Here is a 252071-nt window from a genome sequence, read left to right as displayed (position 1 = left end):
AAAAGAATGGAAGAGTCATAGGCTGAACAGGGCTAGGAAGGCATGTGAACATTGGGAATATGACCCAACAAAGGACTGTTCAAGTTTTCTGAGAAATTCAACACTATCAGAATTGGGGAAGAAACCCTTGGGGCATCAGAAAGATCACCCCTCCATATCCACCTGAATTTCCTCATCTCAGAAATATCTATTCTATTCCATAGTTAGCATGGTGGCAGGGTTCATTATGCTAGATAGTGTAAAGAGAGAAAAAAAAAATCTTCTCAAAGAAAAAAATTCTTTATGAAATGTATGATGCTAGGAAACTCAATAAAAGTGAGATCAAAAGTAGTAGAACCCAGGAAGAGTATAAATATAGGAACCATCCTCGGAGAGTTTGTTGTTAACTAGGTTTTCATTTGTTTCTTCTTTTTTCTCCCAAGTCTTTATTTTCCAGGACCCTCATTTAAAACTTGTTCCTTTATTTCCTTTTAATGAGCAAGTAATGGTGCCATGCAACCCTGTTCAGGTCAAAGTGGGCTTCAAAATTCCTGGGAAGGAACTAGGCATATAAAGGACCACTATCCTGGACAAACATTGACTCAACCAATCTCAGAGTAGTAGCTGTCGAAGTTAGAGAGCCATAATAAGTGTTGTTTGTTCACCCTTCTCTTGTTTCCCTTTCTCCTTCTATAGTAAGGAACAGTGAGAGATACAGCAGTCAGTTAAAGCTACTAGAAATGTCAGAATAGAGAGGCTGGTGTGGTATGTTTCAGGCCTAACATACCACTGCAATGTGGGAAGCATGGGCCTGGTACACTAAATTCTTTGAATTATCCTAACTATGGAGGAACAGAAACAAGATATGAGAGATTAAAGTGTGGGGATAACAGCTGGACCAAGTGATCAAATAATCTCTCAGACATCTTGACCTTTTCTCTGGAGCTAGAATAATTAACTATGTAAGTCCAATCTTCTCTCCCCATGTCTCACTCTCTCCCAACTTACTCATACCACATGGTATCCAATTGAAAGTCAATAAATACAACGATCAAAGTAAATCCTATAGTCAAACAAAAAACTCTTGCTTTCTTTCTTCCTTGAGGTTGTCTGCTCTTTCCTGTTCACACAAATGCTCTTTTCGTGAAGAGAATATTCTGGTCTCTTCATCGTGAAGAGAATATTCTGGGGTGACCAAGGTAGCTTTTCTAGAAGTTATTTTTGTTTGTGATATTATCACTCTGGTGACAAGAAGACTCAAGATTTAAAAACTGGCTTAAAGGAAGAGATAGAATGGAGAATAGCAGAGAGCCCCTGTTTTCCCATTTCTGCTCAGGTAGTGCCAATGAATGAGAGGCCACAAGCAATACCCCTTTGAAAGGAGCAGAGAGTATCTCTTTGATACTCTCCATGGTGGGGCTGGGGTGTCAGGCTGCCGCAGCCCGAAGGCGGGGGTAGAGGGGGGTGGACTATGGAGATGAGCTTATTGCACAGAGCTCTGCTTGTTGTAGATCTTGTCCAGATGGGCCAACTGCACAAATCTGCCCTGTTGGAAGTCTCAAGAACAATGCCCTGGAGACAGCTACAGCACTAAGCAATAGAGCCTGCCCAACTGGGATCCAGATCAGGACATCAGCTGGTGCTGGGAGCCAAAGAAGTCAAAGTACCAACCAACATAATAGCCCAAAGGAGCTCACAGAGCTACTCAGAGGTAGCATCAGGTGGAAGGTATTACCCCTTCCACTGGAATCCCTAAAAGGAGAAGGGTGATGCATTGTGTCAAAATCAGGTACACCCTTCCCACATATGTACAGGGGCTGGGGAAATGTTAGGTCTCACGGAGAGCATCATATGCCTAGCAATTCATTCAATCATGAAATTCTTAAACTTAGACCCTTCTAACCAGAGTGCATTGGCAAGAGGTGATATGAAAGACTCACTTGGAGGTCACTTCCATTTATGTAGTCATTTATGTAGTAATCACCCCTCCAGAGACCCACACTACTTTCTGCCTGAATCACATCTGAAGTGATTTTGAAATTTAAAATAGCATTTTTTAAAAGGGGAAAAACTTCCTACATAAAGTATTTTGAGTGTTTTCATTAATTCATTGTTAATATTTAATGTCAGTTAAATATTTTATACATATATTTTTCCAGAGAAGAGGCTTTATTTATTCAGTTGTTGTTAAGACTATCATCTCCCCTTGAGCATGCTCTGCTCTTTGGAAAACCAGCAGTCTGTCCTCCCTTTTCCACTTAATCCACTAGCAGAGCTTCTTGCTCTCCCAGAATTCACAGGCAAAGCCAAAATAACTTTCTATATGGAAGAAGGATAGTGGATAAAATTTATTTCTTTAACTTTCTCCCATAAACATTTTCCCCTACCTATCACCAAAGAATAGGTGCTCTTCTATTTAAAATGTTAAGCTGGCTTAAAGTTATTTTCTCTTTTCACTAAGTTACACAAATATCCCAATGTTATGCAGAACATATCACATCCTGGGAATCTTTATATGTATCCTCATTTGCTTCTCTCCACTCTCATTCTACTATTATCAATACTGTAGTTCTTATCTCATCATTTCTGGCTACCAAAATCTTAAATTTGACTTCACTATATTAGTATTAATGACTTTAGGCTACTCTGTTCATTCAGACAAATCAAACAAGCATGGGAACCACCCAGGGATTGGGAAGTCAGGGAGTATTACCATTGGTTCAGTGGAAGAAATGTAGAATATGCTCTTTGAGGAGAGAGACTGCATCTTATACAACTTGTTAGCCCACTCTACTCCTGGTATCTAGCAATACTCCATATGTGTACAAAATAAAAGCAAGACTTCCCACTTTCCTTATCATATACCATACTTCGGTTAATTCCCTCTCCATGAATGTATTAATCACAGAAAACCAGACCTAAAAGAGATCTTATAAAATCACATAGAGTTCACACACACATGCATGTGCACACAGGCTAGTCTTTGGTTAAGTTAAAGTTAAGAAGACAGCAAAAACCTTATAAATTGCATTACTGAATTAAGAATGATAATGAATTAAGAATCATAATGTTGCCAGGCACAGTCGCACATATCTGAAATCCCAGTGGCTTGGGAGGCTGAGGCAGGAGGATTGCAAGTCTAAAGCCAGATTCAGCAACTTAGTGAGGCCCTAAGCAACTCAGCAAGACCCTGTCTCTAAATAAAATATTAAAAAGGGTTGGAGATGTGGCTCAGTGGTTAAGTGTCCCTGGGTTCAATCTCCTATACCTAAAAAAGAAAAGAACCATAATGTTCTTTTTAAATTATTTTTTAGTTGTAGTTAGACACAATACCCTTATTTCACTTATTTATTTTTATGTGGTGCTGAAGATCAAATCCAGGGTCTCACACGTGCGAGGCAAGCACTCCACCACTGAGCCACAACCCAAGCCCCATAATGTTCTTATTAAACATCAATAATACTCCATATAGCCAGCCATGGGGTGCACACCTGTAATCCCAGGTACTCAGGAGGCTGAGACACGAGGATCACAAGTCCCAAGGTCAGCCTCAGCACCTTAGCAAGATCATGTCTCAAAAGTTAAAATAAAATAAAATAAAAAGGTCTGGGGATGTAGCTCAGAGATAAATCACCCTGGGTTCAATCCCCAGTGCTACAAAAATCATAATAGTAATAATACTCCATATATGAAGACTAATATCAAGCTATATTTCAAAAACGAATCACCAAAGGACCCTGGTGGTGGCAAGCAAGTACAGTAGTGGGGATTTGGGCATCTGCATCTGTATCCCTTCACCTTACTCCACACATTGTTCTTGCTGGGGAGACAATCATTTCCGAAGTTGCTCTTCCTAGCCTCACACTATGCTACATCATAATTCACAACTATGATAATGTCTACAGATATGGGCTGGTGACATCATAACAACCCTGTTAGCAAATCTTAGGATTAGGAGGAAGAAGGACATCTGAGCCAATGCACCCTCACAGAGCAGTCTCCCTGAAGAAGAATGACAAAGAATGTCTGCCATCACAGGGCCACCTGAAGAAGTCTCATGAGAACCCAACTATTTCCACCCATCATAAGTAGCTTTTTGCAGCCTCTGTTTTCACCATGAGTCTTTCTACAAGTATCCTGGCACATTATACCACGTGGTGCATTGCAAAGGAAGTGTACTGTTTTTTACGATCAATTTCCTGGAGTAAGGGCAAATTCTTACCATCTCTAAAATTTAGGGTGCATTTTTGCCTTACTGAGCTGAATTGAAAAAATATACACATATTCTCTATTTTAACAGTTTCCATTCATGACTGTGGTAATTAGGATAATGTGCTGGCTTTGGTACCAGAAAGACCCTGGGTTTGAATTACAATTCCAACAATAGTGTTCTTCCTGCTGGTATATAACATGTTTACAAATTATGTTACCATGGAAAATTGCTTAATTTCTATAAGTCTCAGCTTTCTGAGAGAGAACAAAGAAGAAAGAAAGGCGGTGGGGGGTGGGTGTGAGGTGGTAGTGGAAAAGTCATCTCTCCTCACCAAATGCCTACTGCTTGGTTGTTCTCAACTCTTTCCTGCATCCCACAAGTACTTCAAACTCCACATGTCTAGAGTCAATTTATGATCTCCTTCAAACTTTCTCCCCACCACATCTTAAAAACTTTTCAATTTGAGGAGGAAGAAATCATGAGAACACTGACTTCCAAAAAAAAAAAAATTAGATGTTCACAGTCCCCATAGAAAGGGGATACCTTAAATGTTGACAATGATTAGGATAATATTACTGGGGTAGAAAGGTCATGCTGAACTACCATTCTAGAAACTTGTGGTTCCTTCACAAGAGTTTCTTTGTGAATTTATGAATCTCATGGATTTACGCTTCTTTTGGCTCTTCCTTAGTAGAAATATGATGTTATCATCATTTGATTGACCTAAACTTCAGGATGGTCCTTTAAGGAAGGAGATAATGTAGTTTATTATTAATATAGCATTATCCTTCTCTGAAATGCATTCCATTGATTTTTTTACTCCACTGATTTGAAATTAACCCGTCCTGTCCCATCTCATTAGGATTTCAAATTCCAGTATTATTATGAACCCTTTTCACCTAAAGACACCTAACAGAGAAGAAATCATAGGAATTAACCTCATTCATTTCTGTTACTTACACAGTCTCCTTCCATAATATCCTGATAGTGGGGTCATGTTCAGTGTAAAGGATTCAAGGCAGAGAGTGAGGGTCAAATCTAATAAATTTAATTTCAAAGTGTCACTGATAACTATGTCTGATATTATTCTTAAACCAAGAGATATCCAATTAGGAATACAGCTACAAAATAGTATGCTTCTTCCTTTTAACCTTCCTTGGTGCAGGAGTCAGGGAGTGAATGGGGTGTGTATGCACTGCTTCTCTGATATTTTCATTTGCTATCCTCCTAACCACCTGGGACCTGAATCAGAGATGAACAGAAGCCAATCCCCTGGCATTCATGGCCACCCCAGTGTAAGGATGGTTTTTCTCCAAATGTCTCTGGAAATCTTGGAAATATATCATTGTTTCATCCCCCTCAGGATATTGGGCAGCTTCTCTATTTTTTTTTTTAATTCAGAAATCCCATTCCTTGAGTTCCTCAACCTAGCTTCACTTAAGAGGATGTGCCTTGGTGGCCTATTTGCATTAGTAAGATGAGTCTAATAAGGTTAAAGGATGACTACTGCCTGAACATCCTTCCAGACATTCTCTATACTGCCATTTAGGAAGGGGGAAAGTCTGGTGTAAATTGGCATGTGCATTTGTTTTTGGAATCTCATGGACTCCCCAGTTTTGCGAAGAGTGTACCCAAGATTGAGGTCCTTTTTCAGCTACAGTACCCTGAAAAGTCTCCCAAATTGAGCCCAGGTAAGACAAAGCCCAGAAATTTGAACCTATCAGGTGAGTGAGCATTGTAAGGGATTCACTCAATTGTGAGCCCGATTAAGGAAAGGAGAAAGTTTCCATCATCTGCAGCTATGAGTGCCATGCTTGGAACAATGGAGGTAGAATGAATGCCAGCTGAATGAACAACTTCATGAAGAAATAAATGTATTTGACCATACTGTCAAAGCTCTCTGGATAGGAGCCCCAATGAGAGTTAAGTATTCTTGTGCTTCTGGAGGAGGAATAGGAGGAAATGGGGGGTGGGCAAAGGAGGTAACATGGGCCCACAGAAAACTAGGATGCAAAGTTTTGGGCTAAGTTAAGATTGGAGTTCTCTGGGTTTTGTTATTTCAGAAGTTAGTGTTCTCTCAGAGGCTAGGGTATAGCTCAGTGGTAAAACACTTACCTAGCATGTTTTAGACCCTGGGCTTAATGCCTAGCACCCCCAAAAGCAAGCTAACAAAATAAGTCAGTGTTCTCTCATGATTTCTTTCTCCCATAATTGAAAACTTTTAAAGGTTTCTCTTTGTACACAGGTATAAGATCAATCCTTTAGGCTGGCTTTCACCTACCAATACTGCTTCATCTCCTTTGGATTCATTCAAAAATCTCTGTGCAGTACCCACCACAATACATCAGGCACTGTACTAAATACCAAGGACACATAGTGAAAAAGAAACACCTCCTGCTTTCAGAGGGTTTATATTCTGGCTAGAGAAACAAACTTGAATTAAGTTGTTGGAGAACAGCAATATAGAGAAAATGTGCAGGAATCACAGATATATATAAGAGGAGGACTTCAACTATTGTGGTAAAAGTTGGAGAAGAGGGTGTCATGGAAGGCTTCCCTAAGAGAAAGACAGTTTAAGATGTTATCTGAAGGGAAAGATAAAGGGAAAAGAGAAGAAAGGAGAAGGGAAGAAAAGAAGAAGGAAGGAGTGAGAGATAGGAGAGTTTTAAAGACAGAAGTAAAGGAAAGGATTTGTATTTTGAAAAAAAAATACTGATTACAGTGTGGAGAAGAAATTGTAGGGAGAGAAGAGGAAGTCATCAGGTGAAAATGGTGGTTTCTTGGGAAGAAGAAAGTAGCAAGTGCTACAGAAACATTCAGCAAGATAATTTAGTCCATCAGGGAAGACATTGTTGAAGAAGTGACATTTAAAGAAAGACTTACTTGGTAAGTCATGGTGAGAAGGGTGAGAGAGTGAGAAGTGAACAGAATCTATGGCACACTAATTTTCTGCTTAAGCCAAAGCTGTCCTATTTTTACTAATTACTTGGTCATATCTTGGAATGCCATGCACCTTTTTTTCCTAGTCAAATCATGTCTATCTTTCTACAACCCTCTCAAATTCTACCTTCTCTAATAATGACCAGAGAGGACGACTGTTGCTTCTAACCTTGTGTTTCATGTTTTTCACTTAGCATTTAAGGAGCTACTATTGGTATTGTTATTTAACTTCGCCCATATTCCCAAACTCCTTGTAAGATCCTTCAAAGTATGTACTGTCTTCTATTACTTCAGCATCACCCAGGATACTTAGTACAGTGATGGGCATATAAGATACTTATTGAATGAGTGAATGAATGAATGATATACTAGAGTCTCTGTAGGCCTCCATTAGTAATTCACTACTATCTGTGAAGTTGACACAAGAATGGGGGCTGCTTTTTCTAAAAGATTTCTAGTACTTGCATCCAAAGACCTAAAATCTAAAATTGCCGTCTCCTTCTCAGTGGTCACTGCTTCTCAACCCCTTGCAATCTCCCCCGACCTTCTATTGTTTCCTCTGTCTCCTGGGTGTCAGCCAGGATGAGAAAATGGTCTAGCTGTCCTCAGAGACTTACACCAGCCTGGACTGCTCTGCAGTGCCATGAAGGGCTGGGACTTTTGTTTACAGCTGGGAGCCTGGTGAGGCAGTGAGCACAGCTGACAGCCCCACACTGGAGCAAACATCAATCTTCCTCTGTCCTCTCAGCCAAGTTTCACAGACCAGCTCTATTGAAAGCTGGCTGTACCCGCCTGGATCCCACTGACATCCCACCCACAACTCTGGTCTGGGAGCAGCTGGGTGAATCTCAGCTTTGTACCTTTTAGGAACTGCTCTTGCTCTCTTCTCTGTCCTCAATTTCAATCACTTTATCTCAACCTCAGGGCCTTGAAAGAAGATGTTCTCTGATGTCCACATACCCTAAAGAGTACCCCACATCTCCAACCATATCTGTTCACTCCTAGCAGTGTGTGAACACCTTCATTTGCTTAATTACATGCTAAAAATACAACAAAAAATTAGAATGAAACCACAGTTTCAATGTGTATGTTGCAGAACCTGTCTTTCCAAGCTGAACAGTTTTCATGTCTTTAAAAGTGTGTTGCTAAGTGCAGTACTTCATGTCTATAATCCCAGCTACTTAGGAGGCTGAGGCAGGAGGATCACAAATTCAAGGCCATCTTGGGCAACTTAGTGAGACCCTTTCTCAAAATAAAAAATAAAAAGAGCTGAAGATATAGCTCAGTGGTAAAGTGCCCCTAGGTTCAATCCCCAGTGCCAAAAAAAAAAAAAAAGTGAGCATGTGTGCACACTCAAACACAAGATCTGTCTTTTCAGATAAACCACAAACCAGGGAGCTGGGGCTGTGCTCAGTGGTAGAGCACTTGCCTAGCAAGTGTGAGGCACTGGGCTTGATCCTCAGCACCACATAAAAATAAATAAATAAATAAATAAAATAAAGATATTGTGTTCATCTACAACAAAAAAAATATGTTAAAAAAAAAAACACAAACCAGATGGGACATGGCACCTTCCAAAGGATACCCATGAGATCCTGAGTGAGAGCCTCTGTCACATATTCTATCCCCTGGTCTCTTCCCTCCTTAGCAGCTTTGTCCTCTGCAGCACTCATCTAGGGTGAACATGAAGGCCCATTACACTCCCAGTTCTCTCTTGCCCCCAGATTCCCTTTGCCTGTGTTTCTCTGCCTGCTAGCTGACATGGTTTTCACCAATTAGCTGAGGCCTCTTTCTGCAGTTTTCAACCTCCCTCCACTCCTAAATGCCTGAGGGATCTGAGACGCTTCTTTTACTAACAGTGGCTCATTACAGCGATGCTTCTTATGAAATCTGGTGGAGGGGGACTGTAGGCAAGAGGAGATTTCCTCCTAGGAGACCTTATCAGAATTTCTGGGGAAGAGGCTTCTTTAGATTCTAGTCTCCCCTCCCCAAATTCTTACATGGTCCATCTCTATTAACAAGCATCCATTCTGCCCAAATTTTTATTTAATAAGGGGACTTCTAAAGAGAAACTCATGTGTGTTCTCCTCCCCAGAAATGATAAAGCACATTTAATTTTTTTCTCTTTTAAAAATATTTGATTATGGAAACGTTCAAAATTACACAAAAGGCTGGGCACGGTGGCATGCTCCTGTAATCCCAGCAGCTTAGGAGGCTGAGGCAGAAGGATCACAGGTTCAAAGGTAGCCTCAGCAACTTAAGAAGACTCTAAGCAACTTAGCAAAACTCTGTCTCAAAATAAAAAATAAAAGAGCTGGGGATGTGGCTCAGGGATTAAGTGTCCTTGGTTCAATCTCTGGTACCAAAAAAAACATAAAAATAGGAAAAATAGTATGAACCTGCATGTACCCATCATTAAGCTTCATTAATTTAGATGTATCACCTTAAGTACTAGTAGCTTGTCCTTTTTAAATAATATGACAGCTAATATTTTCAAATTCCATAACATATCATTTCCAGTGAAAAATGAGCTGTAGGTGGATGTTAAAAGCATAAGCAAACTTAATTCTCGAAGAGTGGCTCAAAGCATCTTCTTGAGGCAAAGCTCAAATTATAGGTATCAGCAAACACTGGTAGAAATCAGTTCTCATCTTTTTTGGTTGATGTGTAACACAGCCAACTTTATATGATCATTGTAAGTGAAGCACAATGTTCATTTAAAAAATTAGGAAATTGCATGCTAAACTAATAACCCAGGAAGAGAAAAAAAAAATAATGTGCAACTCTGGTATCCCAAGGTCATCCAAGGACATTATTAATTAGGTTCAGCTTCTCAGTATTTTCAGTCATTTGAAATAACCTCTTTCTGGCAAACAGATGGGTCAATCAGCAGTGGAAGTTAACTGCAGGAGGAGAGAATAGGTATTACTAAAACAATAAAATTTTCCCGTTACTACTTCCAATTTTTGCTTTGTCACAGGCTAACAAACTAGAGAGATTCAGACTAATTTTCTGGACTGGTTTTCTGAAATTGTATGGAATGAGGCAGATATAAATAGATGGAAAAGCATCATCATTACAGAAATACCATTTTGCTTAGGCTTGAATTATTACATTTTGTTTTTAACTTTCACATCAAATAAACATTCTTTTAAAAACATCCAATAAGCTAGCAAGAATCAATTTTTTAAAATGTCGAAACCTTAGGATACACCAGTTTCATCTACTACCCAAAATCCACAGGAGGACATTGGTGTCTCTCCCTACCCTCCAGAACAGACTACTGCCTTTCAGACATAGGAAGGCTCTTAGCCACAAGATAAAACAAGTAAGGCCAGCAGATAATGTTGGGCAGGTTGTACCTTGTACAAAAGTAATCAACTAAGAGAGCACAAGTTTAGGCTGATATTTATTTTTCAACTGCCCGAGAGAGGCTGCAGCAGTCTGGGGGGGGGGGGGACATTTTTCTCATTGTTCCACTGAGTGGACATGTCCCTGCAATTTGTCTGCCCCCAGGTGGCACATGTTTCTAATTAGCACAATGGCATTGTATGAGCTAATGGTGGTCTTGCAAATTAACACAGGGTTCTTGGAGTCACTGGGTGTACTGTGAAGGCTGGGACATAAATAGTTTCTGTCTGGCCTTGGGCCTTAGAACCAAACAAACCTAAGCTATCTTTCCCTTCCAATTGAAATAAAATGTGAAGACAATGGTTCAGCTATAAATTCTAAAGAATAACAACCAGCATTTTCAGAGGACCCACTTAAGTCAAGAATCTGCTGAAGCCTTATCCCACTAATAAGTGGAGATGAAGGGGAATATTCATATTGAGAAAGTAGTATTGCATAGTAAGATAAAGCCTACACTTTAGAATCAGAGAAGTTTAAATCCTTGCTCTGCCATTTACTTGCTGAGTAACTAGGGGTGGGTGTTTTAACTTCTCTGGGCCTCAGTGAGGATTTGCTAAGATAATAGATGTAAATTGCTGGCCACAGTGCTGCCTGGCACATGGGAAGAATTCAGTTTCTATACCTTTTTCTGCTACCACTATGACTCCAAAGTTAATTCACATTAATTAATGTCCTTGACCTTGAAATCTCACTCAGTAAAGCATAAGGATGGGTCTATGAGACAGAATGTTGGAACAACACAGGAGACATGGATCCCAGTGCCAGACATACCTCATGTTATGGTAACCTTGGGTAAGTTATTCATGCATCCTGACCTCACACCATCAATAAAAGTGAACACTCCTAGCTCTGATGCTGAAAGGAATGAGCAGAGGAAATCCCTCTTTGCCCCCATTATGCCTTTAGTATAGTAGGCCCTTTTACATACCTTATGTCCTCTAAATCTGTACTGTTCAGCAGAATTGTGATGGTGGGATTATTTCATTTCTATGCTAATACGATAGTCACTAGCCATTCATAGCTATAGAACCCTTGAAATGTGGCTTGTAAAACTGAGGAACTGCTTCTTTAAATTTTTTATTTAATTTTAATTATCTTACATTGAAATAACCACATATGCTAGTGGCTACTGTATTCAAAACTGTGGCTCCAAGATTTTGAAGCAGAGTTATTTGTTCCTATTTAATATACAGTGACATTGGACCTTAGAAAAGTTACAAAATTTATTTAAAAAAACTTAAATAGCTATTTAAGTAGCTAAACCAGATTCAAAGCAGAGAAGAAAGTTTAGTAGAATCATAGGGTCAGATATACAAGAAATTATAAAAGCACCACTACTTACAAGTTATATGACCAAAGAAATATAATTAAAGATTCTAGACTTCATTTTTGGTATCTACAAAATAATGATAATTGTCACATAACTTACAGGCCTATTGTTAGGATTAATGGGTATAGAGCAATATAAAGTGTATATCCAATAATAGGTTATCAATATGTCTGTTTCCACACCACACTGATTCCTCTATCACTCCTAAGAAATTAAGACATAAAAAGATAAATGTACAGTAGAGACAGCACTGAGAAACAAAAAAGCAAGAAGGAAAACACTCATGAGTTTTTATGTGATAATCATAGAATGTAAATGAGGAAGAATATAAAAATCATCAGCATATTTAATTTACTTGATTTGCTTTCTTACCCTCTTTTTGACACTCCAGTCAACATTAGCCAAAGCAGGGTATACCTATAATATATCTTGAGGCTCTGCAAGATAAGCTATCATGGTTGAACAAAAGAAGTACTGTTAAGGGCTTAGGCTCAGAAGCAGGTAAAGTTCAAATCCTAGTCCCCATACTTGTTGATTACACAGATATGAAATAACCCCACCATCACAATTCTGCTGAACAGTACAGATTTAGAGGACATAAGGTATGTAAAAGGGCCTACTATACTAAATGCATAATGGTAAATGCCCCCAAAAGAGTGATTTCCTCTGCTCATTCCTTTCAGCATCAGAGCTAGGGGGTGTTCACTTTTATTGATGGTGTGAGGTGAGGATGCAGAAGTAACTTACCCAAGGTTACCATAGCATGAGGTATGTCTGGCACTACACATTGGTCCTCAATCTGTAAACCAGGACTGATAATATGCATTGTCACATTATATACATACATATATATATATATATATATATATATATATATTTTTTTTTTTTTTTTTTTTTTTTTTTTTTGCTTTACATTCTGTGGCACCCTCTAGTGGTGTGTACAAAAATAAGCATTGCATTTCTGCCCCACCAAGCAGTGGTTCTCAAACTTCAATGTGCATTGGAATCACTGGAGCAGTTTATAGCAATACAGATTGTCAAATTCCACCTCCAGAATTTCTGATTTGTTAGGTTTGAGGTGGGACCTGAGAATCTGAATTTCTGACAACTCCCCAGATGATGCTGATACTTCTGGTGTGTCCAGAAGATACTTTTGAGAACTAATGCTCTTTAAAAATCCCTGGCTGCTATGTGTACAAGTATACAGGCTTGATAAGGGAAAGATTTTTGTTGTGATTTTGATGTAGTAGTACCCATCTAATGAGAATTTGGGAAAGAAAAAAGAATATCTATTAAGGTTATAAAATAGCATCTAAAATGTAGAAAGCATAAAAAAAAAAAAAAGGAAGATCACAACTTAAACACATTTTCCCAGGGTCAGATGGCTAATAAGTAGTGAAAGAAGGTTTACAATTAAGTGTCTAGCTCTAAAGACACAATAAAATTTAGTATTACCACTACTGAAAATAAGAGTGTAAACACACCTGATAAAAACTTTTTAAAAAATCGGTTTTCAATTCCAGGGTCTAACTTTGTCCTCTCAGTTGTTACCGATCTTTATTGGCTAACTAAAGTCATCTTTATTTTCCATCTGGGAATACTATGAGCAAAATGGTTGGATTTACACCAGCATCAGCACCTAGGGTCATTCCTCAACTCTCTAAAAACTCCAAGGGAACCAGACCTCAGCAATCAGGGACACTGAAGCAGGAGGATTGCAAATTGGAGGACAGCTTGGGCAACTTAGCTGCAAGATAAGTTATCATGGTTGAACAAAAGAAGTACTGTTAAGGGCTTAGGCTCAAGAAGTAAGTAAAGTTCAAATCCTAGTCCCCATACTTGTTGACTACACAGATATGAAATAATCCCACCATCATAATTCTGCTGAACTGACACAAAATAAAAAACAAGCCAGGTGCAGTGGCACACATCTATAATCCCAGCGACTATGGAGGCTGAAACAGGAGGATTGCCAAATTCAAAACCAGCCCCAGTAACTTAGCAAGGCCTTAAGCAACTTAGCAAGACCCTTGTCTCAAAATAGAAAATGACAAGGGCTGGGGATGCAGCTCAGTGGTTAAGCACCCCTTGGTTCAATCACGAGTACCAAAAAAAATAAAAGTAAAAACACATAAACAAAAGGAGGCTGGCGATGTACTCAGTGGTAAAGTGCCCCTGGGTTCAAGGATCAATCTCCAATACCAAAGGGGCAGGGGACACAAGGGACAAAAAAGAGAGGGGGGATTTTTTTAAGGAAAGAAATTTGCAAAAATATTTGGATCTTGGGTCCTAGACCTCTGGCTATCAGGGTTATTTACAGACGCTGTTTTTTTTTTTTTATTTTTCCTTAAAAGAATATCCACAACAACCCCCCCTACCCTCTGCTGCCCCCATTGTTTGGCTTGTTCAGCAAACCAGGAAGGTGGGGGCCGGGGAGGAAGACAAATCCCATAATTCCAGGGACCAAATAGCCAATCCTTTACTGGGATTTGGCGGCATCTAGCGGCAGGCTTGAGAGGTATAAACCTTACCCAGAGAACTTTCTGGAAAATTAGCTGAGTGCGTATTTGAAGAAGGACACAGTGCTTGGAGACCAGGAACAAAAAGGTAAGAGAAACTCGGCAATCACAGGAATTTGGGATCGCCAGCTGAGGGGAAGGGAAGTGTGTTGTATGTATCACTGGAAAATACTTTTGCAAAGAGAACTGCCAGCAACTTGGTGGGCGGGGTGGGGGTGGGCAGGAGAGGGGAGGATACTAGAGAATTGAAGCCGCCCCTTGTTGTTGCTAATATGGGAATGGGAAGGTATGATTCTGAACTATTGGAGAACTAATTTAGAATAGGATTTTGGCAAAAAGAAAAATGTGGAAGGAAAGTGTACTTTCAGGGTCTAAAATCAAATTGGTAGGGTAGCCGAGCTACTTTGAACAAAAGCCATTTTTTTTATGACCACCTTGCCTAAATTATTTTCCTTGCCGTTCAAACATATACAGATAGAAAACCAACAGAGAGGAGCTCACGTACACACACTCACTCTCCTCTACCCCCGCCCTAAAGCTAGGGCGGACGCCTGCGCACACCCACCTCCTCCGGCGCCACGACGGCTGGAGCGCGATCACACCCCAACCCCCCAGGCCACGCGAACTTGCCCGCGCTTGTACACCCTGGCCCACACGCCAGCGGCACTCACCACCCCCATTCGCGCACACACATCAAAACTTCGATTTCGCCTTTTTTTACCCCTGCTCGGAGAATTGCGCAACAGGCTCGGGGGCGTGGCTTTACTTTGACCTCGCTCTTCCCCACTCGCGGGGACCTTAGCTCATTTCCGCCTATCCTATTTCCGCAGGCCACGTAGACACTTCCTTTCCCAGCTGGGGGAGGGGCACAAACCCATAATGCCTCCCTGCCAGAAAGAGAAAAAAAAAAAAAAGCCCCTCTGGTCTGGTCAGGGGAACTCTGGGTCGTGAAAATAGGCCACGTGAACACTCTGCCCTATAGACTGATGACCCAACGGCTGTCGCGCTTCGGAGGGCGGGCTAAGAACCTAAGAGGGGGAACGTCATTGGCTAAAACTCGCACTAAAGGAAGACTATGGTTGGTTGGTTTCAGGCCTTAACCATGAAGAAGCAGGTTGCTAGCACCCGCCTTTACTGCGGCTAAGTGTCACTGCTGACGTGGGGGTGGTGGTCCAATCATTTGGTTATGGAACATTCTAAAACTTAGGCAAGACGATTGTGATTGGTTGATGGGCATAGGCCCGCCTCCAGAGTGACGTGTCTGCCTATGGATATCAGTTGCCAGAGAAACCTGGCTTTACTATGGCGGTTGGAGGGACGGCAGTGATCACACGTCGGCTGCTGGAAAGAACTGGATTCTCGTTTCAGGTTTCGGGGTGGGGGTGGGGAAAAAGGGTCGATGATTTCCTCTTCTTGTCGTGTATATAGACAGGATTAGCAAGTGGCTTTACGATCGGCAGAGCTAGATTCATTCCTGTTCGCCAACGCCCAGCCTGGGCAAGGCTTCTGTTCTTTCTGTGTCTCGGTTTCCATGTTTGTAAAATGGTGATAATAATAGTATCTACCTCATCAGAGACGTGTACTCAGACGTGTACTGTATTATGGTGCGTAGAAGGCACCTAATAAGAAGCCTGGCTCTTAAAGATAATTTGCTATTGTTAACGGAGATAAATATTCGCGTAACAGAATGAGAAAATTTATAGTTGATGTAAATACTCTCATTATAGTGCCTTTTCTGCATATCATCTTTCCTAGAAGAAATTAAAGATAAAAGGGATAAATTAATTTTTACCGATGAAATAATGTGCTACCTGAGAAATGCCTCATACCGCGGGGATTGGAATTTTCCCATATTGAAAAGTTAAAAGATGGGGGGAGGGGGGAGATCGGGAACGAGAGCGAGGTAGAGATGAACCATGCGCGATAAGTAGGCCTTGTTTGGATCCTGATTTGAGCAAGGCAACTGTAAAAACCCATTTAAGACGCATCAGGAAAATTTGAACGCGGATTCGATATTTGATGTTTGTTAAGGAATTGATGTCAGTTTTTTTAGACATTACAGTGGGATTGTGGTTATGTTTTCAAATTGTCTATTTTGTGGACATATATGTATATAAATGCTTAAGGATTAAATAATATATTGAGATTGGTTTCAAAATATGTTGGATGACTAGGATTTGCTTCAAAATTTCAGCGGTAGAAGGAAATGGGGAGGAGGGGTATAAAGAAAAAAAAATGGGGTTCTAAATTAATAATCATTTAAGCTGAGTGAAGGGTAGATGGGTTTCTTTATATTAATGTTTTCCTTGGTATATTTTTGGAATTTTTCATTATACAGAAATAAGCTATTCAGTGAGCTAAAAAAGTCAGGGCGGGGGGAGCAGTGGGTGGGGTTACAGATGAAACAAGATGGCCTTCAGTTGGTAATTACTGAAGCTAGATGATGGATTCGTCGTGGGTTTGTAATACTGTTCCCTCTACATTTTTATTCATTTGAGATTATCCTTAATAAAGAGTAAACATTTTTCAAAAATTAGATAAAGGTTCAACAAAGTAAATTTGAAAATATAACCACAGGAAAGGGGAAAATCATTTTTACATTATTTATCAGCTTTGGTGTCCTTTGTGTGTGATAAAATTGCATTGGCTCATGAAGAAGAAAATCATCATCTCATATATTTTTATGTCCTTTCCTGTCCCTTTGTTTGACCTTCCAGATCACCATCAGAAAAGCTAAGTTTGCCTTACAGTAAGGATCAGGAGATCTGATCCTGTTTGCAGAACCACCCCTGATTACAGAGCCTTGGGTAAGTGCCTTCCTTCTCCTGGCCTCAGTGCTCAAATAAGAAAATACCACATAACCTTCTTAACTGTCCAAGAATATTTTGAAGATAAGCCTCCTATCTGGAAAGTAAATTCTGAAAAAGGAATAATGGAGGCAAATCTATTGCTGCCTCTAGTACAGAAAGTGAATAAGCATCTGAAGGCTGCATAATTTTATATCCTTTAATAAAAGATACTAAAATGGATCCCCTGCAGTAATTTTACATATCCAAATATTACATTATTTATTTCTTTGCTACAGATGCAGAATAGTATTGTGGTTGAAATTAAATAACTGACTTGCTAAATTTAAATTCTGGCTCTGCCATTTAACTTTGTGAATCCTGAGAATAATATTTATTTTGTACCTAAGCTTTCTTGTGTGTAAAATACAAATAATAATAATAGTTCCTTCATGTGATTGTTGAGGTTGAGGGGATTACATGTAATGTAACCAAGACAGTACGTAACACATCCTGTTTTCCCTGTGGACACTTATAAACACTTCTAAAACAATGGATACCTCTTTTTTGAAATGAAAGAAAATTAATATTGTTGATTTCAGTAATTTTCCAGAAAAAGCAGTTACTACTAGAATTCTGAAATTATGGCTTCTGGCTTATTCTAACAATCTAAAGGTTTTTAACTATATTCAGTGAGCTAAAAAAGTCAGAGATAATTTCCAGGAGCCATAATTTTAACTAGCAAATCATACCATATTCACTCTGCTAATAGTTGTTATGTTATTCCTCTTTATTCAGACTAAAAAAAATCTGATAAACAAAGGAAATGTTCAGCATCCAAAACAGAAAATTGATGTAAATGTAACTAACAATGGCACATGTGAATTTAAAGGTTTTTTTCCACCAGACTGTAGGAGTTTATAATTACACTCATCCTAGTACACACATAAACAAAAGATGTTAGCCTTTGGAGTCTGATTCACAAATGGCCGATTGCTTACATGAAGAGGGGAGGGAAGATTTCCCCATCTCTTGACAGCTGTGTTTTCTTATGAAGCCACAGTATTTTTTCTTCTTTATTTTCCTCCCTTTTGAAAGCTAGGTTTTATAGGAGGGTCCTTCCCTGGTTGGTAGAAGAGATAAATTACATGGGTAGGCTCAGAACCCCTTTCCATGAGGCCATTTAGGGAATGATTAAAAGCTGATGGGGGAGGGTAGACCATTAGGTCAATAGGAGCTCAGAGAAAGCAAGGGCCAAAGTGATTTGAAAGAGCAAGCTTCAAAGAGGAAGACCTTGACTTGGATCTCTAAGGATGGGCAGAATCTAGAAGGAAGGTGGGAATTCGATCCAAATGATATCCCTACAAATTATAGAGTAGACTCAATTTTACTTTTCTCACCACCTTTTACTCTCCCTAGAATTAATCACTTTTATCATTTTGCTCTGTTTCCTTCCAGACTTGTGTACTATCTTGAATGTCTTCATGTCTATTCATAAGAGTTGTGATTTCAGTTGTAGTGACATTCCCTTAACTAGCATGATATTCAATATTATAATTGTAACACATTATTTTGCCAATTCACTATTGATATCCTTGTAGATTTACTCCAGTGTTCTGCTATTTCAAATAATACTGCATCAACATCCTTGGTGCCCATTTCCAAGTGTTATTCTAGGGCAGTATTTGTGTCTTGAGCTGATAATTAAACCATCATGATATTGGTGTGAGAACATTAAAATATAGCACCGACGTGGATGGACTCAACACAATGATACCTTTAAAATTAAATAATCAAAAATCATTGGGAAGAAGGTACCTTAAAAGACTCACATTACTTTGGGAATTTGAAATGTTGTGAAATAGCATTTCAAATCATTGGAGAAAAGATGGACTCTTCAGTAATGAATATTAGGAAAAGATTGTTATAAATTTGAGGGAAACTATAAGAAGGCATAAGAAATCACTTTCACAATATTGGTTTTGGAGCCTTTTCTTAAGCATGACATAAAGCCAAAGGTCACAAAGGAAAATATTGACCAATTTTGTCTGTGATAATGAAATAATGCGTATTCACACGGTCTCATAGTATGATATCATTAAGCACTTGAAATATTTTGAACATACAAAAACCCATAATTATTATAAATCAATAAAGCAGCAAAAGACCTCATAGAAAAGGTAATGAAAATACTCATAAGAAAAAAGATAAAATGGCCTAAAAGAGAATTCAGTACCTCACAAATTCAAATGAAAAGGGCTGGGGTTGTGGCTCAGCGGTAGAGCGCTCGACTCCCACGTGCGAGACCCTGGGTTCCATCCTCAGCACCACATAAAAATAAATAAGTGAAATAAAGGTGTTGTGTCCAACTACAACTAAAAAATAAAATATTTTTAAAAAATTCAAATGAAAGTACCTTACTAAGTGTTAGATTGGGGGGGGGAACAACTTCTTTTAAAAGAAGTATTTTGGGGTGTAGTTAAGTGCTGGAGAGCTTTCCTAGCATGCACAGGGCCCTGGATTTGTTCCTCGGCACCGTAAACAAAAGAAAGAAAAAAAGAGTGTTGCTGAAGGTATGGAAAAATGAACTTACATATTTCTGTTATGAATAAAAATTAAAGTAGTTATTTTTAAGGTGAATATATTTAAAATTATAAAATGTCATTTTTTGTTCTTAATTTTTAAACTTAGATGGAAAAACTACCCATCTGATAATATAGAACTTTAAAAATCCTAAAATCAGACTAAAAGAATACCCAAGGGGGAAATATTTGCCAAAAGAAATTCTGGCCAGGCACAGTGGTGCATGCCTGTAATTCCAGTGGCTCCGGAGGCTGAGGCAGGAAGATCACAAGTTCAAAGCCAGCCCCAGCAAAAGCAAGGTACTAAGCAACTCAGTGAGAATCCTGTCTCTTAAAAAAAAAAAAAAAAAGGCTGGCAATGTGGCTCAGTGGTCAGGTACCCCTGAGATCAATCACAGTACACACCCATACCCACCACATCCCCAAAATAAATTCTACAAGTGTTGAAATCACTTGTAGAATGAGCCATACCTGGTGGTTCATGCCTGTGATCCCAGCTGTTCAGGAGGCAGAGGCAGGAGGATCAAATTCAAGGTCAGCCTCAGCAATTTAGCAAGGTTCTAAGCAATTTAGTGAGACCTTTAGAATTTAAAGAAAAGGGGAGGGGAGCCAGGAATGTGGCTCAGTGGTTAAGCACCTTTGGATTCAATCTCTGGGGCCCTCCAGTGAACTCAAGGACAAAAACAAATGGACAGTGGACATTTTTTAAATGTTGGTGCCCACTGAACAATGAAAGTGATCCATTTTTCTTAGCAGATTTATACATTTTTAAGTGAAGATTCTCCATTGCTGGCCAAAGTATGGGATATGATTTTTGCTGTGCTGCAGATTGAACCCAGGGGACTTTACCACTGGGTCACATGCCCAACCCAAAGACAGGATCTTGCAGAATTCCCCAGGCTGATCTTGAACAGGTGGTCCTGCCTCAGGCTCCAGAGTTGCTGGGGATTTGTGCACCGAACTGTGATTGACATTTTTACCTGCTATTTTTAGGATTATAAATTGATATAATATAGAGGAAGAAGAAATTTTGGCAACATTAAGAGCTTTAAAAGTGTTTTATCTCTTGGCCCACTAAATCTGCTTTTTAAAATATTTTTATTAGTTATTGATGGACTTTTATTTATTTATATGTGGTGCTGAGACTCAAACCCAGTGCCTCACACATGTTAGGCAAGCACTCTACCACTGAGCCACAACCCAGCCCTAAATCTGCTTCTTATAGTCTTATAGGAACAAAAGGAAATTATCCAAAAGTGTTTGTACTATGTTTAAATAATTTGTTAAAGGATGAATAGCTGGTAGAACACAGACTATTTCCAGAAAATGAGTGGCTAAGGTATGCCATTCAGAACAGCTCTGAAAGCATATGTGTTATAACCTTAACATGGGAAAAGATTCATTACAATAGTTTTTTTTTTTTTTTTTATGAAATCTGTTGTTTAATTGTATGAGTTAATTTCTTCAAATGTAGAGACCAAATAAACTTATGAAATTAAAGCAAAACTGTAGCAAATATAAACATGTTTTCTCAATTTCTGAAGCAGATGGGAAAGTGACTGTTACCCCTAGTTTATATCTCCATTTTAGGGACTTAATTAAGTGCTGCTGTGCAAGAAGTAGGATAGGTATAGTACAAGCCCTGTGGCAAATTGAATTGAATAATACAGTTTCATATAGTTTTGGAGGTTGGGGAAATGGTCTAGGATAGGAAAGATTTAGAGAGGAGGTGGGACTTTTCTTGGTATTTAGTTAAAGCCTGGTGGACAAAGAGTAGGTATGCTGAGTAAGCTATATTAACAGTATGAAACTCAAACACTCAGTTTAAAAAAGGTGATAAATAATGGCAGCTTTTTAGTGAAGACAGGCACAGAGATCCATGTCTGTCATGGATCCCTGAAGCAGTGTATGCAAGTGTATGTAGTAGGTTCAGCTATCAAGTTTCTCAGTAAGGAATTGCTAATGACCATTTATCTTTTCATAGCAAATTCATTTTTTTATTAAAAAGAAACATTTTGAAAGGGATAACATCATGATACACACCACTATCTGAATCTTTACATGCTGTGTCTATCCTCCTCAACCAGGTTTCTGATTCCCACAGGGCAAGTCATCATATTCACAGATTGTGTTACTTTGAAGGTTGGTTTTGCCCTTCACTGCCTGCCCAAAGCTTTGTGTCCTTGCAGTTAGAAGGTACTGTTTGCTTAGTGATACTAAAAAGTTTTCCTAATCCAGGGCTCTCATTTTCAAGCATATCTTAACTGGTTTCCCCTTTGGGCCTACCCTTTAACTGCCCACAGGAGTCTTAAGGGTTATTGATTGGCTGGTGACCCTCTCTGGATGAAACTTATTACTGGAGATACCTAGCTGAAGGCTGGTCAGTCTTCATCCCTTTTTCAGAATCTCCCTGACTTTAACAAGCTGAAGAATATGTAGGTTTCCAGTTCCTCCATGTTACAAACCCCACTACAGCAGACATCTTTGTATCTACATTTGTATGTGCAGGTATCCCTATAAGATACTGTGCTAGCAGTTCAGCCACATCACATTCATGTAATTTTTTAAAAAGCCTGTGAAGGCTAGGAATAATTTGTTATAGGCATAAATGGGAAGAGGCTGATAGCATACTTACTTTGTCCAAGGTCTCACAACTCTGTGTTGGAACCTAATTGGAATAAATGTCCGTCTGATAAACTGACTCTTGTATTTTCTTTCACCTCTATTGAATACCATGTTTATAAAAGGTATTTCACTTAGATGACTTCACAAAAGTTTATCTTAATTGCAGATACCTGTTTCCTTTCTAGGCTGTGTCTCTCACTTCATCCTTCCAGATCATCCCAGAAGATCTGTAAGATTCCATCTGGGAAATCACTAGGAGTTCTTGGAAGGGAAAGAAGGAAGATTGTGTAAGTCAAAGGAATTGTTTCATCTGTCACACCATATGAACAGTAGGAGACTGTTTTCATCCTTATCTTATTAGTTCTCCTTCCTGCAATTTTTCAGTTTAGATAATCTCTTTCCCTTGGAATTCTCCATTTCTTTGGCTTCCAAAATAACATTCTCCTAATTCTGTGGCTACTCAACATTTGTGTTTCATTTGTTGTCTCTCACCCCTGAAGTATCTTTCTTCCCTAGGTTTTCCAGTATTCCATACGTGAAATTCTGCCTCTCTTAACCCTGAAAGATTTCACTTACTTTCAGTGTCCACTACCAGCTAAATAACAACCACTGTTAAACTTCCATTTCTGGCTCTGAACTCTCACCTGAGTTTTAAAGTCACATGCTTAACTGCACAGTTCACATGCAATAAGTCTAACACTAAACTTCTTTCCCCTGAAGTCACTTTCCATCTGTATATAGCGTCTCACTTGGTGAAAATACTAATGACCTCATCACCTGTCCTCCACCTGTCATCACTGGCTCTTCCCTCACCAATTTTTCACCTCCAGCGAGTAGTCAACAAAAGTGGTATCATATGCCTCTTGTGCTCGAAAAAAAATTCCATGCCTATAACTATCATTGTATTAGTCTTATTTTATAATTGTCACTTTAGATATTTGAATCCCTCACACTTATAGTATTTGCCTGGAAGCAGATATGCAGTATTAGATGACTAACTGAATAGATTACCAAATGAATTACCGGTGCTTTTATTTTCTGCAGATTTCAAACCTTTAAAATCATTCTTAGTTAATTTAATAATTACCCAGGCTTAAAATGACAGGATAATTACACTTTTTCCTCTCCTCAGTTACCATATTCTTCAGTATAAGTTCTGTAATTTCTGAAGAATTCCAGTTTTCACTGTCATCAGAGTAGTTCAGGCCTATCTGGACTTACCAACAAAACCTTTACTCTTATATTGCCTCCAGTCAGCTAAATTAATTTCAACTGTAGTTCCTTTCATGATTTGCCATTTAATTCCTTCTTTCTCTAAAATTACTTCCTTGGATTATGGATGGCATTGAAGAACTAATTTATGGGCATATTTGATGAGCAGTGGGATGGGGGGAGGAGGTAGAAAGTTACTAATAAATGGTCCTGAAATAGGATATGAGATCCAAATTCCAAGACAGTTAGCATGTATTTTGCTCTTATGGGCTTTTATGAAGATAAAGGTTACCATAGAAAACAGTCAAGTAAAATACTTTATATTTACAGTGGTTGGAATAAAAACAGGGTTGAATGAGTTCCAGAAAGCAGGGTTCTCAAACTCGTGGACAACAATCTGCCGAAGAAGACAACTTTAAAAAACCAACTCGAAGCAACATGCAGAGAAGTAAGATGAGAGGGGCCTCCTCAGGAAAGAAGACAGCTGCTCCACAGCCAAAGAATCTTGAGCCAGCTCTCCCAGGAAGATGGGGGGGTCGCTCTGCAGAAAACCCCCCTTCGGGATCTGTGAGGAAGACAAGAAAGAACAAACAGAAGACCCCTGGAAATGGAGATGGTGGCAGTACCAGTGAAGCACCCCAGCCCCCACGGAAGAAAAGGGCCCGGGCTGACCCCACTGTGGAAAGTGAAGAGGCATTTAAGAATAGAATGGAAGTTAAAGTGAAGATTCCTGAAGAATTAAAACCATGGCTCGTGGAAGACTGGGACTTGGTCACCAGGCAGAAGCAGCTGTTTCAGCTCCCAGCTAAGAAGAATGTAGATGCTATTCTGGAAGAGTATGCCAATTGTAAGAAATCACAGGGGAATGTTGATAACAAGGAATATGCGGTTAATGAAGTTGTGGCAGGAATAAAAGAGTATTTCAATGTGATGTTGGGCACTCAGCTGCTGTACAAATTTGAGAGGCCCCAGTATGCTGAGATCCTTTTGGCCCACCCTGATGCGCCAATGTCCCAGGTTTATGGAGCGCCACACCTACTGAGATTATTTGTAAGAATTGGAGCAATGTTGGCCTATACGCCCCTTGATGAGAAGAGCCTTGCATTATTGTTGGGCTATCTGCATGATTTCCTAAAATACCTGGCAAAGAATTCTGCATCTCTGTTTACTGCCAGTGATTACAAAGTGGCTTCTGCTGAGTACCACCGCAAAGCCCTGTGAGGGTCTACTGACCACTCACTATTATGTCTGGTATCTGTAAACACTTTCTGTTCTTAGTCCTTTCCTTGTAAAATTGATGTTCTTTAAAATTGTTAATGTATAACAGGGCTTATGTTTCAGTTTGTTTTCTGTTCTGTTTAAACAAAATAAAAGGAGTACAAGCTCCTTTCCTCATTTCAAAGTTGCTACCAGTGTATGCAGTAATTAGATAAAGAAGAAAACATTCAGTAGAACATTTTATTGCCTAGTTGACAACATTGCTTGAATGCTGGTGGTTCTATCCCTTTGACACTACACAATTTTCTAATATGTGTTAAATGCTATGTGACGAAACGCCCTGATTCCTAGTGCCAAAGGTTCAACTTAATGTATATACCTGAAAACCCATGCATTTGTGCTCTTTTTTTTTTATGGTGCTTGAAGTAAAACAGCCCATCCTCTGCAAATCCATCTATGTTGTTCCTTAGGCATTCTATCTTTGCTCAAATTGTTGAAGGATGGTGGTTTGTTTCATGGTTTTTGTATTTGAGTCTAATGCACGTTCTAACATGATAGAGGCAATGCATTATTGTGTAGCCACAGTTTTCTGGAGAAGTTGATATTTTAGGAATTGTATTTCAGATCTTAAATAAAATTTGTTTCTAAATTTCAAAGCAAGAAATTTTGCAGTGTGCTTTTAATGTTACTGAGGCTAACTCATTAAGCCCAGGAAAGATCTAGGTGGTATCACTGAAGAGTTCTGACTCCAAGTGAAAGACTTCCTTTTCCTGCTAGGTGTGGCAACCAGGTGTATGCCATGTGAAGCCATTTCCCCTGTTCTCAATGTGGCATGGTTACCCACCTTAAGTATTGTGTCCATCAGAGATACTTGCAGATTTTTGGTCAAGAATGTTAGACTTCCTAATACCAGTGGAGGTGTCATATTCCCATTTTTTAATTCCTTCAATAAAATATTGGGAATTCCAGATAGAGGATCTCTGGAGCACAGAGGTAGTACTGGATGCCTATGTTTACAATTATATACTGAAGTGAAAATTTCCCAGTCAAACCAAGTTTTTTTCATGACAACACTTTAATGTGTTTAGCAAGAAAAGTATTATTGTCAATGTTTTTGGAAAATACAATGTGGAAAGAAGAATCACCTCTAATACTAACTGGATCATTCAGGGTCCCAGCAAGAAACAAGTGAGACTCAAAATGGATGTATTGAGGAGCATTTAATTATAGAGAAGTTTTTACCATGTTTTCAGCAGAGGCTTAAGATTATTGTGTGTCTTAGCTCAGGCTGCCATAACAAAGTGCCACAGACTATTGAGCTTAAACAACAGGAATTTACTTCACAGTTCTGGAGGCTACAGATCATTTAGTTGTTGGCAGAGTTGGTTTGAAGCTTCTCTCCTGGGCTTGCAGAAAGCTGTTGCCTCCCTGTGTCTTCAAATAGTCTTTTCCTCTATCTGGCTATAACCTAATCTCTTCTTAGAAGGACATCAGTCATTAGATTGAAGCCTACCTAGTTGACTCATTTTGACTTAGTTGTATCTGTAAAATCCCTATTTTCAAATACAGTTGCATTCTGAGTTACTAAGGGTTAGAACTTCAACATGTGTTTTTTGGGGGACACATTTAAGCCCATCACATCAGGTTTCTACTCCTAGGGAAAGGGTGAGATGGGGTGGGAAGAGGGGATGAGCAGGGGAGGGGTTGCTGGAATGGTGTACAGCTGTAGGGAAAGGACATCCTCAGCAGCTGTGATAAGAGTTGGCGCACAGTGTCCCTGAAAAGAATCCAGGATGAAGAGACCTCATCTGATCTCACCCTTCCTTCCCTTACTCTCTTGCTCAGTATTTCCCTTTGGCCAAACTGGAAGCCAGAAGACAAGGCAGACCTTTGATGTAGTCCATATTGGTAATCTTGGGGTACACAGATAAGGGAGGAAAGAGGATGGAGGGAGGCTGGGTACAAATTGGAGATATCTAGAACACCTGAGATAACTATAATTACTCTTGCTATATATCCATAGAATTATGCATATTTATCTATAAGAAAGATCATGCTTTTGACAAAATTAGGATCAGATTCTACTGTTCTCGTAAGTATGTTTCTTGACAAATTGATAAAAAAGATATTCAAACTTAAAACCAGTTTCTTTTTAAATGACAATAAAATGTAAAAACTTTCTAAATATTAGGTTATTGGCAGGGTGCCAACAGGAAACATCAAGTTAGATCTTAGCTTTCATGCTTAAACATGTAGGATTTATCCGTTTTTTTTTTTTTTTTTTTAAATATGGTACCAGGGATTGAACTGAGGGGCACTCAACCACTGAGCCACATCCCCAGCCCTGTTTTGTATTTTATTTAGTGACAGGGTCTCACTGAGTTGCTTAGCACCTTGCGGTTGCTGAGGCTAGTTTTGAACTTGCGGTTCTCCTCTTCAGCCTCCCAATCCACTGAGATTATAGGCCTGGTTTTGAACTTGCGGTTCTCCTCTTCATCCTCCCAAGCCACTGAGATTATAGGCGTGAGCCACCACGCCCAGTCAGAAATATCCCATTTTCAAATTGCCATAAAATAACATACATATGACCTAGCATGCTGGTGGGAAATCAACTTCAGTTATTACCAGTGGTTCCCTATCTCCATTAGTTGTACAAATGTTCTAGAGTCTCAACCTAGCATAAAACCTGAGGATACCCCTTGTTGTCAGCTGTCTGTCTACATTGGAAATAACATGCCCATTTTCTGAACAGGCACAATATCTTCAGATCCTTTGTCCCTAAGTGTTCCCATCCATCTATCTGTGTAGGGAATTCTTTGTCAAGAATAGACACTGAGGAATGGGATATAGCTCTATAATAGAGTACTTACTTGCCTGCCATTCATGAGGCCCTATGTTCGGTCCCCAGCACTGGGGTCCACCAGTCTTCCTGACATGGAGAAATGCTCATATCTGCTACTAAAAGGGCCTACAAACCCTGACCTCTCTTCTCTTGCTGGCTTCCAGTGCCCTCCATTCCCATCCAGGGACACTGGGCTTGATTTCTTCAATGAAAACAATCCTTGTTAAAATGTAAGAAGTCTTGACTTCAAGCAGCTTCTGCTTCCAGCTGTGTCACAAACATCCCTTTCCCAGATCTCTGCTGGAAATGACAGGAGATAGAGTATATAATATGCATGTTAATATCTAAATGGCTGATTATTTAATGTTTTACAGTTCATTATTTTGGCTGGCTTGTTTCATTTTTAAAAAAAATTCTTAGGAATATTATTGAATATAATTCTTAAGAATAAAATACTTTAATAAGACCCTAAACTGGACCATCCTATTGATTTTTTTATTTGTTTTAATTGGTTACACATGACAGTACAATGATCTTGACATCATACATTTGAATCAAATGGGATATAATTTCTCATTTTTCTGAGTGAACAGTTTGCAGAATCACATTGATCATGCAGTCACGTATATACCCACAGCAATAATAATGTCTATTTTATTCTGCTGTCCTTCCATTCCCCCCTTCCCCTCCCCTCCCATCACTTCTCACTACCCAATCTAGTGTGACACTCTTTAAAAAAAAAAAAAAGGTAATTCTAATGAGTGTATCTAAATTCTTACCTGAATATCCATTGATTTAGCATGTTTCTCTATATTGAACTACACAGGTAGTGTAGTTTCATCTATCTAGGTAGCTAGATGGCCTTTCTTCAAAGAGTAGGGTTTTTTTTGTTATTTGTTTTCTGTGGTACTAAGGATTCCCAGAGCCTCACACATGATTAGGCAAGTACTCTACCATGGAGCTACATCCCCAGGCCTTTTTATTTTGAGATGAGGTCTCACTGTGTCACTGAGGCTGGCTTCAAACTCATGATTCTCCTGCCTCAGCCTCCCAAAGTAGCTGGGATTACAGATGTAAGCCACCACATCCAGCTTAAATAGTAGTTTTAAGAGTATATTTACTCACATGACATTCAGCACCTAGCTAATATAAGTCCATAATAAATGGCTATTTGGATTGTTGTGTATTATTAGTATCATCAACAACATAAATAGCACTGTTTTCCATCCAGGAGAAAACGTGGATTTGTACAGAATCATGTTGTGAAATAACTTATGTGACACTCATAAAGCACCTAAGAAAAAGGTAGCTATTGAATATAAGGCTTTTTTGCCTAAGGCAAATTTCTGGCACAGAATAAATGTTCAAAAATGACACCTCTCTCCCTTCCCAAAAAGAAAGGGAGAAGAATATATTTCTCAAACTGGTAGTTCTCAGCCTGAGGTCTTCAAACTTGAGGGCTTTAAGGATACCATTAAGAATTGAAGAGTTCTGGTCTTCATTGGTTTTTTTTTTCCTAATTTATTATGGAGTTAATTCTTAGTTGACAGTTTTCTAGAATAATTTGAGGTAATAATTTAAAGTGCAAAATTTCTGTGTGCAGTGTTGCCTGTTTATAATCCCAGAGACTCAAGAGGCTGAGGCAGGGGGACTGCAAGCTTAAAGCCAGCCTCCTCAATTTAGCAAAACTCTATCTCAAAATTAAAAATAGAGGGCTGGGGTTGTGTCTCAGTGGTAGAGCACTTTCCTGGCATGTGTGAGGCCCTGGGTTCGAGTCTCAGAACCACATATAAATAAAGGTCCATTTACAACTAAATATATATTTTTAATTAAAAATAAATAAAAATAATTTTTAATAAAATTTTTAAAAAGATGTAGCTAAGTGATAAAACACTCCTGTGTTCAATTCCTAGTGCTTCAAAAAAGCATAATTAACTGCAAATCAAAATGGTGATAATGATTAATAGTTTCCTTTTGTATGGAAAAGTCAATTATCAGAATTTATATTTTTTCCAAAATGCAAGAATCTAAGAGGATAGATGTGAGAGAGATTCCAGATTTTATTTAAAAATTAATTTAGAAAAATCTTTACAATAAGCACTAGAATATTTAAAATATTAAAAACTGGGCTGGGGATATAACTCAGTTCGTAGAGTGCTTGCCTTGCATGCACAAAGCTGTGGGTTCAATCCCCAGCACCATACACACACACACACACATACTATATATATATATATATATATATATATATATATATATATATATATATATATATATATATATATATAACTGCATGTGATGGTGCATTCTTAGAATCCCAGCTACTCCATAGGCTGAGGCAGAAGCATTGCCAAATTCTGGGCCAGCCCAGCCAATTTACCAATGCACTATAGCAAAATAAATAAAAAGGGCTGGGGAGTTGTAGCTCAGTGGTAGAGCACTCCTGGATTTCCTGGATTTACTCCCCAGTACTGAAAAAAAATTAGAATGTGTAAATTCCTAAATTCCAAAGAAAACTCCATTGGTCCAGGAGTAGGCAGGAAAGGAGAGGAGGGGAAGAGGCACAGAAAACACATGGTAAATAGAAAACAAGAATGTGAAGGTAGACATATATTAGCAATATGTCAATAATAATAAATATATGTAGAATAAGTTCACATATGAAGAGAAAAGCTCAGATTGGCATTTTACCAAAGATTCTAGTTTCATTCTTTTTCTCAGAGGTGCACTTAAAAGTATCCAGAAAAGTTCAATGGATGGAGTGAGGTGTGGTGGTACACACCTGTAATTCCAGCCATTCAAAAGGGTGAGGCAGGAGGATTTCATCCTGGGCAACATAGCAAAGCCCCATCTCTAAGTAAATAAAATAAATAAATAAAAGGATGGAAGGGCATTGGTAGAGTGCTTGCCTAGCATGTTCAAGGCCCTACGTTCAACCCCCCAGCACTGCAAAAGAAAAAAAAGATTAAAATATATACAAATATACATCAGGCAAATAAATACTAAGCAAAAGAAAGCTAGTATAGTAAAATTAATGCAAAAACAATAGTAGTGTTCATCCACAGAAGCATGGCACATGACAAACACTATATTGAAGCAAACAGTCAAAATACAAGAACTGCTGGTGAGATATCAACATGCAACTTTTGTCTAATACTATGCCTTTAAATTCAAGTTTTTCTCAGTTCCATGGTTTTGCTGCTCACTCTAAAGAGCCCTATGGTCACTTTCAGTCACAAGCCTCAATTCAGTGATTAGGATGTCCTTTACCAAATCATAAAGACCTCCTGAATTTGATTCAGAATTAAATGTTCTCTGCCTAACTAGCACCAACTTACGTGACCCTCCACCTTTAAGGGAAGCTATATGCTGAGTTTCTCTTCTGCCCATCCTCCTTCCCTAGCTTGCTGATTTTGACTTCAGGCCTATCTGGGTGTCGAATGGAGGGAATAAAAGGGAAAGGAGCTATATGTTCTTGACTGGTCAAATAGTAACTTGACTTCTTTCTTAGCTGATCTAGCAGATGTTTAAAGCTGACTCATCAGAGCTCCCCTACTACAATTCTGGTATGGATCACAAACATTCTATTAATGTTTCCCCTTAAGTTTTGGGTTTTCCAGCTGTCCATTCCATAGAGATTCTCTGCAGGAATCCATAGACCCCAAATGGTTTTCTGGCAAGCCTCAATGTCCAGCAGCTTGCTCTCTTCCTGGTCTACTTCTGGTACATGGAAAACACATATGCATCTTTTCCCCCAACAGATTGGTAAATACATAGAGATTCACAATAAGGTCCTCTCTCCTTTGTTCCTATCATTACCATAGCCACATTCTCTAACCAATAAGATTTCTCATTCTGGAGTCAGATTGCATTCCACTGTGCCTCTGAATTTCAAAGATACATATCAAGTTTTAAGGGACCCAGTTGAACTTAATGCATTTAATGGGGAAGCACTCCAATCTACTACCATAGAAGTATATTCCAAAGAAATCCACCTCACAAAAAGTCCCTCTTTTTTTGACCCTTTTAACACTTATGGTTTTTTTCTTTGTTTACTTATTGTTGGTTTTTTTTTTTTTTTTGGAACTAAGGATTGAACCCAAGGGCACTTAATCACTGTGCTACATCCCCAGCCCTTTTTATTTTTTTTTTATTTCGAGACAGGGTCTCACTAAGTTGCTTAGGGCCTTGCTAAATTTTTGAGGTTGGTCTCAAACTTGCAATCCCCCTGCCTCAGCCTCACTAGTCACTGGGATTACAGGCATGCAGCACCACACCTGGCACCATTGATTATTTGTTCATTCTCATAGACCAGTTACTATAATATAATATAATATATAATAATATAATAATATATATAATATTATATACAATATTATATATGATATTATATATAATATTATATATAATATTATATAATGTTATAATATAATAAATATATTATTATATTTATTACCTCTTCTACACATTAAAAGACATGACTTGACATATTCTACCATAAAGAATATTTGCAAATAAATGGAATAGGAAAACACAAGTATAATCTTTGGTGTAATTTCTATATTCCAGAATAAGTTGTTTGATAGATACATAAATAAAGGAAAGGGAACATTATTATCACAGCATTTTCACTTTGGTAGTTACTCAGTGGATTTGAAAATAGGGGATAAAAATCACACCATGCTATTTGTCTCATGTTTTTTCCTGAAACTCAACTTAGGAAATAGGTTAAAAAAAACAATAAAGCATATGGACTTAAGAGCTCCACAAATTTAGAATGAGAGTTCCAGTGGCAAACTCACCAATAGCTACAGGATCTGGTAAGATCTTTCCCCTCCTCTGACTTTCTTTATCTATCAAAGATAACAAAAATAACTGATATTAATTATATACTATGTGTTGACCCTAAATGGTCTATATAATAAGTAATGTAAACTTCACAACAACCGTAAGAGGAAGTAATGTGATTATCCCCATATTATAAAAGGAGCACAGAAGGCCTGTAAATACAGGCCTATGATATAATATATGGGTGAGGCTATGGGTTCAGTTCTCAGCACCAAAAATATGGGAAGGCACAGAGGCTAAGGACAGACAACTAAGAGTGGCAAACTTGGGTTCTGCAAACCTAGGATTAGAATCCAGTTAGTAACTACTATAACTACGCTCACCCATGCTAGGCAAGTGCCCTAACACTGAGCTACAACCCCAGCCCTATAACCAGTCTTAACTACTGTACTATCCGACTTCTTCAGAATCTAATAACTATTGAAAAATGTGAAAATTGAATTCTCATCTGTGGAAAGTACCCTATATGAGTTCAGATATGACCCTGTATGAGATAAGGCCATCCTAGAATCAGATGCTAAAACAAGATCAGACATATACAAGATATTTGTTGAGGAAATACCTATGATAGATGGGGAGAAAGCAAGAAAAGTTGAGGAGAGTCTTCAAACTATAATGCATATCTCACACCTGTGAAAGGAAAGGAAGAGGATTAGGCAGGAAGAGCCACAGACTACAGTGCATTAGTGAGGATCCATAACAAGCCAATGATATATCAGCAAATTTTAAAGGAGTCCCCCATCAAATAGTAAATGTTTCACTGTAGTGGCCCAGCTATGTTCAGTCATAGTGTGGAAGCAATCTGTGGAATGTGTAGCCTTAATATGAATCACAAATGTAGGGTAGATGCAGTGACTATTTCTTTGTAGTTATTCACATACTTTCTGCTGACTGAAGCCCAAACATGTTCCTAGAACTTGAGCCTGATCCCTTCTTCTCTGCTTCAACAGAGACTCCTACTCTTTTGTTGGTGTTGTTGTCCAGTATTAGCAATTGAACCCAGGAATGGTTTACCACAGGGAAGCATGCTCAGCCCATTAATTTTTTTTTTTTTTTTTTTTTTGAGATACGGTCTAAATTGCTGAGGCTGGCCTGGAACTTGTGATCCTCCTGTATCAGCCTCCCAAGTAACTGGGATTATAGGTGGACACCAGAGACTATCTGAAGGGTTCTCAAACTTACACACTGTCTCCTAAGAGAAAGGAGATCCAAATTACCAGAGGGCTCACTCTCTAGGGTCTCAAATGTTCAATGCTTTCTGCTCTGGAAGAGGTCAAGCAGTCACTTCTTAGACATGTGGACCAGGAAGTGAAAAGGGCCTGTCTTAGTTTTACTCTGCTATAACAGAACACCTAAGACTGGGCCATCTATAAAGAACAGAAATGTATTCTCCCACAGTTCTAGAGGCTGGGAAGTCCAAGGTACCAGGATCTGGTGTGCACTGTCCTACTATGTCCTCAGGTGGTGAAATGTGGAAGGGCAAGAGAGAAACCATGTGCTCTCATGGCAGAGAGAAAAGAGGGAGAACCCATTCTGGCAAGCCCTTTTTATAGCAGCATTAAGCCATTCATGAGGACAGAGCCACCTTTCATTAGGCCCCAACTCCAGTACATGAATTGTGGAGACATATTCATACCACAGCAGGAGCCCAGAGAACTGGGCTCTGGACGCTGATGACCCTCCACCATCAATGCCTTAAGAAGTATCTTTATACCAGCTCACAGTCTGACTGCCTTCATCCCCAAGTCGAGGAATGGGTACACAGCGCATGTATATTTTCAGACAGGAGGTGACACCTCTCTTCTCCCAAGTTGCAGGACCACGAGCCTTTGTGAGCTCCCTTTACCTGGGGTCTCCTGTACTCCTGGGTCTGGGCTGACTCAGACATCAGATGCTCTGTGCCAAGCAGACACAGAGCTAAGTCATCACAGAACCAACAAAACAGGCCAGGGCATATCCTAGGCCCTCCTGGGAGTCTGGGCAAGGCGGGTGGGAGAGAGATGGGTGAGGTCTTGTCTGCTGGCTAACCTCATTTTGCCCAATTGTTTTGGAGGCGACTTCACTGGACACTGAGGGAGGGGTCAGCCCCCTCTGCTTCAACCCCAATTTACCTGCTCTTACCTGGTGCAGACACCTGCCTGCTCAGAGACTATCCTAAGCATGTTTCTAACTAGGAAGCTTTGGGGCCTCCCCCCTTACAAAAAGATCCCCCAAGGAGAAGGGGCAAAGGAGGGAAAGGCAGCATGCTCCAACCTGCAGTGTGGACCATCGTCGTCCTCCAGGTAAGTCTGTTCCTCTCAGCCCAGCCATTGGCTCCAGAGATCCTGATTCCTGCTGAAGTCTGGAGCAGAGAACAAAGGCAGACCCAACCTGGAGAGGAGTGTGGCTTGGGGGAGCCCTTCCATGCCTGCCTGCACCTTGCCTCCCCATAAGTGCCAGGGGTTGGATGTGTTCTGCCGTAGAAAACTGGCATGGTGAGCCCCTGGAATCTTACATCATTCTGGTCAGAATTCCAGCTCTTCCAGCATCCATCAGGCTGCCATGACCTTGAAGAATGGTCTGAGAATACAAGAGTTACTAAAATGTCATAACAGAGAAATAAATGCAAAGGGAACTTCATGTTTGTTTGTTTGTTTCATAAAAATAAGTTACTCATATTACACTTGATTTTTCTTCATGATTTTTAATTATTTGTTTTAGTGCTTTAGAAAGACATGATGCCCCTTTAAAGTCTTATGAATATTTTCTTGTAGTTTATTTTTCTTTCTAGTTTACACTCCCCTACACAGAAAATTATACTTTCTCATTAGTTTAACACCCTAGTCCTTGAGGTGAATCCCCTAGGTTAATTTTAGCTAATCAGCTGTTAACACCAGTAACATATTATTTCTAGACTACTGTAGTGGTTGATAGATTTTCATGACTCTCTCCACCTGCCACAGTGATCAGGTTCCAGGTTATGGAGTCTCTTATCACGGGTCCCTAAGAGACCATGTGGAGCAGAGGCCCTTTACTCTCGACCTTCATTAGCATATGTTGGGCATTTATTTTGAGCTTGAAATAATCCTTTGCTGTATTAAGTCACTAGTATTTTGTTTTCCAAAAGGATTGGGGAAATGGGGCAGGATTGTAGGGAATACAGTCTCAAAAAACATCCAAAAGTTGTCCCCCATTTCCCACCCTTGGGAGCACCAGCCACTCTCATTACAGGGATGCAGAGTGCTTACCTCTTTTCTGTCTTTTATCAACATGCTGCAGTGTCCACAATGGGAAGCTGGCACCTATACTGTGTTCCACTCACCTCCCTAACATTCCTGCATGCCCACCATTTTCTGAATCAAAATGGACAGAGAGCATAGATGTGGTATGGGAAGTGCAACCTAATGACCATCCTCTTCCCAGATCCCTCCCCAAAGTCCACCGTTTTTTTTTGTTTGTTTGTTTGTTTGCTTGTTTGTTTGTTTGTTTTGTTGTTGTTGTTTTCTTTTTTTGCCATAAAATCAATTGGAATAGGGGCAGGAAAGGGGTAGAGGTAATGCAGTCCCAGATCCTTCGTGGTCTTGATCCTCAACTTCACCTAGTCTTAGGACATCTTCTGGTCATTCAAATCTCTTCAGATTCAGAGCTGACAGCAGTTTCCTCTTTTTTTTTCTAGTGGCCAAAAGTACACCAGCCCACCTCCAAGGCTATGGGGAGGTGATACTTAGGTGGACATGTACTATAAAGTGACTTTAATACATGTCAGCCCTTTGTCTAGCAATGTCTGTTAAAAGGGAGCTCAGGTCTTCAATTACCCCAACAGTTCTTCAACAGGAGCTGTCTCACCCCTCCTCATCCCCTTGCCTGACACTGCTAATCTTTTCTGAATTTGCTGAAAACACTAAAGTGTATCACCTTCCTGGCATTTCTTTTTACCTTTCTCAGATTATTAGGGAGGATTTGGGGGTGAACAGACCATGTCTCTTCTTTTCTCTCCTACTCCCTGGACTCTCTACAGCCCCTCCAAGACCCTAAGGGATACCATTTCCCTTGAAATCCTGTCCAGACACTGAGATAGGGCTCAGGAAGTGAGGCCAAGAGTGATAATGAGAGATTTTTACTAGTTATTTTTCAGTATTTGTTCTGTTCCTTATTAGTTGTTGCTGTTGTTGTTACTATTATTATTATCAGCCTAATCCTGCTTGTTATTAGAAAATAGAAAAGAATTACTTTCATTTGGGAAATCAAGAGGTAGATAAAATGTGGTGTGGGTAAACAAATAACTCAGCCACCTGTTTTCGCTGCTCAGTGATAATACAAATATAGATCCTCTATGCAGTCACTATTTTAGAATGTTTGAAATGTACAGAGCAGCTGGAGGCTCCCTTATGAAGGGCCCCTGTATGATAAGCTTTTCCATGAAGTCAGACACTGTGGTCACATAATCCCACAGTAAGGAGGACACTTAGGACTTTCAGATCTTAAAAGCTTGTTTCAATGTTCTGGCCTACAAAGATTACATTGATTGAACTTCTGCAATTGCTATATTTCCAAGCTCTTTACCAAATCCACATCCCTATTAACCCTTTTCAATTACAACACATTATAAAATTTGAAGAACTGCCAGGTATAAAAACATTCAAATTCCTATAAAAAATGATATTTTCTTAATTAACTGCCCAAGACACCTCTACAATGATTTTCCCCCTACTGTTTTTGGCTACAAATTAGTTAATCCTCTCTTCATGTGACATTTTTTGTAGTATTGTTTTCCCTAGAAAAAAATTAAAAGATAATTCAATCTTTGGCACAGTTAATCAACTTTATTTTAGAGAGAGAGGGAGAGAGAGAAAATTTTTTAATATTTATTTTTTAGTTTTCGGTGGACACATCTTTATTTTATTTTTATGTGGTGCTGAGGATCGAACCCAGCACCCCACGCATGCCAGGCGAGCACGCTACCGCTTGAGCCACATCCCCAGCCCATCAACTTTTTATTACTGATTTTTAAATTTTCAGTGTTATAACTCATTATTGGTAATAGGTAAATTTTTAGTATTGTCAAATTTGAGGAAACAACTACCAACCTCTGTCAAATGTCTGTATTATATGTGCTTAAGATTGCAGAGCATTTCAAGTTTTCTTGAAGTGATACTAATCTTTAAATATTCTCTTGTTTCAGTTTTGAGATGAAACCATGGGCTTTATTCATGCTAGGAAAGTGCCCTACCACTAAGCTACATCCCTAGCCCATAATCCTGAATATTCTCAACACATATAAACCAGTTCAATGTTAATGTCCTCATTTTGGTAGTGTATTTTGGGTTTTATAGTATCAGTCCACATCAGTATTTCATGCCAAATCACAAAGAAATAAATATGAACCCATGTAGATGTGATTGGACAAAGCCACAGGCATAGCTGGCATAAAAAGGGTCAGGGTTTCATTTTGGATAAATTATATGGTACTTACAAGGCTGTAGTGGGAGATAAGACTAAATAGATAACTTGGAATCAGGGAAGTGGGAACTACTATCAACTTCTGGCAAAAGGCTGAGATAGAACATCGTGCTTTTACATTGTGGTATGAGATTTGTTGATTGTTTACTAAGCCTATGAAAGGCAATGGAGCGTAGCAGTTAGCATTAGAGTTGGACAACCCTAGTTTGAATCCTAGGGCTTCCACTTACTACTCTGTAATTACCCTTACTTGTAATTACTTAATTACACATGGAAAGGACTTAGAAATACATGAAGAAATTATCTAACTAAACTTAAAGCAAATATAATTCCAGATCAACTACCTTTTACTTTTTCTTCTAGAGGACAAAGTACTGTTTCCTTGTGGTTGGCCTTTGTGTCTCTCCCAACCTGACATATACCCACATCCATCTCACCACCATCAACAGAAGAGGAAGTCAAATTAGAAAGAGCATGTAGTCCCAAATTCTGGTCAATATTTTTCTTTTGTTAACCATACAAAAGTACAAGACATAGTTATAGCCTGTACATTAGTTTTCTATTGGCATGTAATAAAATACCACAAACTCAGTAGCTTAAAATAATGCCCGTTTATTTGGCTCACAGTTGGGTAAGTCAAAAGTCCCGGCATGGTATGACTGGGTTCTCTGCTCAGGGCCTTATAAGGCTGAAATCAATGTGTTAGGTTCCATTCTCATCTTGAGCTGGTGGTCCTTTTCTAAATTTACATAACTGTGACAGAATTTAGTTCCATTCCTACTTTCTTCCTGGCCATCTACCAGGGATTATTTTCAGTACCTAGACATCACTCACACTCTTTGACCCATGGTCCCCTCCATCTTCAAAGCCATCAATTGAATATATCCCTCATATCAAATCCCTTTTATGCTTCAAATATTACTGACATAAGGAAGAACCAGTCCCTTTAAGGAATAAACTGTTTAGATTGGGCCCGTTTAGTTGTTGCCATTTTGATTAATTCAATGATTTAGAACCTTGATCATAAGTACAAAACCTCCCTTGCAAAAGGCTGAGATAGAACATCATGCTTTTACATTGTGGTATAAGATTTATTGATTGTTTACTAAGTCTATGAAAGGCAATACAGTGAGTGAAAGCTCATTATATTCACAGGTTCCATCTACAATCTAGAAGAAGGAATTATATATAAGTGTGAAATCCTTTAGAATTTTCCTTTCCACAACCCTTCCTGGAGGCCTTATATGGTATCTGTACAAATCAAGGGGCCCTGAAGCTTAAGTTTCATTAGGTTCTAGGAGAATTCATCTCTCCATTACATCTAACCATTCAGTTTTTTTCACTTCTATCTAACTGTATTCTGCTAATGAGCTCCCAAACCACATAATCATAGATTAGTCGGCACTTACAATTCTAACAGAAATTACATGATGAATTGACCAGTACTGTTTTTGTTTTGTTTTCCAGTTATGGGGATCAAACAAATGGCCCTGTGCATGCCAGGCAAGTACTCCACCACTGAGCCAGATCCCAAGTCCTGAACAAATACTATTTTGCTGTTAAGGTTTTTAGCATTTATCTATATTGGGGATGATAGATCTTCATATCTTGGGCATTCAATAAAAGGCAGTCATGTTTTCTTTATCCACTGGAGTATGTCAGGTTGGGAGAGACACAAAGGCCAACCACAAGGAAACAGTACTTTGTCCTCTAGAGACCTCTGGGCACTTCACCATTTCTGAGTGCCTGACATGTGCCCCACATGGAGACAGCTGCTCTTTGTAGGCCAGTGAGCTATCCATGTCCCTACTCACCATTCTGAGAATTAGGGATTATTACCAGGTCAATAAGATTTAGAAAAGATAGAGTCCAATGTGGACTTGAGTTATCACGGAAAAATTCAAAGAACAAGTAAATGACTAAATTAATCTATTTCCTGATTTCATCTTGTCATTCTCCTGCTTTCAAAGGCCCTGATATTCAGGGATCTTTGGAATTCAGTCTGAGTCACAAATTGTACACTTTGTTATCCATCTGTTTTCTAATTTGTCCTCTGCTCCAGCCAAAAGACACTACCCAATCAACGTGACCCAAATATACTTTATACACTTCCCCTCTGTTCCATTCTCCTAGAATGAGTAATTTCTCCAGGGCTAATGCCATAAAGGCCTACATCACTGTGCTATTAACTTTCTCATCTCTGTGACAAACAATTTAGAGGAGGAATGCTTTATTTTGATTCATGGTTTCAGAGGTTTCAGCTCATGGCTAGTTGGCGCCATTGCATTGGGCTTGAGGTGAAGCAAAACAATCAAGACAGAAGGGCATGGCACAGGAAAGGTGATCAGCTCATGATAGCTGGGAAGAAGGGTTGGGGGACAGGGACAAGGTATAGTCCCCATGGGCATGCCCCTGTGTCCTACTTCCTTTAACCATGCTCCACCTGTCTATAGTTTTTGCCATTTTCCAATACTCTGTTAAGCCATAAATTCATTTCTCCACTGTTAAGGTCAAATCTCTCATTATCTAATAATTCTCCCAAATTCCTATCTCTGAACCTTGCTGCAGAGGGGACCAAGTATTTAATACATGAGGCTTTGAGTGACATTCCAGATCCAAATCATAATGATCCCATAAAGGATTTTATCCTTGGGATGTTTCAGAAGTATTAAAATAGACAAACACACTGAGAGCCATTATCAGCCAGAACCGTGACAGCACAGGCTTTACACCACTGTTTCTGGGGAGAACCACATGATTTACTTAGACTAGTGAAAAAGGGATTTTTCCAGAACATTGTGAACCTATTGCTTTGTGTATCTGATTTCATCACTGCCATAGTATATACAGATGTCCTTCACTTGGAACATTTTTTATCTCTCTTCCCATTCTCCCTCATGGCTCCTCTTAGCTATAAATGTACCAATTCCTTTCCATTCACTCTTTTTTAAAAAAAAAATTAGTTATAGATGGACACAATACTTTTATTTTATGTATTCATTCATTTGTATGTGGTGCTGAGAGTCGAACCAGTGCCTCACATCATGCTAGGCATGTGCTCTACCACTGAGCCACATCCCCAGCCCCCTATTCACTTTTTAAATAAATACCCTGGGACATTTCTTCTTCCATATTGAGCAAAGGTAGAAAGATTCTTTTCCCACTGAAGTAGATTGAAGCCAGCCTTGTAACCAAAAGCCCCTACACAGGCATGAATTGAAAAATTTCTTCAGTGAACACAGAGAAGGAAAGATGGTCCAAGTCCTGTCACAGAAAGAAGATCAAGGCCAAGAACATGGACATTAGGTATTACTGAACTGGCTCACTAAGCAGCAGATCTATTGCCTTGTGGTGTTGTTCAAAGTTATTACTGAAACTGACAAGACTACAAGTTTGAAAAGCAGTAAACTTGTGGCTAAGTATATAGTTCAGTGGCAGAGCACTGGCCTAGAGAGCATGAGGCCCTGGGCTCAATCCCCAGCACTACAAAGAAAAAAACAAACAAAACAGTAAACTTATATTCTCAACCCTGCTCTGACTTTGGGAGTATCGAGTATCGTGTTACAGAAGATACCAAGAACAATGAGCTATGGCTACACCTGAGTGACTTGCAAGACATACAATGGATTGCCACATTTAATCACTTGCACTGGTATCTCTTTTTGAACCTTTGTATTACATTTGCTGCTTCAGTAGTACTAATAAACCCAACACCATTTTGAATCAAGTCCAAATTATCATACTTACATATCTCTGAATGCAGACCAGGTTCTGAAAAAATATTAAGTATATATTTGTAAGCAATCTAAGGATACAATTCTTTTATTTTTGTTTTATTTATTTATGTGGTGCTAAGCACATGCCATCCCAAGGTACATAATTTTTAAGTCTCTTTTTGACCTCATTTACATATGAGAAAATTGTGGTGAGCCGTTCCTATAGACCGTGGCCGCCATTAGAAGATGGCGCCGGCTTCCACTGTGGCCTGTGATAAACAACTCCTTTTATGGAGAATTGGCGCGCAATCCCTTACCACCCTATGAGAAAGATCCACGTGGCAGCTTGGGATTGGTATGCGGGAGGCTTTATTAGGCTGTGCTTGGGCGCTCGGCGGGGGGTCACTAGAAGATGATACTTGAATCAAGGCCTGAATAAACTGCTGAAAGAAGAATCCTGTGTCGTGTTTTTCCCTTGCCGGCGAGGGGTCGCGACAGAAAATAGAAATAAATAGAGATTAAATTAACTGCTAGGAAGCCAGAAAGAGGTTAGCCCTGAAATCCATGTCTGTGACCTCTATTTATTCCTTCGAAAGTGTATGACTAGCCTGTGTGACAGTCTTGCATCCCATGTCTCATCTAGAGTTTCTTAGAATATGGTACTAGCACCCGTGCAGTGGTACATACCTGGAATCCCAACAACTTAGGAGACTGAGGCAGGAGAATCACAAGTTTGACTCTATCCTGGACAACTTATTGAGACCCTGTCTCAAAACAAAATTTTCAAAAGGACTGGGGGCGTAGCTCATTGATAGAGTACTTGCCTAGCACATGAGAGGCCCTGGGTTCAATCCTTAGTACGGAAGAATAAAAAATAAAAATAAAACCTAAGCAGGGCCTGGGAACATAGCCCAAGTGGTAGAGCATTTGCCTAGCATGCATGAAGCCCTGGGTTCCATCCCCAGAACTACTACAACAACAACACAGCAGTGTGACATGAGAGGTTGTGCTTTTAACCACTCTGTAAAACTGAGCAGTGGGTTCCAGCCACATTTATGTTCAGCCAGGATGGGCAGCACAGAAATTTTCAGGAAGCAGGAGTTGGAAGTATCTGAAGGCAGACAGAGCAGCCATGCAGAAAGGAGGAAGGCAGTCAGCCTGGCCAGCTGCTGCCATGACAACAGTCTCCAGGGCTGTGCCCTCCACTGGGGAATTTGAGGAAGCCCAGGACGGGTTTCTGGTTCATGAGTTTCTGGCCCAGGGATTCCCATTCCTGGTGGGGCTGCACTTCTGTGGCAGGAACAGAGACTTCCCTCCCTCTGAGTCCCTATCATTTCACTTGGCAGGGCCTGTGAGAAGCTCTGCCCTCCCCAGCTCAGGGTGCCCCCTGCTGCTGCCTCCTCTGCATTCTTTCCTAATGGCACTAATGGCAGTCCTTGCTCTCAGACTTGCAGCTGTTGACTGCAGCAGGCCCTGTCCAGCCTGTGGCTCTCCTGCTTTCCTCCCCCAGCTCTGCCTCAGGGGAAATCTCCAGGTGGGAAAATGCAATGACAAGAGCCTTCTCTTTTCTGCTTCTGGCCTCATCCTAACAGGGGCCTAGAGACACCAGTGCACTCACAAGCACCCCCTGAGCCCACACATGTATGTGCTCAGAGAAGCAAGGAAGGGGCCCTGAGAAAAGGTGGGCTAGCAGCTGAGTCTGCTAGAAACACACAGGGACAGAGAAGGCAGGTCCAGACCTGGGCTGAAGGCAGACAGTAGCAGCTGGGTGCTGGGTGGGACTCCTGCTGTCATTCATCCGTTGTGGCTCTGGACACTTGGGAATCTTCTAACCTTCTTCTTGCCTCATTTTATGACTTTTTCACCCCTAAAAGATAGGTAGATCTGTACTAGAATCATGAGTGAGGTCCCTTCCAGCTCTAGGGTTCTATGGACTCCATCCTGTCCACAGTGCTGAAGAGACTCTTCTCATAGGAATGAAGCCAACTAATGGGTTAACTAGTTCTTTGCAAACTTGCTTTTAAAAAAATCTTTTCCCCATGGGCTGGGTTTGTGGCTTAGTGGTAGAGCACTTTCCTAGCACATGAGAGGCCCTGGGTTCGATCAGCAGCACCACATAAAAATAAATAAAAGTATTGTGTCCAACTAAAAAATAAATATTAAAAAAAAACTTTTCCCCAGCTTTTAAATTCTAAAAAAAAGCTACATCTAAATGATTAAGATATTAACTGCTAGAAGATATGGGGATGTAGCTTAGTGATAGAGTGCTTGCCCAGCTGTATGAGGCCCTGGCTTTGAACCATGGTATTGTAAAAGTAACTAAGTATTTTAACTGCTAGAGTCCATTATTCCAGGGAAAAGTAACAAAAAATCTTTGGTCATAAAACCTCTAATCTGTAATCTTCATTTTAGATTTGTAGAATGCAGAACATCTGGTAACCTTCATATAACTTAGAATGTGAGTCAAAGAAATGGACGACTGAAGGATTGATGAGTACTCTGTCACCCATCCATCTGTGGCTAAAAATACACTCCCTTTAATTTCCTATATATGAGCTGGGGTTGTGGCTCAGTGGTAGAGTGTTTGCCTCACACGTGTGAAGCACTGGGTTCGAGTCTCAGCAGCACATATAAATAAATGAATAAAATAAAGGTCCACCAACAACTAAAAAATTTTTTTTAGAAATTCCTATATAAGCTTGCCACTTTCTGTTGTTAGCTAAGATGGTCCTTGGGACAATAGTCTGGCTATTTTTCCATCACCTAGCTCACGATAATAGTTTTTTCTCCACCACCACCTTGTCCCTTGACTAATTGGCTTCTGTTGCATTGGGAGCAAACCAAACCTTTTGCTTGCTAAGAGGAACACCATTTGGCCTGTGTGGGTTACTTCTTCCAATTGATAGCTGCTTCCACTTGACCTGGAATCCAGATAAACTCAGAGCACAGAACTTGCCCTATGCTAGCCTGCCTTGCTGGGCTCTAACACCCTCACAGCTGCTGTTCACCTTAGTTACTCTCTAAAGGGTCCAGAACAACCCCAGTCTGAGGTGTGGGTGCAGAGGTTGGAACAAGGATATAGTGTCAGAATCTTGAATAATTGGTTTAATAAGTTCATATTTAATGAATATTTGTTCTGTCCTCCATCCTGTATATGCTGATGTATAAGATACAGGTGTCCTTGTGGTATTTCTTGATTTGTAGAGGAGATAAATACCTAAAATAGTTTTAGCACATAATAATAAAGTCTATATCACTTGGTACTTTAGGAGCACCAGGGAAGGATATCTAAATCAGCTTGCTTTTGTGGCTGTCAGGAACATTCTAAGAAAAAGTGATACCTCAGTTGAATTTTCATGATTGAATAGGATTTTGCTGAACAGAAAAACGGACAGTCTAGACAGAGGCAGCAGCATAAGCAAAGGCCTGGAGGTTTGGCCTCAAAGGCCTGACTGACGCAGAGCAGGCAAAGTCTGAATTCAGATGACAAATGTTCATTACAGAGGCCAATTTGGCAATGTACCAAAAATGAACCTTATGACTCAACAAGTCTATTTCTAGTTACCTATCCTAGAGAAAGACTCACACATTATATGAATAAAATGGCATGCACAGGAAAGGCATCCTAACATGTTTGCAATAGCAAAGCACTACAAACCACCTAAATAGCTGTTCTAGGTAACAAACTGCAGCATTTTCAGAGTAGGTAATATGTTCTTCATCTACATATGAACTGGATTTAGATGTAAAAACATGGATAAATTTCCAGGATATGCCCTTTAGTGAAAAAGAGAATATTTTGTTGAATAACATGTATGATATGATGCCATTTAGATTCTAAAAATATATGCATTTGTATTTATATGTATGTATACTACATATGTATAAATATATTTTATATGTAATATATAGTTTATGTGGGTGCATATGTGTGCATATACATACACATATATATGTGTATGTGTGTGTAAAATTTGTACTGCTTCTCATGTGAATTAACTTCTCCATGTACTTTATTCACCTTCTATTGGGCTTTTTTTATTTCTAAAAGATATCTTGATCTATAAATATGTTTTCAAAATTTCATTCCAATTTCTCATGTGCCATTTAATATTTCTTATGATGTATATTTTTTTACTTTAAAGATTTTGAAAGAGATTGAGAGAGAAGGATGGGAAAAGTTTGGGCAATAGGTACTCAGTTAACAGGAGAATAAGTTCTGGTGTTCTATTTCACAGTAGGGTAACTAAAGATAATGGTACTGTACTGTGTATTTCAAAAAAGCTTGAAGAAAGGATTTTGAATGTTTTCACCACAAATAAATGATAAATGTTTGAGAAGACAGATATCAGGTTACCCTGATTTATACATTATACAATATATACATGTTTCAAAACACACCATGGTACCCTATTAATAAGTACAATTTTTCCCTGCTATGTCAAGGATCAAACCCAAGGCCTTGTGCAAGATATATGACTGAGTTATATAATTTACATATATTAATATATTTATATATATTATATAGGGCTGCCACTGAGCCCCAATATTATTTTAGTGTCAATTAAAATGTAAATCAAAAAATTTAAAAAATTAAATGAGATAATCCTTCACTGATATTTTTATGATTGTAAAAGTATTCTCATAGCAAAAATTCAAACAACACAAGAGGAAAGCATGAGAATAAGAGAGTGTTCACAACTTTTCTGACATTGGAAAGATGTCATTAGACTCAGCAATAAGAAAGTGTGAAAGTTTAGGAATAAACAGGTATAATGGCTAAGAGATATGACTTAAGAATCAAACATATTTGAATTCCAATTCAGGTTCCTAGACTGGGGGTATAGCTCAGTGGTAGTGCACTTTTCTAGCATTCACAAGTCCTTGGGTTCAATCCCCAGCACTGCAAAAAATATACAAATAAATCCAGGCTCCACCACTTACTGGTGGTACAACATTATATAAATCATCTAAATTTTATGGGCTTTAGTTTCCTCATCTATAATAAATAATACTTTTTCTCAAAGAGTTTTACATTTAAAGGAGTTGTCAATTATGAAGTTAATATTCTGAAGCTTGATCATTTTGAATTTCTTTCCTCAACTCCAAAGTTGGTTCACTTTCTTCTACCTTATGTTTTTTTGGGGATCTCTTCATTCATATGGTATTAGATATAGATCTCTCAGATCAAAGAGCATAATTTTATTTCCATCACTTACATTAGCATCAAGGGGTGTGGTTCATGATATACCAATACAGATGAATATTATGGTACATATGCAAATAAAAATAAAAGAATAAATAAAATATATGTTCTATAAGATATAACTACAAATACATAATGAGGCATTTTCATGTTCAATACATTAATATGTAAAGTAATACATATGCATACTATATAACAAAGTAAATTGGTAGAGTACTTAAAAGGAGATATACACACACAATGTAAGTACATGCACCTCAGTATTAACAATGATTTTCTCTGGGTAGAGGAAGGAATAGGTGATTTATATATTATAGTTCTATGTATTCCCAGATATTTTCTTGTAGAAACATATAGCTTCCACATTCAGATAAAAAGTGATAATGGTATAAGACCATTCATTTTAAACACACACACACACACACACACACACACATATGCATGCAAATACTTATCTTGACTTGAGACAAGGAAAAACCACCTAACCATTTGCTTCTTCTTATGTGACCACAAACCCCATGAAGAGCCCAACACTCATGTCAGGCAGGTGTCAGTCGGGGTTGAGGCATTCCTCTCCCAAATATCAACTCTGCACCACCCCCTTAGCTTCTCTCCTGCCTTTGTTAGGTATGTTCAACCGGCAATTCTGGCTCTGGACACCAGATGGCACTTGGCAGTCTTTCTAAATATTTCCACAAAAGGTATTGTCTCAGCAAAGAGGTTAATGTTTTCTCTGATATGCGGATGCTAATTCACAATAAGGGGTGGGAGGGTGGGAAGAATAGAGTTACTTTAGGCAGAGGGAAGTTAAGGGAGGGGAGGGGGTATGGGGGTAGGAAGGATAGTAGAATGAAACAGACATTGTTACCCTATGTACATATATAACTATATGACCAGTGGGATTCTACATCATGTACAATCAGAAGAATAAGAAATTATACTCCAACTATGTATGATGTATCAAAGTGCATTCTAATGTCATGTATAACTAATTAGAAAAAAATTTAAAAATGTAAAAGTTTTTCTTTTACACATGGGTTATGAACTACTGCATTTAGTATATTCTCACTTCTTTGAAAACATATTCATAGAAAAGTGTAGAAGGGATCTAAAATTGGATTATTCATTCAATTCAGCAAATATTTGTAGAGTGCTTGCTAGATGCCAGGAACCACCAGCCACAATCCTTATTTTCTTTCCAGCCTCTTTTCTAAATTCCAGACACTTATATACAGCTGCCTACTGGACATTAGCTACAGCAAAACAAAAATGTGAAAATTCACTAAAACCCACACACCAACAAGGATAACATATTACTCAATACAAATCAAGTATTCCCTGTGCTTTGAAAAGCTACCATGTAAATTAGAGGTAGTATTATAGATGAGTAGAACACAGGATTTGAAGCAAGTAAATTTGAGACAGAACACAGACCTGCCTTTAAAATATGTGTTATCTTATTCTTCACTTGTAAACATAACTGAGTTTGTTTACATTTTTATATCTGAATAAGAGAGAGAGGAGTCTCTGGTCACTGTGCCTGATTTCTTCCACCTGCCTCAACAGGGGTGCTCCCACTCATTGTTAGTGTGTGTGTGTGTTGGGGGGGCTGGGGATAAAACTCAGGGCCTGTGCATACAAAGCAAATGCTCTACCACTGAGCCATAAGGGTGCTCCCACTATTATTCTCTATCTTCTAAGAGCAGGGGGATCCTAATTACCAAAGGGCTCACTCTCTAGGGTATCAAGTGTTCAATGTTTTCTGCTCTGGAAGTGGTCAGGCAAGTCACATCTCAGACATGTGATTGACATACCAGCCTCAGTGTGGGTAGAGACATGATAAGGGCCTGTCTTAATTTTACTCTGCTATAACAGAACACCTGAGACTGGGTCATCTATAAAGAACAGAAATATATTCTCCCACAGTTCTGGAAGCTGGGAAGTCCAAGGTACCAGGATCTGGTGTGCACTGTCCTACTATGTCCTCAGGTGGTGAAATGTGGAAGGGCAAGAGAGAAACCATGTGCTCTTATGGCAGAGAGAGAAGAGGGAGAACCTACTCTGGCAAGCCCTTTTTATAGCAGTATTAAGCCATTCATGAGGACAGAGCCACCTTTCATTAGGCCCCAACTCCAGTACATGAATTGTGGGGACATATTCATACCACAGCAGGAGCCCAGAGAACTGGGCTCTGGACGCTGATGACCCTCCACCATCAATGCCTTAAGAAGTATCTTTATACCAGCTCACAGTCTGACTGCCTTCATCCCCAAGTCGAGGAATGGGTACACAGCGCATGTATATTTTCAGACAGGAGGTGACACCTCTCTTCTCCCAAGTTGCAGGACCACGAGCCTTTGTGAGCTCCCTTTACCTGGGGTCTCCTGTACTCCTGGGTCTGGGCTGACTCAGACATCAGATGCTCTGTGCCAAGCAGACACAGAGCTAAGTCATCACAGAACCAACAAAACAGGCCAGGGCATATCCTAGGCCCTCCTGGGAGTCTGGGCAAGGCGGGTGGGAGAGAGATGGGTGAGGTCTTGTCTGCTGGCTAACCTCATTTTGCCCAATTGTTTTGGAGGCGACTTCACTGGACACTGAGGGAGGGGTCAGCCCCCTCTGCTTCAACCCCAATTTACCTGCTCTTACCTGGTGCAGACACCTGCCTGCTCAGAGACTATCCTAAGCATGTTTCTAACTAGGAAGCTTTGGGGCCTCCCCCCTTACAAAAAGATCCCCCAAGGAGAAGGGGCAAAGGAGGGAAAGGCAGCATGCTCCAACCTGCAGTGTGGACCATCGTCGTCCTCCAGGTAAGTCTGTTCCTCTCAGCCCAGCCATTGGCTCCAGAGATCCTGATTCCTGCTGAAGTCTGGAGCAGAGAACAAAGGCAGACCCAACCTGGAGAGGAGTGTGGCTTGGGGGAGCCCTTCCATGCCTGCCTGCACCTTGCCTCCCCATAAGTGCCAGGGGTTGGATGTGTTCTGCTGTAGAAAACTGGCATGGTGAGCCCCTGGAATCTTACATCATTCTGGTCAGAATTCCAGCTCTTCCAGCATCCATCAGGCTGCCATGACCTTGAAGAATGGTCTGGAGAGATGAAGAGCTCTCAAAATGGCATCATACAGGGGAAAAAAAAATAAAAGTCAAATTAGAGCCAAAGGATCAGGGTTTGCTCAAGCATTTTGTAACTTGAGTACCAGAGGAAAACTTTGAATTTATTTGTGATGTATTTTACTCACATAAGAAAGGAGCAGAAGGCATTACATAAAGTTCATCATGAAAATGCATCTAGCTATTAAGTCATGTCTTTGCTTTTTATTTTGTGTATATCTTGCTTTGCTGCAAGAAATCTAAATTTTATGTAAAATTGGTAATGTTGTCTTTAGTTTGTCACTGAAAATATGAACAAACCTTTCACCTTTTAATTCTGATGCAATTACCTATACTTTTATGTCATAGTTTCTTGTTACTAAAATTAGCAGTATATTGTATATGCCAGTGGCTTTCCAATTTTAGTGTGCTAATTTGCAAAAGAGCAGGTTTAGTGGGACTAGAATAAAGCCCAGGTATCTGCATTTTAAAGAGAAACATTGATATATAAAATATATAAATAACATTAATGCTGAATTTGAGGAAACAATCTCTCCCCACTATGTTCTTTTTGGAATTGCAAATCATAATTCTAGAAAAGTGCCCACACTTACTGATGCCAACATAGTCAAACAAAAACTCTGAGTTCATGACAGGTCATAATGTTTAAAAAAGTTATTAAGTACTATCTATATTTCTAACATTAACAGGATCAACAAAATAAAAATCTTAGGACTTACCAAGGTAGTTTAATGAAGAATCCATAATATATATACAAATACATATATAGTACTTTAATATTTTTTAAAGTATTTTTCATATTTCTTATGGATATGGAGTAGTATAGATGAATGTCTGAGTTTGAGTCTAAGCTTTGTTTTCCTCTTTTATTCATACAAGTTAGATAAATTAGTAAGGTTAATTTCCCTGAAGCCCCTGATAAAACTTAACAAAAGGCAAGGTAGGCAACTGAAATCATAATTATTCTTGTATTTGGGAGGGAGGTTTAATTCTGAGTTCATATAATAGTGTCTTTCTCACAAATTTGTCCTAACCCAGGCCCCAAGGGGACTCTTGTTTGAGTCCAGGGAAGAAAATGGAGTCTTTAAGAGGAAAAAATGGACAGGATTATTTTGTTAAGAATTCTTCCCCCTGGGCACATACTGGGCATTGAACCCAGGGTGCTTTACCACTCAGCTACATCCCCAGTCCTTTATTATTATTATTATTATTATTATTAGAGATCTTGCTAAGTTACTGAGAGTCTCACAAAGTTGGTGAGGTTGCTGTTGAACTTGCAATCCTCCTGTCTCAGCCTCCTGAGATGCTGGGATTAGAGGCATGCACCAACCTTGCTAAGCATTCTTTTAAAACATCAAGGTCTAAGCAGCATTTGGGATGGTATATATTGGGTAAGTGTAATATCCCAGCTGGAAGAGGGGAATTCTGCATATACCTATAGGAGTCAAAGTGCAGCTTTGGCTCACCAGGGACTGCAAAGCAATCACTAAGGTGGTGCACTTTAAGGACATTAGCAGCATGGGGGCTGGTGACAGGAGCAGGACCTACAAGAAGGAGCAGCTTTACCTGGTAAGTATGGCAGTGTCTGAGAGTACAGTAGGATAGGAACAGAATGTGCCACTCACCTGGAATATCACAGGAATTTGTGAGCATGAATGAAACCTCCTTTTAATACTATCCTGTGTTTGAAGAGAATCTATAGTAGTTGGGATCCTGTAGTGTAGGTGACGAAAGAAAAGAACACAGTTCACACAATCTTTATCTCATTTTGTCCCACAGCAGCACTGTAAGGCAGGTCGTATTCTTATTCATATGTGAAAATAAGACTCTTAGCTATTAGTAAATACCTGATTTATAATCCCGCCTAAGATATTCAGAAGAAACATGAATCACTTTTCTTTAAGTTCTGACAAATATTTATTAAGGGTCACATTGTCTTTATAAGCTGATTAACAGGGTTTTGTTTTATTTTTTACAAAATTGCTTTGCATTTTTTCATTACATTGTTTCTTTTGCAACAGTAGAATTTTTTTCTGGGAAAATGGGAATTTCAGATAAAGCAAAAATTAAAAAGATAAAAATCACCTACTATACTGCTTAGATAGCCATTGTTAAGCCTTTTAAGTATATACTTTTAGTTTTTTCTTTGCATATTAATATATAAATATACGCGTTTTTTTTTTTTTTTACAAAAACGGGATACTATATATACCTTTTGAAAATTGCTTTTTTTCCACTTCACAATATATAATGTACATCTTTCCATGCAAATGGGTGGGAATCAGATTTTAGGAGGCAAAAGAGCCAATTTTATGCCAGTTACAAGCCAGACATGTAAAATAAACTGCATACAAAGATAAAATGAAGACGGGGAAAAAAAAGCCATAAGAGAACGCAAACAGAAAGTCCATGTGGCAATACTGTTATGAGACAAAACTGCACTAAAGGCCAAACACATTAAATAGGATAAGGACGGCTCCGTTTTGCCTTCCAGTGCATTATCATGAGTTTATTTCTTACTCTTTTCATCTCTTCCATTTCATCTGCTGCCTGTATCATCTCCTCATTACTTAAATTTCTGCCATGGATGTCCCCTCTAAACTGCGGGCGAGAACGGGCCAGCCTTTCTTTGAAACTTCCCTCTTCGAGCTTATGTTTGCCCACTCCACAAGGAGGCTGCTCCATGGGAGGGCGCTCCGCCAGCAGGTCCTTCCGGGAGAGGCGCTCCCGAGGAGGGCGCTCCTCACACAGCAGCATCTCAGGCAGGAGCTCAGGCAGGAGTTCCTCGGGAAAGAACTCCTCCTCAGAGGAGCAATCCTCAGAGGACTGCTCGTCCTCGGAACACTGGTTGTCAGGAAGCTGCTCCTCCGGAGACCGCTCCTCATCGACCTTTGGCGAGTTCTGTGGCTGTTCTTCGTTTTCTCTGCATGATTTTTCCATGTTGAGATTTTTCTTCTTCAAGCACAGTTATTCTTAAGAGACAAGAAAAGGCAGTCGAGTCACAATACTTGGCAGCTGGACCAACACCCTGGCCATGGGTACTAATAGCTGCTTTGCCCTGATTCGTGGCCCAAGTCCTTAAACCTGCGTTTACTTAGAGGCTCTCGGGCTCTCGTCACCAAGTCGCTTTCTTGGTTGCCCCCTCCTTCCCGGAAAGCCCACCATTTTCCCAGCAGGCCTTGCCACAGGCTTCTCCCACTGTGACAGGGGTGGGGCAGTGGGGGCCCTGCAGACTCCGTTCCTTTCGGCATCCTCCCTTGCACCCCTATCCTGGGTCGCTGCCCACCCCTTCCCCCACCTGGACCTCTCACATCCGTGCACCCCTAAGTCGTCCCCTCCTCAAGGTGCCCCGCTGAGACTGCAGACAGACGCCGGACAGGGTAGGGGGCGGGGAGAGAGGAGGGCGAATTGACTGACGCACACCCCCAGTTTCAGCTGCCGGCCCCATGCCAACCCCCTTGGGGTTCGCTTCCCTACTCAGACCCTACATCAAGCTTTGTCCTCTATGTCCCCACTTCTCCACCCAGCAAAGCTGGTCATTTCTTTTCAGGCGGGAAGTGGAAGCGAGGGTTACTTAGAAATTGTTTCCAAGTGTTTTCACCTCCCTCCCGGGAGGAGGGCTTCACCCACCTCTTCGCCGAAACCCCAAGACCACCATTTTCTTTAACAAAATTGTGGGCGCGGGGTGGAGGGCGGGGCTGGAGCCTACCGAAAGGCCTGGACTCAGCCATCCGGATCTGTTCCCAGGGATTACAAGGCAGCACCAACACTCACACCGATTTCAGAGGATCGAGGGAACTTACTTCCTTCTGCTTTCCCTCTCGACCAAAGGGTAATAGGGAGATGGTGTCTGGACAGGCAAAAAGGACCAGGACGAGAGGGACTTGGGCAGACATAGGCTCCTGGTCACGTGAGGGCCGCGCGTCACTGCCGAGCTCAGATCCCCAGTTACCACTTTGACCGGCGACTGTTCGCAGCAACCTGCCAGAATCTCCTGACCCCAGACACACCAGGCATTGTCACTCACCTTTCTTTGTTTATATTTGTCTGTTCCCTGGTTACCAGAGACGATTAGCATCAGGTCTCGGTGGTTATTGTCTCTTCCTGCCTGCTGCTTACCTCTCTCCCACCACCGTCCCTTCCTCAGCCACTAAAGCCTCTGATTTCCCCTTCTCTTCAGATCCTGCAATGCAATTTGACTTTCACGAATCACCGCAACACTCTCAAGTTTAATCCACATCTATAACGGTGTCATGTCCATTTAGGCTCCATCAGCATGTTTTCATTTCTTCTCACTTTCACGGAAGGCAAACTTTCATATTTCTTTGGCATCACTATTGTGTGTGTGTGTGTTTTGAGGCCCCAGACCTATATCACAAAGAAAAGCTCCAATATAAATTGATAATCATTCAGTTCTACACTTCTAGAAAGAGTTGTTTGTAAAGTATGCAAATCTAAAAAGATTCAGTACTTGGTTTTCATAAATCAAAATATACATTTGTCCACCTAAGTACAAATAATCCAGAAAATCTATTTATTAATTATTTGAAATGGGAGAGTTCTTGATGGATAGCATGGCATTTTTCTCTTCCCCCTCTCTCTATATACACACATATATACATACACACATGCAGATCTATCTATCTAGATACATGTATGTACACATAGGCACAATAAATAGTTTATATGTATATCTAAATTATTACTATTCATAACAGAAAAAAATAGATTTTACTGGGACTCTTAAATCCTTAGTCAGCCAGTTATTGGTGCTTCTAGTTGAGAAAGTTTATATTAATTCATTAAATCAACAAATACTTTGATTCCTGGAATTGCTGGACCCCAAAATTTAGATGCAACAGAGAAGACAGTCAATAATAAACCATGCTAGGGCTGGGGTTGTGGCTCAGTGGCAGAGCACTTGCCTAGCATGTTTGAGGCACTGGGTTCAATTCTCAACACTGCATATAAATAAATAAAATGAAAAGGTCCATTGATAGCTGAGGCAGGAGAATCATGAATTTAAAGCTAGGCTCTGCAATTTAGCAAGGCCCTAAGCAGCACAGTGATACCCTGGCTCAAAATGAAATATATATAAAAAAGGGCTAGGGACAAAAATTGGAAATGATAATAGTTTGCCTTTATATCTTTTCCATAATTGTTTTAATTTTCTGTTTTTCTGTGATATGTGTCTTTAAAACAAAGTTTCACTCTACTTCTTTTTTAAAAAAAGTTTCAGTGCCACAGATTGAACCCAGGGGTACTTAACCACTGAACCACATCCCCAGCCCATTTTTTAATATTTTGTTTAGAGACAGGTCTCACTGTGTTGCTTAAGGCCTTGCTAAGATTCTGAGGCTGGCTTTGAACTTGTGATTATCCTGTTTCAGACTCCAGAGCCACTGGGATTACACGCATGTGCCACTGCATCCAGTTTGTCTTTATTCTTTTGCCAAGGATTGGCTTCTCAATAGTAGTACCTATCCCATTGGATTGGTAAGTAGAGTACATGAGTCAGTGAGTCAGTATATGTGCAGGATCTGGAATATTGCCTAGCACATAGAAAGTGCTGTATATAGATTAAGTATAATAATGGGAAGAGTAAATAATACTGTGAAAAAGCACTAACAATACTATTAATTATTATTCTTTTATTATAAATATTGTAGCCAAAGAAAAACCTCAATAAACCCTCTAGCTTCACTTGTTTCTAGTTGATTTTAAAAATGATTAATTTTTGGAGGTCATGAAGTTGAGCAATATATTATTAGCCTCCTACTAGCTTTGCTGTAGATAACACCTCTGACATGTGGGTGATGATGATAATAGTTGCCTAGGTTACTCTTCAGGGACTTAAAGGTCACTTTTGCTGAAAGCACTGACTCTTCGCTTGGACCTGCAGGTGTCCAGTGGGTGACTAAAATAAGATGAAAAAGATTGGCATCTTTGCCTTCATATTGCATCTGTCTCCTTTGCTACCCTAACCTTTGAGTCAGATTTCTGCCTAATTCTGCACATAGACATATTAGTCCAGAACTGGCAGTGCAAATTGGTGCATCAAAACCCCCCAAATCTCCTTTTTCCTTGTCAAATAGAGGATCACAAGACAAAGATAACTGAAATGTTTTCAAGGCTCATGGGGCATTATGACCCTGGACTTACATACCAACCACCAGTTTTCATAATGTCCTATTTCAGACCACCTGAGTGATGCCACAAAAGACTCCAGTCATCAGTCCTCTCTCCACATAAGTCCTCCTTCCCTTCCCGCTGCCTAGTAGAAGGAGCTTGAAACCTAGACTGAGTTAAGGTTTGTGTTTTGTTTTGTTTTGTTTTAATAGTACTGTGGTTGAACCCAGGAGAGTTCTACCACTGAGCTACATCCCCAACCCTTTTCTTTTCTTTTTTTTTTTCATTTTGAGACAGGGTCTCTTTAACTTGCTGAGGCTGGCCTTGAATTTGTGATCCTCCTGCTTCCCAAGTAGCTGGGAATACATGTGTGCTCCACCATACCCAGCAAGATTTACTTGGGTTTGGTAACAATAGTAATAAAGCTTTTTTTTTAAGTACTGGAGACTGAACCCATGACTTCATGCATTCTAGGCATGCAATATACCACTGAGCTATATCCCCAGCCCTAGAGCTATTTTCCATATGCTACCTCATGTAATTCCTTTTTTTTTAAGTGGATACAATACCTTTATTTTATTTATTTTTATGTGGTGCTGAGGATCAAACCCAGTGCTAGGCAAGTGTTCTACCACTGAGCTACAACTCCAGCCCCTCAAGTAATTCTTAATATATATGCTCCTACCAAGACATTTTTCTCCAGTTACTTAGGCTATTTCAGATATGACAATTTTCAAGCTCACTCACCATTCTACATGTTCCTGAACCTGTAAATGTCTTGGAAAATACCACATATTCTGCCTAAACTGGGCATGGTGGCGCATCATAGGACTATCCTAGCGACTTGGAAGGCTGAGGCAGGAGGATTGCAAGTTCAAAGCCAGCCTCAGCAACTTAGCGAGGCTCTAAGCAAAATAGCAAGACCCTATCTCGAAATAAAAAATAAAAAGGGGTGGGGATGTGGCTCAGTGGTTAAGCCATCCTGGGTTCAATCCCTGGTACCAAAACAACAAAACATATTCTGCCTAATGTAGAATTCAGTGATTTTTATCACCCATATCATTCTAGAATACGTACCATACATATACAGATGAATCCTAAATTTGTAGTAGATTTTGGGAATGCCATATCACAAAGTTGAATCTAGTTTAAGTTGCAGTCAGTTGATAACCCCTCAATGTGTTTCATGTATCCAGCTACTAATGCTTTTTTGTAAACCATTTTAATCTTAATCAAAGTACAGAAGCTTCTGTTTTTTGGGCTAAATATTATCTTGTTAGATTCACTACCTCATTGTTTGCATCCAGACTCTCATTCAGTATATTAGCTACAAAGTAGTAATTTAAGGTATACCATTAGTACTAAACAGAATAATAAAGTCAGCAAGCTCAGGAAATATCTAGGGAAAATCTCAACAGAATTCTGACTCCAAATTTAAAAAATCCTTTTTCATAATGTGTGTGGCAGCCCTGAATTTGTCCTTTCTGGCTTGTTCACCTCCTGTCATCTCAGTGAGACTTCTCAAGGTAGGATCACTTTTTTTCTGGTGCTCCTGATAGAAGACAAAATTGTCCATGAAAACCTTCAAACCATCTTAAATTACCCTTTGATGATAATTTGGTAAATATGGGGATGAGGTATATAAGAAAATTGTGAGGAAGTAGAAGGAAGAAAAGAGGAATGAAGGTAGACTCTCCATATAGGCTCTAAGTCTCTGCCCAGCAGTAGCTGATTTGAGGTCCCCTTGAGAGAAAGGGCTCTCAAAAAAGGAATAAGGTGAAGGTGGTTCTGCTGAAGTGACAATCGTTTGTAACAAAGGAAAGCTCCACCACTTGTTTGTGTAGAGTTTGGGTGCAAGCAGAGGGCTGAAAAACAATCCTTCTGATGAATTTGATTTGATACTGATGACTTGGGGTACTAGGAGGGTATATTGCTTGGTTTACTATCATTAGCAAAGGTTTAAGCCTAAGGAACCCATTTAAAATGTAAGAGAGAATCACAGCCTTTGGGACAGGAGTCCCCTCTGTTTCTCCTTTGCTAACAAAGCAATAAAACTTCTATTTCTTTTTCTCAAAAACAAACAAACAAACAAACAAACAAAAAACAACAGTAAACTCTGGGAGGTTACAAATTGTTCCCATGGAAATGTAGTAGCAGAGATGGGATTTAAAACCCAAGGCAGGTTGCCTGGCCTGGTGGCACATACCTGTAATCCCAGCAAATCCACAAGCTGAGCTAGGTGAATCACAATTTCAAGCCCAGTCTGGACAATTTAGCAAGACCCCGTCTCAAAATAAAATTTAAAAGGGGCTGGGGATTTAGTTCAGTGAGTGAATACCCATGGATTCAATCCCCAGTACCAATAGAAAAGAAATGAATAAATAAATAAAACCTAGGCAGGAATAGGGAAGTACTGAGTAATAAAATCTTCCAAATTATGCTATGTGTATGTACAAATATACTACAATGAACTCCACATTAATGCAGCAATTAGAATAATAATAATAGAAGGGAAATCAATAGAGTAGAGCAAGCGGATCAGGAGGAGGAAGAGAGAAAGAAAAGGGAAGGTACTGGGGAATGAGAATGATTAAATTGTGTTATGTACATGTATGAATATGGCATAATGGATCCCACTTTTGTTAAGTATAGTGCACCAATGATTTTTAAAAAAACGACCTGGGCAGGAGCCAATGCAATGGTACATTCCTGTAATTCCAGGAAGACTGAAAAGTTTGACTCCAGCCTGCACAACTTATTGAGACCCTGTCTCAAAACAAAATTTTCAAAAGGACTGGGGGCGTAGCTCATTGATAGAGTACTTGCCTAGCACATGAGAGGCCCTGGGTTCAATCCTTAGTACGGAAGAATAAAAAATAAAAATAAAACCTAAGCAGGGCCTGGGAACATAGCCCAAGTGGTAGAGCATTTGCCTAGCATGCATGAAGCCCTGGGTTCCATCCCCAGAACTACTACAACAACAACACAGCAGTGTGACATGAGAGGTTGTGCTTTTAACCACTCTGTAAAACTGAGCAGTGGGTTCCAGCCACATTTATGTACAGCCAGGATGGGCAGCACAGAAATTTTCAGGAAGCAGGAGTTGGAAGTATCTGAAGGCAGACAGAGCAGCCATGCAGAAAGGAGGAAGGCAGTCAGCCTGGCCAGCTGCTGCCATGACAACAGTCTCCAGGGCTGTGCCCTCCTCTGGGGAATTTGAGGAAGCCCAGGACGGGTTTCTGGTTCATGAGTTTCTGGCCCAGGGATTCCCATTCCTGGTGGGGCTGCACTTCTGTGGCAGGAACAGAGACTTCCCTCCCTCTGAGTCCCTATCATTTCACTTGGCAGGGCCTGTGAGAAGCTCTGCCCTCCCCAGCTCAGGGTGCCCCCTGCTGCTGCCTCCTCTGCATTCTTTCCTAATGGCACTAATGGCAGTCCTTGCTCTCAGACTTGCAGCTGTTGACTGCAGCAGGCCCTGTCCAGCCTGTGGCTCTCCTGCTTTCCTCCCCCAGCTCTGCCTCAGGGGAAATCTCCAGGTGGGAAAATGCAATGACAAGAGCCTTCTCTTTTCTGCTTCTGGCCTCATCCTAACAGGGGCCTAGAGACACCAGTGCACTCACAAGCACCCCCTGAGCCCACACATGTATGTGCTCAGAGAAGCAAGGAAGGGGCCCTGAGAAAAGGTGGGCTAGCAGCTGAGTCTGCTAGAAACACACAGGGACAGAGAAGGCAGGTCCAGACCTGGGCTGAAGGCAGACAGTAGCAGCTGGGTGCTGGGTGGGACTCCTGCTGTCATTCATCCGTTGTGGCTCTGGACACTTGGGAATCTTCTAACCTTCTTCTTGCCTCATTTTATGACTTTTTTTACCCCTAAAAGGTAGGTAGGACTGTACTAGAATCATGAGTGAGGTCCCTTCCAGCTCTAGGGTTCTATGGACTCCACACTGTCCACAATGCTGAGGAGAGGCTTCCCTTAGAAACATTATTTGGCCTGTGTGGGGACCTCCTCCAGACTGTAGCTGCTGCTTCTGCCTGTCCTGGAATCCAGACAAGTTCAGAGCACAGAACTTACCCTATGCTGGCCTGCCTGGCTGGGCTCCAATTGACAGTTTACTCATCACCTTAGGGACTCTAACAAACACCCAGAACTACCCCAGCCTGAGACCTGAGAAGAAAACACTGGGACAGAGGCAGGACTGGCTACCTAATTTGTGGGGGCCAATTTAAAATGACAATGAAAGTCCCCTTGTTCGAAAAATATGGGGGAAATTCATTAAAGGTACTTTTTTCCTCTGGTCTGTTTTTTGATATGCATTTATATTTCTTTTTAAAAGAGCCTTCTTTTTTAGAATTATTGTAAATTTATAAATTTTATAATTTATAAATTTTAATTTATAGCCCATTTGGCCTATTATTAACATCTTACAATATTATGGTGCATTTTTCTATAATTCATGGACCAATATTGATACATTAACACCAACTAAACTCCATACTTTATTTAAATTTTCTCTGCTTTATAAATGTACTTTTTCCTTCCCGAATCCAATCTAGAATACCATAATTCTTTTATTTGCTGTCTCCACAGATTTCTTTTGGCTGTGACAGTTTCTCAGATTTTCTTTGGGGTGTCCTTGAATATTTGGAGTACTACTCAGCTATTTTGTAGACTGTCCTTGTATTGGAATTTTTCTAGTATTTATTTTATCATGGTTAGACTGGAGTTATGGATTTTGAGAAGTAGATTAATGAGGTAAAACGCTGTTTCATCACAATATATCAAGGCTACCTGCCCTCATTGTAATTGATGACTATTGATTTCTTTTTTTTTGGTACCAGTGATTGAACTCAGGGGCACTCAACCACTGAGCCACATCCCCAGTCCTATTTTGTATTTTATTTAAAGACAGGGTCTCACTGAGTTGCTTAGGGCCTTGCCATTGCTGAGGCTGGCTTTGAACTCGCGATCCTCCTGTCTCAGCTTCCCAAGACTTTGGGATTACAGGTGTGCACCACTGTGCCCAGCATGACTATTGATCTCTACCTTAACATTATGTTTTTACCTATCATATAATGACATTGTAAATAAAGTCAAAAAAGTTTAACTTATCAGCATGAATTATACAGCCCAATATTCTATTGTACAAAAGACAGTTTTAAATGGATATATAGGGGCTGAGGGTGTAGCCCAGTAGTAGAGCACTTGCCTAGCATGTGTGAGACTATAGGTTCATTTGATCTCCAGAAACACATACACACACACTGTTATGGTTTGAATGTGAGGTGTCTCCAAAAAGCTCCTGTGTGAGACAATGCAAGAAGGATCAGAAGAGAAATGATTGGGTTGTAAGAGTCTTAACCCAATCAGTGAGTAAATTCCCTCTCCTGATAGGAGTTAATTTAGTGATAACTAAATTGGTAGGGTGTGGCTGCAGGAGGTGAAAATTGAGGGCATGGCTTTGGGGTATATATATTTTGTATCTGGAGAGCAGAGTTTTTCTCTCTCTCTACTTCCTGATTATCATGTGCATTGCTTCTCTCCACCACAGTCTTCTGCCATGATGTTCAGCCTCACTTTGAGCCTCAAGGAATGGAGCAGGCCTTCTATGGACTAAGACCTCTGAAACTATGAGCCCTCAAATAAACTCTTCCTCCTCTACAATTGTGCTGGTCAGGCCTTTTAGTCATAGTGGCAAAAAAAAAAAACAAAACAAAACTGACTAAAACGTACACATACACACTCATACACAAAGATAAGAGCCTTTGACTTGCATTGAGAATCACCAGAATAACACATGTCATATTTTGTAGATTGCATATATATTTCTTTTCTTTTTTTTTTTTTTTTTGGTGGTACTGGTGATCAAACCCAGGATTTAGCACATGCTAGGCAAGTACTCTACTACTTAACTACACACCTAGTCCATTTTTAGATTTTATTTGGAGACAGGGTCTTACTGAGGTGCTCAGGCTGGCCTTGAACTTGCAAACCTCCTACCTCAGCCTGCAAGAGTAGCTGCAATTATAGTTGAGTATCACCACACTGGCTGTATTTACTTCTTATTAGAACAGTGGAATCACTGCCCAAACCAACTAGCAGTTTTCATTTCACTTCTTGATGTGTGCACATGAACACATTCTGCAAACACTCTCCACTTTCCTCTTGCTCATGAGTAAGGAAGGAATGAAAGGAAAAGACTTATGGATTTCTTCATATTTCCTTTATTTGTCATCATTTTCAATATAGGTGTTTAGTGAATAGAGAGGAGAAACATGTGAAGAAAAGACATCATTGGGTATCGTGGTTGTTCCTGTTTCTTAGAATGTAATTTTGTTTGATTTAAGTTCTAAATGGGTACAAAAGGATGGTGTATCTTGGCTTTCAGCACCCAAACCCTGATCCTTTGTCATAGATGTAGCCTGCTTACCTTTTATTTGATTTGATTCTTGCTGAACTCTCATGCATCACAGGATCACTGGAATTCTGTGCTCATGGGGCATCAGAAATACCATAAGCAAATTGGGCAGCAGGAATAGCAGACACACAATATGTGCATGCCCTTATAAATTTTATAACCAGATTGTAGATTTACACATGTTCACACACACACACACACACACACACACACACACACACACACAAGCCTGCTGGGATCTTAATTGGAATTACTCTAATATATACAGATCAGTCTGGGGAAAATTGCCAATTTGGCAATATTGAGTATTCTGATACACGAACATGGTATACTTCTTCATTTATTTTGGCCTTCCATAATTACTTTCAATTATGTGTTATATATTTCAGCATACACATTTTCATTTATTTCATAAAACTTAATCCTAATTATTTCATGCTTTGGGTGCCTTTGCTTAAGCATTTCAAGTTTTTCATCTTCAAATTTATTTATAGTATATAAAAGATAGAGTTGGTTTTGTATATTGCCCCTTTAGCCTGAGCTAATGCTAAATTCACTTAGTAGTTCTAATAAGTTTTTAATAGATCTGTAGGGAATTCTATGTACATGCTCATGATTCTCTTGCAAATAGTGTTATATCTTCCATTCCCATCTACATGACTTTTTATCCTTGTCTTATTACACTCACTAGACTTACCAGTATGTTTTTCTTTTCTCTTTTTTTTTGTGTGTGGGGTGGGGTGATATGGATTGAATATAGGGGCTCATGCATGCTAGGGAAGTGGTCTAACTCTGAACTACATCCCCATCCCTTTTTAAATTTTATTCTGGTACAGGGTCTCACTAAGTTGCCAAGGCTGGCCTCAAACTTACAATCCTCCTGCCTCAACCTCCTTAGTAGCTTGGAATTATAGGTGTGTGCCACCACACTGAGCTTCATTTTTGAATAGCAGTAGTGAGAGTAGACATTCTTGCATGACCCTCAGTCATAAAAAGAAAATATTATGTCTTTCACTATTAAGTATGATATCAGCTTCAGTTTTTCATAGACGCCCTTTTTCAGGTTAAGGAAATTCCTTTCTATTCATAATTTCCTGAGAGTTTTTTTTCAATGCTGTGTATAAAACCTTTTATAACCCAGCCTCCTGAAAAATTTGATCATAAATGAGTATTGACTTTTATCAAGTTTTTTAATGTATCTGTTGTGATACTTATATTTTTCTCCTTTATTATGTTAATATGTTGAATTATATTGACTTTCAAATACTCAACCAATTTTGCATTCCTGGAGTAATTCTTTACTAGGTCATAATAAATTTATATACTTTTAATATATTGCTGAATTACATTTCCCAAAATTTTGTTAAGGATTTTTGCCTCTGAGAGACTGGGGATAAAGCTCATTGGTAGAGCACATACATGAGGCTCTGAGTTCAATCCCCAGTACAACACACATGATGAATAAAAATAATAATTTTTGAATCTGTATTCATGAAGTCTGTAGTTTTTTTGTAATGTTTTTGTATTAATATCAGAATAATTCAGCCTTACTGTATATAGAGAAGATCTCTTCCTCTACTTTCTCAAAGAATTTGTTTAAAACTTGTATTATTTTAACCTTAAGTATTAGATATAATTCACTAGTGAAGATATTTATTTAAGCCTGAAGTTCTCATAGAAGTTTTTTTTTTTTTTTTAATAACTCGTTTTCTTTTGTAGATATAGTGAGTGGTTGCTGGAGCTGGCATGGATCAGCCAATGAGATCTGATTGTTACCATCTCTTACTAAATCCACATTCAGTGATGACACATTTACAATTTGGAATTGGCTGTGGTTTATGTGATGGAAATTAGATAGTTTATGAATGAGGGTTTTAATTTTCTAAATACCACTTTTTAATTCTTTTTTATGGACACAATATCTTTATTTTATTTATTTATTTTTATGTGGTGTTGAGGATTGAATCCAGTGCCTCACACGTGCTAGGCAGGCACTCTACCACTGAGCTACAGCCCCAGCCCTAAACACCACTGTTATGTTCAGGTTTTCCATTTATATTTTGAGTGAGATTGGTAATTTGTGTCTTTCAGGGAATTTGACCATTTTTTCTATGTAATAAAGTTTGTTGGCTTGAAGTTGTTCCTCATATTCCCACTCTATCCTTTATTTTTAATTAAAAATTTTTGTGTGTGTGTGGTGCTGGGGATTCAACCCAGGGCCTTATGCATGCTAGGCAAGAGTTCTGCCACTGGGTTGAATTCATAGCCCTCCCATACTACCCTTTAAATGTTAAATGTTGGGGGATCTATAAAAATAATAGCCCTCTTTCTTTCTTCCTTCCTTCTTCCCTCCCTCCTTCCCTTCCTTCCTTCCTTTCTTTTTTTTTTTTTTTTTTGGTGGAAAGGTGGTTCTGGGGATCAAACCCAGGATCATATGCATGCTGGGAAATATATTGATTAATGAATAAAATGAGGTGCATCCAGATAATAAAATATTATTTGGCCATAAAAACTAGATACTTATATATGTTACAACATGGGTGGACCTTGCTAAATTTAAGTGAAATAAGCTAATCATAAAAATGATTCCATTTATATGAAATGTAGAGAATAACCAATTCCATGGAGGCAGGAAGTATATTGGTGGCTGACTAGGGTTTCCATTTCTTATCATCACCAACACATTTAGCTTGTTCATTGAAAAATATAAGAATCACAACAGATACATTAAAAAACTTGATAGAATTCAATACTCATTTATGATCAAATCTACCACTGAGCTTAGCCCTTAGCTCCATTCTTATTTTTTTTTAAACAGCTTCTTTTTTTGCACTGGAGATTGAACTCAGGGGCACTTAACCACTGAACTATATCTCCAGACCTTTTTTTTTATTATTTTTTTGTTTTGAGACAGGGTCTCGCTAAACATCTGAGGCTGGATTTTAACTTGAGATCCTCCTACTGCAGCCCCCTGAGTCACTAGAATTACAGATATGCACCATTACACCCAGCTTAAAAACAGCTTTATTACAATATTGTTCATATAATATTCAGTTCATTCATTGGAGTGCAATTCAGTGGCTTTAATATCTTCACAGATACATGTAATGATATCAAAGTCAATTTTAGAACTTTTTCATCACCCCTCAATATATCATACCCTTTATTTATGATTCCCTTTCCCTAATCCTCCTCAATCCTAGCCAGCCACCAATCTACTTCCTGCCTCCATGTAATTGGTTATTCTCTACATTTCATATAAATTGAATCATGTGACATATGGTCTTTTATGATTAGCTTATTTTACTTAGCATAAGTTTAGCAAGGTCCACCCATGTTGTAGCATATATAAGTATCTAGTTTTTATGGCCAAATAATATGCTATTATCTGGATGTACCAATTTTATCCATTAATCAATTACTGGACATTTTTTGGGTTGTTTTCACATTTTGCCTTTTATGAATGATGTTGCTATAAATAGTCATGTACAAATATTTATGTAGATTTTTTTTCTCTTGGATATTCAACTAAGGGTAGAATTGCTGGGTCATTTGGTAACTCTGTTGAATATTTTGAGGAACTACCATTTTACATTCCCACCAGTGATGTATAAGGGTTTCCATTTCTTATCATTACAAACACATTATTATTTAGCTTGTTCATTGGAAATATAGAGAATTACAGTTGATTTTATGTTGTTATGTACCCTACCACCTTCCTGACCACATTTATTAATTTTAATATTTTTTCATGAATTCCTTATAATTTTCTATATAAAATTATGTCACCTGAATAGACATTGCTATGGTATGAAAGTTTGTGTCACCTCAAAACTTGTAGTTTGAACTTAATCTCCAATCTCATAGAATTAAAAGGTGGGATATTTGGGAACTGACTAGGTCATGAGGGCAGAGCACTATAAAAACTCGGCCTCTTGGGCTAGGGTTGTAGCTCAGTGGTAGTGCACTTGCCAAACATGCATGAGGCACTGGGTTCAATTCTTAGCACCATATAAAAATAAAAATAAATAAAATAATGTTTCATCAACAATTAAACAAATAATAATTAGGCCTCTTGTAAAGTCTGAGGAAGCTGTTTGCCCTTTCTGCCGTGAGGACAAAAGATGCTGTTTATAAACCAGAGATTGAAACACCAAATCTGCCAGCATATTTATCTTGAACTTGAACATATTTATCCTCAAGAACTTGGCATGGTGGCACATGCCTGAAATCGCAAGTGCTTGGGAGACTGAAGCTGAAGGATCACAAGTCAAAGGCTAGCCTGGGCAATTTAGTAAGATCCTGTCTCAAAATAAAATTATAAAAAGGGCTATAGGGGATGTATCTTAGTGATAAGAGGGCATGAGGCCCTGAGTTCAATCCCTGGTATGACCGAAAACAAACAAACAAATACACACACACACACACACACACACAAAGGAAAAGCAACAATAAAAAAAAAAAAAAAAACGAAAAGAAAATCTGTCAGAGCCAGGCGTGGTTGTGCATGCCTGTAATCCCAGTGACTCAGAAGATGGAGGCAGGGGGATCGCAAGTTCAAAACCAGCCTCAGCAATTTAGCAAGGTGCTGGGAGCCATTAGACAAGTAGGTATGACAATTTCCTTGCCAGCGTACCCCATGTTGCTTAGTGGAAGGACTCGTGGAAATAGGACATTTTGCAGTGACATTGCATGTAGGTGACCTTGCTCAAGGACCAGGGCGGATTAGGGTGTTCCCGGTTTAGGATAATTGGGTTCCAGGTTTAAGATTATTCCTGCTGGGAATAGGGCGTATCCTGCTGCCTGAGTTCCCCTTGAGTTCTCATGGGATTCAGACAGTATTTTTTGGGAGATAGAAGCCCAGTGGAGGTGGATTTGGGCAGAGAACGTGGATTTCCCCAGAACGTGATTGTAGACGGCTGGTGTGAGTTCGGGAATAAAGAGTTGCTGTTTGAATCTACAAGCTGTGTGGTGGCTCGTGATTTGTGCCCAGCCAGACTGCGGCAGCAAGGCCCTAAGCAACTTATGAGATCCTGTCTCAAAGTAAAAAATAAAAAGTGTTGGGGATGTGGCTCAGGGGTAAATCACCTCTGGATTTCATCCCCAGGACCAAAACAAAACAAATAAGAAATAAATTTCTGTAGCTAATAAGCTACCCAGTTTATGATATTTTGGTGTAGCAGCCTGAAATATGACAGAGTTAGTTTTACTTTTTTCTTTCTGACCTGGGTGCCTTTTTTCTTGCCTAACTTTCCATGGCAGAACCTCTAGTGCAATGTTAAATAGAAGTGGAAGGATTATTTTCTATGTTCATATATGAATACATGACAAGTGAAACTCCACAGCATGTGCACTCACAAGATTGGATCCTAATTAGAATAAGTTATACTCCATATATGTACAATATGTCAAAATACACTCTACTGTCATGTATATCTAAAAAGAATTTTTAAAAAACTGATGAAAGTTAAAAAAAATAAAAAAGAAAAACTAGAGAGATTAGACATACTTGCCTTGTTCCCGATCTTAAGAGGAAAGTACACAGAAGAATATGTTCTTAGGTTTTTTTTTTTGTTGTTGTTGTTGTTTGGTGTTGTTGTTTTACTGTGAGATGTCATTTTCATTCAGGAATTAGGGGAGATTCAAGTCATATAGAGTCCTACTCTAAAATCTTCACACCTGCCTTTCTAGGATGTACATTGTCCTGTATAGTCTCTTCTTGGTTTCTTCAGTTAAGTCAAAACTGTATGTTCCTCCTTTCCCCCATGTATTTTTGCTTCCTAGTGTATTTCATATATTAATTTCCTTGCTGTAAAATGCTACTTTGGTTTTTAAATTTGGAATCACCAAGTTGTAAAGATATATATTTCTACCTGACAAGTATAGTACTGGTGGACTTTCAAGTTGAGAAGAGTAAATTGATAATTTATATTTATTTTTAAAATTAAATTAATCCTTTATAAGTGTTTTTTTTTAAGGAGTTAGTCCTTGACCACTAGTTTGATACCATCTGCATTTTAGGTGACCTGCTTCACCAGCATGCTTGTCACTCTCTATGACTAACTGCTTAAGTGCTTATAATGGAAGAAATTGCTTTTCTACATAACTTCATGTTGGTGGGGTTATTTAGTATATAATGTCCATCAAACCCCTGTCTCTGGCTTTTTGAAGAGTTGCTCGGATGACAGTTATTTTCTATCATCTTTGACTGTCAAGAGTAGAATTAAATATAATAGACTCAGATCTATAGAAAAGAGCTTTACTCCTTCACATGGAAAGTGCAAGACATAAAACATTGAACCAGAGATGATGCACATACAAGTCTGTGATAAAATGACATCTTTTTGAAGTCTATCCCTAGAGAACTCTACAGGCTTTCAAGTGTCCAAGTTGGTGTGGGGAAAAGAATTTAAGGCATAATTTAAAATATAAAAGGTGCCTGAGCCTCTTCTCAAAAAGAAGTTGAATCTCTAATTATGTTTTTCATTGAGGCCTGCACTTAGAGATTAGAAACATTAGGTTCTGAAAGCTTTTATTACCACATGCCATAACCAGATAACATGCCCAGTTATTTCCAGCCATTCAGTTTTTGTTTTGATTGAGTAGATCACTCTAACCCCCAAATTCTTAAGATCTTTGGGAAAATCTGAATAATTTTAAACCATTATGTTCAAACCTGTACTGGTTCCTTTTCTCCAAAACTAATTGTTTTAGAGTATAGTGAAATTTATCTTGACACTCTTTTTTTTTTTATGGTAATAGGGGTTGAACCAGGGACACTTTACCACTGAGCTACTCCCCAGTACTTTTTGTTTATTTATTTATTTATTTATTTATTGAGACATGGTCTCTTTAAGTTGCCCAGGCTGGACTTGAACATGTAATCCTCCTTCCTCAGCCTCCCGAGTTGCTGGGATTACAGGCCTGTGCCTGGCCTCAACACATTTTTAAGCATGTACTACATTAATTTGCATAGCCTTTAAGAAAAAAAAGAACTCTATGAGGATTCATTTAAAATCTAACAGTTGGTGCAGTGATTCTAATCCCAGCTATTCAGGAGGCCAAGGCAGGAGGATCATAAATTCAAGGCCAGCCTCAGCAACTTAGTGAACACCTGTCTTAAAATAACAAGGGCTGGGGATGTAGCTCTGTGGTAGAGCTCCCAGGGTTCAATTCTCGGTATTGGAAACAATAACAACAATATTTATGAGGCAAAAGAATTCATACTTTAAAGGTGTATAAGGAAAATCAACTGCTATTTTGACCCCAGTTATGTCCCCCAAAATGCTCTTGATTTGAATCATAAGGCAAAATACATTCTTCATAATAATGCAAGATGAGTTCATACATTCATCATTTTCTAAATGTGCAAATGACGGTTGCTGCTGGAAGATAGGAGGCACTTTTCCATTCTTCAGTACATTGACATTAGTACCAGCAGCCTAAGAAATAGAATCCAGCTGAGAGTTGACTGTTCTGCTTCCAGCCAATCTTACAGTCTTTTAAAACAGGTCAGTCAGTATTTGCAATTTTCACAGGGTGAATTGCTTGCCAAGTTCTGGCATTCACTTGTCTTTTTGAGAAAAAGTATGCCTAAAGGGTACTTAATGATCTTTTGCCAAGAAGTGATTTTTTTGTTGTTTCTGGATTACAGATTTGACGATATTTTTTTTCCTCCTTCATACCTTCCTTACTCTCTTTATTGCCCTTCCCTTTCCCTTCCTTTCTTTCTTTCCCCCACCCTCTCTCTCTTTCTCTCTCTCTTTTCTTCATCCTGGGGATCTAATAACCCAGGTACTCACGCACACTAGGCAAGCCCTCAATCACTGATCTACTAACCCAGCCTTTTAATTTTTATTTGTGAGAGAGGGTCTTGCCAAGTTGCCAGGCTGTCAGACATACATTCTGAACAACCCTTATAAATTGAGAGCTCTTCAGCAAGACTGATCCTTAGCTGTCCCATCTCTTTGTTTTGTTTCTGGGATTGAAGCCCACTTCTTAACTGCCTCTGTCATTCTTCCATTTACTCTAGCTGTTCCCTGTCCTGCCTGTGCCCCCACCCCCTCATCAGGAGTTAAACCCAGGGGCACTTAACCACTGAGCTGCATCCCTAGCCCTATTTATTTATTTATTTTAATTTTGAGACAAGATCTCAACTAAATTGCTTATGGCAAATCTCAAGCTTGTGAGCCTCCCACCTCAGCCTCCCAAGTTGCTAAGATTACAGGTAAGTGCCACTGCACCCAGTTTTTCATCTCATTTTTGTCTCACAAGTGTGATCTAGTCCTGAAGGTTCCTGTTTTACAGGTGGAGCTGCCTGGCCTCCGCTTGCAGGAATCTCAGAGCATTCATCTCCTGGATCTTAGCCTGGTTTTTCATGGAACTTTTTTTCTTTCTTTTCCAGAAGCCACAGCAGCTGAGGCCCATATACTTCTTCCAGGGCCTGGAAGATTTTCAAACCACAGTCTCTTCTGGAGAAATTACCTGTCCCTCTGACTTGCAGCTGCTTCTAATTGTTGCAGCTTCTCCATCTGCTTCTGATAAGCATCCTGGAGCTGGGCTGGGTCCCCCAAGTACTGGACTGCACATGCAGTCAGTGCTTCCCAGAAGTCCACAAACTGCTGATGGCACTACTGCTGGTAGTATTAGGCACACATTCCTTGGTAACTTTTAATAGCCCCTGCTTGACCTGCAGGATCTTCTCTTAGCTGACAAAACTGTCCAGTTCTCTCTGGACAGGGCACCATTTGTAGGGGCCAAAATGTCCCAATGTACTTGCTGCACCTCCTGCAGAGCTGATTCATGGAACAGCATAAGCTTATGGATGGGCTGATCTCTCTCCTCTTCCAGCTGTATTATACTTGCACATGCTGCTAGAAATGGCCCTCTGCCAGTTCCAGGTCCTCCATGCTCAGGTTCTCCTCTGTGCTGGGGCTCAGTACTGCTCTGTGGCTCTCCTTAGGATAAGATTTCTACTCCCTTGCAACAGTCTCCCCCTCACAAACAATCTGCCCTGGGCTCAGGCTTTTTGCTGGCTCCACAGACTGCTCCACAAATGGTACCACATCTGGTTTCATGGTCTTCTTCCCATACCGCATCTCCCCCTGGACTACAGGCCCTTTCATGTACAGTACCTCCTTTGGCTGCCTGGTCTCTTCAATGTACAGTGCCTCCTCTGGCTTCTCAGTCTCTTCCACATATGTCTCTTCAAAGTCACCAGTGGAACAAGGCAGAGAATGTCTTCTAGGTTCATGGTTCCCTCCAAAGATTGAGTAGTTTCAGGTTCAAGGTCTTGGCCTCATTAAGAGATTCAAAGTTCTCCTGGAGAATTGTCCTCTGATCTTATTTCCTAGGCCTGGGCAGCACTGTCCTCACTGTGCTAGGGCTCTGGATGGCCATGGTTGCACAATCCCATGCTCAGCAGGTGTGTTATCAATAGCTGGCTTGTCCACTGCTATTCCAGTGCCTACCCTGCCACCCTACTAACTGCATTGAATACCAGGTCCCTCTGTACTATATGTGATTCATGATCCCTTTACTTATTTATTTACTCTGGCTTCAGGTTACCATTGGTAGTCATTTCTTTTATCAAATATTGTTCTTAATATTGTCCCAAATTTCTCCAAGTTTCTGTACATTTTTCTTTAGCTTTTTGTTCTTGGATGTTCAGATTGCATGATCTCTATCAGTCTAGCTTTCAAGTCACTAATTCTTTTGTCAGTTCAAATCTACTATTGAATTTCTCATTTTAGTCATCGTACAGTTCAATTCCATAATTTCGGTTTTTATGATTTTCTGCTTTTATTAATATTCTGTATTTGAACATCCTCCTCCTCTACTTCTTCATTGAGGTTTCCTTTTGTTCTGTGAACATATTATGAAGCTGAAGTTCCCTGAAAAAACCATAAGTTTATTAAAGTACCTACAGAATGTTTGACCCTGGCTGGGTAGAACATCATGTTTCTGGAGAGATGGAACATTGTAGACTGAGAGTCAAAGTTATCTTGGGCTATCCTAAGCCATTTAGAAAAATAGCCATTTACTTTTAACCTTTGTATCTGACCTAATATTCCCATGACTATAAGTAATCCTCTCAGATTAGGTTTAGCAGACCTCAAACTTCCATCAACCCCAAAGCTAAGAATGCTATAATGTCTGAAACCTTCAGCAAAGATTTCCCTGCTTTGCTGTAGCCCTGACATAGGACAGCAGAAAAATAGGTAGAAAGAAGACAGAGAAGGAAAGAGAGACTGTAGCTTTTAATCTAAAAACTCCATGAACTCTCTTCATTCCTCAGGCCTGTTTTCTTCCAAGCCTGAATTCTTAAAAGTTCTAATAAGTTTTAGAGCACTGTAAGTCCAGATAATTGGTGCCTATATGCCTTGTTAGCTTACAGAATGTATTTTAGACTGATTAAAAGGAAGAGAGAGAGAGAGAGAGAGAGAGAGAGAGAGAGAGAGAATCTCATGATATGTTACAGTCTAAGTGCTATTAACTAAATAATGTCAACCTAAAGATTCTGAGAAAAACCAGGTCACTGTGACCCACTCTGCTCCATGATCAAAAGAATGGAACTCATTATGCTGATGTCACCCCACATACCTCTCATGCTCACCATTTACAAAGTATCCTTTAAAAGAACTCTGAGACCCCAAAAGCATGTCTCACTCTCTAGCACCCTCACCCTCTCCCTTTGAGTACATGTCCTGCTCTATTGATTGCTTTCCTGAATAAATCTTTATTTGTGCTTCTTTTGACTCATTCTGAAATTCCTTTCTGCAGCATCAGTCAAGAACCTGCCAGCACTGAGTTAAGGTTCCTTTTTCCCTTTGGGAAATTCTTCAGACCCCATCCAGTGACACCCCCACCAAGTATTTGACTAATGCATTGACTTATGACTTTCTTTGTTCTTTCGCTATAAAAATTCATGTAACCTCTTTTCATTTAGGAACACATCATTCAGGGAACTTGAATCTACATTCCCAGGCAATGGCCACTCATATTTAGCTCAGAACAAACTGCTTGTTTCAATTAAAACAGAATTGCTATTTTATGTCTTGACATGTATAATACGTACTTTAAAGTTTTTGTTAAATCTATCATCTGGTCACTTTGTCAGGCAATATCTATTGTTTGCTTTTCCTGGTATATGCGTCATACTTCCCTATTTCTTTACAAATATCACTGATTTTTTTTTTTTTTTGGTTGGAAACTGAACATTGTAAATAATATGGAAGTTCTGGGTACTGGTTCTGCCTTACCCATCTGGGTCTTGTTATTGTTACTTCCATGTTTATTTGTTTAGTGACTAACTGGATTATTTTAGTAAAATCTATGTCCACACATAGTGTGAAGTTCTTTGTTACTCTTCTTCGGAATGCACAGTTTTGGCTATGCCCACAGTCACCCTAGGATTAGGGTAGTTTTGGCAGGGCTTTCTTTGATAGTCTTTTCCCTGACCACACCCAACTGTTAAACTCCACTAATTGCCTAATTGTTCTGTTGTTTTCAACTATGCCTTGAGGCATACATTGTTCTACCAAATGAGATTTTTTTCTGATCCCAGGAGGAGTCTTCCCAGCTTTCCCTTTCTGGATTGTCACTGGCAGTTAGCAGGTCTATAGTTTAGTCTATATCTCTAATGAATTTACCAAGGTCCTCTCAACTGTCTTTCACAATGTGTGATATTTTCAGGCACTACGTCTTTTTTTTTCTTGGTGTCTGAACACATTTATTAAAATAGACAAATGAATTGCTAAGTCAGTAGTCAAAATGAGAGAACTTGGAAACTTTCTCAGGAGAGGACCTGATTAAAAATATGGAACGCTTCACGAATTTGCATGTCATCCTTGAGCAGGGGTCATGCTAATCTTCTCTGTATTGTTCCAATTTTAGTATATGTGCTGCCAAAGTGAGCATTGGGCACTACTTCTGACACTAAATGTGTAGTTGTTTTTCAACACCAACCAATTGTCTAATTCTCTGATAACAATTTTATGTCCTCTAATTCTTTCTAATTATGACACTAAAATCAGCAAAGGTCTGTACACACTAGGACATAAATTCCTTAAATAACAAAGTTTTAAGTGGTCTTTCAGAAAAATCCTCCAGACTCCACTCACGGATGGTTTGGAATTGACTTTTCAAGAAGGGACATGTGCAGAAGAAGCCAATGACCTTTTAACATCTCAAGCTCAAAATCCCCTGTGCAAAACTCCCTGAAATGAAACATACAATCTGTGAAGAGTCATGACCACCATCTATGCTTGTGTAAAAGAACCCTAAACCTGCTGTCTTCTTACATCCAGTCAATAAGTGGCTTCTCCCCTCTCCCTTTTTATAAATTCTCCCACTAACAACTGATCAAGGAGATAGATTCGAGCTCATTTTTAGCTCCTGGCCCTTCTACCCATTGATCATGTGTGTGTGTGTGTGTGTGTGTGTGTGTGAGTTGTGTGTGTGTATATATATGTGTGTGTGTGTGTGTGTGTGTATAATATATACATAACAGTTTCTTTGTCCATTCATCTATTGAAGGGCATCTAGGTTGGTTCCACAGTTTGGCTATTGTGAATTGTGCTGCTATGAACATTGATGTGGCTGTGTCACTGCAGTATGCTGTTTTTAAGTCCTTTGGGTATAGACCGAGGAGTGGGATAGCTGGGTCAAGTGGTGGTTCCATTCCAAGTTTTCTAAGGAATCTCCATACTGCTTTCCTAAGTGGTTGCATCAATTTGCAGTATTACCAGCAATGTATGAGCAAAACTTTTCCCCCACATCCTCACCAAAATTTATTGTTGTCTGTATTCTTTTTTGAAAATATTTTGCTTTATTTGTAGCTAGGCACAATACCTTTATTTTATTTGTATGTGGTGCTGAGGATCGAACCCAGCGCCCCGCACATGCTAGGTGAATGCTCTACCACTGAGCCACAACCCCAGCCCTGTTGTGTGTATTCTTGATAACTGCCATTCTGACAGGCATGAGATGAAATCTTAGAGTAGTCTTGATTTGCATTTGTCTAATTACTAGAGATGTTGTTCATTTTTTTCATTTATTTGTTGATCAATTGTATATCTTCTGAGAAGTGTCTGTTCAGCTCCTTTGCCCATTTATTGATCGGGTTGTTTGTTTGGAGTTAAGATTTTTTTTTAATTTTTTATTGTTGGTTGTTCAAAATATTACATAGCTCTTGATATATCATATTTCACACTTTGATTCAAGTGGGTTATGAGCTCCCATTTTTACCCCATATACAGATTGCAGAATCACATCAGTTACACGTCCATTGATTTACATATTGCCATACTAGTGTCTGTTGTGTTCTGCTGCCTTTCCTATCCTCTACTATCCCCCCTCCCCTCCCCTCCCCTCCCCTCTTCTCTCTCTGCCCCCTCTACTGACATTCATTTGTCCCCCTTGTATTATTTTTCCCTTTCCCCTCACTTCCTCTTGTATGTACTTTTGTATAACTCTGAGGGTCTCCTTCCATTTCCATGCAATTTCCCTTCTCTCTCCCTTTCCCTCCCATCTCTCATCCCTGTTTAATGTTAATCTTCTTCTCATGCTCTTCGACCCTACTCTGTTCTTAGTTACTCTCCTTATATCAAAGAAGACATTTGGCATTTGTTTTTTAGGGATTGGCTAGCTTCACTTAGCATAATCTGCTCTAATGCCATCCATTTCCCTGTAAATTCTATGATTTTGTCATTTTTTAATGCAGAGTAATACTCCATTGTGTATAAATGTCACATTTTTTTTATCCATTCATCTATTGAAGGGCATCTAGGTTGGTTCCACAGTCTTGCTATTGTAAATTGTGCTGCTATGAACATCGATACAGAACCCTAAAGAGAGAAATAGAAGAAGATCTTAGAAGATGGAAAAATATACCCTGTTCATGGATAGGCAGAACTAACATCATCAAAATGGCGATATTACCAAAAGTTCTCTATAGGTTTAATGCAATGCCAATCAAAATCCCAACGGCATTTCTTGTAGAAATAGAGAAAGCAATCATGAAATTCATATGGAAAAATAAACGACCCAGAATAGCAAAAACAATGCTAAGCAGGAAGTGTGAATCAGGTGGTATAGCGATACCAGACTTCAAACTATACTACAGAGCAATAGTAACAAAAACAGCATGGTACTGGTACCAAAACAGGCGGGTGGACCAATGGTACAGAATAGAGGACACAGAAACCAATCCACAAAACTACAACTATCTTATATTTGATAAAGGGGCTAAAAGTATGCAATGGAGGAAGGATAGCATCTTCAACAAATGGTGCTGGGAAAACTGGAAATCCATATGCAACAAAATGAAACTGAATCCCTTTCTCTCGCCATGCACAAAAGTGAATTCAAAATGGATCAAGGAGCTTGATATCAAATCAGAGACACGGCGTCTGATAGAAGAAAAAGTTGGCTACGATCTACATACTGTGGGGTCGGGCTCCAAATTCCTCAATAGGACACCCATAGCACAAAAGTTAATAACTAGAATCAACAAATGGGACTTACTCAAACTAAAAAGTTTTTTTCTCAGCAAAAGAAACAATAAGAGAGGTAAATAGAGAGCCTACATCCTGGGAACAAATCTTTACTCCTCACACTTCAGATAGAGCCCTAATATCCAGAGTATACAAAGAACTCAAAAAATTAGACAATAAGAGAACAAACAACCCAATCAACAAATGGGCCAAGGACCTGAACAGACACTTCTCAGAGGAGGACATACAATCAATCAACAAGTACATGAAAAAATGCTCACCATCTCTAGCAGTCAGAGAAATGCAAATCAAAACCACCCTAAGATACCATCTCACTCCAGTTAGATTGGCAGCCATTATGAAGTCAAACAACAAGTGCTGGCGAGGATGTGGGGAAAAGGGTACACTTGTACATTGCTGGTGGGACTGCAAATTGGTGCAGCCAATTTGGAAAGCAGTATGGAGATTTCTTGGAAAGCTGGGAATGGAGCCACCATTTGACCCAGCTATTCCCCTTCTCGGTCTATTCCCTAAAGACCTAAAAAGAGCATGCTACTGGTGTTAAGATTTTTGAGTTCTTTATATATCCTGGAGATTAGTGCTCTATCTGACATGCATTTGGCAAAAATTTGTTCCCAAAATGTAGATAGACCCTTTTATTTTTTTGAAAAAAAAAAGTGATGCCATAGTATTAGCTTCAATATGCATAGGGCAGCAAGCCTATGTCAACATTAATGCCTCAGAATTAGTAAAGACCTGTTATGGTTTAGGTATTAGGTGTCCCCCAAAAGCTCATGTGTGAGATGTTGGGGTGAAACAAGGTTTGGGGGTGAAACATTTGGGTTATGAGGGCCTTAACCTAATCAGTGTGTTAATCCCCTGATAGGTATTAACTGAGTGGTAATTGTAGGCAGATAGGTTGTAGCCAGAAGTCAGTCCCTCAGGGCCTGACTTTGGGGTTGATATTTTGTCCTTGCTGAGCAGAGTGCTCTCTGCTTCCTGGCATCCTTTCCCCTGCCTCACATTTCTGCCTTGATGTTCTTCCTCACCTCAAGCCCCGAGGAGACCTCTGAAACCATGAGTCCCCAAACTTTTCCTCCTCTAATTGTTCTTGTCAGTTCTTTTTGGTCACAGCTGTGAAAAATCTAACTAAAACAAGACTATACAGGTTAAGGGTTAAGTCTCATAAGTCTTGCCCCACTTCATATGCCAGAAGCAAATGGGGTGCCCAGGCTACCCACAATTCTGCCTGGCCAATTACAAATTTAAGGGTTCCTCTCACCCCCTCTTTAAGCTTAGTAATTTGCTAGAATGACTCAGAATTCAGGAAAGTACTTTACTTACTATAACCAGCTTATCATAAAAGATATGTTAGCAAGGTAGTTAGCTACAAATGAGCAGGAATGGAAGGAGGGGGGAATGAGAAAAGAGAGCAATTGTAAACATCCCATGATCAGAAATGGATCCAAAGGTACCAGTCTTCTGCCACATTCCAGAAAGAGGCCCAACACTATCTCCTGTAGATTTATAGGCACACATCCTGTTTCCAAGGTGACACATGCACCCACAAGCTGCTCCAAGGATCAGTTCCACAATTATATTTCCTTCTGCTTGTGGCACTAGGCCAAAAAGAGCAAAACAAACTAAGTACTCAGGTACATGCTCACAATTTTAACACAACATAGACACATGAATTTTCCTAAACAGACAACAACTATGCAAAACACCAGGCCCAAAGAGACATGGCCAAGGTTTCATGCCAATACACATTCCCACCCCATATCCTAACAAAAGGGAAAAGCTTCATCATTTCCATGCATTCTGGTCCCCAGTGGATCTGCCTGCCCCTCTCACTGGGTTCTATCTCACTTTCTCTTGCCTTGTAATAAGACTTCCCTAAACACTATCTACTTCTGCCTCATTGTATAATTCTGTATCTGTGCTGGCATAATTGCCTAATCTTAGACAATTACACTCAAGAAAATAGAAATAAATCACATGCTCCATAGATGACTCTCAACCTCCAGTAACAGATACAACTCAGGAACAGCTAAATGAGACACTCACAGGGTAAGGTATGGGATATATTTGGCACAGCACTTCCATGCTATTTATGAGTACTCTGTCTGTCCATCATTTAAATGTGTTTACTAACACAGAAACTCCTGAGTGAATTCATTTTGTGGTTTTAATGGAGAAATGATTGACTACATCATTAGCCACTAGTGATTAAACTACATATCCAACTCTTGTTCCTTCTTTGATGGGGGGCAGGGTTAAAGTTCCAACTCCCTAATCATCTGTTTAGTTTTTCTGGTGACCAGTCCCTGTTCTGAAGTTATCTAGGGGTTCCACATTGAGTCACCTCATTAGTGGAAATTCAGGTATTGCCAAATTTGTCTCATATGAATAACAAAAGGCAACATATTTCAGGAAATTCCAAGGGTTTTAGGTGTTCTGTGCTAGGAACTGGGGACACAGAACAAATATATATTTTCATTACACCACATATCAAAATCTTTACTATTTTTGAGAGCTCTCTTATGTTTGATCTCCATATTCTGTTGTAAGTGAAATGATTTTCATTGGAAAGAGGTTTCCAGCTCTCTGTTTTACACCTGCTCCCCACCCATCAAAATCTCTGACCCATGAATCTGGAGTTTGTAATATATATCCTAGGTTATCACATTCTACCATCAAATAAAATATGACTTCATGGGTAAAGGAAGAACCTTATAATTGTGCATTCTCCCTCCCATCTTTTTTCTATCATTGTATATTTTACTTCCATGTATGTTATAAATCCGTTGTTATTATTTTTAATGTATGCAATTAATTATATATGCTTAACCTTGGGTTAAGCATATATAATTATATATATGACCTTGCGTTAAGCATTTTTTATTCATGTTGAAAACAAATGCATATATGAAAAAAGACAAGATACATTTGACCTCATCAAGAAGAAATATATATATGCCTATGTTTTCTTCTGAGTTTTAAAGTTTTAGCTATCACTTTTTTGATTTCAGGGATTTTTTTTTCTGTTTTAGTGGTACTGGGGATTGAACCCAGGAGCTCTTTACCATTAAATTACCTTCCCAGTCCTTTTTATTTTTATCTTTGAAGCAGAGTCTTGCTAAATTTCCCAGGCTAGTCTTAAACTTGAGATCCTTCTCATCTTCCCAAGTAGTTGGGATTATAGTTATGTACCACCTCACCTAGCAAGATTATTATTTAAAAATAGAAACACTTTTAATTTTTCCTTTCCTATCTGGATGCTTTATTTATTTACTTAATTATTTTTTAAGCCTAATTGCCCTGGCTAGAATAATCCAATACAGAGTTGAGTAGAAACAGTGAGAGACTTCTTTGTCATGTTCTTGTTCTTAGGGAGGAGTTTTTCTTTATTACACTGTGAAGTATGATGTGACTTGCTTATTTTTCATAGATGTCCTTCATCAAGTTGTGGAGGCTCTTTTGTTTATTAGTCCACTTTCCATCACTGTGACCAAAATACCTGACAAGAACAACATAGAGGTGGAAAAGTTTATTTTGGCTCATGGTTTCAGAGGTCTCAGTCCATGTTCCAATGACTCCATTGCTCTGGACTTGAGGTGAGACAGAACACCAAGGTAAAAGGGCATGGTGCAGGAAACCTGTCAGTTCATGGCAGCCAGGAAGGAGAGAGAGAGAGAGAGAGAGAGAGAGAGAGAGAGAGAGAGAGAGAGCGAGAGAGCACACAAGGAGCCAGGGACAAAATATAATCCCCAAAGGCACACCTCCAATGACCTACTTCTTCCAGCCATTCCCACTTGCCTACAGTTACCACCCAGTAATCCACTCAAATTATTAATCCATACAATGTATTAATCCACCAATTAGATTATAGCTTTTATAATCCATTCATTTCACTTCTGAAAATTTATTTCACTTTTATAATCCATTCATTTCACTTCTGAAAATTCCTGCATTGCCAAATGAGCTTTTCAGGAGGTATCTCATATCCAAACCATGACACCTTGTATTCCTGTTGTGTTGTAGGGTTTGTTTTTTTTTTTTTTTTATCATGCAAGGGTGCTGGATTTAGTCAAAATATTTTCCTGCATCTACTGAAATAGTTTTGGGCCTTTATTCTATTAATATGGTTTTATATCGACTGATTTTTATGTGCTATACCAAGCTTGCTTTCCTGAGATAAATTCCATTTGGTCACTGAATATTCTTTTTACATGCTGGTAACTCATTTTGCTAGTAATTTCTTGAGGAGTTTTTGTATATATATTCATAAATGATATCAAGCTATAGTTTTTTTGTTATGTCTAGTCCTGTTTTGATATAAGAGTGCTCCTAGTCTCATATTCATTGGGGAGTATTCCTTCCTCTGGGCCTGGGATTATCTTTGTAGGATTTTAAAAATTACTAATTCAATCTCTTTACTTGTTACTGGTCTATCCAAAAGTTCTATTTCTTCTTGTGTCACTTTTGGTAGTTTGTCTTCCTAGGAATTTGTCCAATTCATCTAGGCTATCTGATTCATTGTTATACAATTGTTAGTAGTATGCTCCCATAATCCTTTTTCTCTCTGTAAGTGTGGTAGTAATGTCTCCTCTTTCAGTCCTGATTTTACTAACTTGAATCTTCTCATGTTTTCCTATTTTTTTTTATTCATCAATACAATTAATGACTCATTGTTTTGTTGACCTTTTCAAAGAACAAAATTTTGGCTTCATTTTTTTTTCTCTACTGTTTTTGTATTATTTATTTCATTAATTTCCACTCTCATCTATTTTATTTTCTTTCTTCTACTTGCTTTGTTTTTAGTTCTCTATTCTTTTCATAGTTTTTTAAAGGTGGAATATTAGGTTATTAAACAAATTCTTTCTTCTTTTTATAGGTGTCTCCAGCTATGAATTTTCCTCTAAATTCTGTTTTAGTTACATCCAGTAAACTTTGGTATGTTTTCATTTTCTTTGAACTCAAATTATTATGTAATAGTATGTAGTTTCTCCTCTGTTTATTCTTTGACCGATTGGTTATTTAGAAGTGTTTTTATTGTCCACATATTCTCAAATTTCCCAATTTTCCTTATGTTATTGATTTCTAATTTCATGCCATTTTAGTCTTAGAACATATTTTATATTAATTTGATCCTTCTAAATATTTTGAGACTTGTTTCATGGCTTAACAGAGTTACTGGGAAAAACAGAACACCCCAAACCCAAAGGAAGTCACAAAGATTAGAGCATGAATAAATGAGAATAGAAAAACAACACAGAAAATGAAACCAAATTTGTTTTTCAAAAACCAACAAAATTGATCAACTGCTAGCTTACATTCATCAAGAAAAAGCAGAGGGCTAGGGATATAGCTTAGTGGTAGAGCATTTACCTTGTGGGTGTGAGGCCCTGGGTTTGACCTCCAGCACCTTAAAAAAATGAAAAAGAATAAAGAAAGTAAGAGTAAGAAAGAAAGAAAGAGAGAAAGAAATAAAGAACAAGAAGACCCACATTATCAAAATCAAGAATGAAATTGGGGGCATAACTACTGACTTTACAGAGAAGAAGAGTACTATAATAGAATACTGTGAACAACCATATGGCAATAAATTAGATATCCTAGATGAAATAGACATTTTCTAAAAAAGATACAGTGTATTGAAACCAACTCAGGAACAATTAGAAAATTTGAATAGATCTCTGTTTTGGTTGGCATCTGGAATGCCCATAAAAGCTCATGTGTTGGAGGCATGGTCCCCAATACAGCATTTTTCAGAGGTGGGGCTTTTAGGCAATGATTAGGGCTCTGACTTCATCAGAGGATTAATCCTTTTGCTGAATAAATCTATTAATAGCTGAATGGACTACTGGGAGTTAGGACCTAGTTGGAGGAAGTAGGTCACTGAGGACTTGCACTGTAAGGGTTTATCTAGTCCCCAAGCCCTTCACCTCTCTCTCCTTCTTATCTGCTGTGAACTGAACAGCTTTCCCCTTCCACTGTCCTCTTTTTTTTCTGCCTTACAGCCAAATGACCATGAACAGAGACTGCTGAAACTGTAAGCCAAAATAAAACTTTTATTCCTATAAGTTGTTCTTATCAGATATTTTGATCAAAGTAATGAAAAACTGATTAACACAACCTATAACAATTAAAGAGATTGAAATAGTAATAAAAAATTCCCACAAAGAAATTTCCATGCCCAGATAACTTCATTTATTCTAGAAAACCCTAAAAAAATAACTACCCTTCAAAATCTCTTACAAAAATAGTTGTAGAAAATACTTCCTAATTCATTTTATGACATGTACATTATCCCAATACTTAACCAGATAAAACCATCTTAAGAAAAATAAACTGTAGATCAATAACCCTTATGGATATAGAAACAAAAATTCTCAACAAAATGCTAACAAAATACTAAATATGGTGATTAATCCAGCATAATATATAAAGAACCAAATGAAATTCATCCTAAGAATGATGAAATGAAATTCATCCTAGGAATACAAATCTAATTCAACATCTGAAAATCAATTAATTTAAAATGTCATTTTAATAAAACAAAGGGAAAATCACATGATCATACCAGACCCAGAAAACACACTTGACAAAATGAAACTTCCTTGATCTGATAAGAACATATACAAGTGTAAGCAATAGGTTACAATACACCTCATGGTTAAAGACTCATTACTGTATTTTACTAAGATCAGGAACAACACAAGAATATTTAATCTTAATATTTTTAGTCAGTATTATACTGGAGATTTTATCTTGTGCAATTAGGCAAGAGAAACAAGCAAAAGTCATCTAGATTGAAATGAAGAAGTAAATTTATCTTCATTCATAGATAAAACTATCTTTCTTTTTAAAAAAAATGGTGCTAGGGGAAAAAACCTGGGGCCTCACACACACTACACGAGAACTCTACCACGGGGCTACCTCTCCAGCCCAATAAAATAATCTTGTAAATAGTATTCCTAAGGTATCCACACCTCCAAATAAATGTGTTCAGTAAGGTTGCAGAGTATAATATCAATATATAAAATGAATTGTATTTCTTTTTTTTCAGTACTAGGAATTGAACCCAGGAGTGTTCTACTACTGAACTACATACCCAGCATTTTTTACTTTTTTTAAAAATTTTGAGACAGGGACTCACTCAGTTGCCAAGGCTGGCCTTGAACTTGCAATCCTCCTGTCTCAGTTTCCCAAGTAGCTGGGATTATAGGCATGCAAAACTGTATCTGGCTATATGAATCATATTCCTATACACTAGCAATAAATCAACTGAAAATGAAATAAAAAAGTTATTTCATTTACATAGCATTAAAAAAAAAAGAATAAAATGGACTTAGGTGTAGCTCAATGGTAGAGTGCTTGCCTAGCATGTGCAAGGCCTCAAGTTTAATCCCCAGTACTATAAAACAAAAAGAAAAAAATGTTTAGGAATAAAGTTAACTGAATAAGTTCATGAATTATACACTGAAAACTAAAAAAAAATGAAATTAAATTCCTAAATATATGTAAAGACATGCTATATTTGTGTATTAGAAAACAATATTGTTAAAGTAGCAGTAATCCTCAAATTGATCTACAGATTCACAGCAAACCCTTTCAAAATTTCAGCAGACTTCTTTGCAGAAATTGACAAGGTTATCCCAAAATTCATGTGGACGTGCAAGGTACCCAAACCAGGCAAAACGATCCTGAAAAAGGAGAAGAAATTCGGAGGCCTCACATTTCTCTTTTTCTAAACTTCCTGCAAAGCTATAGTAATCAAGGAAGTATGCTATTGGCAGAAGACAGACATATATATAAAACAATTGAATGTATAGAACTAAACCCTCACATTTATGGTCAATGGACTTTTGAGAAATGTTCCAAAAATCATTCAATACCAAAATAACTGTTTTTCAAGAAAAGGTACAACTGGATATCTTCATGCAAAAGAATGAGCATAAACCCTTATCCTACAAAATGCATTCTGTTGTCATGTATAACTAATTAGAACAATTTTTTTTAAAAGTAAAAAAAAAATTTTCTTGAAAAATAAATAAATAAAAACCCTGTTCCCTAAAAAAAGAAAAAGAAAAACAACAACAACAACAAAAAAATCCCCTATCTTACATCATATGAAAACTCAAAATGAATCAAATATCTAAGTGTAAGGAATGAAACTATAAAAATCAGAAGAAGGGGCTGGGGTTGTGGCTCAGAGGTAGAGCACTAGCCTAGTATGCGTGAGGCACTGGGTTCGATCCTCAGCACCACATAAAAATAAAATAAAGATATGTGTTCACCTATAACTAAAAAATAAATATTTTTTAAAAGTCAGAAGAAAACATAGGAGTTGGGGCTGAGGTTGTGCTTCAGTAGGAGAGCATTCACCTAGCACGTGCAAGGCCCTGGGTTCAATCCTCAGCACCAAATAAATAAATAAATAAATGGTACTGTGTCCAACTACAACTAAAAAATAAATGTCAAAAAAATCATAGGAGTAAATATTCACCACCATGGGTTAGACAATGTTTCCTTAAATAAGCCATCAAAAGCATAGAAGGGGCTGGGATTGTACCTCAATGGCAGAGTCCTTGCCTAGCATGTGTGAGGTACTGGGTTCAATCCTCAGCACAACATAAATATAAATAAATAAAAAAGGTATTGTGTCCATCTACAACTAAAAATATCTGTTTTAAAAAGAAGAAAGATGAAACAAATAAATTGGACTTAGTTAAAAAAATTTTGTACTTCAAAGTACATCATACAAAGATTTAAAAGACAATCCACATAATGGCAGAAAACATTTGCAAATCATTTACATGATAAGGGAATTGACCCTAGAATATATAAAGTTCTCTTACAAGTGAACAACAAAAGAAAAAATAAACCCAACTTAAACAAGGGCAAAAGGTTTATTTAGACAATTCTCTGAAGAAGAAGATATACAAATGGTCCCCATGCCAATAAAGATATTTAAATTATTAGCAATTATGGGAATGCAAATCAGATGACAGGAAGATCCACACCCATTAGAATGAATAAAATAAAGGCAGAAAATAGCGAATTTGGGGAAATTGTAACCCTCATGTGCTGTAGGTGTAAGTGCAAAATGATAAATTTCCCTTGGAAAATAGTTGGGCAGTTTTTCAAAATATTAAGCATATAATTATCATATGACCCAGCAATTTTACTCCTAAGAATATCCTCCAAAGAATTGAAAACAGTGTTGAAACACAAAATTTTACATAAATATCCATAGCAACATTATCTATAGTAGCCAAAGGTGAAAAGAACTCAAATATTGTGACCAATTAAATGAATTTAAAAAATGTGGTTTGCCATTTAATTGAATATTATTAGATGGTAAGATAGTAATGGAGTACTAATGCATCCTACAACATGTATGAACTTTCAAAATACAAGCTATGTGAAATAAACTAGTCACAAAGCCCACATATTGAGCTAGAGGAAGTGGCACACTCCTGTAATCCCAGTCACTTGAGAAGCTGAGGCAGGAGGATCACAAATTCAAGGATAGACTCAGCAATTTAGCAAGACCCTGTTTCAACATAAACAGCAAAAAGGGCTAGAAATGTGTCTCAGTGGTAGAATGCCCCAGCTTCAAGCTCCAGTACCCTCACCAAACCCATATATTATATGATAACATTTATATTAAATGTCAACAATATTCAACCATGGAGACAAATTAGTGGTTGCCAGAAAGTTGGGTTGAGGGATGGAGAAAAAAAGGGGAATGTATAATGTTTGCTAATGTATAAAGGGTTTCTTTTTTTTGGATGATGAGGATGTTATAAAATTAGATAGTGGCTATGGATACACAACTCTGGATATACTAAATGCCATTAAATTGTATGCCTTAAAAGCACACAAATTTATGGTATGTGAATTATACCTCAATAAAACTGTAAAAAGTACAATTGTTTCCATTTAAGGATCAGGTATTGCCTCTCCCTTGTGGAAGAAGCCAACTGTTATCAACCTTCCTTCTGGAAATGCTACAATATCTGAGACTCATCACTGGTTTCTGCTTTTGACAGATTCCAAACTCGGCTGTAACAATAGTTAGATTAGGTTGGTGAGGGAAGTCGATATTATTGACTTCTTTCATAGCACTATTCTTACTTCCTATGGTCACTTCATACATGGGCCCATGGAACAAACCCTGGCCTAGTGGGATGTGGGAAGAGGCTGACAGACACTACAGAGATGGTCATTTTTTTCCCTCTCAATTATTGAGAGTTTGTTCTGCAGTGGATGCCTTCAGTGGACACACTCAGTATCTGAATAAGCAGATATGGCTAGTTAGAGGGGAATGATGTGGCCTGCTAGCATTTAGATCTCAAGACTCTTCCAATGAGTAAAAACAAATAGAATCTTGGTTAGGACATTAAACCATGAGGGAGTTGCCCTGGGCCCCTGTTTCTTGACCACCATTCAGGTAGCTTCTGAATGGGAAAATGAAGTGCACTGGTGCCTGAACAAGGCAGGGAGGATGAGCCTTATCTCTTTCACACTGCTTTTGCAGAGCAGACTCCACTGACAATTCTTTCCAAAGAGTCTGGGAAAATACATTAGCAGAGGTGTCTCTCCTTCCTGGACCCTGGACTCTAAACCTTTGTTACTCCAGGATTCGATGGGCAAGTCTTGTCCTTGAAAAATTAATTGAAACAAACTTTAAAAAATTAGAGCACAAGGCTGGCTTAACTATTTTGCAAGCTGAGCCCAGAGATATAACTTTGAATTCTATTTTTTAAAATAGTTTTGTAGTTGTAGATGGACATGATACCTTTATTTTATTTATTTATTTTTATGTGGTGCTGAGGATTGAACCCAGGGCCCCACATGTGCTAGACAAGTGCTCTACCACTGAGCTACAACCCCAGCTCCTGAATTTTATTTTTGATAAATTTTAGTAACATTTGATTGAAAAATTTCATGGCATAACAGAGTGTTCCACTAAGGAAAACACATGTTACCAAAGGTTGAGTATCCCTTAACAGAAAGGCTTGAGGCCAAAAATATTTCAGACTTCAAAGTTTTTTTGGATTTTGGAATATTTACATAGGATTTACCTGTTGAGCACCCCTAATCCAAAAGTCTGACATGCAGAATGTTCCAAAATATGCATTAGGAGAGGGCCTTTATGCGTATTCCTTTGGGGGTCAAATAGGGGCTTTAGCTCTTTGGGGACTGTAGAGAATCAGTTGGACCTTGTCACCATGAGGACTCCATTATAGAAGAGGTTGTCAGGAGGGAGTACAGTTATAGGTCATAGCATGATGGGACTGCCCAGATATGGTTGTATCCAGAGAAGAATGACACGCCTTCTCCGATCTTGGAGTTCTTCCTGGGCATGGGTAAGAACTACCTTCAACTCCCACTTCAGTGTATAATAAGGTCCAGGGTCCTGCTACTGCAAGGGAGCTAGCTCAAAACATATCACATATTTATCATGCCATCTGATGCACTGTGCAGTCCTGTGAAGCAAGTAGTTATCCCCATTTCACAGATGATAAGACTAACTCTTATAGCAAGAATAACCCTGTTATAAGTGCCAGGCTGATTTTAGTTCTGAATCCCAGAGGTATTGTTAACTTTATTTGTTTTACATTCTGATAGCAAGAATTTTAAATATCTTTATTGCCCTCATAATGTTCTTCAATAATTCAGTCAATTATCACATATTGCTTTCTGATTTTGGTTTTTAAAAATATTATATGGAAAATATAATCCATATAAGTTAGGGAAAAGTAAATGTGAGTGAGCAAAAAGAAAGGAAAGATAAAAGGAAAAGCACCACACACTAGGCAGCAATAAGATGGTAGAGGACCCAGGAGAAGGAGCAACGGTGACTACTGACCTGGGACCACCTAGGGAAGACCCACTTTGGGCACACCAGCAAAGGAATGGCATGAAGTTACCTAATCCTCAGGTGGTAAGACTAACAGGTAATGTCTATTCTTGGTCACCTTGGAAGTCACTATTGCCTACTTTTTAGTGTACACACTTGCAGAGTTTTCTCTGAGCACAAATGCATTATGCAAACATATTTACACTTTTATAAAAATAGACTGACACTGTATATGTGGTTTTGCAAACTTTTTATTGTTATTATACAATGGACATGCACATGGGTGAAAATCCTGTACTAAAAGAGCGCTGTAGTTGGGTCAAAAGGCTGCTGGTAACAAGAGTGACACCTAAAGCAAAATATCAGCTTAAGGTTAAAGCACAGGACCTGGCAAGTATCTACCAGGGAAAGCAGGGCCGGCAATATCTCATCAGAGAAGTCTGAATCCATGACCAAAGGCATTAAAGGTAGGGAATATCGTGTAAGCCCCTTTGGCCCCTACCTCCGCCCCTCACTCCCCTGACACCCCGCTGGCCCCTTGGGTTGAAGGCATCCTGAGCATCTCTTTGCATCCAGTGAAAACTACCCATTTTCTGTTGTTTTTTCCTTAGCTCTTCCTGAGCCCTTGACACATCTGCACATTCTCTCATCATCTCCTCACTGCTCAAATGCCTGTCCTGTAAGTCCTCCTGAGAGTCCTTGGGGGAATCGTCGGTGCCCCTGTCCGTTTTTCTTTTGGCTTTCCGGGGCACATAATCTTCAGCGGGGCGCTTTTCGGCGGCCCGCGGCTCGCTGGCTGGCTTTGCCTGGGATTCTGGCTTGCCCTCCCCTGGTGGCTTGCTCTGACCTTCCGACTTGCCCTGCTTTTCTGCCTTGCCCCCATCTTTCGATTGTCCCTTCTCCTCTGGCTCTCCCTCATCCTCTAGCTTTCCCTCCCTTGCTGGCTTCCCCTCCTCGTCTGGCTTTTCTTCTTCATCTGACTTTCTTTCATCTTCAGGCTCTACTTCGTCTTCTGGCTTTTCCTCGTTTTCCAGTTTTCCTTCATTTTCGCGGTAGGGTTTTTCCATGTCGAGATTTCCCCTCCTTCTGTCGTGGGGGGTAGGGATGCAGAGAAGAGGAAACAAAAAGGAGACATGGGAGACTGAAGGCCCACAGAGTATTGCATCTCGCCCTTGAGAGGGTTCCCCTAAGCTGATCCGGCCCTCCGAGTGTGCCTCTGCAGATCCCTTACCCCACACTCATCCCTGACAGAGAGCCAACCATTCCTGTCACCTTCTCCATGCCGCTTCAGCGTGGCGAGGTGCGTGTAACCCACGCGGTGGGGGTGGGCGGTGAGGCACCACAGTCTGCCCGGGGGCCGTGTCCTCTGCACTCTCACCCCTCTGGGTCCCTGTCCATGCTCCCTCCTCCCTCCCCCTCCCCCCCCCCCACTGACCTGCAGGGATCCTGGGCGGGTTGCTCCTCTCTTCAGGCCCTGCTGAGCCCTGGGAACAACAGAAGCGCAGACCTGCAGACAGACAGGATGCGGGGGCGGGAGAGGCGCTCTCAGGACTGACAGGGACTCAAGACTCTTTCCTGAATCCAGGCCCACTTCACTCAACCTTTTCCTCTGCTACCCTCTCCCGCACCCCAGCCGCCATTTCTTTTCAGGCCTTGGGCACCAAACCAGGATGCTTTCCAAACTACGTTTGGGTCTGCGTGTTCCCCTTCCCAGAGGCGACCTGTCCAACCCACTCCCCTTTCGCTCAAGTCATTCATTTGTGTTCGCAGGCGCAGAGCGTGAGAAGGGGTTATCCCCAGAATGCGTCTACGTTTTACTGCCGCACTGCGGGGACGCGCCCCCACCATGGTTTGCTCTAAAATGGATGGAGGGATGGGGATCCAGAAAGCAGCCGGGCCACTACGAGGGCCCACCCTCCCCAACTGCTCTGCACCCCTCTTCTCACCGATATCGAAGATCCCTTCCCCAGCCCCCTGCCCGCTGCTGCGGGATCCTGCCACCCACCTCCACCCCTGCCCCGGGTCCGCTGGCAGTGCCCGCCTGTTTACTGACCTGCGAGGACCCGGGACAGGCCTGCGCCTCCTCGGGCTCGCAGAAGCCCGCTCGCTGCTCGCCCGCCGCCCAGCGCAGCTCAGGGAGCTGGTTCCGCGCGGGCACCAGGACCGGACCGCAGGGCGGGCGGGCGGGCGGGCGCGGGGGCTGGTGCCCACGTCGGCGCCCGGCCGGTCACGTGAACGTCGCGTCACCCGAGCTCGCCCCCCCTCCTGCCTGACCCACCTCACCACCCCCCATCCCTGAGGGGCTGAGAAGATGCGGACAGTGGGGAATGTATGTTGGAAATAGGGTGGGGGGAGGGAAGACTTCTTAACTCCAGGTGCTCTACCTGGTGCATCTCACCACATCGTCGTACAGCATACCTCTCAGATGCCCATTAAAGTTGTGACAGCTGATCAGAGAGCATATCCGATTTTGTTGAGAGCGCTCAGCTCCTGAACCCCAACAACTGGTTTTCAAAATCAGCTCTGCCTGATTCTAGAGCCCGGTGGTTTCTCTGGGAAGCTGAGCTGCCACCCTGAACTGCAGCGTTCCCTAGGGTTCTGCCCTGGGCCTCCTTTCTCCTCAAGTTCTCTCTAGCTGGGTGTTCTCATTCTTTTGCCTCTAAAAACTGAACTCCCAAATTTGCATCTCCATATTTTTCTCCCCAAACCTCAGATTTATTTTTCCTTTCTCACCAAAAATAATAGTGTTTACTGATACCCTTTCTAACATACCATATGAAATACGTTTAAGTATTCACTAATATCATAGTTGAGAAGTAGTATCTCAATGGCTTTTCCTTTTGCCTTTCTCTATGTTCAAGGGCAATTTAAATATCTTTCTGTGTGCATTGTCTATTCAGGGCTTTTCCATATTTTTCTAGTGGGAATTTATACATTAACTTTATTAAACCTGTTGTATATGTTGCAAATATTACCTTCTAGTTTGTCAGCTGTGCTTTGGTTTTGCTTATGGCATTTTCTGCTGTGCATTGAAAAATGTAGTCAAATATATCAAGCGTTTCTCACCTCTACGCTTTCATTCATAATTAAGAAATCTTTTCCTACTTATGGTCAGAGAATATTAACCTGTGTTTTCTTCTCATATGCATATTGTTTTGTTTATATTTAGAGTTTATACTTGTGTATGGTATGAGGTATGGATCTCCACTCCACAAGGCCAATGTTTTTTTTTTTTTTTTTTTAACTAGTTTCTCAGTTGTTCCTGCATCATTTATTTAAAAGTCCATCTTTGCCCCTGTGATTTGAGATGCTACCTTTATTACATGCTAAATTTTCAAATGTATTTGGGAAACTTTCTGGGCTTTTAATTCTATTGCATTGGTGTGTTTGATATTCATACTACCAGTTTGAATTATAGATTATTATATTAAGTTCACATATCTGGAAGAGCTACTACCCCAAATAATTTTTCTTTTTCAGATTTTCCCTATATGTTCTTGCATATTTACTTTTCCGTCTGAACTTTAGAGTCAACTTGATTCAGATACATTTTAAATAACTATTAGACATATCCACTCAGATATCCCTGGAATACCTCAAATTCAATGTCCCCAAGTGATTTCATCATCTTTCATTTCCTTTCTTCCCACACAATCTCCCTCTCTTCTTTCCTTTATCTTAGTTGATGGTCGCAGAAACCACACAGTTGCCCATGCAAAAGTCTGGGAATCATCCCTGATTCCCTTTTTCTCCCTGTGACCAAGTACAGTCACATGTTACTTGATAATGGGCATACATTCTGAGATTTGTATCAATTGGCAATTTTGGCATTGTGCAAACATCATATAAGGTATTTATATAAAATAGGATAACTACAGTGTCATTAGGTGACATAATCTTATGGAATCACTATTATATATGAAGTCCATCATCTATCAAAATATCATTATGTGGCACATAATTATACTCTTACAAATCCTTTTCGTTCTCCCCCATTTCTACTCTTACTGTGCACTTTCAGACAACCAACTCCTCTTTCTTGGCCCATAGTGTCAGGTCCCTTTCTGGTTTTAGTATCTCAAGTCTTACTGTCCTCTAATATATTCATTTTTATAAAATATTTTATATCATATTGTCTCCATACCTTTTCCTGTTCCATCTTTATTACAGCTCTTGAAGCAACTATTGGTAATACATTATCTCTCATTCAGAAGCTATTCTATACGTCAGGTTAAAAAGGGTCCCTGTCCTTAGTTTGATTATATTCAAATCAATTTTTAGTCATTATTGAAGATCTAAAGTAAATTTTGAATTTTGTTGAGATAATTGATAAGAAATATGTCTTTTGGATGTTTAGACAATTAGGAGGCCAGATTTCCAGATGGGATGACTCAGTCTTACAAAGCTGTGAATTCTATCTACCCATCTTAACACGTGAGAGCTTCTAATAATAAATAATTAAAACAGTGTGGTACTGGTTTATCTTCTAGTAGAAGATAAGAATGCTCTTCTACACTCCTAGGTTTTAATGCACTTTTAATATGTGGATAAGGTAGCATTTCAATATAGTGCCAAAAAACTGGCCTATTCAGTACATTGACATTTTGCTCTAACTTCATAGCCCAGGACCCTAAACCTAAGGAGATAATTCATCTTTGTTATCATCATCATCAAGAGGTTTTGTTGTTATTTTATGTGCATCACATCATATGGTTACCATATTACATACACTTTGACAGCCAGTCTCATTATTTACTGTGGAGGTCAAGAACTAAAATACCAGCTTTGCAACTTATTGGTTGTGTGAACTTGGAAAAGTTCCTAAAACTCCATGAGCCTTAGTTTTCTTATCTGGAAAGTTGGAATAACATTATCAGCATCAGAGGATTATTGTGAATTCTAAACAAAAATGCTTATAAAAGTGTTCAACATATAGTAAGTAGATCTTTAAAAAATGTTGTTTGGAACCTTATCTCGAACTCCCATTAAAGATATAATTTTGTAGTAAGAGGAACTAATATATATATAATATGAGCTTCAGTGACATCAGATCAACAGATGATTGGATAGGAGAAAAACACACTGCACTATCAATGACTCTTCTGCCCCATTATGTTACTTCTAGATGAACATCTGGGAAGCGCAGGTATATGAGAAACAGAAATACAAGTTACTGTGGATGCTGCTTCTATTTGGACCAAATACTGGAATCAGGAGATCCCTTTGAGTTTCCAGAGGAAAAAAAATCACTACTTTGTGTCCTTGAGTAAGTCACTTCCATTGTGTTGCCTCCACATCTGAAACACATGAAAATAATAATACATCTTGGGCCCTCAATAAAATGCAGTCATAAGGATTTCTTATACATCCACCAGAGTATGTGAGGATGGGGGAGGCACAAAGACCAATCACAAAGAAACAGTACTTTTCCTCTGGAGACCTCTGGGACATTCACCATTACTGACTGCTTGCTAAGTGTCTTGAATGGAGACAGCTGCTTTATATAGGTCAGTGGGGTAATAAGGTGCCCTCTCACCAATCTGTGAAGTAAGGATTCATTGCCTCATTGAATCAAATAGGAACCTGAGGCTCAGTGTTTATTCACAGTTAAGAATTTTTAAAATTATTATTATTATTTTATTGGCAGTTCTGGGGATGGAACCCCAGGCCTTGAGCACACTAAGCTATCTCCCTATCCTGTTTAAGAGTTTAAGTTTACACAAGCTGGATAGTGCCAGTCATAGAATGAGGCTGTCTCTATGTTCCTCTGTTATCTCCCATTTTCTCAATTTCTTTCTCTGTTGGGTGATGAGTTAATATTTATTTCTTCAGGAGCCTAAGGATGCCTAGCACTTCCTTGCATCCCTAAATGGAAAGGGCACAACCTTGTTGGAAGATATGCTCTCTCAGTAGGCAGAAAATTTCTTTACATGAGGCCATCTGTGGAAAGGGCTAAAGGGAAGGATGGAATCTTGGGTCAGCAGGGGCTCAAAGAAGACAATGGTGATATTGGTCTGAAATATACAGAGAAAGCTTTCAAAAGGAAATGGGGGCTGGGGATGTGGCTCAAGCAGTAGCGTGCTTGCCTGGCATGTGCGGGCGCTGGGTTTGATCCTCAGCACCACATAAAAATAAAATAAAGATGTTGTGTCCACTGAAAACTAAAAAATAAATATTAAAAAATTCTCTCTCTATCTCTCTTAAAAAAAAAAAAGGAAATGGACCTTGACCTAAGCCCCAGAAGATGGTCAGGATATAGAAAGAGGGAGGGAGCAACTAGCCTGTTTTGACTACAAATCCCAACCTGACATTAATTAACTTTGCCTATCTTTACAAAAGGATCAGGTAACGTCAACTTGAAATCAAAGTATCATCTGATTTTTCTCTCCCAGTCAACAAGTCCCCTTCTTGCTTCAGGGTATCTCCTTAATCTATAACTACCTTAAAACCTCATAATCTCATGTCTGAACTCTATAATAGTTCCTTCTTTAGTTTTCCTGCTTCCTTACCTACCCACTTCCATTCCAATAAATTTTGTATATTACCATCAAGTTAAACTTGACTCTCCCCCAGTTTCAACATGTTATTATCCTGCTCGAAGGCCCTGAATGGCAAGCCCATCACTTACAGAGCAAAACTTATTCTCTTAATCCTAACATTAAGCATCATCAGAATTGTGCCCCAGGACACACATTCATGTACTAGTCATGTACTTCTCTGCTTTCACTACTTGTGACCCAAGCACACTATATTTGTTTCTTATTGTCCTTACATGCCATTTTCTTCCTGCTACCTGCTCTCTTATTCTTCCCAGATCCTGGTCCTTCTCATTATTAGAGGTCTGGTATTCATCCTCTTTCATTCGTCCTTTGAAACCCCCCAGCTGGAAGTGATCTTTCTCTTCTCTGTGCCTACTGCACATAGGGTCTACACCCTCATGTGGCCTTTAACAAAGGCTACCTTGTACCCATCTCTCCTCCTCCTCTTCCTTCTTGTTGTCCCTCCCCACTCTCTCTGTAGAAAGAGTTAGCTCATCAGAAAGGTGGTCAGATGTAGCAGATCAAATGTGATCTTATCCTGCATTACAGGTCTCTATGCTGGTACATGGTGATTTACTCAGAAATCTGTCTCAGAAATAGCTGTTTACCTATTGGCTCACAGCTTAATCTGCTTTCTGAATGCACAAAAATTGGAGCAGATGGAGGTTTTTGTTTGTTTGTTTTGCTTTTTTTTTTTTTTTTTGGTACTGGGGATTGAATCCAGTAGCACTTAACAACCAAGCTACATCCCCAGCCCTTTTTATTTTTTTTTATTTTGAGACAGGGTCTCATTATGTTGTGCAGGCTAGCTTCAAATTCCCAGGCTCAAGTGATCATTCTGGCTCAACCTCCCAAGTAATTGGGACTACATACATATGACACCAAGCTGGACATGTATCTTGGGTTTACATCATCTAGATTGACTAGTAAACTTTAAGATATGAATATAGATTATTATAGTGATTCCAGACAGTAATCACACTTACGGCCCTGACCAATGCAAACAAAATATTCCATCATCCTAGGCCTAAAGTTAATCCAGTAAGTAATTGCTCAAGTATAATATCCAGAAATCAGAAATAACCAGAGGTACAAGAAAAAAGACATTATGAGTAATAAGTAGTAGAGACAACAGGCAGCACAAACAGATCCATGAGATTTGAATTACTTGATTATGACTATTAAACCATAAAGCTTAGAGTATTTGGTTATGCAAAATCTAATCTTGAAGATTTCAACAGGGAACTCAAAATCAGAAAATTTGAAAAATAAACAAAGAGAAGTTATTTTAGTAAACAACTTACAAAACTTAGCTGAAATTAGTAACTAAATAGATGGTTTAACAGGAGTTATGCAGCTTGAAATTAAAGAACTAGAAATGGTGTTCAGAAGAAACTTACCCATAAAGCTGCACAGAAAGTAAAGAAGATGAGAACTAATAGAAGGGAAGTTATGAGATGTAGAAGAAAAAAAAACATAAGATTGAACATGTTCAACTGAACTTTCATAAGAAAAAGATAAATGGAATTGTTCAGAAGCAATCTCCAAAAATATTATGGCTGAAAAATTTTCAACACAAATGAAAGATGCTGATATATAGATCCAAGAGTCCCAACATATCCCAAAGAGAAACTTACACCAAATGCACAGTACAGCAATCTTCCCTTACCTATGGTTTTGTTTTTAGTTACCTCCAGTCAATCATAATTCAAAAACATTAAATGGAATATTCCAGAAATAATAAGTTTTAGATTGCCTGCTGTTCTGAGTAGCACAATGAAATCTCAGGCTATCCTACTCCATCCCTTTCTCCAGCACATCCATGCTATATATTATATCCATCTGAGTCACTTAGTCTCATTTATCAAATCTACTGTTATGGTATCACAGTGCTGTGTTCAAGTAATCCTTATTTTACTTAATAGTGAACCCAAGGCACAAAAGTAGTGATTACTGCAATTCAGACATGCCAAAGAGAAGACATAAAGTACTTCCCTGAAGTGAAAAGGTAGGAGTTCTCAACTTAACTTAATAAGTAAAAATATCATGTGCTGGGCTAGGGTTGTGGCTCAGAGGTAGAGCGCTCACCTAGCACATGAGAGGCCCTGGGTTTGATCCTCAGCACCACCACATAAAAATAAATAAATAAAGGTATTGTGTCCAACTTCAACTAAAAAATAAGTATTTAAAAAATATCATATACTGAGGTTGCTAAGATCTATGGTAAGAATTAATCTTCTATCTATGAAATTTTGGAGAAAGAAAAAGAAATTCATGCTAGTTTTACTGTTGCACCTCAACAGCAAACATTATGGCCACTGTACATGGTAAGGTGCTTAGTTAAATTACAGAAAAAACATTAAACTATGAGGTTTGGTACTACCTACTGTGTTAGATCTGGGTTTTGGAACATGTCCTCTGAAGATGGGGGTGGGGGTACTAATGTAGTGCATTTGTAGAGAATCAAAGACAAATAGAAAATTTTAAAGTAGCCAGAAAAAATAGATTATGCCTTGAAAGAAACAAGTTAGACTGATTGCTGATTTCTCAACAGTAACAATGGCAACATGAAGAAAGTCAAATATAGGTTGTGTTTTCCAAAAAAAGTGCCATCCTAGACATTGATAACCATCAATAATACACTTCAGAAATTAAGGTGAAATAAAGACTTTTACAAATAAACAAAAAGTGAGAATGCTTGACACCAGCAGGTATGAAGTAAAGGAAATCCTAGAGAACACTTTTCAGATAAAAGGAAAATGATCTCAGATGGAAGATTGGAGAGGGAAGGGATATGAAGCAATTAAAAAAAATAAATATCTACATAAATTTAAATCAATACTTATAAAACAATAATATTATCATATTGCTAATCCATTTTGACAAACATATGAGTTAAGAGGGTGAGATTAAAAGTATTTAAAATTAATATTTGGGGAGTGTGTAAATTATAATAAATCAAAGAAGTCTCTATTCCTATTTGATAATAGTTTGTTATGAATATATTCTGAACATACTAAATTATATCTATTCATGTTTTGAGATAATCATATAGTTAGACTTTATTCTCTTAATATAATGAATTATATCAATTGATTTTCAAATGTTATTTCTATCTTTCAACTCTTGAATACTTTAACTTGTTTTCAGTATATTATTCTTTTCATAAATGGTAGAATTTTTTCTCCTATAGGATTTTTTTTATCAGCTATGTTAACAAGAAAGATTGGCCTGGATTTTTCCTTTCCCATAATGGCCTTGTTAAAGTATAAGTATTAGCATTTGATAGGCCAAGAATGCATGCTTTAAAATGATCCTAAAGAGAAAACTATCTGGGAGTGGTGATGGATGCCTGTAATCCTAGCGACTCTGGAGACTGAGGCAGGGGGATTGAAATTTCCAGGCCAGCCTCAGCAACATAGCAAGACACTGTCTCAAAAAGGACTGAACTTGGGCTGGGGTTGTGGCTCAGTGGTAGAGTGCTCACCTAGCATGCACAAGGCACTAGATTCGATCCTCAGGACCACATAAATGTAAAATAAAGATATTGTGTCTACCTAAAAAACTAAAAAATAAATAAAATTTAAAAAAAAGAAAAAAAAAGGACTGAACTTAGATTTGGGGTTGAAGTGCATGTGTGCGCACACCACACACATACACACACACACACACTCATGTACACATAATATGCTACTTGAGATTTGACATCATGCAAGTGTCTTTCTTTGTCTAAGCATCATTTTCTTCATATTATTTTAAAAATTATATTAATTATAACTTACCTTTTTCCATAGAGTTTTGAGATGATCAAGTGAATTTCATGGATAGAAAATTGTTGTAATTAATGTGGATGTTATTATTATGATAATTATGCAGCAAAACTGGATATGATTTGCATCATGTTATGAAAAAGTGCTTCACATTGGTGATCCAAAAACACTACTTTGGCAGGACATTTTCCAAACTACTTTCCCCAATAATCTGACCTGACCATTGAACTTAACATATTTCAAGTTATTCTTTAATTCAGCAAATCTTGGCTGAATGAATAAATGATGCTACCAAAAAAGGACTGGAGATGTAACTCAGTGGTAAACTGCCCCTAGGTTCAATTCCCAGCACCTATATATGAAAGAAAACTAATATGAATCATATGAGATAAACAGAAGGAACTTGATACAATGATCAATTTATACCTATTACTATCAATAATCACAGTAATGCAAATGGTCTACGTGTAACAAATTAAAAACAAAGATTTTTAGACTTGAAAAAAGCCCAACTATATGCTCCTTACAAAAGACAAACCTGAGGGACTAGTGAGGTAGCTCAGTGGTAGAGAATGTACATGCTAAGGCCCTAGGTTCAATTCTCAATACCAAAAAATAAAATTAAAAAAAAGACAAACCTGAAAGATGAAGATTCATGAAGATTGAAAGTAAATATATAGAAAAATCATAACATGGAAAGACTAATCAAAATAAAGCCATTGGAATTATATTAATAATAAAATAAACTTTAAAGCAAACAGAATTAGAAGAGTTAAGGAGTGTCACTTCATTATAATATTTAAATATTTTTATGCATTTATTAACTTGATCTCAAAACAAAATTTTTAAAATTTCCAGAATTACAAGGATAAATAAACAATTTTTCTATATTATCGTTAACACCCTTCTCTCTGTAACTGATAAAAAGACAAAAATCAGTAGGGATACAAATTAAATGAACAAAATCATGAGTAAATTTGACCTACAGTGACATTTGAAATGCTGAACAATGACAGCACTCTGCATATTTGTTTAAAATGAATGCAAATCATTTACTAAAATTGAATAGATTCTAGGTTATAAAATAAATCTTAACAAATTAAAAAAAAAACTGAAATAAGGGGATTGAGAATTTAGTTCAGTGGCAAAGCACTTGCATAGCACATGCAAGGTCCTAAGTTTGGTCCTTGGCCCCGAAAAAACCCCAATAACCCTGAAATAATATAGAGTAACTTCTTTGTCACAGTGTAATTAAGCAAGAATCAATAGTAAAAATAATTACAAAATGTTTGGAATTTGAATAACAAATTTGTGCAATGAAAAATTTTAAAATGTTTGGAGTGAAGGGTAATTAAAATTACATATCAAACATTATTTGGAAGAAAAAAGCTTGAGGACTATAACTGGATCATACCTAGAGAGATATTTATAACATGAAGTACACATATTAGAATAGAAGAAACACTGAAAATCAATGACCCAGGCAACTAGCTTCAGAATATGGAAACAGAAAACAATCTATACCAAATGAGTTAGAGGCAAGGAGACATAAATCTACAAGCAGAATTTAATGAAATAGAAAACAGACATATAATAAAATACATCAACAAAACTAAAGTTGATTATTTAGTAAATGATAATAAAAGTAATAAATACATAGTCTGACCTGTGATAAAATGAAAATGAACAAATAATAAATGGCAGGAACAAAAATTGAAGTATTTCCTCAAAACCTACAGATTTAAAAATATATTAAAAATAATTTTATGTCAATAATTTCAAATTTTAAATAAAATATATGAATTTCTAATGATATGCATCTTATAAATATTGAAACACAAATAATTAAAAATTCTTATTTATTCTTTAAATATAAAAGAAAAAAATCAAAAATTTAAAATCCTTTAAGATGTTTTCCACCAAGAAAATTTCAGACCCAGATAACTTCTGTAGTGAATACTTCCACACATACATCTTTTTAAAAGGTTTTTACAAATATTGTTTATTTTAATGAAGCTGGTACAGACAATGTCCATTTAAAACCCATATCCCAGGCCAAAAGTACAAATAAAATAAAAGGAGCAGTGTTCTGTTGTATACAGTTCTGCATGAATAACTAACTTATTAACTGCTAATGAAAATTAGAACTTTTCCAGTATCTTCTGACAAGATTTTTTTTTTTTAAATCTTAAAACGTTTTCTCTTCAGTGAAGCCATCTTTGGAGTTAGTTGTTACTCTCCCCATGTCTGTTTGTCTTGACTCCAAAGCTGATATTCCTCCTCTTTTGGTCCAGACCCTCAGATTTTAAAAGTAGCATCAGGTTAAGGAAAGGTCATTTTCCCACAGTTCAGTTCTCTGAAAAACTTCCATCTCTCACTGAAAGTCAGAGTCCAGGAGTGAAGCAGTCACATGCTAGAACTTCAGGGCCAATTGGAAAGTCATTATAGGCAGTCACATTGGTCAGTCTTATTTACCACCAAAAATCTGAAAATGTACAGTCCTGAAAAAGGTGGCCTCTCTGTAAATACGTGTAATTTTTTAAAAGGAGAGGTCAATATGAAGGGAGCTAAGGTCTGATCACCAAAAACTCAGCACAATGAAAACAAACAATAATGAATAATGAGCGCTAGAATTCAAATTACCAGATGTTTTAAAGAGATGGGTGCCAGTTTTCAATTCCATTTGAACACCATATTACAAAATAACTATTTTTTTAAATAAAAAATGATTAAGGGAAAATTAAAAAATAAAAGAATATCTAAACAGTTGAATGGTTTGTTCCTGATAAACTTCAATCACATCTTCTTCCTCCATTTCCAGTTCTTTTGGAGTATGATTATCAGCAATTCTCTGACCTTCAAATAGAAACCCGAGTGAATTCATTGGAACTCCCTGTCTTTGACAGTATGATTCTTTGAGTTTCTTGAGATGTGTTGTCATTTTTCACTTTGAAGTGAATCTCACTGCTATCCTGTCCAATTACTTTGTATTTAATTCATTCTCCTTCTTTCTTATCCCCCAAATCCTCAGTTGAAGGTTTTGCCTCCTGATCCCACATGGTGACTGTGGCTTCACCTGGGGGTCTCCGCACAGCAGCTGCTTTGGGTAGGTAGAACCTGGCTCCGGGGTTTACAATCCTTCCACACATACATCTAAGGAAGAAAATAGTATCCATCTAAAAGAGTCTTTCAGATAATTATAGAAGAGGAAATACTCTGAATGCCATTTAAGAGTACAGTATAACCTTAATATCAAAACCTAACAAGGCTATTATGGGAAAGGAAAAACCCAGGCCAATCTTTCTTGTTAACATAGCTGAAAAAAAATCCTATATGAGAAAAAATTCTACCATATATGAAAAGAATAATATACTACAAACAAGTTAAAGTATTCAGGAGTTGAAAGATAGATATAAAATTTGAAAATCAATTGATATAATTCATTATATTAAGAGAATAAAGTCTATATGGTTATCTCAAAACATGAATAGATATAATTTACTAATATTCAGCATGAATTCATAATATAAAACATTATCAAATAGGAATAGAGACTTCCTTGATTTATTAAAATAAATTTGTAAAACACACATAGAAAACATCAAATTCAATGGTGAGAATTGAAATATTTCTCTTTGAAATTAAGAATAAGACAAGGAAGCCCTAGATCTTTTCAAAATATTACTGCAAGTCATAGAAAGTCAAAGAAAAGAAATCAAAACAGAGGAAAGGAAGTATTGGAAAGTCCCACACAGACAAGATGATTTTGTAATTTAGGAAATCTAAAAGAATCTATATGTATATTTTACAATGAATGAGTTTAAGTGCTCAGGATACAACAATATACAAAATTTCAATTTCATTTTTAAAAAAATAGCTTGAGATATAATTCACAACTCACAAAGTCCACCATTTTAAGATGTGCAATTCCATAGTTTTTAGTATATCCATAAGATTGTGCAATCAACACCACTATCTAATTTTAGAACATTTTTTTTCTCTCCAGGAAAAGAAGTTCTGTAGCGCTTAACAGTGAAACCCCATTTCCTCCCCATCAGGCTCTAGCAACTACTAATGTACTTTCTATCTCTTGGATTTGCCTTGCTGGACATTTGGTATAAATGGAGCATATAACAATTTTTTTAAAAAAGCAAATATTAGTTTTATCAGCACCAATCTCCAAATGACAGTATTCAAATATTTGCTTATAGAACACAGGTGCTGAAGGGAAAATATAATTCGTGACACAGAAACCATATTCTACAGTTAATTTAGAAAAAATGTAAGCATTATGTATTCATTATTATGGTCACTGGAACAATCTGAATGAGATCCTGGCTCTGCCATGTAATAATGATTTGACCTTGAACAAGGTGCCTAAAGTCTTTCTGCACCTCAGTTCCCTCAATTTATAATGAAAACAATAACATAATCTATCTCATAGGATTATTACAAAAATTGACACATTTAGGTCATTAGAGAGTGCCAACAGGAAATATTAGCTATTTTTCAATGCTCCATAACCTATACATTGCATGGCCAATGCCAATATCTAATAATTAAGTATAACACAATCCAATCAGGGGATAAAAAAGGATTAGTTTGTTTTCAAATAATTGGAAAAAGTAAAAAGGAGACTACAAAACTAATTTCAACAGAATCTATTCTTTCTTCTTTAAGAGTCATTGAATACTTAAATACTCTTTCTGTCTTTTAAATTTTAATTGTCATATTATTATTGTACAAATTTGTAGGACACAAAGCAATGCTTTGAAAATATGTATGCACTATTTGGTCAGTGTATTTAGCATATTCATCACCTCAAATGGGACAAACAGAGAAAGAAATCAAATCTTATCACTCAAGAAAACCACCAAAACACAAAAATGGGGAAGAAAAGAATAAAGGATATACAAAATAATCAGAAAATAATTAACAAAATTACAGGAGTAAATTCTTTTTTAAAATTTGTGCTTATTAGTTATACATGACAGTAGAATGTATTTTGACACATTATACATATATGGAGTATAACTTCCCATTCTTCTGGTTGTACATGATGTGGAATTACATGGGTCACATATTCATATATGCACATAGGAAAGTAATATCCAATTCATTCTACTATCTTTCCTATTCCCATTCCCCTTCCTTCCCTTAATTCTCCTTTGTCTAATCCAAAGTACTTCTATTCTTTCCTACTCCCCTTATTGTGAGTTAGCATCCACATATGAGAGAGAACATTCAGCCTTTGTGTTTTAGGGACCGGCTTAGTTCACTTAGCATGATAGTCTCCAGTTTATCCCTTTACTGGCAAATGCCATAATTTTGTTCTTTTTAAAATATTTTTAGTTGTAGTTGGACACAATACCTTTATTTCACTTATTTATTTTTATGTGGTGCTGAGGATCCAACCCAGGGTCTTGCACGTGCGAGGCGAGTGCTCTACCACTGAGCCACAACCCCAGCCCAATTTTATTCTTCTCTATGGCTGAGTAATATTTCATTGTGTGTATATACCACACTTTCTTTATCCATTCATCTGTTGAAGTGCACCTAGGCTGGTTCAATAATTTAGCTATTGTGAATTGAGCTGCTATAAACATTGATGTGTCTATGTCACTGTGTTATGCTGATTTTATGTCCTTTGGGTATAAACCTAGGAGTGGGATAACTGGGTCAAATGGTGCTTCCATTCCAAGTTTTCTGAGGAAACTCCATACTGCTTTCCATAGTGGTTGCACCAATTTGCAGTCCCACCAGCAATATATGAGTGTTGCTTTTCCTACACATCCTTGCCAACATTTAATGTTACTTGTATTATTGATAATTGCCATTCTGACTGGAGTAAGATGAAATCTCAGTGTAGTTTTAATTTGCGTTTCTCTAATTGACTAGAGATGTTGAACATTTTTTCATATATGTGTTGGCCAATCATATTTTTCCTTCTATAAAGTGCTTGTTCAGTTCCTTTCCTCATTTATTGATTGGGTTATTTGTGGGGTTTTTTTGGTGTTAATGTTTTGAGTTTTTTGTATATCCTAGAGATTAATGCTCTGAGGTGTGGGTGGCAAAAATTTTCTTCCATTCTCTAGGTTCTCTCTTCACAAGAGTTAGTTCTTACACGAAAATAATATCCTTGAATGTAAAAAGGAATTAAATCCCCTAATTAAAAGATAGATGAGTGGATATAAAAAAAAGAAGAAGAAAACAAGGACCCAATTATTTGCTGCCTATAAGAAACTCATTTCACTGTTACACACACAAATAGACTGAAAGCAAATAGATGGAAATAGATATTCTATGCCAACAGACACCAAATGTGAGCAGGAGTGGCTATACTTACAACAGATGAAATAGACTTTAGGTCAAAAATTGTAAAAGAGACAAAAGAGAAATGAAAAAGAGAGAAATTCATCCAGACAATATAGCCATTGTTAAATATATATGTGCCCAACACTGGAGCACCCAAATACACAAAGCAATATTATTAGATCTACAAGGAGAGTTAGATTCTAATACAATAAAATTTAGGGACTTTAACACCCCAGTTTCAACAATGAACAGATCATCCGGGCAGAAAATCAACCGAAAAAAATTTAAATTAAATCATATCTAGCAGACATTTACAGAACACTTCATTCCACAGCTACAGAATATGTATTCTTTTCATTAGTACAAGGAAAATTCTCCAGGATAGACCAATTGCAGTTCTTTTTTTATTTATAACAATTGCAGTTCTTAATCAGCAAAATAATTGCAAAATAGAATTTTTAAATCCAGTACATGATATTCAAAACTTATATGGTAAAAAACATTACTGAGAAAAATGGAATGCCTAACTAAATGGAAGATATACCATAGTCATGGACTGGATAACTCAATATTAAGAAAATGGCATTTTCTATTAACTAACTAATCATATGTTTAATTCGATCCTAAATAAAACTCTTCCTTCCTACTCTCCTTTAATCCTTTCTGCCTTTCATGGACCTTAATAAGCTGTTTCTAAAGTATATATAAAAATGCAAAAAGTTAAGAATAGACTAAACATTATTGAAAAAAACTAATTTGGAAAGATTTTGTTCATCAAATATGAATACTAATATAAAGTCTAAATATCAATACATATTATTAAGTCCTAGTAATTTAGTGTGATGTTAATTCAAGGATAGCCAAAGAGACCAATGGAATCGAATAGATACCATAGAATAGAATGGAATAGAAACATATTCATGCATTATGGATCTTTGATTTATAATAAAATTGGGGAAGAGGATAACTATTTAACAAATAATGCTGAGTAAACTATATGCTCATGTGGAAAATATAAATCTTGACTCCTGCCTCACATCACAGTGTAGTTAATATTATGTAATATTATGTGTTAACTTGACTGGGCTATAGGGTGCTCAGACGTTTATGCAAACATTATTTTGAGGTGTTCTGGATAAGATTAGTATTCGAATAATTAAAATAGATTGCCTTCTTTAATGTGGGTGAGTCTCAGCCAATCAATTAAAGACCTGAACAGAATACAAAACTTGAGTTAGAGAGGTCTTCTCTTGATTAATTGCTTGAGCTGAGAACTTACACCATGGCTTTCCTGTATCTCTAGCTTTCTGAATGTAAATCTTTAGAGAGAGAACACCAATACAATACACAGAAACCCACTTCTGGTCAATTGTACATGAATCTCTAGAAAAAAATATAACAATCTTCATAATTATGAAGTAGGAAGAGACTTTTTAAATTGGACACAAATGTGTTGATTATAACAGAAAAAAATGAGAACTCTGATTAGGCTGAGGTAAGATTTTCCATTAGTCAAATGACACCATTGAGAGAGTAAAAAAAATATGCTACAGAGTGGGTGAACTATTTGCAATATATTTCACTGACAAAGAGCTCAGATATAAAATATATACATTAAAAACTGCTATAAAGCAATGTGGAAACATATAAAAGCCAATAATGGGACAAAAACCATATGAGAATAATATAATCACTAAGGATATCCAGCCAGACATGGTGGTGCACACCAGAATCCCAGTTACTCTGTAGGCTGAGGCAGGAGGATCACAGTTCAAGGCCAGCCTGGGCAACCTAGTGAGATCCTGTCTTAAAACCAAAAATAAAAAGGAGCCGGACTCCGTGGCACATGCCTGTAATCCCAGCAGCTCAAGAGGCTGAGATAGGAGGATCACAAGTTTAAAGCCAGCCTCAGCAATGGCAAAGCCTTAAGCAACTCAATGAGACCCTGTCTCTAAATAAAATACAAAATAGGGCTGGGGATGTGGTTCAGTGGTTGAGTGCCCCTGGGTTCAATTCCTGGTACTAGAAAAAAAAGTACTGGGGGATGTAGCTCAGTGGTAGAGCACCCCACTATCCCCCCATCCCCACAAATGAAGGTACTGGGCTGGGTTTGTGGCTCAGTGATAGAGTGCTTCCTAGCACATGTGAAACACTGGGTTTGATCCTCAGCACCACATAAAATAAATAAATAAAGTAAAGGTATTGTGTCCATCTGCAACTAAAAAAATTGAAAAATGAAGATACTCAAATCATCAAAAATATATGAAAATGTGTTCAACTTCATTATTTATCAATGAAATTAAAATAACAAGTGATGATGAGAATATAGAAAAGTGAGAATTCGTTACTGCTGATAAGAGTGTAAATTGATACAAGCACTTTGGAAAAGTTTGATGTCATCTATTAAAGTTGAATATGTAACTCCACTCATAAATAGCTTCCTAACAGAAATATGCACACACATAAACCAAGATACATAAATGACAATGTACATGTCATCATTATTTATAAAATTTAAAACTGGAAATAACCCAAATGTCCATAAAGAGTAAAATAATAGTATAAACTGTGTTATTTTTACTAACAGTACACTACACATCAATGAAAAATAACATAATATTTTAACATAAACATGGATTAATATCATAAGCGTAGTGTTTTAGCTTGGGCTGCTATAATAAAATACCTGGACTGAGTGGCTTATAAACAACCAAAATTAATTTCTCATAGTTTTTGAAGCTGGGAAATGCAAGATCAGAGGCTAACAGGTTTGATACCTGGTGAGAACATACTTCCTTATAAATGACACTCTTTTTACTGTAACCTTATGTGTCAGAAGTTTAAGGGATCTCTCTGGGGTCCTTTTTTAATATAAGGGCACTAATCTCATTCATGGAGGCTATGTTCTCATGACCTAATCACCCTCCAAAGGCCTCTGTCTCCCAACACTATCACCTTGGAAATTAGGAGTTCAGCATATGAATTTGGAGAGGGCATAAAGATTTGGTCCAATTCACATGCTATTTAATAAAATATGCCAGCCATAAAAATATGTGCTACATAATTCCAATTATATGAAGTTAAACAATTGATAAAACTAAACTATACTGCCTAAGTCATAAAATATAAAGAAAATTAATGATTAACACAAAATTCAATATCATTATTATCTCTAGTGGGGAGGGAAGTTGGAATGATTGAGAGAGGATATCAGTAGTATCTCTGGGGTGTTAATGTTATTTTATTTCTTGATATGAGTGGTTGTAATCCAGGTTTTCATTATGTAATAAATAATTTAGCTCTATATTTTATGTATATGTGTGACTTTGAATGTGTGCCTTCATGATAAAATGTAAAATTGCAGAACTATGAGGAGAAATAAATCCACAACCATCATGAGATATTAACATATGTCTATCAATAATTGATAGAACAAAGCTGGATGTAATAGTTCACATCTATATCTAGGGAAGCTGAGGCAGGAAGGTTGCATGTTCATAGTTAGTCTGAGCAAATTAGCAGGACGTTGTCTCAAAAATAATATTAAAAATGGATGGGGGTGTTGGGGTTGTGGTTCAGTAGTAGAGCACTTGCCTAGCATGTGTGAGGCACTGGGTTTGATTCTCAGCACCACATAAATAAATGAATGAAAATAAAGGTCCATCAATATGTAAAAAAAAAACAATTGATGGGGATGTAGCTCAGTAGCAAGGCACTTGCCTAGAATGTGCAAGGCCCTGGCCTCAATCCCCAGTACCACCCAAAACAAAATAAAACAAGCAGATAGAAAAATCTGAAATGATAAAGATTGAAGCAATTCAAGTACTAAACTCTCCTAAGGACATACATAGAACAATGTAGAAATAGTATTGGAACTTGGTTTGACTCAATAATCCATGATATTAGACAGCTTGATTGCTATTCTTTCTATGTGCATTACTATCTTTCTTATATCTGCATTACCAGTTTATGAGTTGTGTACTTGGTGGTGGGGAAGAGTCAGCTACTTTGGGCTCCATTTTGAAGGGAAAAAAGACACAGTTGGTACTGAAACCCATATCTGTGGCCTCCAAGGTATTCCTGGTACACTTGAAGATAAGCCTGTATAATTCAAGAGGGTGTTGTCCCTGTACCTCAAAGCTTTCTTTATAACAAATGTGTACCCTCTAAGGGAATGATTTTTATGAGAGCCTTTTCTTGGAGCTGTGGTGGACTGTTAGTTACCCCAATCCATTGCCCTCTGACTTTCTGTATCATCTAAAATGAAATTAGGATATGTTTTAAAAAAAAGCCTTGTGAAGGTCTTTAACTTGTGTTAAAGAAATAAGTCCATTAAGATGGAAGTTTAATTGGAAGTATATAGAATACCCCCCTTATCTCTTCTCTTACCACCATATTATCAAGGGTCTAGTGTAATAATATTAATTACAATGGAAAAAGCTGCAAATGACTCAGACTCTCTCTGAAGACTACTTAGGAAAGTCCAAAGTCAAGAAGGGAAACAAGAACACTGAAAAATCTAACACCTATAACAACAGCAAAAAGGAATCAAAACCCAACTCCTAGCCAGATTAACATAAATCCTTCCACTAGAGGCCTATTTACCTCAGTTCCTATTATCTGATATGACACATCTGATTTTAATGACAAAATAATAAAACACTACAAAAGATAAGACAAAAAGATCTGAAGGGATAAAGCAACATGAGAACCAGACTCACATATGATACAGTGTTTGAAATTATAAGTCAAAGAATTTAAAATAATTCGTGCACTAATGAAAAAAGCAGACAACGTAAAAGAATAGATAGGCAATATAGCCAGAGAGATGAAAACTCCAATAAAGACTCCAAAGAAAAATCTAGCTATAGAAATCATGAGATTTCTAGAAGAAAAGAGTAGAGTGAAATATTTAAAGAGTTGAAAGAAAATAAACCAACCTAAAATTCTATATCTGGCAAAATATCCTTCAAAAGTGAAGAGGAAATAAAGATTTCCTCAGCCAAACAAAAACTGATAAAATTCAATACCAACAAAGTTGCCCTTCAAGAAATGTTAAAATTTTTTTTCTTTGGGCAGAAGAAAAAGAATATTGGTCAATGATTAGATGCACATAAAGAATGGAAGAGTACTGGAAACGGAGTAAATGAAAGCAAAGTAACATTTTGTTATTCTTATTCTTAATTGATATAAAAGATAACTGTCTAAAGAAATAATAGCAACAATGAATTGAGTGATTATAGAGTATGAAAAGAATGACATGACAAGTACTCTATATTAAGTCAACTGAACTACAAGCAGATTAAACAGAAGAGTATTATTAGAGAAATCACTAAAACATTTTTTAAAGGAATAAAATTGAGATATCAAGAGAGGAGACAAAACAGAATCATGGCAAATACTGGACACAATGGCACAATCCTGTAACCCCAGTGGCTTGGGAGGCTGAGGAAGGAGAATCATGAGTTTAAAGCTAGCCTCAACAAAAGCAAGGTGCTAGGCAATTCAGTGAGATTCTGTCTCTAAATAAAATATAAAATTGGGCTGGATGGGAATCAACTTAATGAAAGAGGTGAAATATCTATACAATGAAAACTACAGAACCCTAAAGACAGAAATCAAAGAAGACCTTAGAAGATGGAAAGATCTACCTTACTCTTGGATGGGCAGAATTAATATTATCAAAATGAACATAGTACCAAAAACACTGTACAGATTTAATGCAATTCCCATCAAAATCCCAATGGCATTTCTCATAGAAATAGGAAAAAGTAATCATGAAATTTATCTGGAAAAATAAGAGACCCAGAATAGCTAGAACAATCCTTAGCAGGAAGAGTGAAGCAGGTGGCATCAGTGTACCAGACCTTAAACTATACTACAGAGCAATAGTAACAAAACCAGCATGGTATTGGCACCAAAACAGACTGGTAGACCAATAGTACAGAATAGAGGACACAGAGACTAACCCACAAAATTACAGTTATCTTACATTAGACAAAGGTGCCAAAAACATACATTGGAGAAAAGATAGCCTCTTCAACAAATGGTGCTGGGAAAACTGGAAATCCATATGCAACAAAATGAAATTAAACTCATATCTCTTACCATGCACAAAACTCAAAGTAGACAAAGGACCTAGGAATTAAACCAGAGACCCTTCATCTAATAGAAGAAAAAGTAGGCCCTAATCTCCATCATGTGGGATTAGGCCCCAACTTCCTTAACAAGACTCCTGTGGAGCAAGAATTAAAATCAAGAATCAATAAATGGGATGGACTCAAACTAAAAAGTTTCTTCTCAGCAAAAGAAACAATCTGTGAGGTGAATAGAGAGCCTAGATTTGGGGAGCAAATCTTTACCCCTCACACATAAGATAGAGCACTAATCTCTAGGGTATATAAAGAACTCAAAAAGCTAAACACCAAAAACAAAAACAAACCACATAACCTAAACAATAAATGGGCCAAAGACCTGAACAGCTGAACAGACACTTCTCAGAAGAGGATATACAATCAATCAGCAAATAGATGAAAAAAATGTTCATCATCTTGGGGCTGGAGCTGTGGCTCAGCGGTAGAGTGCTTGCCTAGCACATGTGAGGCGCTGGATTTGATTCTCAGCACCACATAAAAAAATAAATGAGTAAATAAAATAAAGGTATCTTGTTCAACTACAAATAAACATATTTTGAAAATGTTTATCATCTCTAGCAATTAGAGAAATGCAAATCAAAACTACTCTAAGATTTCATCTTACTCCTGTCAGAATGGCAGCTATTAAGAACACAAACAACAGTAAGTGTTGCCAAGGATGTGGGGAAAAAGATACATTCATACATTGCTGGTGGGACTGCAAATTTGTGTAGCCAATATGGAAAGCAGTATGGAGATTCCTTGGAAAACTGGGAATGGAACCACCCTTTGACCCAGCTATCCCTATCCTCGGTCTATACCCACAGGACTTAAAAACAGCATACTACAGGGACACAGCCACATCAATCTTTATAGCAGCACAATTCACAATAGCTAAACTGTGGAACAAACCTAGACGCCCTTCAGTAGATGAATGGATAAAAAAAATGTGGCATACATACACAATGGAATATTACTCAGCAATAAAAGAGAATAAAATCATGGCATTTGCAGGTAAATGGATGGCATTGGAGAAGATAATCCTAAGTGAAGTTAGTCAATCCCAAAAAAACAAATGCTGAATGTTTTCTCTGATGTAAGGAGGCTGATTCATAGTGGGGTACGGATGGGGGGCATAGGAGGAATAGACGAACTCTAGATAGGGCAGAGGGGTGGGAGGGGAAGAGAGAGGGTATGGGGTTAGAAATGATGGTAGAATGTGATGGACATCACTATCCAAAATACATGTATGAAGACACATATTGGTGTGAATATACTTTATATACAACCAGAGATATGAAAAAATGTACTCTATATGTGCAATATGAATTATAATGCATTCCACTGTCATATATTAAAAAAACAATAAAAAATAAATAAATTAACAAATAAAATATTTTTAAAAATTGGGCTGGGGATGTGGCTGAATGGTCAAGTGCCCCTGAGTTCAATCCCAGGTACTCCAAAAAATAAATTAAAACCAGAGAAGATAAATGAAGAAATGTCTGGTAACAGAAAACATTTATAAACATGGTTGATATTAATCCAGATATATTAAGAATCACTTTCAATGAGAATGTCTAGATATACAAATTAAAACCAGAAATAGTCAATGTAGATAAAAAATAAACAAGACCCAAGGGCTGGTGTGGTGTGTAGCTCACTGGTAATAAAGCACATTCCTAATATGTTCAAGGCTCTGGATTTGATCACAGTACTAAAAACAAATAGCAACAAGTTGTCTATAAGAAGCCCACTTTAAATATAATACCTTGGGAGGTTAAACATAAAGTAATGGAGAAAGATATATCATACTATACCATTCAAAAGAAAACTGGAGTACCTATATAATATTTGAATGAGAAGATATCAGAACAAAAAATATTAGGGTTAAAAAGGGACACTACATAATGGGATTAATTCTCCAACAACACATCATAATCCCAAACATGTATACACTTAACAGAGTATCAAAATATGTGAAGCAAAACCTGATACAACTGAAAAGATATACACAAATCCATTATTAGAGTAGACAACTTCAACACCCCCCTGTCAGTAGCTGATAGATTAAGTAGGCAGAAAATCAATAAGGATATAGTTGATCTGAACAACACTATCAATCAACTTGATCTAATTGACCCTTGGCCTCATTTATAGGATATTCCATCCAACAGAAGAATACTATTCCCCCACCAAGCTTACATAGAACATTTGCCACCAAGAGAGACCATGTTCTAGGCCCTAAAATACACCATAAGAAATTAAAAAGAAAGGAAATCAAGAAAGTATGCTCTCAATGTTACTAAAAATCAGTAACATTTAATGTCTGAAAATGAAACAAACTTCTTCATAGTATGAGTGAAAGAATTCCCAAGAGAAATGTAAATGCATTCTGAACTAAATTAAAACATATCAAATTTGTGGGATATAACAAAAGCAGTGCTTACAGGATAATTTCTAGCTTAAATGGATATACAAGAAAAGAAGAAGGATCTAAAATCAATAACCAAAGCTTTCACCTCAGGAAAGTAGAGTTCGAAGAGTAATATAAGATATAATGACAATTAGAGAAATCAATGAAATTGCAAATAGAAAAACAATAGAGGAAAGCAATGAAACAAAAAACTCGTTCTTTAGAAAGATTAGTAAAATCGATACATCTCTTCCCAGGCAATCCAAGAAAAAAGAAGACAATCTAAATAACTATATCAGAAAGAAAAATTTGGGGTTATCACTACTGATTCCATGGACATTAAGAGGATAATGAAGGAATACTATGAACAATTCTATGCTTATACATTTGTTAACACATATTAAGTTCACCAATTCCTTGAAAGACACAGATTACCAAAACTCACAAAAGGATAAGTAAACCACCTGAATAGACTATTATCTATTAAATAAATTTAATCAATAATTAATAACCTTCCAAAATAGAAATTGCTGGGACCATAAGTTTCAACAATGAAACCTACCAAACATTTAAGAATTAAATAATACCAATTCTTCACAATTTCTTACATAAAATAGGAGCAGAAAGAGCCATTCTTTGAGGCAAGCATTTCTTTAATTCCCAAGCCAGATAAAACATTACAAAAAAGGAAAACTACAGATGAATCTGTCTCATGAAAACAGATGCAAAATCCTCAACAAAATACTGACAACTCAAATGTATAAGAATTATGCTAGGCATTTGGAAATCAAACAATATGATCATAGAATAAAAGATGAAAAAGATATGACCACATCACTTGATGAAGACAAAGCATTTGACAAAATTCAATACAGATTCATGATAATAACACTCAACAAAATAGAATTAGAAAGGAGGTTCCTCAATGTGATAAAAACATCTCCAAAAAACTATGTCTAACATCAAAATTAATGGTGAGAAAGTGATGCTCTTCAACTTAAAATTAGGTATAAGGGAGGCATTGGTGTCCTTTTTCATTGCTCCAATTAAACATAATACTGTAATTCCTAGCTAGTGTAATCAGAAAATTGGAAATAAAACATATATAAATAGATCAGAAGGAAATAGAACTGTTTCTATGAAGATGATGGGAAATGCCAAAGAACTGACAAACCCCCGGCTTCAAGTTTCCAGGATAAAGGTTAATACACAAGTCAATTGCTTTCCTATATACTAGCCAAAAAAAAAAAAAAAAACAGTTGGAATTTGAAATTTTAAAATACCGTTTATGAGTGTGGGGCTCACATCTGTAATCACAGCTGCTTAGGAAGCTGAGGTGGGAAGATCCCAAATTTGAGGTCAGACTGGGCAACTTGGAAAAATCCTGCCTCAAAATATTAAAAAATAAAAGGGCTGGGATGTATATTTCAGTAGAGATTTCCTAGGATATCTGAGGCCCTGGGTTCAATCCCCAATACTGCAATGAACAAATAAAGATCATTTATAATAGGAACCCCCAAATGTAGAATATGACAAAAGAATCTAAACGTTTTACAAATGTATGCAACAATCTCACTGAAAGGAATTGGGGAATAATGTACTGACATGTAAATTTGGAAATGAGTAGCATCTGTAAGACTAAAGGCAAAAGAAACAATACATAACATTTTATTCTGGGTGGTAAAGTTGTTTCCACAAGGGAAACAATTTGGAAACTGTTATGCATGAATACTGAAATTGAATAATTAAAAAAAAACATGATGGAGAGTAGGAGACAGGTTTCTTTAACTGGAAGGTTAAAGATAAAGGAGCTTAGTACGATCCATGTAGTAATGGATTGATGTAGAAATACCATTATAAACTTATATTTAGATTTATATAAACACAGATGGTTATATAGAGAAATATTTTAAATTTTCTGTGTAAACATAAAGGTATACACACACACACACACACACACACACATATGGGTTACTATATACATATAAATTTGCTTGTTCTGTTAACAGAAACAGCCTAGAAGCAATGATATCCCTACAGCAATGGTTATGCCAAACACTCATACCTTGCTTTTATTTTTCTTCTGTAATGGGGATTGAACCCAGGGGTACTTTATCACTGAATTACATCCCCAGTTCTTGCTATTCTTTATCTTGAGATGGGGGAGTCTCCTTAAGTTGTCCAGGCTGGCCTTGAACTTGTGATTCTCCTGCCTCAGCCTTCTGAGTAGCTGGGATTACAAGCATGCATCATTGTGCCTAGTTTAGATCTTGCTTTTAAAATTCCATTCTCCAACAAAAGTTACCAGGGCTTCTTGAAGAAATGGCTGATTCCAGGAACAGGGCAGAAAATATGCAAGATAAGGCTGGAACATCTTTTAGTGCCAGAAAGTACTAAAAACAAAAACCCCACACAATACAATGATGGAATATGTCAAATGAATACAGGAGCCAACTGATAAAGCTCCCAATTGTCAAAGCAGGAACTATTTGAGCAACAAAATGTGAAATAGTACTGCATTATAATTCAAATGATACAATAAATATTTATGCATCTATATTGATATAAATAAACTGAATAGATAAATAAAGGAGTGTAAAATATCCTATGTGTTAGAATTAGACATGATTTTTGTAGCTACTATTATCAAGGAGGTGGAGCATAGTGTGTGCTGCCAATAGTGACTATTCCAAAGAGTAGTTTGGAAAGGGAGAAATGATATAGCAACTTTTCCAAGGAGAAAACTGACAAGTACTACCTCAGCCAGGTGAACAAGTTTAACATCAACAATGGTAAATAATATTGAATAATTTGTACCCTTTATATGATGGAATGAGAATGACATTTTTACCTTTGTGATTTTTTCCCCCAAACATGTAACACCTGTATAACCACAAGAAGAAAATAAAGCAAATCCAACCTGTGGGACATTGAATACATGATCATTGTTCTCAAAAGTGTGAAGGTCATCAAAAACAAGTAGTCTAAGAAATTCTCACAGCCAAGAGGAGCCTATGGGAGAGATGATGACTAAATATAATGTGGTAACCTGGATGGGATTCTAGGAGAGAAAAAGGAAATCAGGGGAAATCTGAATGAAGAATACACTTCAGTTAATAATAATTTGTCAATATTGGTTCGTTATGACAAATGCAAAACACTTATGTAGGATGTTAAGAGTAGGGATACTGGGTATGGAATATATAGAAGCTCTATATTACCACTGCAATAATTCTCTAAATCTGTAACTGTCCTAAAATAAAGGTTATTTGAAAAACACTGTAAGCAAATAAAAGGCTAACGAAAATCCAGGGGGCAAAAAATTACATAGGCAGAACAATCTGTTGAAATGGTAAGGTAGGGCTTAACAGGAATTTCCTGGGAGACAATTCCTAAGGGAAAAATAATGTCAGCAGATAGGAGATTACCAGATGAGAATAGCACAGCATCTGCTCTCTCAGATTTGTTTTCCTGGCTCAATCTCCAGTATCTAAATCCTGAGGAGACAACTAAATCAACAAAAAGTATGGAAAGGAGTGTTTTATATGAACTGTATAAAGCATCAAGACCCAAGTGACAATTGGGTACCCATCTGGGTTAAGGTGACTCTGTTGTAGGTAAAGAAGAATTCTCCACCCTGTTGTTGGGACACCGTGTTGCTTTAGTTAATCATTTCCAGCCCACCACCAGCAGAAGGGACTTTAAGGAGGTTTAAGTTTCCATGAGAAGAGGTACAAACCCAGGAGACATGACACTACCCAGGGGACACTGGTACTCACCTTTTAGTTGTCTGGATTTATTCTGGACATGGATGAGACCTGTGAGACCTCCCTCAGTTCTCCACCAAGTATCTGTTAGTATTGGTTCTGTTAGTGCAGCAGAAAAGGTAGGAGCCAGTCCAACATACTCAATACCTCATTTAATTTTGTACACAAGCCTGGAAGACAAGTTTTATTCCCATTTCATAGATGACAATACAGTCCTTTACAACAATGGACATGTAGTAACCATTAGATTGCTCCAGAATGGAGTCCCAGAGGTAACACAATTTTTATCTATTATTTTACATCCTGATAACAGAATTTTAATGTCGCCACTGCCTTTATAAGTTTACTGGACAGTTTTTTGATTAGTTATGTATTATTTCCCTGATTTTATCTTTTATTAATTTTATGACAACATTAATCTCTTTTAGGAGACAGTGGACAGATGAACAAACAAAAAAGAACAGAAAATCACCACAAATAACCAGTTAATTGTTCAGTGAATACAACTTTAAAGTTGTTTTCTCTACATAGTTTACTATGTAAATATCTTTGTAGATTTACATAAGTGGGTTGATGCCATATATATAGGGTTCTGCAAGTTTTTTTTAGATTTACAAAGGAACTATAAACATTTTTCCATGCAGTGAATGAAAGTCTGCTACTGACACATAGAATGTGTCAAAGCGCTGCTGGTAACAGGAGGGATGCCTAAAGGAAAGTATTAGTAAAAGATTAAAGCACAGGACCTGGCAAATGTTCGCTAGGGATACTACACATAAGGAATGTCTTCAAGGTCCCTTCGTGGGGCCCTGCAGCCACCCCTGAATTCCCTTGGGCCCCTTGGGTAGAAGGGGTCCTCTAAATTTCTTTGCATCCACAAAAGCCTCCCTAATTTCTGTCTGCTTTTTCTCATGTCATCCTCCACCTTAGCCATACTGTCAAATTCTCTTATCATATCCTCATTGCTGAAATTCATATCATGTATGGACTCTTTATACTCTTTAAGGTAATGAGCCAGCCCCTTGTTGGTTTTTCTTTTGGCTTTCCTGGGTATGTCATCCTCAGCGGGGCGCTTTCCTGCGGCCCTTGTTTCACTCTCTGGCTTTCTCTCCTCTTGTGGTTTTCTCTTGCTTTCTGGCTTTCCTTCCTCTTTTGCTGTTCTCTCACTCTCTGGCTTTTCCTTGTCATTCAGCATTTCCTCATCTGCAGTCTTTTCCTCGTTTTCTAATATTTCCTTGTCTTTCAGAGTACAGGCTTCTTCTGGCTTTTCCTCATCCTGTGGCTCTTCATCTTCCCTCTTTCCTTTGTTGGAAGGTGTTCCTTCATTTTCACTGTAAAGTTCTTCCATGACACGATTTCCTCTCCCTCTCCTGTCCTGGGAGTGGAGGTAGAGAGAAGAGAAGACAAAGAGGATACTTGGGAGAGTGAAGGATGGGGATGGGGGTGGGACGACGATGCAGGTCCATAGGGCATTGCATCTTGTCCTTTTGAGGGTTCCCCTAAACTAGCCCGGCCCTCCAAGTGTGCCTATGAAGACCCCTTACCCTAGATTCCTCCCCCACAGCGAGCCAACCACTCCCTGGCAAGCCCTGCCACCTTCTCCACGCTGCTTCAGCGTGTCAAGGTGCGTGTTTTCCATGTTGTGGGGGTGGGCGGTGAGGCCCCACACTCTACCTGAGGCCATGTCCTCTGCACTCTCACACCTTCTGGATCCAAGTCCGTGCTGCCCGCTCCCCCCCCCACCCCCCGCAATCACCTGCAAGGATCCTGGGCGGGTTGCTCCTCTCTTCAGGCCACGCAGAGCGCTGGGAACAACAGACGCACAGACCTGCAGAGGAGACGCGGAGGCGGAGAAGGCGGTCTCTGTGAATTGACAGGGACTCGGGTCCCTATCCTGAATCTAGGCCCTCCTCACCCAAACTTCCCCTCTACTACCCCCTCCCGCACCCCAGCCGCCATTTCTTTTCAAGCCTCGGGCGCCAGACTACGATGTTTTCCAAATTACGTTTGGGTCTGCGTGTCCTTCTGCCTTGGACACAACTTGCATTCCCACCTTCGCGATCAATATTCTCCTCTACGTACGGAATGGTAGAGGGTGGTTATTTCCACTATCTCACTGCTGGGGCGCTTCACCGGCCCACCATCTCAGACTCCAAAATGGACGGAGGGCAGAGGAGGTGCCTAGAAATCGGCAAGAATACTTGGGGTATTCCTCTTCTCTACCCTCTGCCCACAGGCTGCTTGCTCCCCCTCAGCCAACGTTTTCCCACTGCCATCTCTATCTACACTCGGGCCAATTTCCCGTCACCCAAACCCCACCTCCAACCTTCCCCTCGTCGGTACCCACCCTGGGGTCCCGTTAGCAGGGTGCAACGCCCTCACGCTGACCTGAAAGAAGCTGAAGCAACAATTAGGAGACCGGACCGGAGCGGATGGCTCCCGGGCAACACCGAAGGGAAGAAGGGCGGGCACCACAACTGGCAGGTCACGTGAACTTCCCAGCTCCAGAGTTGGAGCTCGACACACCCCGCCTACTAACTGACGTCTGCTCGCCACCCACTTTTCTTGAGCAGGTATCCCCTCACCTCTCTGAACCCCTTTGTCATTTTCCTCTTGTTGAGAAGTTGATCAAAAAAGAATTTTAATGAAAACCACAAGGGTTTATTTTGTGTGTGTGGTGGGGGGGAGATTGGGCGGTCTGAGGGAGGAGACTTGACAATGTTGCTTTTAAATACCGTTGCAAGAATGTAAACCCAGCCAATTGAATGGAATGAATGCTCAAATATTGTATGGAGGGTTGACTACAGCATTTTAGAAAAAAATTAGGACATTTTCCCCAAATAATGGAAATTTCTCCTTTTTTCTGACACACAGAAATATTTTTTCATGAATAAAAAAATGAAACTATATTTGAAGCTGAATAAAAGAATGATTAATTTATCTTCCTGAGAAACTGAATGTATAAGGGATAATGATCAGAGCATATGACAATAGAACTTTAACCCACAACCTTTGCAGCAAGCAGTCCAGACAGCCAAATCACAGCCTCTGTAGCAATCTTCAGGATTTAAATACTGATGAACTTCCAGACTTCCCATTCCTTGTCACTGACGAACAAGAAAAATAACAAATGTGTACCGTTAACACAGGATGCCCAACTTGTAATTGGCCTTCCTCTTGCTTCCCCATGAAACAAACTCAGGTCAGATCATTCCTGAAGTCTTCCTTCTTTGTTGTTTTGTTTTTATTTTTAATGCATTAAAAGTTAAATGAATAAATTACTGCTACAAACAATAATATGAGATAAATATAACACTTAATACTTTCATTGTAATCCATCTACCTCCCCCCTGCCCACCAAAACCATATACCTGCAGAGTCAAAATTAGATTGGTTTGAGGACACAAGAAAGAATTCAGGCAGAGAGAAAAGCAGAAGCAGCCCTCAAAACTCAACCTCATGGCTGACACCTCTAGCTGTTGGAGTTTGTTAGGAGAACAAAAATGTACTTATATATTATCATTTGAATTAATCACTCAAGTAGAGATTAAGGTAACTTATGCAAATGAATAGTACATTTGCATTTATTTTAACTTATTTCTTATCAAGCAGGTTAATGCAGAAAAACACAGTTTCTATGATCATCTAATAGGTTCAAACACCTAAAAGCTAATGCTGTGTCTGATGGATCAGACACTGAAATGAGATTCACATCAACCTGGGTCTTAGTGTTCAATCTAGCCCAGTAGTGATATAACATTGGGTAAGTCTCTTCACTTTTCTGAGAGGATTCCATCTTTGAAAGGACTTTCAGTTCCTAGAAGGAATAGAATTCATTATGCCAGGCCAGCTATTTCAACAAGCACAATAATTATGTATCTTATTTGTTTTTAAGACAAAATTCCCAGTGGTATGTGACAAAATACCTGGTCAGGTATCAGGTATGCCTGTTACCAACTCTGAGGGTTCTTGTGCTCTCTATCAGATGAATCAGGTAAAAAGGCACATTGGCACAGACACAAGGCTTTTTATTTTTACACTTGAGCATAAGGGAGGTGGCACATGGGGGACAGTCATCCCAGGCTGACTCCAACAAAAAAAAATGAAGGTGTACAGCTTTTATGGGATCTGCAGGATAGGCAGAGACCCAGTCTCTTAATGTCATTATACTTAGAAATAAGAGTTTTAGCTGTGCCTGGGGTTTTCTTTAACATGTTTCCTCAATCAGTGTGTGTCTTACTACACTTTAAGTCCCTACTTCAGCATGTGATTTTTACTAGGCTAAGAAAATAAGGGTAAATGTAGGTTACTCTAATGAGTAATTTATGTATGGATTTATCCCTTACCACCAGGAATTTGGCCCTTACCTGGGAAAGTTTCTAATTGGATCTTAGAGGAGGGCAGATCATTTCCCTGCCTCAGTGTGTTTCATTTTAATGATCTTGTTTTTCTTGATTTTGTCTTCCTGAAATCTATTTTGATCACATAGTCTTTGAAGGCTGAACTGACTTCCCATCCTCCTATCTCCTGGTGTGTTGTCTTAATTTTATAGCATTAAAGACAAGTCTACTTTTTTTAAAAAAAAATTTAGTTGTAAATGGACACAATATCTTTATTTATTTTCATGTGGTGCTAAGGCTCGAACCCAGTGCCTCACACATGCAAAGCAGGCACTCTACAGCCCCAGCCCCAAGACAGGTCTACTTTTAAACTTCCAATTTTGTGGTAGGTTTGTCAACCCTGGAAGACTTAGAACTAACTTATCTGTCTCATACCCCAAATCATATATTCTCTGCCTAATTTCATTTACTGGGAGAAACTGTTATCCATACTCACCTCTGCATGGGAAAATCTTGGAATCAAAGGCAGTTAAATTCTGATTTGGGGGGCTGGGGTTGTGGCTTAGCGGTAGAGCACTCACCTAGCATGTGCGAGATGCTGGGTTTGATCCTCAGCACCACATAAAAATAAATAAATAAAATAAAGATATTGTGTCCAACTACAACTAAAAAAAAATATTTTGAAAAAGAATTTCATGGTAACAGCAGAGGCCATGATGGACAAAACTTGTCTGTTTCAACCCTTAGTTGGATGCAAGGGCAGGATTGATGACCCAATAAGCGGGAGTCTTCATGTTTTCATGCTCCATTAATGTCCTCCTCAGGGGTTGGTCAGAACTTGAGAGTGATGTGAGATTTATATTTAAATTCCTTCCTAACAAGAAAAAAGGGTAAGCCACGTACAGTGGCGTGTACCTGTAGTCCCAGGTACTTGGAGGCTGAAGTAGGAGGACTGCTTAACTGCAGGAATTGGAAACCTCAGTAATATAGCAATACCTGGACACACACACACAAAAAAAAAAAAAAAAAGAAGGAAGAAAGGAAGTGTATGTGGGTGAATGGCATTTTTCAAGCTTCCTCCTCCCCATACCACACTCCTTCTGGACACCATCCTTCTCATATCCAGGAATAACTGACCACAATCAATCTGGAATAACCCCACTTTATTGACCATTAAACTGGTGTCTGGCATTTCATCTTGCCAAAATAACATGGTAAGTTTTAGTTTTAGACAAACATGCTCAAAAATGAAAAAAATCCAAATCCAAATAGCTTGAATGCAGGGGAGGATAAGTCACCTGGTCCACCCCCACTGCTCTTGTGCTGGGGATCAAACCTAGGGCCCCAAGCACACCAGGCAAATGCTCTACCAATGAGTTACATACCCAGCCTTCTTCTTGTTCTTAGTTGGTTATTATGTGCTGCAGTTTTAATTGTGTCTTCTCAAAAATTCATGTTTAGACAGTCCCCAATGCAGTCATGTTAAGGAGCTTCTAGGAGGTGATTAGTCCACAAGGGCTCTGGCTTCATGAATGTTGTGAACAACATTATAAAAGAACTGGAAGGAAATATCTCTGGAAGGAAATATCTAGGTCCTTTTGCCCTCTGTCAAGTGAGGATACAGCAAAGACTGGGATCTCACCAGACACAAAAAACTGCCAGCACCATGATCATGTACTTCCAGCCTTCATAACTGTAAGAATTAATTTTTGTTCTTTAAAAATCACCCAGTGTTAAGTATTTTGCTAAAACAGCATGAATGGACTAAGACATCCAATTCTCTTAATTAAGATGTAAGAGACAAGAGATGTCTACTACATTGGACATTTGCCCTGGATTCATATGCTTAAATTACCATTATTGGAAGCAAAGTTTTTCACAATTAAGCAATAATCTAATGACAGGTAATGACACACCAATTTTCTCTACCAAAGGTTGAGCATTCCCATGAAAGCTCTTATTGGATCATCCTGGGTCACCTCCTCACACTTTGGGCAATGTCTGTGGCTCAGGGGCTACAAGTCCTTCATTGACTGAACCAGAGGAAAGTGGAACATGAACTACTGTAATTGGCTTCTCTCATTGTTCAGTCATGCACAGTTTCAAGTTGCAGGTCATAAAGATTTGTGTGTGCACGTGTGCACGTGTGCACATTGGGGATTGAATCTGGGAGTGCTTTATCATTGAGCTACATCCCCAGCCCTCTCTATTTTTATTTATTTTGAGACAGGGTCTTGCTAAGTTGCTTAGGGACTTGCTAAATTGCTGAGGCTGACTTCAAATTTGTGATCCTCCTGCTTCAGCCTCCCCAGTCACTGGGTTTACAAGTATGTGCTACTGTGCCCAGCCAAAAATTGTAAGATTTGTGGTTTTAGAATTGATCTATTATAGACTGGAAAAGAATAGAATTTAATAAATCTGAATGAAATAGAATAGTAATTTCAAAGTCAAGGGAGCTTGGTAATTTTTTCTTGACATTTTAAAATTTATGTTTCTGTACTATTTGTTTGTTTCCATTATATAGTAAATATATATAATATATATATAAAAGTTTATGGTCTTTTTATTCCAAAACACTATTTTTGCCAGGCTTCTGTTTTCAATATATTACTTGCATCCATTAAAGCTGTTTCTCTTAATGTTTTTCATAAAACAGAAAATTAAAGCATGACTGCTCGCTTAGTCTCTTTGTTCCTCATTTTCCCACCAGGTTAATAATCAGATGTATCAATTGGCCCTTTTGGTCTTTTAGCATAAAACCTCATGTTTTTCTCTACTTAAAAGATTCATCTGTCTTAATTGCCCCTGCACTTTCAGCCAAATTATGGTGCATTTTTAATTTCTTTTGCTAATGGCCAAAAATGGCCAAAACACTATGATTATCCTAATGGATTTGATATATTAAAATACCTTTTCACATAATATAATCTGTATAAGACCAATATGTTAGAATAACTTTGGTAAAATGTTTGTGTGAGCATACTGACACATTGGCACTTTGAAGCACCAACAATTTCTATGATATAAATTAAATGACTTAATGGATTATTGTTTCCTCCAAGCATGTGGCAGCTCTTTATCTAGACACATACAAGGCTCTGAAAAAAGCCTTTGGTTTCACAAAATTTTATTATAAATGTGTGAGTCAGTCATGTGATACTCCCTTAGGGGATTTACTTGCAAATGATTTTGTGATAGGTTTTCTTTAGTTCTTCTTTGCAATAAAATCCTTTTTCAAGGCCTTTTATTTTTTTTAAAAAACTAATATACCAGTTAATGATAAATAATAGTCCTGATGATTGGGCTCATTATCACTTAGTCCTGATTCTGTTGATGGTAATGCTACAATTTCACCATGAAACAAACATTATCCATTTCATCATATTAACAAAGGAATTTAAAGTGTGTACTGAGAGTAACTGAAGACTTTCCGTTGTCCTTTAACATTCATCAGATGAATTCTATTTGTATTTTACTAATACATATTTGTATTCTTTAATGGATCTTGATTTGTCCTTTTTGGTTACTCTTTTATTGTGACTCCAGACATAATTGTTAATATTTTAAATAGGACTTTAATATTTTTATTTATGAATGTGAGTGCTCAGGATTCTTCTTGCATGCTTTCTTCACATTTTATTTTCTTCAAATAAAAGTGAGATTTTCCCCTCATAATCTGACATCATCTAATTAACAGGAAAAAACACCTCTTCTTTAATGATATGACATGTAGTACTTTTCGAAACCTGGCCATTTGAGATAGTGACTCAATGATTACCTCAATTTTTCCCATTTTCTTTGTCTTTAAGTCCCTTTTTAGGGGAGAAGGTGAGTTTAATTTCTTTGGTTAATTTTCCCCACAAATTCATATATTTTAATCAATATTTTCAGACATACTATCATAGACATTTGAAAGAGATCATTGTTACATTGAATATTTCCCATATTGTCCCCTTTTTCTCCCTAAGGAGACTACTTAGATGTGTCATTTAATATTTGTTTTTAGCCAAGAGCTCTTATACTCTAACATTTGTTCACAAATTATATGGTTTAGGGTTTTTTATTCCCTAGGACCTAAGATTGTTGTGAAGGAAACAATTTTAAACTCGTTTAATGTTTAAGGATATTTTACATTTTAATAAATCTATTTTGTTCGTGTTCTGTGTTCGGAGACTGATTTCACCATTTTTCCCTTTTTCTGATGACTGAGGTTTTTCATCAGAATTGGAAGCAGTGGCCGGTCAGCCAAGCCTCTTGTTTTCCAGGAGTTCCTCCTCCATATCAGAGAGTTCCTGCTTAAGCCAGAGTGGCTTAACCCTGGATGACATTAGAGTCTGTGTTGTTCGACAAATACCCAAATGTTGCCAGTGTCATTTCTCTGGGCATCATGGACCATGGTTAAGAAGGTCAGATTCTCTCAAGGAGTTGAAGCTAAAATTTCTGCAATTTAAGTACTGTAGATGGCATCTTCAAAGTGCTCATGATGGAGCCTACAGGAAGCTTTCAGTATGCTTGAATACTCCATGCCTTCTAATTGGATAATGGCTTCATTGCATTTCATGCAATCAGGCATTATATGCAAGACTTCGATTGACTACAGGGCCTATAAATGAGCAACACCCTTTCACCAATCAGCATCCCCTTTAATTCCAAGCTACTGAAAAATATGTCCATCATGGGTGACCATTCTTCTAAATCTGTCTTTATCAAGAAGTTCTTTAAGGGCTGGGGCTGTGGTTCAGCAGTAGAGCTCTTGCCTAGCACGTGCAAGGCCCTAGGTTTGATCCTCAGCACCACATAAAAATAAATAAATAAAATAAAGGTATTGTGTCCAACTGCAACTAAAAAAATAAATATTTAAAAAAAAAGAAATGCTTTAAGAGCTGGGCACAGTGGCACATGCCTGTAATCCAGTGGCTCAGGAGACTGAGGTAAGAGGATCAACAGTTCAAAGCCACATTCAGCAACCTAGAAATGCCCTAAGCAACATAGTGAGACATTGTCTCAAAACTAAAAAAAAAAAATTAAAAAAATGGCTGGGGATGTTGCTCTGTGGTTAAGCACCCCTGGATTAAATATCCAGTATCAAAAAGGGGGAGATTAAGAAAGACATTAGACAATTAGACATTAAAAAAAAAATGGAAGGGGAGGATGTGAAAAGATGCTGCCAAGACAAATTACTCCATCTATGTCTAAAAGTTTCTGATGCAGGCTCACCCTCATTTTGCATTTCATTAGATGTCATGTATATCATGAACTATTTTCTTATTGACATCTTCAGCGCATTGCCAACAAGGGTAGCCACCTGCCCCACCAGACCAAGTGCTCAACCATCATCTCCAGAGATACGGACAACCTGTATCTCTGGAGATCCTGCTGCCCAGGGAGAGCATGCTATGTCCAAACCAATGACTCTTTTCCGAGCCACATAGGTTTTTCTGAAAAAAAATTTATTCCAGTAAAATTGAACGCAATTTAGTTATTGAATTGTGGTCTCCTGATAATTTTAAAATATTTGTATAACAAACTAAATAATATCAAATTTAGTAGAGCTATAAACCCATTTTCTTAAAAATTAGGTCTTGCTTGATAATGTTACATTATACTACTTTACTAAAGAGTAATTTCTTTTGGTTATTTTTCTAGGTGAACTTTCATGGGATCTGTAAGACAATGTCAAATTTACCTTTTCTACTCTAATTAATTCACAGCTGTATGGTGAAATTTGCCAGACACATATTATGTATGGTATGGCAACAGATTAAGTATATGAACTGATATAAGAATCCAACAAACTTCTATTAGGATAGATATGAAAGATATTTTCAATTAAAAAAAATATCATGACTGTTTTTGAAAATACATTTTTCATGTGAATGTGCAATATAGTTTTATATGATGAAATGAATATTGTGTTGTAGGCTTTAAATGAATTAAAATAATAAATATATCAAAATTTCTCAGTTTTGATATCTAGTATAGTAAACATTGACAGACATGACCACATGAAAATTTAAACCTCCATTGTTTTTAAACCGAAAATAATTAGCCCCTTTCTCAGAGTTGTTTTTCCCGAGCAGAAGGGAGGGGCATCCCTTTCTCCTGTTGACAAACAATATTTATTTGCATTTTTATAGACAAGGGTTATTTCCAATGCTCTAATTTACCTCTTACAGAGTTATAAGATAGTTCTCATAGAATCAGAATCCTGCATCTAGGAGGGTGTTCTATAAATAACACATAATTTTCCATTGAAAAACACTTTTAATCGATAGTCTCCTTTTTTTAAGTACTGCGGATTGAACCCATGAGTGCTGTACCACTGAGCTATATCCCCAACTCTTTTTATTTTTTATTATGAGATGTAGTCTTACTAAGTTTCTGAGAGTCTCACTAAGTTGCTGAAGCTGGGATCCTCCTGTCTCACCCTACCTTGTCACTGGGATTACAGGCATGCACCACAGTGCCTGGCTTAGTCTCTCCATTTAAAAAAAAATTTAGTTGTAGATAGACACATACCTTTATTTTATTTGTTTATTTTTATGTGGTGCCAGGGATTGAACCCAGTGCCTCATGCATGCTTGGCAAGTGCTCTACCACTGAGCCATAACCCCAGCCCCAGTCTCTCCATTTAAAAAAAGTTTTTAAAAGTATTTTTTTTTAGTTGTAGATGGACACAATATCTTTATTTTATTTATTTTTATGTAGTATTGAGAATCAAACCCAGTGCCTCCTCCATGCGAGATGAGCACCCTATCACTGAGCCACAACCTCAGTCCCTAGTCTCCATTTCTTTAAAAAATATTTTTAATTGTAGATGGACACAATACCTTTATTTTTATATGTGGTGCTAAGGATCAAACCTAGTGCCTTATACATGCTAGGCAAGCACTCCACCACTGAGCTACAACCCCATCCCTCTCCATTTCTGATAAATATTAATTTCAAAGAACAGTTATTCCTGACCACAAAATAAGGTTGAACCCATTAGATTTGCATTGATTATTTACATAAATGAATTGGAAATGCTAATTTACTATGTAGCTCTTCTTAATTTTCTTTGCAGAGAGTTTTCGTTACAATCATACTTCTTATTGTGATAAAATATACATGATTTAAAATTGGCCATGTAAGCCAATTTTTGGTGTACAGTATAGTGACATTAAATATATTAGCACTGTTGTGCAAACATTACCAACACCTATCTCCAGATTTTTTAATCTTCCCAAACTGAAACTCTACCCATTAAACAATAATTTCCCAAACTCCCTCTCTCCAGCTCCTGATAACCACAGTTATACTTCATTAATTTGACTACTCTACATATCTCATATAAATGAAGTCAAACATGACTGCTTTTTCTATTTTTATGAGGAATGTCATTGAGATTTTAAATGGAACTGCATAATATCTGTATAGTATTTTTGGTAGTATGGTCATTTTGATAATATTAATTCTTCCTATCCAAGAGCAAGGTAGATCTTTCCATCTTCTAAGGTCTCCTTTGATTTCTTTCTTTAGGGTTCTGTAATTTTCATCATATAGATCTTTCACCTCTTTCATTGATTCCCAAGTATTTTATTTTATTGTTTTGAGGCTATTGTAAATGGAGTAGTTTTCCTTTCTGAGGATTTGTCACTGATATACAGAAATGCATTTGATTTGTGGGTGTTGATTTTATATCCTGCTACTTTGCTGAATTCATTTACTAGTTCTAGAAGTTTTCTGGTGGAACTTTTAGGGTCTTCTAGGTATAGAACCATATCATCAGCAAATAGTGACAATTTGAGTTCTTCTTTTCCTATGTGTATTCCTTTAATTTCTTTTGTCTGTCTAATTGCTCTGGCCAGTGTTTCAAGAACTATGTTAAATAGAAGTGGTGAAAGAGGGCTTCCCTGTCTTGTTCCAGTTTTTAGAAGGAATCCCTTCAGTTTTTCTCCATTTAGAATGATGTTGGCCTGGGGCTTAGCATAGATAGCCTTATTGATTTTGAGACATGTTCCGGTTATTCCTATTTTTTTCTAGCATTTTGAATATGAAGGGGTGTTGTATTTTGTCAAATGCTTTTTCTGTGTCTATTGAGATGATCATATGATTCTTATCATTAAGTCTATTGATGTGAACAATAGAGTACTTGTCCTTTTGTGTCTGGTTTATTTTATTTAGCATAGTATTATTAAATTTCATCCAAGTTGTAGCATGTATCAGAATTTTATTCCCTTTTAAAAAGCTGAATAATACTCCATTATATGTATATACTACATTCTGTTTATCCATTTTATCCCTTTATATGCACGTGGGTCATTTCCACAGTTTGGTTGTTGAGAATAATGCTGCTGTGAATATTGGCATACAATATCTATTCAAGCCCCTGCTTTTAATACCTTAATGTATGTATTTAGAAGTAGACTTGGTGGATCCTATACTATTTGTATGTTTATTTTTTCTTAGAAATTTTCGTGTGGTTTTCTATAGTTGTTGCACCATTTTACATTCCCATCAATAATGTGCTAGGGTTCTAATTTTGCCACATCCTTCCAACATATATATTTTTTTGTTTTTTTTATATTAGCCATTCTAATGGGTATGATCTGGTATCTCATTGTGATTTTGATTTGCATTTCCCTAATGATTATTGATGTTGAACATCTTTTCATGTGCTTATTGGCTATATTTATATATTCTTCAGAGAAATAGCCATTCATGTTTTTTACCTATTTGTGTGTGTGTGTGTGTGTGTGTGTGTGTGTGTGTTGTACAGGTGATTGAACCCAGGAACACTAAGCTACATTCCCACCACTTGAAAATTTTATTTTGAGACAGGGTCTTGTTAAGATGCTGAGGCTAACCTTGACTTGTGATCCTCCTTCCTCAGCCTCCTGATAACTTGGATTAGAAGCATGCATCATTGTTCCAAGAATGAGTTGTTTTTTCACTCAGCTAATAGTGTCCTTTGATGAACAAAAGTTTTTCATTTAGATGAAGTCCAATTTATCTATTTTACCTTTCATTGCCTATGTTTTTGGTATCATATCCAAGAATTCATTGCCAAATTCAATGTCATGAATCTTCTCTCCTAGGTTCTTTTTTTATAATTTAATTTAATTTTTTATTAGCTACACATGACATTACAATGATCTTGGCAATTCATACATTTAATTCATTGGGGTATAATTTCTCATTTTTCTAATTGTACAGATTGCAGAATCACACTGGTCATAGAGTCACCTATATACACACAGCAATCATAATGTCTATTCTATTCTGCTGCCCTTCCTATCCCCCCTTCTACTAGGTTTTCTTCTAAGAGTTTTATAGTCTTAGCTTTTACATTTTGGTCTTTGATCTATTTTGAATTCATTTTTGCATATCCTGTAAGGGGAAGGTCTAACTTTATTCTTCAGCATGTGGATATCCAGCTTTCCAAACACATTTGTTAAAAATACTGTCCTTAATCCATTGAATAATCTTGGCATCCTCATGAAAAATAAATTGATCATATGTGTGAAAGCTTATTTCTGGATGGTCTGTTCTATTCCATTTATCTATATTTCTGTTTTTTATGCCAGTACCACACTATTTTGATAACTAGATTTGTAAAAAGTTTTGAAACCAGGAAGAATGAGACCTCTAATTTTTTTTCTCAAGATTATTTTGGTTTTTGAGGATCCCTTGAGATTCCATATGAATTTTAGGATGAATTTTCCTTTTTCTGAAAAATGTCTTTGAGATTTTGATAGGAATTGCATTGAATCTATGTATCCTGTTGGTTAGTACTGATATCTTTATATTATCTTCCAATCTGTAATTATGGGATGTCTTCAATTTCTTTCTGTTTCTTCCAAAACATTTCTTCCAAGAACATTTAAAATAAATGTAAAATAGTTTCTTCCAAAACATTTTGTAGTTTTCAGTGTAGATGTATATTGCCACCTTGGTTAAGTGTATTCCTAACTATCTTATTCTTTCTGATGCTATTTTAAGTGGAAATGTTGTCTCAATATCCTTTTCAAATTTTATATTGTTAGTGTATATAAATGCAACTCATGTTTATGTGTTTATTTTGTATCTTTAATTTCTTTAATTTATTAGTCCCAACGTTTATTGGGGGGAGATATTGCAGATTGAACCCAAGGACACTGTACTACTGATCCACATTCCAAGTCCATTTTATTTTTTTATTTTGAGATGGAGTCTTGGTAAAATTGCTTACACTGGTCTCAAACCTGGCCATCCTCCTGGTTCAGCCTCCCAAATAGTTTGCGTGTGCTCCACCACACCCATCTAGCATTTCTTTTATGGAATTTTGTGTGTGTGTGTGTGCGCGCGCGCACACACGCACTGGAGACAAGACTCAGGGGCCTCATGCACGCTAAGCTTCTGTCTTGCCACTGAGCTACACTCCCAGCCCCCTTTTAATGGAATCCTTAGATTTTTCTCAATATTAGATTAGATCATTTTGCCTGAAAACAGAGATAATTTTACATCTTCATTTCCAATTTGGACGCATTTTAATTTCTGTCTCTTGTCTAATTGTTCTGGATGTAATTTCCAATACAAATTTGAATGCAAATGTCTTCTTTCTGATCTTAAAGGGAAAAAAATCAGGCTTTCTCCATTGATTATTATGTTAGCTGTGGGTTTTTCACATTGGATTTTTGAAAGCCTCTGATTATTTGCTTATCTCAGGGCTACGAAGGAAAGCCAAGAAACTGTCCCACCATAATTCACCTGCAATTTATGTAATTTGGTCAATTGTTTCTTCTTAAGGTTTCCAAACTATCTCAGTGTTGCTATCCTGTCAACAATGACCATACTTTCTCACCTATATGTGGGGACCATGTAAACCTAGTACCAAGCCAGTTTTCCTCAGTGGGTCCTCTAATGTCAACTTTAATTCTCTAACTGTAGCTGACTATGCCTGTTTTAATGAGTATCATTCTCAAATATGACATTGTGGGGAAGATCTTAGTTGCATAAACAAGTTTGCCAATTAATCCTGGTAGAATGGAGGACAGATTTTTATGGAATCTGTACAGATAATTATATTTCTATGAAAAATAAAAATACCCAATTCAATTTTTTGAATTTTACAGAGGGCGGAAAGGCAATGAGAACAAGTTTAATTTGCAAATTTTTCATTTCAGTTTACAGATGCCAAGTTTACTAAAGTGTTATGGGTTCAATATAGTATAAAAAAGACAGAGCTGCATTTTATATCCAGAGTATAGAAGATTAAAACATCAACAATATTCCCCAAACTACCATACAATAATTCTTCATCAGGTTGTTCAATCCTGTGGGGTTAATTCTTGCTCTGCTGGATTTTGGGTTAGCAATTTCCCAAGTGCATCTTCTTCTCAACTAAAAAGAATTCTACAAGTCCGTGGTCCATTAGTAACTTCAGAAGCCAGTACCCATGAATGTGTCCTTTCAAGTGTCTGTGAGCTGACATGAGTAGCATAGTTCCTTTGGGGGAAATAACTCCTTTTCAGCACTCTAACAACTTTGCATGTATCAGCATAGGCCATCCAGCCAAGGCTTGAACCACTGCTCATTCAAATCTTGGAAGAGTGCCTCTTGGTCCTCCTAGAGCACGAGAGCATGGCATTTTTCTGTGCAGCTATCACCACACCATTTCTCACTTGATTCACTCATGAGAGTTTCTAATTGCCTCTTGAATTCTGATGAGGTGTGATTTTTTCTGCCTCATTCCTTTGGGGTACAGCTGCAGGTTATAAAACTCTAAGTGAGGGACAAACTTGACTCGTCAGAAACAGAATATCCTATCATCCATGTTGCAGTTATTTGGCCTCTTTTGTTTTGCCCAATGCAAAGGACAAGAATATTTGGCATTTGAGCCAAAGGGTATTACCTTTGGCTACTTATCCTTTTATTTTTATTTTGTATTTTTATGGCACTACTGAGGATTAAACCCAGGGACCTTGCATATGCTAATAAAACACCCTACCACTGAGCTATTGTCTATAAAAGTAAAACACTCTCTGAATCCAAAAGAAACCCATTGTTTCTTTACTGGCCAAATCTGTCAACCTGCCATTTGTGTGACATCCATTTCCACAGGGCTCTAAGACAGTCCTAGTTTATTGAAGGCCTGTTGCTGATTGTGGAGTCTTCAGGCAAGCATTAGAGTAAAGCAAAAACTATTTGTAGGTGACAGAGAGTTAAAATGACTGTGATTAATTTATTGATAGTAATTTTCTAAATTAAAATTACTGATGATTTTATAAGAAGAATAAAGCAAATGACAGGAAATTTTGTTTGTTTCTGCAGCAATAAAGGCAATAAAACCAATCCACAAAATTTAAGACAAAATGTGTATAAATGATAATTATTATGCCTACTTTTGGTAACAGTGAATGTTATATGTTTTTACAAAAAATAGATTAACATTTTATAAAGGAAATATCTTGAGATATAATAATTCAGGAACATAACTTACCATGAGTATATTTAACATTCAGTAATAATATATAGCAAGAGAATATCAAGTGAAAAGATTAGGTAAGTCTGGAATAGATTCTAAATATCTATGTATTAATAACACTTCATAAAAAAGTCTACAAGTATATGTAAACCTATTTAAATAGATGGTACTGTGTAACTTGTAGTTTTTTTTAAATATTTATTTTTAGATGTAGATTTTGTTTCTAAGATTCATCTATATTTTAATAGCTGTAGCTTTAGTTTATTCATTTTTACTGATATATTGTATTCAACTGCATGATTGGAGTATGATTTATTTATCCAGAATGATCTGTTTGTGGGTATTTCAGTTGTCTTCAAATTTGTGATGTTTACAAAAGGTGGTGCAGAGGTCTTTCTTATACAGATCTTGTGCACATCTGTTCTTGATATATAACTGTGGATCCATTTGAGGCATTACCAGATAAAAGTAACCAAAATTCTTTGCAAAGTTGATGTACCAGATCATATTCAATCATTTGTGTATAGGAGGTCCTATTGTTCCACTTTTTATATTGAAACAGGAGGCTCTGTGCTTGGTTCCATACACAGGTCTTTGAGTCAAACACATGGCAATTATGATAGCAGCTGTTTCTTTTAGTAACTGTGTGACTTTGAAACCCATAATTAGCCTCTTAGTGCCTTGTTCTTATAATCTGCAAAAAAGGAATCCTGATACTAACTAAATAGAATATCTAGAACACATAGGCAGTATATGTTTGTATTCTCTTTATTCTTTCTAAGAGAAATATTATTATTATTTTATTTTTATTTTTTTAAAGAGAGAGAGAGAGAGAGAGAGAGAGAGAGAGAGAGAAGAGAGGGAGAGAGAATTTTTTAATATTTATTTTTTAGATTTCGGTGGACACAACATCTTTGGTTGTATGTGGTGCTGAGGATCGAACCCCGGCCGCACGCATGCCAGGCGAGCGGGCTACCACTTGAGCCACATCCCCAGCCCTATTTTTTTATTTTTTAAAAATATTTTAAGTCATAGATGGACACAATACCTTTATTTGATTTTTTAAAAATTTTTATGTGATGCAGAGGATCAAACTCAGTGCCTCACATGTGTGAGGCAGGCACTCCACCACTGAGCTACAACCCCAGCCCGAGAAATATTATTTTAACCTCAAGATCATCACTGTGTGTCTTAGCATTTTGGGAAAGTTGAAAGAAGCAGGAAAATAAATACAATAATACATATTATATGACAGGTTCAAAGTCATTTCTGTGATAAAGAATGCTGTGGAAAGTGACCAATTATGTATGGAAATATTACATTATATTCCACAAATGTGTACAATTATTATTTGCCAAGTAAAAATAAAACAAAACTTAAAAAAGAATGCTTTAGAATGAGTTTTATGATGGAGAGGAGAAAGAGAAAAAAGATTAGTCTTTCCTATTGAATGCTTGTATCTTCTTTGTTGCTTTCTTGGGTTCAGTAATTCAGGTGGGTCCATAACCTAAGAGTCAGTATCTTCTTGGAGCTCCAGAAAAATGAGGCACTTGATGACTGTGGGTCTTTGGGAAGGGACACTGAAAGGAGAGTCAGAAACTCTGACCAAATATTAGTGCCTGAGCCCTCACTGTTGACAGCATCTTGAATGAATCATTTCCTCTTTCCTTTCCTCACCTACTAAGGTGGATTACACCAGGGAGCCAGGTTAATGGGAGCATGGTATCTAGATTGAATATTTACTATGCTACTCTGCCATTTTCTTTACTTGATTTCCCCTTTTTTGTCAAGCACTTTTGCTCAAATGGATTATATGGAGTGGAGTCAAGCATCCTAGAGAACAACATTTGGAGATATAGATGGGAGGAGGGCCCAGAAATCCCCTTTGAGAAATTACATTTTAATGGCAAGAGGAGAAAGCAATGCAGGCATTGGGGAGAGAATGTTCAGAATTTCTGTGGTTTGATGTAGCTTGGCCCATTTGGGATGGAAGGAGGCCACTGGAGCAGAGTGAATGCGAGAAGAATGGCTCCAGATGAGAGTAGAAAGGAAAGCAGGGTCCAGAGCACACAGGGCCCAGCTGGTTAAGGTCCATAGTTTGAATTTTACCTTCTGACCTCTAGCAAGGCACTGGAGAGTTTGTAAACAGATGTGATCCTGCTTGTTTTTGGCAACCTAAAAAAATTTTGGACTCTGATGGTAAAAATGCTATACCCAGAGTGGAATGGAGTGGAGCATCCATGTGAAGTGGCCTGAAGTAACAGAACATTAGATTTTCACTATAGAAACTTAATATGGGCCTGGTGACAGTAGTGGTGAGGACATACGACAGGACTTGGGGCTGGATGGTGGGACTCTCTTAATTATTTTCCCAAGTGAATGTATTGCCTGAGGTGAAGAGGGATGAGGGATGTTATCCTTCCTGGTGTTCCAGTTAGGCAATCAGTCCCACTAAATGAGGGCAAAAGTCACTGAGACATATGGCCCCAGTATCCTTGTATGGTTCTGAAACAAGCTAAAATATTTAGAAATCCTGGTTCTCTTTGTGACAAAAACTCCATATTTCCCCATGCCATTTTCCCTCTTACAATCATACCCATCGATCCATGGTTCCTGACCATTTGCATGTTATTCAAGATATATTATTATTCACCAGAGCATAATGTTTTTCCTTGATGAGCTATAGTTTGGAAGGAACATAGATCACATTTATTTAAATTTTTAAGCTGTATCCCACTAACCATGATTTTATTTTTTGCATTTTTACATCATAAACCATATGGAGCTAATTAACATTTCTATATCAGTTTTAATAGAACAAAGAATTAGATAAATGTGTTTTGAGTGGATATTGAATATAAATTTTATTCTCCTCTGTACCCTACTGCTTGTTAGAATATCTTCCACACATGCTTTTTTGAAATGGTTATAAATTTATGTGTCTTTAATGCCTCACAGCTAGTAAAAATCAAAACTCTTTTCCTGACCACCATTCCTCCATTCTATTCCCTGGAGGTAATCCCTGCTAACATTTGGTCCATACTTGAGTTTTTGGTCTGCACTTGGCATACAATTTTTCTATGCATGTGGAAATGCACATGCATGCAATAGATATGTTGGCTTATTTGTTTATCATCATCATCATCATCATCATTATTATAATACCAGGAATTGAACCCAGGGGTACTTAACCATTGAGCAACATCCCCAGCCCTTTTTAATTTTTTTTTTTTTTTTTTTGAGAGAAGGTCTCACTAAGTTGCATAGGGCCTCGCAAAGTTGTTGAGGTCAGCCTCGAACTTGCAAATCCTCCGAGTCGCACAACCGGACCAGAATTCCACCAACTTCCTGCATCCCAGACTAGTTTGTCTAATTGGCAGTGTCTTAGATGGTGGCCTGCAGGAGGAAGGATTTGTTTGTTTGTTTGTTTTCAGAGAAGGTGAGGGAAGGATTTTATGTAGGCGTTTCCGGTGTGGGGAAACAGTTTGCGTATCGCCGTTACCACAGTAACCTGACGTCATCATGGCGACCAAGGCGACCAAGACGACTTTTTAAGACAAGGAGGTGATCTGGTGAGAGAAGAGCACGGCCCCGCCTCCAGGTGTTTGGACTCACCTGAGGGTGTGGGTGCCCTGCGGCGGGGGTGGGGTGGGGTGGGGAATTGAACTCCGCTGGGATGGGGAGATGAAGGGATCTCAGACCCAAGTCGCCTCATTCCCGCTCTAGGACTTGGTGCCCCGCTTAATGGAGAGGGAGAGAGACGTGGGACCCTCCTGGCACCAGGCAGCATGATGTTCTGCTCCAAGGTGTCCTGGACCTACCTCTCATGTAAAGGCGGGGCGCGGGAGGGTAACACGGGGAACGGCCCTCTGTAGCCTAGCTACTCCTCTGTAAAATGGGGTTAGGAATGCTCTCTCACAGGCCCACCCTGCAAGCACATAGCCCTGTGGATTTTGTGGAATCACGAATGCCTGTATAAATTCAGGCCACTTATTCCTTTTCAAATTTGTCGTTAGGGGGCCGGGGATTGTGGCTCAGTGGTAGAGCACTCCCTAGCATGTGTGAGGCACTGGGTTTGACCCTCAGCACCACATAAAGATAAATAAATAAAGGTATTGTCTATCTACAACTAATTTTTTTTTAAAATTTATTGTTAGGGAATAGAGGAGGAAAGGAGAAGGAAAAGGCATGGTGAGAATTCCATGGTACCCTCTGGTTGTTATGATCACTACCGAATTGTATCAATGTCACTGTACAATGACCCAGTGCCTAACATGGTGCCAGGCATAGTTACTCTTGTAAGACAAGGTGATTTCTGGATTCTGTTTCTTTCCTGGAAGCTCCTCATATGGCTCATATCAGGTGTCTGAAGAAGACAGTTTTCTGAGGATGTGGGTCATGATTGCTGCTGAAGATCTGAAGGGCAGCAGTGCTCAGGAGATTCCCAACACTTCCATCCCTGGTAAGATATAATGCCTGGCTCAAGTGAGTTCATAGATCTGAATAAGAGTATATGGCAGAATAGCACACAAGGTTCACAAAATAGTCTGAAAGTAGAGAAGCTACCTTGATCTCATCCTTGAAGAGGTTTAGCTGGTGAGATTTCATTCTTTCAGTAGTATGTGGTTTGTAATAGACCTTAGGGCCCATGTTAGGAATGCCTTCTTTGTCACAAAGCAATGAACAGTTCAGTTGGGGGAAAATGATGGTTAATATGCATTTGCAAAACAATTTTTTTGAGGTGCTGTGGATTGAACCCAAGGCCTTACACATGCTAGGAAAGCACTCTGCCACTGAGCTACATCTCCTGCCCTTATTTATTTTGAAATAGCATCTCATTAAGTTGCTGAGGCTGGCCTTGATCATCTTGCATCAGCCTCCCTAATAGCTGGGATTACAGGCATGCACCACCATGCCTGCCTGAGTTTTCAGCTGGCCATAAAGAAATTCTTTGACTTATCTTGTCTAATAATAGGTATTCTGACCGTCATGCCAGTATGAGCCCTGCCCCATATCATTGAGAAAGGAATGCTTTAAAGAGAGGCCAAGAAAAATCTCAACAGACCTTGCTAGGTTTCCCCACCCAGTCTAGTAGCATGAGATCTTATTCTTTTGTTCAGTTGTTCATGCTTTGATTGTGCTTATATTATAAAGCCTCTATAAACAACCCAAAGGGGCTGGGTTCAGAGAGCTTCTGGATAGCTGAACAGAGGGAGATTCCTGGAGTGTGGCACCTGGTGAGGGGATGGAAACTCCAGGTCTCTTCCCCCATACTTGTCCTACATATTTCTACATTTGTGTCATTTGTAATATCCTTAATAATAAAATGGTAAATGTGTTTCCCTCAGTTCTATGAGCTGCTCAAGCAAGTTAATCAAACCTAAGAAGGGGATCACACAAACCCTGGTTTATAGATGGCCAGTCAGAAGCACAGGCAAAACAACCTGGGCTTGTGATTGGCATCTAAAGTGTGGGAGGTATGGTCTTCAAGATTAAACCCTCATCCTGTGGGCTAAGAACTGAACTGTGTGTAAGAACTGAAGTAAATTAGAGAATACTCATCTAGTATTCACAGCTGCAGCATTGCTTGCTTGGTGGGTGGGATTAAAAAAAAAAAACTTAGGCTGAAGTTATGGTTTCAGTGGTAGAGCACTTGCCTAGCATGTGTGAAGCGCTGGATTCGATTCTCAGCACCACATATAAACAAATAAAATAAATAAGTATTCATTAAAAACAACAACTCTGCATTCCTGGTTGAGAAGTCTATTGTTGAGTAAAAGGGAGGAAATTTGGGAGGAAATTCATCTGCACAGATCGTGTATTGTTCTAGTGGGTGTGGAAATATGCAGTTTTAGGTCTTTCTAGCAATCTGAGATTATAATACTTCATTCCTGGTGACTGCATTTTTTTCTACTTTTTAATGAAGTTTTTTAAAGCAAGAAGTTTTCCAAATGTTAGTTAAAATGTTAGTTACTAGAAACTAATATTTGCAAAAATAAAAATTACTCTGAGTGTGCTGTATTATAATGACACTAGGTCACATTCCCTAAGATAACCAGTTACTCTTAAGTATCATGATTATTTTCCTAGGATGCAATATTTTTATTCTTATACTTCAGAAGGAAATGGACATTAACTTTATTATCATATGATAACAAATGATCATTTCTATTGTGGTTATATGTAGCATGGACCAATTTGATCATAGTGCAGATCCATTAATATAACAAGAGAATAATAATAGAAGGAACCATCAGGCTGATTTATTTAATTACATCAAAGATTACTGTACATACTTAAAATATATGCTTTAGTAAGTTTTAACATACATGTGTACTGATAAATTCAGTATTAAAGTCAAGATAATAAAAATACTCATCACCTCAGAAATCTTCCTTATACCCCTTTGGAATTCACTCCACCTACCTGACTCTAGATTCCCTCTCTATATCACTTTGCCCCATTCTTAGGCAAACAGTGATCTTTTGTCACTGTAAATTAGTTTTCATTTTATATAAATGGAATCATACATTCCTTATTTTCTTTTTTGTCTGCCTTCTTTTATTTGACCTAATTACTTTAAAATTTATCTTTATTGTTGCATGTATGAATAGTTCTTATTTTTTATTATTGGGTAAAATTCCATGACCTGGATATACTACATTTTGTATTATAATTGAGTTTTTCCTATTTTGAGTCTTTTTAATTAATTAAGAATTTTGTTTTATTTTATTTATTTATTTCTGTAGTGCTGAGAATCAGTATCAGGGCTTCGCACATGCTAGGCCAAACACTCTATTACTGAGCTTCATCACCAGCCCTTGAGTCTTTTTTTTTTTTAATGAAAGCTGATGGGAACATTTTTTAAAATGTTTTTTCATGAGCAATGATTTCTTTCTCTAGGGAAAATATTTTGGAGTACAATCAATGACTAGAAAAATTGGTAAATGTAAGCTTAACATTGTAAAAATCTGTCAAATTGTTTTCCAAAGTGGTCATACCATTTTCCCCACACCAACACTGTGTGAGAGTTCCTTTGTCCATTATCTAGAGAGCACCAGCCATTTTTAGAGGGATATAGTGGTATCTCATTGTTGTTTTAATTTACATTTCCTAATTATTTTAAGCATATCTTCTTTTTTTCCCCTCTTTTCTTCTTTTTCTCTCTTTTTTTTCTGGTATGGGGGTTAAACCCAGTGGTTCTCTACTACTGAACTGCATCCTCAGCCCTTTTTATTTTGTTTTGAGGCAGGGTCTCACTAAGTTACCCAGACTGGCCTCAAATTCTTGATCCTCACAGCTTCTTGTGTTGGCAAGTCTAAATTCTGAGACCAATAGACTTCAGACTCTGGAAGGAGTTGAAGTTTGAGTTCAAAGGTAGTCTCCTACTTACTGACTAGGAAGAACCTATATTGCAGATGAAATCTGAAAAGTAAGCCAACAGAATTCCTTCTTCCTCCAGGAATATCAGTTTTTTGTTCTGTTGAGGCTACCACATGAAGGTTGAGGCCCACTCACATTGTGGAAGGCAATCTTCTTTACTGAGTCCGCTAATTTAATGTAAATCTCATCCAAAAACACTGTCATAGAAACATCTAGAAGAATGCTTGACTGAATATCTGGGCACTGTGGCTTAGCCAGTTGAGACATATAATCAACCATCATGACATCCATTTGCCTGAATTTTTGTTATCAACTTTTAGACATCATTGGCAATATACTGAAATTAAGGAGAAAATATCCTTGACCCAATTCTACAAGTCATCTCCAGAGAAATCAATCACTAAAATAAAATACTTTAGTAGCTGTCAATATTTAGAATTACATTGTGGACTTTTCCTTTTTTATCCTTAAACAAATCTGCCTTGATGAATTCCTGGATTCTTGGGTGGTAAGAAAAAAAAGGGAAGGAAATGTATGTATGTATGTATGTATGTAGACATGTATATATGCATAAAATATATATTTTGTGTATATTGCTGAAGCTGTGAGGTATATTTATTGTGAGAAATTTTTGAGGTTAATTATTGCATGTTATGTCAGTCACATTCAATTCCTAGCACATATTAGAAAACACAAAATAGAAGATGTTGGTTTTCTGATTTTTCTGCTTGGCCAGCATGGTTACCATGGTGATTCAGTGACTGCTGTGGGATTTGGTGCAAACTGAGCATCCATTTTTGATTCTTTCTTGAATCATTTCTTACTATGATAGTTGTGAAGCATTGGTTTTATAATTCTGTCATTCCTTCTGGATTTATTAATTGACTTTTGGCTATTAGAATTATATTTTATTAATGACTCATAGATTGCTATTTTGCTCAGAGTTAGCATTTATTATTATAGTTACATTTTTTTTAAGAGAGAGAATTTTTTAATATTTATTTTTTAGTTTTCGGTGGACACAACATCTCTATTTTATTTTTATGTGGTGCTGAGGATCGAACCGAGGGCCTCGCGCATGCCAGGTGAGCGCGCTACCTCTTGAGCCACATCCCCAGCCCATAGTTACATATTTTGATGTTCAGGTTGTCCCAGTGTTTGCTAGTGGATATGCCTTCAATGTCAGTGTCCATTTGATGCCTCTCTGGAAGTCCTTGTGCATGTGCTTTGTTCTCTGAGCCTGAACATCTCCTTATCTGTAGAAAGGAATTAATGTCTGCCTACTTCATAGAATCACTTTAAAGATTTGAATAATGCAAGTCTGGAAATAACAAGTTACTCCATGTGGTATCTAGTAGGTCTTCAACAAGTGTTAGTTCTCTAGTTCAAATTTTCTTCGTTCTGTCATTGCAGTACCTCTAACTTTAACATAATATGTTTACCAGAGAGAATACTTAGAAATATAATACCAAACAGGGATAAAATTATGAAACATTATGTTTTAAATACTTAATTAAGAAAGCTGGGATTACGGGCACATGCCACCATGTCTGGATGGATCTTTTTTGATGTAAGCATTGACTGCTATACATTTTCTTCTTAGAAATATTTCTCCTGCATCCTATAAATTTTGGTATATTATATTTCCACTTTTCTTTGTCTCGATATATTTATTTTTTTTCTTTTAATTTCTTCTTTGACTCATTGGTGTTTGAGCATGTTTAATTTTCATCTATTTGTGAATTTTCTGAAATTTCTCCTCTTATTAATTTCTACTTTTATAACAGTGTGGGCAGGAAGGATACTTGATATAATTCAATCTTTATAAATTTGGGGGGACTTGTCTTGAAGCCTAACATGTGATCTCTCCTGGAGAATGTTCTATATGTGCTTGAGAAGAGTGTTTATTCTGCTGCTATTAGATGGATTCCTTTCACACTGGGTTTGGCTTGTGATTGGTGTCTGATGACTAGTGTCGGTGGAGCTTCCATGAAGCTGAGGCCTAAAGTACAAGCATACACAGAGGGGCTATATCTCTGAGATCCAGGGTGGTAATGGACCTGACACCTGCTGAACAAGCACCCCCACTGCTGCATTGGTGGAAGTACAGGATGTGCAGATATTTGTGAAATAATCAGGGAGCTAAGAATGGAAGCACAGTGTGAACAAAGTTTGAGTGGCTCTATTATCAGGGCAGGGCCTTGCCCTCTGTGGTGGCTGAGCTCATACCTGGAACATGGTAATGCATTGCAAAGGCTTGACTATGGGGCCCAGATTATGGACTTAATCACTGTGGCAGTGGCTCTGGTATCTGAGTTATGGGTGGGCACAATGCAGCCACAGAGCCTGGGTCTAGAGTATAAGCAGTCATCGAATGACTATGGCCTTGGGTCTGGGACTGCTTCGGGTTGAGAAAGGTAATGGTTCTTTTCTCACTATAGCTCAACAGTGGATGCTTCTTGTGTAGCAAGGAGGGGCATGTATCTGTGTCTTATCTCAGGATTTCTCTTAAGAAGAATGATTGATACCTTAGTGGTGAGCAAGATTCTGGAGTCCTCGGTGGAGCTGGCCTCTGACAGTGGTAACCTCTGACTTTCTTCTTTGCTCCTAGCTATCTTCAGGCATCTGAATTATGCTAGTCTCGCCAGAGACCCTTTTTGATGAGAATATTCTTTTTTTCCCTTTTTTTTTTTTTGCTCTACTGTGTTACTGACTGCAGATTCTTTAATAGACTTCTGAGCCCTCTATGGGAGTTTTGGTTTGTGAATGGCTGTCTATATACTTTTATTGGGAGATGAAGGGTGGTATCTCTTAATCTGCTATCTTGGTAGGCTTTTTATTCTTTAGACCTTTTTTATTGTTTCTCCTTAAATGAAATATTGTTTTGTTGCATGGTTTTGTCTGTAGATCCCCTACTGCCTCATAGAAAACCAGAGAGGAGGTAACATGAGGAGAACAAATGGACATTTTCATCTCAATGTGGCAGAGTAAAGTGAGAACATGTTGTGAAATAACTTTCATCTCATGACCTTCACTAAAATCCTGGGAAGTGGAGACGTGCTCTTGCCCTTTCCCTGTACATCTATAATTTCCCAACTGTACCCAACTGTGGCTGTCAGTGTAGGTAGATTTATATGTTAGTTCTGTGATGACCCTATTAGCTAATTCCCTTGATTTAGAGATGTTCTCCATTTGGAAACAGCCATTTTCCTAGGGGAAGAACTGGAGGTGTTTATTTTTTTTCTCACTTCCAAAACCAAGACATTTTTGTTATGGATAAAAATGGAATTACATGAAAGGAAAAAACATCATTTAAAAAACCTTAAAATTCAATTACTCATGAATAAACATGGTTAAATTTTGAATATATGTATATTCAAAAGAGTTTGTCTCTCAAATGAACTTTTTGAATATGTGTATTCAAACTTTTTTCACAAGTTTTTCTGTGCAAATGTAACCATATTTAAGAACAGGAATTTGATAACATACTTCTTATACCCTTGTTAACTGCTTTTTTGTGACAGACATGGAAGGGCAATCCATGTCCATCACTCTGAATACACATAACAATAAAAAAGGCCACCAAGACACTAGTAATCAAATTAGATATAAAAACAGTGATTAAAATGGTTAATATTCATTGTTGACTTCCTATAGTTCCAGACACTATTATCAGTGTTAAGCCTGTCATTGTTCATTTAACCTTCACTACAACTGAGGAGGAGGGCCTATTGATGTTCCACTTTAACATAATGGAACTGAGGCACAGTTAGGGCAGGGATATTGAGTGGAGAGGCTTAGATTTGAAAGTAGGCCATGTAGCAATCAAGCAAAGATACCTAACCAGTATGCGCTACTGCCTCTCATCAGATAAGACCAGATTTATTGTTAATCGGGCACATAAAAATGAATGAAGCGGAGGTAACTTGTTTTTTCTCAGTTGACTAGGCAGAAATTTAAAATATATAAAAAAAAACTTTATGGTTTGGAATTTGGGGAAATGTGTCCTGTTATACTACAAACAGTGTTGCTTGGCTCCTGTCTCCCTTCCTAAGTTTTAGGGATGTTCCTCTTTTGCATTGAGTGACTTTCCTATAGGTGGGACAGCAAATGCTTATTTCCTAATTATTTTATTATTTTGTATATTTACAAGAGAAATAGATATGTATTATAGGTAAAAGTAGAAAATATAGGAAGTAATATAAAATAACATTCCCCAAACATAAAACCCAAGGTAAATCCTGCTAATGCTTTCATCTAATTATATTATTTCATAAGTTTTCTTATGCATGTGTTTATTTATACATATATGGCTAAATTTTTGTATTTGTTTACATAATATAGGAACTCATTTTAGTTTTTTAACCTGCTTGTATTATTGTAGTGGGTTGAATGAATTACATCTCCCAACAAAATTTGTCCCAGAGTTAGCTCCCAGTACCTGTGAAAGCAGGTACTTATTGGGGAATAGGGTTTGTGCACATGTAATTTAGGATCTTGAGATGAGATCATCCTGGATTTAGGGTGAGCTCTAAATCCAATGACCTTTTTTTTTTTTTTAAAATATTTTTAATTGTAGTTGAACATAATAACTTTATTTTATTTATTTATTTTTATGTGGTACTGAGGATTAAACCCAGTGCTTCACAAATGGTAGACAAGCACTCTACCACTGAGCCACAACCCCAGCCCCTGACCTCTGTTTTTGTAAAAGAAATGATAGAGAACTTTGACACCCACCCAGGCAGGAGGTCATGTGATTGAGACAGACATTAGAGTTCTGCTGCCACAAACCCAGGGAAATGGAAGCCACCACAAGCTGGAAGAGGTAAAGAAGGATCTTCCTCTTTAAGTCTTCAGAGAGGGTGAGACCCTGTCAACCCACTGATTTTAAACTTCCAGTTTTCATAACTGTACAAGAATAAATTTCTCTTTTTTGCCATGAAGTTTATGGTAATTTGTTATGGCAGCCCTAGGAGATGAATATGCTCAGTAACAATATATCTCCATGTTTTTGGTACTGGGGGTTAAACCCAGGAGTTCTTTTTTTTTTTAGAGAGAGAATTTTTTAATATTTATTTTTCAGTTCTCGGCAGACAAAACATCTTTTTTTGTATGTGGTGCTGAGGATCAAACCCGGGCCGCACGCATGCCAGGAGAGCACGCTATCGCTTGAGCCACATCCCCAACCCCCAGGAGTTCTGAACAATGGAACCACATCCCTAACCCTTTTTATTTTTTTTATTTCAAAACAGGGTCTCACTAAGTTGCTTAGGGCCTTGCTAAATTGCCAAGGCTGGTTTTGAACTTTTGATCCTCCTGTCTCAGCTCTTGAGTAGCTAGGATTACAGACGTGCGCCATCATGCCCTGCAGTAACAACATGTTACAAATGTCATTATGAATAAACACCAGTCTGTACCCTATTTTATCATGACTGTAAAGAAAGTAAGATCAATAATGATTTGTAAAAACAAATTTTAAAATTGCCTAAAATTTCTTATGTATCATATCCTCTTTATGTATTGAGGCATTCAGTGCTTAGAGCACACTTACAAGATGGGTACTATTGTTAATCCTCGTTATATAGATGACAAACTGAGGGATAGAGACAATAAGGACTTGCCCAAGACTGCACAGTTGGGAAGTGGGACAGTTTGTATTTGTACTCAGTAGTCATGCTCGAGAGCCTGGTAAGTTGTCAAAAGTTTATTGTTAAGAGGGCTGGGGTTGTGGCTCAGTGGTAGAGCACTTGCCTAGCATGTGTGAGGCACTAGGTTTAATTCTCAGCACCACATATAAATAAATGAACAAAATAAAGGTTCATCAACATTTAAAAAATATTAGAAAAATTTATTGTTAAGAGAGAGAAGCAGTTGATTCAAACATGCGTATTTTAGGACATCATTAAAAATAATAGTCACTGTGTTAATATATTTATACAAACAATTGTATCTAGTAACAAGAAGGTGGTTTGTGACCTTGGAAAATGTTCATTGCAGTTATGGGAATGGAAGCCAAATACAATGGGATAAGGAATGAATGGAAAATGAAATTTATAAACAGGGAATGTAGAAATCCTTTTTGGACCTTTGATTTGAAGGAGTAGGGAGAGAAAGGAAGTTAGATATTGAACCTGTCACTGAATGGGTAATGAGATGCCCAGGAGGGATTATTGGATAGCTTTAATTTTTTGAAACTTACTTGAGCAAGTTTACAAGTTAACGTTGAAGAATCACCTCATCTCAGATTTAAACCTTAAAGTTGCCCATATATTTATTTCTCTTCTCACACTTTCATTTCCATAAGGAGTTAATGAGATACCTCTAATGGAATAGTATAGGTTATGAGCACAATACATATTTAGTTATTAGCAAATGAAAGAATGGACAAATGTGTGAGAGAATTGCTAGTGAATCTTGGATTTCTGTCTCTCCAGAAATGGCTGAAATCCTGGTGTCATGTGGTTGGATAATGCATCATCTGAGGACCTTGCACTGATGAGTTGCAGGATGGGTCTAGAAGTTTCCTATAAATACATGAACTGAGCAGTCCAGTAACAACCATTAGGCAAACACCACACCTTTCTTCCCACTGTGACCTGTCACTGAGCTCACCATATTAGGTCACAGATACTCCTATCTTCCCATTATGATGAACTAGATTTGGGTTTGCTCAGAGCTGTGTTGTGAAACAGCTCTTATCACATTATGAAATACCCAAGAAGGTAGATAAGCTCTGTCTCTAAAACTTTGAACTCAAGGCATATCAGAGAGAGATTTGCATTCTTTATCTAGCTGCCTGTGTTCTCAGTAGGGGAAACAATGAGGAATGGTTTCACAATACCTACCTTAGTCCTGAGGCTCAGCCAGCTCCTGTTTCATGTCTCAACTTTAAAGTCCTGTTCTATGTCATGTTCTCTGGGCAGGTTTTCCTCAGGTCAACTGTAAAAACATACATTGTATATTTTTACAGTATTTACAGTAAGGATGGAATGGTCAGGCCCATTTCACAGATTACCAAGCCAAGCTTAGGCTCACAAAGCCTAAATCACTTCTTTAGGTAAAACGTAAGGACTGGTAGGAGATTCTCTCACCCTCCCTAGAGGACTCTGAGCATCAAAGCTGCATTTTTCTCTCAGATCAGATGGGAGGCTGGAGCCAATCTCAGTTTTAGATATCCTAGATAGTGATGGATGCAGGATGATTCCTTCTGTTAGTTCAATAATTCCAGAAAACACTGGAATTAGGACCAAGCTCCCAACATGCATCACTTCCTTCCCCTTTTTGAGTCACTCAAAGTTACAGTCTCCCTCATGCTACCAGATGATACCCATCTTTCTTTTCCTTCTCTTTTTTGCAATACTGATAATTGCACCCAGGGCCTAGCACATTCTTGGCAAGCTCAAACAAAAGCAAAAGGACTGAGCTACATTCCCAGTCCTTTTATTTTTGTTTTTTATTTTGAGATAGGATCTTGCTAAGGGCAAGTTGCTTAGGGCCTCACTAAGTTGCTGAGGCTGACTTTGAAGTTGCCATCTTCCTGCCTCAGCCTTTTGAGTTCTGGAATTACAGACATGTGCCACCATTCCCAGTCTTTAGTTTTTTCTTTTCTTTTTTTCATGAAAAGGTATATGTTTTGTAGGGTAACAAATATGATAAACTCGTATTTGTTACCCTACAACATATACCTTTTCATGAAAAAAATGATTCTAGTTCTGTTTGGAAAATTCACATGTATATCAAAGCAGTTCAATTTGCTGTTGACCCCAAATATACATGGCATTAACTGATTTATCTCTTTCCCCTCAGTGTAGATTGAAGTGTCAACACTATAGAGGGTCCCCCAGTGACCAGAATCCTCACCATCCATTACCCCACCCCTGAACATGCTTCCCAGACCTTCTGACACCCACTCTCAGTCATCCCTTTTCCTGAACCCTGGATACAGCTGCCCATACTGCTGACGCCCCCATCCCCTTTTGGTCACTTCTTGTTAGGTCTGTGCTGCCCTATGCTCACTGGTAAATGCCAAGGCATGCTAGAGCTATTTGGAATTTCATTGTATGTTTTTACAGTATTCTTTTACACTTACCAGTTTTGGGAAAGAAAAAGAATCATTCTGTACAAGCTGGTTTCAATGGCGGTATCATTTTTTCTGCTCATTGTGTAAACTGCTTTGTGGAGATATTTGATAATGATGGTATGCTATTGCCACCTCGTGACAGAATTCTAAACTGCAGCTTTAAACTGCTATTCAGGAAAGTAGGAGGGTGTGGCTTGCCCAAACCCACTCTGCAGAGCTTTATGGAAAACTGGGTGAAAAAGGGGGTACTTCCAGTGTATGGGTATATTGATGACTCCAGACAAAAAGTGAAGACTCTCATTATTATGAAGAGAAATTCTATGTGAGAGAAACAAGTGATATCTTATTTTTATGGCTAAAATTCTCTGGATAAATAGAGACATATGTGAGAAAATATAAATTCAGGTCACTGTGATCTTTGTAACCTGCCTTTACCTTCATTATGACAATATTTATATGTAAATGCATTTCTGTGAAAATATTTTAAATTACAATTTAGTTGTTTTTGATTTTACATCAAATGATCGTTTCATCATATAGATGCTGCCAAGTATTTTACTTGTATTGTTGCATAAAAATTTACTTCCTTTACCATTTGTATTAGAGACTATAGTTTAATATTCTCAGACGCAATATCTTTATTTTGACACAATATCTTTATTTTATTTTTATGTGGTGCTGAGGATCGAACCCGGTGCCTCACACATGCTGGGCGAGCACTCTACCACCGAGCCACAACCCCAGCCCTGATGTATATTCTTTTAAAATATTTTTAGTTGTAGATGAACACAATACTTTATTTTATTTATTTATTTTTATGTGGTGCTGAGGATCGAACCCAGTACCTCACAAGTACTAGGCAAGCGCTCTACCACTTACAGTCCCAGCCCACTAATGTATATTCTTAACAACGTGGTATGAAAGTATCTGTTTCTTTACACATTGGAAATAATATGAATTATTGCTAATCTGATAGGTAACATACCACCTCTCACTATTGTTTCCATTATAACTTATTTTTACTGCCCTCTAGAATTCTATCTTATGGATGTGATAGTCACTTTTCATAATACTGTGTTAATTGGGGTGTTCTGATATTCCTCATTATCAACCCTGTGGGATGGCATTACACCACTTGAAGGGCACAGTGTGAGGCAGAGTTCACATGGCTGTTTGCAAGATGAGATGAATATGCTCTGTTTGAGCCCAGCAAACTGTCGTGGGAGAATTCTAGTCATACCAGAACCTGGTTTGTATGTGTGTGCACGCTGACAATCATGCTTCCCTCTGCTTTCTTCTGCCTCTTTGTGGCTTTGCCTCCTATTTAGCCTATCTTTCTAAATTCAGGCCCAGAAGTAGAGGAAGGGAGTTCTCAGGATGGCAGTGTTTGTTATTTTTTTCTTGTTTTTGTTTTTTTTTAGGTATAGATGGACACAATACCTTTATTTATTTATATGTGATGCTGAGGATCAAACCCAGTACCTCACACATGTTAGGCAAACATTCAACCACTGTGCTGTAACTGCAGCCCTTCCTTCTGCTGCCTTTTATTTATTTATTTTTTTGGTAGCAGGGATTGAACTCAGGCCACTCAACCACTGTGAAACATCCCCAGCCCTTTTTGTATTTAATTTAGAGACAGGGTCTCACTGAGTTCTTAGGGCCTTGCAAAATTGCTGAGGCTGGCTTTGAACTCAAGATCCTTCTGCCTCACCCTCCAAAGCTGCTGGGATTACAGGTGTGTGCCACTTCACCTGGCCTCCATTTATTAATATATATTTTTTGGTTGTAGATAGACACAAGACCCTTATTTTATTTATTTATTTTTATGCATTGCTGAGTATCAAATTCAGTGCCTCACATGTGCTAGGCAAACTCTCAACCACTGAACTGCAACCCCAGCCCCAGGATGGCAGTGTTTATAACCAGATTCTTATTCATGGCCCTTACTAGGTCCTGAAAATAGACTTCTAAAAGGGAAATTGTTGGTGCAAAGGGTGTGCACCTATGTGGCCCTTTGATAAGTAGTGCCATCCTGACATTCATGAAGGAAGTTCTAATTTAGTCTCCCTAAAATGGAAGCATATGGAAAATAAAAGTATGGAGAGGTATGAGGAAAGTAATAATGCTGACTTCCTGTCACAGAGGACAGGCCTTAGACTCTATTTTGGACCAATTCTTAAGTTACTACCATAGTTGGAAGATGTGAAAGAGATCAGAGGTAAATCAGGCTTTCACTACAAGGGCAACCTTAGGAAATCTTTGATTGTTCTTGGGGTATAACAGATGACCAGGGGCTGGGGGTGTAGATCAGTGGTAGAGTGAATGCTTGGCACATGTGAGGCCGAGGGCTTAATCCCCATACCAAAAAAAAAAAAAAAGAAAAGAAAACCCTAGGCCAAAAATCACATTTTAAAAGCTTTCTTGCAAATATAAAGACAATTAAAATCACACATTTTAAAGTTGGTAATTTTTAGTAAATATATTGAGTTGTGTACCTATATCCATAATGGACTTTTGGATGTTTCTGTCACGTGAAAAATTCCCATTGTGTTTCAGTGCAGTTAAATCTGCACCCACCCACCCCCAGCCACATGAACTACAGTTATGCTTTTTGTCTCTATGGATTTTCCTGTTCTTAGCATTTCATGTAAATGGAATTATGATATTTGATCTTTTGCATCTGGCTTCGTTCACTTCAGATAATATTTTCAAGGTTCATCCATATTCTAGCATGTAGAATTCATTTCTTTCTATGGATGAATAACATTCTGTTTTAAGGATATACTGTGTTTTGTTTATCCATTAATCTTTGCATAATTTCCACTTTTTATTAATTGTGAATGATGATGCTGTGTACACTTATTACAAGTTTTGACATAGACATGTTTTTATTTCTCTTGAGTATATACTTAGGAGTGGGAATTGCTGGGCATATGGTGATTCCATGTTTATCTATTTGAGGAACTGCTAGAATACTTTCATGGCCCTGACAATCATGAGGCTTAGTCAGTTTTTCTCCATGTTAGATAATTTTATGAGTTTTGAGAAACAATACCACAGAGTTGAAGCACCCTTCTTGCTACATCATATCTGGTACTACATGATGCTCACATGACATAGTTTTCACTTGGTTAAGGCAATGTTTTCTTAAGTTTCTTCTAGCATACAGTAACAATTTTCCATTTGCCTAGAGAGCATGTAGAGACAAGAAAGAAAATGCTGGCGTGTTTCTCTTTTCACTGTGAATCCATGCCATTTCTGTGTGGTGGAATGAGTGTCCTAATAGGGAAGGGGGTAGGGAAGAAGGGAATTGATTATATCATAACCATTCATCTGAAGTCACTGTCTACCCCATTTCTTCATGTTTCCCAAATTTTCCTGTCTCCTACTTTTATCCCCTGTTTTACATGAGAGAAGCATATTTCCTTGAGCTCCTGAAGGGAGAGAGCAAATCTTCATGCTGTGTATTCTGGAAATGATGCTGGAGCAAGACAGACAGATCTCCCTGGGCAAGCATTATATCCAAACCAGAAACTCTGGAACATTCTTGACTTGGGGGTAAGTCTCTTCACTCTCTTATCCTCACCTGGGAACACATGTATCTGTTGTGTATGAGTGTCTTTGCTCTGTGGTAGAGTGGTGACAAAGAAAATAGACAGGTGGGGACTAAGTTCTTGGTGAATGAATCAATACCCAGGGCAGAGGCTCCAGTTCCTCTGTTTTGGATTCTATTCTCATGTTGAGCATTTATCATCTTTCTGTCCCTTCCCAGGGGTGACCTAGATGCCTACTTTCTCTCTATGTCGCCTACTGTCACAAAGGGGTAGGAAAAATAGCAACGAGAGAGAGAGAGAGAGAGAGAGAGAGAGAGAGAGCACCACTGGAGGACCTGCTGTTCTCCTCTGTCCTGGAGGAGTTGGGAAAAAAAGAAGAAAATCAGCATCCTATTTCCTCTTGTTGTAGATACTATCATGTTCCCAATTTTTCAGTACACTTAAACTCATAGACCAGCCAACCCACGTGACACTATAGTTAGGCCTCATGGCACAAAGATTTCATCACCACCACCATCTTTAATATGGGGGGTTGTCGAGTGAGTACTTACATATAGGGCATAGTACTGGGAAAGTTGAAAATGACCATTTTCCAAATGGGAAGCTGCTGGTTCTTTTGCGGGGAGAGCAAGAAATGGAACCTCATTTCTATCCTGCCACTTATCTGGAGAGAGTCTTAGACTTTGTGAGACTGAGCTTGGTCACATGTGAAATGGCACTCACCATTCCTTCACACTGACATCTGATGGTAAATAAGAAATGCTGAAAAGTACCCATGGGACACAGTGTGAGTCCTGTTTCCACTGCCTCTTCCCTCCCAGGAGGAGATGTCATTGGCCAAAGCTCAAAAGTGTAAATGCATAGAGAGCCTGTGCAAAGGGAGCAGCAAGCATTGAAATAGATCCCAGAATGTGTAAGCTTTGGGCCAGTGTCAAGCTGTGGTTTGTGTTACCTGATGGTTGGGACAGAGGAATAAATTATGGCACCATTTCCTATTATTACATATGCTTGCTGTCCCCTTAGTTTGCCATACTGTTTGATACCAGAGGCGCAGTTTCCCATTGATTCTGAGGTAGAGCAGACAACATGGATGCTGGACCAAAGATGAGAGTCAAGACACTGGACACCTCCCTGACTGCAGATTCTTGGGTGAGTCACTTCCCCTGTGGTGGCCTCACCCTAGCACAGTGATGCCCTATAATAGTGGCCTGAGCTCTGGGTCAAAAACCAGTTTCAGTCTGGACACCACTGATGAAGTTTGAGTGATTTTTTAAAAAAATTGTCTTGAATCTCCATGCGGAAGGCAGAATTCTAAGATGACATCCAATGACCTTCACCCTTGTGTAATCTCCTCCTCTTTGAGCATGGTTTGAATCTGTGAATATGATATGTGTTCCATGATTGTGTTCTGTTATGTAGCAAAAGAGAGACTATTTGGGTAGGCCTGACCTACTCAGTTAAGTTCTTTTTTTCTTTCTTTTCTTTTTTTTTGGTACCGGGTATTGAACTCAGGAGCACTCAGCCACTGAGCCACATCCCCAGTCCTATTTTGTATTTTATTTAGAGACAGGGTCTCACTGATTTGCTTAGTGCCTCACTTTTGCTGAGGCGGGCTTTGAACTTGCAATCCTCCTGTCAGCCTCCTGAGCCACTGGGATTACAGGCATGTGCCATCGCACTTGGCCTCAGTCAAGTTCTTTAAAAGTATTTTTTCTGGCTGTTCTAAGTAGGGGAAGTCAGAGATTCACAACCCAGGAAGCATTCAACGCACCATCATTGGCTGGAAGATGAAGGTGGCTATACAGCAGAAAATTGGACTAGTCCCTAGGAGCAAGGAACCTTCATAGATGACAGCCATAAGGAAAATGAAGACTTCAGTCCAGTAGTCACAAGTAAATTATTTCTGTAGCAACAAGCATGATATTGGAATTAGATTACTCCCCAGAGGCTTCAGTTGAGACCTCAGTGGGACCTACACCAATACCTGGATTTTTCCCTAAGCACACAATTAGGTCATGCTGTGCCAGACCTCTGACCTATAGATCTGTGAGCTATTGAATGGGTGTAGATGTTAGTCCCTACACATGTGGGTACACAACTGCAGAAAATTCATCCATTCCAGTTAAGCTGGATTCATACTCATTGCATATAGAGTGTATATGTGTGCAGATGATACTTGGAGAGAATATAACACATGATAACTTTTACTAGTGCACGGTGAAGCTGATGGTTATGGATATATTCATAGTGGTATCTGAATTCATTTTCCACATTTACCAAGAGGATGATGGGCTACCTGTTAATCAGAGATAAATAAAACCCGATAGAGTTTTCTTAATGTAAACATATTAGAATTCAGACATTTGAAAGGTATAATAAATACCATAATAACCAGATATGTCCACAACCAAGACTGTAAAATTAAACATCAGAGTAAATACACCTGGATGACTTTTCTGATGCCTTATCCCCAGAAGGACCCATTATCCAAAATCTGTTTTTGACATTCTCCTGCTTTGCTCCACGTTTTACCCCTGTGACTATATCCCTAAACAAAACCCATGGTTGCTTTACTTATTTTAAGCTCTTACATAAGTAGTATATTTATATTTATATACTACTTATTGATTTTTTTCTTCACTGAACATAATGTTTTTGAAATCTCTCTAATAATGCAGCTTTGGGGTTTTGATATTTTAGCTAAGCTTGGTGACCTGCTTGCATATTTGTCTGAGGCACTGAGTATTCCAGTGTTCCAACCACTAACAGGGCCTCACTTGGTGATTTTCCCTTAAATGTCGGCAAGTATCTGCAAAGAAATTATATCAACTTTCCCAGGTGTATATGTAGTTCTCAGAATTTAGATTTAAACAGGACACAGTCTGAATACAAATTTAGTGGCCATATTTGTTTTTATTTTGTTGGGTTTTTTTCTTTTTGGCTTTTTTGGGTTTTGTTTGTTTTGCCAAATACTATAATTATTCCAGGATATATTCTGAGGCATAAAGAGGGAATACTATCTTTGTTGTTATAAATGCACATAAGTGAAGATTTGGGCCTGCTGTTTCTTCTATTAGGTGCAGGGACTCTGTTCTAGTGCCTGAGTCTCTGATCCACTTTGAGTTGAATTGAGAAACACATTATTGCACAGATCTACAGAAACAGGTGTTTTCATCATGTAGTTTTGGGGATACACATTAGTGAAGAGATAATAAATTTTAACTAGATAGCAAATACTAAAAAGGCAAAGTGATCATCTTTGACAAAATGTGATCATTGTCAGGACTTTTCCTCCTGATATGAACTGAGGAGCCCTCTTATTCATCACATTGCTTAGGGCTGAGCTGAGCGTTTTGCTAGCTAACTTGTTGCCTTGAGGTCCCCTGAACCTACTCCATCCACCCAAGCAGGAAAATTTGCCTCATGATGAGATAGACCATCCACAACCACCACTAGTGTTGATATGGGGCAGTACTTAGGTCCCTCCTTCTGGAAGGACCTGTAGATCTCCTCCCTCATCCATGTGTGGGAGAAATCTCCTTTCTTCTCCCTTCTCTGTATTCTTAGAGGCTGCTCTCCCTTCTCTGCCATGTACAAGCAGCCCAATTCTTACCATGAGTTTAAGTTTTCATAAAAGACAGAAGAAATCCTGACTTCAGACAGCTTCTGTTTCCATCTTGCCATAAACCTCCCCTAGAGCAAAAGGAAGGGGCACCAAGTCTGTCACTCTGCTGGAAATGCAGGAAGGGTGATGATTTTAATCATTTACTCTGTTTGGTTTATGGATTAGATTTGGGGAATCAACTATTTTGGGTGCCCCTTAAAAACACAAGCCTTTTGAAATAAAAACTTAGGAATAGGTGACAGTGTTTGTCTATATTATATTGACCATGGGTTCTAGTTTTACCTTCCTAAAATAACTCAGATTCCCCGAATGACATTTGTTTGGTAATCCTAGGTCATAGATTTGACCAATTAAGGATAGTCTCTTACTTTTCTACCAGATGGCTAACTGCTTAGAATGGTGTATTTTACATGGCTCAGCCATCTCCAAGACTCCTTGGAGCTATTGCTGGGTTTCTGTGTGCTGGGACTAGTCCCCTAGTGCCACTTTCAAAGTAAACACAATTCCTGATAATAGGGGCATGTGTTTTTCCACCAAACTGGGCAGAGTTCCCCAAAATGCCTGAGCCCCAGCCTAGTCCCTCTAATTATTATATTTTCTCAGGTAGTGCCCTGAAGAGTGGAGGCATTTTTTTTTTCTTAGTGTGAAAAGCAAGAAGACAAAGAGCCAAGAAGAAGCATTTCCAGTTTGATGGAACAGTCCGTGCTGGTGGTTGCTATAGTAACCTGATGTCATCATCGTGATCATGACAATTTTTTACTAGAGACTTCCATGGCCTGGCAGTAAAAGCAGGGCTTTGTCTTCAGGTATTTGGACTCATAGAGGGTATGAACAGAGTTCTTCCCATTGCCCGAGTCTGAACCTTGTTCCTCTAATTAGTGCACTTTTTCAGGTGTCCTGAAGGGTGAAGGTATTTTTGATTTCAGAGAAAGACAAGGGGACTGAGAGGAGGCCTGTACAGAGGCGTTTCTAGTGCTGAGGACAAATCTGTGTATTGTGGTTGCCATAGAAACCAGATGTCATTATGGCCACTATGGTGACTGTGATAACATTTTAAAGGAGACCCACTTGCTATGGTTGGAGAGCAGTGTCCCACCTTCAGGTGTTTGGACTCAGCAGAGGGTGTGGGTGCCCCACAATGAGGATTGAGGCATGGAGAGACAAAGGCATCTGAGACCCAAATCACCTTGTTCCCACACTGGGTCTTGGTGCCCTGCTGACTCAAGAGGGAGAGAAATATGGAACCCTCCTGGCCCCAGGCAGTGTGATGTACTGTATGGATATTATAGGATCATAGATGCCTGTATAAATTAGACCACTTCTTATTCATTTTCAAATTTGTTTTTAGCAGATGAGAGATAAGTAACAGAGAATAAAAAGGTCCTGGTGAGAAGCCCATTGTACCTCTGGTTGTAATAATCACTACCCAGTTGTACCAGTGCCTAGCATGGTACTAGGTACACAGTTCCTCTTGTGAGGCACAGTGATTCTTGGGTTCTCTTTTTTCCTGAGAAATTCCTCTTGGGCTTATTATATCAAATGTCTGAAGGAGGCAGTTTCCGAGGATCTGAGTGGTGATGGCTGCTGAACTTCTACCCCACATGTAAATGCTGCAGTGCTCAGGAGACCCCTGGTGTGATATGAGTCTTGGTTCATGTGAGTTCATAGAGCTAAACATAGTCATGTTATTGAATATTGTCTACAAGGTTCACAAAATCATATAAAAGTAGATAAGCTCTTTTAACATCATCATTTGAAGAAGAAAATGGAGTTTTGTCTCATTGGCAACTTATATGCTTTGTTGTAGCCCTTGAGGCTCATTCATCCTAGAGATGGCTTCTTAGTCTGAAAGCAATGAATCCTTCAGCTTGTGGTAGGAACTTGATATTTAACAGGTATGTTCAATAAATTTCATTTACTTTTTGATTATATGCATAAAAAACTGTGATTCCTATCAAAATCTTCAGATGAGTATTGAAATATACAGTTGGTTAGAAGGCATTGTGAAATTGTAATATGGAATTGAATCATCCTTGGTAGCCAAGTTTTATGCATTCTTAAATTTTTGTAGAAACCAACAATTATCTAAGGATTAGTTTAATATAATTTTTTATGTTTTGCAAAAATATTAATTAAAATAGAATTTATCCTATTGTAATTCAGAGCTATGTTGTTTAAAATAACCAAATACATTGAATATCAGTATGATTATTTTATCAGGTTGTACCATTTCAGTTTTAGACTTCAGAAAGAAATGTGCATCACCTTTCCCTAAATATTTAGATAGACCTCATTGCAAATGATTGCTTCTATTTTGGTCATATGTTGTATGGAAAACTCAAAAAGACCTAGTGATTATCTATTAATATGACAGGATCATCTTAGTGGAAATTATTCTATTTAAATGTATTTCACCAAATCTCTGAAGAATACAAGTATATTTCCAATACTTTATTGATGTATGATTCATGTGTAATTCACTGTGCGTATTTAAAGTCTTTGCTGAAGTATTGACATCTATATGCACCGGTGAAGCCAACACTACAGCAAAGGAAATATATATCCATCCCCCCAAAAAGTGTTTTCCTGCCCCTTTGCCATCCTCATACCCACATATCTCCTTCCAGCCTCCCTGCCTCTCCCACCCCTCCCCATTTTCAAGCAACTACTGTTACCTCACTATTGATTATTTTGCCTTTCTTATAATTTTATGTAAACAGATTCATATATGTATTCACTTTTGTCTGGCTTCTTATATTCAACCTATTAATTTTAGATTTATCCATATTGTTACATGATTAACTATTTCCATTTTAATTGCTGAGCACTACTCCATTATATAGATATGCCACAATTTGGTTTTATCTATCCACTTTATTATGGATGATGAGCTTTCATTGTGTATAAATTCTCTCTCTCTCTCTCTCTCTCTCTCTCTCTCTCTCTCTATATATATATATATATATATATATATATATATATATATATATATGATTTCTTTGTCTAGAGTACATAACTAGGAATGCAGTGGCTGGAGCCTATGGTAGACATAAAATAATTATCGTCAGAAACTGCCAAAATCTTTTCCAAAGTGGTTGTATCATTTTTCATTCTTGTGAGCAATATATGAGAGTTCATTCTCCACAGGCTTGTCAACAATTGGTATGGTCAGTCTTTTTTAATTTTAGCCATGTTCATGGGAGTGTAGTGGTATCTCATTGTAGTTTTAATTTATATTTCTAAAACAATGATGTTGAACATATTTTCATATGATTATTTGCTATTTATATATATTATTTGGTGAAGTGTCTGTTCACATTGTTTTCCTATTTATTTATTGTGTCTTTTTTTCTTTTTATTGATTTCTAATTTCTGGATATGTTACTAGTCAGACATATTACTTTCATACACTTTTTTTCAAAGTTATTTTATTTCTTTATTTAATTTTGGTACTGGGTATTGGACCCATGGATGCTTTAACATTGAGCTACATACATCTCCAGCCATTTTTTTTTTAACATTTTGAGACAGGGTCTTGATAAGAGGCCTAGGTTAGCCTCCAGCTTGCAATCCTCCTGCTTCAGCCTCCCGAATCACTGGGGTTACAGACATGCATCACTGTACCCAGCTTTTTCACAATCATTGCTTCTCTTTTCATTATCTCAACCATGTTTTTGGAAGAGTAAAACTGTTTAATTTTGAGGAGGACCATTTATAATTTTCTTTCTTTAAAGTTAAGATGCTTCTATTGGTCTTATCTAAGTTTTACCTAACCCATGTTTATAAGGATTTTCTCCTGTGTTTCTTTACAGCAGCTTACACATTTAGGTTTTATGTTTAAGTGTCAGATTCAGTTTGAGTTCAGTTTTGTATGTGGTACAGTATATGTACCACAATTCATTTTTGGATATCCATTTGTGCTAGAACCATTTGTTGAAAAGGCCTTCCTTTCTCTCCTTAATTGCTTTTGCTCCTTTGTTGAAAATTAGTTGTCCATCCAGGAGTGAGTCTATTTCTGGACTCTTTATTCTGTTCCTTTGATGTAACAGGGTTCCACTTCATGCTTTGAGTGTAAACATTGCTGCCCCACCACCACAGGTGGATCACTTTAAAACTGGCATTTTTTTTTCTTATTTTTCCATTTTCTTCGTATTTATCCTCTCCACATCCCTAATGGCAGGGGAAACAAGACCAACATTTTTCCCAGCCCACGCTAAGCTATCATGTCCTTCACACCATGAACAATATCACTGCCCACAAGAATAAAGCAACTCCAAACCTGGGAGCTGGAGCAACAGCTCTCTCAAGGACATCCACTGGACACTAATTACTTATATCTACTGATAATGTTTGTATCCCAGTTCTTGTGTTCCTCCCTTAAAATTCCTGTGTTCCCACAGGCAGGGAGAATCAGCCTCTGGAACAGGAGTCCCCAGTGTTTCTACTTTGCTAATAAATCAATAAAACTTCTTCCTTTTTCTCAAAACCTGTCCTCATTATTAAATCGTCAGTGGAGACAAGGACCAAGCTTTGGTATCATACTTACCTACCTTGATACCAAAACCACAGTTTGATTACTGTAGGTTTATAAGGAATCTTGAAATCAGGTAGTATTTGTCCTCTAACTTGGTTCTTTTTCTAAGTCATTTGTTATAGTCTAGGTCCTTTTTATTTCTACATGATTTTAACATCAGTTTATAAATTTCTTTTAATTTTTTGTAGGACTTTTATTGAGATTGCACTGAATCTGTATATTAATTTGAGGAGAAGAGACATCTTAACAATTCTGAGTCCCATGAATACCATTTGTCTTCCACTTCTTTGAGTCTTCCTTAATTTTCTTGGCAATATTTTATAGGTGGTAAGTGTACAAATATTTTACATATGTGGATAGAGTATTCATAAATATTTCATACTTTGGTACTGCTATAAATGGCATTATTTCTTAAATAGCATTTATAATTCTTATATATTCACTGAACCATCAAAACAAATATTTAAAAATAGATATTGAGGAATCTTTTTTGTTTGAAAGTATATACTATTGTAGGATACTGTTTGATACTTAATAGGCATGGACATGTATTTCCATACCATCTTCAGAAATCATTAGCCATACATTGAAATAGAAAAAATGTCCCAGAGACAATATTGCAAATCATTTTCTGAAATATTGACTGCTAAAATAATATAGTTTAGTAGCTTTCAACTTTATGTATGCTATATTTGAATCTGTGAAAAATGTGAAGTTGTAATTTTTTCCCCCCAGTAAATTCACCTCAGAAAATTCTTGGAATCATGGATGATGAGGAGGCTGAGTCTATGTATTTGTCTATATAACTTTGTATATTGCTGAATCTTCTAGGAATGTGTATTGTAAGGTGTCCTTAAAGTTAATTACTGAGCATTATGTCTGCCCTATATAGTTCCTAGCATATTTTAGGATCAAGATGAGGGTGTTGTTTCCTTTTTCTTGTACTTCCTATCTTTGGATACTTAGGTTTCTTTTATTCTTTTGCAATAAAAGTAACATCACAATGAATATATATTACACACACACACACACACACACATATATATATATATTCATATTTGTATCTATACCACAATTTTCTGTTATTGACAGTACACATACATGCACTTTTTTTTAATTTCTGGAAATTGGTTTAGTGAGTCAAAGAATAAAAGCATATACAATTTTGGGAGATATTATCAAATTTCCCTTCATGGCAGTTACATTAGTTTCCTGTGTCTACTGTAACAAATCACCACAAACTTAGTTGTTTGAAGCAAGATAAATTAATTTTCTCGGAGATCTGGAAAGAGAAGAAGTCAGAAATTTGTTTTATTGGCCAAAATCAAGGTGTCAGCAGAGCCATGCTCTGGAGGCTTCATGGAAGAATCTGCACTGTACCTTTTCCAGCTTCTCATAGCTGCCAGCATTCCTTGGCCTATTGCTGCCCCCTCACCAATTTCTGCCTGCATGGTCATACTGTCTTCTCCTTTTCTACGAATGTCAAGCCTCCCTCTCTCCTCTCTCTTAAGGACACTTGTGACTATTTATAAGACCCACCCAACAATCTCATATGAGCTTCCTATTTCATCATGCTTAGCTTAATCACATTTTGAAGATCTTTTATCAGGTAAGGTAAGACTTACAGGTTCAACAAATTGTAATTGATAGCAATGGGAGCTATAAAATAATAAAATAAAATAATCATTTTATGGTAATCATATCATTTTGATCTCAATGGGCAGTGTAGAAAGTACTTTTTTCATTTCACATCCTCACCAACTGAATGTATTGACAGACTTTTCAATCTTTGTCAATTTAATATTGAGAAATCATACCTTACTGCAGTTTTAGTTGTATCTCTCTTATTTAAAGAAAGTTTGAGGGGCCAGGGATGTAGCTCCAAGGTAGTGTGTTTGCCTTACATGCATGAGGCCCTGGGTTTGATGCCCCAGCACCCCCCCAAAAAAGAAAGTTAGTTTGTGCCTCCTTTTGTAATTTTAAAGATAATTTAAATTTCTTGCTATTTATACCTTTTAAATATTGTTGATGGTAGTATTGGATTTTTAATGTCTCTATATCAGCTTTTATATAGATAGGAAATCAACACATTTTGGAGGTGTTAGCTGTCAATTTTCCCCCATTGTCTTTCTAGTGGCTATCATATTTTTGCTATGCAGTATTGTTATTTTTATTTTATATAGTCAATTATATCAATATTTTTACTTACAATCTTGGGTTTCAAGTCATAGTTAGGAAAGTTCTCCCCACCTCCAACTAATAGATGCCAACAGGGCTGGGCTCTCTATATAGGCTTTAGGGAAGAATCTCTGCTTTGCCCCTTCTAGTTTCCAGAATATTCTAACAATTGTAAGAGTTTTAGTTTTGATATTTATATCTATACCATTTGGAATTTATCCTAATTAAAAACTTAGAAATTGGTCTACTTTTGCTTCTTTTACCCATACAGCTATCTAGGTATCACCATAGCACACACTGCCACTGATTTGAAATGCTATTTGGATCATATTCTAAATTTCCAAATATAATTTAGCCCTTTGAAATTGACCACATATTCATTTCTTGTTGCCCATAGAACTCCTGAAATAACTCCAGTGGAATAGTATGTGTTATAAGTTCAAATATATATATATATATATATATTTATTCATTCCAGGGCTTGAGACAAGCTCAGATTATACTGTCCTGCTATCGTAGCCTCATGAGCCCTACTCAGCAACCCCTCTTAGTGATGAAGAGGAGATAGGAGAAGAAATTCTGCCCTTTTTGCCAAGATACCTTGGTGTAGGGCCACATGCGATGGTTGATCCCTGAAGCATGAGTGGGATCAGGAAGCAGCTCAGCTGTTGCCCTTGGGACCAGTAAGCTATAAAGAAGGAAAGTATGTAAACTAAACTGCTTAAAACAAATACTCTATTTCATCTCCTTTAATCTTAACTGCTACAGAGGTTTCCTGTTATTATTATCATTATTCATATCAGGGTACTGGCTTCAGGAGAGTTTAAGTAAATTAGGAAAACCCTTTGTGATCTTCCTTTGGGCAGGTTCTCCTAAATTGTCATAAAGTCTTCCAATTTGGTCTTCATGCCCTCTGGGCTCTGAATGATTTAATCTTCCTGGGGGTGGACATTACATGTTCTTGGGATGTTCAACCATATTTAAAAAGTATGGTCTGTTACATTTTTAAGTCACAATATTATTGAAATTGTAAAAAAAAATCTTCCTTAGCAGACATTATATGAAAACTTGGGAGAAACTGGTAAACTACACTTCAGATACTGGGTTAGTGTTCATGGTTTGTAAAATATACTCACAGATTTGCAAGCAAGTTCAACAGATAATTCACATAAAAATATACATGAATGGGATCTATCTCCATTTTGCCTTTTCTTTTATAATGAAAGGAGTATATTTTGCAAAGAATTATATGTCTTAAAACAATTTGTTTAATATGATATGGGTTCTTCTTGAAAAGTTCATATGTATGTTAAAATAGTTTCATCTGCTGTTGACCCCAATCTACATGTCATTCACTGATTTCTCTGAAAGAGGGATCTTTTAGTGTATGTTAAGGTGTTCACACTGTGGAGGGGTCCCTCTCAGAGAACAAGGCCTTCACTCTCCATTACCCCACCCCTACATAGGCTCCCCAGTCCTTCTTCTTTCATGCTCTCATAGTCATCCCCACTCCAGGACATTATGTACACAACTGCCCAGACATGATGCAGGTAGTTCATCCTTTCTGCCACTTCATTATAGCCCCACCACTGCTACCTGGTGTTTCAAGTTATAGATGCCCCTGAGCATGTCTTCACAGTCTTCTTTTACACCTACTAGGTTTCTGTGGCAGAAATAGAATCAGTCTGTACATAGATTCATAAGGTGATTTTTTCTAAGTTTTTTTTTTTTTTTTTAATTGGTGCATTATAGTTGTTCAGATGGTGGAATTTGTTATGTATTCTTACTGGCACACATATAACAGTATAATTTGGCCAATATAATTCCCCAGTATTTTCCCTTTCTCTCCCTTCCACTATCCCCCTGTTCCCTTTCTGCTACCGATCTCCCTTGGATTCATATTCTGTCTTCATTGCAGTTTTTGTATTTGTTTTTCCTTGCACCCACAGCTTTGTATAGAGGTTTGATGATGGAGGAACATTGGTGCCACCTGGTGACAGAATTATGAACTGCAACTTGAACACCCTTAAGTAGGTAGATGGGAGGGAGAGGCTGTGGCCCAAGACTACCTACAGAACTTTCTGGAAGTTTTTGTGGAAAGGGGGACATTCCCAGGATGCAAGGATACAGACAGCCTTCAGATGGAAAGTTCTGAAGAGAAAGCTCTATGTGAGAGGAATAAAAAGATCATTTAAAGTTCTATGCTTTGAGATCTCTTCATGAATAGCTAGAGATTTATATAAGAATAAATAGAACCAGGACATTTATTACCTTAGTAACCTGCCTTTACTCTTTTTTAAATTTATTTTTTTAGTTGTAGTTGGACACAATACCTTTATTTATTTATTTTTATGTGGTGCTGAGGATCACATCCAGGGCCTCTCACATGCTAGGCAAGTGCTCTACCACTGAGCCACAACCCCAGCCCCTGCCTTTACTCTTATTATGACCATTTTTTCCCATTTCAGGGATGTTATACTGTACCCAGCTCTTTTGTAAGCATTTTTATGCATAGTTCCTGAAAGTATCCTTTCAAACCACAGGCAAATATAAAATTTTGTACTAATATAAAGTATTCAAGATATGATTAATTTATATTCCTTATATTACAGTGAATAAGTACCTGTATCTCTATGTTATCAAACTTTAAATAAAGATGTGGATGCAAGGAGGAAAAACCTACTAAAACTCTCATAGAAGTCAGCAAATGAATTGCAGGGAGATCAGTGGTGTGTTTTAGTAGCACATTTCTATGATAAAATTTGAAATTGCAAGATATTTTCAACATTTTTATATAAACCAGTGTTTCCTGATAACATGCCCCAAATTTTATTTCATCAGTACCTGTACTGATGTTTGTATGCACACTAATAAAAATTGATCAATCTTATTAGATAGTATATATTAATGGTGTTAAATTTCCATGGTCTTTGATTAAGCCATCTCAACTGTGGAATTTACCTTCCTTATGTGGCAGGAAAAGTCCCCTATCTTCACTTATCCCTGAAGTAGGTGGACACTTACAACCCCTTGGGGGAAAAAGGAAACTGTGGACTCTGACCTTTTGCAACTTCCTTAATCTGACAAAGTTCCCCTGTCTGCCAAAAGTAAGCCTGCCAAAAATATCTGACAAACTCTTCCCATGATGAGGCCCCAATAAACCCTATAAAACTCAGACCCTTGTTGTAGCCAGTCACCATTTTCCTCTTGAAAATGTGCCCCTCCGCTACTTAATAAAGAATTGCTAGTCCATTGAGGTCTATCTTTGTTTCTTTTCCTTTTTACTTTCTCTTTCATTTGCTTTCAGTTCCATCCTGATAAGGGCAGAGAAGGCCACTTCCCTAGCTAACTCAGAGTCTTCAAGCCCCCTATACCTCAGGGATTGTTTTATAATGTAGCTTTTTAAAAATAATTATTTAGGTATGGCAAGCCCAGGAGATCAGAAGACCTCTGCTGTGGAGAAGAGTTTGCTACTCACAGTTGAGAGAACCTTCAAGCCACACAAGTCCACATAGGGAAGCACTAGTTTAGGTCAGGAGGCAGAGAGAACAGGAGATAAGGACACTATTATGTTGAGTTCATCAGGAAGGGACTGAAATCAAAGTATACAAGTTTAGGGCTGGCTACATTTAATTTCTTTTGGCTATGGGGTGGGGAGCTGTCATGATTTTTCTGTTTCAGTCACTAGGGTGATTAGGACAGGAAATTATTGGCCTGCAGTTTAAAAGCTCAAAACCATATATATGCTTGAGGGAAGGCCTGGATGTGTTGGTTTATATATGAAAGGCACACTCCCAGGTGAGTTATGTTCTAGCTCTAGGAATTAGCTAACTCAGAAGGGCTTTCCTTCTCTTGTAAGCAAGGACTCAGATGCCATATCATCAAGTATGCAGTAAATAAGGAGAAATAGTTAATACATCCAGCCATCCCTTCAGTCAAACAGGAAAATCTGCCTCATGATTGAGATGGACCATCCACAGAGTCACCACAAGTGTTGATATGGGGCAGTGCTCAGGTACATACTCCTGAAGAGACCTTCAGACCTCCCCACTCATCCCTGTCTGGGAGAAATTCCCCTTTCTCTCTCTTATCTGTGTCTTCTGAGGCCCTACCCCTCTCCACCATATACCAGTAGCTCATTATTTCCTTTAAATTCATGTTTCTTTCAAGGGTGGAAGAAACATTGCCTTCAGACAGCTTCTGTCTCCAGCCCTGCCATAAACCTCCACTGAGGAAAAGGGAAGGGGCACCATGCTTGGTTCTCTGCTGCAGGGAAAGCAAACACAGGGGGAACAGAGATTAACCTCTTCTACAGTGTGAGTCCTGACACATTTGCTGCAGACATGCCACCAGCAACTCAAGGTGCCCAGGCTAGCAGGTTCTCTCCCTGAATCTGGTAGTAGGCCTCTACCAGAGATGAACAACCTCTTTGTCATCTACCTCTGTTGTTAGGAGTATATTCTTTGTATTCACACACATCCCTAAAGAGGGTGCTACCTGTCACGAGGATTAAATGCATCCATATACCCTAAGAGTGTAGCATTGGGCTCAGTTAAAAATCTGGTCCTAAGCTCTAGCTTATTTTCTCTCTAGAGCTAGAAACTCATATGGCTCCTTGAGTCCCATCATGCAAATCCTCTTAACCAAGTGGCAGGTCTCAATCACATTGGGATGCCCTTCCCAATCCTCCCCTGTTGGTAAAGCTAATACTTCTTTATTTAAGGCTATTTAATAAATGACATCATAACAATATGGGCCTTAGAGAATTGATATACCCATTTGCCACCAATAGTGTATCCATTGCCTCTTTATTCCACCAAGAAAAAGTGCTACCAGCTTTTGATTTTTGTGCCAATCCGATCTGCTTGTTTTCCCCTGTCCTGCCAGATTGCAAGAGTGCTCTCAGAAGGTTAATAAACTTGCATATTCACAGGCTTTATCCACTATAGTTGCCAGATTTAGCACATAAAAATAAAAGATACCTAGTTGAATTTGAATTTCAGATAAAATTACATTACATTCCACATTCACTAAAATTATTCCTTCTTTATCCAGAATTCATATTGTGTTTCCTCTTTTTCATCAGGCAACCCTCCATAGGGAGAGCTCTTTGTCTAACCAATGTGCTCCATGCAACCAATAGCCCTAGATGGATTCAAAGCAGATGCCAGGACCAGCCATCATCCACATCAGGGAGCTCTCTGGATGTAACAGATGAGTGGAGCCTCCAGATGCCAGCAGCACTAGATGACAGACACCACATGTAGCAGAAAGTGCCCAGTTGAGCCCAGCCACCAGAAACAAGCCACTTATAAGGAGAAAGAGGTGAATTAGCTCACAGTTTTGGAAGTTGAATGCACAACACTTGTAGATTAGAACTGGTGAAGGTCCCATGGCAGATGGCAGTGGCAGGAGCATATGCAGGAGCAAGATTACACCTGGAACAAGGAAGCAGAGAGAGCTGCATGGGCCAGGCCAGCAATCCTCTCCTAAGAACTCAAGGACTCGCACCTCTGAGAAGACAGTTAACCATGGCAGTTGGTGGAAGGCTCAGACTTGACACAGGAGAGTATTTAGTGGCCCCTTAAAGACCTGAGCCTTTAAAAGCAACACCATAGGAATAGTTAGGGAATCGGCAGACACAGAAAGAGAAGAGTTGTGGGCCTGCCACCCCTGAAGAGCAGAACAGAAACATGCTCTTAAAGGGGCTGCTTACTAACAATGTTGCAGGGATGGGGCCTCTGGGAAAGCAAGGCAGTTCAAAGACCCCCCCCCCCACTAAACCCAATACTTGCAAAAAAGCCAGAAATATTTCATACATGTCCCTCATATTAACAGGCATCAGTTTATTAGAATAGGTGGGAAAGGGGATAAGGGAGCGAGCAGGTCCTCTCAGAGAATAAATGGATATCATGCCTCTCTTGCACTCCAGTTTTATTGAGGGATCCCAGAGAAGTTTCCAGAGAGTCCCACCAAGGTTCACCTTTTGACTTTTGACTGACAGTAGAATAATATCAGACTTTCAAGTCTCTGCTGCCATGACAACAAGAGGTCATTTTGGCCCATGCTGCCTGGTTCCAACTGGATTCATCTTATCTCCCTGAGTTCCAGAATCTGGTGTTATAAAGATCACAGAAGTCTCCCCCTTCAGGTTAGCCTGCATTCTTCTCATGGACATCATTTCAGACCTGCATTTCTTCTGCAGATAATAAGTAGTTTGCTAAGGAATGTGACATATCCTGTCCACTTAAGCCAGGCAGGGCTACAGGTAAATTGCTTCTTGGAAAATAAAGCATGTGGGGGTCAGCACATTAGACCCATTTTATAGAATTAGTCTCTTAACCTCATGTTCCCAGCACACACATCTGTCTGTCCCTATCATCAAGAGACTTAAAGGGATGGCCTGGATTGTGGGCTCCCTGTTTCTCTTTACAGTCTCAGCCATCATGTGAATCATTCTTGCCATACAACAGGAGTGGGTGTGTACAGAGTTTAGATGTGTTTTAGTCATGGATGCTCCTCCACGTGGAAGAAAATATCAGGAATGGAGGATAAGAATTCCCCAGAATAAACTATTGTATGGTTGATTTGACTAGGATTCTGCCCGATAAATGCATATATCATTATAGATCTGCATCCCAGATATAACTCAAATGTCATTTTTGGTGTTCCTAGTTCATTTAGACCCATGACTATGGACAGCCTCTGAGTTTCTGCCACAGATGGGCAAACTAGATAGGATGGTATGTGAGTTTTACATGTTCCTCTCAGAAGGCTAGCTCAATTGCAAAAGCACTAGGAGACATCCATCCCTGTTTGTGTGTACTGATGATACCCGTCTAAGATAATTTTTAAAGCCAGTACAATTCCACAATTCTCTCATTATTATGTTTTCTCAGGAGTCCTAAATTGTGAAGGGAAGGACAAGGGAACAGAAGGAAGACTGACTGGAAGGAAGACAAGGAAACAGAACGAAGACTGCTCTGTTTCCAGAGCAGCGTCCGGGCTCCAGGTGTTTGGACTCAGCGGAGGGTGTGGGTGCCCTGCGGTGGTGGGTGATCCTCCCTGGGGTGTGGGAGATAAAGGGATCCCAGACCCAAGTCGCCTCGTTCCTGCTCTGGGACTCGGAGCCCGGCTGACTTGAGAGGGAGAGAGATGTGGGACTCTCCTGGCCAAAGGAAGCATGACATGACGGCCTGTGTGATAATTGAGGGATCTTAAATGTCTGTATGAATTTAGGCCACTTCTTATTCCTTTTTCAAATTTGTACTTAGAGTGGGCCAGGGTGTCCTGTACCTCCTTAAGGAGTTGAACTCCTCTGAAAGAGTGGGCAGAGTTTTTCCCATTGCCTGAGACTGAGTCTGAGCCTAGTTCCTCTAATTATTACAGTTTCTCAGGAGGCGACCTGAAGAGTGAAGGTGTTTTGCTTTTAGATAAGGGTGAGGGGACAAAGAGGAGGCCTGCCTAGAAGAATTTCTGATGCGCAGGAGGGTCTGCCCAGGTTCTGTGCACTGTGGTTGCCATAGAAACGTGACGTCATTGTGGCGACAGTGAGGACATTCTGAAGGAGACGGAGTTGCTTTCTTGAGAAAATGCCTGGCCCGCCTTCAGCAGAGGGTGTAGGTGCCTGGCGGTAGGGGCTGACCCTCCCTGGGCGGTGTGGGAAGACGAAGGTACCTCACACCCCAGTTGCCTAGTTCGCGCTCTGGGATTTGGTGCCCAGCAGCTGGAGGGGAGAGGGATGAGAGACACTCCTGGCCTCAGGCAGCGTGATGTCCTGCTACTTGTGCCCTAGACCTACTTTCCGTGAAAGGCAGGGTGCAGAAGGATAATACAGGGAATGGCTCTCTGAGCCCAGTTTGCCCTTGGTAAATCGGGGGCAAGAATGCTCAGCTACAGGATTGCTGGGACCTTTCGTGATAACACACATGTAAGCCCCATTGCTCTGGTTATTGTGGGATCACTAATGCTCACTTCAGTACCTAGCATGGTTCCACGGATATAATTATTCCAATAAAGCATAGTAATTTCTGGATTCTGTATCTTCCTGGACAGTTCTTCATCTGGTGATTGAGCTCATATCAGGTGTCTGAAGAAGATAGTTTCTGAGGTTGTGGGTCATGATGGCTGCTGAAGCTTCTACTCCAGATCTGAAGGGTAGCAGTGCTCAGGAGACCCCAGACACTTCCATCCCTGGTAAGATATAATGCCTAGCTCAAGTTAGTTCATAGATCTGAACAGTAGTGTATGGTGGACTAGCATACATGAGGTTCACAGAATGGCCAGAAAGTAGAGAAGCTACTTTGATCTTATCCTTGAAGAGGTTTAGCAGGTAGAATTTGCCTTCAGCGGGTACCATGCTTTGTAGTAGTCCCTGAGGCCCATCTTAGTGATACTTTTCACTGTCAGAAAGTAATGAATAGTTCCCTAAGGTACACGCTGTTTAACACACATATAAATATATTTTCTGGCTATTATAATCAACAAATCTCATATATCTCTCATATGGGTGTGGAAATATGTAATTGATTACAAGGAAGCTCTTTCTAGCAATTTGAGATTGTAACATGAATGCTTCCCAAGTAGCTACAGTTTTAACTATTGTCTAATCATTATTTTTAAGTCAGAAATATTCTAAGTATTAGCTTAAAATGTCACTTTTAAGAATTTTAAAAACATTTAAATAATAATTACTTGTGTATTTGTCCTGTCATAGTGAGACCCAGTAACATTTCAAATGACCAGGTGCTCTTAAGTACTACTATAATTATATTCCCAGAACATCACATTTTCAGAACATTCTCTCCTTACCATGCTCTATCCCCAGCAACCACTTAATATTTTGTTAACAGATTAGTTTTTATTTTTATACTTTCACATGAATGGAATCAGATTGCTTTTACTTTTTTGATCTGGATTATTTTATTCAGCTTATATATTTGTTTTAGTTTTTAAAATTATCTTAGCCATGAATATATGAATCAGCAGAAGCATTATTTCTGAATATGTGAGAAAGAATTTCTTGAGTATTCAGTATGTACTATCCACTAGAGGAAGACTTGTGTATGGGAAACAGGGAAACAGGGGATTACCAGTTCTTTTGTCAAACACCTAAATATCCATTTTATATACACTGAAGGAAAAGCACTTAATAGGTTTATATTCAAATTTATGATAATAATAAATATTTTACAAATGAATAAAACAATTTGGAGTTATTAAACTTTCCCCCCAAAAGGATACTATATGGAGGGAATAAATTTGTCTCCACCCTCTGAATTGCTGTGTTGAAGCCCTACTGCAGAATTGGATATTATTTGTATGTATAAACTTTTTAGGAGATAATTAGGTTTACATGAGGTCATGAGGGTAGCCTTATAAGAACAGAGATGTGAAATATCTGTCACTCACTCAGCCATGTGAGGATGCCACAAGAAGACAGTATACGCAGACTAGGACGAGGGCCTTTGCTAGATAAAAATACTGCATCCACCTTGAACTCCAACTATCCAGCCTCCAGAACTATTAAAATAAATGTTTGTTCTTTAAAATAACCAGTTATTGTATTCTGTGATAGCAGCCCTGACTAAACCAAGGGATGATAACATAGTAGTATTTTTCCCTATTGTAAATCAAGCTTTTGGGCTTTGATAATGATAAAAACCAAACCATAGTAATGGCTTGGGTCCTAGGTATATTTTTTGTACCTACATATTTAATGTCAATAATGAGAAAGAAAGTGAATAAGTAAATAGTAATCACATGAATATTTTTATTTCAGTAATTAAAAAGAGGTATTCCATATACACTAGTCTTTAGATATAATTTTTTTCATTCTTATTTACTAACAATGTAAATTTCTATCCTACTTGCTGAAGAATTTAACAAATAGATCATTTTTTATCCCGTGGTAATGGCATCCAGGAGAATCTTTTGCTAGCTACTGTAAACTCCTTTTCTCAGATTTTAAGGGGTGGTTAGAATTCACAAAATATATTTTACAGTGTGACTTTGTACCATTATACAAGTCTGAGTTTTCTGTCTCAGATGACTAACTGCATAACATGGTATACGAGTTTTTCATGTTCCCCTTAGAAAGCTAGCTCAACTCCAAGAGCCCCTAGGAGACATCCATCCTTGGGTCTCTGTGTACTGATGATACTTCTTTTTTTTTTTTTAATTGTTGTTTGTAGTTGTACATGGACAGAATGCCTTTATTTTATTTGTATATAGTGCTAAGGATCAAACCCAGTGCCTTGCACATGCTAGGCCAGCTCTCTTCCGCTGATCCCCAGCCCCAGCCCCTGATGATACTTCTTTGAGGTCATTTTTAAGCCAAGACAATACATACTTTGCTCCAACAACCTGGGAGGAATGCTCCCAATTTCCTGTATTCCTGCCTAGATTCTCTCATTAGTATGTTGTTTTGGGTTCCCTGAAGGGTGAAGGCATTTTGACTAAAGAGAGAGACAAGGGGACAGAAGGGAATGTCTGCATGGAAGGCTTTTTCCTAGAATAGGAACATTTGGTGCATTGTGGTTGCTACTGTGACAACATTCCAAAGGAAACACAACCAACTTGCTCTAATTGGAGAGCAGCCTACCACTTCTGGTTGTTTGGACTTAGTGGAGGGTGTGGGTGCCCTTGTGGTGAGGGCTGAGCCTCTCTGGGGTGTGGGGAGATGAAGGGATCCCAGACGCAAGTTGTCTCATTCCTGATCTGGGACTCATAGCTCTGCTGACTTGAGAGGAGAGAGATGGGGGACCCTCTTGTCCTCAGACAATGTGATGTCCTGCTCCAGGGTGTCCTGGATTTACTTTCCATGTGAAGGGATGCAGGTGGATAAGACAGGGAATTGCCCTCTGCAGCCAAGCTTCTCTGTAAAATGGGGGCAAGAATGCTCAGCAACAGAATTAATGGGTTCTTCAATGATGATACATGGGAGAATCCCATAGCTTTGTGCTTTTTGTGGGAGCATAAATGCCTGTATCAGCCATGTGTGGTGGTGCATGCCTGTAATCCCAGTGGCTCAGGAGGCTGAGGTAGGAAGATGTCAAGTTCAAAGCCAGCCTCAGCAAAAATGAGGCACTAAGCAACTCAGTGAGACCCTTTCTCTAAATAAAATACAAAATAGGCCTGGGGATGCAGCTCAGTGGTTGAATGCCCCTGAGTTCAATACCCAGTACCAAAAAATTAAAAAAAATAATAAATGTCTGTATCAATTTAGGCCCTTTTTATTCCTTTTCAATTTTATTTTTTTAAATATTTTTTTAGTTGTCAAGGGACTTAATTTACTTATATGTGGTGTTGAGAATTGAACCCAGTGCCTAACACATGCTAGGCAAGCATTCTACCACTGAGCTACAACCCAGCCCTTAGCTTTTTATTTTGAGATGATCTTTGTAAGTTGCGTAGGGCTTTGCTAAATTGCTGAGACTTCCTTTGAACTAGGCAGTCTTCCTGCCTCAGCCTTCTGAGCCGCTGGTATGAAATGCATGTGCCATCACCCCCAGGCAGGTAACATGTCTTTAGATGTAGTATCTTGCATATGCATGAGCTAATAAATGTATAATCTTTTTTCCCTATTTACTGAAAATGTTAATAGATTGTCTTATACCAAAATAATGTTAGTAAAGTGCAGCAGAACATTTTACTTATATAGACTGGTGTTTTTCAAAATATTTTTACTAGAATTCACACAAAATATATTTTATATTTTAATTTAATACAAATATGCATATTTATAACTGAAACCAATGAACAATTCCTGACTACTTGTGCTCCAGTATATATTTATTCCATTCATCTCTAGCCTATGTTTAGTTTCCTTTAAAAATAATGAAAATGACCTAATAAATTGATTTTATAACCCACTAATGGGTTGCCACTGGCTTTGTGAAGACACTTCTAGACTAATCTTCAAGATACAGCTCAAGTTCAGATACCACTAGTTGATGGACCCTGCCTTCCTCCATATACATGGGTGACTGATAGTCTAGGTATTCCTCCTCAGGGCCACTATCAGCCATTTAAATGAAGGCATGCTTCTGTTAATAAACATTAACACCTACACTTTTGATCCCATAGCCATAATTTTCTAATCACAAATAACTCTTTCAGCTTAAACCCTTCACAATGCTACAAGATTTACCCAGTCTTCTTTGACTTTGTTTTCATTCTTATCCCAGGGAGGGAAATTCTGCTCAGAGATTTCCCAGCCTGGCTGCCTACTATTGCCTCTTCCTTCTTTTTCACAAATTTTTATGGAGATAAAATTTATATAATATAAAATTCACCCTTTTAACCATTTTAAATTGAGCAATTATGTGGGGTTTAGGATATAAACTGTGTTATACAACCATTGCCACTCTCTAATGTGTTAAGAATTGTTTTATGGCAAAGAGTGTGGTCTTTATTTGGTGACTCCTCCAAGTGAGCTTGAGAATGTGTATTCAGCTGTCATTGGATGATGTATTCTGTAGTTGTCAATTATATTCAGTTGAATTTAAATATACTATAACTTGTTCTCTCATTCCTCTAATTAGTATGATTTCTCATTTGATAGTTTGAAGGGTGAAAGTTTTTTCTCAGTGAAAAGCAAGAATATAAGGGAACAAACAGAGGCATTACTCATTTGGAAAACCAATATTCATATTTCAGTTGCCATAGTAACCTTCTTTCCATAGTGTGACCTTTATGCCTTTAATAGAGACAGACCTAGCATGATATAGAGAATAGGGAATCGCCATCAAATATCTCAGGAAGTGGAGAGGTCACAGTAATCATTGGTCTAGGTCCAGGTCCTTGTGACTTAAGGTGACCTCTGCAGCACAACCTTGTTAAAGCTGAGGGGAATGTCTCACTGGTGGTCTTAGATACTCCTCAGTGAGTAGCTGAGTCTCGGGCCATAATCAGGTCTTATAGGAGTGTGTGGAAAAGGATGGAGGGAGCCCAGCCTGATTGGAATGGAGAGTGGGTGTTGAGAGCCACAGCCGAAGGGGCCCCAGCAAACTTCCAGCTGCCAGCAATCCAGCTGCCGGCTGATGATTGGCTCACAGCGGCCCCAGCAACATCTAGCTGATTGGCTCCTCGGCCCCAGCAACATCTAGCTGATTGGCTCCTCTGTGGTGATGCTCATTGGACTGTTTCCCTGCCCTTTCAGACCACGGAGCTGCTCATTGGGGGACTTTTTGGCTCTGCCCACGTGACCCAGCCAATCGGCCTCAAGAGCAGGAGGTTTGTGGGAGGTGGAGAAGAAGCTTGGGGGGAGAGAGAGAGGCTTGAAAAAAGCCGGTGGTGGCAGTTGAGGCTCTGAGGATTTTTCCTGAGGAGCTGTTTTGTTTGGTGTGTGGTTCTAAAAATAAAGTTAGTTTCTTTTGACAAGTGGCTCCTGATTGTGCCCAGCCAGACTGCGGCATTTGGTGGCTTGCACGGGGAGCGACTGAGGGTAAGTGAAACTGCTCGCCCCTGAGGGCAGGGCGAGAGGATGGGTAGCCATTTTAAGATTCTTCTTTTGTTATTTTGTTTCACTTTTGTTTTAAGTTGCCTGTCCCTGGAGATGAGTGAGACGGAAGAAAAACCGCTCACATCTGAGGAAAAACTATTTACGTCTGAGGAACAGATAGGGAGAAAGGACGGATGCACATGTCAGGAGGATAGAAAGGCTATAATGACTTTTTGTTGTTCCCTTTTTATCTCATTCTGTCTCGGTTTTGTTTGGCGTCATCTTGTTGGGTTGTATTATAGTAGAAATACGGGATCAGAAATTAGTAAAAAACAAACTGAAAGAGTGTTAAGTAAATTGTTAGAGGAAGGAGGCATCTCAGTAAAATCAAGAACAGTCAGGGCATACGTTGATACAATACAAAAATGTAGCCCATGGCTTTTTAAGGAGGAGTTGTTAAATATATCACAATGGAACCATCATGGTGAAGATTTAAAAAGAATAGAAAAGAAAAGCCCAGGGACTCTGCCAGTTGGCACATTGCCATTGTGGACGTTCGTATCTTGTTTGCTTAGTCCAAAGCCTTCAGTTCAGACAATGGTAGAGGAAGGAGAAGACATAATGATTCAAGTAAAAGAGAAGGTCTCTCAAGTTAGTCAGACAGAGGAAAAGATTCAAGTAAAAAAGAAGGTCTCTCAAGTTAGTCAGACAGAGGAAAAGATTCAAGTAAAAGAGAAGGCCTCTCAAGTTAGTCAGACAGAGAAAGAAAGTGTAAAACAGAAAAAGCCATCAGGGGGAAAGTTACAACAGGAGATTGCTACTAACACCTTTCTATCACCAGAGGGTGTAAGTGTCCAACCAACAGCACCACCTCTACAGGAGACTGCTACTAACACCTTTCTATCACCAGAGGACGTAAGTGTCCAACTAACAAGGCCACCTCCATATGCTGGGAGGTCCCCAACCCCCGCAGTTGATAGTTGGGATCCTGAGACAAGATCTCAAATATTAACATGGCCTGTATTTGAGGCAGGAGGGCAGCGATTTTACCAAGTTTTAAATTTCAAAACAGTGAAGCAGCTAAAAGAGGCTGTAACAACCTATGGTCCTCAAGCACCCTTCACTGTAAGCATGGTCGAATCCATTAACAACTTGAACATGACGCCAGCAGATTGGGCTAATATGTGTAAAGCTGTGCTAAATGGAGGACAATACCTGTTATGGAAGGTTGCCAATGAGGAATTTTGCAAGGAGACGGCTAGGCGAAATGCAGCAGCTGGTTATCCTCAGAGAAATCTAGATATGTTGTTAGGAAAGGGACCTTATGAGGATCAGCAGCAACAAATTGCATATGATCCTGGCGTATATGCACAAATTGCTGCAGATGCAATTAAGGCATGGAAGACTTTACAAGGACATGGAGGTTTACAAGGTCAATTATCTAAGGTAATACAAGGAGCTAATGAACCTTATGCTGAATTTGTAGATAGGCTTATTCAAACAGCTACCAGAGTTTTTGGGAATACAGAACAAGCAATGCCATTACTAAAACACCTGGCTTATGAGCAAGCGAATCGTTGGTGCAGAGATATCATTAGACCATGGAAACATGAAGATTTAAACACATATATTAAATTATGTAGAGACATTAATGAACAAGAGCAAGTCATGGCAGCTGCAGTAAAACAGGCTTTAGATGCCAGAGACATTAATGAACAAGGGCAAATTGTGGCAGCTGCAGTAAAACAGGCTTTAGATGCCAGGCCAAGAACATGCTACAATTGTGAACAAACAGGACATTTTAAAAGGAATTGCCCCATTGGAGGAGGGTTTAACAAAACTAGGTATCCAAGGAGTAGAATACCAGGTATTTGCCCACGATGCCGTAGAGGGAGACATTGGGCTAATGAATGCCGTTCTCAAACCACCATAGAGGGTACTCCATTATCAAAAAATGAACAAGGACCAGGTGTTTATCCACGATATCGTGGAGAAAGGCATCAGGCTCCATTGCCAAAAAATGGACAAGGGGGCCCAATGCTCCGGGGCCCAAAACCACAAATATACGGAGCACTGGAGGAACCCAGCAACCCCATCAGGGTAGTGCCCAGGACACATTGTCCATCAGATCCCTCATCAGACAAACCAGAGGGAGCGCAGGGTTGGACATCTGCGCCTCCGCCAGAGCAGTACTAACTCCAGAGATGGGAGTTCAAATCATTCCCACAGGGGTGAAAGGACCTCTTCCCAAAGGAACAGTAGGCTTATTATTGGGACGCAGCTCTTCTACTCTAAAAGGACTTATGATAAGTCCTGGGGTAATTGATCCCGATTATGAAGGTGAAATAAAAATTATAGCCAGTTCTCCAAAGGGTATATCAGTAATTTCACCAGGAGATAGAATAGCACAGTTACTAATAATATCCAGCCTACATGATAAATTTTCCAGTCGTACTGTAGAAAGAGGTTCTAAGGGATTAGGTTCCACAGGTGTAGATTGGGCTATGCTTTCTTTAAATTTAGATTCTCGCCCCATGCTAAAACTAAATATTCAAGGACATGAATTTAATGGACTACTGGATACAGGTGCAGACCTTAGCATCATCTCTCGTCAAGAATGGCCAAAACATTGGCCATTACAACAAGCCACTCAAACGCTTCGAGGCCTAGGAGTGGCGACTAATCCCCATAGAAGTGCAATGGTATTAGATTGGAAGGATCCTGAAGGATGTGAAGGAACTATACAGCCATATGTATTGGATCATCTTCCCGTAAATTTATGGGGACGAGATGTCCTAGATCAATTAGGTTTGACATTAACAAATAACATCAACCAAAATGCACCCACTATTATGACTAGACAAGGTTTTAGGAAAGGAAAAAGATTAGAAAAACAAGAACAAGGTATAGCAGCACCAATACAAATAGATCAAGGAACAGACAGACATGGGTTGGATTTTCAGAAAGGGCCACTGAGACAATAAAAATTACTTGGAAATCAGAAAGACCAGTATGGGTTCCTCAGTGGCCCCTGACTAAAGAAAAGATACAAGCAGCCCATGACCTGGTCAAACAACAATTAGCGGAAGGACATATACAACCTTCTGTATCTCCCCATAATACTCCCATTTTTGTCATCAAAAAGAAATCTGGTAAATGGAGATTATTGCAAGATTTAAGAGCCATTAATAATGAGATGGTTATTATGGGACCTGCTCAATCAGGGATTCCTCAGTTGTCTGCTTTGCCAAAAACCTGGTATGTTTTAGTTATAGATATTAAAGATTGTTTTTTTTCAATTCCAATTCATCCTGAGGATAGTCCACGTTTTGCATTTACTATCCCTGCACTGAATCATGAAGGTCCTGATCAGAGATATGAATGGAAAGTACTCCCTCAAGGGATGGCTAACAGCCCAACTATGTGTCAAATTTATGTTAACAAAGCAATCCAGCCACTTAGAAATCAAAATCCTGAACTACAAATATTTCACTATATGGATGATGTATTATTAGCACACAAAGATAAAAACACATTGCTAGAATGTTATGCCACACTTACAAACTTATTAAAAAATTATAATCTAGAGATAGCAATAGATAAAGTACAATTAAATTTTCCAATTAATTATTTAGGAGTTCTATTATCCTCAACCATGGTCCGTCCACCAAAAATTCAAATACGAGTAGATCAACTCAAATCACTTAATGACTTTCAAAAGTTATTAGGAGACATAAATTGGATAAGGCCTTATTTAGGTATACCAACAGGAGAGTTGGGACCTTTATTTGATATCCTAAAAGGTCCATCAGATCCAAATTCACCCCGAATGTTAACGCCTGAAGCAAGAAAGGCATTAAAAATTATTGAAACATATATGGAAAATATGCATTTGGATAGAATTGATATAAGTTTGCCTTTATTATTTATTGTACTACCAACAAAAAATATTCCTACAGGAGTATTTTGGCAAGAAGGTCCATTATTATGGATACATTTATCTTATTCTCCTAACACTATTCTTACTAGGTATCCTGAGGCTGTAGGACAATTAATACTCAAAGGAATAAAAGCAGCAAAGGGAGTGTTTGGAATTTCTCCCAATAAAATTATTACTCCATATACTATGAATCAAATTGATGAGTTAGCTAATGAGTTAAATACTTGGGCAATAATCATGTGCAAATCTAATGTTTCATTTGATAACCACTTACCATCTAATCCTTTATTGTCTTTTTGGTCATTGCATCCTGTAGTTTTTCCAAAAATGACAAGAAAAACACCTATCATGAATGCTCCAAATATATTCACTGATGGGTCAAATAATGGTACAGCAGCAGTAGTTACCCCTGATCAAACTTTTACATTTTTAGTACCCAAACAATCAGCTCAAAAGGTAGAGCTTAATGCAGTTTTACAAGCTTTTGTGATGTTTAAAGATTCTGTATTTAATTTATTTTCTGATAGTCAGTATGTAGTTAATGCTATAGTATCTCTTGAAGATGCTGGTAGGATTTCCCCTTCTTCTACTGTTTTCTCTTTGCTTTCCACTATACAAAGTCTAATCTGGGACAGAAAAGATCCATTCTTTATAGGACATATCAGGGCACATACAGGATTGCCTGGAGCCCTTAGTTTGGGCAATGATTTAGCAGATAAAACTACACATGACATACATATTTTCTCTACACTAGCAGAAGCTATAAATTTTCATAAAAAGTTCCATGTCAATGCTAATACTTTACAAAAGCGTTTTAAAATAACTAAGGAACAAGCTAGACAAATAATAAAACAATGTCAAAACTGTGTGACCTTTTTACCACAAGTTAATCTTGGAGTCAATCCTAGAGGATTGATACCTAACCATATTTGGCAGATGGACGTCACACACTTGCCAGAATTTGGAAAATTAAAATATTTGCATGTTACAGTTGATACTTCTTCTGGATTTTTGATGGGCTCCCTTCATGCCGGAGAAAAAACTAAAGATGTTATAGCTCACTGCTTACAAAATTTTGCCACTGTGGGTGTTCCAAAACAGTTAAAAACAGATAATGCCCCTGGTTATACTTCTACCTCTTTTAAACAATTTTGCTCAACATTTGGCATTACTCATATAACAGGAATCCCATACAATCCACAGGGACAAGGCATAGTTGAAAGAGCTCATCAAACTATTAAAATGTACTTATTAAAGCAAAAAGAAGGAATTGGGAAGGGGTATATATTCCCCAAAGATAAACTTAAAATAACCCTTTTTACTCTAAACTTTTTAAATTTGGATTCATCAGGACTTAGTGCTGCGGAAAGGCATATGTGTCCAAAAAATGTACATAAGCCCAAGGTACTTTGGAAGGATATTCTAACAGGACAATGGAAAGGTCCTGACCCAGTAATTGTCTGGAGTCGGGGGTCTGTTTGTGTGTTTCCACAGGGAGAACAGCAGCCGATTTGGATTCCAGAGAGATTAACCAAGGTCCTGACCCAGTGATTGTCTGGAGTCGGGGGTCTGTTTATGTGTTTCCACAGGGAGAACAGCAGCCGATTTGGATTCCAGAAAGATTAACTAAAGCGATTTCTACAGACCAAAAAGAAGATGATTTGGCTCAAATCCATAACAACTGATATCCAAAACTCCAGTTTGGCTATTCTTACATCTGCAACAGAACCAGGATGCTTTTTTCAATATCTATTTTATTATTGCCCTTTGCCATATCATGAAGTTCTATTTTGTTTTTTGAGCTCATACAGACCTAGGTTAATGTTTTGCTGATCAGTTCTATTTTTTGACTATAGAGTTTTTAAACATTGCAATGGAGATTTCACCTGTAAAAAGTTATAAGGCCTTTACTATAATGTTATGTGTTGTATGTATTATGTTATGTGTGCACACTTGTGTTTTGTGTTATATGTACGTATGTCCATATATCATATATGATGAGCGCTCATGATAATATGGATCCAAATATTTTTTTTTTCACGTGATTTATATGGTTTAATTTATATTGGGTAAACAACTGTTGAGGATTGTTTTAATATGTAAACAAAAAAGAAGGTTAACAGATCTGTTTGTTTACTTTCACCTTTCCTTTTCATTATATTTAATAATTCTCTTAAAGATAATGTAAATTGTTAAGAAAATTGTTTTCTTTTAGTGCCTTCTGTAATGTTACATAATTTTTTCTTTAGCCATTATTGCCAGAATTCCTATCTTCATCCCAGTGCTGGTGAAGTCAAAGATAAAACCAATCTACAGCTTCTACAATAGCCATCACTGAACTGCTTGCAGAACTTGCCTGGACACATTGTGAGCTCACCTGTATGCATTTTGAACTATCTGTTGGTGCAGCGACTTGTGGTAGTGTTGGGGTATTTTTGCTGATGATGTCACCGGTGGTACAATTTTTCAAAGGAGCCCTCAATTGGCTTAATGTCATGGCATTTTGCATCCTCCTCTACTAGTGATGATCTAAAATTTGGGGGCCAACAGAGGTGAGGCAAAGAACCTCACCCCCCCACTGGTGCAAAGGCCTATCCACAAGTATAGCTGTATGCTGGACCGGTAGTCAGTGACGGGTATGATCCAATTGCAGTGGTACCAACCTAAGACAGGAGGCTGACGCCTAGAGGTCAGTTCATCCGATGACGGGTAAGGACCATATGTTGAATTGGACTGCCTAACAGGCACGGTCCCTAAGCCACATGCTTGTTGTTTAAACAGAGAGGGGGAGATGTTGAGAGCCACAGCCGAAGGGGCCCCAGCAAACTTCCAGCTGCCAGCAATCCAGCTGCCGGCTGATGATTGGCTCACAGCGGCCCCAGCAACATCTAGCTGATTGGCTCCTCGGCCCCAGCAACATCTAGCTGATTGGCTCCTCTGCGGTGATGCTCATTGGACTGTTTCCCTGCCCTTTCAGACCACGGAGCTGCTCATTGGGGGACTTTTTGGCTCTGCCCACGTGACCCAGCCAATCGGCCTCAAGAGCAGGAGGTTTGTGGGAGGTGGAGAAGAAGCTTGGGGGGAGAGAGAGAGGCTTGAAAAAAGCCGGTGGTGGCAGTTGAGGCTCTGAGGATTTTTCCTGAGGAGCTGTTTTGTTTGGTGTGTGGTTCTAAAAATAAAGTTAGTTTCTTTTGACAAGTGGCTCCTGATTGTGCCCAGCCAGACTGCGGCAAGTGGGGGCCTCCCAGGAGAATAGACATGGCTCTGAGATAATGGACTGGACCCTCTGTGGCGTGTTGTTTTATAAGTGAAAAGATAAGTGCATTGAGCCAAAGTAACCAAGTATCCTAGAAGGTGATATTTACATCCTTACTATCTAGACTATGGGAAACATGTATACCCCATACCCCAGTGCGTGGGCTCTCTCTCGTTGAGCGAGGAGGTCCACAGAACAGGGTAGAGGAGAGTGTGGCTGTGGAGTTGCTAATTAAGACCTCCAAAGTCCAAGCAGGAAGCAGGTCTGATTTTATTGCACAGTTACCATGTATATATACTCAAGTAGTAGATAAGCAGATTACAGGCAGCCACCAATGCAATGTATGCTCACTGTCCTTGCAGCGACCAATTGAGGAGTGGGCTGTGGAGCAAGCACAGGGACTGCAATACATGGCCTCACACCCAGGGCTGTGCCTATGGGATAAGCTCACACGCCTAGCACGAGGAGAGTGGCCTGTCACTCAGATGCCCTTAACGTATGCCATGTATGCAGTACTCCATGCACTTGTCCCCACACCCCAGGATATCTCTCATTCATTTATTGGTTTACATACATATACATGGTTAATTGGTGCCCTATAATGTGGTGAATGCCTTCATGCCAATTTCCTCTGCCATTGCCTTTATAAATGACAAGATTGGCTTTGAACTTGTGACCCTCATGCCTCAGTCTCCTATGTCCCTGAAATTACATATGATGGCCACTGTGTTCAGCTTAATATGGCATTTAAATGCCTTTGTTTTAGGTATATGTCTTGAAAAGCAATTATTTTTAATTTTACTTCAATAGGTAATCTGAAAGTCATTTACTTTTAATTATTAAGTTATATCCATTTACATTTTTATGGGGTCAATATATTTGGTCATTTGTGTTCAATTCTGTTCTATTGTTTACACATACATAAATACATTATGGAACTTCACTGTCTTTTTGTACGCCATCTATTTTATCTATTTTTTGGTGCCATGGATTGAACCCAGGCCTCATGCATTCTAAGCATGTGCTCTATCTAATCATACTATACCCTCTTATCCAGGTCATCTGTTTTATTTGCCCTCTGCTTTTATGTATACCTCTCACATGGGTAGGGAAATATGTTGAATTTAAATATCCTATAACTTGTTCCCTTCTAGCAATTTGTAATTTTAACATGAATTCTTCTGGAGTAACTATGGTTTTATTTATTGTCTAATTATAATTTTTAAGCCAGAAATGTTCCAAGAGTTAGCTTAAAATGTCACTTTTATAAGGATTGAAAAGTTGTAAAATAACAATTACTTGTGTATTTGCCCTATTATAGGCAAATAGGGGTACCCAGTTACATCTTTGAAATGATCAGATGCTTTTAAGTACTACTTTGAATATATTCATCCAACATCACATTTACTGAACATTCTCTCCTTGCTGTGCTCTGTCTCCAGGAAACTACTTATCTTTTGTTAATACTTTAGTTTTGATTTCTTATACATTTATTTAAATGGAATCAGATGGCATGCACTTTTTGATCTGGCTTTTTTATTGAGCTTATGTATTTGTTTTAGCTTTCAAAATTATCATAGACATGAATATATGAAACAGCAGCATTATTTATGGAGATTTGGGAATTACTTTCCAGAGTATTCAGTACATACTATCTACTAGAGGAAAACTTGTGTATGGGAAACAGTTCTTTTGTGAAATATCTAAGTATCCATTTTATACACACTAAAGGAAAAATTCTTAATAGATTCATCTACAAATTTAAGATTATAATAAATATTTTGCAAATTAGTATGCCAATTTAGAGTTATTAACTTTCCCCCAAATAGGATACTACACAGACTGAATGAATTTATCCCTACCCCTGAATTGATATGTCGAAGCCCTACTGCCCAGTGTGATATTATTTGGATGTATGACCTTTAAGAGGTAATTAGGTTTAGATGGGGTCATGAGGTTAGCCTTATAAGAATAGAGTAGTGTTATCTCATTGTAGTTTACATTAACATTTCATTAATTACTAATGATTGTTACTGTTTATATGCTTAATTGACACATGTATATCTTCTTTTGAAAATGTCATTTCAAATATTTGCCCATATATTTATTACAGTGTCTATTTCATTCACTTTTGAAAGATTTTCTATGGTCTAGAAATATCTTTATAAGATATACAAATTAAAAACATTTTCTGCAAGTCAGTTGTTTCTCTTTTCATTTTTTCAACAGTGTCTTTGGAAGGGCAAACATTTTTTAATTTGAGAAAGTTTAGTTTATCAATTTGTTCACTTATGGATTGTGTTTCTGATATCTCATTTATGATATCTTTACTTAGACAAAAAGCAAAAGGATTTTCTCCTGAGTCTTCTGCTAAAAGTTTTAGTTTTATATTTACATCTGTAATCCAGAGTTACCTTTATATGTGGTACAATATATGGATTAGAGTTAACTTTTGTCAGGCAAATATCCAAAATATCTAGCATTATTTAAAAAAAAATTTTAGTTGCAGTTGGAAACAATACCTTTATTTTATTTATTTATTTTAATGTGGTGCTGAGGATCAAACATAGGGCCTTACACGTGCTAGGTGAGCGCTCTACTGCTGAGCCACAACCCCACCAGTCCAGTATTATTTTTGAAAAGAGCATCCTTTCTCAACTGAGGTGCCTTTGTATCTTTGTCAAATAGTTGTCCTTATACATACATGAGGATGGGATTCTGAATTCCTTTTTCTTTTCCTTTGATCTACTCTTCTGTATTGATGCCAAGACCATACTGTCTTGATTGCTATTGGTTTATAGTAAGTCTTGAAATCAGAAGTATTTGTCCTCTTTTTTTTTTTTTTCAAACGACCTTTGAATTTCCACATGAATTTTAGAATTAGTCTATCAATTTGTTTCAAAATCAGGGATATAGTTTTTATTGAGTTTACATTGAATCTATAGAACAGATTGGGGATAATAGGCATCGTAACAGTCCTGAATCTTCTGGTTGTATGATAAATGTGCAATAATAACAAGGGGCATTTATTCACCTTAAGAAGTGTTGTCCTGAAATACTCTCCTGCTTCAGGGATAGCCCTTGGCAAGTTACTTTTTTTATTTTTTTTATTTTTAAAATTTTTATTGTTGGTTGTTCAAAACATTACATCGTTCTTGATATATCATATTTCACACTTTGATTCAAGTGGGTTATGAACTCCCATTTTTACCCCGTATACAGATTGCAGAATCACATCAGTTACACATCCATTGATTTACATATTGCCATACTAGTGTCTGTTGTATTCTGCTGCCTTTCCTATCCTCTACTATCCCCCCTCCCCTCCCCTCCCCTCCCCTCTTCTCTCTCTACCCCCTCTACTGTCATTCATTTCTCCCCCTTGTATTATTTTTCCCTTTCCCCTCACTTCCTCTTGTATGTAATTTTGTATAACCCTGAGGGTCTCCTTCCATTTCCATGCAATTTCCCTTCTCTCTCCCTTTCCCTCCCACCTCTCATCCCTGTTAAATGTTAATCTTCTTCTCCTGCTCTTCGTCCCTACTCTGATCTTAGTTACTCTCCTTATATCAAAGAAGACATTTGGCATTTGTTTTTTAGGGATTGGCTAGCTTCACTTAGCATAATCTGCTCTAATGCCATCCATTTCCCTGCAAATTCTATGATTTTGTCATTTTTTAATGCAGAGTAATACTCCATTGTGTATAAATGCCACATTTTTTTTATCCATTTGTCTATTGAAGGGCATCTAGGTTGGTTCCACAGTCTTGCTATTGTGAATTGTGCTGCTATGAACATCAATGTAGCAGTGTCCCTGTAGCATGCTCTTTTTAGGTCTTTAGGGAATAGACCAAGAAGGGGAATAGCTGGGTCAAATGGTGGCTCCATTCCCAGCTTTCCAAGAAATCTCCATACTGCTTTCCAAATTGGCTGTACCAATCTGCAGTCCCACCAGCAATGTACAAGTGTACCCTTTTCCCCACATCCTCGCCAGCACTTGTTGTTGTTTGACTTCATAATGGCTGCCAATCTTACTGGAGTGAGATGGTATCTTAGGGTGGTTTTGATTTGCATTTCTCTGACAGCTAGAGATGGTGAGCATTTTTTCATGTGCTTGTTGATTGTATGTCCTCCTCTGAGAAGTGTCTGTTCAGGTCCTTGGCCCATTTTGTTGATTGGGTTGTTTGTTCTCTTATTGTCTAATTTTTTGAGTTCTTTGTATACTCTGGATATTAGGGCTCTATCTGAAGTGTGAGGAGTAAAGATTTGTCCCCAGGGTGTAGGCTCCCTATTTACCTCTTTTATTGTTTCTTTTGCTGAGAAAAAACTTTTTAGTATGAGTAAGTCCCATTTGTTGATTCTAGTTATTAACTTTTGTGCTATGGGTGTCCTATTGAGGAATTTGGAGCCCGACCCCACAGTATGTAGATCGTAGCCAACTTTTTCTTCTATCAGATGCCGTGTCTCTGATTTGATATCAAGCTCCTTGATCCATTTTGAATTCACTTTTGTGCATGGCGAGAGAAAGGGATTCAGTTTCATTTTGTTGCATATGGATTTCCAGTTTTCCCAGCACCATTTGTTGAAGATGCTATCCTTCCTCCATTGCATGCTTTTAGCCCCTTTATCAAATATAAGATAGTTGTAGTTTTGTGGATTGGTTTCTGTGTCCTCTATTCTGTACCATTGGTCCACCCGCCTGTTTTGGTACCAGTACCATGCTGTTTTTGTTACTATTGCTCTGTAGTATAGTTTGAAGTCTGGTATCGCTATACCGCCTGATTCACACTTCCTGCTTAGCATTGTTTTTGCTATTCTGGGTCTTTTATTTTTCCATATGAATTTCATGATTGCTTTCTCTATTTCTACAAGAAATGCCTTTGGGATTTTGATTGGCATTGCATTAAACCTATAGAGAACTTTTGGTAATATCACCATTTTGATGATGTTAGTTCTGCCTATCCATGAACAGGGTATATTTTTCCATCTTCTAAGATCTTCTTCTATTTCTCTCTTTAGGGTTCTGTAGTTTTCATTGTATAAGTCTTTCACCTCTTTTGTTAGGTTGATTCCCAAGTATTTTATTATTTTTGAAGATATTGTGAATGGAGTGGTTGTCCTCATTTCCATTTCAGAGGATTTGTCGCTGATATACAGGAATGCCTTTGATTTATGAGTGTTGATTTTATATCCTGCCACTTTGCTGAATTCATTTATTAGCTCTAATAGTTTCTTTGTAGAGCCTTTTGGGTCTGCTAGGTATAGAATCATATCATCTGCAAATAGTGATAATTTAAGTTCTTCTTTTCCTATTTTTATGCCTTTAATTTCTTTCGTCTGTCTAATTGCTCTGGCCAGTGTTTTGAGAACTATGTTGAACACAAGTGGAGAGAGAGGGCATCCCTGTCTTGTTCCAGATTTTAGAGGGAATGCCTTCAGTTTTTCTCCATTCAGAATGATGCTAGCCTGAGGCTTAGCATAGATTGCTTTTACAATATTGAGGTATGTTCCTGTTATCCCTAGTTTTTCTAGAGTTTTGAACATAAAGGGATGCTGTACTTTGTCAAATGCTTTTTCCGCATCTATCGAGATGATCATATGGTTCTTATTTTTAAGTCTATTGATGTGGTGAATAACATTTATTGATTTCCGTATATTGAACCAGCCTTGCATCCCAGGGATGAATCCTACTTGATCATGGTGCACAATTTTTTTGATATGTTTTTGTATCCGATTCGCCAGAATTTTATTGAGGATTTTTGCATCTAGGTTCATTAGAGATATTGGTCTGTAGTTTTCTTTCTTTGAAGTGTCTTTGTCTGGTTTAGGTATCAGGGTGATGTTGGCCTCGTAGAATGAATTTGGAAGTTCTCCCTCTTTTTCTATTTCCTGAAGTAGCTTGAAAAGTATTGGTATTAGTTCTTCTTTAAAGGTTTTGTAAAATTCTGCTGTATACCCATCCGGTCCTGGGCTTTTCTTAGTTGGTAGTCTTTTTATGGTTTCTTCTATTTCCTCAATTGATATTGGTCTGTTTAGGTTGTCTATATCCTCCTGACTCAATCTGGGCAGATCATATGACTTAAGAAATTTATCTATGCCTTCACTGTCTTCTAATTTATTGGAGTATAAGGATTCAAAATAGTTTTTGATTATCTTCTGTATTTCTGAAGTGTCTGTTGTGATATTGCCTTTTTCATCCCGTATGCTAGTAATTTGAGTTCTCTCTCTTCTTCTCTTCGCTAGCATCGCTAAGGGTCTGTCGATTTTGTTTATTTTTTCAAAGAACCAACTTTTAGTTTTGTCAATTTTTTCAATTGTTTCTTTTGTTTCAATTTCATTAATTTCAGCTCTGATTTTAATTATTTCTTGCCTTCTACTTCTTTTGCTGTTGTTTTGCTCTTCTTTTTCAAGGATTTTGAGATGAAGTATGAGATCATTTATTTGTTGGTTTTTTCTTTTTTTAAGGAATTAACTCCAAGCAATGAATTTTCCTCTTAGAACTGCTTTCAATGTGTCCCATAGATTCCGATATGTTGTGTCTGTGTTTTCATTTATCTCTAAGAATTTTTTGATTTCCTTCTTGATGTCTTCTATAACCCATTGATCATTCAGTAACCTATTGTTCATTCTCCAAGTGATGTATGCTTTTTCCTTCCTTCTTTTATCGTTGATTTTCAGTTTCATTCCATTATGATCAGATAAGATGCATGGTATTATCTCTACTCCTTTATATTGTCTAAGAGTTGCCCTGTGACATAATATATGATCTATTTTTGAGAAGGATCCATGTGCTGCTGAGAAAAAAGTATAATTGCTTGATGTTGGGTGGTATACTCTATATATGTCAATTAAGTCTAGGTTATTAATTGTGTTATTGAGTTCTATAGTTTCCTTATTCAACTTTTGTTTGGAAGATCTGTCCAGTGGCGAGAGAGGTGTGTTGAAGTCTCCCATGATTATGGTATGGTGGTCTATTAGACTCTTGAACTTGAGAAGAGTTTGTTTGACGAACATAGCTGCACCATTGTTTGGGGCATAAATATTTATGATTGTTATGTCTTGTTGGTGTATGGTTCCCTTAAGCAGTATGTAGTGTCCCTCTTTATCCCTTTTGATTAACTTTGGCTTGAAATCTATTTTATTTGATATGAGTATGGACACTCCTGCTTGTTTCCGATGTCCATATGAGTGATATGATTTTTCCCAACCTTTCACCTTCAGCCTATGTATGTCTTTTCCTATCAAATGCGTCTCCTGTAGGCAGCATATTGTTGGGTCTTGTTTTGTGATCCATTCTACTAGCCTGTGTCTCTTAATTGGTGAGTTTAAGCCATTAACATTTAGGGTTATTATTGAGATATGGGTTGTTCTTCCAGCCATATTTGTTTATTTCTGTTACTAAACATGGTTTGTTTTCCTCTTTGATTATTTCCCCCCCCTTTACTGTCCTACCTCCCACTGTTGGTTTTCATTGTTATTTTCCATTTCCTCTTCCTGTAATGTTTTGCCGAGGATGTTTTGAAGAGATGGTTTTTTAGCTGCGAATTCTTTAAACTTTTGTTCATCGTGGGAGGTTTTAATTTCATCTTCCATCCTGAAGCTTAATTTCGCTGGATACACAATTCTTGGTTGGAACCCATTTTCTTTCAGTGCTTGAAATATGTTATTCCAGGATCTTCTAGCTTTCAGAGTCTGTGTTGAAAGATCAGCTGTTATCCTGATTGGCTTACCCCTAAATGTAATCTGTTTCCTTTCTCTTGTAGCTTTTAAAATTCTCTCCTTATTCTGTATGTTGGGCATCTTCATTATAATGTGTCTAGGTGTGGATCTCTTATGATTTTGCACATTCGGCGTCCTGTAGGCTTCTAGGATTTGGGATTCTGTCTCATTCTTCAAGTCTGGGAAGTTTTCTCGTATTATTTCTTTGAATAGACTGCTCATTCCTTTGGTTTGCAGCTCTGTACCTTCCTGTATCCCAATGACTCTTAAGTTTGGTCTCTTAATGTTATCCCATATTTCTTGGATGTTCTGCTCATGGTTTCTTAACAGTCTTGCTGAGCTGTCTATGTTCTTTTCCAGTTGAAATACTTTGTCTTCATTGTCTGATGTTCTATCTTCTAAGTGTTCTACTCTGCTGGTAGTATTCTCCATTGAGTTTTTAAGTTGGTTTATTGCTTCCTGTATTTCTAGGATTTCTGTTTGTTTGTTTTTTATAACCTCTATCTCCCTGTATAGTTGATCCTTTGCTTCCTGGATTTGTTTGCGTAATTCATTGTCGAAGTGATCTTTCATTGTCTGATTTTGCTGTCTAATGTCTTCCTTGATACTCCAGATCATCTGAAGCATGTATATCCTGAATTCTTTATCTGACATTCCATCTGCTGCAGCTGTTACCTCTTCTAAAGTTGCGTTGACCTGCATTGCTTGTGGTCCTTTCTTTCCTTGTCTTTTCATACCGCTTGCGTATCTTTCCTGCAGGCGCGGGCGGCGGCTCTGCTCTCTCCTTATTCCAATTGGGGTGTCGTGGCTACCACGCCGGCAGGTCACTGGGCCTGTTCTGGGCACTGGCGGCGGCTCTGTTCTGCCCCTACTCCAATTGGGGTGACGAGTGTACCACGCCGGCAGGCCACCGGGCCTGATCCGCCAGTCGGTTGCAGGTTTGCCTACCCTGCAGGCGCGGGCGGCGGCTCTACTCTGCCCCTACTCCAAATGGGGTGACGTGTCTGTCATACCGGCAGGCCACTGGGCCTGTCCCGCTGGTCGGTCGCAGATCTGCCCACCTTTCGGGCACGGGTGGCAGCTCTGCTCTGCCCCTACTCCAATTGGGGTGTCGTGACTATCCCGCCTGCAGGTCGCTGGGCCTGTTCCTGGCACGGGCGGCGACTCTGCTCTGCCCCTACTCCAATTAGGGTGGTGTGTGTACCACGCTGGCAGGCTCCTGGGCCTGATCTGCTGGTCTGTCGCAGGTCTGCCTACCTTGGAGGCGTGGGCGGCGGATCTGCCCTGCCCCTCCTACCACGCCTGCGGACCCCTGGGCCTGATCTGCAGGTTGGTCACAGGTCTGCTCACCCTGCGGGCACGGGTGGCGGTTCCGCTCCGCCCCCACTCCAATTGGGGTCACGTGGCCACAACACCGGCAGAGCCTGATCCGGGCGTGGGAAAAGGATCTGCTCTGCCCCTACTCCAGTTGGGGTGACGTGTGTACCACACTGGCAGGCCACTGGGCCTGACCCGCCAGTCTGTCACAGGTCTGTTTACTTTGCAAGTGCGGGCGGCGGCTCTGCCCTGCCCCTCCTACCACGCCCATGTACCACTGGGTCGCGGGTCTGCCCACCTTGCGGGTGCAGGTTGCGGCTCCGCTCTGCCCCCTCTCCAATTGGGGTCACGCGGTCACCACGCTGGCGAGCCGCTGGGCCTGCTCCGGGCGCTGGTGGCGGCCCGGCTCCTCCCCTCTGGCTCGACGACAAATTGAGGAGACTCGGGTGTCTGTGCCTCACCCCCCCCTACCAGGAGACCAACTGTTTCTGTCGCCGCTGGTATTGATGAAGTTCTCTCCTCCGCCGCTTTCTGATGACATCAGATCTCTGCCATGTTGGTATCCTATGCGAATGGCAGCATTACGTTCCCCTTGCCGGGCAACCAAAGCAACGGGTGAGTCCTGACCGGCCCTCAGCAGGACCCAGACCGAGAAGCAGTTTCCGTGGGCTCCTAGCCCTGGGCCAGGGCAGTTCCGGAAGCCGGAACTCGGCCGCTCCGTGCTCGGTGTAAGCTCCGATAAGAGTAGGCTCCAAGAAGCAGTCCCCGCGGGCTCAGTTCCGGGAGCCGGAATTCGGCCGCTTAGTGCTTGGTGTATGCTCTGATAGGAGCAGGGTCCAAGAAGCAGCCTCCTCAGGCTCCCCAGCCCTGGGCCAGGGCGGTTCCGGGAGCCGGAACTCGGCCGCCCCGCGCTCGGTGTTCGCTCCGATAAGATCAGGTTCTAAGAAGCCCCCAGGCACTGAACCCTAGCAATCTGTCTGCAAGCCGCAGGCGAATGGCAGCCTGAAATTACCTGTTCTATGGCTGAATGAGCTGCGGTCAGTCGAAAGCAGGGATGGTGACGTCAGCTTTCCAACATGGTGGCTGCTGGCCTCCTCTGTGGTCTGACCGGTGTGGAGAACCGAGATGGACTGCTTCCTTCCCCCGTCTCGAACCCAGAATTCAGCCCTGAGTACGGTGCTTGCACGGCTGGCAGAAACTGCAGCGCTGTATCCCTGCGTCGCTATCTCCTCGTTTATCCAGCGCGCGCTGCAGACTCTAGCCGCGGGGCGATTTGCTGAATAAGCAGTGTTACCCTCCGTGCGACAAACCTCTCGCGTTTGAGTCCCCGTAGCCGATCCTCGTGCGATGGAAATCCTTCCTCCAGGTTCCGGAGCACCCCACTATTGCTGGAAATTCCTAACAAGATAGCCTTTAGCCGTCCTTACTTGTCATACTCCCACACAGTGAAGCAGCACACGGGGGCAATGCACTCCCCTCGCCGCCATCTTCTCATGCTCTCCCTGTTTATTTTTAGATTTACCTATATTCTTGTGTTTATTGATGGTTCATTCTTATATATTTATTTATTTATTTATTTTTGCAGTTCTGGGGATTGAACTCTGGACCTAATACTTGTTAGGCAGGTGCTCCAACCCTGAGCTATTCTCCCAATATGATTCATTCTTTTTAATTGCCAAATAGTATTCTAGTATTTAGATATACTACAGTCTGTTTTATACATTTACCTGTTGTTGAATATTTTGGTTATTTCCAATTTGGGGCTTTTGTAAATAAAGCCACTGTCAGCACTTTTGAATAAGTAATTTCATGGAAATATGATTTTTACCCCTAGGGCAAATGTTTAGGAGTACATGAATGGATCATATTGTAGATATAAGATTAGCATGGTAAGAAACTGCTAAACTGACTGCCGTGGTTATACCCTTTTGCACTGCCAGCAGCAGTGTATGAGAGGTGTATCCTCCACAATCTTGTCAGTGATTGGTATGCTCAGTCTTTTTAATTTTGGCCATCCTCCTGAGAAGGTACTCGTATCTCATTGTAATTTTCTCCTAATTTTGGCTAATGATTAATGATGTTGAGCATTTTTTTCATACTTGACATTCATATGATTTCTTTAGCAGAGTTCAGATATTTTGCCTGTCTCTCTTGTTGTGGGTTGGAACTGGGAAGAGGGTTGTGCAGCCTTCAGTTGAATGAGTGGGAACAGGCAGGTTGTCACCACCAGATCCCATGTTTCATGTGCTTTCCCATCCTCATATGTTCCTCTCTGTCCCATGTGCTTTATTTCCCCTTACTCTCCCTTCTAGAGTATAACATCAGAGAAGGGTGGGAATGCTGTACTCCAGAACAAAGGGGCTCTTGGAGAAGAACCAAGTTTGCTATGGAATCTGCTGGAGAGGTTACTGGAACAAGAGTGAAGAGGTCATAGGTACACAAAGGTATGTCATTTCCCTTCCACCAAACTTGTGTGTTCAATAGGATAACAATTCCCAACATTCTCAAACATCAGAAATACTCTGAAGTTGGGCTGTAGTTAGAAACTATAGCCGCTTGTTAGAAAGCAGTCAGAGGTCTCAGGTGGAGGGAGAAACCAGGGCACTGCCCAATAATTTCATTAACAGGGACACTCTAGATGTTCCAGAACATTTCATGGTAGGCATTAAATTAATGACACTTAAGATGGGCATGGTGGTGCATGCATATAATCACAGCTGCTTAGGAGGCTGAGGCAGGGGTATCAAGTTGAAGGCTAAATGGGCACCTTAGTGAGATACTTGTCTCAAAATAAAAATAAAGAGTCCTGGGGGTACAGCTAAGTAGTAGTGTCATGGCAGAAGACATGTCTTTGTAGATAGGTCCTAGGAGTTCCCAGAGGAAGGGGAATCTTGAGTCAGGACTAGCAGGGTTCTTGGCCTTCATGACTGAAAAGAATTTTTGCACATGCCAGTCTCCAGAGGGAGAGACAACTACCCATTGGTGTAGGGTGTTAATATTCATATATGGACAGTTCCTAGGGTGTGGACTAGCAGTGGAGCCTGGGTGGAACTACATAATTTTGTGCCAGTTTTCCCTGTACTTGTACATCACCCACATGTTACAAGGGCATTAGTCAAGGGCACAGGCCAAGGGCATGTCACTCAGAAGTTGCAATTGTTTGTTGTTGTTTTCCTCATTTCAGTGGTTTATGGGTACTTCTTTTGAAACACAGTATCTTTTCTTTTATCCCCAAATTTCTGTCTCAGTAGAGCATTCCTGGGTTCAATTGTATTAACTGTAAAAATAAGTGAATAAATAAATAAAATAACAAAAACTAAAAATAAAGTAAAATAGAAAACAATTTAAAAAATTTAAAAAAACAATTGTATTTAAATGTCAGCTCTTGAGGTCAGACTTTCTTTAAAGTGTGGCCATTGACTACTTCATCAAGAACATCGAAGATTTCTTGTTAAAAATAGCAGATGTTTAGTTCAACCCTAAGTCTGCTGAAGCAAAACCATGGAGATGGGGTGGCAGGTCTACATTATCATCTTTCCTCTAGTTGCTTCTGGTATTTATGCAGGTTTGGAAAGCAATCTGTGGATTTGCCAAAATGTCTGCTAAACTTTTGAATCATTTAATATCTAATTCCATTAATAGTTGCTGCTGCTACTCACCTTTAAATATCTGTGTCTTGACTGTTCATCAAATATGTAGTACTTCCTTACTTTAAACAATAGTTAGTCTGTAATTTATATACATGGCTCTAATATAGCTTCTGGGGAAGCAGGCTCTCTGGAGCTGTCATTTTAGTTTGGGAAAACTGCTAATAGGGAAACAAATCAATAAGGGTAATTTCATACAAGATTTGTGCTTTGAATTAAATAAACACTTAGGTAGAAAAGAACCTGGACAGGGATCATGATAGATGGGGTTGTCAGTGAAGTTCCTTTTCAGAAAGTGGCATTTGAATTGAGTCCTAAATGCCAAGAGGAAGCCAGGTATGGAACAGGCCATTCTGTCCCTGTGTTTTGTGTAGATACCTGTTGATCCAGGATCAGAGTGAAAGCTCAGTGGCTGGATCCTGGTGGACAATGTGAAGACTGGTGAGAGGTGAGGTGGAGAGGGCAGCTGGAGCCACAGGGTTTGGGCTGTGTAAGGAGTTTGGATTTTATTCTGAGTGTGGAGTGAGTATGGGCATGACATGATCTGTTTCTTTTTCTCAGGTGAGTCTGGTCTCTCTGTGAATGGATTAGAAAGAGATTAAAAAGCCTGCGGTGACAATCATTTGGAGAATATTGCCCAAGTCCATGAGAGGGATGGGATCTGTTGTAGCAATGTGCAGAGGGAGGGATACTCCTGGACAGGGTATATCCTGAGGTAGGGCAGGAGGGACCTGCAGTGGCTATGCATGGGGGGTATGGTAGGAATGAGACAGAATCAAAGAATACTGGTCTTATTTGGTCACGTGGAGATATGAATAGTGGTACCTCATCCATGCTTCCTTTCTTTCGTACTTGTGATTTAACTGCTTTACCACTGAGTCACAACCCTAATCCTTTATATATTTTTTTTTTATTTTGAGACAGGATTTCCCTAAGTTGCTGAAGCTAACCTTGGCCTTGCAATTGTCCTGCCTTATTCTCATGAGTCACTGGGATTACAGGTGTGTGCCACCCCGACTGGCTTGTGATTCTGTTTTCTGAGATCAGTTGCTCCTTGTGCCTGATATTCTGAGAATAGTTAGTTCAGTTATCCAATAGTAGTTGTAATGCTATTTAGTGATTTAATATTATGTGTCAGTTAACAAATAGATTCACGTAATGGTTGGGGTTGTAGCTCAGTGGTAGCATGTTTGCATAGCGTGTGTGAGGCAGTGGGTTCAATCCTCAGTACCACGTCAAAATAAATTTAAAAAAAAAGATAGTGTCCATCTACAACTAAAAAATTTGAAAAAAAAAATCACTTGTAAGTCTATTGCCCTTTATTAAAGAGATTCAAATTCTAAACCCATCAAAACCATAGAAATCTCAACTTGCAAGCATTTATGCAACAGCTCAGGATATTGATCATTTTTTAGCTTGTAACTAGCACACTTCTAAGGGTTTTCAGGTATTACCTCAAGTAGTTCTCAAAGTGACAATCTATGAAGTAAAGACAAAAGTTTTCCCCTCATTACAGAAGAGGAACCTGAGGTACAGACCCAAGAGCACAGAGCCAGATGTCGCAAAATCTTTGCAGTAGATTTAAAAAAAATATAATGGCATCCCAATCCGTTTTCATAAAACAGAAAACAGAAAGTAATGTTTGTTTTCAAACATTTTGTCTTAAGTACTTAAGGATAAGTACTACATAATCCCAGGTTTGCAGAGGAGGCATTATAGTGACTACAAGGTTTATTAAAAATATTCAAAGTCATGCAGTTTTGTTTTGTAGGGATCTGTTATGCAGTTTTTAAGTAGCAGTCAGAGCTAAAATCCTAACCAGCACACTCAGGAAGAAGAAACACACCACAGTTGAACTCTGTCATCCTATTTTGGGTAATATTGGGTCAGGAATGTATGTCTTTGGGAGGACGTGATGCTTGGGTAGCTATTGTGCCTTAAAGCCGATGGTGTGTTTGAGAAAATAAAAAGATAATAATTGTAAAAACAAAGGATAATAAATATTTTTAAAGTAACACTCCTCACAGGTATGCATTAAACAACTGACTGTTCAGTAATTCCTTGGACCTCCCCTTTATGAACTCAAGAGTGATTTTTAAGATGGGAATCACATAGTTTTGCTCTCTATACTTCCATGGTTGGGAGGCAGGGATGGCCTTACCCTCAGTGATGGATGAGGCAGATAAGGTATGTGATGTCTTATGCAAGGTCCCTTAGAGTTTGCGGGTTGGACTGGCACTGTGGTCCAGGTATATCTGTTTTTTTCTCACATGTATATGTCTGTTGAATATGCCATTAGCATTGTTCCTGTGTTTGATAAATCACTTGTTAAGGGCTTGGAGGGTACATGTTCCTCTGATCTCAACCTGCAGATAATACAAGAGGACCCTAAGTTGTTTAAATAAGGAAAACGTGTGTTGTTTTTCCTCTTCTTCCCCTATTGAGAGGATAGGAGAAAATTCCTAAAATCATAGCATGTAGACTTTTTTTTTTTTTTTTTGTATTTAACTCAGGGACGCTATTTAACACACTGAGCCACATCCCCAGCCCTATTTTGTATTTTATTTAGAGACAGGGTCTCACTGAGTTGCTTAATGCCTCAGTTTTTCTGAGGCTGTCTTTGAAATTGCGATCCTCCTGCCTCAGCCACCCGAGCTGCTGGGATTACAAGTGGGCACCACCACGCCCAGTGCCTGTGATCTTTTGTGTCTGGCTTTATTCATTCTCTATATTGTGTGTGATATTTACATTATTCTGAGAGAGGTGGGGAAAAAAACAAAAGTGTATTTTTCCTGCTCTCATGTTCAACACAGCATCTATGAGCACCAAGTTATGTGGGGATTTCTCCCAACCAATATTTAATCAATTTTGTATCAGATTTTGTAGTAGACACCAGCCAGGTGTTTGCTATTTCTTTTCAGTTCTCACACTGTTTACTTGATATAGCATTAGATCCCACTGGTTGGTGGCTCAGGCCCACCTCTCTACACCCTCCTCACTTCAGATGCCAATTGTAAGCGCAGGTCACACCAACGAAATATAAATTGGGGTTTCAATAACCTTCCTTATGTTTGAATAATTTTCTGGAGCAATTCACAGAACACTGAGAAACAATTCACTGATGTTTACCAATTCATTGTAAAGGACATTTCAAAGGTTATGGGAGAACAGCCAAATTGAAGAGATGCACAGAACAAGGCATATGGAAAGGGGCACAGTATTTCCATACCCTACCCAGATGGACCAGCCTCCAGAAACTTTCATGTATTTTGCAACCAAGAAGCTCATCAGAACTCTGTTGTGATCTGGGGATATTTGGAAGACATCATTGCATAGGCATGACTGAGTATATTATTGTCTATTGATGATCAACTTAACTTTTGGCGCTTTTCCCCTGCACAAGGGTTGGGGGAGGGGCTAAAATTCCTAACCCTTCTAATCATGCTTTGTTCTTTCTGGATGACTAGCTGCTCTAGTTTGGATCTTAAATGCCAACCAAATGCCCGTATGTTGAAGTCTTTGTCTTTAGAGTGGCACTACTGTGAGGTGGTAGGCCCTAGAGGAGGTGGAGTCTTGTGGTCCTTAGGTCAATGGGGCATGCTTTTGAAAGGGATTGTAGGACCACAGACTCTTCTTCTTTCTCTTTTCTCTCTGGCTTATGATGTAAGCAGTTTTATCCTGTCACAGGTTCCCACCATAATGTGTTGCCTTACCACAGGACCAAGGCCATCAACTGGATCCTTGAAAACTGTGAGTCAAATAAACCATTTTTCCTTAAAAGTTAATTATCTCAGATTTTTTTGTTATAGTGATAGAAAGCTGACTACCTGAAGCCATCTATGGGCTCTCAGCCACCAATCATATCATTAGCACACAAAAGAATTATTTCTCAAGATTTCAAGAGATTTGGGAGCTTTTTGTTAGGATTTGGGTGTTCTTCAACTTTTGACTTGTTATGAATTTTGGTCCTGTGGACATTCTTGTTTGTATTGATTGGTTTCAGGAATCACTAAGCCCAAAATAATGCTCATTGGCAAACAGCTTATTTTAACCTGAAGGAATGTGAGAAAATGATAGAAGCAGAAAGCTGTCACTTCCTTCTGCCTTTCTCCCCTGAAGCAGGTAATAAAACCCTCAGGTGAGACGTACCCTCTCTATTCCCAGAGGACAGTAGCATCTTTATTTGTGAAGGTGAAGGGCCTCAGAGGAAAGTCTGACCAGTGGTGCCTTGCTCAGTTTACTTCACGTTAGATCATTTCCTCTATCACATTTCTCCACAGTTGTCTATTCTTCATCAAACCTCTCATAAAAGTATCAGGTTTAACCCTTTATCTGAGTCTCCATTTCTTTATGGAGGCTCCCATTTCATCTAAAACATATATTTAATACTTGTGAATGTTTTTCTCTTGATAATCTGTCATTTATTATCTTCTGTTTGAGGGATCTCAGCCATGAACCCAAAATGGGTAGAGGAAAAGTTACATTTTCCTTTCATATAGTATGTTTCAGTGGACATGTATTTCATTTCTCTTGGGCATGTACCTGAGTGGCATTTCTGTGTATGTGTACATTTAGCTCAGAGGACACTACCAAGCAATTGTTCAAGGTGATTATTCCAGTCTCTAATCTATTCAAATCTATATTCCAGTCTATATTTCAGCCATGTATAGAGTTCCGCTTGTTTCACTGCCCTACAAACCCTTGGTATTTTCCATCTACTCCATTGTTATTTTCCTAGTGAACTTATGGTGGTATCTCAATGTGCTTTTAGTTTTAATTTGTGTTTATTCTCTCTCTTATGAATTAAGTATCTATTTATTCACTTGTTTTTTTATTTATTTTTTGTACCAGAGATTGAACCCAGAGGCACTTAACCATTGAGCTTTTTAGTTTTTAATTTTTTATTTTGAGACAGGGTCTCACAAAGTTGCTTAGTACCTCACTAAGTTGCTGAGACTGGCTTTGAACTTGTGATCCTTTCTTAGATTCTAAGTGTTTCTTAATCCAAATAAGGTCCATGCTTTTTTATTTAACCTTCCAATTTATTTGCTGAGAATATTCTTATCTTGTGGAGTTTCAATTCTGGATTTTGCTGATTGATTCTGTATTGAGTTGTTATATCCCTCTGTCTCCTTCTGTTTTACCTAAATTGATATGTAGGTTTAAGACTTTTTTAGACTCAAGTGTTTGCACAGGGGACCTCAGATATAGGGGTGTGTATTCTTGTAGGATTGCATCAGGAGCCACACTGTGTCTCTCCTGTGTATTGAGATTGGTTATAGGGTTCAGGAGTGGGCAGCTTCATCCATCCAGTATATAATTTTTCATCTTCCTTTCATATAAAGGTTCCCCCTGGTCTCTGATGATCGTTACCTTGATCTGAATTTCATTAAATTTTGTGAAAATGATGATGTTCTAATTCTGATTTCTTCTGCATACATTTTCTGGAATCTTCTATAAAAATTTTTTCCCTCATCAAATATTCGGTTCCACTGGGGTATGGGATGAAGAGGAATGATAGGATGAGTTCTTTGTTTTTGTAGTATTTCCACTTTTCAAAACAATGAGTTGCGCAATCAGGGAGAATGCAAATCAAAACTACACTGAAATTTCATTTCACCCCAGTCAAAATAGCAATGATGAACAACAGAAATACTGATAATTGTTGGTGATAATTTGGGGGAAATGGTAGACTACTATGCCGCAGTCTGGCTGGGCACAATCAGAAGCCACTTGTCAAAAGAAACTAACTTTATTTTTAGAACCAAACACGCCAAACAAAACAGCCTCTCAGGAAAAATCCTCAGAGCCTCAACTGCCACCACCGGCTTTCCACACGCCTGTCTCTCCCCCCACAAGCTTCTTTTCACCTCCCACAATCCTCCTGCTCTTGAGGCCGATTGGCTGGGTCACGTGGGCAGAGCCAAAAAGTCCCCCAATGAGCAGCTCCGTGGTCTGAAAGGGCAGGGAAACAGTCCAATGAGCATCACCGCAGAGGAGCCAATCAGCTAGATGTTGCTGGGGCCGCTGTGAGCCAATCATCAGCCGGCAGCTGGATTGCTGGCAGCTGGAAGTTTGCTGAGGCCCCTTCGGCTGTGGCTCTCAACATCTCCCCCTCTCTGTTTAAACAACAAGCATGTGGCTTAGGGACCGTGTCTGTTAGGCAGTCCAATTCAACATATGGTCCTTACCCGTCATCGGATGAACTGACCTCTAGGCGTCAGCCTCCTGTCTTAGGTTGGTACCACTGCAATTGGATCATACCCGTCACTGACTACCGGTCCAGCATACAGCTATACTTGTGGATAGGCCTTTGCACCAGTGGGGGGGTGAGGTTCTTTGCCTCACCTCTGTTGGCCCCCAAATTTTAGACCATCACTAGTAGAGGAGGATGCAAAATGCCATGACATTAAGCCAATTGAGGGCTCCTTTGAAAAATTGTACCACCGGTGACATCATCAGCAAAAATACCCCAACACTACCACAAGTCGCTGCACCAACAGATAGTTCACAATGCATACAGGTGAGCTCACAATGTGTCCAGGCAAGTTCTGCAAGCAGTTCAGTGATGGCTATTGTAGAAGCTGTAGATTGGTTTTATCTTTGACTTCACCAGCACTGGGATGAAGATAGGAATTCTGGCAATAATGGCGAAAGAAAAAATTATGTAACATTACAGAAGGCACTAAAAGAAAACAATTTTCTTAACAATTTACATTGTCTTCACCGCCACTGGGATGAAGATAGGAATTCTGGCAATAATGGCTAAAGAAAAAATTATGTAACATTACAGAAGGCACTAAAAGAAAACAATTTTCTTAACAATTTACATTATCTTTAAGAGAATTATTAAATATAATGAAAAGGAAAGGTGAAAGTAAACAAACAGATCTGTTAACCTTCTTTTTTGTTTACATATTAAAACAATCCTCAACAGTTGTTTACCCAATTTAAATTAAACCATATAAATCACGTGAAAAAAAATATTTGGATCCATTTTATCATGAGCGCTCATCATATATGATATATGGACATACATACATTCAAACATATAACACAAAACACAAGTGTGCACACATAATATAATACATACAACACATAACATTATAGTAAAGGCCTTATAACTTTTTACAGGTGAAATCTCCATTGCAATGTTTAAAAACTCTATAGTCAAAAAATAGAACTGATCAGTAAAACATTAACCTAGGTCTGTATGAGCTCAAAAAACAAAATAGAACTTCATGATATGGCAAAGGGCAATAATAAAATAGATATTGAAAAAAGCATCCTGGTTCTGTTGCAGATGTAAGAATAGCCAAACTGGAGTTTTGGATATCAGTTGTTATGGATTTGAGCCAAATCATCTTCTTTTTGGTCTGTAGAAATCGCTTTAGTTAATCTTTCTGGAATCCAAATCGGCTGCTGTTCTCCCTGTGGAAACACACAAACAGACCCCCGACTCCAGACAATTACTGGGTCAGGACCTTTCCATTGTCCTGTTAGAATATCCTTCCAAAGTACCTTGGGCTTATGCACATTTTTTGGACACATATGCCTTTCCGCAGCACTAAGTCCTGTTGAATCCAAATTTAAAAAGTTTAGAGTAAAAAGGGTTATTTTAAGTTTATCTTTGGGGAATATATACCCCTTCCCAATTCCTTCTTTTTGCTTTAATAAGTACATTTTAATAGTTTGATGAGCTCTTTCAACTATGCCTTGTCCCTGTGGATTGTATGGGATTCCTGTTATATGAGTAATGCCAAATGTTGAGCAAAATTGTTTAAAAGAGGTAGAAGTATAACCAGGGGCATTATCTGTTTTTAACTGTTTTGGAACACCCACAGTGGCAAAATTTTGTAAGCAGTGAGCTATAACATCTTTAGTTTTTTCTCCGGCATGAAGGGAGCCCATCAAAAATCCAGAAGAAGTATCAACTGTAACATGCAAATATTTTAATTTTCCAAATTCTGGCAAGTGTGTGACGTCCATCTGCCAAATATGGTTAGGTATCAATCCTCTAGGATTGACTCCAAGATTAACTTGTGGTAAAAAGGTCACACAGTTTTGACATTGTTTTATTATTTGTCTAGCTTGTTCCTTAGTTATTTTAAAACGCTTTTGTAAAGTATTAGCATTGACATGGAACTTTTTATGAAAATTTATAGCTTCTGCTAGTGTAGAGAAAATATGTATGTCATGTGTAGTTTTATCTGCTAAATCATTCCCCAAACTAAGGGCTCCAGGCAATCCTGTATGTGTCCTGATATGTCCTATAAAGAATGGATCTTTTCTGTGGCTGGGCTCAAAAGCAATACAGATACACTTAAAAAATTTGCCTGCCTATTGACTCATTTCTCTGTTATTTTATACAATACCAATGAAACAAATGTTATATTTTCTTGCCTTGTTTTGGGCTATCTTAAAATCTTTTTCTTTTCCATTTATATTCACTCAGTAAACTGGATCAATCAGGGGAATTGATATGAGTTGGTGAACTTTGATATCTCTTTTTGAGTTTTACTCTAAGGTTCGTTAGAGTGCTTAGTTCACAAGGCTCACCAGCAGGCCCCTGAAAAGCTCCAGTTAGGGCATAACTTCTCATCACATGTGAATAAGTCAATGGTACTCCTTCTCTCTGTGCTTGACCACTCTCCTCTAATACCTCTGTTTGCTTCCTTAGCTACCATATAACCTCACCATACCTACAGTATTCTCTCACGTTCCACCCATTTTCCTGCAAATGACATAAATTCATTTTTCTTTACAGCTGAATAAAACCCCATTGCTTATATATACATTTTTTAATCCATTCATCAAATCATATTATTTCAGGTCTGCATTTCTTTTTTTTTTTTCTTTCCACACACCTGTCTCTCCCCCCACAAGCTTCTTTTCACCTCCCACAATCCTCCTGCTCTTGAGGCCGATTGGCTGGGTCACGTGGGCAGAGCCAAAAAGTCCCCCAATGAGCAGCTCCGTGGTCTGAAAGGGCAGGGAAACAGTCCAATGAGCATCACCGCAGAGGAGCCAATCAGCTAGATGTTGCTGGGGCCGCTGTGAGCCAATCATCAGCCGGCAGCTGGATTGCTGGCAGCTGGAAGTTTGCTGGGGCCCCTTCGGCTGTGGCTCTCAACACTACTACATCATTGGTATGGCTATAAATTAGTGCAACAACTTTGGAAAGCAGCACAAAGATTGATCAAAAGATTAGGAATGGAAACACCATATGACCCAGTTATCTAAATTTTTTTGTTATTTATTCAATATTTAAAATCAACATACTGTAGTGACACATGCATATCAACATTTATAACTGCACAATCCACCATAGCCAAGTTAAAGAACAGACTAGGTGCCTGCCCATCAATAGGCAAATGGATCAAGAAAATGTGAGATTGATCTATCTGTCTGTCTATCTATCTATCTATCTATCTATATGTGTGTATATATATACACACACACACACACACACACACAAAATGGAGTTATGCTCAGCCATAAGGAAGAATGAAATTATGTCATTTATTGATAAATTATTTCATCTCCCTGCATTCCAGGATCTGGTGTTTTAAAAGGGTCACAAAAGTAATCCCCTTCAGGGTAACTGGGGTTCTTCTCATGGATATTATTTCAGGTCTGCATTTCTTTTGCAGATAACAAATAGTTTGCTGAGGAATGTGACATATCACTTAAACCAGGCAGGGCTGCTGGTAAATTGCTTCTTGGAAAAAAAGCACGTGGAAGTCAGCACATGGACCTATTTTATAGAATTATTTTCTTAACCTTGTTTTTACCACTCACATCTTTCTGTCCCCTATCACCAAGAGGCTTGATGGGAGAAGGCCTTGCCTGTCGGATCCCTGTTTCTCTTTACACTGTCAGCAATCATGTAAGTCATTCTTGTTATGCAGCAGGAGTAGGTGTGTATTGAGGCTAGATGTGTTTTATCGTGGATGTTCCTCCACTTGGAGAAAATATCAGGAATGCAGTATAAGAATTCCTGAGAATAAACTATTGTATGGTTAGATTGACTAGGTTTTTCCCTAATAAATGTCTATATTATTGTAGATATGCCTCCCTGCAATAACTCAAATGGCATTTTGGTGTTCCTAGATCATTTAGTCCCATGACTATGGACAGCCTCTTGAGTTTTCTGCCACAGATGGCTAATTGCATAGGATGGTATGTGAGTTTTGCATGTTCCCCTCTGAAGGCTAGCTCAACTTCAAGAGCCCTAGGAGACATCTGTCCCTGGGTTTCTATGGACAAGTGATACTCTCCTAAGGTCATTTTTAAAGACAACACAATTCCTGATAGCAAAATATGCTTTATTCCAACAACCTGGCCAGAGCGTTCCCAAACCCCCAATCCCCACTTCTGTTATCTAATTAGTATGGTTTCTCATGTATCTTGAAGGTTGAAGATGTTTTGATTTCAGAGAAAGCCCTAGGGACCGAAGGGAAAAAAATGCTTGAAAGGCATTTCCAGAGTATAGGAACAACCTGCACATTATGGTAGCCATAGAAACATGATGTCATCATGTTGACAGTGATAACATTAAACTGTTGTCTCCTTTGAAAAGGAGACAAATTTGCTCTGGTTGGAGAGCAGGGCTGTGCCTCCAGTTTTCTGAACTTAGCATAGGGTGTGAGTGTCCTGTGGTGGGGACTGAGCCTCACTGGGTTGTGGGGAGAGGAAGGGATCCCAGAACTGAGTTGCTTTGTTCCTACTCTGGGGCTTGGTGTCTCCACTGACTGGAGAGGAAGAGAGATGTGGGACCCTCCTGGCCTCAGGCAGCATGATGTCCTGCCCCAAGGTGTCCTGGACCTACTTTCTATGTAAAGAAGTGCTGGAGGATGAGACTGGGAAGGGTCCTCTGTGACCCAGCTTCTCCTCTGTAAAATGGGGGTAGAAATGCTCACCCAAGGGATTACTGGTACTTTCAGTGATAAAACACAGTGCAAGCCCATATCCCTGTAGTATTGTGGGATCATAAATGCCCGTATGAATTTAGGCCACTTCTTATTCCTTTTCAATTTTATTTTTACAGGATGATAGACAAGAAACAGAGAAGAAACAGGCCATGGTGAGAAGTCCATTGCACTTTCTGGTTGTTACAACTACTATCCAATTGTATAAGTGCTATTTGTCACTGACCATTACTAGCATGGTTCATTGCAAATATTTATCCCATAAAGCATAGTAATTACTGAATTCTTTCTTCCCCTGGGCAGCTCTTCATCTAGTGACTGAGCTCATATCAAGTGTCTAAAGAAGACAGTTTCTGAGGATAGGGTCATGATGGTTGCTGAAGCTTCTACTCCAGAGCTGAAGGGCAGCAGCATTCAGCAGACCACTGACACTTCCACACTGGTAAGATATAATGCCTGGCTCAAATGAGTTCATAGATCTGTACAAGGGTATATGGTGGAGTAGCACACATGAGGTTCACAAAATAGTCTGAAAGTAGAAAAACTACTTTGATCTCATCCTTTAAGAGGATTAGCAGGTGGATTTTTCTTCCATCGCCAGTTCTGTGCTTTGAGTAGCATTTGAGGCCCATCTAGAAAGTTACTCTTAGTTTGAAAGCAATGATATGTCCTGCTTAAGGAAGAAGGTTTATATTATCATGAACTTGCAATAAATATACATATATTTTCTTATATAGATTATAATAAGCAGTGGTTCCCATATATCTCTTAGATGGACACAATGCCTTTACTTTATTTATTTTTAGTGACGCTGAGGATCAAACCCTGTCCCTTTCTTAACATCTTCTCTCCATTGTCAACTCTATTTTCAAGATTATATATTTTGTCTTCATTACCTGAGGTTCTATCTTCCAAGTAGTTTAGTCTGTTGGTGATTCTTTCTATTGAATTTTTAATTTGGTTTATTGTTTCCTTCTATTTGAGGACTTTTTGCTTGTCTTTTTTTTTTAATAGAATCTCTTCCTCTTTATTGAAGTCTTTCACTTTCTGTAATTTCTCTCTGAATTCATTCCTTTACTTCACAGATCAGTTTAATTATGCACATTCTAAATCCTTCTCTGACATTTCTTCCACTGTGATGTCGATGTATCTTGGTTTGTTTGGGGTGATTTGTTCCCTTGATTTTTCATGTAGTTTGTGTGATTACCTATCTAACACTATGAATCTGAGGCACTAGAGTTTCTACCCCATGTACTTATAGTGTCCCTGAAGGTTTCCAATACCTCACTGTTTAGGGGGAGACAGATGATAACAACCAATGCAAACAATATACAGCATTAAAACAAATATTTCCTACTATGATGTCTACAAAGTTAATTATCACAATAAACAAAATGATATGATTAGTTATTGCCTATAATAAAACAGCAAGTTTGCAAAAGGGTTTACAATTTCAAATGGTGGACAGGGAGAGAACAGAAATTATATAGGATATGATTATTATGAGGGAGGAGGAGAGAAGACAGAAGTAAAAGATTAAAGGAAGAGCACAAGAAAGAATAATAGAAATTGGCTATTAGCAGAAGAAAAAAAGAGAATCAAGGGAAATATCTATATTGCCTGAATAAATTTGTCTCACCCCCCCCCCCAATTGATATGTTGAAACCCTAATGCCCACTCTGATATTATTTGGAAGTGTAACCTTTAAGAGGCGATTAAGTTTAGATGAGGTCATGAGGGTAGCTTTATCAGAACAGAGATGTGAATTATCTCTCACTCTCTCAGCCACTTGTGGAGGCTACAAGAAAACAGTATATGCAAACTGGGAAGAGGGCTTTTACTAGATAAAGATACTGCCTGCATCTTGATCTCAAACTATCCAGCCTCCAGAACTGTTAGAAATAAATGTTTGTTCTTTAAAGCAACCAGTTATGGCAATCTGTGTTAGCAGCCCTGAGTAAGCCAAGGGACAGTAACAATATTAGTGTTTTTCCCTGTTGTAAAGTCAACATGGGGCTTTGATAATGATAAAAACCAAACCATAGCAATGACTTGGGTGTTAGATTTTTCTTTTGTATATATATATATATATTTTTCTTTTGTATATATTTTTGTATATATTTTTAAATTTTTTGTACCCACATATTTAACACTTAAAATAGGAAAGTATGTAAATAGTAAGTAAACAGTAATCACATGAATATTTTTAATTCAGTAATTTAAAAAGAGGTATTTCATGTAACAATAATCTTTCGATATACTTTCTTCCATACTATTCACTAAAAATGTAAAATTGTATCCTAATTACCAAAGATTTTAATAAATAGATCAATTTATATCAATTTAAGTGGTCTTAGTCTCCAACAAACTTTTAATAGCTATTGCAGACTGCTTGTTTCAGATTTTGAGGGGGTTTGGAATTCACAAAAAATAATTTAAAGCTTGAGTTTAAACCATCATACATGTCTTGTATTTGAAAACAATATTATCTTTCTACTCAGTTTTCTGTAATTCCAGGAAAAGCAACAATGTGGGGATTTCTGCTCAGAGTTTATTCACAACTTGTCTATTAACATCAGTTCCTTCAGTTTTGCACCTTTTAAAAATTGATAGAAAATGCATATAACACAAAATTCAACATTGTAATTTACTTAAAGTGTACAAATAAGTGATTTTTTTTAGCATGTTCCCTATTTTGTACAGCCATTGCCACCATCTAAATTTGTTACGGTGTATTATGGCCCAGGATGTGTTCTGTCTCAGCGCATAATCTATGTGAGTTTGGGAAGAATGTGTATTCTGCTATTTTGGGATAAACTATAAATGTTCCTCAGTTTATGATGGGGTTATGTCCTAAAAAATCCCTTCATAACTTGAAAATATCAGAAGTCAGAGATGTGTTTAATATAGCTAAATTATTGTCTAGTTATCTTTTTTTTTTTTTTTAAATAATAGAGATTGGAACCAGGGGCACTTAACCACTGAGCTACTCCAGCCACCTTTATTTTTATTTTTTTTATTTTGAGCCAGGGTCTCACTGAGTTGCATAGGGCCTTGCTAAGTTGCTGAAGCTGGTCTCAAGTTGCAATTCTCCTGCCACGGCCTCCCTAGTCACTAGGATTATAGGCACCCCAGGCCTGGCTTTGTCTAGGTATCTTAAATGTATGAAATACACTTATATTAGCCTATGGTTCAGCAAAACCATCTAATACAAAACTGCTTTTATAATAAGATATTGAATATCTCATTTAATTTATTGAAAACTGTATTGGAGGTATTATTAAAAAAAAACAGAACAACTGTATGGGTATGCTTTGGGGCCATCAAATAGTCAATTCAGAGGTCAAACTGTTAAGTGGAGGAACCATCTGTATTCTACAGAGAGATTTCAATGATATCTAATCAACTGATGATGCTGTTGAATTCTACTGTGTCCTTATTGATGTTCTACCTGTGAGATCTGTCCATTTCTGATAAATAGGGTAATGTCTCCTAGTAGTTGATTCATGTGTTTTCCTTGCAATTGCATCTGTAATTCCCTCACATATTTTGACACTTTTCTTATTAGTCATGTAAGCAGAAAGGGTATTTATGCCTTTTTTGGAGAACTGACCCATATATCACCATCTAATGCCTCTTTTTATCCATTATAACTTCCTTGCTCTAAAGTCTAATCTGTCTTAAATTAACATATCTTCTAATGCTTTCTTTTGATTATAGTTAGCATAATATATATTTTCCCATTCCTTTTAATCTATTGTCGCGACCCCTTGCCCGCAAGGAAGACGCAACTCCGAAATCTTCTCTCAGTAGTTTTATTCGGGCCCTTGATATTTATTATTCTTTCTTCTTCTCTTTCTTCCCGGATGCCCTCCCAGCCTTAATAAAGCATCCCAAGCCCCAATGCAAAGCTGCCGCGTGGAACTCTCTCACAGGGTGGTGAAAAATCATGTGCCAACTCTCTCAGATAAGGAGTTGTTTGTCACATACCACAGCGGAGCCAGCGCCATCTCGTAATGGCGACCATAGTCTGCAGAAACGGCAGAAGCGGCTCACCACAGTTCCCCCTTTCTGTTTTATTAAAGCAATACAGGCGAGAGTAGAGGTCCTATCCCACTGTGCAGAAGTGGCTGCATAGTATGGCTCAGTCCTAAGGAGGGCCCTTCCCCAGATCCGAGGCCATATCAGCCGACGCCTTTTTTCGTGGGGCGGGGCGTGGACGCGTCTAACCCGCATGCAATAGGACATGCTCTCCTTGAGGTCCACGTCAAGGATCACTCAAGTGCAGTGCCTTGCCTCGCATCCTGTATCGTGACGATGGTGGACGAAGGGGGATAGCTGAGGCTGAACTGTGGCTGTATTAATGACAAACAAGTTGGCAGCACCCTGAAAGAAAGGCACGGACTTTAAAGCGATAGAAAAGCACTAGTGTGAAAACCCATCTGCGTGCAATGGCAGCAAGACCGGCAGAGTGCAAGGGCTTTCCAACACTAAGAGAATAACAAGGAAAGTCATGTCGATCCCAGTGCAATGTTATAATAACTTGGGGTGCAACGACCATGACAAAGGTTTACTGTTTAAGATGCGCAAGCCAGACTTGAGGTGAGTTGCCATTTTCTAAAGCTGCAAGAGCTTGTATGATCATAGCCTTTTCTTGTGCATGGCGAGTTTTAAGGCGACAGAGAAACCACAAACAAAGTATAACACTGAAGCAACACATTGCACCAAAAATGCCCACTCCCACCCATTCCTTAAAGAAGGAAAAGGCAGACGATAGCCAACTGGTGAATTGACCCAAAGTCACTGGTTCGACACGGGTACTATTCAAAACAGCAATCTGAGTTAGTTGAGACTGGATCAAGTTTTCTGCTTCCAAGGACCAGGTTCCGGATAGATATTCCCCGATGATGCGGGAGGCATTTCTGGAATCATTAAATCTGACAGAGGTTATACATAAATGTGCACGTTGGTCAACACAACCCAAAAGCACTAAGTCAGCCAATTCTTCTACCTGAGCTTGGAGTAAATCTATCCTTTGGTTGGCAGCTAAAATCCCTGACAAAATATGTTGATTAATTGAATTTTGGGATTCAAGTATGGTGGAAGTTTGTTGAACAACTTGATTAATAGTGGCAGCAGTTTGTACTTGACTGGCCATGGCTACTCCAGCTGTAACTGCTGCAGCAGCAGACACTGCCACAGCTGTCACTATAGCTGCCATAATTCCAAAATCTCTACGGACTCTAAGTAGTTCAACAATGGGGAATTTATCTGGGTCCGCAGTGACTGGGATTGGGACAAAGGTTGGAATTTTCATAACCACTGCTACAGTCCAAGAACCATTCCAACACTCAGATAAGAGACAGGTAACACTAGAACAATCCAGCATCCCCGATGAGGTATTGTTAGCCAAAAGGAGCAAGAACGGGGATTGGACGCAGACCATTGCAGGAGGCAATGTAGCATTATGTAGCAAAGAGTTGAGCGAAACAGATGTGAGCCTATTACCTCGTTCACTTTTCCTAACAGTGCCAGAAACATTAGCCAGCCAGGTTTTGGCTCCTAGCAATTGAGCCAATGCAGAAATATCAGCTGAAGCCCCCTTCTCATTGGAAATCAGCCATTGAAACCAGGACCAACCTACTCCTGTAGAGGAGTTGGCACTATGGTTAAAATTATAAACATACCTCTTAAGAGAGGGGGAAAAGGAGAAACCCTTAGCAACTTGAAGTTTCTCCCAAGAATGATCTTGACAAGGCGTAAATGTTGGAGGGAAACCAAGATTAGGGGTACAGTAAGGAGAGGCCTTGAAATGAGTGGCATTGTAAGTACTATTAGAAGAAGGAGGCACTGGGATTAGTACCTTGGAGATCATGGCCAAGGTAGTTATGTTTAAAGCAGAGCTATTTACAGGGGTCCCTGAACCTGATTGCTTCCCCGAAACTACTTGGCTCAGTACAGCATTAATAATACTCCCTGAGACCTGATTGGACCGCAATGGGTCCTCCCAGTTAGTCAGATTTTTGGTCTTAAGGCTAATGCAATTAGCGTTTCCAAGGCTGAAACAAAAAACTCCTGTGAGATTAACCTGAGATCGATTAAAAAGGCTTTCCACGTCCCCTCTAGGAGAGGCACAGGGAGCAGACATCTCACATGAGGTAGAGAAAAGAGTGGGGAGGACACTAGAACTACCATGAACCGGCATCGGCATTGGCCAAGCCCGTGCCACTGCCCACCACTGCATTGGTGTCGTCTGTGCCATCGGCACCAGCACCAGAACCAGAGCACGTAGCAGAGTGAAGATCCTCATCACAGGGTTGCTGTGGTATCTCTTGTTGCTGGTCGGTTGATGTCAAGACTCTTCTTGTCAGGCGTTCAGGGACCCACAACGGCTCCGTGCGATCCTGGGGAAAAACACATACAGATCCTCGTGCCCATGTCAGCACGGGGTCGGGGCCGTTCCATTGGCCTGTAAGAACATCCTTCCACTTAACATAACCAATCACAGAGGGCTGAGGGGACACATGTCTATCAGCCACAGAGCGACCATGAATATCCAAATTTAAAAAATTAATGGTAAAGAGAGCTAAGGACAGGCGTTCTTTAGGAGTGTGTTCAGCTCCTATTCCCCCTTTTTGTTTTTGTAAAGTTTCCTTTAAGGTGCGATGAGCACGCTCAACAATGCCTTGTCCTTGAGGATTGTAAGGCAGACCATGAGTAAGTTGCACTCCCATGGTAGAACAAAAGGATGTAAATTGTCTGCCAGTATAAGCAGGTCCATTATCAGTCTTAAGGGATGCAGGAGCACCCCATGCTGCCCATGCTTCTAGGCAATGAGTGATAACATTACGTGCCTTCTCTCCCGACAAAGCAGAGGCATGAATAACTCCAGAGCACGTATCAACAGAAACATGTACATACTTGAGGTTACCAAAGTCAGGTATGTGCGTCACATCCATTTGCCAGACAACCAATGGTTTTAATCCCCGTGGGTTCACTCCATAAGTAGGGGGATGAAGAAATGTGACACAATGGGGACATTGTAATACTATCTGACGAGCATCCGCTCTTGAAATGGAAAAACGCCTGCGCAGCGTTAAAGCATTAACATGGAAATTTTGGTGAAATAATTTAGCCCCCTCTAAGGAGGAAGCCAAGCATATCAACTGGCCTCTAGTGGCTGAGTCCGCACAGGCATTACCCTGTGATAACGGACCAGGAAGAGAAGTATGAGCCCGTATGTGCATTGGATAAAAGGGAGCAGTGCGGCTACAGATAAGTTGTTGAAGCTGATTAAAGTAAGCAGATACATTATGGGCATTACTAATAGCTCCCACGGCCTCCAGGACTTTGAGTGCTTGTACCACATAAATGGAGTCCGAGATAAGATTAAAAGGAAAAGAACACTGTTTAAAAACCTCAATAACAATTTGCAATTCAACCCATTGTGGATTACCAGGAGCAAATTGATGCTGAACAGGGGGAGAATCATTAATTACATAAGCTCCCATTCCAGACTTGGAACCATCAGTGAAAATATTAACAGCCCCCGGAATTGGATTGGGTGAAGTTACCTTAGGGAAAATGATGGGATGTTCTTTAACAAAATGGAGTAATGGATGGGAAGGGTAATGATTATCAATAGCCCCTTGAAACGAGCAACATAGAATAGCCCAGTTGTCTAGAGTAGCACACAAAACATTAAGTTGAGCCTTAGTATAGGGTATAATAAGAGAAGAAGGTGATTGTCCAAAAAATTGAATGCTTTGGTGAATCCCTTTAAGTGCTAACGCTGCAACAGCGTCAGGATAGTATTCTAAAGATTTTCCTGGGGATATATGTGGATGGATCCATAGTAAAGGCCCATCTTGCAACAGTACTCCAGTAGGCTGCCGCATAGTGGCAAGCACACATAACTGGAAAGATTTATCACTTTGGAGCCTGTATAGAGTAGCATGTTGTATAGCTTCTTCTACTGTTGTAAGGGCCGCTCTAGCCTCTTTAGTGAGGCTACGAGGAGAAGCAAGATCTGGATCACCCTTAAGGGTAGCATACAAAGGCTGGAGCACACCATTAGGAATATGTAAATATCCCCTTATCCAATTAATATCTCCCAACAGTTTTTGAAAATCATTCAGAGTTTGGAGATCTTGAGTTCTTATGGTGATTTTTTGTGGTTTTAGTTTATCATACCCAATTATTGCTCCCAAATACTCAATAGAATTCCCCGTTTGAACCTTTTCAGGTGCAATATGTAGCCCATATTGAGCTAACAGCTTTACTAAGTCTTTATAGGCCTCATTAACTATCTGCTCTAATTTAGCGGCCAATAACACATCATCCATATAATGAATAATCCTGATGAAGGGATACTTATGTCTGAGAGGTGCAAGTGCCTTCCCCACATACATCTGGCACATCGTGGGACTATTAGCCATTCCCTGTGGCAACACTACCCACTCAAACCTAAGATCTGGCTCCTCGTGGTTACACGAGGGAAGGGTGAAAGCAAAACGTTGTGAGTCTTTAGGATGCAAAGGAATAGAAAAGAAACAGTCTTTAATGTCAATAGCAATAATATGCCAGCCCTGAGGAATAGAGGAGAGCAGAGGTAGCCCTCTTTGAATGGGCCCCATAAGTTGCATTTGAGCATTAACTGCTCGTAAATCATGTAGTAGGCGCCACTTTCCTGATTTTTTCCTAATAACAAATATGGGAGTATTCCATGGAGAAGTAGAAGGTTGGATGTGGCCCAAGTTTAGTTGTTCTTTGATTAAATTATGGGCCGCTGCCAATTTAACCGAGGGAAGAGGCCACTGAGGCACCCAAACAGGCTCCTCGGTGAGCCATGTTATGGGTATTTGAGCCCCAGTGGCCCCTAGGAAAAACCCAGACCAAATCTGTTAAGTTTTTGATGACCTTGCACAGGATGCCTACACCCCTGTAGGTGTTTTCCTAGTCCTAGACCTGGCCTATACCCCATATTTTGCATAATCTGTTGAGACACCGGAGAATAGTCATTACTAAGAGTAAACCCCATGTCTTTCATCAGATCACGACCCCATAAAGAGATAGGTAAATCAAGTACATAAGGCTGAAAGGTGCCATTGTGTCCTTCTGGGTCCTTCCAAGATAGATGTCTACAGCTGATTTGAGGGGCCTGGGCATATCCCAAACCTCTTAGTGATTGATCTGAGAGCTGCACCGGCCACCCCTTTGACCAGTCCTTTTGTGCTATTATACTACGATCTGCTCCAGTATCTAGCAATCCCAAAATTGATTTGCCTTCTATGGTTAAGTTTAAAGTAGGACGGTCATTCATATCTAAGGACAAATAAACAGAATTCCCTCCAGTGACTCCAATCTCATCACTTGTCCTTGAAAAGGAATCAGCAGGAAAGCGGGTATGCAGACTGGGTAGAATTAGCAATTGAGCAATCCGGTCTCCTGGGGAAATGGACACAATACCCCTTGGAGCTTCCACCATAACCTTTACTGATCCTACAGTATCAGGACTAATGACTCCAGGAAAGACATGAAGACCTTGTAATATAGAGGATGCACGTCCAATTAGCAAGCCTACAGTGCCAGGTGGTAAAGGTCCTTTGAATTTAGTTTCCACCAATTGGACTCCCATCTTAGGTGTTAGTACGAGTCTAGAGGTGGAACAGAGGTCCAATCCCGCGGCACCTGTAGTGGCTCTCCGCGTCTCATGGGATGGCGTAGAGATGGCCATGTCTCGGGTTTGGGTGTGACATTCTCCATTGCCCCATATATTTGTGGGCCCTGAGGTCGGGGGCCCCTTCGGCCGTTTTTTGGCCCAGCTGAAACAGGCTGTCCATAGATGTCCCACACTGATCTACACTCTTTTGCCCAATGCTTTCCCTTTTTACATTTTGGACACAGCCCCGGTTGACGAAGGCCATTGGAAGGGCCACCGCGAGGGGGTCCAGTAAAATTATCTTTTTTAGGACATTCACGTCTGAAATGACCAGGTTGACCACAATGGAAGCATGTTCCGGCACCAGGACTGCCCCCTTTTGCCATCCGAAGGACAGCAGCTGCAAGACCTGCATTAGTTAAAGGTCCTCCAATCTCTCTACACACTTTCATCCATGCTTCTATGCCCTTATTTTTATAAGGAGTGATTGCTGCTTTACATTCCTTAGTGCACTGCTCAAAGACCAATTGCTTGATAAGGGGCATGGCTCTATCAGGATCCCCAAAAATCTTTCCAGCGGCATCCACCATCCTTGCTACAAAATCTGAAAAGGGTTCTGTAGGGCCTTGTAGAATCTTGGTCAAATTACCAGACACCTCTCCTCTATTTGGAAGCGACTTCCATGCCCGAATGCAAATGTTGTTAATTTGATCATATGCCTCAAGAGGAAATCCTGTCTGTTGATTTGCAAATCTACCCTGCCCTAAAAGCATATCCTTGTCCCAATGGGGATGTCCCGCCGCATGGTTTTGGGCGGCCTGCTCTATTGCGCCCTCTAGCACGAATGCTCTCCAGTCCAGATATTTACCCGGGGAAACGCAAGCCCGAACAAGGCTAGCCCAATCAGAGGGAGTCATACAGTATCTAGATAGATTCTCCACCTGAGTCAGTGTGAAAGCGGCATCCACCCCATAAGTGCGCACAGACTCCGCCAGGGTCTTTACAATTTTAAAATCTAAGGGTTCATGGACTCTTCCCCTGTTGTCATCCTGAAAAACTGGATAAGCAAGACCCATCTCAGCGTGAACAGCCCTCCATGTTTGGGCATGGAAAGCTCTCCCCGAAGTGCCCCCACCATACGGCGGTGGATCCGGGGGATCGTTTTTCCTGAGCTCCTGTTTCTTTTTGTTCCCTTCTTCTGTAGCTAAACTCCCTAGCTGACAAGACAGCCTCCCGAGCTCTTCCTCCTCATCCTCCTCCTCCTCTGACCCACTTTCGCATGGGGGTGTACGCAGCGTACTGAGATCTGGATACAACCGTCTCCTCCCCCGTGTCATGCTCCGCACACTCCCCTCTTCTCGAGTCACTTCGCTTTCTGCCGTCTCCGACTTTTCCTCATGTAATCGCTCTAAAACCTCCTGTCCTTTAGCAAGTGCTTCCTGGCATCTGCCATCCGTAAGGCAACCACGGACCATTTTCCAAAGGGGTATCACCCCACCCTCTAACATGCCGTGCTCAGATGCAAAATCAAGATCTTTGCCTAATTTATCCCAACTAGGCACAGTAAGGCTGCCCGAAAATGCAAACCACGGTGCAGCGATATCTACCTTTTGTAAAAATCTCTGTAGTGTACTATGCTTCACTTCCAGTCCCTTGGAACGTAACAGGCCATCTAGGGCCAGAAGAAGCGGACTTGAAGATGCGGCACCCATGACACAACGACAAAAAAAATACAGACAGCAGAAACACACTGACACAGCGAAAGAAACACAGAAAGCAAAAGCGAAAGTAGACGCAAAAGTACACGGCGCGGCTGCAATAAAATGCAAGGCTTCCTCTTTCATTACAGACAGAGGAGTTGCCCCGCTTTCTTCGCGTATCCCACTTACCTGGGACTAACCCCGCTTTAATCGCGGATCCCCCTTACCTGGGGACTGACCCCGCTTTGAACGCGGATCCCCCTTACCTGGGGACTGACCCCGCTTTGATCGCGGATCCCACTTACCTGGGACTAACCGGTGCACCACCCCTGACTACTGAGAGTTCTGATTTTCCCGGGTTTCGGCACCACTTGTCGCGACCCCTTGCCCGCAAGGAAGACGCAACTCCGAAATCTTCTCTCAGTAGTTTTATTCGGGCCCTTGATATTTATTATTCTTTCTTCTTCTCTTTCTTCCCGGATGCCCTCCCAGCCTTAATAAAGCATCCCAAGCCCCAATGCAAAGCTGCCGCGTGGAACTCTCTCACAGGGTGGTGAAAAATCATGTGCCAACTCTCTCAGATAAGGAGTTGTTTGTCACATACCACAGCGGAGCCAGCGCCATCTCGTAATGGCGACCATAGTCTGCAGAAACGGCAGAAGCGGCTCACCACAATCTATTGAGTTTTTATATTTAAAGTTGGTTTCATGTAAATAATAATTGATGGAATCTGGACATTTGATCCGTTCTTGTAATTTCTTTTACTTGATATGTGTAAACCATTGATGCTTAAAGTGATTATGGATATAGTTGAGTGAATATCTGCCATGTGTGCTACTGTTTTATTTGTTACTCTTATTCTTTGTTCCTATTTTTTTCTTCTACTCATTTTTTTCCTATTTGGAGTTAGTTGACCATTTCTGATTCCATTTTCTCTCTTCTTAGCATTCCAGGTATTTTAAAAAATTTTTTTAGTTGTAGATAGACACAATACCTTTATCTTATTTATTTGTTTTTTAAAATATGATGCTGAGGATCTAATCCAGTGCCTCACACATGCAAGGCAAATGCTCTACCATCTGATACAACCCCAGTCCCTCCAGGTATTTTTTGAAACTTTTGTAGTGCTTGCTAAAGAGAACTTGCAATATACCTTTGCAACTAATGCAAGTCCATTGTCAAATGACAAAATACCACCTTAATTGTAGTGAAATTACCTTATAAAGCAAAGTAATTACAATTCCTCTTTCCTGTCCCTCATGTCATTTATTTCACTTATACATAAGTATATGTGTGTGTGTGTGTGTGTGTGTGTGTGTGTGTGTGTGTATGTGTTAGTATACATGCAAACATAAAGAAATCATTGTGGCTATTGTTTTGAACAAGTTTTTAAAGAGTAATTAAGAATAAGAAAATTAAGCATTTTATTTTCCTTCACAAACTCCTCAGCTAATATTATTTCTTTATGTAAATCCAAGTTTGTGACCTAAAGAATTTTTTTCTAAAGAAATTAATTTAATATAAGGCAAGTCTTCTGGTAGTAGATTCCTTAAAATTTTGTTGTCTGAGACAGTCTTCATGCTGCCTTTACTTTTGAGGGTTAATTTCACAGGGTACAGGATTCTTTATTGGTGGCTTTTATCCTAAACATTTAAGCATTCCACTCTATTCTCTTATGTTTTGCATGGCATTTTGAAGAGAAGTCAGATGTAATTCTTATCTTTCCTCCACTACTGCAGGATTATAACCTCTGTATACGTGTGTGTGTGTGTGTGTGTGTGTGTGTGTGTGTGTGTGCTGGGCATTGAACCCAGAGGTGCTTTACTACCACTGAACTACAACCCCAGCTATGTCTTGTGAAAGGGTCTTCCTAAGTTGCTAAGGCTGGACTCAAACTTGTCATCCTCCTGCCTCAGCCTCTGGAGTCACTGAGATTATTGGTATAAACTGCCATACCTGTCTGGATTATATCACAATTTTATGTTTTATCTTTTCTTTAGTTTTCTACATTTTGAATATGAACTTCCAATACTGCATTTAGTAGAAGTGGCAAAAATAGATATTGTTGTCTTGTTCCTGATGGAACAATGCTTGAGAATTGACACTATAAATGAGAACCTATGGAATAGTGATAGCTACACAGTAATGTTTCAATAATTAGGAGCTGTTTTTATGAATACTGTAAAATTTATATAGATTGCATAATTTCATAGTTTCACATGTTGTTTTTAAAAGTTTAATAGTCTTACAATGACTTCTATCCAGCTGATGCTGTGTATGTGTTGGGGTGTGTGTGTGTGTGTGTGTGTGTGTGTTGTATTGGGGATTAAATCTAGAGCCTTGCATATGAAGCTCTCTACTGCTGAGCTACATTCTCAGCCCTTGTAAAATTTTTATTTTATTTGAGACAAAGTCTCCTCTTGTTATGTTGCCCAGGTTTGCCTCAGACTTGGCAACCTCTTGCTCAGTCTCCCTGAGGAGCTAGGATTACAAGAGTGTGCCACAGCACCCAGCTCTAAGTATCTTGACATATCCCAAAAGTACTTGGAGTAACTCATCTGAGAAAACAGCATTACCATTTCTCCACATGGTGAAACAATTTACTGAGGGGTGATCCTTGATTCTCTAGTATATAATGTTGAAATCCTACATTTGTCAAGGACTGATAAATGTCTTGGATGATTTGTTCACTATTACAGCAGTTATGTCCAGAAAATTCACATGTATGTTAAAATAGTTCCATCTTTTATTGACCTCCAAATCTACATCATATCATTGATTTATCTGTTTCCTCCTCAGTGTTGTTTGAGATGTCTATACTGTAGCAGGGTCCCCCAGACAACAGGGTGGAAAACCCTCTGTTACCACACCCCTGTACAGGCTTCCTTGACCTTCTCCCACCTGTTCTCAGTCATCCCCTCTCCAGGACACTGTGGAAACAACTGATCATGCCCCACTGTGTACCCCATCCTCTCTATCATCTTCTGCCTTCCTGGCTCTGTCTGATGCCTGCTCCTGCAGGGAGGGTGCCCCAGGGCTTCCTTGCTATTTCATTGTATGAATGCCCCAGAGCATAAGGATTTGCAGTCTTCTTTACATTTACCAGTTTTTCTATCAAATAAAATTATTATGTACGTAAGTTCATAAAGTGCATTTTAAAGGAGGTACTGTAGTTTTTTCTCATTGCCTCCACATCTTTGTAGACTTTCTATAATGTTGGCATGTTGGTGCCATCTCGTGAGAGAATGCTGAATTGCAACTTGAACATGCAGACATGAAAAGTGAGAGGGCGGGGCTGTGGCCAACCTAACAGATTTTTCAAATCCAAGTAGAAAGAGGGCCATCCACAGACCAAAGGAATCCTATGGCCTCCAGACAGAAAGCCCAGTCTCCTTCTATGCTAATGAGAAAGGTGTACATGAAGGGAAAATATTATTTTGACATTTACTTCATCGGCCTGTGAACTGACAGAAGGATCAATGAAACAGAATATCCAGACATAGACATATTTATAATATGACTAAGGCAGCATTTCAAATCAGAAAGGAGATATCATGGATGATTTTGTAAGTGGCATTGTGATAGCTAGAAAATCATTTAATTAAAAAATAAAAAGGGATAGGGATCCTTTTCTCCATCTTACAGCAGGATAAGACCCAAATTGTTCTAAATTAAATGTTAAAAACAAATCTTTAAAGTTTTAGAAGAAACAAAGGATGAATTCCAAAGATTGACTTGTTTGATGACATAAAAATTATGACTAGGTAATTAAATCAACCAAATTAAGTTATATTCATGTATGAATGTATCATAATACATCCCAACATTGTGTATAATTATAATGCACCAATAAAAATTAATAAAAAAATTAACAATGACAAAACTTGCATGGCAAAAACATGTTAGATGATTGCAGTGACACTGGGGAAGACATCTTCAACAAAGCATTGATATATCTTTGTCTAAATTCTTACCAATATAGAAGCATTAAAAAAAAAACCCTATCAAAGGTATGTAAGAAACACAAACCGCCAGGCACAGTGGGACACTTCTGTAATACCAGAAACTCGGGAGGCTAGGGCAGGGGAATTGCAAGTTCCAGTTTGGGTATATAACTCAGGTAAAATGCTTCTGGGTTGAATCCCCAGTGTCACAGGGGCAAAATACACACACACACACACACACACACATTTATATACATACACACATATACATAAATACATTTAACAGAAAAAAATGTAACTTGTTTTTAAACATACAATTCCAAGTTCAAGACCAGCCTGGATAATTTAGTGAGGCCTCAAACAACTTAGCAAGACTCTGCCTTAAAATAAAATATAAAAAATGGCTGACTCTACATTCAATCCCCACTACCCACCCCACCCCAAATAAGGGTATAAATTGGGCATTTTCTTTCAACTATGCTGAGCTCTGCTGACTTGGTGGATGATCTATTGAGGGGCAAATGGGCATTTCTTAACTGTTTCAGTGTGTCTGTTCTTTGTGCTGACATTTGTCTGAGAGTATTTTTACTTCCTCCCTGATCTCTGGAGTTCTCATAAAGGCTTCTACAACTATGTAATGTTGTAGAGTCTGTGTCTATGAGACTTCCTATTTTGGCTCTCGCTCCAGGAGAAATCCCTCATTTCATTGGAGTTTAGGATGTATGTGAGCTGTCAATTACTCAACCAGCCCCTTTGGGTGGTGAGCTTTCTTAATTTTAGGCTTCTATTGTAATGAAACCTTCTTTTAGTAGTAGCCCTGTGTTTTTGCCTTTTTGTGTTTTTGCATCGTATCCTTGGAATAGGAGAGATTTGCTGATTTCAAGAATATATTCCTGGGGTTGGGGTTGTGGCTCAGTGGTAGAGTGCTCGCCTAGCATGCATGAGGCACTGAGTTCAATCCTAGCACTACATAAAAATAAAATAAAGGTATTGTGTCCACCTACAACTAAAATATAAATATTAAAAAAGAATATATTCCTGTGTAATTTTACTAGATAATATAAAATGCCAACTACAAAGGTTGTAAACTTTTACATGGACCTCAGCTGTTATTATATATGCTAGGTTGAAAATTTCCAAATTGTTCTTCTATATTTCTGGGGGTTTTTTGTTTGTTTTTTACAATGATGGTTCTTATGAAAACCTCAAATTTTACTCATGGTCAGGGTCCTTGCTTGTTGCTCCTGTAGTGCTCATTGTTCTCATTCTTGTCAGTGCTTGGAATCAGTAAGTATCTATTATGTTTTTAAGAGAGTGAACATCATCTGTCTCCATCCTGGGCTGCTTCACCATCCCCTTATAGCTAATCTTTTTTTTCAGTTTTGGTTTCAACTGTCCAATTTTTAATAAGATAATCAAACATGGTATGTATTTGCCCACCAGTAAAAGGTAGCATGTTCTACACCAGCATTGTCCAATGTAAATTCCTTCAGAAATGAAAGTGTTCTCTGTCTGAACATTCTCTATCCAAAGTGTGCAAGGTGATTGTCACTGGCTACCTGTGACTATTGAGCCCATGGCAAGTGTGACTGAGGAAGTGAGTTATAATTTAATTCAAATTTGAAGTATGAACGTCCACATTTATATTATGGCTTCTTTTTAAAACAATTTTAAGCTTTTTAAGTTGTATATGGAAACAGCACTTTTTTTATTTTTTATGTGGTGCTGAGGACAAACCTAGTGCCTCATGCTTCCTAGGCAAGCGCTCTACCACTGAGCTACAACCTCAGCCCAATTATGGCTTCTTATTGGACAGCTGCAGCTAATACTTTTTTCTGGATCTTCTTTTTTTTAACCTAAAAATGAATCCTGAAGATCACTCCATAGCAGCAAGAGAGGGATTCTGCATTGTTTTTTATACCTGCATAGTCCTCAGGTTTATAGTAGATTATTTCACCAGCCTCTTGTTTGTGAATATCTGTTATGTTTCTAAACTTGTGCTGTTATGAATTCTCCCTTATCTTTTTGCATTGTATCTTTGACATAGATTCTTAGAAGGCACATTGCTGTTTCAGGAGTGTCTGCCTTTGTAATATTGCTAGATAGCATCAGGTACACTCCATGAAGTTTGTGCCATTTGATATTAGCTCCTGTAGGACATGAGAATGCCTACTTTCTCACAACTATCCAAGAGGAACCGAGGAAGGTGAACATCATGTGAGAAGTCTGTGAAAACCATTTCACTAAATCAGAGAAATTAGATATTTGGACAGGGTTCCCAGGCCTGTGCTTGTCTTTTTTTCATTTTCATTTGTTCTAATTAGTTATACATGACAATAGAATGAATTTTGAATGCATCATACATAAGTGTTGTACTTGTCTTTGAAAATTTGGTCTCTCCTCTTTTTTGTCTCTGTGGCTCTGGGTCCATGTTCCCAACTGGGGGAGGAGGTCTTAATGAAACAGAAAATATATCACCACAGGATAGTAATTAGGAAGGGCCTCCCTGCTAGGGAAAAGATGGGCACAAAACTAGTTTGGCAATTCACCAACCCTGCCCTAGCACAGGGCTAAAGGAAGAGTCTGTAGTTCCCTGCTCATGAGAAGAATCAACACTGAAGCCATATGAGGGTTTCATCTTCCTTCACTCCATATCTGTGAGTGAGGAGAAGGTAGCCTATTAGCACTAGGTACATCAGTTTCCCAAGTTTCATCCTCTCCCCACACAACTGTACCATGTCTTGCTCAGATGCTGAGTTTCCAAGATTCAGGGTGACTGTTGGACTCTTGTTGCCTGAAATGCAGTCCATTAAGATAATACAACATAGCAGAACCTTTAACATCCATATTGCTTCCTTTGGAGATATCCTGTTGTACAAGGTCTAGAGAAAGAGAGAGGAGTGTGGGATGTGCATGTAGAACTGGCCTGGCGTGCCAGCACAAACTAGACCCCAGTATATATTTCAAAAATTTGTTACATAGGGCTGGGGTCGTGGCACAGTGGTAGAGCACTTGCCTAGCATGTGTGAGGCATTGGGTCCAATCCTCAGCACCACATAAAAATAAATAAAGTTATTATGTCTGATGCAACTAAAATTATTTTTTTTTAATTTATTATATGTAGGCATAGGAGTAAGCAGAGAATGAAACTATGCATGTGTTCTTTCAGCTTTATACACATGGAAAGTTTTCAGTGAGAACTGAGTTCATACACTTTGTTGTTTCATAATCTGCTTTGAGGAAAAATTCTATTTCTGTTCATAGAAATGATACCTTTCCTTGAGGTAGAAATGACCTGGAAAAGATGGAGAATGATGCCACCTGGTGATGGGAGTCTGAATTGTAGGAGTGAAAGTGTCCAGTAGGAGGCTTGGACACAGGTATGGGATTTATGGGCTGTGAGGAAGCTGCCTGGATTTATTTGTACATGCCAAAGTTTTCTGGACTTTTCCACACATTGGAGGTGATCCTACTATCTTTATTCCCACCCTGGGATCTTTTACCATGGTATTAAAAGTCTAGCCTCTGTGTGGACTGAATAGAAAACTGCTCGACTTTATGTGAGAATATTATTGTAAAGAAGGTTGAGACATAGAAACATAGGAACACCCACATATACAGAAACACTGTCAAATTGATTTGATCTGCTTCTTTTTAACACATAAAACAGTATATTATGAGCATGTTTCCAAAGCAGTGATTATGTGGGCATCATATGTATAATTAGTTCACAATCATTTTCTTTTGAACATTTTAAACAATAAGGTTCTCATATTTAAAATACTATAGTTTACACATTTTAAAAATGTGCTTAATTTTATTAAATTATTATTTTTGTGCAATTTTCCCATGTATATGGTCATGATTCTTAGTCTATTAATGTGTTTATGAATTTCCTTATTTATGAAACTTTATCTCAATCACTTTGCCACACTACCAGTTAATTTATTTTGTTATTTAAGACATGTAAAACAAGGCTGGGGATGTAGTTCAGTGGTAGAGCAACTGCCAAGCATCTGTGAGACTCTGGTTTCAATCCCACATACACACATGTAGGCATGCACATGCCCAAGACATATCAAACATAATTGAAATGTATATTAGTAATTAAAATTATTTTGTCTCCTCTTTCTTTCCCTATAATTTTCTCATCCTTTAATGCAAAGAGAGTTTCCATTGATTAGTTCTTACTTGTTCTCTAGACTTTCTCTCTCTATGTAATACTATAACTTGTATTTAATTATCTATACATATCCATTAGCCTAGGTAGGTTGATAGTTGTAATTTTTTCTATAGTGGGACCATATTTGACCTTATATTTTGTGACTTGCCTGATTGACTAAATATGTTTATTTTTGGTGTTTTTCCAAGTATTTGTTTAGGATTTGATTTTGCTTTTAATGTGTATTATTTCTTGATATAATTAACATATGTCAGTTGTTTAAGAATATTCCACACATCAGGACTGGGGTTGTGGCTCAGTGGTAGAGCACTTGCCTGGCATGTGTGAGGCACTGGTTTGATTCTCAGCACCACATAAAAATAAGTAAATAAAAATGAAAGTTCATCCACAAATGTGTGTGTGTGTGTGTGTGTGTGTGTGTGTGTGTGTAGAGGGGGGGAATTGTATGCATCATGGGTTACAAACTCATGATTGAGTATAGATTAGAAATAATTTCTCCCATTTGCATACTTTGTTTTGTACTTTGCCTACGTGAATAGAATTATACATTTTATAATTATAGTTATTATTTAAAAAGTACTTCAGCACATTGTCTTCAAGAAAACAACCAAATTCCAGTGAATTCCAATGCCTTGTATATCAAATGTCTATCTCAGCTTAGAGTTCAGAGGTGACAAATTTTAATGTTTTGAATTATTTTAGATTTTGAGCTCTAGAACATTTATTAATAGGGTTGCTTCCTTAGGCCAAGTTACCTAACTTTCAATTTTTGTTGCCTGATCTAAGTAATGGGGATAATTACTAATTCTAGCTAGAATTATTACAGTTAAAATAAGATTCAGGTTTCCTTTCTAAATGCCAACAACTTGTGCTGCTTCCAGGGTCCAGTTCAGTATGTCAGAAATCAGATAATCCATATGGAACCCACACCCAGGCCTCTTGGACACAGGGCAGGATTCCATGCCCACCATCATCTTTATCAATAAAAGGGGAGTGATTACCAAGGGGACATGACATACTTAGGCTTCATATTGAGTGAGTTTCTCATTGTCAGCCCTGAAGCACTGGAAACCCATTTTCTAAATGGAAGGCAGCTTGTTGGGTTCAGTAGAAGGTGAGAGATTGATGTTCCACCCTGGAAATGGACATATATTCTGTGAATCTGAGCTTGTTTGTCTGTCATATGGGCCCCAGGGTGCTTTCCTTACATAATTATTGTAATAAGAAAAAGAAAGGCCCACAGAATGTCTGGCATATGTTAGGATTTTGATATATGTTACTGCCAGTCCACCCTGTTTCCTGTGTTCCATAACAGAAGATTTGAGGCATCATCTGGGAAAGTAGCTAGAAGAAGCAGACTTGGGTCCCACCTCATCATGTCCTTTCTTTCCTGTCTTCTTACTTTTCATCTAGTTGGAGAGAATTACTGGATCAAGATAGTTTGTCACCTTTTACCCATTTCTTTATTGAATCAGACATTTGTTTATATCACTTTGGATTTATGCATACATATTGTATAGGTTTTGTCATTTCACATGAAAGAAATGCCAGAATCCTGATTTTTGTAGTGCAGCATGGAATGTGAGTTTCCAGGGAGAAACTATATTTAGTGTATACCTGGGTTCTATGGTCATTTTTAAATGAAAAAAATTCTGTTAACAGACTTGTGCTTTGTTCCAACAACCTGTGCACAGTGTGCCCAATTGCCTGCATCCCCACATACTTCTTCTAATTAGTATGCTTTTTTTCAGGTGGCCTGAAGGGTGGTGAAGGTGCTTTTAAGTGAGAGACAATAGTACAGAAGGGAAGACTACATGGAAGGCATTTCTGGAATACAGGAACTTCCTGCACATCTTGGTTGCCATAGGAGCCTGGTGTCATTAGGGTGACCATGGTGAGAGTAATGACATTCTAAAGGGGATAGACTTAACTCTGCTTTGGGATCAGGGCCGTGTATCCAAGTGTTTGGACTAGGCAGAAGGTGTAGATGCCCCATGGTGGGGGCTGAGCCTACCTGGGGTGTGGGAAGATAAAGAGATCCCAGACAGTCACTTTACTACCACCCTGGGACCAGAGCCCCACTGTCATGAGAGGGAGAGAGATGTGGGACTCTCCTGGTCCCAGGCAGTGTGATATCCAGCTCTAGCATATCCTGGATTCACTTGCTATGTGGCCTCATGGTGTGGAAGGATAAGACAGGAAACAGCCCTTTGTGACCCAGCTTGTCCTGTAAAATGGGTACGAGAATGCTCACCCATGGGATTGCTGGAACCAGCAGTAATAACACACATGTAATCCCATAGCCGTGTGGTTATTGTGGGTTCATGAGCTCACTTCAGTGCTTAGCATGGTTCTATGTATACAATTATTCCAATAAAGCTTAGTAATATCTGGATTCTCTGTCTTGCTAGACTGCTCTTCTTCTGGTGACTGAGCTTATAACAGGTTTCTGGAGAAGATAATTTCTGAGGATGTGGGTCATGCTGGCTGCTGAAGCTTCTACTCCAGATCTGAAGAGCAGCAGTTCTCAGGAGACCCCCAACACTTCCTCTCTGGGGTGGTTGTCCTCATTTTCTAGCAATTTCAAATTCTTTCATAAATTCTTCCTGAGTAGTTACACTTTTGTCCATTGTCTAATGATTATTTTTAAGCCATAAATAGCTCAAAATCTCACTTATAAGAATTTAAAAATTTAAAAGTAACAATTACTGTGTATTTTCCCAGGAACATCTTTCAAATGACCATGTGCTCTTAAATACTATTATGATTTTATTCCCAGAACATCATGTTTTCAGAACATTCTCCCCTCACATTTCTTTGTGCCAAGGCTACCACACATCTTTTGATAACAGATTAGTTTTGATTTCTTATAATTTTATTTAAATGGAATTAGATGGCTTATACTTTTTTGATCTGGCTTGTTTTAATCATCTTACATATTTGTTTTAGTTTTTAAAATTATCTTAGCCATGAATATATGAGATAGCAGAAACATCATTTCTGAATACTTGGGACTTTTTTGATTATTCAGCACATACTATCCACTAGAGGAAGATTTGTGTATGGGGAACAGGGAGATTACCAGTTTTTTTGTGAAGCACCAAAATATCCATTTCATATACACTGAAGGAAGAACACTGAATTTATCTTCATATTTAAAATTAGAATAAGTATTTTTAAAATGATATAACAATTTATATTTATTAATCTTTCCCTAAAAAAAGGATGCTATATGGACTGAATGATTTTGTCCCACTACCCAAATTGATACCCAGTGTGGTATTATTTGGATGTGTGACCTTTAAGAGGTGATTAGGTTTAGATGAGGTCATGAGGGTAGCCTTATAAGAACAGAGATGTGAAATATCTCTCACTCTCTCAGCCACTTGAGGATGCAGTAAGAAGACAATATAATCAGAGTAGGAATAGGACCTTTGCTAGATAAAGAAACTGTTTGCACCTTGATGTCAAACCATCCCGTCTCCAGAACTGTCAGGAAAAAAAATGTCTGTCTTTAAGACAACCAGTTATGGTAGGTAATCTGTGTTATCAGCCCTAAGCAAGCCAAGGGACAGTAACAATATCAATATTTTTTCATGTTGTAAATCCAGATTTTGGACTTTGATAATGATAAAAAACAAACCATAACATCGGCTTGAATCTTAGATATTTTTGTTATTTTGTACCTACATATAAAAAATTAACACCAAGAATAGGAAAGTAAGTAAATAGAAATCACATGAGTATTTTTTTTTTCAGTGGCAGGAAAGAAAGATGGCAGAATGACAGAGAGGCCAAGCTGCCAAGCTTTATTTATATCGATAGGTTACTTTAGGTCAGTGGCATTATATATATATATATATATATATATATATATATATATATATATATATATATATATATTGTTCATTGTATTACTAGGCAGGTTACAGACTTAGCAACATTATGCAGCTTATTCCTCAGTTACATACTAAGTTGCAATGTGTAATATGATGAGCTTTGTGTAGCTCTCAAGAAAGTCCATTGTATAAAGTTACTGTTATGTGGACAGGTTGAGGCTCAGTGAAACATTGTGGTCATCTAAAAAGAGAGTTTCTTTATTCCCAGGAGCTGTGTGCCTGAGATCAAGGTCGAGGCTGATAAGACTCTAGCAGCATTGCCACAGCAATTAGACATAGCACATGTATTAGTTATCTTACTAATTCCTAGGAGAAACTGCAGGACATTCTAAGGGTGGGAAACAGAGTGCCTATTACCCATCCCCTACCCTGGGACTTTGATTACAGAGAAACACTTCCCTGTATATTTCCACAGTCAATCCCTACAATTCTCCAACTCCATCCATTTACCTGCAAATGCCATAATTGTATTCTCTTTTAATGCTGAGTAATATTCCATTGTGTATAAATACCACATTTTCTTTATCCATGCATCTACTGAAGGGCATCTAGGTTGGTTCCATGAATTAGCTATTGTGAATTGTTCTGCCAAAACCATTGATGTGACTGCATCACTGTATATGCTGTTTTTAAGTCCTTCATATATAAACCAAGGAGTGGGATAGCTGAGTCAAATGGTGGTTCCATTCTAAGTTTCCCATGGAATCTCCATACTGCTTTCCAGATTGATTGCACCAATTTGCAGTCCCATCACAATGTAGGAGTGTGCTTTTGCCCCCACATCCTTGCCAACATTTATTGTTGTTTGTATCCTTAATAGCTTCCATTCTGACCGCAGTGAGATAGAGTAGATTTGATTTGCATTTCTCTAGTTGCTAGCAATATTGAACATTTTTCATGTATTTGTTCATTGATTGTATATCACCACCTGAGAAGTGTCTGTTCAGTTTCTGGGCCCATTTATTGATTGGATTATTTGTGTGTGTGTGTGTGTGTATGTGTGTGTGTGTGTTAAGATTTTTGAGTTCTTTATGTATCCTAGAGATTAGAGCTTGCTCTGACATGTATGTGGTAAAACTTTGCTCCCATTCTGTAGGCTCTATAATGACCTCACTGATATGAGTATTTTTCTTTAAGTAATTAAAAAAACAGGTATTCCATGTAACAAAAATCTTTAGGTGTAATTTATTTCATACTTATTCACTAAAAATGTATCCTACTTTCCAAAGAAGTTAATAAATTGATCATTTTATATTAATTTAGTAGAGAGGGTCACCAACAGAAACTTTTGCTAGCCATCGCAGACTGCTTTTTTTTCAGATTTTGGGATGGTTAGAATTCACAAAAATATATTTATAGCTTGAATTTGTACCACCATATATATCATGCACTGTAAAACAATAATATCTTTCTACCCAGTTTCCTATGATTCTAGGAAAATGCCCTAATGAGATTTCTTCTTAGAGTTTGTTCACAGCTTGCTACCTTCAGTTTTTGCACATTTTAAAAATTGAGAGAAAATGCACATAACGGAAAATTCAACATTTTAACCATTTTAAAGTGTACAATTAAGTGTTTTCTAGTGTATTCACAATTTTGTATAACCACTACCACCATCTAAATTTGTTATGGTGATGCATGACCAATATAATTCTGAAACCTGTACACTCAGAAAAATGAGAAGTTATATCCCATCTGATTCAAATGTATGATATGTCAAGATCATTGTACTGTCATGTGTAACTAATTAAAACAAATAAAAAATAAAAATATTGTTATGGTGTATTATTGCTGAAGATGTGGTGTCTCTCAGTGAATGTTCCACGTGAGATGAAAAGAATGTGTATTCTGCTATTTTTGGATAAAGGGTAGATATTCCTCAGTTTATGATGGGGTTATATCCCAATAAACCCTCAGAAGTGAAAATATCAGAAGTCAAAGATGCATTTAGTATGGTTATGGTACTGAACATCATAACTTTCTAGCTATCTTTTGTTTTTTTAAGTACTGTGGATTGAACCAAGTGGCACTTAGCCACTGAACCACACCAACAGCCCCTTTTATTTTTCATTTTTGAGACAGGGTCTCACTATATTTCTTAGGGCCTTTCTAAGTTTCTGAGGATAGTCTTGAACTTGGAATCTTCCTGCCTTAGCCTCCCTAGTCATTGGGACTGCAGGCATGTGTCTTTGTGCCTGGGTTTATCTAGATATCTTAGATTTATGCAGTATACTTATATTATCCTATCCTTCAGCAAAACAATCTGATACAAACCCAGTTTTATAATAAGGTATTGAATATCTCAAATAATTTATTGAAAAGTCTACTGAAGGTATAAAAAAACAGAATGAGGGTATGGTATTTCTTTGGACCATCAGATAATCAATTCAGAGATCAAACCATTTTAAGTAAGGAACCATCTATATTCTACAGATAGAGATGAATCGAATCTAGTCAATTACTGATGCTGTTGAATTCCACTGTGTCCTAAATGATTGTCTGCCTGTTAGATATGTCCATTTGTGATATCCCCAAATACAACAGTTGTTCCATCTGTTTCCCTTACACATGGATCTGTCTGTCCTTCCCTCGCATATTTTGACACTCTTCTCATTGGTCATGTAAGCAGTAAGGATATTTATGCCTTTTTGGAGAACCCACCCCTTTATCACGACATAATGTTTCTCTTTCTTATAAAGTACCTGCTCTGAAATCTGCCCTGTCTTAAATTAACAAGTCTTCTAATGCTTTTTTTTTTTTAGAGAGAGAGAGAGAGAGAGAGAGAGAGAGAGAGAGAGAGAGAGAGAATTTTTTAATAATAATTTTTTAGTTTTCGGCGGACACAACATCTTTATTTTTGTATGTGGTGCTGAGGAATGAACCCAGCGCTACGCGCATGCCAGGCGAGTGTGCTACCACTTGAGCCACATCCCCAGCCCTTCTAATGCTTTTTAAAATTATTGTTAGCATGATACATATTTTCCCATTCCCTTTATATATACTTTTATATCTAAAGTGGATTTCATGTAGACTGCATGCAAATGAATCTAGACATTTGATCTACTCTCACAATTTCTTTTACTTAGTATGTGTTTAATGGTTGATGTTTAAAGTGATTATGGATATAGTTGGATGAATATAGGCTATGCATGCTACTTTTCTATTTGTTACTCTTCTTTGTTTTTATTTTTGTCTTTTACTCATTTTGCACCTATTTGGAATTAATTGACCATTTCTATGATTCCATTTTCTCTCAGCATTTCAGGCATTTCTAAATATTTTTTATCGCTTTCTCAAGATAATTTGCATTATACATTTATAACTAATGCAAATCCATTGTCAAATAACACAGTACCATTTTAAATTTAGTGCAATTTGCCTTATAAAACAAAATAATTCCAATTCCTAGTTCCTGTCCCTTATGTCATTTATTTAACTTATACATAAGTATGTGTGTGTGTGTATGATTGTGTGTATATGTGCATACATAAAGAAATAATTGTTGCTATTATTTTGAATAAACTTCTCTTAGATCAATTAAGAATAAGAAAATTAAACATTTTATTTTCCTTTATAATCTTCTCTAATATGCTTTCTTTATGTAAATCCAAGTTTCTTTTTTTAATATTTACTTTTTAATTATAGGTGGACACAAGATCTTTATTTTATTTTTATGTGGTGCTGAGAATTGAACCCAGTGCCTCATGCATGGTAGGTGAGTGCTCTACCACTGAGTCACAACCCCAGCCCAATAAATCCAAGTTTCCGATCTAAAGAATTTTTTTCTAAAGAAATTAATTTACTATTTCTTACAAGGAAAGGCTCTTGGCAGTAAATTCCCTATATTTTTGTTTTCTGAGACAGTCTTCATGCTGCTTCACTCTTGAAGGATAATTTCACAGGGTACAGGATTCTTTATTGGTGGCTTTTATCTCTAAACACTTTAAGCATTTTACTCTATTCCCTTCTTTTTTGCATGAAATTTTGAAGAGAAGTCAGGTGCAATTCTCCTCTTTCATCCACTATTATCAAGGAGTATATGTATATATATATATATATATATATATATATATATCCTCTTTATAAGTGTGTGTGTGTGTGTGTGTGCACATGCACGCACTACTGAGCATTGAACCCAGAGGTGCTTTACTACCACTGAACTACATCCCCAGCTATATCTTGTGAAAGGGTCTTCCTAAATTGCTGAGGCTGGGCTCAGACTTGCCATCCTCCTGCCTCGGCCTCTGGAGTCATTGGGTTTATTGGTGTCATCTGCCATACCTGGTGGATTATTTCACGATTTTATCTTTTCTTTAGTTTTCTATATTCTACATATGAACTTCCAATACTACATTTGGTAGAAGTGGCAAAAATAGACATTGTTGTCTTGTTCCTGATGGAACAATGCTTGAGAATTGGCACTATAAATGAGAACCCAGAGAATAGTGCACAGTAATGATTTAGTAATTGTGAGCTGTTTTTATAAATACTTATAAGTTGAAGTTCATACAGATTAGATAATTTCCTAGTTTGCATGTTTTTAAAAGGTAGTCTTAAAATGGGCTTCTATCCTGCTGATGCTGTGTGTGTGTGTTTGTGTGTGTGTGTGTGTGTGTGTGTGTTTTCCTGGGGATTAAATCTAGGGCCTTTCATATGAAGTTCTGTACCACTGTGCTACATTCCCAGCCCTTTTAAATTTTTTATTTTGTTTTATGACAGTTATCCTCTTGTTATGTTGCCCAGGGTGGCCTCAAACTTGGCAATCCTCTTGCTCAGCCTCCTTGAGTAGCTGGGATTACAGGCATGTGCCGTAGCACCTGGCTCTAATTAATCTTGACAGATTCAAAAAATACTTGGAGCAACTTATCTTAGAAAACAGCATTACTATTTCTCCACATGGTGGAATAGTATGCTGATGGATGATCCTTAATTCTCTAGTACATAATGGTGACACCATACATTTTGCAAGGAGTGATACATGTCTTGGGATGGTTGTTTACTATTATAGCACTCATGCCCAGAAGATTCACATGTATGTTAAAATAGTTCCATTTTATGCTGACCCCAAATCTGCACTTATTATCTCTTCCTTCCTCTGTGTAGTTTGAGGAGTCCATACATAGCAGGGTCCCTCAGACAGGAGGGTGGGAAACCCTCTGTGACTATATCCCTGTACAGTTTACCTGACCTTCTCCCACTTCCTCTCAGTCATCCCATCTCCAAGACACTATGAACACGGCTTCCCAGGCTCCATTGCATATTCAATAAGTTGTTTGAACTTAACTATGTAAAAAATAAGTTGGCATTTCTTTTTTTAATATTTATTTTTTTAGTTGTAGTTGGACACAATACCTTTATTTTATTTATTTTTATGTGGTGCTGAGAATCAAACCCAGGGCCTCACACATGCTAGGCAAGCACTCTACCACTGAGCCACAGTCCCAGCCCTAAGTTGGCATTTCTTTTGCTATTAAAAAATTCCTGAGCCAGGCATGGTGGTGCATGCCTATAATCCCTGAAGCTTGGGAGGCTGAGGTAGGAGGATTGCGAGGTCAAAGACAGCCTCAGCAACTTAGCAAGTGCTAAGTAACTCGTGAGACCCTATCTCTAAATAAAATACAAAATAGATCTGGGGATGTGATCAGTGGTCTAGTGCTCAAGTTCAATCCCCAGTACGTCCCCCCAGCCAAAAAATTCCTGAAACACCAGTTGTCCTTCAAATCAAGATTCTTTGGAGACCTCATATATAAAGTTATTATTTTGTGGAAGGAGTTTTAAATTTTCTTTCTGAGTGTAATTCAAAGATTGTTCAGTTTTTCCTGCCTGTTAGCCTATCTGAAAATCTAAGAGTGCTAAAATATATTATTTGGTTCTATTAAGTGTTCCATAAGCCTAAGCATTCTATAGACCGTGCCCCTGGCTTTGTGTGACCCCCTCATACCTCTGTTCTATTTCACCTAGATCCCTTAGAAAATGGGAATGGATCTTGGATGCAGGCAGAAGAAACTCAGGAAAAATAAGCAGTGCTCATTTTAGCAGAAACTGTCACATTTTAATTCAAATCAACTGGATTATCTTATTTTGTTAGTCCTCGGTGAACTGTGTTGACTCTTCTCTAGTCTTTATCTGTTACCCTTGGGAAAATTCTTTTGAAGACTATTGCCTTAGAATGCACTTCCTGTTTTTTATTCTCTTTTTGTCAATAGGTTTTGATTAACTATATTAAATCTAATTTTAACAAGAGGCAGGCTATAAATGGATATACACACATTGCTAGAAATTCAACCTTTCTCAGTAGCTCAGCCCAATCCTTCTGTGGATGGGGCTGGAGTAGTTTTGAGCACGCCATTGATGCCAGGGTGTCAGAACTTAGCATTTTTAAAATTCAGCTTTTTATTTCCTTGACTGATCAATTTATGAACTATAGGATAATTAATTGTCTTTTAGTTTCTACTTCTGAATTTAGATGGGGTGTTAGTTTTCTGTCACTATGACAAAATGACTGAGAAAATCAACTTATAAAGCAGAAAATTTTATTTTGGCTTGTGGTTTCAGTCCATGGTCACTTGGTCCCTACTCTTTGGCTTGTGCTGAGGCTGAACATTGTGGTGGGGAGCATGTGGTAGAAAAAGCTGCTAACATTATGGTGACCAGGAAATAGGGAACAAAAAATGAGAGGAAGGGACCAGAATCCCAATATGCCCCTCACTGGCACACCTTCAGTGTATAACTTCCTTCCACTAGGCTCTACCTCCTGAAGGTTATACCCACCTCCAATAGTACCACAGGCTGGTGTCCAAGACTCTGGCACATAGCCTTTGGGGTCATTTCAGATCCAAATCATAACAGGTGGTAAAAAGAACACATAGGAACAGTTAAAGTCTGAGTGTCCAAAGATACAGAAACACTTTCACGAATGAACTTCATTGTAGGCAAAGCAATGTAAGCCAAAAAGAGGGGAGTAGTGGGCAAGTGAATATTTCTTTGAGACCCAACCTAATTTGCTCCAGTTTCCACTGGCCAAACTGGGAAGCTAGCAAGATGGATACTTGCTCAATCTTTTTTGTGACAAAAAGTAAGTGGATCCAGCACACTTGCCACACTTATTACCTATGTTGTAAACACCTGCAGAGTTCCCCTGTTCAGAACACTGGACACATCTGATTAACCATGAGTAGTCACTTTCTGGCCAGGAGAATGAGGCTTGGGCATATAGCAAAAGCCTTGTCCTAGTGGTTTGCAAAATGAATTATGAAAATGTGGGCACAAGTGATTGAGGCCAGGTTAAATCACTTGAAGCCTTTCCCTGTACAGCCAAATCTTTGTACAACTGTAGAACACTCTTTACAAATGTAACGTGAATCCTTGATGTTCAGATCTCGTATATTGTACTTCTTTTTAAAATTTATTTATTTGTTCTAATCAGTTATGCATGATAGCAGAATGCTCTTCAGTTCATTGTATATAAACGGAGCACAGTTTTTCACTTCTCTGTTGTACACAAAGTAGGGTCACACCATTAGTGCAATCATACACACCCCTAGGGTAATTGATGGTCATCTCATTCCACCATCTTTCCTATTGCCCTCCCCCTCCTCTATCTTCCCTCCCTTTTGGCCAATCCAAAGTTCCTCCACTCATCCCATGCTCCCCCCCCCAATTATGGATTAGCATTCACTTATCAGATAAAACATTCAGCCTTTCTTTTTTGGGGATTGGCTTACTTCACTTAGTATGTTATTCTCCAAATCCATCCATTTACCTGAAAATGCCATAATTTTATTCTTTTATTGTGGATTAATATTCCATTGTATATATATAAATATAAAATATTCCATTGTGTGTGTGTGTATATATATATATATATATATATATATATATATATATATATATATATCTACCTACCATAATTTCTTTATCCATTCATCTATTGAAGGGCATCTAAGTTGGTTCCATAGTTTGATTATTGTGAGTTGTGCTGCTATGAACATTAATGTGGCTGTGTCACTATAGTAAAAATATGGAACACTTCATGAATTTGCATGTCATTCTTGTGCAGTGGCCATGCTAATCTTCTCTATATTGTTCCAATTTTAGTATATATGTTGCCGAAGTGAACACTTAGTATGTAATTTCAATAGAAAATTCATATAAACCATATTTTAACAATAAACATGTTAAAATATGCCAAAATCAGAATTATTAACTCAAACATTATTTCTTAAAAAACTCTGAAGCCACTAAACTGGAAAAGACAAAGTGCAAATGAAGATGATTACTGTGACTTTGCTTTTGGAAAATGCTGTGTGTATATTTTGTTTATATGATTGTGTATACCTAACCTATGGGGACACATCCACAGAGCATGTAACATTTTATTAACAAAGACTCCTTTGGATCAGGAGATAGGTGTGAGGTCAGTGAGAAATGCAGTTTGATTGAAATTAATAAATGCTTCTGTGTATTGTTTGAAATTTTTTATTCAAAATTAAAGGGAATTGGATAAAAATGTAAACCAAAACACATGTACAAAATTGACAAAAGTCAGGGGTACATATATTCCATTCTTTGGAAAAATATTCATTGTATTTAATTTCATAAGGGGAATGAAGTAAATAGAGAAATGGGACTGGCTCTGTGTGTGTGCGTTAGCTCCTCTAGCTACCACCTTGAGTAGAGCTCACAGTTATAGCTTTATGTTCAGTTCACACCAGAACTGACGTTCAATATGAAAATGAGATATCCCAGAAAATGTGCTTTATTGTATTCCAGGAAAATACAGAGGTAAAAATATATTCCAAAACAGCTCTACAGTTATGATCCAGTCAACTCAAGTTCACAGCCTGCATTCCTTCCTCCCAGCTACTTCATTCTGGCCAAGAGGTAGCACTGGAGCTATATGTCCATATGTAATTCATAATGAACAGGCATACATTTTGTGGACTAATAAATGACCTGAAATGATTGAATTTGATACTTGTTCTGTTTAGGAGCTTCATTTATATTTCAAAGCAGCTCCATTTGCTCTTGACCCCAAATCTACATGGCATTCACTGATTTCTCTCTTCCATCTCAGTGTAAGTAGAGGTGTGTGTACTGCAGAGGGGTCCCTCCCAGAGAATATAGTCTTTTCCCTCCATTACTCCACCCCTGTACACTCCTCCCAGACCTTCTCCCTCCACCTCTTAATCATCCCCTTTCCAGAACACTGGACACAGCCCAGACCCTGCTTTAGTAGCCCCATTGTCTCAGTCACCTCCCTCCTGCCCTTCTTTGCCTCTTGCCCACTGGTGACTCCAAGGCACACTAGAGCTATCTGACATTTCATGGTATACTTTTACTTTTTATAGTATTCTTTCATGGTTTCGCTTGTTTTTTTTTTTTTTTAAGAATTAGAATCATTGTGTTTATAGGTTCACAAACTAGGTTTTAATTGAGTTTTCTTCTTCTGCTGCTGCTCCTTGTTGCAGCCACTTTTTTTTTTTTTGTAACCAAGGTTCATTTTTTTTAGTTTCCCAATTTACTTTTTTATTTTTTTTGATTTAAAAAATAAATGACAGCAGAATGCATTACAATCTTATTACACATATACAGCATGATTTTCATATCTCTGGTTGTATATAAAGTATGTTGACACCAATTCGTGTCTTCATACATGTACTTTGGATAATGATGTCCATCACATTCCACCATCCTTGCTAATCCCCTGCCCCCTTCTTTCCTTCCCACCCCTCTTCCCTATCTAGAATTCATCTATTCCTCCCATGCTCCCCCTCCCTACCCCACTATGAGTCACCCTTCTTATATCAGAGAAAACATTCCTCATTTGTTTAAGGCGGGGGGGGGGGGGGAGATATTGGTGCAGCCACCTCTTTGTAAACACAGACTTTTGATAATGCAGGTGTGTTGGTTCCACCTTGTGACAGAATCTTGAACTGCAACGTGAAAATGGCTGAGCAGGAAACTGGGAGGGAGGGAATCTGACCAAGCACATCCTACAGAACTTTCTGGAAGCCTGTGTATAAAAGGGGACATTGCCAATGTGTAGGTAGGTATACTGAGGACCTCCACACAGAAAATGAAGTCTATCATTATTGGGAAGAGAAAGCGCTATGTGAGAGGACCAAAAAAAAAAAAATCTTATTTTCTTATTTTTATACTTTGAAACTTCTGGATAATTAGCTGGAGACACACAAACAAAAAAGGATTCACACTAATTATGATTTTTGGAAAGCAAATTTCCCCTTAATTAATATGGGCATCATTCCAGGAAGATATATTTCTGATTGCATTTTTAATTTTCAACAAAATTTTAGGCTTTCCCCCCTGACTGGGTTTTTCATTGTGTGGATACCCCAGAATTAAGTTAGGATCAAAGTAATGAAAATTTAGTTTCTTTTACAGTTTTCCAATGACAAATGATAGTGTACCAAACACCCTGTTATCACAATATGTGTACTTACATACACCACATAATACATGTATACCTATGCAAATGTTTGTAAGCATTTCTGTTGACATAATGACTTGTAAATGTTCTTACTCATTTATATTCCTAACAGTGAAGCATAAAAGTACCTATGTCTCCACACATGAGAGACAATGAAAATCATTGCTAATGTGATAGTGAAAGGATCTTGTGTCATTGTTGTCATTATGACTTGTTTTTGCTACCTTATGGAATTCATTCCTATGCATGTAAAATAATATTCACAATGCTGAATTATTTAGAGTGTTTTTATAGTTCCTACTGTCAACCCTGTGTGCATTGCATTTTCAGAATATAATCTGCTAAAGGGCACAGTTTAAGGCATAGTTCACACCATCGTTTGAAAGAGATAAATGGGTTCTATGTGAGCCTAGCAAACTGTTTTGGAAAATTCTCATATGATAACAGTTTGGGTTTTATAGGAGTATGTGTAAGGTGTGTGTGTGTGTGTGTGTGTGTGTGAAAAAGAGAGTGTGTGTATGCATCAGCAAGTGACACTCTGTGTTTGTGCATGCACACATATGGTGACAACCATATTTCTGTATTCTTTTTCCCTCTTCATAGATTTGCATCCTGTTTGGCCTCCCTTCCTACATTCAGGTCCAAAAGTGAAGGAAGAGAATTCTCAGCATGGCATCCTTATAACCTAAGCCTGATTGACATCCTTCATTCCATCCTGAAGATGACTTGTGAGAAAGTGTTGGTACAAAGTGTGTGCAACTTTGGAGCCCTCTAATAAGTGATACCATCCTAACATTCATAAAGGTAGTGCTGCTTGAACTGCCCAAGGCCACGGAGGAGTAAAGAAAGTAACAGTACTGATAGTCTGTCACAGAGGACAGGACTTGGACCCTGTAGAGGACCCACTATCAAACCTGTGCTGCAGGTGGAGGTGATGAGGTGTAAATTAGCTTTTATGCAAATGAGCAACCCAAGGGAGCATGGGTGGTGGGAAGGAGGGGGGACAGTCATTGTTTGGAGTTACACAGGACATAGAGTCGTTAGGGTAGGATACAGCACAGTATTATAAAATACATGTGCATTAAACAACTTGCTAAGAGCCACGTTTGAGTGTTATTGTGATACAATGGAAGCTCAGATCAATATAGTATTTTTCACAACATTCTTGCAATATAATTTGAAATACAATTACCCATTTACCCATTTTAAGGATACAGCTTGATGGTTTTCAGTATATTTATAGAGTTGAGCAACCAAGTATTAGCTATTTCCATCACCCTATAATATAGCATTGTGCTTAGTTAAAAACTGGTCCTCACCACAGCCCCAGGGAATGCATGTTTGTGTCTCTGGATTTTCCTGTTCCATACATTTCATATGAATGGAATCACACAATATTTGGTCTTTTGCATCTGGATTATTCACCTGTTATCATGGTTGATCCCTGGTACATCAGGTTATTTCTACTTTTTGGCTGTTGTTCAAGATGATGATGCTACATATATTCCTGTTCCAATTTATATGTAGACATGGGTTTTCATTTATCTTACATGTGTACCTGGGAGTGTAACTGATGACACATATGATAACTCCCTGTTTAATGGTGAGAAGAAATGCCAAGCCATTTCCATGACCTTGGCAGGCTTGAGGATCACCTGCTGAGCCTGTTATTTTCTCCAATTAGACTGTAATCATGGCTTTTGAAGCATTTTGAAGATTTGAAGCATCTTCTCATCACATTCTTTCTGGGAGTATAGGATATCCATGTGACATCACTGGTGACACTAAACTTCATCACTTGGTTAAGGTAATGTTTGCCAAGTTTCTCCAGTGGACAGTGACTGTATTCCATCTCTTACTGTCATGTTTGTAAGGGAGACACTAAGTTCTGCCCTCGGGGGTTAGGATAAGAATTAACCTTCACCTCATGGAGGGCAGGTAACTGTATATGTTATTTGGAATTATTGGATGAAGATAATTTGTCTCCTCTTATCCATTTCTTTACTGATTCAGACATTTGTTTATATTACTTTGGATTTATGCACATTATTGTAGAGGTTATGTCACTTCACTTTAAGGATATGCCATTGTCCTGAGTTTGTGGTGCAGTCTTGAATGTGAGTTTCCAGGGAGTTCAGGGCACTTAGATTCCTGGCAGCATCAGGACACAAAGCTTTTGTGAGATTCCAGGCTTCACTACTGAGCAGACAGTAACAATGAAGATTCCCTGATTTACTTAAGCTTTCCCAACGTCCTATAACCTGATCTAACTGTAGATTTAATAACAAATTACTTAAAGATTCAGTTTGGAGGAGATAATATTTAGGGTGTCATTTGGTTACATTAGTTTAGATATTTTGAATCTTATCCTCCAGATTATCTGTCATAGAGGAAACACTTGTTATTCAGCCATTGTCTGTCTGTCATCATTAAGCATCGGGGGCCCATCGTCAACACGAAGTCATTGGGAATATAACTTTTTTAATCCTTATTTTATTATTTCCCCATAAAGAGGCTTTTTAGACATTTTCCCCCTCACACACCTTCTGCCCAGAATATAAAATGTTGAGATCATACATGGAGGATTAAGTATGTGTTGTGTTTCTTTGTAGTGTCACAAACTATTGTAATATGTACCATCCCCCTACCCCTGAAAACCAGTTTGAAGCATCTTATGAGCAATATTTTCCCCTTTGAGAATGCATGTAACGTTTCAATGACAGCAAACTATGGAACTTCATTCCTGCCTCCTACCTGATGTGTGATGCTGAAATCCTGCCTTAACCTTTGTCAGTCTGAAGTTGTTCATCTATTAAAGGGGACTCACCATGCCCTCCTTACAGAACTATAAGGGACAAAGAGAAATCCTCTTCAGAGCACCTGGTGTGGAGTGAGATTTCAACCAGAGTTTATCTGGCTGAACTTTCTCTTCTCCTAGAGAAGTGATAACAGTTACCTAAATGAAAGGACATACCCGCCCTGGAGACCACCTGGAAATGTATCAGAAAGAAGCAGCATGTTTTAGTCAACCTTTCACTGCTGTGACTAAAAGATCTAATCAGAGGCTGGGGATGTGGCTCAAGCATGCTGCGCTGGGTTTGATCCTCAGCACCACATACAAGTAAAGATGTTGTGTCCACCGAAAACTAAAAAATAAATATTAAAACTCTCTCTCTCTCTCTAAAAAAAGGATCAAATCAGGACAGTTGTAGAGGAGGAAAATTTTATTTAGAGGCTCACAGTTTCAGAGGTCTCAGTCCACAGACAGCAGGTGCCATTCCTGGAGGTGACACAGAACATCATGGCAGAAGAGTGTGGCAAAGGGAAATAGCTCACATGAGGACCAGGAAGCAGAGAGAGAGAGAGAGAGAGAGAGAGAGAGAGAGAGAGAGAGAGAGACCCCCCTCATCAGATAAAAACACATACCAAATAGCCACACCCCCAATGAACCACTTCCTCCAGACACACCCCACCTGCCTCCAGTTCCACTGAGCTGATCCCTGAATTAATTAATTAATTAATTAATTAATTCATTCATTCATTCACTGATTAGGTTAATGCTATAACCCAATCATTTCTCCTCCAAACCTTCTTGTGTTGTCTCATACATGAGCTTTTGGGGGACACCTCACATCCAAACTATAACTTGGCCCATCCTCACATTTACACTGCGAATCATACTTTGGGGCCATCTCAGTGTTGCAGGAGGGCCTTGCTGAGAGAGGAAGAGTATTAAAGCATTTAATTTCAAAAATTCCTCATTGTTTTCTGTCCCCTTATTTGATGTTTTAATTTGATGCTGGGGAACAGTTTCACATTGATCCCCAAAAGAACAAAGAGTGAAGATAAAGAGGAAGCAGGAATCATAAACCCTTGACCCTCATATTAGTCCCATTACCACCCACAGGACCCTACACTGGAATTTCATCTGTACCAGCAACTTCTTCAAGAGGGGTTGTTGAATGAGTACCCACTTGGACACAATATTATTATCATTATTTTCCATTCTGAGACAGAATCTCATTGAGGTATTGAGGATGCCTTTGAATTGGGGATCCTCCTCCCTCTGCCTTCCTAGTAGCTGAGATGTTGGTAACCGACACCTGCTTTGTTCCAACAACCTGGGCAGAACACTCCCAATTGCCTCCATCCCCACATATTTTCTTTAATTAGTGAGCATTCTGTAGTCTCCGCAATGGTGTAGGCATTTTGCTTTAAGGGAGAAACAGACGTAAGAAGAAATAGTGCAAGCATTTCTTTAGTACAGGAACAGCCTGTCCACCACTGTTGCCATAGAAACCTGACATCATTATGGCAACCTTAGTGACCCTGACAACACTCTAGAGGAGACTTACTTTCTCTGGTTCAAAAACAGGGCCCAACATCCAGATATTTGGACTCAATGGAGGGTGGAGGCTGAGCCTCCCTGGGGTGTGGAGAGATGTAGGTACACCAGACCCAAGTTGTCTCATTCCTGCCCTGGGACTTGGTGCCCTGCCCTGCTAACTGGAGAAGGAAAGGGATGTGTGACCCTCCTGATCCCAGGCTCCATGATGTCCTGTGTGATAATTGTGGGATCATAAATGCCTATATGAATTTAGACCACTTCACATTCCTGTTCAGATTTGCTGTTAGAGGATGACAGATGAGTAAAAGAGAAGGAAAGTTCCTGGTGAGAAGCCCATTGTGTCCTCTAGTTGTTATGATCACTACCTAATTGTACCAGTGCCATTGGTAACTAGGCCAGTGATTCATTCCAGGTTTGGGACTTGGTTCTTCAGGTAACGGAGGGAGATGTGAGAACAGTGAGTGTGATGTCCCGAGCCTTGTTGTCCTGGATCTACTTCAGGAATTTGGACTCATTTGAGGGTGTGGGCAGAGTTCTTCCCATTGCGGAAGTCTGAGCCTAGTTCCCCTAATTAGTACATGTTCTAAGTTGGTGGACTTAAGAGTGAAGGTGTTTTAATTTCAAAGAAAGACGAGGGACAAAGAGGAGACCTAACCAAAAGCATTTCTAGTGCTCAGGACTAATCTGTGCATCGCGGTTGCCATAGAAACCTGACGTCATCAGGGCGACTGTGATGACTTTAGAAAGGAGACCGACTTGCTCTTGTGAGAGGAGCAGAGCCCCTCATCCAGGTGTTTGGACTCAGCGGAGGGTGTGGGTGCCCCGCGGTGGTGGCTGATCTTCCCTGGGGTGTGGGAGATGAAAGGACCCAGACCCAAGTCGCCTCGTTCCTTCTTCTGGACGCGGAGCCCCGCTGACTCCAGAGGGAGAGAGATGTGGGACCCTTCTGGCCCCAGGCAGCATGATGATCTGCTCCCAGGTGCCCTGGACCTACTTTCCAAGTAAATGCAGGATGCGGGAGGGTAAGAAAGGAAATGGCCCTAAGCCGGCGTGGTGGTGCACGCCTGTAATCCCAATGGCTCAGGAAGCTGAGGCAGGAGGATCGTGAGTTCAAAGCCAGCTTCAGCAACAGCGAGGTGCTAAGCAACTTATTTAGACTCTGTCTCTAAATAAAATACAAAATAAGGCTGGGGATGTGGCTAAGTGGTCGAGTGCCCTGGAGTTCAATCCTCGATACACCACCACCCCCCAACAAAAAAGAAAAAACAAAGGGAATGGCTCTCTGTGAGCCCAGCTTGTCTTCTGTAGAATGGGGTCAAGAATGCCAACCCACAGGATGCTGGAACCTTCAAGGATGACATAGGTGAAAACCCCCATTGCTCTGTGTTTATTGTGGGATTACAAATGCTCACTTCAGTGCCTAGTATTTTTCCATGGATGTAGTTATCCCAATAAAGCATAGTAATTTCTGGATTCTAGTTTCCCCTGGACAGCTCTTCCTCTGGTGACTGAACTCATATCAAGTGCCTGAAGAAGTTTCTCTGAATGGGGGTCATGATAGCTGCTGAAGTTTCTACTCCAGATCCAAAGGTCCACAGTGCTCAGGAGACCCCTGATACTTCCATCCCTGGTAAGATATAATGTCTAGCTCAAGTGAGTTCATAGATATGAACAAGGGTATATGGTGGAATAGCACACATGAGGTTCACAAAATAGCTGGAAAGTACAGAAAACCCTTTGATCTCATCCTTTAAACAGCTTAACGGGTGAATTTTCTTTCCAGCTCTATGCTTTGTAGTAGCCCTTGAGGCCCCTCTAGAAAGTTCCTCTTAGTCTAAAAGCAATCATTTGTTCTTAAGGAAAGAAGAAGAAGATTTTCACAATCTTGCAGTATATATATATATATTTTTTTTTTAAAAAATTTTTTTTTTGGTACCGGGGATTGAACTCAGGGGCACTTTACCACTGAGCCACATTCCCAGCTCCATTTTGTATTTTTTTTTTTTTAGAGAGAGAGAGAGAATTTTTTAATATTTATTTTTTAGTTTTTTGGCAGACACAACATCTTTGTTTGTATGTGGTACTGAGGATCGAACCCGGGCCGCATGCATGCCAGGCGAGCATGCTACTGCCTGAGCCACATCCCCAGACCAATATTTATATATTTTCTCTGTATAGGGTATAAAAAGCAGTGGTCCCCATGTTTCTCTTAGATGGGTGTTGAAAATTGCAGTTGCTTAGAAAGTCTTCCTTAGCAATTTGAAATTATAACATGGATTCTTCCCTTGCAACTACAATTTTATCCATTCTAGTGTAAAATTTTTTAACAGCCAGGTATAATCCATGTTTTATATAAATAAGTCACTTATAAGATTTTAAAATGTTGAATGTTAATTACCTATGTGTTTGTTTTATTTTAGTGATACTATGCAAGTTCCTTTATATTAACCAGACATTCTTAAATATTATTAGGTTTATATTCCCAGGACATCATATTTTCAGTTCTTGTGTCCCCCAACCACCCTCCCCTCACCATGCCTGTCTACAAGGCAACCACTAATCTTCTGTCAATAGATCAGTTTCATTTCCTATAGTTTTATATATGGGATCACACAGGTTGTCTCTTGGGATGGATAGGGGGAGGTCTTGCTTGTTTCATTCAGCATATTTTGTTAATTTAAATTTTGACTTATGTTTTTAGAAATGTATATATGAAACAACAGATGCATAATTTCCTTAAAACTGTGAACCTCTTAAATATTTAATATCTACTATCTGCTATGAGCAAACTTGTGTTTGGGAAATCTGGAGTCATTCTTTTGTAGATCACCAAAATATCCATTTAATATGCTCCAAAGAAGAAATACCCACATATTTATATTCAGTTTTAGGATTTTAATAATATTTAACCAATGAATATAACAAGTTGGAGAGATACAACTCTGCCAGATAAGAATGCTAAGAATTAAATGTGTGTGTCTTCCAAATTCACATGTTGAAGCTCTAGTCCCCAATGTGATGGTTTTTCCAAGTGGGACTTTTGGGAGGTCATTAGGTGTTAGATGGGGTTATAAGTGTAGAACTCTTTTAATGGCATCAGTACCCTATTATAAAACTCATAAGGGAGAGAAATCTCTTTTTCTGTGTCTCCACCATGTAAAAATACAGCTAAAAGGACTTGTCTATAAACCAGGAAGGGGGCCTTCACCAGACCAAATCTTCTAGCACCTTGCTGTTAGATATTTCATCATTTAGAACTGAGAAACATCTGTTTCTTATGTAAGCCACACAGTGTATAGTATACTTATAGCAACCATAACTGATTAAGTCAAGGAACAATAGACATGTTAGACTTTTCCAGTTGTAATCAAGCTTTTGGGCTTTGATGATGATAAACAAAACAAAAAAAAAAAACAAAAAAACCTTAGACATGGATTAGGTGATGTTGAGAGCCACAGCCGAAGGGGCCCCAGCAAACTTCCAGATGCCAGCAAACTTCCAGCTGCCAGTTGATGATTGGCTCACAGCAGCCCCAGCAAACTTCTAGCTGCCAACTGATTGGCTCCTCTGTGGTGATGCTTATTGGGCTGTTTCCCTGCCCTTTCAGACCACAGAGCTGCTCATTGGGGGACTTTTTTTGGCTCTGCCCACAGCGACCTAGCCAATCAGCTTCAAGAGCAGAAGGAGTGGTGGAGGTGGAGAGGCTTGTGGGAAGCCGGTGGTGGCAGTTGGGCTCTGAAGGTTTTCCTGAGGAGCTGTGTGGTTTGGTGTGTGTGTTCTAAAAATAAAGTTCATTTCTTTTGACAAGTGGCTCCTGAATTGTGCCCAGCCAGACTGCGGCAAGGTCTAGACTTTTTGTTTCATACCTACATATTTGACTCCAATGATAGATATGTTAGTAGAGCCAGGCATGCTAGTGCATGCCTGTAATCCCAGTGGCTCAGGAGGCGGAGACAGGAGGATTGCAAGTTCAAAGCCAGCCCCAGCAAAAGTGAGGCACTAAGCAACTTAGTGAGAATCCTGTCTCTAAAAAAATATACAAAATAGGGCTGGGGATGTGGCTCAGTGGTCGAGTACCCCTGAGTTCAATCCTGTGTATTCTCCCTCACCCCCAAAAAAACGTTAGTAGAAAAATAATAATCACATGAATATTTTTAATTTCAACAACTTATTTTATTTTATAGGTATTTCATGTAACCTTTCTTTCTTCCTTTCCTTTCCTTTCCATTCCATTCCATTCCATAGCTGGTGCCTATGGGATTGAATATCAGCTACTCTACACACTTTCCTGTGCCTTGGTTTCTTATTTGGCAATATATCCTAAGGACAAGTGTACAGTAGATGAGAAAGGGAGTCTTCCTGGCTTATTATACCTGCATAGTACCCTAGGATATAGATGTGCCTTAGGTTACTCAATCAATCCCTTCTTGGTGGATGACTGTCTTATTTGTAGTTTTCTGCTGCCAGCAAAGACCTTATGCTTATGCCTGTTTGTATTTTACTTTTATGCTTGGGATAGATTCTTAGAAGAGGAATTGCTGATTTCAAAGGAACATATCTGTATCCCATAAAAGAGAAGATTTGAAACATAGAGCATCTGGAATGTAGTGGAAGAAGCTAATGTTGTTCTTATTTCATTCTTAGATTCCATGTGCTTTCTGCTCTCTTGTAAGAATGAATTAGCTAGACTGATGCTGGGAGTTATCCAGCCTGCATCCTGGATGCCACAGCCATCTACTGACTATAAGACCTTAAGTGAGTCCTTTCACTTTGTTGACTTTTGAACTAATAGAGAAAGACACTCTGTATAGAAAAAGTGGTTAGCAGCCTGGCCTTTGAGGTGAGGGGACCTGGGTGTTACCCTGGAAACTACTACTTGCTGTTTGTGTGATCTAAAGCAAACAATTTATTTATTATGTGCCCTAATATGACATCTTGTATTTACTGATCATCATCATCACCCTCATCCTCATTCCACCACCCATCCAAAATGTGAATGATAAGTGTGGAGATTATACTACCAGGTGTTACAGAGGTGTTACCACAAACATTTGATTTTGTAACTGTTGGATTGTGTAGTGTACATAGAGATTAAATGAAGTCTATAGAAAGCTCATGAGAAGATGCACACATATTACTTACTATGCTATAAATATGGAATTTCAAATCAGGCACATCATTCAAGAAATGGGACTTAGCCAGGTTGGTTGGCACATAATTGCAATCCCAGCAACTCAGGAGGATGAGGTTGCAGGATCTCAAGTTCAAAGAGAGCCTCTGCAACTTAGCAAAACCCTGCCTGAAATAAAACTAAAATGGGCTGGGGATGTAGCTCAGTGGTTAAATGTCCCTGTGTTCAACCAATCCACATATCTGAAAACAAGAAAAGAAATGGGGCTTGATCAGCTGGTACAAGATTCATTAATAGGAAAATTAGACTATATCTTATACCTTGTTGTATAATTAGAATGCTTCATCTATGTGTTAGTACTTAGCATAAAAGTTCAGATAAATGTAAAAAAACCGAGAAAAACAGAATACAAGCTATATATATATATATATATATATATATATATATATATATATATATATATATATATATATACACATACATATATATATAGTATTATAGTAGTTATATGAAATGTAAC

General features: G+C 38.7%; 4 protein-coding genes, 1 long non-coding RNA gene, 2 other non-coding genes and 2 pseudogenes across 16 annotated transcripts; 2 read left to right on the top strand and 7 right to left on the bottom strand.

Moving 5' to 3' along the window:
- Positions 1 to 14371: 14371 nt before the first annotated feature.
- Positions 14372 to 25268, top strand: Morf4l2 (mortality factor 4 like 2). 3 transcript variants are annotated; one of them, XM_071606668.1, is made up of 5 exons: positions 14372 to 14480; positions 17110 to 17199; positions 19870 to 20060; positions 22571 to 22672; positions 23928 to 25268. In XM_071606668.1, the coding sequence occupies exon 5, from the start codon at positions 23952 to 23954 to the stop codon at positions 24816 to 24818; it is 867 nt and encodes a 288-aa protein (XP_071462769.1). In that variant the 5' UTR covers positions 14372 to 14480; positions 17110 to 17199; positions 19870 to 20060; positions 22571 to 22672; positions 23928 to 23951; the 3' UTR covers positions 24819 to 25268. The 3 variants fall into 3 exon arrangements, with proteins under 3 accessions (XP_071462769.1, XP_027790451.1, XP_027790448.1); XM_027934650.3 differs by lacking the exon at positions 19870 to 20060; XM_027934647.3 differs by lacking the exons at positions 14372 to 14480; positions 19870 to 20060 and adding an exon at positions 15657 to 15760.
- A 26608-nt stretch (positions 25269 to 51876) lies between these two features.
- On the bottom strand, positions 51877 to 53932 carry Tceal1 (transcription elongation factor A like 1). Of its 4 annotated transcripts, none has more exons than XM_034635571.2 (2): positions 53687 to 53932; positions 51877 to 52949 (listed from the first exon to the last, which is right to left on the bottom strand). In XM_034635571.2, exon 2 carries the CDS (start codon positions 52915 to 52917, stop codon positions 52435 to 52437), a length of 483 nt encoding a protein of 160 aa, XP_034491462.1. In that variant the 5' UTR covers positions 52918 to 52949; positions 53687 to 53932; the 3' UTR covers positions 51877 to 52434. The 4 variants fall into 4 exon arrangements, with proteins under 4 accessions (XP_034491462.1, XP_034491461.1, XP_034491463.1 ...); XM_034635570.2 differs by having other exon boundaries at positions 53781 to 53931; XM_034635572.2 differs by lacking the exon at positions 53687 to 53932 and adding an exon at positions 53276 to 53348.
- A 16194-nt stretch (positions 53933 to 70126) lies between these two features.
- On the bottom strand, positions 70127 to 73131 carry LOC114091682 (syncoilin-like; annotated as a pseudogene).
- A 1203-nt stretch (positions 73132 to 74334) lies between these two features.
- On the bottom strand, positions 74335 to 74441 carry LOC114092284 (U6 spliceosomal RNA). The gene has a single exon (XR_003582670.1). It is a non-coding gene; the product is annotated as a U6 spliceosomal RNA (small nuclear RNA).
- Positions 74442 to 89353: 14912 nt separating this feature from the next.
- On the bottom strand, positions 89354 to 90999 carry LOC114089502 (transcription elongation factor A protein-like 3). The gene is made up of 3 exons (XM_071606609.1): positions 90946 to 90999; positions 90328 to 90399; positions 89354 to 89978 (listed from the first exon to the last, which is right to left on the bottom strand). Exon 3 carries the CDS (start codon positions 89957 to 89959, stop codon positions 89354 to 89356), a length of 606 nt encoding a protein of 201 aa, XP_071462710.1. The 5' UTR covers positions 89960 to 89978; positions 90328 to 90399; positions 90946 to 90999.
- Positions 91000 to 101941: 10942 nt separating this feature from the next.
- On the bottom strand, positions 101942 to 102260 carry LOC114091675 (small ubiquitin-related modifier 1-like; annotated as a pseudogene).
- A 15710-nt stretch (positions 102261 to 117970) lies between these two features.
- Positions 117971 to 120322, bottom strand: Tceal4 (transcription elongation factor A like 4). Of its 4 annotated transcripts, none has more exons than XM_027932270.3 (4): positions 120222 to 120302; positions 119916 to 120014; positions 119590 to 119661; positions 117971 to 119208 (listed from the first exon to the last, which is right to left on the bottom strand). In XM_027932270.3, exon 4 carries the CDS (start codon positions 119179 to 119181, stop codon positions 118603 to 118605), a length of 579 nt encoding a protein of 192 aa, XP_027788071.1. In that variant the 5' UTR covers positions 119182 to 119208; positions 119590 to 119661; positions 119916 to 120014; positions 120222 to 120302; the 3' UTR covers positions 117971 to 118602. The 4 variants fall into 4 exon arrangements, with proteins under 4 accessions (XP_027788071.1, XP_027788100.1, XP_027788061.1 ...); XM_027932299.3 differs by having other exon boundaries at positions 117971 to 119203; XM_027932260.3 differs by lacking the exon at positions 119916 to 120014 and having other exon boundaries at positions 120222 to 120322.
- Positions 120323 to 138144: 17822 nt separating this feature from the next.
- On the top strand, positions 138145 to 231559 carry LOC114089707 (uncharacterized). Of its 2 annotated transcripts, XR_011705684.1 has the most exons (13): positions 138145 to 138193; positions 138962 to 139083; positions 153508 to 153648; positions 154668 to 154793; positions 159077 to 159164; positions 161992 to 162130; positions 169068 to 169306; positions 170881 to 170993; positions 172037 to 172177; positions 208355 to 208390; positions 208539 to 208677; positions 229475 to 229617; positions 230135 to 231559. It is a non-coding gene; the product is annotated as an uncharacterized lncRNA (long non-coding RNA). The 2 variants fall into 2 exon arrangements; XR_011705685.1 differs by lacking the exon at positions 169068 to 169306.
- An 8077-nt stretch (positions 231560 to 239636) lies between these two features.
- On the bottom strand, positions 239637 to 239743 carry LOC114092296 (U6 spliceosomal RNA). The gene has a single exon (XR_003582679.2). It is a non-coding gene; the product is annotated as a U6 spliceosomal RNA (small nuclear RNA).
- Positions 239744 to 252071: the final 12328 nt, after the last annotated feature.

This window comes from Marmota flaviventris, chromosome X (genome assembly GCF_047511675.1).
Source record: "Marmota flaviventris isolate mMarFla1 chromosome X, mMarFla1.hap1, whole genome shotgun sequence".
In the NCBI taxonomy this organism is placed as follows: domain Eukaryota; kingdom Metazoa; phylum Chordata; class Mammalia; order Rodentia; family Sciuridae; genus Marmota; species Marmota flaviventris.
This window is presented reverse-complemented; position numbering and strand designations above follow the sequence as displayed.

Bases quoted from the DNA above. Each gene is read 5' to 3' on its own strand.
- Morf4l2 (XM_027934650.3), top strand. From the start codon at position 23,952: ATGAGTTCCAGAAAGCAGGGTTCTCAAACTCGTGGACAACAATCTGCC.
- Tceal1 (XM_034635571.2), bottom strand. From the start codon at position 52,917: ATGGAAAAATCATGCAGAGAAAACGAAGAACAGCCACAGAACTCGCCA.
- LOC114089502 (XM_071606609.1), bottom strand. From the start codon at position 89,959: ATGGAAAAACCCTACCGCGAAAATGAAGGAAAACTGGAAAACGAGGAA.
- Tceal4 (XM_027932260.3), bottom strand. From the start codon at position 119,181: ATGGAAGAACTTTACAGTGAAAATGAAGGAACACCTTCCAACAAAGGA.